At 47.3% G+C, this 256530-nt stretch overlaps 4 protein-coding genes and 1 non-coding gene across 8 annotated transcripts; 2 read left to right on the top strand and 3 right to left on the bottom strand.

Moving 5' to 3' along the window:
• Positions 1–9323: 9323 nt before the first annotated feature.
• Trnae-cuc lies at positions 9324–9396 on the bottom strand. The gene has a single exon. It is a non-coding gene; the product is annotated as a tRNA-Glu (tRNA).
• Positions 9397–27382: 17986 nt separating this feature from the next.
• LOC8051147 (protein kinase C and casein kinase substrate in neurons protein 1) lies at positions 27383–120478 on the bottom strand. Of its 4 annotated transcripts, XM_040213288.3 has the most exons (11): positions 120347–120478; positions 68261–68319; positions 56362–56434; positions 52910–53250; positions 50775–50996; positions 50040–50266; positions 49237–49357; positions 46460–46567; positions 40523–40752; positions 35445–35605; positions 27383–28923 (listed from the first exon to the last, which is right to left on the bottom strand). In XM_040213288.3, the coding sequence occupies exons 4-11, from the start codon at positions 53237–53239 to the stop codon at positions 28814–28816; spliced, it is 1509 nt and encodes a 502-aa protein (XP_040069222.1). In that variant the 5' UTR covers positions 53240–53250; positions 56362–56434; positions 68261–68319; positions 120347–120478; the 3' UTR covers positions 27383–28813. The 4 variants fall into 4 exon arrangements, with proteins under 4 accessions (XP_040069222.1, XP_040069224.1, XP_040069223.1 ...); XM_040213290.3 differs by lacking the exon at positions 46460–46567; XM_040213289.3 differs by lacking the exons at positions 68261–68319; positions 120347–120478 and adding an exon at positions 61352–61568.
• On the top strand, positions 110690–114499 carry LOC120842257 (RNA-directed DNA polymerase from mobile element jockey). The gene has a single exon (XM_040213291.3). It carries the CDS (start codon positions 111058–111060, stop codon positions 114385–114387), a length of 3330 nt encoding a protein of 1109 aa, XP_040069225.2. The 5' UTR covers positions 110690–111057; the 3' UTR covers positions 114388–114499.
• Positions 120479–120640: 162 nt separating the features above from the next.
• Positions 120641–132469, top strand: LOC8051145 (FHF complex subunit HOOK interacting protein 2A). The gene is made up of 3 exons (XM_002435402.4): positions 120641–121287; positions 126304–127035; positions 131523–132469. Exons 1-3 carry the CDS (start codon positions 120832–120834, stop codon positions 132354–132356), a joined length of 2022 nt encoding a protein of 673 aa, XP_002435447.3. The 5' UTR covers positions 120641–120831; the 3' UTR covers positions 132357–132469.
• Positions 132470–133223: 754 nt separating this feature from the next.
• LOC8051155 (DNA-directed RNA polymerase III subunit RPC3) lies at positions 133224–163443 on the bottom strand. Its single transcript, XM_029968442.2, has 11 exons — positions 163265–163443; positions 162024–162169; positions 159244–159341; positions 155010–155161; positions 149715–149854; positions 147256–147433; positions 144472–144650; positions 140763–140883; positions 139813–139881; positions 134817–134984; positions 133224–134491 (listed from the first exon to the last, which is right to left on the bottom strand). Exons 1-11 carry the CDS (start codon positions 163409–163411, stop codon positions 134351–134353), a joined length of 1539 nt encoding a protein of 512 aa, XP_029824302.2. The 5' UTR covers positions 163412–163443; the 3' UTR covers positions 133224–134350.
• Positions 163444–256530: the final 93087 nt, after the last annotated feature.

Raw genomic sequence — 256530 nt, 5'->3', positions numbered from 1 at the left:
GGACTGTCGTGCTCTCGGTTTATTTTGCGCACTCTCCCATAGAGTTCCATGCAAATTCGATTCCAATTTTTTTCTTCTCGCCGCAGCGCCATCTGTCGCAAATCGGGGTACCCGCAAGCAGACGAGTACACAATCCGGTCACGGCGCTGCGGTAGGTTTCTATGGGCCGTTTCCCCACCTGTCTATCTTACACCCTGGTCCAAAGGGAGAATTCTTCATATTAGTGACTCTTGCATGCATGTAATCAGTCAGTTACGTATGGTCGACATTTTAAAAAAAAAATTTTATATATACGGAAACACCTTACAGCGCAAGTGTACCAGGTATACAATTTGCATAATGGGCTTCTGAACATTAATGTAAAGTACGTGTGTCGCATCGTAGCAGACGCCATTTCTGAGTAAAAAAGAATGTTATTATAATTATAAAATTCTCCTATCCACATTGTCAAGTGCTACCTCAGGGCGCCGCCATCTTGCCTAGCTGGGGTCCCCAACTGAGCAAGATGGCGATGAACTGAGGCCGGTCTCGCAAACGTGTATCGGTGAATGACTGAGCTCTGCAGACAGCAGACGCGCCACCTAAACAACGCAAGCTTCTTGCGCCCCCCCCCCCCCCCCCCCCCCCCGTCACACGACGTAACGTCAGCGCACTCTGCTCGATGTCATAGCAATGCGATACACGGATTGGACGACAATGCCAAGCAGAAGGTTACACGATGCTGTCATCAGGGCCCTGACGTCAACGCAAAGCACGCTGATGCCTTTAGATTCTGCCAGGAAGGTTGCTTGGCACAGGATGAGCATTATCAGTGATCCGCTGAGGCCATATAGCTTTCCCGACTTTCTGGAGTTCCCCAAGTCGGTTTTATCAAGATCGGAGCAAACTCGAGCTTCATAGAAAAGAAATATTTATCCATAGCTTTATTTTGCGTTGGTGCGGTGTACAGAGCCAGCACTGAACAGTCAGCGAGGCTGTTTCCTTCTTTGGGAACACACATCCCTTTGCATCTTTTGCTTTTCTTATGGTATACATGATTGCGATTTCCCAAGAATTCGCGTCGTACACGCATGCGCCTTAAACACACCAAAAATAAAATATTACATAACTATACTGCTAGGACCCATTGTATGTTCCCATAATCCTGCTAAAATTGTTTTGAAAAAGGCGCGATAATTTCGTGGATAAATCGATTTATATGCGGGCCCCTCGGAGGGGCAGATCCGGGCGGACCTGGAGGCTGATGACGTAGCCAGCCTCCAGCGCGGTGTCTCCTTGCACGCACTCACAGTCTTGGCTCTCTTGGCGTATCGAGCCTCAGCTTCCTCGTTTACCTTCCACGTTTCCAGGATCCGGTCTCTGACGATTACGTCTACAACATCGATCGCCTTGTCGAAGTGTTCGACATTGATCGCAGCAGCGATGAGAGTGATTGCTATCAAGGGACGTTGGAAGCTGTTCATTTTGACTGCGACCCGCTGGCGACGAGCTCCAGCGACGACGAGTTCGCCGGGGTCACCGTCGTCCGGGAATGTCTCGCTGGCGCATGCAGGCTGGAAGGCCAACTGGCCGGGGGGCGAGAGCGAGAATAGTTTTCAGTTTACCGAGCTGTTTGAGCGGTTTTGTTCGTACCGCGACGAGAAGAGCTTGGGCGATCATGGGGGCGCCTAGAATGAAAGAGGGGTCATGGTCACGTGGTTTATGGACACCATGGTGTGACTAACTTGAGCAGTGTTGCCTGGTCGCCAGATGAAAATTATAAAAATTCGTAAATTGAATTTTGCAATTATCAGAGCTCTAAAAATTGCGTCACTTGGTGTACATACTAAGTAGCCTATGAGCATTCCATTTCAAGAATAATCTATCCGTTTAATTTTCGTGTCATAACCCCTTTAAGGTTTGGGAGTCCAACGGCCGTGTCCATGTCTTCTTCAACAACATACATACGCTTCGATGAACGCCCACTTTTGTTCGACACCAAATATAGACAACGAAAAACAGCTAACCTGTGGAATGAAATAAACCTAAAACCACTACCCTCAAATTCAAAAACAAAAACGCAAAAAAATATAAACACTGAAAACACGGAACCCTAATTTGATTCCGCTACGAACGTCGGAAAAAGCATAAAATTCACGGTCTACCATCCCGTCGCTCGTTGAGTTAACGCTGACTCCTCTGACCCCGCTCCGATCGTCTAGTGAACCCCGACGCACTTCAACCTCGACCTTTGTCCTCGTTTTCCCTGCCGCGCGGGATTCGGGAGAAAGCGCGATGCCCAGGGACCAGACTGCTTTCAGTGAGCCCAGGCACAATGGCCCCTCACGCGCCGCTCTTATACGCCTACCGTTCTTCACTTCTCTCGAATTTAGACCGCGCACTTCGGCAGCGAGCACGAGTCCTGTTCTGTCCAGATGGTCGGAGAGCTTGACCACCGCGGGTGGACATTACGACCATGGGCAGAGCAATTTGATGCAATTAAGCACGGATCGTCCCATTGCCAATTTTCAAACCGTTGATTTTTTTAGTTCCTTCACCTCTATGGAAGGGGACAACTCTTATTTTAATTTCCGTAAGTTCTGCTCTCGTAGCCTCATATGTGTTAAAAAGTAGTGATTCACTAAAGAACTATAATGTATTGCAAACTAATAAATAAAAACTACCCCCCCCCCCACACAAAAAACAAAAAAGAAATACAAAAATTGGCAGTTATTTTGAAGCCGTTTCGGAATACACGAAATACAATCATTGTGTAGATTGTGTATTTGTTTTATTTGTACGACTCTTTGTTCGTTTGACTCAGTAATTGCGTAATTGATTTGACCGACTCCTACTCCTCTGGGGTTGAACACATGGGAGGAACGTAGTTCACGTATAATGAAAACTTGAGTCAAACTAAACACAAGCTTTGTTTGGTAACATCGGTAGACTGCGTCCGCTCGCGTTCCGCATCCCCGGCTTTGGCATCGCTGGAGTGCGAACCTCCTTCCAGGCGTTGCGGCATGCTTAAAGGGACCATGAAATGACCTTTTTACTTTTTCCAGATAACTTTTACATTAAACCGTCAATGTCCACTGAATGCCGAACAGGCATCCGTTTTCGTCTCGGTTTATTAACTTCTACACAAAAAATTATTGAAATATCGACTTTTTCATTCTCTCCAACTGACCGCAAAACAAGCCGTGACGTAGGCCGTTTCCGGAACCGGAAGTTCTCTCGGCAGTAGGAGAATGGGAGTGTTAGCGGCAACGAGTTGGGGTGCGCCGGTAGGTTTTACTGCGCTGATGTCACCGACGTATTTCCTGAATCGGCGCCTCTCATCGCCGCATCGCAGCTGAGCGAAATTCAATGAGATATGTTGCGCTACACGGACAGCATGGGACTAGTCCCATACGCCGGTATGCCTGTTGGGAAGTGCAGCGAGTCTTCCGGTGAAGACTCCAGAAGTCAACCACTCTGTCATTGTTGGCAGAAGGGCCGGCCCGTGTCAGTCGTTTGCAAAGCGACGTGGATGGAAACAAATTGCCGCGGCGTTTTTCGCGGCCTCGGAGATGCAGGAGCGAGCCGACGTTAAAAAAGATACGTTTGAACTACGAGTGTCAGCAAGAGCCACGTAAATACCTGTTTACACTCGGAGCGGACGCGCGCGCTTGATGGAAGTGCTGTATTCGCGCTGTTTGTAAGCGCTTCGGGACCGTTCTTTTACGATTGCAACTCGATACTGACGCGACACTCGGCAAAGAAAGGTTGGACCGGGGTTGTACGTATACCTCCCACGAACTGTTAGAGCTTGACAGTGACGTGCAGTCTGTCAGAATAAAAATGGCATACCAATAACAAAGTGTACATACCGTGTTACCAAGGTAATCCATACGGCGTTTATTTCAGCTCTATATCACACAACACAAGAAGATAGAATCGACGAAAGTCCCTTTTCGACGAGTGTTCGTCAACACTGCCTCGGAAAACAAGGGGAAGAAATTGACCTCACCTCTTAATCTAGAATTGAGGTCAGCGATCAAACTATAATACGGGAAGGGTCCACAAGGGTCGCGCGGGCATATTCCATTTAGCACGCCAGCCGGTCGTAGGCAGACGGTCTTGCGACGAAGCAACGCAGCGCCGAGTCGGAATGCCTGCTAGGCCTATATTCTAAACAGCTCGCTTCGTCGGAGTCGGTGGATCCAGCGTTCTTGTTCGTCGTGGTCTGTTTTAAGTACTGTTTTCTTGCTGCTTGAAGTCGGCACGCGCGGGAAGAACACGTAGAAAAATAAACGTTCAGTCAGTCAGAGTTTTGAGAGGAAGGAAAACAAAGAAAATAAACGTTCGTCGGTCGCCGCCACCGCCGCCACCCAAGTAACTGTCGGCCCTGCCCTACTGCGCACGCGCACTGCGCAGTAGTTGCTTCGTTTACCACACGATAGATGGCGCTTGGCTCTCAGCATTATCAAATTTGGCAATTTTCGCCACACATCTCTAATTATGCTACAAAATGTGGATTTGAATATTATTTAACAAAACTTTTAGGAAACATTCGCCGGCTATTTATTGTTTACGATCGCGGTGCTGGTGAGGTAGGCTCTTACCCAATAGGCGACGTGGATTTGGCTGACGTGCTCCATTTCCGCGGATGCATCGTGGTGAACAGGCGAAGGAAGGAAGGCGCAAAAGAGTCCAGTTTTCTTTTAAAAGTTCTATAGCAAATAAATTTTTTTTGGCTCCCTATTTTTGTGTTTTTGTGTTTCTTTTCACACCTTTTACGACGTGCGGTGGATGAAACTCGATTTTAAAATCATTTCATGGTCCCTTTAAAATAACTTACGACGTTGCTACGCCTCAATAGCTCATTGGGGAGTTGTAGTAGACCGTTTCCGCAGCCCGCTAAGCACCCGGATAGCGTTCCGTAATCCGCCACAAGACCTTCAACTATGCAGATAAGGCTGGCGGCGCGCATGCGCAGCTGCGGCGTTTTCTTCGGGGATACCGTGGCGGAGGAGAAAAAACGATCTACTACAACTCCCTATTGACGTGCTGTTGCTGTACTCCGTTTCACCCAGACTGGGTCCTATCTCAAATACTCTACTCAAGATATTGTATCTTAAATAGTTTTTGAAGTATTTTGGTATCTTGCAAATACCTTTGATCGAGAGTATTTGATACTCTATTTTAATTAAAATTCCTAGTATCCTGCACTCATTATCTTGAATGCATTTTTGACATTCCGCCATTTTTCGAGTCTTTTGGTATGAAGTGGCGTGGGCGTGGCACGAGCAAACGTGAACATTCTTTCTAGCAACCAAATCCTGTTGCTAGCTCCGATTAGCTATGGTGACTTTGACTGAGCTTGTGAAAACATCCCTTTTTTACCAATCGCGACTCATATTTCAGCCCAAAGTTCGTACAATGAAGGAGCTCCCCTCGCCTTCCCAAATGCGCCTTTTGTTTCTACAGAGTTTCCCCCAAAAAAAATCCTCAAACAAAAGGGGTGGTTTTACGGAAGTAAAGATGCCACACCGAGGCGCAACGCAGACCGGGAAACGACCTACGATAATAATGCAGACTTGAGTGTCAAGAAAATGAGAAGCGGACACACACACAAAAAAAGTTAACATTTTTGTGTTTGCTTTTTTGTATATTTGACCCCGCTAAAGCAAAACGTCGAGGTTTTTTTTTCCCTTGTGTTGTTTGTTTGCCTTAGCGAACACTGTCTAAAAGGGAACACTGATAAGCAGAGAACAGTACAGGAAACGAACTGCGGGCTGGACGACCTCTCAAAATTCCAACAAAGTGTCCCCCAACGATGAGCGCCTTTCTGAACGCAACCTACTTGAAGAATGTGCGACCATTGCCGTGGATATTATGTGGGTTATCTTTGTTATCCATCCACTCACACCTGTGTCCCAAGTTCGTTTATAGTGAACTCCCCGTTTATAGTGAATTGTATACTCGTCCATATAAATTGTAGTTAAACGATGCGTCGAAGGTGCACCGCAGGACGTGATATTCAGCGATGTCACTATTGGCGAAGTGCTCTGACCCATTTGTCACCCCCACACCTCGGTGTTTACCCAACACAAGGCCTGTGCACATGCCCACACGCCTTGTGGGCATGTTCATGTAATCTTTTTTGATAGAGTGGGGCACCAACAATTAGTGAAGTGATGTTAAGTGCCGGATCTCTCGCGAAAGTAGTCGTCAGAGGATGCGAGCTTGACCCACGCTTTTGTGCTGAGCTGGGCATGCCCTGCATGCTGCATTGTTCATGCAGGCCGGAGTGGTAACAAAAGAGCCGCCCCTCTCCCTCACCGGAGAACACGAACTCCAGCCAAACGCTGACGCCGCGTTCGGTTAAGTCAGCCGAGCGCTGAGCCATTGTATTTGTTGTCCCCATCCATCTAGTTCTAAAGTTAACCGCTTGGGGCGCCACGGTCTGATCTCCTCCCCATAAAGCGACCTCTTTCCTGTTGTCCCAGAAATGTTTCGTAACATCTATCAGTGATATTGCCACGCACGTTGCCCAGCGAGCGCGTGGCCGAATGGTTACCGGGCGTGGCTCTCGATCGGAGGCTCTCGATCGGAGGCTCTCGCGCGGAGGCTCCGAGCCCGATACCAGGGAGCGGACTTCTCTTTTATATATTCTTTCAACTTGACATTCTTGTAAGTTCGAGAACCTTGTCGTGTGATCGAGTTACGAATGTTCTACGCGCCGAACTTTCTACGCCGAATGCTCCAGAAACAACACCCGGGTACAAAAGGTGCTCCGAGTGGCGGTCCGGAGTCAGTCTCGCCCCAGCGGTCGATCCTGCTGTTTCGCCGACATCGACGCTAGCCTTTGTCTATTTTGTTTTGTGCCCAAGTTCGACCCATTAAACTTTTAGTTTGTTCAGTTATTCGCCGCCTCATCATTTGCCATTCGTGACAATATTTTTCTCCTTATAGTCGGACTGCATAAAATAGCCCTAAGGTACTTTTTTTTCCGTTTTGCGTTGTTGCGTGCAAATAAGCCATTCTGGCATAGAGATCATACATACTAACTCTAGAGGAAAAGGTCCGCCATTTTCCCATACATTCTGGCTGCCGCAAGCGGCGGAGCATGCAGGCAGACCCTCGGGGTCCCAAACACGGTTACATCATCAGAGCAGTTTCGTGAACTTCAACAATTCACGAACTTACCGATGGAAAGATATTCGCGTTCCTTTCGAAGCTTTCTTTTTGCATAGTGCGCAGATGTACGGCCTCGCGTTAACGCTAAACTAAACCATATACCCGGCTTCGCCGGTGGGGCGCGGGTGGGCGCGGCTGAGGAATACGAAACTGCTCAACCACCAGATTTCCGAGATTTCGACAGAAGGGAAGTTAATGCAGCGTAATGACTTTATTGCATTTTATAAGCGTTAGAATAGCTCAGAATTTAGTTTACAACGTTAAATTATCACTGTTTATATTGCTGAGAGTTTTCACTCTTCGCGTTTACCATGGCAATGTTGCTTTCTTCCTCTCGTGTTCTGTCGCTCTCTTTTGCGATCGTTCACTCGGGACCCCGGGTGTCGGCGCACGGGATTTGCCACTCCCCCTCACCCCCCTTTACCCCCCTGCATTCTGGTAAGCCAGATTTGCGCAGTTGTGTAATTGTCGTTGTCACTGACGTCGATACAGATTACGCAATGCGGAAGTATCTTCAAAATGAATTGAATTACATTTCTAAGTATTTGTACTCTACTCAAGATACTTCACAGTGAAAGTAACTTGAGTAGTATTTTAAATACTTTATGGAGCAGGTATTTAGTAACTTAACTTAAATACTTCTATCGAGTATTTTGTCCAAAACTGGTTTCACATTACAATGGAAAAACACTACGAGCCATCGGAGCCAGTCCAGTGCAGTCCAATGAAGTGTTTTTTATGGATTTTTTTTTTAACTGGTATGCATTAGGGTGCACCCCCGATTACCCAGGGGATGCACCCCCGATTACCCAGGGGTAATCGGGGGTGCATCAGTTATTTTCGGAAATGGCGGTGAATATTGGACAAAGTCGACTGGCTTCAGAATTGACGAAGCATCATTTTGTGATCCAAATTTAACAAGACCAAATTAGGGGAACGTACTTGGATGTTCGAGTTGTCCTTTCATGGGGAAGTACCAGCAAATATACTTTAAGTAACGTACTACAAGTTCATTGTCACAGAATATACTTCAAGTAAAGTACAAGTATTCTAGACCCAATTGAAGTAGTACTTAAAGTTCAAGTACAGTGTGCTTAAAGTACTTAAACTTCCAACACATACTTTTGGTACCTGAAAATGAAAGTTGTGGGAACCATCGGGTTCCCTCTATCCCTATCCAGGCCTAGCTTCAAGCAGGCCGTGGGAGTCGTCGTCACCAATGGCGTCGGCCTCCCGGATACAAGGAACCACGAGGCCGAATTCCCCGAAGGGGCCGGCTCTCCCTTGCCCATTTGGGTGAACGCGCCTTCGGCACACCCTTGAGAGCTATGATGGACGCGACTGCTAGTGGCCTCCCCGGGCGCGTCCATTCTCCGAGGCTACATAAGCTGGCCCCGAAGGTGGGCCAGGGGCTCTCGTCGGCGGAGGCCCTGGCTCTACGGAGCTCGGTTTTTCTTTGTGGGCCTCCGACTTCCCGTGAATCTGTCTAATGCGGCAGCGCGGGAAACCGACCGGGTGATACTGGCAATTGAGCCAGCGCCCAGACTTTTCATTGTCTAAGAGCGAAGCGTGTTGGCATTTCAGTCAATAAACACGTCTTTATCCGGACCCATGGAACCTTTGTGTTTCTAAGTGGTAACCCCCCCAAAGGGCGAGTCCCACAAAGTGGACTGTAAGAACGATATGAAAGTATACAGTATAGTTGCTTGTTTCACGGCGGAAATGCTGTATATTTCCAATACAACGCGGAATATTTATAATCAGTTAAGTGGTTCAAGCCGGTTCGTACCGGCTTCAACCGTTATTTTTGCTCCCCGGAGCTGAACCGAAAGCCGTAAACCCGAACCGATAAAAATGTCGGTTCGACACTCTGGAGGTGCACGTCCGTTAGAATGGATTAATTTATTGACATATACGACGGCTTCAGACTCCCCATTATAACTTTAATCCAGGGGTTTCCCCAAAAATTGAAATTAGGGACAGTGTCTAAATTTTTAGGGAGGAAGATTCGGGGCGGCTTTGAGAATAGAGGAGTCGTTGCGAATTAAGTGGGTGCCTTCAGAAAAACAAGGGCGTGAGTAGGGCAATCACTGCTTTAATCTGCTTACTTCTAATTGTAATGCATTCAAAAATCACAGAAATGTAAGAAAAAAAAAGTGTTCCGACACCGGGAATCGAACCCGGGCCTCCTGGGTGAGAGCCAGGTATCCTAACCACTAGACCAGCACTAGACCATGCCGGAGGACGGTAGAAGGCTGCCGGGATCAGCTGGTCGGGGCCGTGAACACACAAAAATAACCGTTTGTATGTTCATTGACTTTTACAGCTGCTGCGTTTTAAACTGGCTTAGCGGGATACTCGGCAGTATCATTTGTTGCTTGTAGTTGTCGTTGTGTTGCAGCTTTCTTCTATGGCAGGACAATATACATGGAGAATAGAAGGGTAGGAGAGGGCATGACGTCGGCCGCGTAGCTTCCACAAGCCATGCTCCCTTGACGCCTCGCCTCTTTCTCATTTTCCTCCTTACTCTCCTCACTTACCATGCCAACGTGACCACATCACGTGACCACAGCTAGACTTCGTCTTGCTGCGAGGTACTAGAATACACCACAGTCAAGCCTTCGATCTGATAAAACCTACCGGACGGAGCGCGCGCAAGCCTGCAGGGAGTGCTTCTACAATCAACCATCCATCTCACACGTGACATGTCACGCGCACCAATCGCCAGACAGATCTGCGGATTATTTTCTCATTTCCAAAGTGACCAACATATTTCCCAAGTACTACAAACTTCGTACACTCTGAAGCTTATGAATTGGTTCAACACACTAAAAACATATGAAGCGTGTACGAAATAAACTTTGCAGCTGAGTTTGAGTCGTTGCCTCCTTTTTTACTACCTTCTGTCGTGTTCTCTTTTCTGCCCCTGTCTCAGGCGTCCGATCCGACGTGCGAACTGCCGGAATGACCTTGGGGGGAGAGGGTTTTCGTAGCATCGGAGAGCGTTGAAAACCCTCGCCTCCGACCGTCGTATTGCGCGGTTGGACGTCGGATCGGACGGTTTAGTCGTACATGTGTTTCGCGCTTTACACCAGCTCGCCTGCACTCTGACTATTTTTACATTAAAGAGGCCATGAAATGAATTTTGGGCTGGGATAAATTAAGTTAAATTGTGAGTTTACTATTATCATATCTTTTAGGGCAAAAAAAAAAAGAAAAGAAAAAAAAAGGGGGGGGGGGGTTGTATCAATATAAAAACCTGCTTTTCAGCACAAAAATTTGAAAACAGATCGGTCTATTTCTTATTTCATTTTCTTCGAAAGCTCTCCGCCTTTTCACTGTGATGCATCCGTCCGCGGTACCGGCAGTACCCAAAGCACGTCAGCCGGGCCCAGCTCAGGCATCGGACACGAGCACTGCTATATTCCCCTAAGCTCACAGTGCAGTAGAGGGCTTGCCGGAGCAATCAGCCGCCTCCCTTTCATCACCTGACCCTATTCTCTGAGCGTTGGTATGCGCGAGGGAGCGTGATCACGTGGCAACTAACAGAAGTGTGACTGGCCCAACGAGCACGCAGCTTCCATTGCGCGCAATAATGCGGAAGCCACGAGCGGGAACACAAAGGATGATCCGAGCAGGAGGCAGAGGCAGACACGAACAAGTTACTCAAGAAAAGTAATTAAGTTAAGGTACTAAGTATTGGCCTCAAAAGTAATTTGAGTAGAGTAGAGATTACTCAAATGAAAATCACTACCATTAAAAAGTTCCCTTTCTATTTTTTTAATGGTAACAAGTACATAGATTTCGATTCATAATCGAAATTCTGCTAGTCAAATATAAAGCGGCTTGTGTTTTTACGGAAATGCTTTAATAGCTGGTTCCGCTTCCGCGTGCCTAATTGTTTTGTACCTTTTTTGTTTGGTTTTTTGGTCACTGATGTACTGCTGATGTATCATTTCTACCTTGATGTTTAGCACTAAGCTTGATTTTGCAGGCACCGCTTGCTTGTTTGTTTACGGTGGTGCGTGAAGTCCATCTAAAAAGTAATTGCAGTAGAGTACAAAGTCAATTTTGAAATATACCCGTTGTGTTCAGAAATGTGCTGAATATGATCCACAATATCTGTAACGACAGTCGCACGTTTGTATCTTGAGCCTGGTGGCTGTATTTTTCGCTATAAACGGCCCACTCTGGCAAACGCTTGAAGAGAAGCCAGCGGAGACCACGTCACATCCGCAGCAATCGTGACGTAGTTTGTCTCGGGACCTTACGTCCGGACGCAGCGGATGCTTCAAGCTATCCCAGCCAATCCCGCTCTGTGGATGTAGCCCGTGATACGCTACGCTTTCCGCGCATCGCTGTGCCCCCTCTCTAAGGTCACGTGACATTCACGTGGCCTTGGATAGGTCCTAATGGCTCGTAGCATCCGCTGAAAGTAGCCGAAGCAGACCAGCGATCGGGCCACCGCAACTAAACCCAAAGTTGTGTTGGTGGGAATTTTGAGTGGCGGGTTAATCTTCTATTAGCCCCGAGAAGTTCGCCTGGCGCCCCCTTACGGCGAACCGGGGTGACGTCACGGCGAGGAGAGAATTTTTCCCCGACTCGCCCCGCTCGCCCTGTGGAGGCTGTGACGACGCTAGCTGTCGGCGCGCTCCTTTCTATTTAATTTTTTTTTTGCGTGTTTTTCGTAGGAAGTGTAAATTTTTATATATGCCTTTATTGAGGTATAGCCTGTAGCTACAGGCAAAACTTCAACGAACATTTTAGGCATGGCTGACAGGCCAGGCAACGCATGAACCACAGCTGGTATATGAAAATAAAGAAATATGGCCACAATTGCAGGGGCATCACTACAAATTTACATCTCGCACAATAAACGCTGCTGATGGTCCGAATGAATTGGCAGGTTATGTATACTATTTTTTTTTTGTATCCCTGTCTTTAAACAAGATCGCCGAAGCAGAAAAGCTGCATGCTGCTCGAGCAACGTGCTAAATACAGTCTCGGCCATGGGAAGAGAATCACAAGTAAAACAGCCCAAGTACAGGGGCAAAGTAAAAAACAAACAAGGAACATTTGTTATATACATTGCTCGCACTTCACCTTTGCTGGATTCGGATAGTATTTCAATGGACTACACGGGTGGTGTCTGTGGACTTGTTTATATCAATCCTCAAGTAATATATAACAAACGTAAGTTAAGGTGTCTAGCTCGTTATTAGTCCACTAAGCCCTAAAATTGAGATTTTACTTAGATCGAATTGTCCTGAAGCTAAAGTACCAGAAGCTTTTCTCACGCAGACTGTCGCCCTTCACAGGTTCCACATTTTCTGCTACCAGTGCTGCATCTTCCACTGGACAGACGTTCGAATGCTTGCTTTTACTCCGGTTTTCCTCTGTTGTAAGAGAGTCCAGTTGCAGGGAGTTTGGAGGCTGAGGAAGCTTTTGGGGACATGCGGCAGTGACTCTTAAAGGGGCGATGCAAGGATTTTTGTATTTTGCGCAAATACCGCTTAGAACGGATCCCTGACGTGAATGACCTGTGAAACACCCACTCGTTTTTCACCACACGCAATCGAAGTCGCAGAAAAAAATAAAGAAAAACGAGCAGAGTTCACCCCCTCAACTCGCAGCCAGAACAAGCGGCCACGTGATCTGGAGCGGATTATATGCCGCCAATGTTGATCATAGCCATGCGCTGGGGTTGGCAAGGCACAGGACACGCGCTGAGTTCCAGACATTGTTAGGGTTCGGTTGTTGTCGTCATTGCAGCGACTGGACACAGGACGCTACCCGAATGCGTCTCGAGCTATCGATTATCACGAGCCCAAATCGAGTGTCCACGCCATGCTCGGGTCCAATCTATGAGCCGCATTCAAATATCGTCGCTGGGCGGTACTGCTACCGCCCAGCTACGTCATCAGGTTTCGCGAAGGAGAGATTGAATGAAAACACTCGGTTTTGTCCTCGAAATTACAGCGCCACAAAGGCGTTTCTTGGTCAATGGCGCTGCGTGCGAGTATCCTTGAGTCCGACTAGTGCCAGTAAGCTCGTGTAAGGTGAAAAACATTCCAATTGAATATCGTTGCACCGCCCCTTTAAATGGAAATGACACTTCAGACTAAACGGTGTATTTTCCGAATACCAAAGGCTGGAATAAAGAATGTCAGGAAAAAGTATAAACATTCCAAATTACGGCACTATTGCTGTGCATATTTTGGGCAGTTTACTACATATCATAGAGGCAACTGGGGGAAATTCGGCCGTTTTTGCTGCTACCAGACAAACTAATTTCCAGTAATTGTGAATCCTCTAAGAAATATGCCTGCATACGCGTATAAACTATATAATTAATTCAGGAAGAAGCTACATTTATGTAAAGCAACCCTGTTCCATGAGCACTTCAAAGATCACCAGACGCACGGCCTTTAAAACATCTGCAAACCAGCGCATGCAGAGTGGCAGCGCAGAGTCGGGGTCGCGAGCTAATTTGCCGACCACCGAAAGGCCCATGATATAAAGGCCACTTCAGATGCCTTGAAAGCGGGATTTAATATCGTCCTAAATCATGAACATGCAAGGAACAGAATTCCTGCGTCTGAAACACTTGCGTCACCGCTTCACCGACCCCTCTCAAGATTGCCTTGCGTCGTGTGGACGGACGGGGAGATTCATCGGCGTAATTGCCTCCGCCGATAGTTTTCGGAATTTGTAACCCAATTTTAAAGGTAAAAGGGACAAGCGGGCTTATAAAATGTACGGAAGCACGTTAATATCGGCCTAACTCAACGTCTTGTACACCGGGGAAACGAAGTCCGGCTCCTCGAAGAGCTTGCGGCACACAACGCCAAACCAGGAAACCGGCGCTGGGAAGCGACCCGATGCGAGATCGCGGAGCGGGGTACTCGCCCTGACGTCACGGTACACCTCACCCAATCAGGGCGCGGCGACCGCAGCGACGCTTGTGTTCGCTCTCGGGGCTAATAATCTTGTATAGGGACAATATCGACTTCTGGGACACACAAATGAGTGTCTCGGGGTTGAGGGGAGTTTCTCCTTCAGCTCTTCTCTCATCGTGGCCGCCCTGTCAAGGTTCCTAGACGGTATTACAAAGGAGGCGTTAGCGACATCCACCAGGTGCTCTTTGCTAATCGTTTAATTCGTTTTAAAATTACTTTTCGTGTCTAATGCTCCACTGAACACGAACAGAACAAGAAAATAAGCGCCGAAATTTTGCTGTAGTATCCCTTTAAAGTAGTAAGTACACCGGGAGAAACGTAGTTGAAGAAGTACTATAAATACAATGTACCTTCAAAGTAAAGCACAAGCGCTTTTTAACACAATCTTTTATAATGCCCTTTCATCCCCTATAGTTTTTTTGTTTTGTTTTTTTAACTGGTGTGCATTGCTTTGGGTAATCGGAGGTGCACCAGTTGTTGTTTTTTTCGGAAATGGCGGCAAATATTGGATAAGGTCAAGTGGCCACGGAGAGCCTTTTGTTTTACTCTCGCTGACGAACTATATAACGCAATAAACTTGTAAGGCACTTTTTTTTTTTTCTTTTTATCGGTCTGCTCGAAGAGAAATGACCAGATGCCGGCTCGAAGGACGATAGTGCACTTTCACACGACGATTCGCCATTTTGTTTGTTTTCAAATTTGGAGAATGAAGTTCTACACTGTTAGCAAAAATAACACGCCCAGACGTGTAAACCGTTGTCCCATAGCGGACACGTCGAAACGTGTTCGTTTTACACGGAGCCATCTGTGTTTTTCGTCTACATATGAGGTGCTGTGTAAAGTTAACACGCTACACCGTGTTTGCCTTCCGAGAAGCACGGTTCAACGTGTTCCTTATGAAACATGGCGGCCAGCAGCCGAGAACAGGCGAGGGACGAGCCCAGCCAGCCGCGCCTTTCAGCCGAACTGAAAGCATACAGGACGCGTTCGTTCTCGTTCGATGTCTTATATGCACAGTAAACAGTCTCCGAGCGGCGGACGTAGCTACGTGCAAAGGTACCTACGTGCATCGTCGGCGGTCGGTGGCGTCGGCAGCTACGACAAAACCGCTAGACAAAAACAAAAACAAAAAAAACGAATATTGAACTTACATGGATAAATAGCTCAAGCAAACTCTTGTAATCGGGCGGTAACTTGCGCCACCTAGTGCGATTTCTAGCAACCAATGAAAAAAAAAGCAGGAGTCGGTTAATACGCTGAGAACTCTCACGAGTAGACTGCTGCTCTCATACATCACAGACAACACGAGCACCACGTAGGACACAGCAGCGACATATACACAAACACAACACCGACACTACACCCGACACTTCCTACTAACAACGGACTCTCCCCGCGGCGTATATATGCTTGACATGTACGGGTGAGCTCTTTGGTCGCTGATCGTTACCGATTTATAGAAGAAGACACAAAACACGGCACAATGGACAGCCGTATGTAAGAACTGTTTGCATTTAAAAAGTATGGAGGCAAAATCTGTAAAATTAGTCCTTTGCGAAAAACAACCATGTACTAACAATAAATCTTAAACCAGCCATGAAAAAGTTCAAATTTTTGTTATTTTCATGCTCGACCAGTGTTATGAGCAGTCCGACTCGCTTGAATCAGATAGAAAAACAAATGATTGGGATTTTATCAGTACGTATTCAATAATCAATAGAAATTATACTTGCGCAAGGCATTTTTCATATATATTATTGTGAAGGACATCCGCCCAACACTTCACTTCCGCTAGTTGTAGTACGCGTACGGGAGCAGACGCCTTCACTTTTGGGGCGTTTTGATGCAGATTGTTGTCGTATGTCGTGTTGGTGTCGAGCGAAGCGGTGAGGCTTGGGAGTTTGTGACCGGTGTTATTCGTGATCATTAATGTGGCGCTGATGCGTTTTTTTTTTTTTTTTTAATTGTTTCTATATAGCCACATTGAAAATTCACGAGCCCGTGGCACTGCATTATGCTAAAATCGCGAGCTCCTTCTCTGTTGACGTCGTTTTTTTGGTAGCACTCGTGTATACTGCAAGCGTTTAAACAGTGCACAGTCTCGCCTACATCCGCGGTGACGTAATCGACCTGTTGAAACTTATTGCTTGCGTCATTTTGGAGTACGCAAGGCAATTATCTCGCTGCTCTAGTTTCGGTTATAAAAGCAAGGCAAAACGCTCGTAGTTCCCGCCCTCAATACACGTTGGACATCTTCCACACTTTGACACTGGATAACTGGATGAACGAGGATTTACATTTATTTCAGAGGTCACACTCGCCGCTTCCTCACCGTCGAGCAGCAAGATGAGCTGGCGACAAGCCGCGGATGAAAGGCTCGAGCATCAACAGCCCAAGTGCACTCGGTGCCGATGCGGGCGATGCGGGTTTCTGTCAACCGCTAGCCCAGCACAGACCGTGACCGTTCCAGCTCTTCGTCATGACGCGGTGTTGCAGAAAGCAGCGTATAATACCCCTACACGGACCACCGAAGCGAACGCACTGTTATCGTAAATCTTGGCTTGTGATTGCGCCTAAATTTGTAAATAATCTTATTCTTTTTTCTGGAGACGCAAACGAAGGGCATAACAAAATCGTTTGCATATTCCGCATAACTCGCAAAAGCATCAGTCACCTTGCGAGAAGCGCAAAACACGGTGTCCGCACCGTCCTGACTTCCCAGTCTTTTACCTGCTTTAGAGCAGTTTGTACCTGTAAGTAGGTATGTCTACTGAAACTGCAACTTGAAACTTGGGGCAGTGCAAGAGGGAAAAGAGACAAATTCGGGCCTCTTTCCAATGTAAAGAAAAACCACTATGTTCTCTACGTAAAAAATTGGTCTCAGTTCATGCATCTGTGGGCAGGTAGAAAATCTTGCCCTAGTTTATTCACACCGCATGATGAGCGCAACCAACTCACACGAGTCACACGAGATTTACAGGAAAACATCGGTGGTGACTTAAGTTTCCCTGAAATTCTGTATAACCGGTCGTTTGCGGGACCGAATCATCTACTCGAGCGGTGTGTGTCGCTGTGCAAATGCAGTCTAACGACACGAAGCATAGAAACGGCAGATTTAGGGAAACTATCCGAAGTCCCTTGTTCAATTAAAACGACGTAATTTTGTCGAAAACGTCCGCAGCATTTTACTCACGGTATGCGTCGGGAATCTTCCACATTTTGAAACGGAACGAAGGAAGATTTACTTTTAAGAACGCTCGCTGCGTCCTCCCCGACCAGCTGGACCGGATCAGCTGACGACGACGCGGCTAAACCCGTCAAACGCAACCCTACAACAACCAATATGAGCTCCGCGTTAGTGCGGGTTTCTACCTACAAGCACCGCACCACACACCACGAACGTTTCGGCCCTTTCTCGCATCGCCGTGTTGCCCCAAACAGAACGAGATCGCCGAAGAACGCAGCGCTGTCGTGAACCTTGGCTTGTGGTTGCGCACTCGTGGACCCTGTGACTCCCCTCGCTTTCAAAGCACACACGACGAATGGTACTTTCCGTCTTCCGGGAACATCACAGGGGCACTTCTCCGGTCACGTCTTCACTATGTGCTCGCAAACTGCGAAGCTCTATGCGAAGCTTCTCGCGTCCCGTCAAACCAAAACAATAGCGGCTGCCAGAAATTTCTCCGGTCAAACAAAAAGAACGAAAGCCAACCGGCTCTTGCTTCCACCGTACATCGACGTTGCGCTTGCACCATGGCCAGATCGGCCAGATCGCTTGCAGTTGAAGCAGTCGAAGGTTGAAGCAAAAACGAAACCAACTGCAATGTCACGTGTTCACATCGAAGACACGCTTTTTATATCCATTTTAACTGTTTTGAACGAATAATTGGACCCATGACTTTATTTGTGGCGTGTAAGAAACTATTATCAAGAGCCCTAAACTAAATGCAAACATAAGCGACATGAGGGAAGCCGCATTGCCATCGACCAGAAAATGGCGGCGAGCCACGGTAAGCGCGGGTTTCGCCAACGTCCCGCGACATGGCGTAATTGCTTTTGGTGCTTATCTGTTTCCGAGACATGTTTCTTTCCGCGGCATTTGTCTCGACGGTCCTTTCTAAGTGTGTCCCCAAGCATTCCGGTGCTTCGATAGCCGGCAATGCCGCGGTCGTCGCCGGAGGCGATGCGTGTTATCGAGGTCGGCTACACGGTTATGCGTGTATGACCGAACCAAAACACGTTTTTTACAACCTCGCATGATATCTGAACGTATTATCCGTTACTGATCGTGTAAATTTATGGTAATTTGTGTAAATAGCGTGTTTTTCACCCCAAATATTCACCAAATACACGGCACTTGCTAACAGTGTACTTTCCTCGGGAAGTACCAGAAAAAAATAATTTAGTAAAGCACAAGTACATGCTCAGAAAATGTACTTCAAGTAAAGTACAAGTTTCCTAAACTTACTTCAAGTAATACTTTATAGGGATACTTCAACGAAATTTGAAATATTCCCGTCGTGTTCAAAAATAGGTTGAATATGATCCACAATATCCGTAAATGACAATCGCACGTTTGTATTTTGAGCCTGGTGGCTGTATTTTTCGTTATAAACGGCCCACTCTGGCAAGCGCTCAGAGAAGGACCAGCGGAGACCACGTGACATCCAACGCAATCGTGACGTAGGTCGTCTCGGGACGAGCAAAGCTACGGCGAGGTTGACGTCGAGAGGATGGCCTAGTCGTTCCAGCCATGAAGCGGCTGCTTTTGTACGAATTTTGAGTGACGGGTTGATCTTCTATAATCTTCTAGGGGGACAATAGCAACTTCTGCGACTCACAAAAGGCATTCTCGGGAAGAGGAGAGTTCCTCCTTTGCCTCTTCTCTCGTCGTGGCCGAAGGCGAGACACTCACAGTCACTAGCTGTCAAGGTTCCTAGACGGGCATTACAAGCGAGGCGTTAGCGACATCCACCAGATGCTCTTTTCTAATCGTTTAATTCGTTTTAAAGTTCCTTTTCGAGACTTTTTTAACAAGATATTGGTATGTTCGATGTGATACTGCTCCTTTGAACACATGTAGACCAAACAATGAGCGCCGAAATTTCGTTGTAGTATCCCTTCAAAGGGGCCCTGCAAGGACTTTACTGGTTTTTAATTTGCACCGAACCTGAGCGCACTCAACGTAGTAACTTAATGGAACTTTTCGTTTATCGAATTTCGCTTTATTTTAAAAGTTATAGGCAAATTAAAATTACAAAAACAAGCAAAAAATAACCTCCTTTATGACGTCCTTGGTCGCTTGAACTAGAGGAGGGGTAGTAGTAGTGAGCTCAGCGAGCGCTCACGGCCGCCGCACTCCGTGTCGACGGCTCGAGAGTAGGGTGACCACCCGTCCCGCGACTCGCGGCACTGTCCCGCATTGAGGGCTCGTGTCCCGCGTCCCGCAAGAAATTTTCAAATCTTCAAAATGTCCCGCATTTCATAATGTCGTAAAATTCACTCTGCAACTCATGGTGCTGCCGAACAACGGGGCACGGGGAAGCGCGGAGGTCGCTGGTAATCGGGTGAATCGCATGGGTACGCCATTTTCTATCCAAGCATTGCGTGAGGCGACAGTCGTTATTGCAGTAGAACCGACGAGCTTGCTCCGTCGCCTCTCCCCTTCGTGGCAAAATATTGTAAAAAAATTGCTCGCCAAATTTTTAATTATAAGATACTGTAATTATTTTCATATCGCTGTGTCACAGCAAAAGGTTTGCCGTGGATTTATTTTTTTATTATTTTTTCGTGAAGACAGCTACACAAGGGAAAAAGCCTGCAACTCAGAAGGGTCGAAAAAGAACATGCTGTTAAAAATTTGTGTACACCCTAAAAAAAGTCCGTGCGTCTACTTTCACGCACAACACTCGCCGGGCGAATCACCGCGAGTTACGGAGGCAGCTCAGCGAATGACGATGTAGAAACATATGTTTAGACCAAAAAAAACGCAGTCTGAGTTGTGACATTATGCAATGCAAGCGTGACATACTGCGTTTTTCGGTCTAAACATATGTTTCGGCGTCGCCATTCGCTGAGCTGCCTTCGTAACTCGCGGTGATTGGCTCTCCGAGTGTTGTGCGGGAAACTAGACGCACGGGCTTTTCTTTAGAGTGTAGCACCATGTCGATAAAAGTAAGCGTTGACAGGAAACAATAGCCAGAAGAAGATTTACGGTTTCTTATTTCCATTTTATGCATTAAGTTCTGCTTCAGTTGATTTTTATGCTTTCAATTTCGACACATTTAATAACACATTTGGCATAAAAAAAGTACGTCACTGGGAGTAAAAATATTTGAGCTGCATTGCTGAGCCTGCAAAACAATTAGAAGGTGTATAAACAGCACAGGCTATTAAATGTGTTAACAGAACCTCGGTTCGTGGTGTGCGTGTTAATAAATTTCCTCTCCCCCCCCCTCACACTCCCACTGTCCCGCGGTACCGAAAGAAAGTACAGAGAGTAACTAAATATCAGCGCGTCATATTTTAACCGGACGACGCGGAAACCTCCTCCACCGACGAGGGCGACCCGCGGTACCGAAAGCGCGCAAAATGTGACGTCTTTGGTCCTGGGCTTGCCACTGGTCAGAGCCGCTAAGAGCTTTTTTTTAGTCGAGATACAAAATATAAGTGTCGCGCACCGTTTCAATTATGTATGAAAGTAGTTTCTGTTCACTATTTTAGATCAGAAAAGAAACAAATGCAGTTTAGAAAGTACGGAAACGAGAAATGACCCGTCGACATACCCGCCACCAAGCGAAGGGAAAAAACGGCGCATACTAGAAAAGGCTAGTGGGATGAGGCTACGACAAACGAGGAGCGTAGAAAGGTCCCGGATGTACGCGGCGGCGCTGTGGTCGTATACCGGCTCAAGAATCCGACCGGTTCCGAGCGTTCCGAAGGCCTTCGGCGCGGGCCCTGCTGGCGATTTGGCCATTTGGCGGTGCGTCAGCGCGAAGTGGCTCCCGTTCTGAACTGATCTTTACCCCGTGTTTGCTGTTGTTTGTGGCCAATGAGATGTTATGCCAAATTAGTGTTTACTCGCGCTGCAAATGCAATGCGAGCTGCCCTGGCCGCCCGCCCTCTCGAGCCGTCGACACGGAGTGCGCAGCCGTGTGCGCTCGATGAGCTCACTACTCCTCCTCTAGTTCAAGGCCACTCAAGCCAGGACCTACGAAGTCATGAAGGAGGTTATTTTTTGCTTGGTTTTGTAATTCTAATTTGCCTATAACTTTTAAAATAAAGCGAAATTTGAGAAAAGTTGGATTAAGTTACTACGTTCAGTACGCTCAGGTTCAGTGCAAATTAAAAACCAGTCAAAAAGTCATTGCAGGGCCCCTTTAAAGAGGTACTGACACATCAAAATCATTTTTTTATTATCCGAAACGATTGAAAACGATGCCGGGAGATTACCCTCAAAATTTGAAATTTGGGAATTCAGTATTTCTGAATTAACTAAACAATTTCCAATTGCCGAATTTGAAGTTCCCGCGCGATCCGCGCCGGTGCGTTGACGTCAAATATTGCGGAGTCTTGAGAGTCCACTTTCTTTTAGGGGTGTCGCGAACCACCCTAAGTTCGATTTCGAAAGGTTTCGATATTTGCGAAGCGAACTGAGGTTCGATTTCGAAAAATTTCGATATTTTAATACCGACCGAGGTTCGAATTAAAAAAATTCGCAACTTTCGGTCACAGTGGAGTTTTGAATTCGAAAAGTTCGAAGCTTTCACGGTTTCTAAAATTTCGGATTCGAATATTTCGAATATTTTTTTACTTCAGGTTCGATGAATTCGAAGATTTCGAAATGCTTTGGAAATAAAATTCGAAAACTTCGAACGCTTCGAATTTTCATAGATATGAAGTTCGAACAATTCGAAGATTTCGAATTTCGTTCTGCATAAAGTTCGAAAAGTTCGAAGGTTTCGATTTTCTTTAAACGCTGATTAAAAAAAAAAAAAAAAAAAAAAAAAAAAACCTGAAGATTTTGATTTTCATTCTGGTCCAAGTTTTCAAAGTTCGCAGTCCGGTTTTCAAGTTCCTCCACAGTTTCAGTTTCAAATAACGTTTTCACGACTCACTGGTTTTCACAAAATCAAGTTTAGAAAAGTTAGGGTGTGATATCTATATTCTGCGAAGTTGGTCAGGCAATTAAATAAGACGACGAGTGTCCCGGATGTGCGCAATACCTTTCGCCAGAACTGGAGATTGAAGCTAACGAAAGCACGCTGGGACTCCACTTCTCATGTATTTTGTCAATAAAGGCAATGTGGGTGTTTTGTTTACATGCCACTACTACAGAAACTCGTTACATGGCACGTAAATAGTCTCGGTAAGGATCATGGCCCGGGTCCTGGAAGGGGGTGGGGCTCTGCCCCCCCCCCCCCCCCCCCCCGGATCTCACAGGGGGGGCACGAGCCCCAATGCCCCCCCCCCCCCCCCCTCCAAAGTTGACGGGTCATTTCTTGTGTCCGTGCTTTATATACTGCATTTGTTTCTTTTCCGATCTAAAACTGCTTTCATAAATAATTAAAACGGCTCGTGCCACTTATATTTTGTATGGTATCATTCCTCCGACGCCCGTCGGAGGAAGCACTTCCATTTTGTATTTCGACTAAAAAGAAGCTTTTAGCGGCTCTGAGGAGTAGTAATTAACTCACATATCGCAGTTACTCTCTCCGTGCCCGCTGGCTTGCCCGAACCCCAAGAGACGCTTGAATATGATTGCAGGGCCCCTTTAAAAGTACATGCACTGAAAGTACTTCCCAATGCAGCTCGTTTATTTTTTATGTAAAAACGTTGGGGTAATTGCTAAAGTTTCTCAAACGATCTTCGAATCTTGGAAGAGCTGCATACTTTGAGTTTTGGAAGAAAAGGGAATGCAAAGAGATTGCGTTGCCATGTAGCACGCGTTGCCGCCTTAGCATTGCCATTTAGCACGCGATTCTTCAAGTACAGCAAAAACTACGGGATCACCAGATGAGCTTCAGTGCGGGTGATGCGTGTTGTTGCCTCCTTTGAGCAAGGATGCAATGTGGAAATCTCCTGTAGTGGACGAGAGTCCTACGTTGGGGAGAAGCGAAGACAAGCCCCTTTTCTTCAACTTCGTGAAGTTTCCTTGAGCTTCGGGACACAAAGAAACGCGAGTTTCCGCAGTTACTCGGCCTCACTTCAATGTGTCTGTTCGCGATTTGCCCCACACATATATATATATATATATATATATATATATATATATATATATATATATATACCTTTTGCTAAATTACCCAAGCATCAAAAAGAATGCTCATAACGTATGTAAACAAGCTGAACGTATTTGCCTTACCTGTACTAAATATTCAAAGTAAACAAGCAACTTAAGACGAATCCCGGAGAAAAGCTCACCGGAGAAAAGCTCACCGGAGAAAAGCTCACCGGAGAAAAGCTCACCGGAGAAAAGCTCACCGGAGATAAGCTCACCGGAGAAAAGCTCACCGCAAAACCGGCGGATGTGGAGAAAAGCTCACCGGCCATTGAGTGCATGCGGAGAAAAGCTCACCATTTTTTTCCCCTTTTCATATATGGAGGTTGTTGGATCATGCGTAACATATATCATTTTAGTATCATTAAAATTCGTCAGCTTCGTAAAAAGAGAAAATGTCCTTTTTGTATTATTTGTTAAGCTTATTGGGTATATTGCTCCCAAATTAATAATTACGGGCGAGTGTTTTCTATGGCTTACTCTGTAGGCAACGAAAGACCAACTCAACACTTCATGAACTCGAAGAACAGGAAAACGTTCGAAAACTTAATAATGTCTGCCTAAAATCTAAAAATCAAAACGGCAAATGCCGACAATCCGAAAGCGCATGCGCAACAACGCGGTGACTGAAATTCTCTTTGAAGCTTTTGTTAACCTTTGAGAACAGGATAAAAAAGTTCGAGGATATCGAGGTTTCTTTGTTGTTGTTTTTTATTTCGTTTTTTTTTTTTTTTTTTTTTTTTCACGGAGAAGCACGTTTTTTAGCCGTTCGGTTTTTCCACACGTTGCCTTTGTGTGATAGTGCCTTTATGCTGCGAACCACCCGTGACCTTCAGCGCTGCCCACCGGCACCGTTGTTACTCGTGACCTATATAAGAACTAGTCTTCTGTGAGGTAGTGGATCGGGCGAGTTGGTAAACGTTATACATGATGAAAACCGCTCAAATGACGGCGACGGAGTGAAGACAACGAACACGACAGGACGAAGCTGTTCTCGCAACTAAAGTTTTCTTAGTGAAATTAACAGAAGGAAAACAGCTTAGCCGACACTGATTACATCAAGAAACACCTACTTATCTATTAGGCACTACACAATATTTGGACTGAAACGGTTCACACACCGCTATTCATATTGGCTCGCAAAAAAACAAACCTCTTTATTTGACAGAGCTACCGACGGCACACTGCCAGTTGTCAATAAATTGTTCTTTTTTACCGGTGTAAGATGATCTGATTTTATACTTGCGAATTCATTAATATACAAAATGGGTGATTACTAATTTCTGATGAATTAGTAAATATGCCCAATGAACTTCATGAACATTGCAAAAAACTGGATATATTTTTAATGAAGTGACAAGTGCGAATTATGTTAAATTGCAACGTTTGACGCTAAGTTAAAAAAATTCGGTAAGTCTTTCTCCGCATCCGCTCAAAGGCCAGTGAGCTTTTCTCCGCATCTGCCGGTTTTGCGGTGAGCTTTTCTCCGGTGAGCTTATCTCCGGTGAGCTTTTCTCCGGTGAGCTTTTCTCCGGTGAGCTTTTTTCCGCCGCCCACTTAAGACATTGATGGACGTGTGCACAAAGTGCCATTTGTTTTTGGATTTTTACTTTAGAAGTTACTGGTGCAGAAGGCAGTACGGCAGGAGCATGGAACTGCAGTCGCGCATACTCCCCGAGTCGGGGTAATTTAGTAAAGTCTATTTGCTCCATGGAGTTCAAGCCTTTAAACAAATTTCTGATTTCGAAGTTGATTTAAATAACCATGTGTCCCCGACACCTATATAACTTCTCCGGTATATGGAAGTCTGTTTTTGCTTCTCATGTGATGAAGAGCAATTTTATGTCTCTGTGGACTGGACAAAACAAAGCACAAAGGGGCGCATGGCGAGACTATGACCATCATGCATGCAAACCGCGAGAAAGTAACAAATTAAGTAACTGCCATGGCGAGTAGTCAGTAGAGCATCAAATACTATTTTGTTCTATTTAACAAAACAAATTATGCTAATTCGCAAATTGAATTGACAGGCATCTTATTTAAGAAACCTCAACAGCCAGGCTATTACCAGTTTTTCTTGAATAAGAATGTTCACCAGGGTAAGCGCTATTTCAGGCCAGATTCGATACGAGTACGAAGATGCGTATAGATTAGAAGAAACGATTTTGATCAAACCTTTCTGCATCGGTCTTTGCCTGCATCACGTTACTGAGTGTGATCAATGTTGGTTAGAAAAACAAGCGTTGCGATTGCCGTTCACCATTTCTATAAAAGGTAGACTCAAAGGGCTTGTCCCAACTTTTGTAATTTTTAGAAATATTGGTTTTAGCTCAGTCATATATTAAAAAAACATATTTCGTAAACTAAATTTCACAATATATATGGCAACGAGGTGACCATTCCATGATTTTATGCACCACAATTAATTCCGTAGTTGAAGAGCACTACTATGATATAACTTTTAATCCTGCGATGCGAAGTTGTACAAACCATGGGTCTTCGAGGCGACCTACCACACTTCGTGACAACCTTCCGATTGAGGTAAAATATATGCAACCTGGGCAAACAAATTAATGTTGAGTCGTATAAACACTACATTTGGTATGTTACTCGGAATTTCCTTTTACAGTTTCTTCAAAATTAAATGACGCTATTTCTTATTTTTGGTACCCGAAAACAAAAGTAGGCCATATGAGCGATAAAAACTGTACACTTTAGTTACTCGTTTCATGGCGGAAATAGTGCCTCTTACCAAAACAATGTGGCAAATATATTATCAGTTTAGCAATTCAAACCTGTTTGAAACATTATTTTTGGTCCCCTTAGCTGAACCGAAAGCAGTAAACCCGAACCGAACCAGTAAATATATTCGGTCCGACACTTCCACGTTTATTCCAATGTCTGCGTTTTCTTTTTTCTTCCTCGACACCACTCTTTAAAATTAGGTCGACCCCCAATAAAGGCCAAGAACGTTCGACCTGTAATAGCACCTAGTAAAATTTCTAATCCCATTGTGCTCTAACCCAGTCGCTTGCCCCGAGTCGGCCACTGCTCCTTTCACATTGCCGGTGAAACTCAACGCATGCGCACCTTTGCGAGGCAAAGGATGCAAGTGGCGGTAGCGCCACGGCACAGACGAAAGTGGCCGAAATGATAACCGGGAGATCTTATTTGAAGTACGAGACCCTGGTTCTTTCTTGTTACAGCAACCGCCATACTGCCATTTCACAAATTTTTCGTACAAACCTTAATTTCGTGACATCACCGACAAAATGGCACCATCTGGCAGATGACGTGGAAAGTGCAGTCGACGGGCGGATTTTTAGCTAAGGAGTAGACACCATGAAACCCGTGTTTGTACCGCACAACTTTTTTTTATAAACATTAATGCGGGCCGATATGAAAATGTTTTCCTTTCACTTCGGTTAAACTTGCCCTGGCGCAGGTGCAGCGCCATTCTTTGCAAAAACGGCATTTTTGTGCAAGTAGCACACTTGAATCTTCATGGTTTTGTTTGGAGCAGCACTTCCATCACTGAAGGAAGAGTTTAGTATGGCAAGAAAACTTGGCTCAGATTCTCAGTGTCCCTCGAGATACTACAGTTAAAATGTTAATTGGTCGTCGGTCGCACAATTTATAAAATTGGCAATTTTTTAAAAAGAAAGACATGTGGAGTGAGAGGTCTTGCTGAACTAAATTTCAAAAGTGAGTACAACAGGTACACACATCAACTTCATTTTAGCGAGCAATAAACTATAGATATATTTTTTGAAAACTTTGTTTCACTAATTGGTATTACACATTCACGCTCATTAAGTTTGATTATGAAACTCAATTGAAAAGGGACTAAGATTTCCTGCAGGATTGCAGTTTCGGGGTGCAACGGATGTGTGCAGCCTGCAAGAAATTCCTCTTTTTGTGAAAAAAAAAAGAATGTTTACAGAAAATTAAAAAAAGTTGGTAAGAACAGTTTTTTTCTTTTGCACTGGAGTAAATTTTATTTACAGGGCACTAGGAGTTCAATGGAGAAAAATCTTCACATCTAGAGGCACAACAAAAGACCGCACATCCTAGAGGGCAACATTTCTCGAGTCTCCGTAGTCTCCGAACCGAAAGCCACAGAAAACAAACAGAGCCACCAACTTGGAAAAAAACAAGCAAACAAAGGACACTGAGACCTTTGTCAGATATATTTCTCCAAAAACAAACGAAAGTAATCCCTGCAAAAAAACAGATGAGTGTACAAACTGAGAACACTTAGTGCCTAGAAGCAAGCGCGCAAACACCTTGCCTCTTGCTAGTCAGTCGCTCGAACCAAGGCCAACGGTTACATAGGAAGGTAAGTTGCCCACTTTCTCCCCAAAAAACGGTTGCTACTGGGGGGAGGGGGTGGGCAAAGATGCAAGTATCCTGGTTATAACTCCCGAGTACCGACCTCCACGCTGCATTGCACTGCTGGATTTATGTACAGGCGTGGAGGCCCAAACACACGCTCGACGCCACTCTCGCCAGAAAAATAGCGTTTCCATGCACACGGGCCTGCAGGCCTTTCGTTATGCCTGGAGAAAGTGGGAAGGACGACGCATTAAATGCACAGACGCTGCACAGTCGGTGCGCACGACCTACGATGGCGCTGCGACACAGACGAGGCTTCCCCACGGAAGGGAGCGACAGTAAAAAGTCTCTGTCAAAAGCCGTGCAGGGAAGCTCGTTTTCCCCGTGGCAGTTTGGAGGACCCTTGGACGAGAGCACTGGGCAGTGCGGAGGGGTGACGCTCGTGTGGCTTAACCGTGCTGTCAGCGACACTTCATTTATTTGTCAGAGATCCCCGAAAAAAACTTTGTTAAAAACTCCAAAGAAAAAAAGAAACTCCGCAGCTAAAAACTATGCTCTTAAATTAGAGGCCCCTGTTTAACTTTGCCTCTTCTCAACAATCTGGAAGTTGGAAAAAAAAAAAAAAATAAAAGTGAAAGGAAAAAAAAAATTGTTCCTTCGACCTGCAATCGCTTGGAAGAAGGAACAAAAAACGAGCAACAAATCTGAGGCTGGCTTAAAGTCACCTGAGCATTTGCTCGACGCCCGGAGAGTGCCCGACTTGGCCAGAAACCTAAAAAAGACGCGACAGAAGCCCAGCCACCGTCTTCGAGACTCGTCTAGGCGGGCGTCGGCATCCCCCACTCCCTGATCTCGGCGTACCACGCCTCGCCAAACCGAACCGAGGACGCTTGGAGCGGACGACGGAGATGGCACGGCGTCCCTCGGGGCACCTCAACCGGCCGCGTCACGAGGCGCCCGTCGGAGGAGGAATCACACACAGTCTGTCGAAGGGTGCTTGCGGGACGCCGCCGAAAGTTGCGCGGGTGGCGCGGCCGGTCGCGCGACCGCCGCCGGGGGGCGGGCAGGGGGGAAGCTAGGGGACCACCTCGACATAGTTGGCGGGGTAGAGTCCGACCCGGCCGTCCTTGCGGCCCTTGCACCAGCCCTGTTCGTCCTCGTCCTCCAGCTTCTCAAACTGGTCCCCTGGACGGAAAGAGAGAAGGCGACGCTCAAAGACTGCATCGGTTGCGTCTAGCAGTGCTGCAAAACTATGCAAAGCGCAAGTTCGTCTGCTTCTTTTGCGGGCGTCGTGGTGACGTTAGAACGCCGAGTTCTGTCTGGCTCTGATGGAGAATAGTGGGCAGACCTCAAAGCAAGCTGCCTTGAGGTCTACCCACTATCATTCAATCAGAGCCAATCACAACTCGGCGTTCTGACATCACCACAACCCCCACAAAAGAAGCAGACGAACTTGAGCTCAGTACCATGGAGGAAGGAAGAAGAGGAGGCGGCGACATACCGGCTCAAGCCAGCATAACGAGAAAATCCGAAGTGAAGCCAAAAGTAGAGGTCGCAATCGGCGGAAGTGCCCCGAACTGTGACCAAAACAGCTGTTGGTGCCAAATCACCTCTTTTCCCTCATGTTACCTCTAGAAGCTCCCTGCCTCCATGGACAGTAGTATAGATAGTGGAAGCCATATCTAACTGTCAACAGTACCATATTTTCCGAACTATAATCTAAACCCAATGTAAAAAAAAGTACTGGTAATTTTTTTTTTTAGTTGTTTGCATTTAGTGCATTGTTTACCCCTGGTGCTCAGTTCACACAATAAAATCTCTCACAAAGTATAATTTGCCAAATGCCTGCTTTATTAACTTGCAAAGAAGCTTGCATCATACTTAAAAAGGCGATGCAACGATTCTTGTATTTTGTGCAAATATCGCTTAGAACGAATCCCCGACGTTAATGACCCGTGAAATACCCGTTCGTTTTTCACCACACGCAATCGAAGTAGCAGAAAAAAAATAAAAAAAACGAGCAGAGTTCAACCCCTCAACTCGCAGCCAGAACAAGCTGCCATGTGATCTGGAGCCGATTATATGCCGCCAATGGTGATCATAGCCATGCGCTGGGGTTGGCAAGGCACAGGACACGCGCACTGAGTTCCAGACATTGTTATGGTTCGGCTGTTGCCGTCATTGCAGCGATTGGACACGGGCCACTACCCGAATGCTTCTCGAGCTAGTAATTATCACGAGGCCAAATCGAGTGCCCACGCAATGCTCGGTTCCAACCTATGAACCGCTTTCGAATATCGTCACTTGGGTGTACTGCGCTCCCCACGTTACGTCATCAAATTTTGCAAAGGAGAGATTGAATGAAAACGCTCTGTTTTGTCCTCGAAATTAGAGCGCAACAAAGGAGTTTCTTAGCCAGTGGCGTTGCGTGCGAGTATCCTTGAGTCCCACTAGTGCCAGTAAGCTCGTGTCAAGTGAAAAAATATTCAAACTGAATATCGTTGCACCGCCCCTTTAAAGGGGCACTGACACATCAAAATCATATATTTTTTTATTGTTTGAAACGATTGAAAATGATGCTTGGACATTACCCTCAAAATTCGAAACTTGAGAATTCAGTATTTGTGAAGTAAAAACACGATTTCCTAATTCCGAATTTAAAGTTCCCAAGCGACCTGCGCCAGTGGAGCGACGTCAAATTTTGAGGGCTCTTGAGTCTAGTTTCTTTAGCGCCTCTGCTCCGAAACGTGTCTCCGCGACCCGAAGCAAGGAGCAAGGAGAGAAGGGTGCCGGCGTTGCGGGAACTACCGTACCGGGAAACCGGTTTCCTGCGCGAGTGCTGTGCTGCCTATCGCTTCGAGCAGACGACGGTGCCCCAGCGGTGTCACAACAGAAACTACGATACACAGACACCAAAACCCAGCCGTTTTGACCGTTTGACGATTTTCTTTTCGAAGTCTGAGAGGTTGTCGGGCACCTATAAAAGGCCACTTCGCCCGATTCCCCGACTCACCGATCATCCTCTGCTACATGCGTCGAGCGCCGCCATGTTTTCCAAGGGAGGATAAAAATCCAGAAGGAGACATCACAACAGACTCAGATTTTTGGCATTTCAAAAAGAAGGGCCGTAGTGCATTTGCAATTGCGTTAAAAAACATGTTTTACGATTGCCGCTATTAAATGTTATAGAACTGTCGCCTACAAAGCTTCTAAATTTCATGATTTTTGACGTCACCAATCAAAACAAGCAAGGAGGTGAGGAGCGGGAGAGTAAAACGGCAAAAAAAGGCATGCGGGCGCGTGGGAAATTTTTGTTTTGCGATGCGGTATTTGTTTTGTGTCTACGACTACAGTCAAACCCGTTTATAACGAACAGCAGGAAACTCTACGATCAGTTCGATATAGCAAAAACCATTTACAACAACATTCCACGATGTGTTTGTTGTACGGCGAGAGCTTCTCTCTTTCTCATCTCTTCACTTCCGCCTGGTAACCCCGCACTAAAACGTTGTTGTTGTTTTTTGTATGTGCGTGCAGAGTGTATTTTTTAGCTTTCTCCCCTTCTGAATCGCTTCTCATCACTCAATTTTGTTCACAACTTGAGCTTTTGGAATTTTCTTCCCTACTTTTTGGGGGGGAAGGAACAGGCTAGAAGACGATTGTATGCACGTTTTTGGAAGCCTTCCTGGAGGAAAAAGTTTGATATAGCCAATATATTGTTCGTTATAAAAAGTACTTTTTAGATGCATTTTTATTTAAATTTTCCGTGATTTCGATATCGACAATAATTCGCTGTACGTGGGTTTGTTCTAAACGGGTTTCACTGTACAACGTGCATCGTTTTAGACAATAAAAAAAATTTGGGGTGTCAATGCCCCTTTAAATTAACATTAGCATACCAAAGAATACCGCACATCTGCCCATTCTACATTAAGTGGCCTTTCTTAAATTTGTAAGACCTAAGAAAATATGTAGAGTACATTTATATGTAAAACTGATGACTACAAGAGTGGCCATCCCCCATTTTTTCCAGATTATCTCTGAAGTTTGAGCGGCTGCTTGCTAGTATTTTATGAAACTCCGTCATTCATAAAGTCTTTCAGAAATCAACATAATAAACTATCACGGAAAGAAAAAAAAATTCTTGTATAGTCCATGCCAGTAAATAGTTGGCCCTGCATAAAATTTAAACTTTTAGCATGTACACTCTGTGGATTACAGTCCAGAAAATATGGTACAATAACTGATAATAGTACTATTGACCATCAACCATTTTAAAAATACAGTCGAGCCCGGTCTTATCACACTCAAGTACATTTCGAATTATTTTTTATATTGAACTCCCATGGCCGGGACACTCGATATAGTGAACAAAGTCCGACCGCATCGCTTGCATTGCAGGGCTGGCAGACCGCCAAGCCAGAATACACGCGGCAAGATACACAGCAGCGAAAGAGCAGTTGTGTTAAAAAGAAAAAGACTGAACAGTAAACAAAAGGTGGAGGATGGCAAAAACAAGGGGAAGGGCACGCGCGCGCCTAGGGAGAGCAGGGAGTGCTTGCTGTGCGAACGGTACCTATGCGCCCTTTTCCTGAACACTGCTGATGCTACGCGACTCCCTATACTCCGCGACAACTTTTCTTGGCAATGCAGTGGAAGGTACAGGCCCGCGTCCCCTCTCCCATTTTGAGTGTACGCAGGCTCTCCTCCTTCCGGGGAGAGGAGGAGAGCACGTGCACACTCAAAATGGGAGAGGGGATGTGGGCCTGTACCTTCCACTGCATTGCCAAGAAAAGTTGTCGCGGAGTATAGCCCCAAAATAAAATGACCAAAAAAAAAGGTCTTCGTCAAGCTGGGTGTGTCACCACGCTTTTGCAATCGCACTTCACCTCCTTATCTTTTTTTACCTTTTCCTTTTGCTGCTATTGCTTTGTTCATTTTTTTTGTGCCGTTATTTTTGTGCTGCATGAATTTAGGAGCTTTCTTTTTTCTTGCTTGCTTAAAGGGCAATTCTGCTTCATTTTTGATATTTAGAAAACTATGTAGCCCTCTTCAGTATCGTAAAGGAAGACCCCATGTCAAATATTACGATCTAATTCCGTCTATATATTTAATAAACTGGCCAGCAAACCTTTAAGTGAGCCAAGTCGCCGAAATCTGCCAACTCTAGCGTGCGACGCGAGGCGCAATCGTCAGCGCAGTCAATGCGACGGAGTTGGAGCGGTTAACGTTGAGCCACTACGTCAGAGGCATGACTACGTCATTCTCACGTTTTGTTTCTTTTTACTTCTCAGAGCTAAATTGAACGATGACGTCACGAGTTTCTCCTCCCGGTGTTGGCTGAACGGTGTCCACGTGATCACCGTAACACGGATGCGCTAGCTTGCGCTACCCTGCGCGCTTATCAGTCCGTTTCTCCGCTCCCCCTTTCCTCCTTCGTCTTTTCCCCTTCCCCCTCTCCCCCGGGCCATCACCGTCCACGCCGTGCAAAGCGACCTGCCCACGTCGCATGTCCTGTCCCTTGCCCCCCCCCCGAATGTCACAAGACCACGTCGTTTGACGTGACATGGCCACGACTGACGACACGAGACCAATATTGCCTGACGCAACCGACGTTTCGGTTTCGGTATCAGTTGATGCTTAAATTAGGATTACACAAATAATATTCTACATTTCGCGAATCCGAAGACTTAGAGCTGTTTAGTAGTGCTTTGTGAAATGGAATCACATGTAAGCCTAAATTTTTCGGAATTGAGCGGAGTTGCCCATCAACTTTTTTTATGTTTTTTTTCATCTGTCTCGCTTTTCCGTTTTTCTTTCATTTTTTTTTATTATGTTTATGTTTCGTCGCTTATGCTGACAGTGTTTGCGGACTCCGCCAACTACGCTCTACTGTATTTAGCGGCTATTGGATGCTCTATTTGTTGCAACCTTCGGCATTAGCACAGACGCAAGGAAATTTCAACTCGAGCCTAATTTAACATATTTTGCATATCAAATTATCGATATATCAAACTTTTTTTTGATCCCCTTTGAATTTGATATATCCGGGTTCAACTGTACTACAGATAGTTTACTATCAACTAGCAACTATTGTAAGCTATCGATAACTACTGATGGTCAACTATCAGAAAATATTGTGAGTTCACCACCGACCAGGAGCTATTCTAAGCTATTAAAAACTATCGACAGTCAACTATAAACGAATTAAAGATGTTTACAATTCTCTCTAATGCCGGATTAGAGAGCAGCTTTTGAGGAGGAGGTGGGGAGGGTACGGAGGGGAAGGTATGCCCCTGTTCCTTCCCCACTAAATTTAGCGAGGAAATTTTTCTGCTAAATTTAGCGCTAAAACTTCACCCTCCTGAAGTCACATGTGATGTCATGTGCGACGTCAAACGTGTCGTCACACGTGACGTCACGAGGGTAAATTTAGCGAAATATTTTTCCGCTAAATTTAGCGGGAATATTGGCAATGTTATATGCGTCTAACGTCACGTGACATCATGCATCACATACTTCCAATAACGATGTCACACGTGACGTCACGAGGGTTACCCTCACAACCCTGACCCTCGTGAGGGTAATCCCCGTAACCCTTGCAACGTCGCACGTGATGTCAATATGGGAAACGTCCCATAACGCAATGGCGACGCCGCTCAAGCCGGAAATGGGCGCTAAAGAGCTGTGCTCTAAAAACTGTCAATAGTTTACTATCGATAGCCATTGTAGCTATCGATAGTATACTACTATATAGATACTGGAATATTGTATAGCTACTGATAGTACCACAGTCTTTCAATACTACCATACTGGTCACAAAACTTTGGCCAGAGTTTGGTGCAAGGTCCACAGCTTCTGCTAGGGGTGCACTGTCCTCAGAGGGCATTTTCGTTTGGCCACTCTGCTCTGGGTGAGCTGCTCAAAATTCACAACCATGATTTGTTACACTTGTAGTTGATCACTGCATGCAAGCACCAGTCATTCTTTACTAATCTCTCATAAGCGAACCTACAAATAAGCTTTCCTTTTTGGATTGGCAAGCGAAAGAGGTGGTAATTGAGCGTACTGGTTCGCAGTGCCTCTACTTTTTGGCGCTGATCGTGCCGTTGCAGATTGACGGTGACGGTGGTCCTAAGGAGTCGTTTTGAGAGAAGAAAAAAAGTGCAAATGATAATACTTTAGAGATTGCTGCATACACGAAAGTGGGCTCTTGATCGAGTGTACAGAGCCCAAGACATTTACAGCGGCGAGAAGCACTGTCAATGCAATGATCTGTCCCTGCAATCTATGGGTGGCTCGTTTAGAGGAGGTTCGAAGTTCCGACACACTTCCCGGTCGCCAGATTCCCTGCAACGCTGGCCAGATCGGTGGTTCCGAGCCCCCTCATTGACGCCTGCGTCACGCACGGTCACGTACGAAACTCTCCCATGGAGTTACGAAGATGTTCCGTGACCAGTAGTGTATTGAGAGACTGATAGTACCGTTAATCCACCGTCACACAACTAATGATAGTACTATCAGTAGATGACCATAGTAGTACAGTTGTACGACAGTACACCATATTACTATTGATAATGCTACCGATAGTCAACTGGACAAAAGTTCCCGGCGGCGTCCAGTCACTCCAACATTGACTGGTGGTGCCTTCTGCAAACAAACATTACTAAAGCAAGGACCGTGGCAGAGAGGGGTAGGCCACCCACCCTGCTTGAAGGAGAGCTCGTCTGCCTCGGCGCCCTCGTAGTCGTAGAGTGCACGCACGGGCACCCCCGGCTCCCCGGTGTCCACCAGCGCATCGTTGGACTCCTCGTCCCAGTCCTCGTGGTCCTCGTCAAACGGGTTGGCCTCTCCTCCACGCCCGTTCCTGGGAGACACGGGACAACACGCTCACGCTTTCAACAAACACGCAACTCCAATGCCCCAAAAGACATAGTTGTTTGTGTTTACACCACCATAAAATGCTGCGCATCCGCCCCCATTCTACGCTAAGCACCCATTCCTAAATTTTAAGATCTGAGAAAATATACACAGCACAATTATATGCGAAATTGATGAACGGACAAGCGCCCATCCCTTATTTTTTTCGCGATTATCTCCGAATTTTGAGTGGGCTCTTGCTGGGTATTTTGTGGTAGTTAATGAGAGGTTAAGAGTTTAGGGGAAGCTCCTCCCACCTCTCTTCACTCTAGCAGAGTGAGTGACCATTGGAGAGGAGGTTGCATCCACTCCAGCGTTTGCTTTGCTAAGGTGAGAAAAGGTGGGAGGAGCTTCGATTTAACTCTAACTCTTAACTCTGAGGTTGGCCTCAAAATTACAATGAAAAAAAAAAAAAAAAAAAGATCTTATTGAAAAATGTTATATTTATGTTCAAAAACTTAAAAAAAAATGGTTTCAAAATCTCATTTAAAAAAACGCGGGATTTATCTCGCAAAAAGTCAAGCAGGGAGAAAGTTTTTACATTTCTTAATTAGGGCTGCTTCATGCTCGTTTAACTGTAACCAAAACATCTCGCCCTCATTGGAAGGGTCACTGATTTCCCAAGTTTCCCAAGTTTAGAAGTACCACTGGCCAGAAGAACCCCATACAATCAAAAAGAAAAAGTGCAGAAAATGTATGGACTGAGTTATCTTATCGGTTAAGACCCGAAGTGGGGCTTACAATTGGTCCTGCCAAGGTGTTGCGACATTGTGTTATCTTCTGCAGCTTACTTTTGACAATACCTTCCACTTCAGATCATATTTGCCGCTTTGCCAGTTTTCCTTAGTATCACTTACCTTAGTTCTCAACAGTTTCTATGCCGAGGACTGCCCGCTACCGAAGTTATAGCTCGCCCACAAATGAAACAGGCCGGTACTTATTGCAAGGGGAACAAGGAAGTCTCAAAAAGCAACGTGCTACCTATGCTCCAGGAAAATTTTGTGTGCCTGCGACTCAAAAAAAGTAGAGAAACCTAAAGTTCAAACTCCAAATGCATTTTTCCCAGTTTCACTTTTTGTTAGGAAATGCTGTATGAAGAAATGTGAAAATGGACTATTTTAAAGTGTAAAAACCTCAGTCAGGGGTGTCCTGAACCGAAATTTCCTAACGAAGAAATTAAAGTACCCATTCTTATAAAACTCTCCTTCCTAATGAGAACCAAAAAACTTTTAAACATGCAAATTTATGAGAATGTTTTGTCCATTTTGAGTGCTATTGTTTTCCTCTAGAATTACATTTTCTACACTTAATTTTTACCTTAATTGCACTACGAGTATTCTACCGCACATTAAAACAAACATTTGTGGATTGCCATTATTTTTGTTTAATATATCTTCTACTCAAGCAACTTTTTTCTGGAGCTTAATAAGCCAGCATGTTGTAGGAATGACTGAAACTTCAATTTGAGTGAAAGGTTTTTAAAGGGATCATGAAATGACCTTTTTACTTTTTCCAGATAACTTTTACATTAAACCGTCAATGTTCACTGAATGATGAACAGGCTTCCGTTTTCGTCTCGGTTTATTAACTTCTACACAAAAAATTATTGAAATATCGACTTTTTCATTCTCTCCAACTGACCGCAAAAGAAGCCGTGACGTAGGCCGTTTCCGGAACCGGAAGTTCTCTCGGCAGTAGGAGAATGGGAGTGTTAGCGGCACCGAGTTGGGGTGCGCCGGTAGGTCTTACTGCGCTGATGTCACCGACGTATTTCCTGAATCGGCGCCTCTCATCGCCGCATCGCAGCTGATATATGTTGCGCTACAGCGACAGCATGGGACTAGTCCCATACGCCGGTATGCTTGTTAGGAAGTGCAGCGAGTCTTCCGGTGAAGACTTCAGAAGTCAACCACCCCGTCATTGTTGGCAGAAGGGCCGGCCCGTGTCAGTCGTTTGCAAAGCGACGTAGATGGCGTTTTTCGCGGCCTCGGAGATGCAGGAGCGAGCCGACGTTAAAAAAAGATACGTTTGAACTACGAGTGTCAGCAAGAGCCACGTAAATACCTGTTTACACTCGGAGCGGACGCGCGCGCTTGATGGAAGTCTTGTATTCGCGCTGTTTGTAAGCGCTTCGGGACCGTTCTTTTACGATTGCAACTCGATACTGACGCGACAATCGGCAAAGAAAGGTTGGACCGGGGTTGTACGTATACCTCCCACGAACTGTTATAGCTCGACAGTGACATGCAGTCTGTCAGAATAAAAATGGCATACCAATAACAAAGTGTACATACCGTGTTACGAAGGTAATCCATACGGCGTTTATTTCAGCTCTATATCACACAAGAGTAAAGCTATACGCACTCCGGAGTGCGCTTCGCGCGGAAATGGCTATATGCACTCCTCCGAAAGATCATGCCGCTCGGGCCACAATTCGAACGGCGCGTGAATCACTAGGGCGCTCGTTAACACAGCCCCCCGCCTGCGTTCACGCCGCTTCGCGGCGACAGTATCGGCTGCTAATTACAAAGCGTAACCAGTACACGCTGCTTCGCGGCGTCCAGCCGGCAATCCAAGCCCCGCTGTCCCCGATCGCACCTCCGGAAAGGGAGTCCGATACCATTTAGTTCTGCAAAGTTTCTCGACAACATTCGATTCTTTTTTTTTTTTTTTTACTGTTCATTGCAAAAAAGGAAATGTCGTAAATATCGCCAAATGCCTCGACAAAACAAAACGTCTGAGAAAAAAAAAAAAAGAGTAGGCCCACCGCGGATCGAACCCGCGTCCACTTGCGTATGAAGCGGACACCCTAACCCCTACGCCATGGCACCGCTTAGAAAACGCGTTGTGTCCACTCTTTTTATACGAGAAAAGCGGAGTGCGTATAGCCATTTCCGTCCGAAGCGCACTCCGGAGTGCGTATAGCTTTACTCATCACACAAAACAAGAAGATAGAATCGACGAGAGTCCCCTTTCGACGAGTGTTCGTCAACACTGCCTCGGAAAACAAGGGGAAGAGATTGACCTCACCTCTTAATCTAGAATTGAGGTCAGTGATCAAACTATAATACGGGAAGGGTCCACAAAGGTCGCGCGGGCATATTCCATTTAGCACGCCTGCCGATCGTAGGCAGACAGTCTTGCGACGAAGCAACGCAGCGCCGAGTCGGAATGCCTGCTAGGCCTATACGCTTCGTCGGAGTCGGTGGATCCAGCATTCTTGTTCGTCGTGGTCTGTTTTAAGTACTGTTTTCTTGCTGCTTGAAGTCGGCACGCGCGGGAAGAACACGTAGAAAAATAAACGTTCAGTCAGTCAGAGTTTTGAGAGGAAGGAAAACAAAGAAAATAAACGTTCGTCGCTGGCCGCCAAGCTGGCCGCCACCCAAGTAACTGTCGTAACTGTCGACCCTGCCCTACAGCCCCTACTGCGCATGCGCAGTAGTTGCTTCGTTTACCACACGATAGATGGCGCCTGGCTCTCAGCATTATCAAATTTGGCAATTTTCGCCACACATCTCTAATTATGCTACAAAATGTGGATCTGAATATTATTTAACAAAACTTTTAGGAAACATTCGGCGGCTATTTATTGTTTACGATCGCGGTGCTGGCGAGGTAGGCTCTTACCCAATAGGCGACCTGGATTTGGCTGACGTGCTCCATTTCCGCGGATGCATCGTAGTGAACAGGCGAAGGAACCGAAGGAAGGAAGGCGCAAAAGAGTCCAGTTTTCTTTTAGAAGTTCTATAGCAAATAATTTTTTTTGGCTCCCTATTTTTGTGTTTTTGTGTTTCTTTTCACACCTTTTACGATGTGCGGTGGATGAAACTCGATTTTAAAATCATTTCATGGTCCCTTTAAGTTAACGCTCCCGGGCCATAACTCCCCTTAACCTGTCCCCGACTATAGATAGCGCACGGCCGGTCTGCCTATGAGGTATGGTGACACTGGTCTACTCTGCAGATGAGAAATTTAGCCAATGCAGCACCACTGCTTGCCTGTGGTCATTAACACGCATCATGGAGTGGCGATACACGACCGCACGCGGGTACAATGCTCCTTCAAGTCGAAGGGGCAGAGGTGGGGGTTGAACCCAGGATCCCATCTGCAAAGTGGCATTTAGACGCCGTACGCAAACATCTTTTTTTTGTTTGAAATTGATTATAGGGGCAATAAAACAATATTGGACTTGAATGTTACACCGTGCAACACTGAATGCCAACATGATGTTGGCACTTTTTTACATTTTACCCCAAAAAGAAATTGGCACGAGCCAAACTTTACCCCTTAGGTTAGTGTCCCAAATGGGCACTTCCCACCAAATTAGAAGTTTTTATGGGGGATGGGGGGTGGGGGTCGGTGGTTAAGTGTTTTAGTGCACTGCAAGTCTGAGCACATGGAGCAAAAACTTGCGCTGCAGAACCCAGGGATTCCGGGTTCAATCTCCCCCCCCCCCCCTCCCCGTTTTGATCTGGATGAGCATAGTACTGGCGCGAGGCACGTTAAAGACCCCCGGCCAGCAGTCGTACTCCACTGGCTAAATTTCTGACCTACAGCGTAAACCAGCGTCGCCACACCTCAAAAGCAGACCGGCCTTATGCTGTATAACCCTTTCAAACACTGCCCGCCATGTAAAAAAAAAAAAAAATTTTCTTTACAACTTTTGGTTGCCAGGCATATTCTAGTACTATAGAATTCTGCCAAAATTATTATAACGACTCCAATATGCAATGCACCCCCGGAAAAAAGCGCGAGTCTTAAATGTACTGTACGCAGCAATTGAAAAGGATAAACACAAACGTCAAACTTAGTTTTTCGGCGTGCACTTTCGAAAAAGCTCCCTGAAGGGCACGGCGCCACGCACGTGTTGTTGTTGTTGGCTGAGGGGTTGTTGCGGGCGTTGAGGGCGGCATGGTTCGATGCTGTGCCCCCGTCCTTGACGTCCTTGTCCCTCTTGGGGCCCGAACCAGCCTTGGGGGCCGTGGCCACGGGGGCGCCGTCTGCCCGCGTGCTCACGCTCGTCAGGGTGATGCCCCCTGCGTCCAGGGCTTTCTTCTCCTTGCGGTGGATCTGCTGCACCTCGGGGGTGTACTCCTGCAACGTGGCCCGGAACGGGGGTGTCACGCGAATGCTCTTGAGGGGGGGGAGGGGAGTAAAAGTGCAGTGGGCCCCAATGACCGCACTACCGCACTCTGTCCACCGCGCCAGACGCAGTCCTGCGGCTCGCACGTCGTACGAAAAACGCAAAGTTCTCTGCGGACGCGACGACAATCATCCGCTTCGTACGCGAGTGCGCTTCGAACGTGTCTGCAAACGGCTTTTGTACGACCGACGTGACGGGACGGGACTGTCGTAATAGGAAGAAACACCTCTGACAGCGTCAGCAGACTGCCTTTCGTACGACGTATTGGCGGCGTGACTGCGGCTTCTAAGCCGAGGCTGCATGCCAAAACTAAGAGCGAGAGACCTCGCTCTGAAACGTTTTTCCGCAGAACGTGCACTCCCGCTAGAGAGGCAGTCCTTGAAGCGGGGAACACGGGCTAGCTCGCAATTGTAGCCTTGGCAATGGTCTCCGATCAAAGATGAATGCAGCACAGCGTACTCTCATAACCGAGGTTTTTCTCCGCGGACGGGATTAAAAATCGTCTAGGTTATATGTGCCATGTCACGAATGTAGGCCGGTTCCCTGAGCTTTTCCTTCCCTCATCTCTATGACACATTGCTTTCTGCACAGATAAAAGTCTTATGAGAATACGTGGACCGTAAAAACGTGCGTGGAATGAATCTACTCTATCTTTGCATCATGTCCAAGACGCCCGAGTCTTGGCAGCGATGCAAAAAGTAGTGCAGACCTTATAACAGTAATACACACACACTATATTCCGTTCAACGTTCAGCCAACGTGGCATTGAAAGCTACATGCACAACGGACCGATCAATCGCTTGTCTTCAATTTTCTGACCACACCCCCTGTGACTGAGTATGCACAGAAAACTTGATGGCACTGGGCCAAGTGTCTCAGCGCAGGTGGGATGCTAGTTTCCGGTTTGGGATTTTTTTTTCTGCCCCATCGTTTACCGGCTTCCTTAGGCCGATTCACAGCAACTGACTTCCAAAATGCTCTGTGGGAACGACGCAGAGTATTTCGGAAACAACAGCACCACAGATGGCCGCCGAGCGACTGTCATATTACTGGTTCTGTCTGCCAAGGGCCTCAAGTTGTATTGGCACGCGCCCTCCAGCATTTCTGCCACCGCTGCCCGCAGTTGCCAGGGACGAGCGAGAACATTCACACAGAAAGGGCATGCGAGGACACAACCGCATGCAGTATTAGGGATCCACAGGAGACCAGAGGGGACGGACATGCAGCCAACCAGGACAATCCTACTGCACCTCGACCCATTAGTAGCACAACTCAATGGTATCCCAGCGATTGAATGTGTTCAACTTTCAATAAGTGACAGAACGCACAGTAATTTATAGGTGTTCGAAAAAATTATTTAGCAACGACTGCAAGACTTTTTAGAGGCACAACTTGATGGGATCTTATTGAGCGAAGATATTCAACTTTGAATGATTGACAGAACACATAACTATATAGGTGCATCAGGAAACAGTGTTATTCAGTGACCACCAGAAAAAAACAAGAGGACCTTCAAAACTTCAAGAAGCCATTCTTCTCGTAGTCCAGTTGCCACTGATTTGAAAGCAACACCTTAAAATTGCATTTGCATTGCGCTCAGGACATTCTCTTTTCCTAACTTAACTCTGCCTGGTAAGATAACCGCTGCCATGTTTCCTAGCTTTTACTTGTTTTCAAATCTTGGGGGTGCATGTCTAGCGGTTGCCACACGTTTTGCTCATCCAAGTGCGACGGCACTGTCTTGCTACATGTGCGCATTAATATCCAAAACATCGGCCATAAATACAGTTTGTTTTCATGACTGAGCCAGTCATGAAAACAAACTTTATGGTCCATGTTTTGGATATTAATGTGCACATGTACTAAAACAGTGCCATTGCACTTGGATAAGCAAAACGTGCGGCAACCACAAGACGTTCACTGACACTGCAAGACATTCATTTCGAGCATTTCCCACACTTTATCAACATGAGCCTAATAACATGGCAGGTAAAGCCCACATGTACATGGACTTGAAAAAATGCAACTAACGCACTAATGATGTGCACCATGCAGCTGCTAAACATTCTATTGGTGGTTCTACGACTCTCTACGATCGCTTCTACAGTGCTACGAGTGGCGAAAGGGGTCTTGTTTGTGTCACTATTTGAAGTTAATACTAGACAATACCACTATCAGCACAGCCAGATTATTGACACTTTGAAGGGTCTACTTTGTTACAGATGCATGAAAAAGAAAACAACAAGCCTCCTTTGTTAGCAACAAGTAGTAGTACAGACTTCATCAGCGCTTGTTTCCAAGTGCACTGGCAGCCATAGACCGTCACCAAGCCACAACACATTCACGGGCATTCTACGACGATCAACATGCAGGCAGTCCAGAACAAGGCCGTCTTCCTAGAGAGGGCTCAAACACATGTGCGAAAAAAGGCCCGGCACTACGGCCATGTTCTCAAATTTACTCCATCTCACTTCTAAGGTTTCACACCCTGCCGTTCGAAAACCTACTAGCATCTGGTGTTGTTCCACCCGTGTTATCAAAGAATATAACCTGCGAGATTAACTCTGATCTAATCTAACAAGGTTTGCAATGTACCTAGTTTATGTAAAGACTGAAAAGCGGGGTAATGCTTGACCAAATCTTTTCTCAGAAAAGTGCTTTGATGAGGAACGCTTTCTACTGGGACCCCCGAATTGTTGGCGGATTTTAGAAACCTCCAGAAAAGCCGGCTGCAAACAGGCTCAAGGAAGGAATGATGCAATCTTTGAGCTGGCTAAAGCCGTTGAGACTTGAGCCGGCTTGATAATGTACTTTGCATAAATGTATACGTAACAAATAAAATTAATTTTATTCTTCTGACACAATAACTGAAAAGCAACTTATTTCTCCCGAAGAACAAAAAAAAAAAAAAAAAAAGAAATTGCGTAATTGTTTGAAGGCACGACTCAATATTTGTGCTGTATTACAGCTTTTCTCCCTGTGTAGCCTGCAAGGTTCAGAGTATTTAAAACAACTAAATAAAGCTTGCAAAGGTCAAGGCAGGAAATTCTGGAATATATTGACAGACTCTAAATAACAGATGCTCATTCTAGTCTATTTTTTCAAAATATGCTACCTAAAAGTAATTGAATATCTAAAATCTGGGACAATCTCAATGACTGATAAACTTGATGGCAGATGCACATTCAAGCCCATCTTTAGAGATATATCCAGAAACAATTCAAATAACATAAAACACAAGACAAATATGAACTTCGTGGTGATAATTTCTCCATGTTGCTCATGACGAAAATGGTACATCACAACTTTTTTCAAGCTGCAAGTTTCGTCCGACTTTGCACCCCCCTTTTTTCGCACATGTGTACCGGGCACCTCGAGACGGTGCCTCCACCTAGTGTTAGTGGAAGGGAACCCCAGACAACTATCACAGAGAGAAGAGAAAGATGTTAGCCGCAACGCCGTCGACAGCCGCCGACCCTGCAAGAGCAGAAACCAGTTGAGCAAAGACAGCTTGGAGGCACTTTTGTCTGGTGGGCACAAACACTGCACAGATGTGACTGCACTCGAGCACCAAAAGGGGCGAGTGCCGCTCACATTTCGAGGGCTACGACGCACCCCAGAACACTCTTGTGACTCGGGGAGCAGAGCTGTAAAGGTCACTTAAAAAGCAACTGAACTTTATGATACAGTGTTGCTTTGTTACTCAGAAACGTAAGGCACTCCTTTGAGCTACTGCTCAAACGTCCCGTACGCAGAACACATTAGCGATGTGTAAGCAAATCTGGGCAGCGTGACATTGCATGGCACGGTTACGGGACGTCGTGTTACACCATTGTGGTGTCTCGTCAGAGCACAATATGACGCCGTAATGTCCCGTGAGCCGGTGAGACCCTATGTCGACTTAGTGGTCGAGCAACCCATATTAGCACGAGCCACATGATTATGACCCACACCTGGTGACCTGCTAAATTTACTTGACAGCACCATACGGCAACACAAAACTTTTTTGATGCATTCTGCATTCAAAACTAATGTGCATTTCTGTTACTTTTACGGCATCCAGTAAATGTTGAAGTTTACAGAAAATGCTGGTTGGTTAAGCATTTACTATGGAAAGTATGCTGGTACAGTTCCGTATTGACTCTGGACATTGTTCACGGCAGAGACTGAGGTAAAGACAACACACAGCGCCGACGTCGAGACAAAATCGCCGAGTGTTTACGGATTCGTCGGCATAATTTTGAGATGTAACTGCAACCGAACTAAGTCACAATTTACAAGTTCCTCCGAAACCGAAAGTAAGTCAGTTACTGAAATTTCACCAACGTAGGGACCATCTAGTTAATGGAATTGTAACTAAATAAACAAGTCGCATGCTTTTTAACGAGTCACTTTACAGCTCGGCTCTTAGGACAGACATTTCAGTCCTTGTGGTGAAAGAACACAGGGAAAGGTGGGAGAAACCTTTCCGAGCAGACGGGAACCGCAAGAGGGGGGGGCTGGCTTAAACGTTCCACACGGCAGGCGTCCTCAACGTGCGGCATGTCGTCCCGTGGGGCGATTAGTTTCGTCCGTTTAAACGCAACGCATAAACCGGTTGCCCGACACTGAAAGCTGCAATTTCCAAGAAAAAACATAAGGCAAAGGTTTCTGCACATTTGGACCTTGGAGGCACTGCACGGGTGAAGGACCGTAAATAAAACCCATTTTTTGCCACTACGTCAAGCTTTCTCTTTTTCCATGAAACAAAAACTTGTACTTTGCGCCGCTCAGGCATTTGTTGCGAGTAAACCCCGAGAAGGTCAAACCATCTATCTCCCTGGTTTTTCGGTTAGTGGCTTTCACAGTTTTACAAAGATGAATATTGCTTCTTTCCAAGTTTGCTTTCAAACTTTGACGAACTGTCACCACAGGAGTGGCATTCTTAAAACTGTGCAGGGACTGCCATTGTTGTCGCCAAATCAAAAAGCAAGCCGCACGGTCACTTGCTTCGGTCGCTGCTGTCAAGGCAAATTACCGTCGGAGGGGCGCGCTCGCTCAACACCTAAAGGTGTATTCACACGAGGGAGAAATCCCGGGGATTTCTCCACGGCACGCGCATCCCACGACGAAAACGTCAGGCTTTGCGGTGTGCAAAAGCCTCAAGTTTTCGTCTCGTGATGCGCGCGTGCCGGGGAGAAATCCCCGGGATTTCTCCCTCGTGTGAATACCCCTTAAATAATAGAGCTGTGAAGTTCGACTTCCTGCATCACCTACCGGCGGCCAGCGGCCAGTGTTCAATTGCCGCGTGCGGCTGGGACTTACGTTTAATTAGTGATTGGACATGAGTCAATCAGATTAAACATGAGCCAATTGGTAAGTGATTAAGTCAATTAGTGATCGAACACCAGCCAATCAGCAATCCAATACAAGGCAATCGGCGATTGAGCCCGAGCTAATCGGCAATTAAATGAGAGTCAATTGGCGATTGGACGCAAAGAAATCGGCGACCGGACACAAGCCTCGGCCACACACCACGGGAACAGCACAGCTCTAAGGCCCTGTTATCTGGGAGGTGATGGTGATGATGGCATTGAAGGAAGAAGAAAACGTCGGTCATTATGCGCCCGTGCCAGCCCCCTTTGGGAACGGGAGAGGGAGGAGGAGAGGGTGCTTTACGGGCAGCTCTTCGCCAATCTTGTGCTGGTTGACGAGGGTGATGCCGCTCTCCGGAATGGCCGCCTTCTTGCTCTTCCCGACGATGTCCCGGAATTCCTCGGAGTACTCCTAGTCAAGGGGAGACACGGGGTTGGCAGACAAGCACACACAGGCAGGGGGGGGGGGGGGGGGGGGGTTCTTACGCCCCCCCCCAAATGCCTCCCAGACGGTTACGCCCAATCTTCCAGTCAACGTGCTCGGCTGCACTACCGGCGATGAGCCATGTTCCATTCACGCCTAAGCCGACAGCGCAGTGGGAACTATAGGCTCGCTGGACTAATCAACCGCCTCCTTTTTGTCATCCAACCCTGCTGTCCGAGCGTGGGTACAGGCGGGGGCGTGATCAGGTGCCAAAAGATAGACGTACAACCAGTCTAATAAGTACGTGGCTTCCATCCAGACAGTTAAGTAGTTACTTCTACCTAGTTACTTTTTTTGGTAACGAGTAACCTATTTAGTTACTTCTTCTGGAAAAGGAACAAGTAACATACTTAGTTACTTTTGAGGCCAAGTAACAAGTAATGGTATTTCGTTACTTTTGAGGAGTGACGCGTACAACACCGTTCAAACAGACTCCATTTAATTCTAACAAGGGTACGAGTCTATTACGACAAAGGCAGATGGGCAACCCGAGAAACAACTAAACAGAATGACAGTATAGCAACGTTTATCGCTGAACACGCCAGTCGAACTCTACAGCTGCAAATGTCGTTCACCCAGAGAACGCAAGAAGGTTCGTTGGTTGAACCTCCTAAAGTAATGTACAGACTAAATGTAAACCCGAAGGTTGCCAACATGAGAAGGCACAGAGCCCATCATCAACGTTGAACTTTTGAAGCAGAGAAAATGAAAGAGAGAGGGGAACCCCAGATTCACCAGCTCTTCCGGAAGCACAACACTGCCGTTCTTTCGAGCGCGTCAGTAGAACGACTTTTCAGCGTTGCCGGAAATGTATTTTCAAGAAAGAGGGGAATCTTAATTGAAGAATTCGTGGCAGCTGCCCTATAGTTCTAGTATGATCTACCTATTTCACGAAGTCTGAAAATTTGCCGTCGTCCCACTTCTTTATGAAACATGCAACTGAGTCTCTTGCTGTTTTCTTTTTTTGCACCGAGAAAAAGGAAGGCAACAAATCTTTCCCTTACTTGGCACGAAAAAATAAAAAGGTTAAACGACGTATATGCGTTACGTTTTGTGACAGTGTGAATTCCTCTCAAGCAGCGATGGACGGATACAAACAAAAATGTCAATCACGAGGACGTAGCCCACGGTACAAAGTCTGCCACAAGTGACTTCTCTAATAGCAATAGAACAAATTAACTGCAAGAGCACATTCCCTTTAACTTAGTGTACCGATGTCATTTTGTCTCCTGCCTACACAAATTTTGGCCGATTAAAATAACCCCCGTGACCCCGAGCCCCCCCCGACATCGAGATACTACCGCATTCGCGCGTTAGCGAACTTCTACAAAGATGTGACCTGGAAGGTTCGAACTGTAAAGCAAAAATACATCTAGCTAGGAATCCAACTCTTTTCCTTGCAAAACCTTTAGGTCAAATACCAGAGGCTGGGGGTAGGGTGAAGTGCACAAATCTCCGGAGAAAAATGCGTCAACCACAATAAACACGCATTAAGCGGACAGACATGGGATGCACACATCATGCATTACCTGCAATCCGGTGCCACATACTAAATGACACTGAGCCCAGTAAGCATTCCTTTGGCGTCCGAAGCGAATCAAATTGCGCATTGAGCAGCATAGCCAAGCAGGAATCCAAGCCAGCCAAAATATTAACGAGAGGAGAGGAGGTTTTCCGTCTAGGGACACAGCATTGCCGTGCCAGTTATGCAACACATGCAATATTTGCGCCCTGAATTTGCCATTCTCCATTTTTTTTTTGTTTATAGATACTACTTTTATTCCTTCAAAGAAATGCCAGAAGAGTGGCACAATATAAAAAGCACCCTCATCACGGTGAACCTACTAACAATCAACGTGTTGGATGAACACTGGTTCACATTATATGTGCAATCAGATCCCCAAGGTTGAGAAAATATTTTATGGCCACTGCATTTTTGGGGTTTCAGCATTAGGCATGCTCTCTCTCCACTGTTCATCCCGTGGTTTCAGACATTTTAAACTGGGAACAGTTTCAGAACCTGACAGTACAAGATTCTAATGGAACCCTTTTTGTTTGCCCAGAAATGCTGTGCAGACACCATTTATGCCTCACTTCATCTGACGCCGAACCAAACGTTTGCAAAAAAGAGAACACATCCGCTTCTGGAGATATTCGTGCAATTCAGCGTAGCTCACTTGGGTGCATATGCACTTGACAAAACCCTAAAATGAGTTTGAGTCTAGCTAGTGGCATAACCTCTACAGGAGCTTGCCAGGTCGATTCTGAAGGTTCCATGCAGGCCAAGAGAGTATAGAAATGCTCCGAGATGCAATCGGATTCACCGCAGGAACAAATTTGCCTTACGAAACACATTTTACGGGATACCTTTCATTGAAGAGAACATAGATTTGAATATAGTGGAAAACAGCCTTCCAACTTCACTTAAAAATGAAGCCTTACTTGAACCAGGCACCAGTATACATGTACAGGCTGCAGTTGACTGCCGCCAATCATTCAACCACCGGTTGTGTTGCATGGACTCTAGAGCCTCCAACCTGACCACACTCGCTTCCCACTCGTCAGTTGGCCCGCAGAGTGGTGTGCCGCGAGCTCACCTCAAACTGTGGCCAATTCATGGCCATCCCGACCCCGTGGTTGTTGGACCACCACTTGAGGTCCTTGGAAGCATCCGCATTCTGGATGGTGTGCCGATACTCCTCGTAGATCTGCGGCAGCCTGCACACAGTCATACACAGCATCACCCGCTGTAAACCTCACTTAGTTAGAGCAATCAGTCAGCTTCAAGCATTTATCTGAGCTACCCTATACAACCCACAGTCGAGAAAAATTCCTAGAAAAATCCGACGCCCATTCTGGACTGGAAATAAAAAAGCATCGTCCCCCAGCCCATTAGGTCTGTGACACGAAGGACATATAAGACGGGTACCAAGTTTGAGACACTCTGTCCCTACTTCCCCTTTTAGGCATTTCAGTCCTTGCTCCAGTTTCAGGTTTTTGGTATCATGGTAAACGTCCACCAGCTTGCATGCACTATAATTGTAGTTTAGCCACCAGGTATCTCCTGAATAAAATTTTAAGCCCCAAGTTATACTGTTAGTGCATGGTCGCTGCCCAATGCCCCGTCTGCATGTGTGCAGGAAAGATGGTTGGTGGAGAGATGGTTGTACAAAACGTGCCAGAATGCAACAATAGCATCTATATTGCCAGTTCCAAAAATAAAATGTGGACATTCCAAATTTTTTGGCTTTAGGTTTTTCGGTAACAGACAGCAAGGGTGGTGGCCTTTGGACGAATACGGCCTTTATGAGGAAAGTATACAGGGCACAAATACGGGGCATCTCCTTACGACCAAGTTGTTACCACAGACGCAGCGAGAGATAATGGGAAGCAGACATACTCTGGGTCTGTGGAGATGTTGAGGCAGGCGTGGATGCCAAAGAGCATCTCCTTGAAGAAGTGCAGGCGGCGCTGCTCAAACTCCTGGCACTTGTCGAAGACCACAGTCATGTCCTCCATGTACTTGGCATTGTACTCGTTGATCTCCTGCAGCGAGGCCTCGTAGCGCTCGCGCGTGCGCTGCACCTCCTCCTTGCAGCGCTGCACGCGGTCCTGCAGCTTCTTCACCTGCATGGCAGCACCCACCCGCGCACAAAACACCTAATCACAACCGGGAACTCGTCAAACTTAAAACAACGAGGGGTCTGGGATTGGCCGTTTGGTGTACCCACAGGCACACCAGATGTCCAATCGCAACTGGGCGCTTGACGAACTTGAACAACTAGGGTGCTCCCGATAGCGTTCGGGTGTTTGGTGCACTCACCTGTGCACCAAACACCCGATCACAACCAGGCACTTGTTGAAACAATAAGGGGGCTCCTTTGTAGCAATTCGGTGTTCAGTGCACTGAGCACGCGATCACGAGCAGGCACTTGCTAAACCCAAAACAATGAGGGGTCTCCGATTGAGCCTACGGTGCCTGTGCACCAAACACCCTACCACAACTGGGGACTTGACAAACTTGATTGATGAAGGAACTCCTGATAACGATTGGCTGTTTGGTGTATGCATCAAACATATAGTCACAACCGGGCGCAAACGAGAGCATTCACCGCAGACTGAGGGAGACAGAGACCTGGTCCGGGGACAGAGACGTGTCGGCCCCTGCGTTGCGTTCCTGGTTAGTGGCAGAGCGTTCCCCCTTGCATGCCGCATGGTAATCTGTCCGTGACCGGTCCACCTTGGCCAGTAGCTTGGCCCAGGGCTTCTGGGCCTTCTTGAAAGCTTCGTCCAGTTCCCGCCGCTCCCGCAGTTGCATCATCGACCGGTGGAAGTTCTCCTTCTGCCAGCCCTTCACCTGTGTACCAGAGGTTGAAATTTTGGGTTGAACTCTTTATTGTATAGAAATGTGAAATGTGTTGTTTTTTCTCTTTTTTTTTTCCTGTAACCACCCTGAACAAAATGAAAAGTATTAACAAATAATAAGTAAACTCACAACCACCTCAAAACAAAGAGAGCTGTTCCCTCACCCTCAAACTCACCACTAGAACACAAACTTCCACCTTCATGGCTGAACTTCCTTTCAGACTCACCAATCACCCCACTAGATTTTACTTCTGGAGTACCTCAAAGAAATGTCCTGGGGACGCTATCGTTTTTAATCTACGTCAATGATATTATTTTTACTGTTGTCCCGGACGTAAGCACGAGACTACTTGCGGACGATTGCGTATTATTTAAAGATATAACACGCACCAATGATCAAAGCACACTAAATATGAGTTTGCATTATACAGTCTAATCTCGTTAATTCATACTCGAGAGGGAAGGAAAATTTGTGTGAATAAAGCAAAGGTTGAATTACCGGGAGCTTCCTCCCATAGAGACACATAGGATGGGACCAGCATGTTAGTTTGAATTATTCACAAGTTTGAATTAAGAGAGTTTGAATTAACGAGATTCGACTGTATACAGGATTGGTGTGATTATTGCAAGATGTCCTTGAATCTTGAAAAAACTGACTCTTAGAATCACAAATTAAAAGAAGCCTCTTTCTTCTCAGTACGATATTAAGGGTTATAACGTCGCTGAGGTAGATCACTACAAGTATCTTGGGCTGATAATTGACAAGAGTGAACTTAAACATATAGATAACATTACATCTGCTGCTTTTAGAAAGCTTGGTCATATTAGTCACAAACTAAAGAACTCACTAAACAATGTCAAATGAATAGACTAAAATACGCTCATGAGATCTAAACTTGAATATGGAAGCATAGTGTGGAATCCTTTTGTTCAACGCCGCGTGGGCTGGGCGGTATCAAGCGATAGATAGGCGATGGCACCGGTGACTCTCGGAACCAACCAACCCTTATTCCCCAACTTTCCCTTATATACATAGGCGATGCACACCTAGCGCCATCTCGGGAATCTGAAGCTAAACCTGGCAACATTTGATTGGCGACCCCTACACCTTTTACTAAAAAAAGACAGATAAGCTAGAAAGAGTTCAAACATGGGCAGTTAGATTTAATTAGTGAATTAAGCGGTTGGACTCTCCTTCCTCCCTGATGCAAATGAACAATATTGAATTGGTGCAGGAGCGAAGGAAAATAGCAAGGCTTAGGTTTCTGTTTGTTCTCACAAATGATAAGCTTTCTATTATTGCAACGCAAATCTAAAACAGATCACCGCTAGACAGACCAGACCTCACCAGCCACGTGACCCGACTCCTCGCTTTGCTCGCACTAACCTTTTCAAATTTCTTTTTTTCAAGGATGATTAATCATTGGAATTCCCTTCCTCCTGAGGAACTTTCCTCTTTCCAATTCACGATTGCATAGGTTTCTTATTGCTACTTTACGTTTTGCTCCCGGTGGCTTGTTGCGTTTCTGTACAATCTTGTTTTTGTTGCATTTTTGTCGAAGATTTTGTGGTGTGCATTTTCTGGTAATGCGGACAATATATTTGGTTCTATTCACTCACTGCTGCTTGGATTATCATGGTCTGCACTATGTCATAAATTATGAACAAAACCAAAAAACACTTCCTAAATGACAAGGCCGTAGTCCTTTCCCCAACTACCAGAGGTCGGCACGAGACCGGACAAGAGCACCACGTTGGCACCACGCCGATTCGAGCGCCAATTCGAGTGCTGAAATCCACTCCCCATGCCAACCTCCCGCGGGCAATGCGGGGAATCCGGCACTAAGGCACCGTTGTCCAGGAGTCGCCGACCACGACGCAGAAGGAGAGTGCGGAGGGGCAAACCTGCGGCACGACGTCGTTGAGCAGGCGGTCCCTGACGCGGAGGTGCATCTCGCAGGTGCGCTCGGCCTCGAGCAGGGCCCCCTTCCAGGCAGCCTCCGTGGTGCCGTACTCGGGCCCCTTGTCGATGAGGTCCGCCCACTTGCGTGCCCAGGCCCTGAGTCCCTTGGCGTAGGCCTTCTCCACCTCCGACCGCTCCTGCACCAGCTGCACCAGGTCAGAGCAGAGCCGGTGGCCATCCTCCGTGCGCTTGCTCGTGCGCTTGTAGTTGCCGGGCTCCCAGAAGCTTTCGCTGCCAGCCACTAGCAGGGCCTCGTCGCTGTGGTGAGACATGCCGCCCACACCTGCAAAGAAGCCACCCCTCTTCAACACTCCGTTTCGCTCTGAATCCGATAGCAGACGATGCCACAATCCATCGGGGTCGATCTGGCTGCACTCAAAGTGCACTTGTCGTTTCACTTAGTCTGCTGTCAAGTGATGGGGGAGACCTTTTGCACTGTTAAAAGTTGTCTCATTGATCATACGAAAAAAAGTGCTCATACTGTCCACTAAACAAATGTGCAAGAGCATGGCCACAGTGAACCTACGTAACGAAAATGTCCTCGGTGACCCTTATAGTTAGGCTAAGTTAATGTTTGTGTTCCTTCCAGTTTGAATTGTGCTCCATTTAATGTGCCTGTTCGTCGCTGCTGCGGCATTCGATTACTTCCATTGCGGAAATGCCGATATATCCGGTGACTTGCCAAGTTCCCATGAGCAGTTGGGAAAATTTAATGTTGAGGTAGAATTTTCTGTGCGAGCACGATTTCAGAAGGGGGGTTCAAAACCCCCTTCTGAGACGTGTTACCTCCCCCGTCTCCAAAACCTTCGGCTTTCAAAAGAACACTCAGAGGCACTCTCCATACTGGCTTACCCCGCTTGCTCCCACCGCTGCCGCCCCGCCCCGCCCCCCCCCCCCCCCCCCCCCCCCCACCTCCCCCCAATCCCTTGAGTCACATTATCGCTCGACCTTGTGTGGCCGAGTCCAGAACAATGCAATTCTGTGCATTGTTCGAATATTGAGGTCGGAGAGTTTGACACACGACTTCAATTTCTACAAGAAGTGGAGTTGGGCTACTTATTGTAACAGCTTAAAGGGGCCCAGCAATCATATTTAAGCGTCTACCTTTTTTGAGGTTTCCACGTCTCTTGGGGTTCGGGCAAGCCAGCGGGCACGGAGAGAGTAACTAAATATCAGTGCGTCGTATTTTAACCGGACAACGCGGAAACCTCCCCCACCGACGAGGGCGACCCGCGGTACCAAAAGCGCGCAAAATGTGACGACTTTGGTCCTGGGCTTACTACTGGTCAGAGCCGCTAAAAGCTTTTTTTTAGTCGAAATACAAAATATACGTGGTGCGAATCGTTTCAGATATGTATAAATGTAGTTTTTGTTCAGTATTTTAGATCAGAAAAGAAATGAATGCAGTTTATAAAGTACGGAAACAAGAAATTACTCGTTGACATACCAACCACCAAGCGGTGGAAAAGGCAGCGCATACTAGAAAGGATTAGTGGGATCAGGCGCCGACACGAAAAGGTCCCTTATGTACGCGGCGGCACTGCGGTCGTATGGACAGGAGGATCCAACTGGCTCCGAGCGTTCCAAAGGCCTTTGGCGAGAAGCTTTGTCTCGCGGTTCGGCCGTTTCGCGGTATGGCAGCGCGAAGTGGCTCGCATTCTGAACTGATCTTTACCCCGTGTTTGCTGTCGTTTGTGGCCAATAAAGTGTCATGCCGAATTGGTGTTTAATCGCGCAACAAATGCAATTAGAGCCGCTCTGGCTGCCCGCTGCATACAGCCTATCCAGAACATGCTTTAGTGGCGCCCTCCCGCGCCGTCGACACGGTGTGCGGCAGCCGTGAGCGCTCGCGATGAGCCCACTACCCCTCCTCTAGTTCACGGCCGCTCAAGCAACCAAGGACGTCATGAGGGAGGTTATTTTCTGCTTGTTTCTGTAATTTTAAGGGGAAACACTACCCAAAAAAAATCTATTTCTGCAAAAAAATTTGTTTTTGAAAAATGTTATTCGCATTTCCAATTATTTCAAAACGATAGTTTTCCTACACAGACACGCCCACTTTCATCTTTGAACATTTGCCATTTGTTTTGTGCTTCACCCAGGTTAACGAAATTCGGCACAAATGTTCTCAACATCAACAGAAACAAGCTCTGTAAATGTCATTTAGATCAGACAAGTGGTTCAAATATTAACTTTTTTGGGTAGTGTCCCCCCTTAATTTGCTTATAACTTTTAAAATACAGCGAATTTTGAGAAAATAAAAGTTTCACTAAGTTACTACGTTAACTGCGCTCAGGTTCGGTGCAATTTAAAAACCAGTAAAAAAGTCCTTGCAGGGCCCCTTTAAGAAAACAGTGCGAGAAAAATGGAGGACTAGAGGAAGGAGGAGCACACACAACATAGTGCTGATTGGCAACAGACAACTTTACTTCTGCACGAAACAGCAAGTAAACAAGAGATGAAAAAGATAGAAACAAAACAACCAACCCAATAAAACGCACAGGATGCCGACACAATCGTGATTCAACCATTTTAGAAGCTTCCTTTTTTTGCCACATGAAAATAAACCATACTACTATTACTGCTAGTATTATAAGGTACTTTCCTTCTTCAAGGCACTCTATGTGTGTTTCAATGCCGAAGACCCACACGAAATTACAACTGTATTTGCCATTCCCTTGTAACAGTCTAAGCACCACCGTTAAAGAGGACTCCGAAGATAACAGCACCACTTTCCTCCGGACTGCGTTTTTGGCTACCTCCAAAAAGATATGGCATGCGAAAAGATATGGTATGCGAAAACATAAACAACCTTCGAGGGAGTGGCGGAAACCTGCCAGCTCTGTCGGACCCATATCGGGAGACATTCTCGCACCGATAGATAGCCCAGAAAGGCATTTTGGGTCGACCTCGCAACACAACAAGCACTGCGTCCAACAGGATATCGGAAACGGGCCGCCTACGTGACTGACAGAGGGGTTGGTGCCAGGTTTCCGTCAGCCACGAGATAACCACAGCATCGTGCGCGACCATAGCGCCTGCAATGCGTCTCCGTCTGGCGTGTTTACCACGTCTTCAAATCTGGCCCCTCAATTTCCGCCCGATGACACCAGGGCAGTCATAGGATCGAGACGTCTGACAGTATGCCACGCCGGCTTTCGTAAAGTCATTTGTGGCCACTTCAGGACACTGGGGGCCACCTTTGATGCGTGGGCGGGATAGGGCGCTAAACACACCAGTCGAATGCGCATCCAGGCACCACAATCAAAGCTGTGTCAACAATCGTGCAGTGCACTGACCTTCGATGACATGAAACGCGACCATGCACCGTGAACTCCAGACCGATCCCCCAAAAGTGCATGGCACCGGGGATCTGGCCGAGGTTCGTGCCCACCTGAAGCAGCGGCGTTCCCGGTCAGCAGGTCCCAGTGGCCAGCATCGACTTCAGGCCCACCAGAAAGTCAGCTCTGGGGGAAAGAAGGAGAAAGGTCACGCGGGCAATCTACACGCCATGTTCGCAGCTACTTCCCAGGTAGCCAGGTGGACCGGTGGCAAAGTGTTTTAACATGACGCAGCTCGGGGCACGTGAAGCAGAAGCTCGAGCTGCAGAACCCAGGAATTTCGGGTCCAATCCACATCCCTGCCCATTTGAATATGGACGAGCGTCGATTGTACCGGCGTGTGGTCGTGTATCGCTACTACATGATGCATGTTAAAGACCCTGGGCTAGCAGTTGTGCTGCATTGGCAATATTTTTCTTCTTAGGCGGAGACACCGTCTCACTGTCCGAACATGCAAGCAACAGAAAAATTCTGAGGTGGTTACTGTCTGCAGCAGTCCAAATAGCCCAGCACGCCTGATTATGTGGATTACCTGTTACAAAAAGACAACCTCTCATGGATTGTGACTTAGCTCTGAAGAAGCTTGCACATCACAAGTTTGTACTGTGAGGTTTCTGAAGTTTTTCTTTCAAGTCCAGAGTAATTAAAAGAAATCATCTCATGGTTCCTATCATTAAGGCAACACCTCGACCCAAGGTTGAAAAGATTGCATCAGGCAAGATCTCATACAGGGCATCCCAACAAACATGCATCCAGCTTAAATAAAAAGATAAAATAAAAAAAGAAGTGTTTTACGAAAATGAAACAAACTGCACATTGCCAGCAAGTGTCTTGCAAAAGTGCTAACATTTTTCCATTGGGCCCGATTGATCGAGTTGGACGAAACACAACAATAACATAGAGGCGAAAACCACGGGAGGGGAGTGAGTCAAACATGCAATCTTCAACAGTCTGGGCAAAAATGCCCACTTCCATTGGGGCCGGTTCTGTGCTTCCCAACTCGAGAACGAAACATTATCTAAACTCACGGCTTTCACCTTTGTCCTAGGTAGAAAATTCCCTTCAACATAATTTTTTCCCTTCAAAATAGAAAATTACTTTTTTCCTCCACAATTTGATGTGAAATCGCACCCTCATTCATATTCCACCAAAAATGCGATAGGATGCAGCAGAGTGCGAGCAATGGCGCAAAACGGCATAAGCTAAATAGCAATCCCATCACTCGGTCGTCGCATCGCATACTTCTGACCACCATGTGTACGTGTGTGTGTGTGAAAGAAAAAGGTAGAAAGAAGCAGCTTTTTTTTTTTTTGGGGGGGGGGGGGGGGGGGTTTGAGTGACGGCTGGGCAAATCTGGGACGCAAAAGAGGGTCCTGGTAAGAGGGGAGCTCCTTTAGCCCCCTCCCTGGCGGCCATCGGAGGGCTCTTTGGATGACGTCATGTGCAAGCCATGTATAGACCAACTCATGTTAACAAACTAACCAGAGCAACTCTTAGTGGATGCCGTCGGCGCTGCACATGTGCGATAAACTGGGGGCAAGAAGCTCGCCATTGCCCATAAACCATTAAAATGCAATGTTGTCGGCGTCAATGTTGGGGGCGTGGCAAGTGCGAGGTGCTTGGGGTTTTGTGTCGCGGCGGAGAGGCGCTATTCTAAAACCCTTGCATAGCGTGCGCTAACGCAAGTGCAAAACTTAGAGCGTGCGCTAAAATTGTGTACATTATTCTAAAACTCCCTGCTGGCTAGATGGTGCAAAATAACTTCGATCTTGAAATAACAGCGGTGATGTCACCATGGTAAACACTTGCTAATAAGTAAAAGAAAACACTTATTTTTGCTCCTCAGAAACTGAATTGCATCCTGTCAGTTCTGTTTGTAGATACCTCTAGAGCGCGACCAGCACGACGATGTGTAATCGATTGAGGACCGAGAGAAGCGTCAATTTGCGATACATTTCACGACCAAACAACCCATGACTGTATGCATGATCCGGAAGCAACCATTGCACGCTGGCAGAAGTTTGAGCAAGAACTGCCGACCAGTGACGCAAAGGCAGGTCGATCCCACAGACTGCCACAAAAAGCAGAAACGCTGTCACGGAACTTGTCCCCCCTTAGCCGCCAAGTTACATTTTAAGAAGGTTGCTCCACTTCTTCCAACGAAGTGCGTACAGCGTAGGAACAAAGCAGCAACGATAACGTGACCATGACTCAAAGATATATGACCTGCGCACGTACCGCCGTGAAATGCACGCCGCATTGTTGGCCGTGAAACCGCGACGCGCTATCCTCCCGTATCACATGATGGGCCCGTGGCTATGTGTCCCGCACGCCGCTGCGCTCCTTCCAAAGGTCACGTGACGATCACATAGCACTGATTGACTTTAGATCGCTCGCAGTGCCGGCTTCGCTCGTTTCGCTGACATCTGCAGCACATCGCGCAGCTGACCGCGCAACGCGGCAGTGGCGTACCAACTTGTTTTTGAGTGGGGGGCAAACCAGACCCCCCCCCCCCCCCCCCCCCAAGGCCGGGCGGCAGTGCCCTTGGTATCCCTCGGGCCCCGCCGGCCAGTGTTTGCCCTGCCCGGTGGCGCGGCTGCTTCAGGGGGGGGGGGCAAAACACATACCTTGCCCCCCCACTCTGAGAGCTGGGGGGGGCAAGCACCCCCCTTGCCCCCCCCGGTTGGTACGCCCATGCAACGCGGTATCCTCGCAGCGCGTGTTGCAGCTTCTCGCATCGAGTCTGCCGCTTGGGGCGCGTCGGGGATCCCTTAACAATGACGTCATTCGCAGGCCTTGCTTGCAGATAGTGTGCTGCCAGGCGCGCAACTGCAGCGGTAGCTGAGACGCTGTAGTTCGCCGACTCGTTTTAGACCGCTCCGATAGTAGCCCATGCCACGCCTCCCGTGTTCCCGCTAACTGCGATTAAAGGGGCGATGCAACAATTTTTGTACTTTGCGCAAATACCACTTAGAACAGATCCCGACGTTAATGACCTATGAAACACCCGTTCGTTTTTTACCCCACACAACAGAAGTCCCAGAAAAAAAAAATTAAAGAAAAACGAGAACGTTCACTCCCTCAACTCGCAGCCAGAACAAGTGGCCACGTGATCTGGAGCCGATGATATGCCGCCAATGTTGATCATAGCCACGTGCTGCGGTTGGCAAAGCACGGGACACGCGCTGAGTTCCAGTCATAGTTATGGCTCGGCTATTGGCGTCGTTGCAGCGATTGGACGCGGGCGACTACCCGAATGCTTCTCGAGCTAGTAATTATCACGAGCCCAAATCGAGTGCCCACGCAGGGCTCGGGTCCAATCTATGAACCGTATTCAAATATCGTCACTTGGGTGTTCTGCGACCCCCTCGTTACGGCATCAAATTTTGCAAAGGAGAGATTGAACGAAAATAACTGCTTTTGTCCTTGAAATTTCACCGCAACAAAGGAGTTTCTTGGCCAGTGGCGTTGCGTGCGAGTATCCTCGAGTCCCACAAGTGCCAGTAAGCTCGTGTATAGTGAAAAACATTCCAACTGAATATCGTTGCACAGCTCCTTTAAGAGAGAGTTTTAGAATAGCGCACGCTAAAGTTTTGCGTACGCAAAGAATAGCGTCGTCGTCACTGCGCATGCGCCGAACGTTAACCACGTTTTGCGCTTTGCGCGCGCCAGTGTTGGGAAGTGCTTTAACTACATTGGACTTAAAGTACTACTTCAAGTAGGATTAGGAAACTTGTACTTTACATGAAGTACATTCTCTGAATATGTACTTGTACTTACAAGTATTTTTTTCTGGTACTTTCAGAGGAAAGTACAATTCCCGATTTCACAATACATTCCCTAAATTTTGTTTTTTAAATTTGTATCATGAAATGATGCCTTCTTAACTCCGAAGAAAAACTGGGAGGGATATTCTACTCTTGCCGGAAACGTGAGCGGACGACGCATCGCTCCATTTGTTCTGGTAGCGGCTTTCACATAGCTTTTTGAACTTTCGCTACTTCTCGGTCGGCCAGTGCAAGCGAGGAGGTTAAAAATATTAGGAAAGCGAAATTAATCATAATGAAGCACCTGAGACTATGGTGCGGAACAATTAAGTTTTCAAGTCGAAGTAAAAGACAACAAAGACTCCAATCTCATCTGTCACATTATGATGAATTATCACCAGCGCGCTAAGGGTCTGTGCGCTCCTCGAAGGAGGATTCGTGATGAGAAGTTGGCTAAAGCAGAGACGTGCACAGTTGAAAAATGGCGGCCCCCAGAACCATGGCTCCGGCCGCTTGGGCGACGTCGGCAGCATCCTCGCGACTGCGATTTTGCACCCGGTTTGGAAAACCCAACAAGGTGGGCAACGATCACCGGCAACTAGGTGCTTGCGTAGCGCGAACATTTCTCGGCGAAGGCACGGTGTGCGAAGGTCAGTACACGAGATTTCTCTTGCCGAGGCAACGCAGGCGGACACGACCAGTCGACCGCTCGTGTCTCATTCTCATGTTTAAACAAATCTAAAATGTCACTCTGGACCTTAAAACAATTTTTTTTTCTCAAGTTACAGCATTACGTGTGTGAAATAGATATTGTGACTATCTTGGTGGCGTTGCAAGCGCGAGATGCTTGGGCTTTTGCGTCGCGGCGGAGAAACGCTACCAACGCTACTCTAAAACTCTTGCGTAGCGTGCGCTAACGCGAGCGCTAAATTTAGCGCTATCGTGCGCTAAAACTGCGCACGTCATTCTAAAACTTTAGCATACAGCGCAGCCCACGCCGACCCCGACCGCAAAGACCGGATTTGAACACCGACAACAAGCCCTGGAAATCAAGACATCCCGGCTGGGAACCGCATGATCCCTTAGGACGGAAGCAAGCTGCCAAAAACACAAGTGAAGCAACTGCAGCAGCGCTACGGAAGCAGCCGAAATTGCGACTCTGCGGTACGACGCCCTCCCGACGTGTCACCGATGACGCACATCACCACCGACCGCACGAGCAATCCCTACAAGACTGTGCCAAGCACTGCCGGCCGTTTCGAAGAAACTGTCTCACCTACAAATGGCCGGCCTCGGGAAATAATCTTCGCCGACACGCACGTCGACGACACCGAGATCCGATCGGGCAAACGGGGCTGACCGACCGCGCACACTCCTGTTGTCTTCACCGAGGGACTTCGTCGAGCAAACCGCTGCCGCGCCAGTGGGGCCGGATCCTCCAGCAAGCTCCGTCGGGGCTTATCGGCCAGTGCTGCGCCCATCGGCCTAGAATCGGGCTGATAGCGACGCGTCCTGGTTATCGGGAAGAGCCCGGTTGGATCGCAATAGATAAGGTCTCCAGGAACGCCACCGCGCAGATAACGTCTCCGCGGGAACGCTGGAAGCCGGAGGAATTTCCGATAGACCGTTCCTTGACCGCTAGCGATGTCCACCTTGTCCTCTCGCCCGGAGTCGAAGGCTATCGTGAGGAATGGTCACGTCGAAATCGAGGACGACGTCAGTCGACCTTATCCAAGGGGGAGTCGACGTGCATCGATTCGCCTGTTGGGCTGCCCGGTCGAGTTCCAGGCACATTCGTCGGAACTATTGGGGAGATGGGGGGAGAGGCGACGGTGGTGGGACAGGGGAAAGCCCCCCTCGTTTACATAAAATATTTGAAATGTCTGACCACGCTTAAAGGGGCAGTGCAACGGTTTTAATGTTGAAAAAATTGCCAGTTTGCATTTTTCATTTTGTTTATACAAGCCCAAGTGACCAAAAACGCGTCACATTTCCCCGAAAAACTACTATTCTCCTGCGTAATCGCAAGGCAAAAAAACCATGGAGAATAGAAGGGTAGGAGAGGGCATGACGTCGGTCGCGTAGCCTCCACAAGCCATGCTCCCTTGACGCCTCGCCTCTTTCTCATTTTTTCCTTACTCTCCTCACTTCTCAGGTGAACGTGACCACGTCACGTGACCGTAGCTAGCCTCCGTCTAGCTATGGTGTACTAGAATACACCACAGCTTAGCCTTCTATCTGATAAAACCTACCGGACGGAGCGCGCGCAAGCCTGCAAGGAGTCCTTCTACAATCAACCATCCATCTCACACGTGACATGTCACGCGCACCAATCGCCAGACAGATCTGCGGTCACGCTGGGCACAAAATCGTTTAAACTTTTTACGACTAGGCTTCACCAATATTGCAACGTGCCCCCACCTAGTACTTCTAACCTCCTTGCAAAAAACGAATTATTTGCCGATCTAGAGCCGCCTGTGGCAGCTACGGGAACTAAAATGACGGCGTCTCTGGGGGATGCGCGGAAGTCAACAAACCCTGTCCCCCTCCGCTGCTACACTCGCCGTCGGCCCCGTGGCGAACCGTCCTTTGTGTCCATCGCTCGCCGCGACCTTCGGCGAGGCTAATCCTTTGAAAGTCGACAATCGCGGAGGAAGCGGCTGGGGTCTCAAGAGAGGGCCCAAGGGGAAACCACGTGAAACCCCAGAGTACGTCACTCGAAAGTCGGCGTGGAGAGTTGAGAGGCACTTCGACCTTCGATTTGTTACATTTTTTAAAATAAGAACTAGCTATCGCCAGAAAATGCGGTTTACGGTTTTTCGTTCCATAGGTGACGCAGATTAATTTCCGCAGTTAATTGGCCGAAGTCTGATAATCGTTGCACTGCCCCTTTAATGTTCTCATGAGCTTAAGAAACAAAAACACGAAAGAGGAACAGGGAAAAGCACTCTCGCCTTTAGTTTTAAAAACGTTAATTTTGAACGCGGGAATTAATTCAGCATTCAGATCGCCGCCTGAACTTTTGCACCCAAAATAAAAGTCGTCTCTAATGCAAAGGGAAAGGCTGTCCTTCGTGTTTCTTGTTCTTTCAAACCTAAGTACAAATGATCATTTTGACGCATACACAGAAGCGGACGGAAATCGTCGAGTGTTCCAGTAGGAGCACCGAACCTCCCGTAAGTTCATACAAGGATCGCAAAAATCGGGCAGTAGACCCTTTATCGTGCTAACCGCAGAACGAGAGCTTTGCTAGTGTCGATTCCCCGCAGTATAGTGCGAAAAGGGATGCGCATTCATCGTAGCTGACTAACCCGCCTGTGCTACGACCACCGCCGTGCACGATACACGCTGCAAGGGCTACGGAAGCGGAGCGCAGGCTGAGTGACACGGCATATACTCTCATCAAGAGGCTGCAGAACTTGAGACGTCGGAAGGGTTTGGCGGCTTTTGGACGCGCCTCCGACTGGTGTTTATCGCGTCCAAAAATGTGGTCCCTCGGTTTCCGACCAATGACGTCACAGAAATGTAATGCCATACGACACCTCAGTTGTGCAACTCCCGTCTTCGCCTGCCCGACCGGCTCTTTCCGATCTGTTAACTTGTTCCCAGTGTAGGAACAAGTTTTTTTTTTTTTATCTCTTTTTTTATTTATTTGTTGATATATTTAAGTAAATTTCGAATAATTATAAGCACGCAGAGTAAAGCTATAATGTTGAGCCCGAAGCTGTCTGCTTATGTCCGCTTATTAATGCACTCTGACGGGACTGCACCTTCAACCGTTTTTCTTCGCCCCTCCGTCTGACGTCACGTTTTTAGTGTGGCCAGTAGATACACAGCGTGTGGATGCGGAGAGCGCACCAGCATTCAAAACCACCCCAGCGAGTTCGACTGCCTAAAGAAATCTAATGTTAAGTGCCACCAAAAAAAAAAAAAAAAAAAATCATATATGAAAACAGTTTGTTCAAATTGGCGTTTTATGAAAGGAAACAGTTAACGAGAACTTGCTGCTTGGATATTTACTTAGCATGCAGTTTACACAAACAGGCCCGTGTTTGCCCCAAACCAGGTGTGGCCAGAGCGCTCGCGCGCAGAGACCTGCAGATTCGCGTGAAGCGTCTGAGCAGGCGCAGTTCCGAGCCCAGCGCCCCCGCGGTGCGGCCGCTGCCTATTAACGAGGTCCTTCCTTTAGTCCTTATCACGTGAACGGACAGCGGGACGTTTCATAATTATACATCCCAGCGTCGCTTGGAGGAAGCGACGCTGACCCCATAATGAAGCCGTCTCTCTCGTCGCAAACGAATAAAAAGTAGAAATCAAAAATGAAAAGAATTAATATGTGCGAACCAGACACTCCGTTTCACCTTACGTTGGACCACAGCGGGCCGTGTATACAATGCCATTTCCAGCCATTACGCTGCGAAAAGGCGCCACACGCATATCGCCGTGACCCTCGGGCTGCGTTCGGTCCACTCCGATGACCGCGGTTCCATCGACTATCAACAAAGACGGAAGTTTTAGCTGACGCGGTAGCAACGGTCGCAATGGACTCATCGTTAGCTCGCACGAGAAGTTTTGCGTCGTTTCTTTCCGAGTTAACTTCGATCGATCACGTGTCGTGTCAGCGGACTGTCTTCGGCAGTCTCCACCACAGACGCTCGCCAGCAGCGGCGCTTCGAGAGCTAGTCTGGCCACCGTGGACGGAACACGCTTCGTTTGGTCGCCAGTCTGGAAACCGTGGGTGCGCCTCGGCAAAAAATGGCGGCGCCTAGAGGCCCAAACGCCTATGCGGAGAGCAAGTTCGTCTGCTTCTTCTGCAGGGGTGTGGTGACGTCAAAGCACCGAGCTCTGATTGACTGCGATTGAAGGATGCTGGGTAGACCTCAAGGCAGCTTTCTTCGAGTTCTCCTCGCTATCCTTCAATAAAGGCAAATCATAGTTCGGCGTTCTGACGTCACCATAAGCCATGCAAAAAGAAGCAGACGAACTTGCGCCCCGCATACACAAAACTGCGCACGCGCAATACCGACAGCAGCGCCACCGTAGGGGCATGACGTCAGTTGAGCGTTTGCGTTTGCCCATTACCAAATATAACAATCGCGCGCAGAAAAAAAAAAAAAAGAAGGCACAGTATTACGGGCATTTACCGCGCGCCTGGTTTAGCCGCGGGACAGCAAACGCGCAAAGACGACCAAGCGCCGTGACGAGGCACTTTTGCCACCGCTTGATTGGTTGCGATCCGGCGAACCAGGAAGGAAGGCTAGAAGACGGGAGAAGGCTGCAGCTTCCGCGGCGCCCAAGCAGCTCGGGAGAACCGGTTTTCAAAATAAAAAGAAGGAAGAGCTACCGGGTGATGGATTAAAATAATGAGCGTAAATTGTGTCGTGCGCGTACGTGTTTGGACGACGGGCCGTTAGTCAGCCCTAATGGGTGCCTGGTGTCTCAGCTGTATAGACGAGCAATAGAGCCGTTGCAGTGCCAGCCTGGCCGTCTTCAATGTGCACCACGCAGTAGTGATTTACACGACCGCACGCCGGGACGATGCTCATCCAGATGGAAACGGGCAGGGGTGAGGGTTCGAGCTATGTGCCTGAACTCTAGATGCTATAAGTGTAGACAGAACACAAAAAGGACCGTGGAGGGGCATACAGATGTCTCGAAATGTCCTATTCTTGAGATTAGCAACGCCGTATTCACGAGCCATCTATCTGAAATCTAGTCAAAAGCTGAAACAAATTACTCACCCAAAGAACAGAAACATATGACACTTCATTCTGTGTCACCACTTGGTGCAGTACAGGCGAAGGCAACGCCAGGGGTGGGGAAAAAAAGCGAAAACTAGGAATGCTGGCTAGGAGGAGAGAAACCTTTCTCCTCTAACCTTCATAAGGCTCTCCCTTTCTCCCCTATCCATCGCCCTCCTTCCTTTCCCTTTCTCTCTTCTAATGGCGTTGCCTTCGCATGCATTGCACACAACTGGTGACACGGAGTATTCGCAACTCCAGCGCGCCGCTCGCCCTCCCGCGGACGAACGGAGAAGCAGAGGAGCGGGGACGGCAGCGGCGGCGGCGGCGCGGAAACGTCGGCAGGGACTCTCGGCCTTGATGCGTGAAGCCGTTTTGACTAGAAAAGTGAGCGCGTTAAAAAAGGAATTCTTGTGCTCCGCCTTGCAACAGTCTTGCACGAAGGATCGGGATGTCTAATTTCATTAGGGACTTTTCGTGTATCGCATACGCTGCGGAATTCTGGTCTTGTGCATGACTGCCAGCTCAATCTGTGCTCAACGTGACGGAAAACGACCCCGCTAATAATGAAGAACTCTATAGTACGGTCTAGGGAAAGTCTATTCTTTGCCATAAGTAGGAGGAAACTTGTCGCGCAACGGTATGTCGAGCAATACAAATCGGCAATGGGTTCGCGTTTTAAGGCCGTTACAAGGAACATGACCATTTATTCCAAGCACTTTAAAAAGACAGAATACCCGTACTTGCTTTCAGGAAATCCCAAAGCAAAGAAAGAAATGATCGAAGCATTTTGAGCGCGTCTGTGTTAGCCAGCCGTTCGTGACGAGAGCTTAGAACGCGCAGGTTTTGCCAGAGGGACAGCAATGTTGCAAATAACACGGTACAAAAAAATGTATAGTATATTAAAATATTGATATTTCATAGAGCAATAACTAAAACCCCTAAACACGCCGATTATGTTAACAGGCAGTTTTTGCATAGCGCACGACACCCCTAAGCTCTAGTTGAACGTACAGCGCAGTGACTTTCAACCGGCGCTACCAACTTTTACGAGCGGCTTGATAGCCGAGTTGTACAACTTATTAGAATAACTTAAGTAAGTGTAAAGGACTGTAACAAAAAAAAAAAAAAAAAAGAAAAGAAATCGGGGTCTTCTGGTCTTTACTGTAAAACCTCGGCGTTTTTTTTTGTTTTTTTTTTCTCTGTACTTTTTGATGCGTACTTTAGCTGTTTCATATCTTATGTTGCGCCGTCATCAAGCCTCTCGTAAAAGTTGGGGCCGTCAATTTGACGTCAGTGGGCTGCACAGCAAACTGAAGTTTTGGAGTGTCGTATATGCGACAAGGAATATAAAAACTACATCACCTCTTTTTTTTTTTTTTTTTTAGAGTGATGAGCACGGCAACGCTTCCGGAGCGCACTGAGAATTGTGCTTCAAAGGCGCAGCGCGAGCTTGCGGTTGCAATGCTACACCGCACGGTAGCCTGCGGCAACAAACTTTCTATCAATAACCATAGAGCAGTTCGATTGCGTGTGGCAAAACACTAAAACCGAGACGGTGAGCAGCGAGTTATGAGGCTGGGATGCGAAGACACCAATGCTGTGAACGCTGCTCTTCCGAAGCTTGACGGTCACCGTTCGCGGCTACATTTTTAGAGAACTAAGGGCCAGGCACAGTGCAAACATATCTTCATCACCCTGACAAAAATTCTGCCACAAACAGTGACGTGGCCGGTGCCTAAAACGCGCTCGCTCACCACAAAGCTTCGCAATTTGAGATTTCTGCAACTTTTAATTAACAGCATGCTAGTTTTCCTAACGTGCATACACATCTCCGTCACCTGTAATATGATCCCTCCCTAACCGCTTCGCATTTCTAGACAAATAAATCATTTTTAGCGCGCTGAACAGCGTCAGCGAGCAGGCGCACGGGATATCCTGGAGAATCTATCCCCGTCTCTTCCGCCATTTTGGAACTACCGTCCCGCCACCTATAGGGCGTTGGAGTTGCGAATAGCTTGATCAGGGTGACAAAGACAGCGGAGCGCAGTGTCTGGTGTCATTGAGCTATATGGGAACAAAACCTACACGTGTGCGTGTGTGACGTCATGACGACACCATAATGACGTCATTTAAAGTAACGACGTCATGATAACGATATCCCAACACACGTCAAGGTGTCACATGACGTGACCAGTCCTTTGTGAGAGTTGTCGTAGAATTCGACTAACAAATCACCAGACTGCGTTAATAAAAAAGAAAAAAAAAATCGTTTTTGGAGTAGTTTCCCAACCCCGGGCCGGAGCTCTACAACGGAGTGTCCGGCAGTTCATCTGCCTTTTCTAAACGTCGGCTCTGAATTCTGTCCTTGGGCGGCTACCATGCCGGCCCATTGCGTGACCGCTGTGCACCGGTCTCAATCGGTCCAAGAGGTGTACACTTACCGCGCAGGCCAGCCGGTGCGGTGCCATTCGGTCCGCAGCGCATCGCAGGTCACGCCAATCTGGACACAAAGGAGAAAGGCTTCATTAAGAGGGACAGCGAAGACCGGACAGCTGTCGTAATTATCCGGACGAAAAGAAGGTCCCATGAATTTCGGCCGTTCCGAAACAACCAACAGCAAACATTTTTTTTTTTTCATTTCATCTTTACTTTTTCTAGGATACCTCCCGTGTCGCGCATTATATATATCTATAGACCTTTTCATTTTAGTAGTTGCATCACCGGCGGACAGGGGGCGCTGACGCACTCGGCGCCATTAGGTTGCTTCAATTTGGTTGGTTTCGGTTTCAACGTGAGCGCGGCTATGTTGCTGTTTTACGTTGTTTGTGCTTAATTTTGTGATACGATTATTTTCCTGGTAGCACACAGCCAATGAAACAGTAGTATTGAGCCACTTTGATGACTACGAGGTGCATTTTAGCTTAAATTGTGGGCTTTTCTTACCAACTCCTTTTATGTATCTGATTATGGTCGGTTGCGAAACGCCTGACTGATGTCCAAGGAAGATTACCATCGTGTATGGCCGTACCCGATGACACCAGTTTTCAGAAAAACAAACTAATGAAGAGAGTAACATGTGAATGTAAAGGGGGGACGCATATCGACAGTTTGATCAGCAATATTCTGAATCGGCCAGAACAGATGGACTCGCGAGTTTACAACTCACTGTTTGGTTTTCGTGGGCACTCAACCTTTAGTGAACTTCGCAGAATAAAAACGTATCGTGTAATGACGCAGATAATTGATATAAACGAATAATATCGTCTCGGCCTTTTTTTTTAAAATTTAGTACTCGAGCATGTTTTGACAGGCTGAGTAGAAAATTTCTCAAATTATCAACCCTGCTAAAGTACTCAGAAGGAGCATTTCGCGATATTTGCCCTAGGAAATACATTTCTTTATATGAACATTTGCTTACTCAGGATATGATATAAGTGACAGGCCCGTCAAATTAAATCTGGCATTTGCCTTCCGTAATATTGGCCAAATAAAATTAAAGGGCGCAGGAGGAGAAATACCTCGGAAAGTTTGGCTAAATTCTAGCGCTAGGCACAACTTCACGGACCTGTGTGAACAAATATTTATTTCTTAGCACAAATTCGCTTTATAAAATTTGGCGTAGCCAGCCACAAAAAGTAAAGCTCTATTCGCCATCGACAATCCTGGACTCAAATAGCTGTTATGCAGACAGATCTTATTTATTTTATTTTTTTTTTTTGGGGGGGGGGGGGGGGGGCGGCGGCGTTAATTATTGCGGATTTAAGATACTGGCAAAAGATAAAACAACGTTAGCAAAAAAAAAAAAAGCATCGTCATTATTGCGCATGCGCCGAACCCAAACCGCGTTTTGCATTTGCAAATAGAAACAACGTTATTTCTTTGTGCACGCTATTCTAAAACTTACTACTGTTAAGTGTATGTGGCAGTTTCTTACGCGGGAGGTCCCAACCTTTGTGTAAAGTAAATTAGGTGGAGGGCATTGGTTATCTAAATGTAATCGATAAATCATTAAATGACTGTCGAGATGGGAGCGAGTATGGTATACAATTTCCTAAATTTCATTAGTAAACCGACCAACCGAATGTCTACGTCGCAAAAAAAAAAGAAAGAAAGAGATTGAGAACCTTATAGACTTGTAGGTGTGATATTATGACCAAACAAATCGCTTGATTTTGACGTACCTTTACTTTTAGCCTAAGATAAAATACAATTTAAACGTTCGTTGTCTACCTCCTCCGCGAGTTTTCTTATATAATCAACAGAAACTGTTTTCGATATATTATGAATACAAAGAACGATACTTTCAGGGAATACAGATAGTCTCCTTGTGCTCACTATGCTTGACACCTTGCGATCCTAAATGCGTGATATAAATATACGCGCTTCTTACTGAGAATGTTCCGCCACTATTAGTAAACAAACCTCAGTTGTCATAAGGACCTTTGAACCTTCGTGATGTCTTAGTCGTCCAGGAAACGCATTGGACTACAGTTTCCGAAGTAAGGCAAGCAAGCGCGGTGAAACACGACGAAAAACACGAGTACAACGCATCCGCCAAGGCGCGGAGGGGAGAGCGGTGCAGCAAGTTGAAGCAACCTAATGGCTGCTGCGTCACGTGATTCCAAGATGGCAGCGCCCATGCGGAGGGGGATGAAAAGGTCTATACGGGGTGTCAATTTTATTTCGAACATATTTATATATAAAAAAGTGAAAAATGCACTAATACGGTCTGTGCAGATGAGCTATATACAGCAGGGGCAACGTTGGCCAGGGGGACAATACCGGGGGCTAACTGTCACGGTAAGCCCCATTATTATGTCCCCCTGGCCACATATCTCACCTGCACAGAGCGCATTAGTGTACTTTTTAAACTACGCTAATAATAAAATAAATATTAGAATAAATCTGTTAGAATTAAAATCAAGCGCGAAGAACAACTCGTTGCGGCAAAACGAACGCGCCTAAACTTTCGTCTGCTTTTTTTTCTGTTCACGGTCTCTTTCCGAAGAGAAACTTGGGGGCGCAAACGAGCTGGTGAAGGTTAAAGGCAACAGAGTCACCCCGAGACTAGTGAGAACCAGTGAGTTTAGTGAGAACCAGGGACCACACGACGCACAAGTGTCTCGTTCTTCCTCTCCGCACCGCCGACGTCAACCATTTGCCGCGTTGTGCTATCTCGTCTTTACCCCAGGCTTAAACGTCCCTAAAACTCCCGAAAAAAGAGAACTTCACGCTCAATAAGTATAGACCTTTTCCACAATTGGACGCCGCCATCATGAATTGTCGTCACTTCCAGTATGGGCGAAAACATTGTTTTGCCGCCGCCACGCCAACAGACGACATTTAGGATATAAGCCTAACCGTCACACATTCTCGTTTTGGCTCCCCTCTATATTTTTTTTTTTTTTGCTACTTACAGGTTGAAACGTTTTGTTATTTTGTCGTCGCCCATACTGGAGGTGACGACAATACAAGAAGGCGGCGTCCCTGTGGAAAATGTCTATAATCGCACTTCACGTTGAAAACACAAGACACTACCCCGAATTAGCACAAGCTCAAAACCTATCTAGTATTTTTTTCTTCTTCTTCCTAAAGATTTGTTAAAATCAGAAGTACGAAGCGAAAGGTGTACCGAGATGAGACACGAATTCGGCAGGTTAACACTTATAGTAATGTGGAGAGTTGAGCTGGTTGGCAAGACGACATCATATTAAAAACAGCGCATAAAGCAGCGAGGAAAAGAACGCAGAGCGCTCACTCCCAACTGGTTTATCGTGACAAGAAGAGGAGGACGAAGCATCAGAAATGAATCACACGCCTCGTCTTTCTCTTTATATCACGACATATCAGTTGGGAGGCAGCCCCTCTGTATTCTCTTCCCTTCCTCACTGCTTGTGCGCTTTTTTTTTTTCAAATATGAAGTATATAATAATGAATCAATCAATCAATGTTTATTATAGTGCCCAGGAACAACCTTGCGGTCTTGGTACTGGCGCACTGGATTCTATTTCGCGACTCTAATAATAATAAATAATAATAATAATAATCATCTGTATTGGCTCAGGAGAGGCAATCGCATTCAATATCGAAGGCTGCACTCAGTTCCCCCCCCCCTTAGCCTGACAGAGCCTCCCGGACCAACCAACCGCCTCTCTCATCACCTGAACCCGCCCTCGCTGCGCGTGAGAAGAGACTGGAGCCTGATCACGTGGAGAAACGCACCACTGGCCAAACGAGCACGCAGCTTAAACCCTACCGGCAGTAAGCGCCGAAGAACGGAATAAAACGTATACACGAACCAAATGCATAATCGCGCTAATGTTACCGATGTGTTCGCGGTAACAGTCCCCCGCGCAGTGCCACGTCGACTGCAACACACCACCTACCCCCACCAAAGTTCTCCCCAATATACGCTCGCAACTTTACTCGCGGAACATTTTTTTGCCCAGTCTTTTTTTGTTTACGAGCTTGTAATGAACCAACGCAGCTCCGAAGGGTTCGAAAGAAACGCCGACACGGCATCACCGCACAGACCACCGACCGAACCCGCCTACTATTTCCAACGCATCGCGAAGTCCCCTTCTCCCCGTTTCGCATTTCGGCCGCTAGGCCGCGGCAGCTTCCGTCGCACACTCGGATAGGCGGTAGTACCGCCCAAGTCCCTCTCTCTCCTTCGCGTCTCTTCCGCTGGGTGGCGCGCGCCTCCTTCGGAGTTGAGTAAAGAGCCCGTATTTAAGGAAGGGAGCAACTGGAACCGAGCCACTGGCTCAGCAAGACTTCCTTTGATTTCCGCGCTCTCAAAACTCTGACTGGAACCATGGAGAGCTTTTGCGCTCATCTTGCGCAGATGGTTGGCAAGTGCGCATGCGTTGCCTCGTTGCGTGGCGATCGCTCGCAGTCGATCGACGCTTTCGTCACCTCCACGCAGCTCTCGATGCCAATCGCCGTCCATAGACCAGGTGAACGCGAGCGACCAGTTTGGGAACACTCTGCAAACTGGGCACACCAGAGTTGCGTCGTATATACAGTCGAAGTCTCCGTGCACCGACCGCTCATTTGAGGCCGCCGCCGCCGGGACGTACACGACCACCCGCATCACGCCTACCCGAGCAAAACAAAAAAAAAAGTCTGCAAAAAGAAGAAAACAAAAAGTTGGACGAATTTTTCCGTGCGGCAGCCAACTCGCGAGATTAACGTTGCGGTGAGCCCTTCCCTGATTCGCGCTATACTTGGGGCGCGGATCCGACTATAGTTCGCAGCATAATCTCAGTACAGAGCAGATATCCCAGTCAAATTATCGGTGTAATCTGTGGAGCCGAGTATAATTCCAACGTGCTTGGGAACCCCAGTATCATTTCCAATAGAATATGTAAATACCGGAGTAATTCACAGTATAATAGTAAATAGAGGGATAATTCCCAATGTAAATAACAATATAATTTCCAGTATGTGTAAATACCGGGATATTTCTAAGTATATCTAAATTTCAAGCATATGTAAATCCCGAGAGAGTTTTAAGTACCATATGTAAATACTCAATCAGAGAATTTCAAGTATAATATGCGAATCAAAATAATTCCAAGTATAATATACAAATAAGCATAATTCCAAGTATGATATAAATCAACATAATCCTAAGTACACGTAAATCCCAGCAAATATCTACATCCCAGGGTAATCTCAGTAGAGTATGTGAGTCCGAGAGTAATTTCCAGTATATGTAAATCCCAGGGCAATTCAGAGTATATGTAAATCCCAAGATATTTCCCAGTATATGTAAATCCAGGCACGTAGCCAGGGGAGGAGGGGGGGGGGGGGGGCATCAGGCCCCCCCCCCCCCCCTCTTCCCCAATATCTTCCATTTTGCTGGGACCTCCTCTCGCCCTCCCCCTCAAACAGTATTTTGTCATGGGTCGGTGGCGCCGTCCCACCCTCTTCATATCCACAACCCAGCACGCGCCCGTCCGTCGCTTCACAAAATAAGCAGGAGCCATACGCACAAGCGCTGATAATGAAATCGGATACCGCCCAGAAGCTCTTTTCTTTTTTTGGAACTCGCGACAAGCGATGTTTTCCAAGACGACACGAACGCATCGTAAATCGATGCGTTCGTTTATCGAGCGGGCTTCTTGCGCTTCTAAAGAGTTTTCAGAACTCCGCGTTTCATATTCCAAAAGAGCTCGTTCCCAGCAAAAGCCCCGACGATCATAAAGGTCCCTTTAGGCAAAGGACCTTCATGGTCGGCGGCCAATCAGTTCGCGATTCTCCGCGCGTGGCATGTGCTCGCGACCCGATAGCGCCGACTGATTCGCCGATTGCAAAGGGACAGACCTAAAAAGTACCGATACGCTGACCGTGTGAATGGGGCATTATTCCTTTATCTTATAACGCGATCCGAAAAGGGTGACTCGTCTCGTTCAACAAGGTGTTTCCAATCAGCTGGCGCAGAACATCCGAGGAACAAACTCCTGGAAACAGAATAGACCTTTCCGGAAAATGCCACAAGGCCTCACGTCGACCCCAGATTGCACCGCTTGGCGCGGGCAATGCTGGGATAGTGGAAACGGCGCAATTCCTTCTCACTTCCCACTGCAAGCGCAGTACATAAAGGATATCATCACAAGGCCGATACGTACCCTGTTTTGTTATAAGCCGGCTTTCTTCACGTTCTGAAATCGCAAAATGCTAAACAAACGTGAACCGCTCCTACCGTATAGTACGCCAAAAAGACGACGGGAGGCGCTGCGTACTTCAGGAATGGTCTCCGAGATCGCCATTTTCTTCGAGCGAGGCAACTCGATTCCGCGCAGCATGAATTGTATCGCATATGTATTGAACAACAGTTATCGATCGTCCTATACCCCATTATAGCACATGCACGTTTCGGTTTCACAACGGCCAAACGCAGCCGATTCTATTCCTGGCCACATACTTCGGTAACTACTATAGATACACGCCGCAAGGCGCGGGAACACGCACGCGAACCGTGCGACCGCTCCGGGGACTTACTCCATTCACCCTTAATCTGACAGTACAGTGGGAGAGACGCGTTCGCTGGACCAATAAGCCGCCTCCCTTTCCTCACGTGACCCCATGTGCAGGCGGCAAATGAGGCAAATGATAGACGTATGGTTGGTCGAACAACGCGGGTAGCTTCTAGCGCGCTGTCAGCTTAGGGTTGCACGGAGTTTAGGGAGCACGCGAGAGAAACCGGCCAGCAGTCTCTTCCTGACGTTGAACGAAAGAGTATAATTAGTTGAGCGTATCGAGTACAGATTACAAATAGTTACGTCATTAAGGGTGTCAGAACGGTGTTCCAGAGACTTCTACACCCATGGATAAACACTTTTAACAACCCTACTTCGAGTAATACAGCTTTTATAACTGCAAAGCAGAGCGTTGTCGAGTGGAACGCTCAACAGCACCCTTGTGGAACCCACTAAGGAACACATTTTCTGAAGGGAGTAAAAAAAAGGGGGGGGGGGTGTTGCAACGCCCGTGGGGTGTTCGCCCTGGGCAAGCTCAGTCACACCTTTATTGTATGGGAACATGTGTAATGTGTAAATAACCCGTTAAAAAAAAATCCGCAAAGCGTGACATGCGCAGTTTACAAATTTAGAGTTCTTCCTCATGATATGGAAAACAAAATGAAGATTTCGGCCACAACATTAGGTATCGCCAGCTGCCCCATCACCATTCATTAAATTTAAATTGGCCAGATAATACACATCACTGAACACAAGTTAGTCGTCCCAATTATTATTATTACAATATAGGATATTCAGTGCCTCGTGTTGCAAATCGTGGTCAACTTGATGTTATTTATTTTTGGTCTATCGAAGGCGCACGAATACTTGGTTTATTCTCAATCCTCGTCAGACGCAGGCTGTCCCTAGTATGGAATTCGCTCGGTGTATCTGATATAGCCCACATAGAATCTATCCGGCGACGGTTTGTTCGTATAGTCTATGACAAATTTTGGCCGAATGAACTTTTATAATTATAAATGCCTACTGGACAATCTAGGCCTCCACTAAATCCGTTGGCAGACTGTCACGTGATGCTGCCTTTCTATAAAATATAAAATAATTTAATTCGCACATTGAACCTGCTCGTTCAAAGAGGAGTGCTCTTACATTTTATCCTCATGATAAATATATCTCATCAGCTGTAACCGGAATTCAGTCATGGGTAAATGATTTTGAGCATGACTCCGATATTTTTTGCAATTATAATTTTCTGAGGCAGCTGAATGATATGCTTACTTTCTTACTAGAGCGTTTTTCGTTTGCTTGCGTCTGTTTTATATACCATTTTACTGTTTACAAACATAAACCGCCACTTGCGTCCCAAACGACTTCCGGTCGCTCCGTCCTTGCGAGCTTGCTATGTCACCAGTGCTAGAAGGCATAAATGCTGCACGGACAGCAAATTTGGATACTTAACGAGGGCCCTCGACTGTACGATTTAACGTCTTGGAGGAAACAAGTTGGTTTACAAGTATATTCGAAACATTCGAACAGATCTCGCACTCCTTGATTCCTTTGGCGTTCACTCGGAGCAGCGGTGTTAAGGTAAGCTTTGTTCATTTTGATGAACCGGACGTTCGCTGGGGTGTGAAAGACTGGAGCACCGCCTAGTGGCGTTTGCAAAAAAATTATGAAAGTGCACGTTATTTATTTCCGCACGTTTTACATCTCATTACGTTGCACCGCATTACAGACAATTGTCTATGGGCACAGATATAAAGACACGAAGATAACAGCGACAACATATTTTGACGACGGGCAAAACACCTCTAATGGAAATGCCCAAGCTAAGGAGAACATTTAAAAATGAATTCGTGTATTTTAAGTAATCAATTCGTTATTTATAACTTTACATTCCTGACGTGACGTCCGCTGTGGTCATTAACGTTTTCCCGAAAAAACAATCTTCTTACTTCAATTTTTTTTTTTTTTTAAATCCTTGGTGGTGAGAGTAGTTTTAACGGCATTATTTCTACAGAACTCCGATCCATGCGACGGAAAGGGCGGAGAAAAGAGCGGAAAATTTCCCTAAAATAATGCTTCGCGTTTCTCGACTTACGCCATCAGCGAGCTAATTTAAGCCTCATTATCTCGGCCAGCGAAAAAACAAGACTAAAAACAAACACGTCAGCGCCATCTGGACAAGAGGACACGTAACACGTGGATCGCTTCTTCTCCGCAGATCTTGGCGTCTTTGTGAATCCATAGAGCACACAGCCGGGGCAGCGGAGAGCCAGAAAGCGTCGTGCGCCAAGCCACGAGCGCGAAGAATAGAGGCCCCATGCGCCGCAGCAAGGCAGGCGCCACACAAAAGCGCGCTTTGCGGAGGCGACAACGTACGGAGGTGTCCGCTCACTGCGCTAGAAGCCGACAGTGCGGAGGGGGCTACTACGCGCCCGCAGCACTAGTCGGCGCACCAACCTGCGTGCAACAAAAGCAGTAGCGTGATCTTAGCGGACGGTACTATTCCTTCGAACCAAAAAAAGGTTTTCGTAAAGAGTTTTAGGGAACCGTTTTTGCCCGTATATCGTTCCGGTAACGGTACGTTGCAGGTGCAAAGGCGGCGGCGGGGTGCATAGGTATTCATCGGAACGATCTCCAAACCCTATCGAAGGAGCGCCAAAAATGCATAGTCACGGCGCTCGTCCTCTTTTGCGGGCTCGCTATCGACGGATCAACCAGACGCAACATCACGTCGCATTTACTGCACAGTGGTCGGTGTCGTCGGTGATAGAGAAAACACGGAGGCGACGAGCGCCTCGACGATACACCTTTCGTGCCGCCCGATCGGCTCGTTTTCTCGGCAATCCGATCAAAACCTTCGCAATCATCAAAGGTACGGGCAGGCGTGCCCTCTCCCATTCTGAGCGGCGGAATCAGCAGGCCTCCAGTCCTCGAAAGTACGGAGAAAGGTTGTCACACGGTATCCGATACCCGGCCGACGCCTTTCTTTGCGCCTGCATCGTATCGGAGGCGTCGGACGACCGATCTACTAAAACTCCCTAGTGTGAAGCTCCGCCTCGTCGCCGAACCCTGCTCTCCGGGAGTGGATACGAAGAAGCGGGTCACCCGATCACGTGGCGAGAGATGGGAGTACGAGACCGGTCCTAAGAGCACGTAGGCTCCAGCGCACTGTCAGCTTAGCGGAGAGTGTGGCTCGCCCGCATTCGAGGCGCCGCACCGCACACAATGGCGGGTCCCTCCCCCTTCCTTCCGGGTGGCCACGCGGCGGCGCAGAGGGAAAGGCTACCGGCGCTCCCTTTCTGGCGCGGCCCGATTTAGGAGCAAGCCGTTGCGCCGACCCGCTCACACCCGACGCTCATTCATACACACGCGCTCCGGCCGGAAGACATTACTCGCGGCGGCGCTCTCTTCCAACATTGTCAATATATCGGCCCGTCAGGTATCCGAGAGGCTCTGACGAGGCAAAGGTGCGTGCCCGGAGTTTCACGGAAATGCGGGCACGGAAAAGAAAGCCCCAGGGTCCGGAAAGAAACGCATTAGAAGGCAAAAAACCAAAAACACATGCACAGAAAAAGGTGATGAGTGCAGTGACGTTGCACTTTCGACGCTGTTGGATTGGCCCGCCGGCTCCTAGCGCTGGCCGTGCTCCGACGTTCGCTACCTTATCGAATGACTCGCAGGTTCCACGATGTCAGTTCTTCCGCCATTGTGCACTGGTTCCGAACTTCTACCAATCGGCACGTGACTTTCGAAAGGGATCTATTAGGGTGTTTCGTCACCGACAAAATACACACGCATCGGAGTAGACACTTCACGTCTCCATACAGCATGGTACAGCAATCAAGACGCAAAATTTTGTTTCCTAAAAACAAAAAAAAAAAGTTAATTTATTAGGTCCCGCTTTTTAACGAGGCAAACGAGACGATGGATCATCCACTTAGTCGAGCTTACCCAAGGTTGGCTGCAACCAATTCCTACTTTGGAACACGACGCGTCAGGAAAAAAGACGGAAAGGGGGGGGGGGGGGGGGGGGGGGGGGGCTGAGACAATACGACGATTTAAAACACCAGCACACTGGCGCTAGTGGACCTGGAAGTAGACTGCAAGTTAGGCAGCATTGGCGAGATAAAATATACGCCGTAGCTACGAAAATGGTCGTTTATAACTGGGGTCCCGTGCTTTCGGTGTTTATTTTTCTTAAAATTCGAGCGTTTTTTCGGTGTTTATATTTTCTCATGGATTCGGTACCTTTCGGTATCAATTTTTAGTCTAAAAATACAAAAAAAAAAAAAAACGCGCTTATCGGGATTTATGTTTAACAATACAGTGCACGGACATGGAATCCCCCCCCTCCCCCTCCACCAAACGTTTCAAAAGGCACAGAAAGGAAAATGAAAATACACGGAAACCTTTCCGAAATCGGTGAAATATGACCTATTTTCGTTTCACGCTTCCGATTCTAGCGAGCGCTTCGAAATCGGTTATCGAGGCGTGCGATGCGTCATGGGAACTCCGTCGCAATCATGACGTCAGGCTTCTCAGCACAGTCAAAGGCTGGCGTGATTATGAGCACCGCCACGGCGGTGTCTTGCGTGCTACATTCTCGCGTTTCGGCGTGGACTGCAGAGCTGCACGACGAGCGCCGCGACGTATTCATTCGGCCCCTGCAGTCCGCGGTGCGTTCCGCCACTTTCTATTCGTGTTCGACCCGTCCGCGTTGTCATCTCCTGAAATTGACGGGGACACGGCAGGTAAAGAAATGCCTCGCATTTAGCAATGCTAGGCAAACTTGAAGGTATGCGCTTTTAGACGTTCTATTACCAGCGTGCTCACTTACCAGTCTGCTTCGCTTTTCGTGCGGTTCGCTCAGCTCCTCAGCTTTTTTCTTGCAAAATAATACTCGGCACAATCCCTTGTACACTCTGAAAAATAAAGGGTGTATCGTTAGACCCTTTGTCCCATATAATACACCCCAAAACTTCAGTGCGACGTACACCGCCCTACAGTCGAACAGACGGCCCCATATTTTACAAGGGGCTTGATAACGGTGCGATATACGTTATTAAATAGTTAAAGTACGTATCAAAGACCACAGAAAGAAAACACTGAGGTTTTGCAGTAGGGCCAAGAAAACCTCGGTTATCTTTTTTTTTTTGTAGTCAGTAACACGTACATTAGCTATCTTAATAAGTTGTACCACACGGCTATCAAGCCCCTCGTAAAATTTGGGGCCGTCTGTTCGACTGTAGGGCGCTGTATGTCGAATTGAAGTTTTGGGGTGTATTATATGGGACAAAGGTTGTAAGAATACACCTTTTGACACCCCCTTTTTTTTTTAGAGTGTACCAACCGAATATTCTTGGTATAGAAGACCCAGACTGAGGACAGTGGGTCGCCTTTCATTGTCCTCATCAAAAAATGATCACCGTACAAGTAATTCGTATTTCCCGGCGCTCACACGAGACGGCGGACGCGCGAGACGGACCCACGCGCTTTGGAGTTTCTTATCGTTCGGAAACCCGTGGGTGGGTCGGAAACACGCCGCGCGAGCCACCTCATCCAACGTGGCCAACTTCTCTTCGCGACTGCGTTTACGGCTAGGGTATCTACACCAGTACGGTGAACTGCCGAGGGTAACGCCATACGAGAGGAGGAGCAACGCGTCACGATCCCCCAACAAAACTTCGCCCAAGAAAAAGTCTCAACTCCTACAGAAATCCAGCGAAGCCACGGGTCTTCAATCAATAGGGCGCCCTATTTATTTGAAGACCGGTGACTTCGCTGGGTTTCCATAGGAGTTCAGCCTTTCTCTTTCTTCACTTTTTCCTCGGGTAAGTGCGCTCTTTGCAAATTTTCTAGAAAAAATGCACCACCTGTGGGCAACGCTGCACAAAATCGTAGCGCGGTAGGTGAAGAAACCAAATTTCGCGGTCGATTTAAAGAGCCTGGTCGCTATTTGAGACTCCCGATATATCCATATATGCCAGCCCGCTACTGCCCTCGCGCTCGCATGAACAAGCTCGCTCAACACCGGTCCGGAGAGTTTGTCTGGGCCCTGTCTGTCGCGCCCCAATGGCGGCAGTAATGCACGGATAGCTGGTGGAACTGAACACAGTCGTAGAGCTCTCGCTCCATCGAACACACAATTAAACACAGACTTCGGAGGTTCGCAACTCTTCCGCCACGCTCCCGCCACGCGCTCCAAACAAAGGTGTGCTTCGTATAGGAAAACAAAATATCCGCAGCTTTTCGCCACATCGTGCGAAGAAGCGACAGCCCTTGTGTTTATAAACTCGTTCTGCTTCCCGTGCTTGGGAATTTTCGCGTCTCCGTCTTTTGCTTCTCGTTCTCGCACGTCTCCGGGTCTCTATCGCCAAGCTAGACAAGGGCTGCGCATGACGTCACCAGTCACCTCTCGGCCAAGGGGTGAACGTCTCTGGTGGCGTATGCATCACGTGATATGACGACGTCACGGAGTTTTCAGCCTAGAACAACGCCAAAGACGCGAATGCAGCTGGCAAAACCTTAGAGCAGCTGTCGCTGTAAAAAAAAAAAAAAAAAAAGTTAGGACAGGAACGTGCACGCTTACACCATTTTTTTTTTTCTTTTTTGTTTTAGAAGTTTATTGCTTTCTAGGCTTCCCGCAGCCAGTCTTGTGTTTCGACAGTTTCCCTTGAATTGAGTGCTGCCAGCGAGTGCCGAAGTAAACGCGCCTTCTGAACTTTTGACGGCAAAATAGCGTAGCGCGCGCACTTCACCTGATCGGGAGGTAAAATGACCGAGACTGCGTACCCGACGTGCATTGTATCAGCGGCCATTGTAGCGAATTTGCTGCCTAGTGAGTAGCGTTAATAGGGAGCTTTCGTAGCTGGTTTTCGCAGTCCCACAACGCCCTCCGCAACGATACCCGGAACTCTACACTCAAGGCCATTGGCGCGCAGGCGCAGAAGCGGCTTCTTCGTTGCGGACGGCTTAGCGGAGGGGGAAACGCGGTCCACGAAAACTCCCTAATCACTGGGCTCCGGAGCGCGAGAGTTTGGCGCTCCGTGACGTCACGTAAACAAACAAGATGGCTGCGCTGCTGTTGAGACCGTCGAGACGGGAGGCGTAGCCGGACCGCTGCCCCTTTTCAGTTGATTAGTGCCTAATCCAGCGGGTAAAAACGATTTGATACGAAAGCCAAGACAGCAATTAGCGTCCCGAAAAAAATTTGTTCGTGCATCTCGCCTGAAAAGGATATTTATCTATCAAACGGTAGCGTGCCGATAGCACAGCCACAGAAAAGTTGCCGAGATGAGGAAACATTCGCACCGCTCTGTCCCTTTTATAATGCTTAGCCCAGCGAATAAAGATACTTCGTTTTGAAAGCCGAAACATCAGTGAGAGTTGAGGAAAAGGTTTGTTGGTGCGTTTTGTCTGAAAACGAATTGATCTATCGAACGAGCGTGCCGATAGCTCGGCGACAGAAAAGTTGTGATGAAAAGACAGTCAGACCGCTGCCCTACTTAGAATGCTTAGCCCTGCCGCAGCGAATGAAGATACTTAGATTGGAAAGCCGAAACACCAGTTAGCGTTGCGGGAAAGGTTTCTTCATACATACCACCTAAAAACGAATTGACGTGTATCGAACGACGGTGTGCCGGTATCGGCGTAGCTTCAGTCTGGCTGCGAGACGGAACCGACGGAACCAGGGAATCTCTGACATATTTGAGGGTTTCCTGCGTCGACGAGCGGGTTCAAGAATGTTGTCTCTAATGTAAATCGTAACTGCATGCATGGTCAATAAATAGATCGGCCAAGGTAACCTTCCACATATGTGCACGAGGCGAGTGTTCAAACCTTTCAGGAATATTAAAACGTTCGTAGAAACTTCATAACGTCGCCATCTCTTTTGCTTTAGACTCTGCCGCTTCACACGGGCCTAATCATTTATCTTGGAAATATTTTCGGCTTCTGCCACCCCTATCCACGGTCGGAAAGAGCTTGTGTGGCCCGTCGATAGTTTCTGGCCGTGTAGCCGTGTTCCAAAACTTACTCGATCTAACTCTAGGGTAAAGGTGGTTATCGAAAACCTACCCGCGTCCAGCGTTTCTCTATTTTTGTTGTCACGTGACATAATCCGCCAGGGTAACTCGGATCCATTCGAGTAGGTTCGGAACGCAGCCTCGGTGTGTCGCGCTCCTGCACGAAATATGCGCCGTTTAGTTGCTGCGCTCGGAGTATGAAACTCGAGAGCGTCGGAACATGGAAGCGCGTGGAGCCAATGGTTTCCCTCTCCCGAGAAGGCGTAGGCCGCAGACGTTCCGGCCGGAGTCGTCTGGCTTCGAGCCTGTTGGAGAGTGTACGCCACCATGTTGGCCTAGGGAGCAAAGCGCATATAAAGGTTCCCTATGTTGGCCTACCCTCTCGCACTCCTCCGCGCGTCTCCCGTTTTCGGCAGACCAGCGAGATCGCGCGGAGCCGTCGGGCCTGCCCTTCTCCACAGTGAATAAGCATACAGTGGTCCCACTCAAGGCCCGGTCCGGTAATCGGGCGTTAGGCAGCGCCCCTCACCACATATCGCGAACTAAACACTTTTTATGTTTCTGATTTCTTGTTCCAAAATACTGTGTAAAAGTAATTGTTATAAAACAAAGGAATTAAACCAGTAAGGCTAATTTTTAAAAATATAAGAGATCCGATTTTCTTCGGGAAGGAATAAAAGAATGCTTGACCGAAAACCGTTACACGGTTACCTAGGGTTACGACCAATGAGAGGAGTCGAGGCGCCGGGCAGCCGGGCTGGCCGGGCGACGAGCTGCTGCCAGGCTGCTGCGGAGATTGCGGAGTACACTTGCGTTTTTGGCGTTCGAAGCATTCGAAGCTGATAATAACGGACCCGCTGAGAAGCTTGTAAGTTGTCTATTATGATTTTTGTTATTGCAAATAGCATTGTGTCATATATTATACTTTGCATTCTGAAAGTCGTCGTTTCCGTGGCAATAACCGCTGAGGAACTCGCCGTTACAAAGCGTGTGTATATTAAGTTTTGTGAGGTGCTAAATTTCCTCCTTGCATGAAGGAAGCTAGCGCCGAATCGTCTTTCTATTCGGAATCATGAACAACAAAGTAACCGCGGCTTTGCACATGTAGAGAGGCTCGAAACTGGTGCGGCCCAAACGAAACTGAAGAAATCGCTGAGCGTACTTCGGCGTCGCAAGTTTCGATTTTGAATTTACTGATCGCGTTCATTTTATTTGATATTTTATTGCAATTTGGGTGGGTAGAGACGTGCAGGGTGTGCAGGTGTTACGGAAGGGCTGGCGCCCATGCAGTAGGTATGCCCATAACACCAACCCGTTAATGTGTTCTCAAGTAATGCCCTTGAAATAAGGGCACCCAACTAGTGCGAACATATGTGATCGTTCCGGTAGGTACAAACCCTAGTTCAAATCGTGTTAGAAAAAAAAAAATAGAAGAAATCCTTGGTGAATTGTTGCGTTGAAAACGGCACTACGTCTCCTTGTCAATCGGTGTTCGAGAAAAATTAAATGTTCACATAAGAAAAAAAAAAAAAAAAAAAACACATGGGGATGTTGCTCGAAATTTTCTCTCTCATATGCGCCATTCCCTTGATCAGTAAAAGAGCTCCGAGCGCTCTAAAAAGTCTGTGCTTTATATAAGCAACAGAACTTATGACACGGAGAACAGTCAGATGCTTTCAATCCTGTAGAATTTCTTAATTGCTGTAGATAATGCTGTGTGCATGCAGTTTTGAGTTTTTATTGTATTGTTTACTTGTGCAGTACATATATGATTTGATGTGCTCTATTTTTCATGCCTCTTGATGTCCTTGTCACCTGTCAAAATATGTTGCACTAAGCTGTGTGTCCGATCATCGCGTTTCACACTTGCCATAAAAAGCTGCCATCCACAATATTTTTGTCATAACATGCCAATGCTCCGCAAAAAAAAGAAAAGTGTCGTCGGCCTTGTTTCATGTTTGTAAATTGACCGGCATCCGTGCAAACTTTGTTCTATATCTGTATTATGTGCTATGTTTGTGACTCTTTTCGTTTGCATTGTACCATGCATCGATCGATCCAATAAACAGTCCCCTACGTGAAAAAAAGGCTTTCTTGTCTGAATGTGATCGCCTGGAAATGGTGTCCTACGACTGGCGCTTTAAATAAAGCAATATGCAACGCGAGAACGCGAGGGACGGAAACCAAAACACCATGGGCGCCGCCATCTTGGAAAGCAAAACAACAAAACAGAAGCACAAGTGGCTTAGTTCGCGAAATGTGGTGAGGGGCGCTGCATGCAAAAATACTCTCAACACCGTGTCTCCCGATTACCACAGGCTTATTCTACAGTGGGCAAACTGTATATGATAAACTGTGCCCTTCTCCGAGCGGACGACCGTCTGGTCGAGGATTCCTGGATGGGACTCCGGGCGCCGGGTCGAGTCGCAGCGTGAGCTCGTCCGACCGGCGTATGACTCAACGTTAGCGCTTCCCCTGGCTCTGACAGCCGGCGTCCCCTCATCCTAGAGGACGTTCGTCCGCCGAGAGCCCTGGCCCAAACTCCCGCGACGAAGGATAGCGGCGCGAGCTCGGCCCACCGGCGATGTCTCCGCTCGCAATACCCCTTTGGCTCTCAGCTCGGCGGGCGCTGCGGGCTCTCTGTGTCAATGGCCCGCTTGACCGCAGTCAGTGTCTTGCTGGGAACCCTTGGTTCTCAATAAACGCTCTTGGATACCGGGATCATCGTTGTTGGCACGGCGTTGGCGAACCCGGCGCGGCGACCGCCCTAGCTGGTAGCCGTCGGCCGCGCGGTGGGACGGGCATCGGTTTCCCCTTTGAGCACCGGTCCCCGGGCGCAAATGTACGTAAATCTTCCTCCCCCACAGCTATCCGAGCACTCTGACGGCCAGGCGCGAAACTGCAGCGCTGCGAATGCGCTGTGTTTAAAGGCCGGGTCCTTAGTGGTCTGTAGCACGGCCACTCGATCCCCCCTGTGAGAGTTTTAATCGAGTGGCCGTGTCTGTAGTATTCGATGCCACGCGCTCTCGTGTTCCCGCTAACCGTGATTCAGATAGTAGCTTGCGCATATTTCGGCGAGAACAAGTAGGAATGACCAGCATGATGCGATCACGCCACCCGCAAGCGAGCCATGTATATATGCCCCGCATATATACACGGCTATATAGAGCACGATGCTCCACTTCGAAGGAGTTCGGTCAATTTCCTGATTTACCGCGGCCGAAGGACCACAAATCTGTCTTTTTCGAAACACGTTTGTGTGCATGTGTGGGAGCACTATACCCTGTTTCATACTTAGTGTGCAACGCTGTCAAAGCTACTAGCGCGAGCATGGGGCTTGATCTCGTTGATCATTCGCACGCGTTCTCGCGCAAACAAGCCCATAGATGAAGCCACGCGCTCGCGCCAGTAGCTTAGGGAAACCAAACGTCTTGGAGTGCATAAAGCAGGGAGCGGAGAATGGACTCTTTCTGGTGTAGCAAGCGTCGTCTGGGGGGCTGTCTGCGAACACTGGCATCGTGCCGTTTTATCGGCTTTCATTGCTCCATACTACCAATGCTAAAAAAAAAAAAAAAAAAAAAAAAAAAAAAAAAAAAAAAAAAAAGTTGCAAAGGACGACGCGCGCAAAGATAGGTGCTGACAACGTTGGTCACGCGGGACGCTGCCCTCGGAAAATGGCGGCCGCGGGAAGCAAGGGTCAGGGGCTGGGCGTACACAAGTCTCTACTATGGTTGCCAAGTATTACGTCTATTGAATATTTCCTCATTCGTGCGCTTTTCGTACAAAACGGCAGTTGGGTTGCTACAAGTTACCCACGGATTCCCTGATACCCGACAAGGTCACATTAGAAATGAGGCAGTTAACTCTTTGCATGTGCGTATACATCGCCTTTGATTCGCGAGCATAAAAGAGCTTCGTGAGTCGGGCGATTGTTTTCGCGCCATCATTGCCATCAGAGTAGGATTTCGGAATTTCCATCTGTCGACCACGGCTCCAACTTTTGACACTCCCAGCAGGGTCCTATCTCGTCTGCTACACGAGTTTCTAAAGGATGGCGGCCGCTGAAAATGACGTCATACGAACGCAATAAACTGCGACATAAAATGACGCAATTTTTTGTTTTGTTTTCTGTAATGATGTCGCTTTTGCTGTCCATTATAAGCCACATTTTTTTAGGCATGACGAAGATTAATAACGTAAGCATAAATTCTTAAATACGATGCCATTGCTGTCCATAAAATCACACACAAAAAAAAAAAAAAACTAGGGAAGATTTATTGGTGGATTTTTAGGGAATGCGTCAGCATGACCCTTGCTAAATGCTACGCAGGTCCCCCTTTGCGAAACGATACCGCTGACAGCCTGACACCGATCCTGTTTCTCTTATGCGTCCTCTATTTTTTTCTGCCGCTTTTTGGCTTTGTTACGGGGTCAGTGCTAGCGTTTCCCAAATGGGGACCTGTGTGGCGTTTCCCAAGGGTCATGCTAACGCATTTTCTGAACATCCACAAATAAATCTTCCTTCAATTTTTTTTTTTCTGGCAAAGCGGCTTTTTTAGTTAGTTTTGGCCAGCTTCTGTCGCCAGCAGACACGCGTGCTTCTTGCGTCGCATTTCGGCTGGCCGAGCCGAGCTAGTCTCTTTCGCCTGCTAGTTCTGACTGGCCCCAGCATCCGCGAGCGCATATTGGCTCGCCACCTTGCCCGTGACGTCGCCTTCCCCTCGCCTCGTCGCGCGCTCATTGGCTTCCGCCCCGTGACGTAGACTCCCACCTATTTTGTCCTCCATATACGCGGCGCGCTTCCCTTTCCACTGTTTTGTCTGCAGACAGACGGCGTTAGCTTCATTTCCCTGTCATGTGGGTACTAGTGGTAATGCATTAAACATAAACGACATATCGCCTGGAACCCGTTTCAGACTTTGCGTTAGCGAAAATCACCAACCTTTATCTCTCTCGTCGTTTCTATTTCCTCGCTTTGCTGCACCGTCTGTGCCTCGCAAGCTTTCGAGAACGCGTCAGGCTCTAGCGTTGCGGCCGATATCACCGCTCTCCATGCTTCTTCGGTCGGTCAATTCGCCAGTCTTTCCAGCTGCTCTGGTTCCGCACTTGACCGACTGCGAAGCGTAGGTCGCAATCTATGAACTCTTTCGCACACAAGACCGGAGACCAGGGCTGGGCAGAGATACTCCAAAAAGTATTCGGGAATACAAATACTGAGATACGTGTGTTTTAAGGCCAAAATACAGATACTGAGATACATTAGTCTTTTATGCAACGGGATATCCCTGAGATACTTCGGCAATAGCGACGAAAAAGTATTCCAGAATACAGATACTCATAGAAATACATCTGTTCCCGAATGGTGCTACGTGGAGAGGGTGCAGTTCATGCCGAAGGCGAAATGTAATTTATGCTTGTGCTATTCTTTTTGTGCCATTTCATGCACTGCCCACTACCTCAAACTCTTTATCTATCATTAATTTCGCCAAAAAAAAAAAAAAAAAAACATGTCACCCCCGTTGAACGACATAGTTACAGAACGGTAGAGACTGCCTACCATGCTTGACAAAAGGCGTCTGCCCAAAATGAACTTTTTCTTTTGCCGTGAGGGTGCATGTCAAACTGTCCGAGTCACCCATAGTGTAGGGAGATTGGACAACAGGGCCGTTCTTTTTCTCCGCTCAACTCCATTACAGCGTCCGCTTCGCTAAATTGGAATGAGTGGAGGGCTTTGTGAGAGGAGCTCATTTTGTTATTCTTGCAAGTAACCTTTAAACCACGATTTTATTTTTTATTGCTGGTGACTGAGATGGATCTTATAGGGCAGGTTCATACTATAAATTCGGAATCAAGTTGCACCAAACGGATGTTATTATCCTTTAAATTTATCTTAAAAAGTGCAATAAATGTAACGAGATTCCTAAGTCGGGCAAAGTACCGCGATACAAGCGATACATTGTAAATGTATTTCACTACTGAGATACAAATACATTTTACAAATGTATCTCGATACAGAGATACAGACACTCGAAGGTATCTCTAATACCCGTGGCACACGGGCAACTCGAATGCCATTTACAACGAAAGACATTTGAGCGGACGGCCAATCAGCGCGCGACACTCCGGGCGTAGCGCGTTCCACGCCGACAGATTGCGAGCTGATTCGCCGATCAGACAAATGTCATTCGTTGTAAATGGCATTCGAGTTGCCCGTGTGGCACGGGTATTAGATACTATCGCGATACATTTGTATCGCGATACTGCCTATACTTCGTTTCAGCTTCGGTCCGAGCGCGGCCGATGTTACGAGCAGAAGGGCCAATCAAACTGCGCAGAAAGCGAAACGTCATGGCGTGCTCTCTGCAGTTGATAGGACCAGCCGGTATTCGCCGTGTCTCTGTGCGCGCTCCTCCGCCGGCTAGTCCTATCAAGAGCAGAGCACGCCATGACGCTGCGCTTTTTGCGCTCTCTGATTGGCCCTTTGGCTCATAACATCGGCCGCGCTCGGACCGAAGCTGAAACGAAGTATACACCTTTCCAAAAAACACTCGACCCCAGGGGCAACAAACCGTCTGTGAGCCCAGTCACTGAGTTTGAGGCTAGACTGGCTAGACTCTCACCGGCGTCCCTCCTAACCCTAACCGAGTGAACTGTGATTCCAATAGGCGCAGCCTGCGTAGGTGCAGTTTCAAACGCTGCTGGCGGCTAAATTCTCGTCTTTTCCCGCTATATTTTGTGTTTCATGGTACATGTATGTTCCCGAGGACATTGAGAAAGCATTGTGCCACATTAAAAAAAAAAAAAAAAAAAAAAAAAAGTAAAAAAAAAAAAAAAAATTAAGCTATTTTTGTTGGGTACACGCGCGACAGAACGAATGCGACTGGAATGAATAGTTCTAGTTATTTTTTTTTTTGCGATAAGTTTTGACGGCACCGCGGGATTCGCCGCATGTGAAACGACAAAGGGCTTTGCTGTCAAAAATAAATTGCAACAGAACAGGGCCGAAAGGCATGCATTTTTCCCGCTCACAAATAACGTGTTTACCGATGGACAGGAGGAAGTGTTAACATTCGTACGTACCACACGATGCAGCGTTATCCGAAACGAATTTATTTGAGAAAGATCTCAAATAACACAGTCACAGTCGACGACAGTCACATCTTGACGATCGGACGGAATCCGGGATGACTTCGTTTTGGGGCACGTCTTGGGGAGAGCTTCCTCTTTTCACAACCGCACCAAGGCAAAGAAACAAACGTGACTGACCCGTTTCTCACCCTAACCCGGACAACTGTTTTTGGAGATGGCTGAGGATTTTACGCGGATTATCTCTGGGAGGGGGGAGAACAATGTTCGTAAAATCGCGTCGAGGGTCGTTCGACGTCCTTCACGTCTTTCGTTTCCCGTGAATGTCGAGCAGAAAAGCTTGAATGGCAGGCACTTACCAGCCTTATTTCTCACAATGGAAGATAACTAGGGTGTGTACTTTCCGGTGTTTATTTGTGAGAAAAATCGGCGGATGTTTTTCGGTGTTTATTTGTTTTCAAAACACCGGTGTATTTCGGTGGAACATCTCACGACAAGGCTAAAATCGGTGAATATTGGTGAAAAAAAGCGATTGATCACATATAGAGAGTTCCGATTTTATTCACATAGTTCATACACTTCTTCTCTAGGAAGCAACTATTTCTCACACTTGGTTATCATAGTAGATGCAAGCATACTTTCATGCTTGCATCTACACGCAAGGAACGTGCTGCCGTCATGGCAGCACGTTCCTTGCGGTTCGCAACCCGCAATTATGAAAACGCACGCTCCTGTACGACACGTACGTTGGCAGTGTCTTCCAGGAACCACAGCAACCTCTGAATACATGGCTTGCACCGATATCACTTGGCCAGACACAATGAAGAAAAGGCACGTGAGAGCCTACCCTCCACTGTGTTAATTTTTCCACAAAAGGGGGCCATGGGAGACACAATAGGGGAAAGGCGTATGAGAGCTTAGCTTCCACTGGGTTCACTAGACGCTTTTGACCCCCAGAAAGGAGGGCGCACTGACGCCACCTGCAAGCCATGTATAAACACTGGAAGAATGCAGGATCCACGAGATAACACGTTTGACGAACCTCTACGGGGAAAGGGTTTCGCTAGGTCGGAAACTAGCAACGACCGGTGTTTTTCGGTTTTAACCAGGACGTAAATATACAACCACCGGTGTTTTTCGGTTTTAACCGATTTTATATTTTCGTCACCGACGGATGTTTATCGGTGTTTTTCGGTTAAAACCGGAAAATGCACACCCTAAAGATAACACAGAAAGGGTACGTAGCACGCATAAAAAAAATTAAGTGGAAACTTTCAAGAGGGGCGAGAAAACGTCGAATGCAAAACCGCAAAAACGTAGGTAGAGAACCGCGCTGAGCGGGTCTTCACAGTCCCAGAGAGTGGCAGAAAAATTCTAGCTGATAGAGGGCGCGAGAGTCGCACCAACCGCATTAACATCAGCAACATGGCGGCGGCCTAGGAGCGGTTTTTGGAAAGGTGCCGGAGACGAACGGACGACAAAGGGACAAGAAACACACGCGTCTCAATCTGAGACGCACGTGTTTGACCCCTTGTCGTCCGTTCGTCTCCCCACTAGAATCACGTCGTAACGTTAAAGGTCCGTTCACGCATTGGCGACCGAGTAGAACTGACTGAGACAAGACCGGTTTTACAACCTCTTGCGACGGCTTAGAACCGGAGGCGCTGCTGCGGAGCTGGTCCTAAGCCGTCGCAAGAAGCTTAAAAAGCGGTCTTGTCTCAGTCGGTCCTACTCGGTTGCAAAAGTGTGAACGGGCCTTAAAGGGCAACTCCGCTTCTTTTCCAGTAGTGCAAAACTATACAGTTCTCTTTGTTATCATCTACAAAACCCCCATAGCAAATATTACGACGGAATTCCGCCTAGAAGTTCATTAAAATCGCTGTCAAAGTTTGGCAAGCACGAATCCGCTGGTTTTGGATGAGACGTGCGGGTCAGACAACACTGCCCGGCTGCATTTCCGCTTCCTCCGAATTCCTTCTCCCGGCACGTCCGCGACGTCATCAAACATGTACAGCTTCTTTTTTTTTTTTTTTTTTCAATTTTGTTTTCTTTCTCGGGGAGAGCACGGGTGGCGCCAGCGCCGTGAAAGACGTGAGTGACGCGCTCGGCCGGCCCGGCGCTCGACTATTGATACTACTGATAAGCCGATCGCCTCGTTGAGCGCGGCTTGTGTTACATCGCATACTTTTGAACACTAAGTAAAAGGAGGAGAGGGAAGCTGCTTTTGTAAGAATTCTGAGTGACAGGCTAATCTTCTATAATCTTCTGGGAGGAGAGTAGCGACGCCTGTGCTAATCCAGGAGGCACAAAGGAGGATCCTGATAAGAGGGGAGCTCCTTCTTCCCCTTGTATATCACGTGGGTGTACATGCTTAGTGATGCCGAATATACAATGTTGTCCGGCTTTGCCACCGTTTCGGTTTCGGTTTGTGATCATGGCTAGAGTAAAATTACACGAAAAATATTTCATTTTTCGCGAAACAAAGGATTGGGGATTGTTTTTGAGTGCTTCAAAAAGCAAAATCGGCCACTATCTCAAAATTTTTGAAATTAAGCGGAGTTGCCCTTTAACGGAGGTCGCCTGTCTGAAGCGCCGTTCAGACACTTGCAACCAAGTAGGACCGAGAGAGACGAGACCGATTTTTAAGCCTCTCGCGACGGAGTAGGAGCTGCTCTGCAGAAGCGCGCAACCGGTCCCAAGCCGTCGCAAGAGGCTCAAAACATCCGTCTTGTCTCTCTGGGTCCGACTCGGCTGCAAGTGTGTGAACGACGCTTAACAACTCTATACTCCGGAGGAGTGGCACGCTGGAGCTTCTTGTTTCCTTGATGTAATAATAATAATAATAATAATTGGCAGCGAATCTGTTGAGAATAAAAAAAAGAAGTTTCGCCGAGGAAACGAGGACACGCATTTTTTAAAATCAATTTCCCGGCTAAATTGAGCAAGGAAACTGATTTCGCGCAAAGGTGACGTAAATTTCCCCGCTAAATCCAACAGAAAAACTAAATTGGCGCATAGGCCAAACTTACACCAGCGAGCGAACTGAATCGGTGTGTAGGTCTCGTGACGTCAATTTTCCCGCTAGATTTAACGGAAAACGGACAGACGTTAAAAAAAAAAAGAAGCATACCATGCTTCCAGAATAGTGCCGACGTCACTCGCGTGCGAGCCCTTTTCTCTCTCCGATGGGTTTGTCGTGTCTGGGGAACATGCCGGAATGCGTCGTTTCGGCGGCCCAACCCCGAAGGCCGTGGCGCGCATGCATCTCCTGGCACGGAGGGAAGGTGACGGCCAAGCCGCGTGCCAGTCGTCGTGGGCGTCAGTCAAGGCTACGGGCGCCGTCGTCGTCGTGCACGCCGCCCACGCAGCTGCATGCAACAGCATGGAAGACGCTCCGGCATGGCAGGAATCCCGGAATGCTCGCGAACCCGCCCATCCCGCGGCGATCAATACGCGAGCTCAGTGTTGGTAAACGAGCGTCGCTCGCAGAAGCTCTATAGGCACGAAGCACGCGCAGAAATTCTTTTTGTGAATCTATATGGTGATGGGGTTTTAAAGTGTCGCGCAACTATTGGCCAACACACTGTTTACAAGCGCAGCGCACCGCAGCGGCACGACGTCGTAGGTTTTCGCAAAAAGAGCGATCGAAGGCCACGGAGGCGAAGTACGCGAGAGCTCTTACCAAAGGGACGAGAGAAAGTAACCTTTGGAGAAGGAGAAACTCCATACTTTTTCTGTGTGTGCCCAGCCGTCGCTTTTGTCTCCCTCGGAGATTAGTCTGTCACTCAAACTTGGCGCAGAAGCGGATTTCTTTTCTCTCCCGCTCACGGCTCCGACAGCACTGCGCGCAACTAGACCCGTTTTCCCCTCAAAAATCGTAGGAAAAAAAAAAAAAAAAAAAAAAAAAAAAAGTCCGGCTCCAAGCGGAGCATTACTAAGTTGCCATTTTAACAGAAAATTGAGACACACGTAGGTAGGTTTTAGGTTAGATACATGTTATCTTATCGAGACATACACGTGTTTCAAATGACAATTATTTGACAATTATTTATTTGACAATTATTTATTGTAAGAACTACTTCGAGCGGCGTATGCACAATGCGCAAAACTTCCCTTTTTCTTAAGGTGAAAACGGGTATAGTGGGAGTGTACCCACGCGATTCAACCCTGACGCGCTGATTGACCCACTGAGACCGTTTGCCATGTTACGCTGAGACGAAGAACACGCGTTATTAATCTCAAATTGAAGAGAAAAAAAGAAGAAGAAAACGGTACCACGAAGAATGACGGAGGCAAGTCGGTTCCGAAACCGACTGGAAGACAGAGTGTCCCATCAGCTTTGAGCAAGTTTTCTTCCCAATACGGGCATAAACTGAAGGAGAGGAGGACGCACGGGGGAAGGGAATTTCGGAACGCTAGGCTCCGGTTGGGATGAGCAGTGGGTAGGCGCGAGGCTGGCTGCCTCTGCGTCCAGCGCAGTCGTCGAACGCATTCAACGAAGGCAGCGATAGCTCCCCGTCTTCCACCCTCATCGTTCCAACCAGAATGAATTCGGACCTAGTAAGGTATTTGTTTTGACGACCCCGTGCGCTCTCGTTTCCTCCTCTCCCTCACTTCCTGCCCGCATTTACCCGACGCGTGCGCGTGCAGGGCATGCTCTGGAGTGCTGCTTTCACGTACGCACACGGCTGCCCTGAGGCGAAGCGGAACGCAGAATAGCGATTTCTACTACGCGGGTTGCGCTTCTCCGCAGCGCACCAGCGCGCAGTAAGAAGCGAACTAAACGGAGTTAACATCGCGATACGACGAACAAATCAAATAGTGCGTTATATTTGAAGCGATATAGTCGAGTTTTGAAAGCTCGCACTACCCTACTGCAACGGTCCAGCACCAGTACCAAATAACTTGCACCAAAATTTAAAAAAAAAAGAAAACAAAGAAAAAACCGACGGAGCGCGTTTCGGTAAGATGCACAATTCTTTTTAGTGCGCCTAGTTACATAGTTAATTAAAACAAATTAACTACTTTCAATGATTCGTGTAAGAGCTGAGGTGTGAAATGGAAAGATGAGACCATTGAAAAACACCCAATTAAGCTGTTTTCTGCATGATACGCTTAGCGCGGTCTTTTTATTAGACTAAAACGAAAGCCCGCGATATATAGTTTAAAACATTCCGAGGACGCCTAAGCACTTGTTATGAGTCGTGAACGTGAAAGCATGAATGCCGTTCTTCCGCTCGCTTAGTTCTTCAGCGGCGTAGTGGCGTGGACGACCACGTTTCTCTAATGCCGAGGTGGCGGCCGACGTCCGAGCGCGCGCTCTCGGGAAGTGGCCGCGCCGCGCTGAGCACGGCCGTGCAGCCTCTCCGGAGTCTGCCCGTGCGGGCTCTGCTCAGTGTTGCCACAGCTCCCCAGAAAATAGTAGATTTCAGATTGAAAAATCATCGATAATCAGTAAACTTTTAAATTTCGGTTGTCTGTTTTCTTTTATTAGCTTTGTTTGTGTTGTACGGTTGATTATTTTCATAGCACATGTGAAAAATGCCTCAAAAACAAAAGGAAGCAGTAAAAAAAAAAAGTAAGAAACTGTATGCAAAGCACATTTCCTAAGACCTTTTCCTGGAATATCCAGAAGTCAGCGGCCGCGCGACTATTACAGGATTACCACAAATTGTTCAGTCTCCATCGCTTAATAGTCTGTCCAATCAAGTAGTTTCACGCTTCTTGTTTTATGAGTGTAATTTATTTTTCCCCGAAATGCTTTTGTAAAGTCTCCATATCCCGAGGTGTTTTAAAAAGAAGGGCCCTCCAATTATTTTTTGACTGGTCGAAAACTTGCGCCGAGATAAATGTCAAGCAACATAGTAACACGGAGGAAAATTCGTGGTAGCAAGCTTCGCGTTATTTTGGAAGTTGTAAGCTAATTAAAATCGCTTAATTAAACCGCGCTGCATACGGCACGGCCAATGGCAGGCGCGAAGCGAGATGCGCCCTTACCAGATCGCGGACTACAACGCCAACACACGCACACGACCGGGCCGTCGCTCTGTAGTGACTCTAGCTTTGACAAGCTTTCCTCCCTCTTTTTCATTTTGTACACCAATCCACCCGCGTTTAACTATACCCTGCATTGTGTTGTCACCTGTGCGCGTACGCTATTGGCTCTCACTTTTCCCCTCATTTCCCTTTACAATGCCAGCTCTCTTGGGGTTCGGGCAAGCCAGCGGGCACGGAGAGAGTAACGAAATATCAGTGCGTCATATTTTAACCGGACAACGCGGAAACCTCCTCCACCGACGAGGGCGACCCGCGGTACCGAAAACGCGCAAAATGTGACGTCTTTGGTTCTGGGCTTACTACTGGTCAGAGCCGCTAAAAGCTTCTTTTTAGTCGAAATACAAAATATAAGTGGCGTGAACCGTTTCAATTATTTATAAAAGAAGTTTTTGTTCAGTATTTAAGATCAAAAAAGAAACGAATGCAGTTCATAAAGTGCGGAAACAAGAAATGACCCGTCGACATACCCGCCACCAAGCGGTGGAAAAGGCGGCGCATACTAGAAAGGAGTAGTGGGATCAGGCGCCGACACGGAAAGGTCCCGGATGTTCGCGGCGGCGCTGCGGTCGTATGGGCAGGAGGATCAGACCGGCTCCGAGCGTTCTGAAGGCCTTCGGCGAGAAGCTTTGTCTTGCGGTTCGGCCGTTTCGCGGTATGGCAGCGCAAAGTAGCTCCCATTATGTACTGATCGTTACCCCGTGCTTGCTGTCGTTTGTGGCCAATGAAGTGTCATGCCGAATTAGTATTTAATCGTGCAGCAAATGCAATGAGAGCCGCTCTGGCTGCCCGCTGCATACAGCCTATCCAGAACACGCTTCAGTGGCGCCCTCTCGCGCCGTCGACACAAGTGCGGCAGCCATGAGCGCTCGATGAGCTCACTACTTCTCTTCGAGTTCATGGCCACTCAAAAGCAACCAAGAACGTCACGAGGGGGGTTATTTCTTGCTTGTTTTTGTAATTTTAATTTGCCTATAACTTTTAAAATAAAGCGAATTTCGAGAAAAGAAAAGTTTCACTAAGTTACTACGTTCAGTGCGCTCAGGTTTGGTGCAAATTAAAAATTACTAAAAAAGTCATTGCAGGGCCCCTTTAAGTCACGAGAGCTTGTGCCGCCGGGAGGTGCCCCCGAGCAAGGAACTCGCGCTTGTAGCCTTTCCTGCGGTACATCATAAGGTGAAACAGAGTATAGCAAACCACACAAAGCACGCGTGCCTGAAACGCCGAATGTTCACCGCGTTCTAAAAAGTGGTTCCCCAATTTCCGCCTGATGACGTCGTATAAGTGTCACGCTGCCGTCGGTCGCGATCCTGGCGTCGACACAGCGACGGTGGTGGCTGTGGCAGGCGCATGTCTTGCTGCAGGTCATTCTTCGGTTTGACAGCCCATGGAAGCTTGAGGAGTTGAGACTATCGCGAGGACACGAACTCTTTACGTCACGGCGCGGTGGTGGCGCGTCGAGCGCACTTCCGGTCTGGGGCTGTGGGCGGAAGGCCCCATGCGAGACGTGCATTCCTGCGCTGTTTAGAAAGAAACTAGACAAAAACATGCCTTTTCGTCAAAACACCGCGACTGGGGCTGTACCAAAAGAGTCGAGAAAGCTTTGAAGGTCAGTTTTCATCTCCTCGGTTTGTCCAAGAACGTGGGATATGTGCCGTGAAAAGGGAAAACCGGACGCAGTCGGACCACGACTGCTTGCGAGGGAAGCACTTTGGGTTTATTTCACAGTACTTGCGGTCATCAGATTCATTTGTTTTGTTCTAACATGAAGAAGGGAAAACCGTCAAGTTGTTTCGGAATCTCATCATGCGAATCAGGCCTTAGCGTCCATTTTGTGGCGTCCACGCGGAATGAATCGCGGCATGCCACATTATTCACGCGAAGTTTTGCGGTGTGACGAGCCTCGTTAATTTCGCCGAGGCCGCTCAAGTAGTCAGACATTGCCAGGAAGACGTAGAATCAACAATTCCAACACGAAAAAGAGCACGGGGACTCGCACCGACGCCGACGACATCGCACTTCAATGGTTTGTTTATGGGCGACGGCGAGCTTCTTGCCCACACCCCCATCGCGCATGCGGCGTCCGCTAGGGGAGCTCCGGTTTGTTTGTAATGAGTTGGTGGATACTCTTCGCCGTGACTTCTAGCAGCAACCGCCAGGGTCGCGACATGACGCTCCTGTGACGTCATCTCTTGTAACTTGGGGACCACTTCGGAAGCATGGGAGGACGCTGTACACACCAACCGAAGACGCGTTCCATCCAGGCACCGCACCCGAAGAGCAAAGTCTTCGCGCACACTACGCTCCGCTTAACAGCCAGCTGTACAGCGTTAGCGTGACGTCACAAAACATACCGTCATTGTCTTGGAAATACAAGGTGAGACATCGACGACGGGCAACGCGGTGGGAGAAGCGACAATGGAAAAAGGCACTCGCGCACCGAGCAGCGCGACCTTGAAGAGGTGTCACTCTGACGGGCCCTGCGTCATGCCGATAAAGCTGACGCTGCTATTAGCAGGGCGCATGCGCGGAAGCGAACCTGGTTCTTGCGTACGCGCAGCGCCCACACCTCGTGTTGGCCTATATCTGCAATGAAGACAAAGGCACGGGCACGAATGCGTGGCTTCAGAAAGTGCCTTCCATGGACGAGTCCTCGTATAAACAGGAGCAAGCATGCTGAGCTAGGGAATCACCCTGCTTGTACATTACACAAAAGACGGTCATGCATGTAGAGATTCGAACGCGAGATCCGTGCTTCGAATGCCACGCGGAAACGACTTCAAGGAGGACCTTGGCACGCGGCATATATTCTAACCATGCGGATATTGCGATGACTCGTGTTTGCAGACTGCCTTTTTTATGAAGTATGAGCAGAGTGAACCCCGGCTTATGCCTTTACGTTCCAGGCATGCGTGACGACCGCCATAACTAGCTCATAGGAGGCAGGCGCCAGTGCACGAGACAGCTCGTGCTCTGTTCGCGCAGAACCTCAGCGCGGTTGCCGCGCGTGCAGAAAGACTACAGATCGCACGATGCATGGCGGCAGCGGGTGGCGTAATGAGACTACAGTATTCTAGTACACTGTAATGAGACTGGCTGCGAGATCCGTCTATTGCAAGCATGGCGCCCCGACTGGTGCCCCACGAGTACAGTGTACTAGAATACTTGGGTAGTGTTGGGACCGGGGCGGCTCGGCAACGGGAGCTCGTGAGGGCGCGTGTATTGACAGTTCGTGGCGGCGCTGTAGTCGAGTTATCCAAAAAACCTCGCGCAGCGCGCGCTTTTTTTTTTTTTTTTTTTTTTACTTTGAGCGGTGCACGTGTCGGTACCACGATTTTATACACTCCGTTTCACCTTATGTTGTACCGCAGCGAAGGCTAGAAGCGCGAGCTCATAGCGTTGGGAGCTACTCTTACCGCACCGCCGTAGAGCGTGCCGTAGAGCAAGGAGCGTGCCGTAGAGCAAGGAGCTCGCGCTTGTAGCCTTTCCTGCGGTACAACACAAGGTGAAACAGAGTATAGGGCATATAAAAAAAATCGTTTTTTTTCAAATCTTTTTTTTTTTTTTTTTAGTTTTTGAGGTAAGCAAAGGGTTGATGAACGGTTTAATGGGCCAAGTTGCAATCGCAGCTTTAAAGGGAGCCATTATTAAAGGCCAACCCAATTTAGAAAGTTCGCGAACAAACAACGAGCTTTGAGCGAAAGCAACAAGGCGCTCGTTTTCGTTGTGTTTGTCCGTCCTTTCTCGTTTTCTTTCTCATGCTTAATTATCTCTAGCAACCCGCTGGTTCTGTCCTTAGACATTCATCGCTAAAATTTTGCCTTTCTTCCGTTACTTAAATAAACGTGCACTGAAAGCACGAATGAGGTTGTGCTGATATTGTTGCGTAGAAGAATGACACAGTTGTTTCTGTCCCCTCGTCACTAACTCGACAGCGTGTCTTCGGTGGACTCGCCGGCGCCACACATCAAGACGACTAAGTCACTATTCTACGTATTATTTTCATAACGCGGTTTCTGAATCAAGCCGAAGAAAGGTAAACTTTTACAATAAATTTCGCGAACCTCGTTGCTTTTTCGCGGATTGTCGAAATTGTGTTTGCCTTTAATAATGACTCGTTTTAAAACTGCAATTGCACCATGGCCAATTAAGCCGCTAATAAACAAGTTAACTAACAGATCTTGGTTAATTATTAAACATTGAAACGGTTATTCACCCATTTATTGTCCACCGAGCCCTACAGATATAACGAAAGACGGCATATCTGCCACATCTATTTTTTTGTAAGCTATGTAAAGTTCTCTAAAGAATAAAACAAAAAGTGAAAGCCGTTTACAACTTCCTGTAACGCCGAATTGGAGCGCAGCTCTTGAGGAGGAGGAGTGGAGGGTATATTCCTCCTCCTCCCTCGTGATCATGCCTGCTAGTCCTCCTCCCCTCCTGCTCCCCCTCCCTCTCTTCCGAGTACTTGTGTAGCTTGTTTCCTGAAAATAAGTCACATGACTTCAGCGGGGGGTCACGTGACCCCCCGGACCATGCTAGACAATGAGGGGAGGAGGGGGAGGAGGGCAGAGGTCCGGGGGGTCACGTGACCTCGAGGGGACGGGATCACATGACCTTGGGCGGGCCGTCACGTGACTTCGGCGGGGGGAGGGGAGTCACCCCCCGGGGTCACGTGACCTTGGCGGGGGAGGAGCGACGCCGACGCCGCACAGGCTGGAAACGGGTCATGTGACCCCCTCCCCCCGAGGTCACGTGACCCGCCAGGACCATACTACACAATGAGGGGAGGAGGAGGAGAAGGAGGGGGAGGAGGAGGAGGGGGAGGAGGAGGAGAGGGAGGGGCGCGGTTACGCCGACGGCGACGCCGACGCCGCTCAGGCTGGAAACGGGCCCCTAAGAGCTGCGCTCTAAAACACCCTGTATGCCTGCGTGAACCAGATACGCCCCCTGTGGAACCAAGGGTCTTTCCCTTCGAATACCCTGCTCAGGCAAGACTTACCTGGTTGTCAGAAAGCAGCTGTCGGTTAAATGTATTGTTATGGGCGTGTAGGTTTCAGATGTTTTACCCTCAAGAGGATAATGCGCTGCATATTGTAACCATGTACGCGCTGCACATTGTAACCATTATTTCAATGCGTACTGTAATCTATTACAACTTTTTCCTTGCCTGATCTACGTGTGCTTATGTTTTCTGCTCAAAATGATGTAAAATAGTTGCTTGTTTTCTTCGATTCTTATAAAGCATTACTTGTTCAGCCCTCGTTGTCTCAGTTTTTGGACTTAAGTTCAATGTTAAAACAAGGGATAAAAATTGTCACGGCTTATAAGCCATTTCTTACAAGTGAACGTCGGGTGGTCCTCCGATGGTTGTGGCAGCCACGAAGAAATAAAAGATTCTCACTTCTTTGCGAACGTCGGTTGGGTGGTTCGTCTCATAAATGAACACAAGAATTAGTGACAAGTAAAGCGAGCTGATAAAGGTAAAAAAAAAAAAAAAAAAGAAGACGGGCAGAAAAGAAGACAGAGAAGTTAACCTGGGGTATTAAAAGATACTAAAACAAACTCGGACTTCAGTATATGCCGTTTCGTTTCATTATAAAATAAGGTAGAGAAAAAAAAAACTGCTTCTGAGTTTTAGATATCCTATTCAAATATCTAATGTTCGGCCTTTGCGACCAAGGAAATGGGCATTTCATTTAAAATTCTCACCATCCGACAAACGGAAAGTCGCAGCTAATTCTACGCTGAAACAACTTGCTATCCGCTTCTTTAAAGTCGCAATTTTTTTTTATGTAAAGGAGGGGCAATGTGGCTTGTACCGTCCAGTCAGTCAGAGTATTGGGAGAAGGAAATCAAAGGAAACTTGTACCGTCCAATACATTGAAGCATCGTGTTGCTAACGATCGTGCCGCAGCGTTATTGATGCCGCGGTACGACCGCTGGCAGGTCGTAGCTGTATCAGAAATCCTATGTGCACTCCACCAAAGCGGCACTAAAGATTCATATTTCGCGCGTGCAGCCGCGCACGCGCACACCTTCTGGATAAGGTGCCGGTGTCGACACCTGTCGTGATCAATACCACGCGCTTCAGACGAGCCCCTCCGGTCCCAACACTACCCAAGCATTCTAGTACACTTTACCACGAGTGCAGACACGAGCAGCTTAACATAGCTTTGGCAAGCTGGAAATTCCACGGGCTTGTCGCACGAGCAGGGACATGGCGGCGGCCAGTGGCTCGCAATCGTCTATATAGAACCCGGAATTATCGTCGTTCCTCTAACGCGGCTGAGAGCACTTCCGGTTCCGGTGCAATGTTACGTCACGAGCCACGTGACTGCCCATTTTCGCTGTCGGGACAAAGAACAAATAAAAAAAAAAAAAACACCCAATCTCTTTAAAGGGATACTTCAACGAAATTTGAAATATTCCCGTCGTGTTCATAAATAGGTTGAATACGATCCACAATATCCGTAAATGACAATCGCACGTTTGAATTTTGATCCTGGTGGCTGTATTTTTCGTTATAAACGGCCCACTCTGGCAAGCGTTCGGAGAAGGCCCAGCTTAGAGGACGTGACATCCAACGCAATCGTGACGTAGGTCGTCTCAAGACGAGCAAAGCTACGGCGAGGCTGATGTCGAGAGGATGGCCTGGTCGTTCCAGCCACCGAAGCGGCTGCTTTTGTACGAATTTTGAGTGACGGGTTAATCTTCTGTAATCTTGTAGGGGGACAATAGCGACTTCTGCGACACACAAAAGGGGTTCTCGGGAAGAGGGGAGTTCCTCCTTCCCCCCTTCTCTCGTCGTGGCCCGAGACGAGACAACTTCCGTCACTAGCTGTCAAGGTTCCTAGACGAGCATTACAAACGAGGCGTTAGCGACATCCACCAGGTGCTATTCGCTAATCGTTTAATTCGTTTTAAAATTCCTTTTCGAGACTTTTTTAACAAGATATTGGTATGTTCCATGTGATACTGCTCTTTTGAACACATATAGACCAAAAAATGAGCGCCGAAATTTCGTTGTAGTATCCCTTTAACGCTTACGCACAGAAATGAAGATTGATCCTTGTTCTGAGAACATTCGAAGTTTATTTAATTCACCATCGAAAAAAAAAAAAAGAAGTTAAAAGATTATTTTATGTTGTTTTAAATGATGCTCCATTTTCTCCCGTGTGTAGAGTGTCCAGCTCCAAACGAACACACCTGTCCTAAATTACGAACAGCGCAGTGATTGCGGCGAAGCAGTTATTAAAAAGGCACTGACACCCCAAAGGTCGTATTTCTTTTTGTTGTCTCAAACGATGCCAGTTGTAATCGGACACGCAAAAAAAATGACATAACGCAGTAAAGAATAAAATATTCCCTACGCATGTTTTTTTTTTATTTTGGGCGTTCTTCTCTCCCGTTCCTCCCCTCCTCACTTTTTTATTTTATTTGTGACGTCAAATATGAAATTTAGAAGCTTTGTAGGCTACATTTCTATATCATTTAATAACGGCATTCGTAAAACATGTCTTTTAACGCAATTGCGAACGCGCCAGGGGCCTTTTTGAAATACCGAAACTCGGAGTCCGGTGTGATGTCGCCTCCTGGCTTTTTATCCTTTCTCGGAAAACATGGCGGCGCTCGACACATATGGCAAGAGGATGGTCGGTGAGTCATGGAATCGGACGAAGTGGTCTTTTTTAGGCGCCCGAAGACCTCTCAGACTTCGTAAAGGAAATCGTCAAACGGTCAAAACGGCTGGGTTTTGGTGTCTGTGTATCGTAGTTTCGGTTGTGACTCCGCCGGGGCAGCCTTTCAGGCAGAACCGGCGCGACGTGGCCCCTCACGTCGCTCACAAAAGTCCACTGCACGTTCTCTTCGACCTCACACCGTTTCCAAGAATTTGAGATGGCTGAAAGGGCCCTAAAAGAACTTCAAAGTCGAAAGTCAAGCGTCGTCTGCTCGCAGCCGGTTGTTCGCGGGACGCCGGCAAACACGACACTTGGGAGGCGCCAGAGAAACTCGACTCGCAGGACGACTCAATATTTGACGTCACTGCACTGGCGCGGATCGCGCGGGAGTTTCAAATTCGGTATTTAGAAACTGCTTTTTGCTTCACAAATACTGAACTCCCAAGTTTTGAACTTTGAGGGTAACATCCGGGCATCGTTTACGATCGTTTGGCATAATAATAATGATAACAATAATAATAAATAATAATAATAAATAATAAAATATACGATTTCGACGTGTCAGTGCCATTTTTAAGCGAAATCGATAAAGAAACGTTTCACGACCACTTTAAGCACGAAAAAGCTATATCTAAAATTGAACAAATACTTAACAAACAAAAAATAGAGAGAAAGAGAGAAATAAAAGGAAAAAAAAAAAAGGACGGACCCTCAATCTCGTACACGGCGGTGAGAAGTGGGTCGCGGGTAGTCGATAGATGGCCAGAGTGCGAAGGATTGCTGACAGCCGAAAAAAGAAACACAATGGCGGCCCATCGATCGCCCTGCGTGTTTTTCCGATATCGGTCCGGCCGAAGCCCAACGACAGCAGAGGCGGGTCGGAGCTCACGACGCCAATTGGATTAGGCCCGAGCAATCCCCGGCAATGATTTCCGCCTCCGGACTTCCGAGGCGTCGCCGGCGCACATTGTTAGGTCGACGAGTGCCCGCGCAAAACAAGCATACGGGCGACGAAAAGGCAGCGAAACAATAAAGCCAGGTGCTTTCCGCATATCTCGGCACAGCGATAACTCTAGTTGCCGATCATGACCAGGGGCGCATATAAAAAAAAGCAAGAAAGGGGGGGGGGGGGTAGGTACCCCCCCCCCCCCCCCCTCCTTCCCACAAGTTTTCAAAGGGAAATAACAAGACCAGCTTTTCTTAGGAAGATATGTTCCGCTCTTGGTGAAGTGCAAATTATTAGGCACACATAATAGAACCGGTCAACGCTCGTGACGTCACGTCTCTTTACAGACCTTCTACCAGTGATTTCCCTACACGCCCCCTAGGGGGGGGGGGGAGGGGTGTACACCCCCCCCGTGTTTTTCTCAAGGCACCCCCTTAATTTGCAAAAACTCCCTCCCCCCCCCCCCCCCCCCCCACACACACACACACACACAATGTGGACACCCCCGCCTCCCCTTCACACGTAGATGCTCACGCGTACAGGCGGTTGAACAGATCCACACACAACGAGCCTTCAAAAGCAACTGCTTGACCCCCCCGCGTAATTTCACGAAACTTTGCGCTTGAAAATACACTTACCAGGCGTGAGCCGCGGCACCTGCAGGCGCTGTACAGCGCTTAGCGAGGGGCGCGCCTCAAGACAACCTGAACTCGCAGCAGATGCAGCAGCTTGAACTCAAATAATGAATCGAGTAATCTTTCGCCGATCGGCAAGCTCTCATAGGGCGGTTGACGGCTAAACTGTAGATGATCGAACTCCTTTCGTATATTCGCGACTGCGCAAGTAGATAATCGTTTTCCTACCGCGTTTCAATCGCTAATTCGTAAACTCCGAAAGCCCGAATTGAGTGGATTGGCCGCTCCCGCGATAGAGGGGGGATTTTAGAAGCAGCGTCAACGCCCACACTAACAAACTCAAATCAAAATTGTACGGGTCTGCCTTTTTTGTTTTGTTTTAACTTGGTCGAAAGTGGTGGCAACAAGTTTGCCGAACGACGTTTCATTCTTTTCTGGTTGCTTTTCGTTTGCGTTCGTTTAATAATTATGATGTTTCGTCAAACACAACCCCAGTGTTTACGAAAAAAAAAAAAAAAAAACTTTGCTGTGTTTTGCCTGGTTTGCGGGGAGGGAGATAGGGGACCCGAGGGCTGTAGGTAAAGTCAAAATGTGCGGACAGTGGGTGCGTGCCGAACCCACGAAGGGTATACCTGCATGCTCCAGCGGAGGACTGAAGATTCATTTAGACCGCCCGAAGATATTTTGATTCACAACCGAAATCTCGGTTGCACGGCCTTCTCTCCGCAATATAAACCTCTGTCTGAATGCGGGCATCTCGGCCGGTATTCGAACCCACCACCTGGGGATTCGAAGGCCGGCGCCTCGCCTCGGAATCAACCAGGCGGCTCCGAGGCTTAGGTAAACACGCCTCGGTGAATCACGCGCTAGACTTTACCGGCTTGCAGATTTGATTACCGACGCCGTCGACCGAACGTCGCGGAGCGCATGCCCCACGAAACGCGTGGCAACGAAAGGTTGTCCACAAAACCCGTGTCCATGGAAAGTTGTCCACGAAACACGTTTCGAGAAATCGATACGGATCCTGCAAGCCGGAGGTTGTAAACTCGTTTTAGAACATCGCAACTTTTTTTTTTTTTTTTTTCACCCAAAAAGTGAAGTTAGACAACATTGATGGCTCCTATCTCTCCAATTTTCAAAACAGCTGCGCTGGAAGCAACGTTCCACAGCGGGCGGCCGCGTGCTTACGAAACCACATAGGCATGCGGCGAGTCTGATATCCTCGCAAAGCAAAATGCAACAGCGACACCTTGGCATAAACATAGTCTATAACCACACACAGTGCAAAGCAAAATAATAAAAAAAATAGTTTTTTTTTTTTCATTGCAAAAGTAAATTATGCATGCTCGAACGCTCATTTTCTGCCGAAAGAGCTCCGAACCAGATGCCCAAGTTTCAGCACGAACCGATATTTTTATTCAAAAGATAGGTGATTTTCTGAAACTTTCAATGGGAAAATAAGGCCCATCTTTCGCCCGTTTTCGGTTTCTGGCGCCATAGAACAACCATGTTCGAGATCTCCGTCGGCCACAATTATACCATTTACATTTTCAGAAAATCGCTAATAACTTTCGAATAAAATATCGATTCCCGCTGAAACTTCGCCAAACCTAGTACGGACCTCTAGCGCTACCTTCGGGCGGAAAATCGTAGTCTCCGGACAGGAGGAAAGTTTACGAAAATTGGTGAATTGAGAAGATGGGTAGTTTGCAATTCGATAATTCTAACCCAACGATGGACAGTACACAAAAAACACGCCTTCAAACCGCCAGAATAGTCTCCTTTCAAAATCTCAAGTATAATCGGAAAACTAACGGTTATTTTTTCAATGACGAAAATAATCCCCAGAGAGGGGAACAAGAACGACGAAGGACAAACACAAATCTCCAACTTTTTCAAGTAACAGTCAATTACATTACAACCCACAGACGTAAAAAAATAAAATAAAAAAGTGATCAACTAGACCGATCTCACAGGCGCACGAGCAGATCCCGATGCGGCACGAGCTGTCTCGTGAACTGGCGCCTGCTTCCCATGAACTACAGTTACGGCGTCGTCACGCACGCGTGGAACACTGACTGAGATCGGTCCATTGCATATCACAGCTAAGCTGTTTATAGCTAGGGTTCCGTGGAAGTTTCGTGTGCGTCAACAAAAACTCGGAGAGGGTTCGCACCGCCCTCTGTTATTCGTCGTTCCAAGTGCGTGCGTAGTTTCCTTCCGCCAGGTGGCGGTCCCGCCGCGCGTGTCTAGTTTCCTCCGGCTCCTCGGGGCGGCGATAGCCCTCGACATGTGTGTGGGTACCTTTCGTCACGATGACCACCGATCAAGACAAATATATTCGTACCTTTGTTCAAAATTCTGTGTCAGGTCTGTGTCGTGTGCTAAACAGCTTCGCTGGTCATCCACCTACGCAGAGTGAAATGGCTCATGGTGTTTAAAGGAGCTGTGCAACAATTTCAGGGATTCGCTTAAATTATTGGGGAAGTTGATGCCTGACACTTCTGAAGTGAACTACAGAAAACAGATTTTGCCTGGATATCCTAGTTTTTATTTAAAAAAAATGAAAAAGAACCAGGTTGTTGCCGCCTCTCAACTCGTACGCCGTCTTCCGGGTCACGTGCGCAGTGACGTTGATGGGGTAGGCGCGGGGTTCCGGAAAAGTTGTCTCTTTAGAGCCATCAGTGAGCAGCGAGAACTCATCCGCTCGCGACCGCGCGAACGACATGGTGAATGGAGGGAAGTCTCATCCGGGTCCGGCCATACCCCGTCCGGCCCTGTCCCCCTCTCCTTCCGACTTCTGGTGGCTGTTTGCGGTAGCAGATAGAGCTGACAGTTTTGTGGACCTAGGATAGATGGCGCCACTAAAACTCCGTACAATAAAAGTTTTGTCGATGATACCAGGTTTTCGACGCATTTATATATATGTTGGAACGACAAGATTTAGAGAAAGGTTACCTTTTATCGAGCAGGTATTCGCACAACTTGCTATCTTTCTACAAGCCCCATTGACGTCACTCCGCGAGTTTCTCATGGCCGCCGCTCGCGGCTGCAGGTCGGGGAATATTCTAAGTTTTGCCTCGCTATTACGCGATGGAATCGCAACATTTCGATGAAAGGAGGTGCGTTTTTTGTCATTTGTGACAAGGTGAACAATCTCAAAATCAGAAGATACCAATTCTTTCAACGTTAAAATCGTTACAGCTCCTTTACCCAAGAGTCATTGCAATCGATTAGACTTTTATAGAGTAACGTGTACAAGAGTGCCCTCGAAACGCGGGCAATATGACCATGAAACAGTCCTTTTTGCTTCTCTGGTGTATATCAGCCAGCTTTGGAGAGAGCTGTGGCCAGAATTAGGAATGAGACGCAAACTTTCATAGTTCGGACTTTTTGACACTTAATAACTAACAAAACTTGTAAAATAACAGACAAAAAAACTGTTTGATAGGTTTTCGCAGTTTACATTGTCCACTGGGTAGGATCTTGCACGCTGAGTGCGTGTTTTGCACCGGCTTCGACGACCTCGCGAGCGACGCCTTCGCCGCGTTCGAAGCTCCAGGATATAAAAGCGGACCAGTGTTCCCTCGGTCAGGTCCCTCGACAGCTAAAGTGCAGACGAACCCACCCGCCGCCCGTTTTCTTCCGAGGGGCGTCTAAACAGACTCCGCGTGTATATTGGGGACGTGCCAGCAACGCAATCTTTGTCCAAAACAGATACCGCCGTTAATCTTCCAAACAACCCCGGCTCCACGCAGGGGCGAAATCTCACGCTATCCAGAACCAGAAGGACGTGTTGCGGAGCATTTCCACCGGCTAAATCTTCCTGCGTGAAAACTACATGAAATTTAACGCAGAAATTAACGGAATCAGGCATCATAGTAGTTCGGGTATATTTATGGCGGAGCGTAAAGAAGACACGTGACTTGTTATTTGTGCAAAAGTACGTACAAAACCAAAAAAAGAAAAGGGAAAAAAAAGAAAGAGAAGGCATTATTTGATAATATTTTATCAAACATTGATAATGCACTCGGAGACGAACAAAATGGGTTGCGAATGAGCTGGGTACATGCTGTGTGCGTGTGGGGGACTTCACGTGACCTCACGTTCTCACGTGACCTCACGTTCTCACGTGACATCCTGCATATTGCTTACATGACCTTCACCCGTATGTCGGGCGAGACTCGCGTGTCGCTTTTCTCGTGAAAGCGAACACATGACATTCTGTGTTAAAAGAGAGATGAAAATAAAATAAGTAGTAGGCTTAGCATTTGCTTTTGCTTGGCACCCAGTGGAAGTGCGTACTCATGAATTAGTCATGTCTGTCTTTCGCCATGTGACCACACTTTTGCTCATACGTGCAGGGATGAAGGTGATGAAGGCGGTTGATCGGTCGGCCAGCGTGTAGGTATACCACCGCACTGCCAGCCTAGGGCTGAACCAAGTATAGACCCGAGCGAGTATGACTGTCCAGCTTCCAAGCAAGTTTATTTTTCCTTTCATGAAAGCTGAAACAAAATCAACGTATTGCCCTAAAAAAAAAATCGACTTGATTGAAGCTTTATTAAATTACGCCGCGTCCTGGTGAATGCCTGAGCCCATATGTTTAGGCGACTCGTCGAAACCCATCCAAACAGTCCACTCCACAATTATTGATCTCTCTTTGACAAGCTTGCCGATAAAAACATCACCGTTTAAACCGCAAGCAAACTTCTGAATCGGGCGGCAGCTTGCGCCACCTACAGCCAGTGTCGAGCATTACCCCCCATGCCGCGCTCCCTCGTAAAAATGACTTCCGGGGTCGCGCGGTCAACTCTACGGGACGTCCGCGCACCTTGAACGCCGATGAAAGCTACGCACGCGCACTCTTCACTGATGAATAGCCACGTTCACGTTCTAATGCACAAACCACACAATTTGACATTGGCCTCGAATGCGCCATTCAATAGTGCGAACACGTGCGTTTGTTGATCCATTGTTTCCCGTGGGTCACGTGATGTTCTCATCCCAGAAAGCAGATTAGGACACGGATTCCTTTGGTACAGCAGGCGAAGAACGCCCCGTTTACAAACAAGCCCGAGCTTGGCACGCCCCTAAGTGCCTTGGGCTAGGTGGCGCAAGCTACCGGCCGTAACAAAGGGTATAGCCATTATTCATCCATCTATCCATTGTGTATAGACGCATTGGTCTATACACTACGTATCAAAACATTTTTGTAATGTTTTTTTTTTTTTTATCGTGTTACCATCTATCCATCCATCCATTGTCAAGTGTAAGAAAACGGACGAGCAAACCTCGCGATTTGATTGGTTGCTTGGTCTCAGTTGCCATTGCAATCGCCATTTCCGCCCATTCAAAATTTTCGGAGCTCCGAAAGCAAGGAAGATAGAAGGGTAGGAGAGGGCATGACGTCGGCCGCGTAGCCTCCACAAGTCATGCTCCTAAGAGAATTGAGGACTACAAGTTCGACATATTACTCTTGCAAGAAACACGCACTGATGAAATTGACCTCTCTGGCTACCACAAGATAGCAAACCCAGCAATAAAACGCGCCGTTCCTGCGGGGCGACGTAACAATGATGGGGAAAAGGAGGTGAAGGCTCAGGTTAATGTGTTTATCAGTCGAAAGTTAGCCTTCATTGTCATAAATACAGACAACTGGTGCACTGACTACCAAGAGGTGGTAGCAGTACGAGTCGCACTCCAGACCACTCAAAGAAGACTAACGATTGCATCTGCATACGCCTGTCCCTCGAAACCATATGATCACTCATGGCTTAATTATCTCAAGGATCAATATCCAGACGACTACCTCATCATGGGAGGGGATCTCAATGCCAGAATCGAGGACTGGGCTAATCTACAGCAAAACCGCAGGACCAAAGAACTTATGGAAGCAATAGAAGCCGGAGGTCTCGAACTCATCAACGATGTTACTAGACCAACGAGACACTCTCTAACTAGCTGTCAGTTAGACACCATAATCGACGTCACCCTGGCCACACCGACAACAGCTCGCAAGATAACCTGGGATATGACGCAGGACGCTTGGGGCAGCGACCACTTCCCCATCATTATGGACGTCGCCATTGGAGGCAATAATCTTAAGCAAAAAAGGCCAACGAGAACAATAATCTGGGACAAATATAGGCAAAACCTCAAAGAACAAGGAGATGTCTTGGAACCATGTCAAATCACCGCACTACTCGCAACAGCTACAAAGATTGCCACAGAAGTAAGGCAAGTCTATGAAGACACGCCAGAACCAGACTACCATCTCCTCGCATTATGGGACAAAAGGACCAGAGCCTTAGAAAAGTACCGACAAGGGAAAGAGAAAAAACACCTAGACAAGGTCAACCGTTTAACGGAAGAAGCAAGCAAATACGCAAACAAATTATCCATCGACAGATGGCTAGGGTATTGCGAGTCCTTCGACGAGAAAACCAACCTTAGAGACGTGTGGAAGACATTCAACTCCATGTCGGGAAAAAAGAAAGGAGTCAGCCCTGTCCCGGTCATCGCACTCCTCTCCAATGAAAAAACTGAAGAAATTCTCAACAAATTGGGAGACATCTTCTTTCCACAACCCCCAACGAAACCGGAGGAAATCATTTACCACCCAACCCATTCGGGACCTGCACACAAGCCGGAAGACTTCCCCCTCACAGAGTGGGAACTCGGAGCGGCGATACAACAGTGCAGAAGCAAGAGTGCACCTGGAGAAGACGGAATTACAGTGCCCATGCTCAGAAACGCACCCCTGGCCACCCGTCTTGTTATCCTCAAATGGTTTAACGACATCTGGGAAAGCGGGCAACTTCCCGAAGAATGGAAGGTGTCCCTGGTCACACCAATACCTAAACCAGGGAAGCCAGCAACTGACCCCAAAAACGTCCGACCTATTTCCTTGACCTCAATCATGGGAAAACTTATGGAAAGAATGGTACTCGCACGGATTCAGCACAACGCTGAAACCCTCGGCATCTTTCATCCAACGCAAACCGGATTTAGACCGAACTTGTGCATACAGGACAGTCTGCAGATGATATACACAGACGTCGTGGACATGCACCCAGGAAAAAAACAAATGCGAGTGATTGTATCTATCGATATAAAGAAGGCTTTCGATTCTGTCCCCCATCAATCAGTCATTGGCAAGATGGAGCAGCAAGACCTCACGGGTAAACAACTAGACTTTGTGAAATCATTTCTCTCGGGACGGGTCTACAAAATCCGAGCTGGATATGACAAAGAGTGTGGAGAAGGAACCCTTCAAGAAAATAACATTGGAGTTCCTCAGGGCGCAGTGTTGTCACCTACACTTTTCAACATCGTTATGGCACCACTCCTCTGGAAACTTTATAAAATACCCAACCTCAGGGCGACGATTTACGCAGATGATATCACGATCTGGACGCATCAAGGGCCTCCTGAAGCCCAAGTTGTCGCCTTGCAGAAGGGACTCGACACCATTGAAGAATATCTTGCTGATGTGGGAATGTTCCCGTCTCCAGAAAAAACTAAATATACCATCTACGGCCGCAATCAAGACAACAAAAAGCTAGGTCTTACCTTTGCGGGAGACCCAGTCCAAAAAGCAGACTCCGTTAAAATCCTTGGAATTAACTTTGGGTACAAGCCAAGAATAAGCAAAGCTTGGCTGGCCGAGATCTCCAAGAAATGGAAACAAGGTATCAATCTCGTCCGAAGAATATCCACGAAAATGGGAGGAGCTGGGGAAAAAACAGCCAAAAAACTCGTGACTGCAGTGCTAGTATCCAAAATAGCCTATGCGGCGAGATTCTACCGGCTCACGAAAACCCATCTTTCCAGATTTAAAAGCATGATCAACGGAGCAAGAAAAGCCATCCTTGGGCTCCCACGCCACACTTCGGCAGAGGAAGTAAGCAAGTGCATCTTCCTCCCAGAACTCACAGACCTTATGAACCAACAGAAGGAGGCTCAGCTATCCCGTCTACAACATACAACCGAGGGAAGAAAAATTGCTAAGTACATGGGAATCGAGATACAAGAAGAGGCCCCCATATCGCCGAGCAAAGCACCGTGGGAACTCATTGACGTAACTCATGGGTGCAAACCTCTCCCAAGAAACATGGACGCTGCGCGACACAAGAAAAGACGAGAACACTACGCTCGCATGCACAAGAAGGAGCTGGCTAAGCTTGTTGAGGACGAAAAAAACATGATCGTTTATGTGGACGCCAGCATCTCCTCTATGGGTTGGGCAACAGCAGCCACATACATCCAAGGGAATGCGACCTGGACAGAGACTCAAGGTAACCCTCGAGGCCACCACACGCCGGGCTTCGCCGAACGGGAGGCGGTGTTGCAAGCCATCCGAGGGGCAGTACCCCATCTACAAGACGAACAACAGCTAATCGTCTATACCGACTCGCAAGACACCATCAGAGAACTCAAGAAATACAGGTCCTCTTCTAGCCCCACCATTGACGCTATCTTCGCCTTCGCAATCTCACTATACAGATCCAAGAAAATTCAAATTAATGTCAAGTGGACTCCCGGGCACGAAGGCATTTCGGGCAACGAGCTAGCCCATGAGGCTGCACAGCAGGCGATGAGGAATCTCACACAGCCGTCCCTGTTGTCTCAGTCCTCCACGGCAGGCTCAACACCACAGCAACAAGACTCTGAGCTTCCCCCATACGATCCAAGGGAGGAACTCAGGTTAGCCCAGAAGACACGAAAACATCTTCTGGCAAGATCATGGACCCCAGAACAACATCCTCTCCCTAGGGAAGAATTCAAGAGAAAAGAATCGGTGATCCTCCGCCGCATACGCACAGGAGGAGCAGTCACACCCAGGTTCAGATACCAAATGGACCTGGCAAGACTTAAGAAACAACAACCCTACGCTGTCCCTCCCGACCCCAGATGCCAGCGGTGTCAAGCCGAGGAATCCATTCCCAGACTTAAACACATACTCTGGGAATGTGTGGCCCTCTCCACCCTCAGAACACTCATCTTCAGTAAGATGGCGAATGACGAAAGACCTTCAAAACTGCAGGACTGGACGCACCCAGCGGGCGACACCTCACGCAAGACCAGGATCCTCAGATCTCTCTTAGAATATATTTCTGAGGGAGACCTGGGAAACTCCATCTAACACCTTTAACCGAGGAGACGATGCCAAGCCTTGAGGCCACCGCGTCATGAAAACTTCGAGTCTCCAGAGATATATATTTTTTTTTCTCTTTAAATAAACGTATTCACCACCACCACCTTGACGCCTCGCCTCTTTCTCATTTTCCCCCTTACCCTCCTCACTTATCAGGCCAACGTGACCACGTCACTTGACCGTAACTAGTCTTCGTTTCAGCTTAGGTCCGAGCACGGCCTATGTTATGAGCCGAAGGGCCAGTCATAAAGCGCAAAAAGCGCAGCGTCATGGCGTGGTCTCTACGCTTGATAAGACTAGCCGGCAGAGGAGCACGCACAGAGAGACGGCGAATACCGGGTGGTCCTATCAACTGCAGAAAGCACGCCATGACGTTGTGCCTCTTTCGCTGTTTGATTGGCCCTTCCGCTCATAACATCGGCCGCGCTCAGACCTAAGCTGAAACGAAGTCTAGCCTTCGATTTGATAAAACCTACCGGACGGAGCGCGCGCAAGCCTGCTAGGAATCCTTCTACAATCAACCACCCATCTCACACGTGACATGTCACGCGCACCAACCGCCAAGAGAGATCTACGGTCACGTCGGCCACAACATCGTTTTAAATTTTTATGCCTAGGCTTCACCAATATTGCAACGTGCCCCCTCCTGGTACTTTTAACCTCCTTGTTCGAAAGGGTCGTTTTGAAGCAGTCGCACCAAGATCGCTATTGAGCATCGTCGTACTGACAAGCGTTCCTCGCCAATATAAGCATCTTTGGCGCCGTGCATGCAATCTACTTCTCAATCGCACTTATTTCACATATTGCTTACATTTGGTATTGTTGTTTTTGCGTATGTAGAAAATTATTTTTTCAAGGCCGCCAAACACCGGGGCTGCATATGGTGACGGCGCGAAGATGTGCGCTTGCTTCGCCGGTGCGTGGAGAACAAAATCTCGGCATTCGAGAAACGTTTGGATAAAGCCATCCGCCGCCAGCAACTTCAGATCGGCTCACGAAGAATGGAAAGGGGAAGGAGAAATTGCTCATTCTATGAACCAAAATGGTGACAATGCGGGGAGCCTGGCGCTACTTTCCCACGATCCTTTAGTTGTTTGTTCCCTCCGAGGAACTGCCAATGTTCGAATTCACGCTCACGGGCCCTCTTGTTTCTGCATACGCCTTTACTTATTGGACGCTTCTTGCGTTCGAGTCCGACATTGTTCTGGAACGCGTGCACACCGAGAAATAACGAGCAATCCATCTTTTTTTCAGAAATCGCCGGTTCGAGATGTTTGGGTATACAGCGCTCGGGGTCAACGTTAGCTTGCACGAGTCTTTCCCCTGAAAGCCTGTCATAGTCGCTCGTGAATCCATGAAACGCGAACAAGTGCTTTCATACGAGAATCACTAAAACCAATATTTATATAGATATAAAAAGGTGGTTTATTATGAGTCATGGATTTGCGTAAGGCATTTTTCTCGCGAAGAAAATAAACAAACCACAAGTTAGACAACGAAACTATGAAAGCGACACAATTATGCAGAATGTTTTTGCAGCTGCCTACGTGTATGATAGCGTCAGCTTTATGCTGCGTCTGCCGGCAACACAATGTAGCTGTCAAGAGCCATTTTTCACGCTTAGGAATCAAGAGGAACGGAATTATCGGGAACTTTAATCAACCGGAATGCAGTTGGAACTGAATGGGGCTGCCCATTCCGCAACCCTGGTTGACATACTGGTGTTTAGCCTGAAGAAATGTTTGTCCCATCTTGATTTCTCTCACTTTCTTCCGTTCGCAATGTTTGTTCGACAATTGCACTACTAGAGAAGCGCCAAGCTGTTTCTAAACACTGAAAATAAACGAACGATTTCAAGCTATCGGCGCCGATCAGATCCGTGCACCTTGGTTGTCGACCCAAGCTGTGCACACGCAGAGCGACACTCCCCAACGCAACGGAAAGTAATTTGCGAGTAAAATACGACACACATTTGTTTTTAACTTTGTTTAGAATGGCAATTTTCGCCAGACAATTCTGGCCCGCGTTTCCGAGAGACAGCCGGAGCAAACGTCGTTACACTGCCCATTGAACCGTGCACCCGCCCGCTCGGTGGCAGAATGGGTGCGCCTTCGAAACCTACAAGGCCACGCAGGGCTACACTCACAACGTCACAGTGCAAGACAATGTGGAAAGAAAAAAAAAAAAAAGAAACTGGAAATATGATCAATAATCCGATATTTTACCCAGCAAGGGCAACGACGGTCGATAAAGTAAAATACGCACACCGCCCAGAAATCCGCGGTTTTGTGCAATTCACCTTCTTTTATGCTGTCTCCTTTTTTTTTTTTTTCAGCCAGATTTCCCAAAGGTTATTGGCGATATCCCACACTAACTGTTGACAATTATAAAAATAAAAAATAAAAAAATTAATAAAAAATGGTTTATTTGTTCCCTGCGCTACATCACCGTCTTTATCCGCGTATGACCAGCGTCCCACAAATTCCTCAAAATGACCCCTGGCTGTGCTTGTAATTCACGTTCGACTCGCAAGCCGGCATTCTAGGCTCGAGCGGCATTTTTGTGCACACGGGCTTGCGCAACTTTTCACAGCAATACTGGAGGAAAACATTAATTCCAAGCGCAGGGACAGACACATTATGCTACCCGGAGTATCATGCGAGCCAAATTCCGTATCAGATCGAAAGGCTCGGCGAAAAGACGGTCGCCTAGGGGCAATAAGGCCACTGGAAGGTCGCAGAAGATCGGAGATCACAAGCTGTGCCCGTTCCGACGGTGTCCAGGGCACCGAGTTCCGTGCTGTGCTGACGCCTACCGCACAGATGGACCGATCAAAGCTATAGAGACGTCACATACTTGTGTCGAACACTCGAACCTTCGAATTTTTGACGAACAAATCAAAGGTGGTTCGTGTTATATTTGACACATTATAAAGGCAAATAAATAACTTTGAGCGATTTAGGTAGAGGATGAGCCACGTCGGTCGCCATCAGACATCATTAAAAGGACAAAATGACACGTTGTGTCGTTTTGCCTGTCCTTGTGTTAGTATTTGAATAGCGACTAAGTTTGTTAATGCGCATCAATGCACCCAATAAATATCGAAACCCCCTTCGATACGTGGCGTCGGCTACAATGCGCTAAAAGTTAGGCCTTCCTCCCCCAAAATACCGCATTTAGGTCGAAGCGCGAAAATCGAACACCATAACGTCCGTACATCGCTCAATGATTTTCATTCCCTTTGGTGCAAAGTCGCATATTAGGTGTTAAAAAAAAAAAAAAAAACCAAAAAGATTTTTCTTTTAAACAATAGTTGGGACACGCGTGCCAAAAAATAAATTTTACGCAAAAAAAAAAAAAAAAAAGTAGAGCAATTTTGAAGGCGAGATTTATTTGAAATTTTGCGCGCTAAGTCCATGAATGACCATTTCGGTCATTCGCTCTTTCCACCTCTCCTCCACGCACCCGAAACAAGCGTGTTGAACAAGCCCGAAATGCCGGGAAAGCAAGTGGAAAGGTGACTACGGACTAAATCGCGTCTCGCCGCCGTCAACATTGCTAAAACATTTTTTTTTTTTCGCGTAAAATTAATATTTTGACATGCGCGTCCCAAACAAACTGTCAAATTTTTTTTCTTTTTTTCTTTTTAGGGGCTTTTTAAGAACATACGCAGTGAAACCGGAACCACTGGACTAGCTCGGACGAAAGTGACATAAAAGATTCGGGAAGTCACGAGATTTGCTTCGCTCCCTATTCGCTTGCTCTCGATCACTACATTTTCGGTGTTTGGTGGTCATAAAATTTATCATCTATTAAGACATGCATCGGACAATATACTACTTCTTACATACTCCGTGTACTGTGAGGTCATCGCACGCGAAGAGGGAACGAGATGGGGATAAAGGATCAACCAACACGTTGCTTTCCTTTATCCCGGTAACTATACCCGCACCACTCTAATTTGTCAAGAGATGGCAGCACTGATGAGCAATCATCGTGCCGCAAATTTGTTGTGCGACATTGAGTCCTTTGGTAGTATTTCGGCAAGCATAAAGATCTTGCAAAGGCGTACTAACTGGAAGACCTCGTCAATACGTCATAAAACATTTTCGGCTTGATCTCACGACAGTGACGTAGCCAGGCAAAGGGGTAAACTTTATGGATAAAATTTACGCTTACAAGTACCGCCAACCATTTTTGTGGAAACGCGCAACATACGTGCCACGAGCAGTTGCTCCGCCGCCACTCGCTCAGCTCATTTCCAGGGGCTCCGAGGGGGGAGGCGGTATGTTATAAAATATATCCCCCCCCCCCCCCCCCCCAAAAAAAAAAAAAAGAGAAAAAAAAACCTGTTGATTTACGAATAGCTTCCCATAGACATCTAATCTGCAAATATTTGATATCATATCCAACCGGTGTATGGGGCTCAACATATCGACATACAATCCGCACACTTCGAGGAAATTCCATTCCCATCCGTCGATTGCATTGCTCGCGGGTACGCAAGGCCTTTCTACCTGTACTGCACTCTCCGACCAAGTTACGTTGAAACCGGGTGTACTATAACCATTCCGAAGTCGCCTGTACCTCGGTATTAGATAGCTCTGCTACTGCTGGGACGAACTCTCCTCATGACATGTTTTCGGTGTGGCATCGTTCCTTTGCAACTGCACCGAATGGCACGAAACAACGTGTGTGCGACGGTGATTCGAATCGAACAGTGCTGCGCTGCGTGATTCACAGCTTTCACCATTGCTAGGCAAACTCGCAAGAAAAAGGCACTGTTTGCAGCGTTGAAGCTAAGGATGACGCTGTGCTATTCGAATTAAAGCAGCATTTGCACATCGACCGATGCAAGCTCGCGGCCAGTTCATTTTTTGTCGTTTCTGAAGAGGAACTCTAGCGGCAAATAGATCCATTCGGGTCGAAAACTTTCCCCCTCCGAGCTGACCGTTTTATCCGCGACAATCCGCTACCACGCACGCAACAGAGATTAAACGAGGTCGTCCTCATCGCCAGAAAAAAAGACTCCGACATCGCCGACGCCGTCAGCGGGACCGCGGTGTTAAAAAGATCAAGACGCCATGCCCCCAGCAGAGCGAGCGACGACGGGCCGTACGGAAATCATCTTCCGAGATGAAAAAAGGAAGAAAAAAAGAAAAGGTTTCCGACTGGGAGAAAACAAAAACAAGAGCGACGTGCCCAAGGCGTCGTCGTCGTCGCCGTCGTCAACAAAGTGGCTCGGTCGGCGACGACGACGCACGCCCAACCGAAGGTGCGAAAGCGAGATCATGGGCGGTTCCGGGTCGAGCAGGTAATCAACCATTTGTTGGGGAGTGTTCAAATCGTCTCGACCTTGAACCCTCCAACGACGGAATTCACTCCTCCCAGTGCCGCTGCTGCTTGCGTTTGGAAGAAAAATAGGGGCGCCCCGAAGAACGCCGTAGAAAGCGGTCGCGAGATAGAGGTTTCCGCTTGACCGAGCCTCCCCTTCTGAACGCAGCAAAGCGGCCGCCGCACCGAACGTCACTGCTCGCTTCCCCCTAATGAGCCGCGTTCGAAAGGCGGAAAAAAGTGCCCGTGGCGAAGAATGCGGCAAAAGCAGTGGGACAACCGGCGGACGGCTATCCACGCCCCTCTTCGGCGAGGCGCCTCGAGCGGACTCGGGCTCACCGAACACCCCGACTGACCCGGAGGCCCGTCGAGGTCCCGGGGGACCCTCGGACACGGTCCGGACGATTCGGCGGCCGTGTCGGGCCGAGTTATGCCATGCAAACGAGTGACTTCCGCCGACGGCGCTCGGTGGCTCGGTTGCACTCGGCTCGGCCTAGCAGGAATGCCCTCCTTGAAGCTTCACCCCCTCCCTCCCAAACAAACGTCCGATTCGGAAGGCTATAGCTCTGGCGCTCCACGCCCGTCGCCATCTTGATAAAGAGGCGGTACTCACCGTGCCGTGTCCCCGTCGACGGATCAAGACGAGAAATCCTTTGCGGGGAAGTCGTGCACCTCACACAAAATCGACGACGACGGCGACACACAACAAGCAATATGGGAAGGCGAAAGCCATTAATGAGGTGCCAGGGCAGCCCCGCGGCGAATGTCCAAGTATGCGCCCCTCAAAAATAATTTTACGCAAAGCGTCCATTATTTGATAAACATACATATATTATTTTGCGTCTTCATAAAATGTTTCAATAGGAATTTCTTGGGTTATAAAATTGTGTTGCGGAAACGCGATCCCGCAGCCCGGGCGGCCACATCCGGTAAACATGGTGGTTTCGAACTGTCCAGCGTCGACGATTTCGGCACCTGCCGCGTCTCTCATCTACGTGCGCGCTCGTACGGGTGCCGCGCGGACGGCGTAGAAGGGGGGACCCCGGGCCCGAGCCATGCGTCTAAGAGGACCCTCCGCTCGCTGAGCGCCGCCGAGCGATGCTGTCTCGGCTGGCGACGGCGTTGTCCAACGCCGTGGACGCCCTGGCGCCTCCGCTGCCTCTCAGCGAGGAGTTTGTGTGGCACTGGCAGTGCGTGATGCGTTTCTACACGGACCGTCACTCGTCCAGCCAGAAGCCCATCGAGCTAACGGGCCTGCCCGGCCGACTGGAGGAGATGTCCAAGCTGCTCGAGCAGGAGGAGGCCGAGCTGGGATCGGACTCCCTGGGACCGTGCCTTGAGCAGTTGCTGCAGCGTCGGATGCTCGACCAGATGAGTGCGCTGGCCCGGGCCGACGCTCCGCCAGGCATCAAGCGCTGCGTGCTGCAGTTCGTGAGCCGTCTGCTCGCGAGCAGCGGCCAGGCGCTGCTGCCGCAGATGGCTGTCTCGACGGCCGTGCACAAGCTGGTCGGCCTGTGCGGAGAAGTGCTGGCGGCTCCTACCGAGCGAGACGAGGTGCGTGCCGTCCGCTATTTTAGCGCCACGTGAGGTCGAGTGACTCTTGATCGACCGTGCTTCTAATCGAAACGAGCTGCCAACGTGCTGGACGTTCAGCTGTCAATTAGGTGTTAGCTGCGTCTGCTTCAGTGAGCGCAGGACATATTCGATTTGGCCACACCTCGCCTCCTTTGCAGGTGCATGCTCGAGGGACACTACCTCGGTGTATAGCCTGCACGGAACACGTGACACAAATACTTTCGGCGTCGTCGCACACGCGGATCAAACGAACCAATAGTTTGCTGCAGGTTAAGAAAAGCGAGACAAGCTCCTCCAATCCCCTGTATTTTGTTTTTAGCAGAGCAAACGTTGGAGAGGGGGAAACTACCAATCATGATGAGTAGAGAGCTTTGTGGGGGGTGCTTCCCTACCTGCAGCAGACTATGCGGAGTGCAAGTCGTCTGCTTCTTGCGCAGGAGGTGTGGTGACGTAAGAACAATGCCGAGCTCCGATTGGCTTTGATTGAAAGGGTAGCGGGTAGACCTCAATGCTAGATGCCTTGAGGTCTACCCACTATTTTTCTCAATCAGCCAATACATGCCTTGCACCTGACGTCGTCCCGTCAGCTCTCGGGCAACCACAAGAGAAGAGGGGAAGAAGGAACTCTCCTCTCACCGGAACTCTCCTTCGTGTGTTCCAGTCTTGCCTAGAAGTCGCTATTCTCCCTCTAGAAGAGTATAGAAGATTAACCCGTCACTCAAAATTTGTACAAAAGCAGCTTTCCCCACTCTCTCTTCAGTTGTGGTGCGAAATGGATGATGTGATATCAGTGCAAGGGATGTATAAGGGCTTGGCATTCTGACATCATCACAATCTCTATGCAGAAAGCAGATGAATTTGCACTCTGCATAGTTTCGAAAAATATTCTAAAATCATTTTGAAGTCATTGTGGGAAGTTTGCTCCTGTTCATAAACAAGGATAAAAAAATACCAATAGATGTTTCACCACCTATATGGGTGGCGCTTTCAGTATAGGGAGTATTCACTGGCAGTCATAGCTGTGTGCGCTACTGTTGAGCTTGTGCTGAGGGCAAGCTCCCGCAGTTCTTCTGCGACATTCATTCTGCACCTTCAAGATCGCTGGTCTTAGCAGCCTAATAATGCAAGCTCGTTCTGAGCATGCGCTCTAAATATCGCCCTCAAATATGGCATCCAGTGAATACACTAACCAGTGTATAAAATGTATGCAGGCAACATCTTGGGCGTAAACCAGAGACGCCACCCGTAGAGGTGGCGGAATGTCTATGAGTGCTTTCTTATCCTTGTTACAAAAAGTTAAAGCGTTTCGTGAGCCTAAGCTGGCTCCATTCTCTTTCCCGACAAATTCGACGGCCGGAAGAGCGGTGGGCAAAGCACCTTCCCTCGAATACTGTTTGGTGCGTGTTGTGGTGTAGTCTACTGCAGATGAATTATAGGGTTTGCCAGGTTGTGGCATACACGGTTAACATAAGCAAACAGAGGACAATTGGGACTCCCTCCCGCGTGGCTCTGGCCCAAAGTCTCAACCCTGTCTCCCAGTGGGTCCGGTGCTGGGGTAACGCCGACAAGGTTTGACCAGAGGAAAATTGGCGACTCCCTCGCCGGGGGGAAGAGGCAGGGGGGTGATGTTTTTAGACTTTTTGCCCGATCCCCCAAGGGTCATCCTGGTGATATCCCACACTGCCTGGTGATAGTTAGGGGGAGAAACATTGGTCTTAAAAGGGCAGGTTGGAATCACATTTTTGTCTTTTTAGACTTAGGCTAGGTGGCGCAAGCTACCGCCCGTTACAAAGGGTATAGCCATTAACATCCTTCCATCCATCATTGCTAGTCCTTCCCTCATAATTTTTTTTTTTTTTTGCAACCAGAAGGCTGTAATGGAACCTGCTGTACTCTGTGTTTCTTTTGCACCCCATCCGTCATGCTCGTGCAAACTGCGTTCTGCAATCTGCAATGAAGTTTGTTTGCGCTCAGTATGCGCACTGGACTCCCACAGCACGCCTAGGAGTGAAGATACACAAAATTTTTTATCATTATTACCAGTAACATGAACTGACAATGGTAATTTTCTGTCTAGAGGCTGCATACATTTTCATGCCAAAAGCGACATCAAGCTGAGAATTTATTGCAGCTGGAGAAAAGTTATCTGAAAGCAAATGCAAATCGTCACTCCTGCGTACGGCCCAAGGAGTGGACCATTATTTATGGTGCAAGACATTTGTGCAAACCCTGTTCTGGCGCTGCCCGTGTGAGGCACCAGTAGAAGCGCCAGGAGGCAGAAATGGACAGGAGTGCGATAGCACCAGCACAACCTCTCTCGCAGGCTGGAAGAGCGAAACACTCCGAAGGCCAGTAGCCAGTGCAGGTTCGGATCTCAGTCACAATCATCTACGCGCGCTTTCAGTTTGATTAGTGCCGTTCATTCGCGAGGTCTTATCAAAGCTCCTTGAAAGGCTTTCCACTTGCGCTCTCTTATCCTATCCCGCGCCCTCTCTCTCCTTTAGGCAACCTCCCCTCAGGGGTTTGATGACGCCTCCGAGATAGCAAGGCACTAGAATTTGTATGTTACCTTCTGGGGGACCGCGTGGGACAATGGATGGGACGCAAGTGCTGTGTCACCGTCCGACTGTGATTTGTGCTTGGTCGACGAGGACACGACTCCCAGCCGAACGCCGACTCAGCACTCGTGTCCAATGTATATCCCACACTGGCCTCGCCTAGGTGATGTAGCAAATCCAGTACTACAGTTTTTCTATCTAAGGCGTGTTGGCTTAATCCCTTCCTTCGTAACCCTCTCAGCCTGAGAGAGGGGGGAATTGAGTGGATTTTCTTCCTCGGAAAATTGAGCACGGACTTCCTGCGAGACATCTCTGGCTGTGCTTTAAATTGTTTCCTTTCCTTCCGTGTTCAACAATAGAAGAGCAAACAAGCCCCTTTCTCGATACATAACCCGCTCTCCAACTGTGGGTTGGCCTTTGGTTGCTTCTTGGAAAGCGTCCACATAAATCTTGGAACTACGGACGTTTGGTGGCTAGGTTTCCCGTGTGCGTATAGCGGAGAGCTGCATTCAGTGACAGTCTGCCACATTAGCAAGTTACCTTGCCAGGTGGGCAGAGCAGACAAACCAATCTGCCGGCACAAATCTTCAGAGGTAGGCGAGTACACTTTGCGATTATATATGAAAAAGGGTTTATGGCTGCTCATACTTAGAAACATACATTTAAACAGAATGAATAAAAGAAAAACAAAATTTGTCTATCACCATTCTTTTTAACTCTCACTGTGGTTATGCTGAAGGAAACTGCAATTCAAAGAGGGGCAAATGAAGTTATCTTGCAATGTAATGGAGCAAGGTTGGATGCGAGTTCTCCACTGTATTGCCAAGGTATGCGGCTGCAGTATGTGTTGTCACTTGGCGCAGAGCTTAAATCGATGGAACCCCCCAGCCCGTATCAGGGCCCTCCTCGACGTTTAATACAGGATCGGTGCTGTCGCAACAAAAACAACTATTTTATAGATAATAGGGTGCTGGAGAAGGGGGACAAGACGCCATCTTGAATTGTGTCCAACGATGCAAACTATTGGGCAATTTGCACATTTTTTCAGTTCTGCAGGTCCTCAGATCTTACGTCTGATGCCCTGCAGGCAGGCTTTCTCAGTAGAGTGTACACATGAGCTTGTACCTGAAAAGCAGATAGTGCAAAAATAGTGAGTACAAAAGTGGAGCGTCTTTTCCTACTTTTCTTCTTGCATTCTGCCTAAGCTTGAATTCACATGAATTAGTCAAAACTTTTTCCACTTTTGCCTATGCAAACTACTCGCCTTCAAGCCATAAATGGCATAGTTCATAGCAATCTATTTCACATAGAAAAAAACTGTTTGTAAGAAGTTGATGCTGAGAATGTATTGCCTATGTGAGTCCCGGTGATCAGTCAACTGTGAATTGTGATTCCTGCAAAATTTTACCAACAGCAATATATTTCGTCAAATATGCAACGTTATCAGCCTGTGACAGTACCATTATTTAAAACAGTATTTTTGGATTTGACAAAAGAACGAGATTTTGTGCAGCTTTTCTCTTTCTCATCGAGTGCAGTGACGAACGACCGAGAAGATCCAGAGGACAGGCAGGCCTTGGTGAAAAGTATACAAATTTTGCGATACTTCAGAAAGTATACTTTAAACTCACTATTAATAGCATATAAAAAATGAACTTTGAGTATGTACAACTTAGGGGTGAGACACACAACGAAACAGTGGGTATGTCAGAAAGTCCTAAGTTGCTCGTACATGAATTGCGAGCTGGGAAACTCGGACCATATAATATAAAGTGTGGTCGGATTTTTCATCAACATGTAACATAAGCATGCTGCTTCCGTCAGATACTGCCGCTTCAAAAGCGGCACCAAGTTGGTTGTGCACTAAAACGAAAGTGCACTGAAAAATGTACTTCGAGTGTGTACAACTTAGGGGCGAAATATACTTCCAACATACTTTTTACATAGTGTGCTTTTTTGTTTCATGAAAGTGTAGAAATCATATACTTTTAGCCGATTGCTCGTTTCCAAGGGACTCGGAAAAGGCCGATGTTACGAAGGACAACAGGATGGTCCGACAAGGACACCGAGAACCATACCTCGGCAAAACTCGCTCACAAGTGCACCCCCTTGCCTCACACACTCTCAGATGTGACGTGAGGGTGAGCCAGTTCTTGAGTCTCGTGTTTGAGGTTGGGTGAGGGGCGCTAGCTCGGCGAGTGAGCATATTTGTTGAGTTTGGCAAGTTTGAGTTTGTGAGAGGGATTAAAGGCGGAGCTATTTCTGAGGTTGTTTCTAGTCATGAAATTGAGGGAACTTTTTGTTTCTTTTATTTCAAACTAATAATAAGCATGCGAAGCAAGAAAAAAAAAAAAAAAAGCCAACCCCTGTTGGAAATTGGAGGCTGCCGAAAGCCCCCAAAGCGCCGTCGAACGCTCCCGCCCCCAATCTACCGCAGGTGCACTTCCTCAACGTGGTGTGCCAGAAGATCCGCACGGACCCCGGCCTGCTCAACTGCTTCCTCTCGTCCCCCGGAGACCCCCAGGGGGGGGCCGAGGGCCCCTCCTCCCTGCTGAAGGCCCTGCTGACGCTCATGGAGTGCGCCGACTCGGACGTGTCCACCCTGGCCGCGGAGTGCCTCATCCTGTGCATGGCCAACGTGGCCGACGACGTGGCACGCTACGTCGTCGGCCGCTCGGACGTGTGCACGTGCGTCGTGCGCCACCTGATGCGCCTTTACACGGCCGTCCCGCGCAGCCTCCACGCCGCGGACATTGACGAAGCCGTAGCCTTCTGGAGCTCGGACGCTGCGGGAGACGCGGAGGCGCAGCCGGTCTTGGCGCCGGGGAAGCGTCGTCTGCTCTGCTTCTTCAAGTGGCTCGGGTTCGTCGACACGCTGGTGGAGCTGTCCCACGCCATCATCGGGGCCCGGCTGGGGCAGACCTTTGCGGAGGACTTCCTCTGCGGGGTGCTCCGGAGGGACTTTGCGGACGCGCAGACGGAGGAGGCCTTCCTCTTCGAAATCACTCTAGTCACGACGTGCCTGCGCAACGTCACCTCGGCGCCCCTGGTTGCAGCCTTCGGCGCCTTCCTGCTGGGTGACGCGGAGAGGCCGTCCCTCAAAGACGCGCTCATTGAGCGCGGTCGCGACCCGGAGGCGTCGCCGCAGCTGTTGCTGGCAACCCTGCAGGTATCTGCCAAGGGCCTATCTTTTTGACTAGGTCAAATTTTAGAAGCATTCCCGAGCAAACTCTGTGATGCGACTGAATCGAGTCATATTGTAGCATCTTTTGGAGCAGCCAAGTCAATTAAGGAGCAGCAAAAAGTACAGAAGCTCACACTTTATTTTTATTCATGCCACTGTGAATGATTTTTATGTTGGCCAATACAACTAACAAATGTTCATGCTTTGCCTTTACACTCTTGTGCAATGGCAGGTTCGACTTCCTTAAACACAGAACTAGCTGTTTAGTAGCACATAGATTCATTACGCATGGCAACAAAATGCTGATCGATGAAGGACATTCTGGGCTGCTGTGGATGGTCATTTTAGGTACAAAATGAAATGTAAACCAAATAGTATATTCCACTAAAATAACGTTAAAATGATCTTGAGCACACAAATCAATCTCTCATTTAAGTTCTGATTGTTGTAATAAAACAGAAATTCTTAATTCAGATTAAAAAAAAATTACTTGTTATTAAATTGTAAAAATTAATGATATTTTGTATGTAGAACCTCAGTAACAGAGATTGGCATGTGAGCGATAAGTATGAGTATGCCTTCCTAAAACAATCCAGCCAAATTTGTTCAGGTTATTATTCCCAAGCTTCCTTCTACAGCTTCACCTAATTTAGTCTTAATTTATTCCATCGAGGGTACTTCAAACAAATAAAACATGTATAAAGGTAATAACCACAGAACGGAGTTTAAATAAAAATAAACCTATAGAGCAGTTCATACAAAAAATTTTCTTGCGAGTACTCTCGCTAAATCACAAATTTGAAAAATATATTGTAGAATACCGCAGTCTGTCATAAATAATAGCTACAGTATATTTCAAGAATTTTTTACTACAACTAAGACAAAGTTTTTTTTTTTTTTTAATAAACCCGACGCTTGCGGATATAATGTCCTGCTCTTGGGGGAGTGCTTTCCCTTCAGCTCTCGGATGCCCTGTGGCGAAGCAAAATAAGCAAAATTGCGATGCTTGCATTGCGGTTACCCTTCACTACAGTACACAAGAGCGTGGTGAGAAGCGAACTCAACAAAGCTAACTTGCACGCCTGAGCAGATTAGGAACTTAAGAGATATTGCGAAAATTCCGAGTGCTCCAAGTGTTTGATGCTGATAAAGAGGGCAAATAGGAAAGTATATATGTTTTTTGGGGCTAGAATCGATAGTTCTGAAAATTTGCACAAGACTACCATAACAACCCGGATCTGTAGCAGTGCCGCAACCATCATATTTTCAGTAACTAATAAAGTGAAATCGAGCTTTGGCACAACGCTGGGGCAAATTCCTCACATTTGGGCTAAATGTAGTAGGACGTGGCAGGGTAAGCCGTTTGGCGCTAATGGCGCAGCAATCGCATCACTGCAAACTCTATGCACTACCGCACCCGTGGCTCGGTTTGTTGCCAACGATGCAGTCGGAATGCATCTGTTACATATCTACTTCAATCTCGCACGCAGAGGGTAATGTGCCGAACGAGCTTGATATGGTATATCAACTTCTAAATGGCAAATAGTCATAGAACGTCTTATTATTTTTCTGTTCATATTACATTGATATTGATATAGTGAGACAAAAACGTGTGAATTGCAGTAATGCTACAGGTCATTGGTTGGTTGTAGAATGCCCGTCCACATGGAAGTAGGCAGTTAGATCAGCAAGTTATGTGAATGTTTTGCAGTGTGATCGCTTGACACAAAGGGTTAAGCTGCCACAATCCAGTCTAGTCCAAGAGCCCCTAGGGCGGATGCATGCCCATTTTCTAGACCTTGCTGACCCAAAAACTGAAGGGGGAAAGACTGTCGATTTTCTAGGTGAGCTGGTGCACTTCCTCTATGGCAAGTAAGCTGGAAACTAGGAGCCTTATGTCACTTTTGAGCTCATTACCCTCAAAGCTAGTATGCAAAAGAAATTCTCAACAGTGATGGAAGTGTTGCACCATTTGCAGCATCAACGAACGTCTGTTACGTCTTGTGCCAAAGCGAAATTTTTGCTAAGGATTGCGCCACACCCAGGCAGAGGTGGGCTTTCCTGCAAAAATTATAAATATTTTATTGTTGGTCAATTTTGGTGTTTCGAGAAGTATAAAAAAATGAAAGGCAGTACAAATATGCATTTCACGGCGTCTTTTATCCACGGTATAGTTTGTTTTATCTTAGGTCAGAGCACAGTTAAAGATTCAAACACATGAATAGTCACAAACACGCAAGCTAAAAGTGCAAGTCTAGGTGCATTTTCAGCGCTTGATTAGTTTAGCTAATGAAAGAACACATACAGGTAGATGACGAATGCCATGATGTCACACTTTCGACGCTGGTTGATCGACCTTGTTGACTCATACCGTCGCCTGCGCTTTGACTTGAGACGATGAAACAAAGTGTAGAAAATGCTCTTCAACTGCACTGGCCCTGTCATTGTACGAATGTCCAGACGATGTCGACGATGTCAGGAGCAGTGATGGAAGTGGCATTTGAACTTTTGTAGCAGGTTCTGTAGCAGGCAAAAAAGTATTGGTTTAGAGCAGCCGCTGCTACTTTTGGAGCAAATGCCAACACCTCTTAACACATCACTTGAAAATGAAAAAGTGATTGCATCTCTAAATCAGTTCATCTATGATAATGATTGAGGTTCCTCTTTGATACCGGAGCGTATTAATGCGAAAGCATTAGCTATCCCATGGAGCGCAGCCGGTGGCATCTGTAATTCCAAAAAAAGACGAAAGAAATGCCCATTCTCCCATTTGCTTAGCACAATGGCTCCTAGATGGCTATTGGCGGCCGCTTCACGAGAGTGCGCGCTCAGCCGCAACCTCGGCAGTAGTGAAACATGGCCGTTCACGCCAGTACGCCGCAGACGAACTAAGGGAGCGGAAGAACGACATTCATGCCTTCGCATTCACAATTCGTATGAAGTGCTTAGGTGTCCTCGGAATTTTTCTTTTTAATTAATACCTTTTGTAACATGATAGATAGAGTGCAAAAAAAACCTATAACCTTTTCCTTAGAAATAAGGCTCTGGTCAGAGTAGGTCCCATTTACAATTGGTATTAAAAATGGTTGAAAAATGAATTATAGCGCAACATTTCAGTTGGGGATAAAGCCACTTTCCCTTCCCCATTTTACACTCAGTAGTTATTTAGCCTAGAGATACAATTTCTGTAAAATTCCAGCAAGAATCAGCATATCCGCTGACATGTCTTTCAATAGAAACGCTTCCCCCAAGTTCTACGAATCTACCAAACTCGACTCTAATATCATTAACTGCAAAAACAATTACCCACAAATATTATGAAAGCCTACACTTGTGTTTTAAAAGTGACACTGCTCTTTAGTTGCATCGGAAGCAGGGTTAGGTCCAAATTCGCTGCTGTTTCGATCGACAGCCGCACCGTTACTACCATATTGAGGTATTTAGCGCACAAGGTAGAAAGAAGGACAAGATACCTCATCCTAAATACCTCATTATGTTAGACTACCAACTAGCCCAAATGTCAACTTTACTGCAGTTACTACCATATTTATTCAAATGTAGTATAGTGGTTTTTTTTTTCCTCTCTCTTTCTTAGCCTAGTTTTTTTTTTTTTTTTTTTTTTAAATTAGAGGTCAATTTACAATTAAGACAAAGAAGGTTGACCTGTAATAATCCTGAGTATAATTTGCGTACCTTTTGCGCTAGCCCAGGCGCTCCCCCAGGTCAGCTGCTGCTCCTAGCGCTCCGGTGCAGAATGGTCAAGCTCGACGCACGCATGCTCGTGAGAGGTGGTGAAGGTTGACGGGAGCGGCACAAGTGCCATAGTACTCTGCGGTCACGGCACAAAGACACGTGGCAGACACAATAATCCCGTGATCCCATCGGGAGTACAAGACCCTGGTTTTCTTTTATCACAGTAGCTGCCATCCTAATATTTTGCCAAGTTAATTTTAGTTCTTGACATTGTCTGGAAACTTAGACGATGTTGACGATCAATTGGCCAGTGCATAAGCCGACCAGAGCAGATGACGAGCAATCTCTACACTTCGCCTTCCCGTTAAATCGATGCTACAGCCGACGCTACGAGCGAGTGGGACCAATCGGACAGCATCAAAATGCGATCTCATGGCATTCGTCATCACCCTGTACGTGTTCTTTCATTGGCTAAACCAATCAAGTGCGGCGAATGTCTCGTGACTTGCGCATTTAGTATGCGTGTTCGTGGGTTTTTTTCCCCTCCAGGAGTTTGAAGAGCTGCTCCAGCTTTATGAATGCGCTCGACTGTCCAGGAACGTCTTGGACGGTCGAGTGCTGGGATACCTCGTTGGACACAGCTACCAGGCGTCCCAGTACAATAATTGTTGCATTGTATGTTTATACAGCCACAAGTTAGTCGGCCCCAATGGGCTGGCTAGCTTCCTGTACAAGGAGTTTCCTGGGTTTGACCGCACAGTTCGTTGTCATTCACCCAGGTGTTCGAAGAGCTGCTCCAGCGACCGTCCAGGGACATCCTGGACAGCCTTGTGCTGGGACACCTGGTGGGGCGCGGCTACCACGGCGCTGCCGGCGAGGTGCCAGAGTTGAGCGACGACGACGGTGGCGGCGGCGACCCGAACGATTTCGACGTGTCCCCGGGCTCGTCCCCCGTGAGCCGCACCTTCGCACCGGCCCGCATCCACCGCATCCTCAACTGCTTCCTCCTGCTCCTCCCCGACGAGATCAAGTCCTGCGAGGACACTGGCTACGACGCCTACATCGCGGACGCCCACCGCCAGTACCAGGAGGCACTGGCAGTCAGCGAAGCCTGGGACTGGCCCAGCGAGCCACTGTGCGAAGAGCACACGAGCGCCGAAGATGACCAGAGCTCGGACTCACAGCCCGAGGCCGACCACAGGGGCTTCCAGGAGGGGCCCTTCCTGGCATTCGTCCTGGACACCATCGAGAAGATGCACCGACAGCCGTACGACGTCAACCTTCTGGTCACCTCGCTGGTGTCGCGACTGGCGCTGTTCGCGCACCCCAACCTCCACGAGTACCTGCTGAACCCGCTGCTTCCGCTGGCACCCGGGGCACGCTCGCTGTTCACCTCACTGCTTAAGGTCGTGGAGGAGATCCAGGTGGCCGTGAGAGGCACGGACAGTCTGCGGCGGAAGCTGGTGCTCACGCGGAGCGCGCTGCTGGGCGATGGTGGCGACGACGCGGCACTCGGCGAAGAGTCATCGGTCCTGGAGGCCCTTATTGTCATCGAAGAGTTCTGCAAGGAACTGGCTGCCGTGGCCTTCGTCAAGTACCACGCCGCGTCCTGAGGGAAGACGTCGTGCCTTTCTGGTCCCCCTCCCCGGAGGGAAACATTTGGTGTGTCCGTCTTTGAGAGACGCATATTTTATTACGGACTGAATAAAGAATCGGTCTCGTGCCGGTCAAAGTGCCTCATGTAGCAGGTGCCAGCTTTGCACCGTGTGTGGAGGTCCAATTGTGGCCGCGGTTTTGACAACACGGCCTCAACTCGGAAAGGCGGCTTCTTTGAGGTCTCCGGCCAGGGATTTTCTCTGCGATGAATTGGGTGAGTTTTCGCGATGGAGGGAACCAGTGAGGTCCAAAGAGGGGAAGGGCCGGTGTTATGTGACAAGAGGAGTTTGCAGAAGCACCTTGGCTGCCATCTCTTGGATTGAAATATGCATGTTTTTACAGGAAGAAATGTTAAGAATGCAGGCAAGGTGGTGCAAGTATTAGGGTGATCCAGTGACTATGTGCCATAAAAAAGGACAAGTATTCTGTTGGTGCTTTTCTTTCCTGCGCCATGGCCTTAGTTCTTGCATGTTATGGTCACTGGCAGGAAGAGAACGGCAGGGACGAGTCTCAGTTGTCCCGCCTCCAGCGCAAGCTTCCTGCCTTCGTTGACACTTTGGCATCTCGTGAACTTTGAGTGCGCATGCAAAGCCAAAGCACGGCAAAAGACGCGAGTGCACATTGGAGGCCCGAGAGAGATGACCCGTCGTTCCCGTCCCATCAGTGACTAAACATTTACCGCTTGAATAGAAGAAAAAAAATTCAGGCCCAGAGACAGGTAGACATGACGGCCAACATCCTCTATTCAAAGGATCTCTGCTACACTTGGAACTGGCCATCGCTGCTGGCACAGAACATCAAAAATATTACGACATAATCGCTGCTTAGAAATTGTGAAATATTTTAATTCCAAGACTGCTTAATTTCTTTCAATGTTTCACTGGCAACCGGTGCCCTTAGCAACCCTGGCGCGCCACTGTGGCATCCGTCGGAAAAGCGCATCAAGGATGCGGAAGAACTGTGCCACAATCGACGAAACAATGAGCGTGACTATAACGTTTGGGCAGGTAACCCATCTGCTTTTATTCTTGAAAATCGCGTTGTCTTTTATAGTAGGTGACAGGTTAAGAACCTAGCAGGAGCTCTGCCTTCAGCCGCACATGCGACAAAGTTTTGTCGAAGGTGCCCAAGCTCATGCGTCCAACGTCCGGCTGAGCTCGTGCCCGAGGTGGAGTATGTACTGTGTTTTTAACTTGTCGCCGACTGTAACTAATTTGTTGTATGAAAGTTTAAGACAGCAGGAGGTCAGTTTGCCCAAGAGGCACCTGGTGTCTGTACTGCCGCTAGCCTGGGGCCATTGACGCGCATCCTGCAGCAGTGATGCACGACCGCACGCCGGTATGTTGCTCAACCAGATCGAAACGGGCAGGGGCAGAAATTGAACTTGGCACGAGTTTTCATTCTACGTGCTGCGATGCGCCAATGCACTTGGCCACTTGGCAATTCGGGTGAGTTGCGTACGAAGACGGGTTATCCCAGTTTTCGCACTGATAATGGTAGCTGCTGCTTGGACAACTTAGAAAACAAGCGAATAAAGAAAGCTCTCTCTTCGCATTTAAAATAACACGACAGTCATAGAATGGTCCATGTATTTGGTGTCAACTATTTCGTGCCACGTAGTCAATGATAGCATAGCTTTCACGGTGCCGCAGCCCCGTGCTGCTGCGAGAGAGCACGTGTCTTCCTCTCGCCTCTCGTTTGCACGTAGGGTATTCACAAGTGCAGGAAATGCCCAACGAAGCCAGGCATTCGTGCAAGTATACCTTTGACAGCACTGGAGCACCGTGGAAGCCATGCTAGCCTCAACAACGTAGCGCGAAATATTTGATGCCGAGTATGATTGGCCGATGCGGGCGTGAGTGGATGAGGAACCTAGTGGAGCATTTTTTCTGAGCTCTTCCCGGCAAACTACGACACGGAGTCGGAAGACGACACCAGGCCATCCCTGACTTCATTTTAGGAGCGAGCTGACGTAGAGCTGCAGCAGGAGCATGGTTTCGTCGAGCTGCACTTCGCTTAGCTCCATCTTGGAGCTCACGTGCTTGACGTAGGCCAGCTGCTTCCGCTCGGGGGGTGTGATCATCTCCTTCACCTGCGCAGGGAGGGGCCATGGTCAGTGCACTGCCAGGGCCCATCAGTGGACTTCTGAGCAAACCAGAGTGTTGAAGTTTCCTTCTAAACGAAAACAAGAAATGTATGGTCGTATTGCGAGCAAATCAGAACGCGGAAGAAAAACCAAATACAGCTTTTCTCATTTGCTAAAAAAAATGAAGCTGCTTTAGTTCTAGTGTAGCAGGGTTTGCATGAATGAGAAGTTCGCAATCCAACAATTAGATTCACAGTCATTCCTACGCTCTCATGATCCAACTCGGTGCCCATTAAAGGACTGAGGAAGAAGCGGAAAAGCGCCACCCCACCTCGTGGACTTGCTCGGGGGAGGCCTTGTTGTGCTCCATGGAGGCGAGGATGAGGTCCACACGCTGCTTCTTGTCCAGCAGGCGCCGGTGCTCCTGGCAGATGTGTTCCCTGCGCAGCACCAGGTTGCACACCGCCTGGCAGCACCACTCCAGCATCTGGCGGCTCAGCTGCAGGAACGTGCGAGGGATCTCGTCGGATTTAGCGTACTGTGGTCACTCACGTGACCACAGTACGCTAAATCTAGCATAACTCAGTGACTCGGACGTTGGTGGCCGTTGCAATAGAGCGACAGCCATGGCAAGGCTCCCCGACAGGTTGTGCCTCCCTTCCATTGGCCGGCGTAATCTGTCGCGTGACCCCAGCTACAACCAAAGGCGTTTTCGTCGGAAGGTGCGGCATGAGTTTTGGCACATAAATGATTGCATTGAGATTTACCGTTTGTCAAAATGTCTAAGGTGCTACTGCAATACTTTGTTTTGTTTGTTAACGAAGTCTGTAGGTTTCTGTACTAATTAAAGGGACACTGACAAGGTATTTATGCTCACCAAGGGTTCTTTCTATTTGTGCATGACATGTGAAATACCAACTACCCAGAACAGAATTTGCGGCTCGAAATTCGTTTTCTTTCTGCCCGAAAACCACCGATTGAGAACTGGCCGGTTTGAGTCGCACTCACTCTCTTCTCCGTGGTCACGTGCCTCTTATGGTTTAGACACACACACCAAATATAATCAAAGTCGTGGGTCATCGAAGGCACACACTCAATATTAAAAATATAACAAAATATTGTACCCATTTTTTGTGGCTTCGAAAAAGCTGCAAATACATTGATAGAAAAAAAAAAAGTTGCACAGAGAACTCGAAGCATCCTGTGCATTCTCTGCGTAATTCTCAACATGGCGTCATATCGTGGGAGTTGCAGGCTGGACGAAGCGGACTAAGCGATGGCGGCGGACGACGGGTGTGGGACCTCTACTTCAGAACTGTCGTTTCGGGTACCGGTGAATCTGTCTAGCTTCGAAAGAGAAGTCGTTTACCGATCAAAACGATTATGATTTATTTCGTGGTGACACGCCCGACCACCAAGCTGATTCGCACGAAGACGTCGCGGAGTCATTGCCCCTTCTCCTAGCCGAAGACATTGCTCGTCTTACGGACACAAATTGGTAAGAGCTTGAAAATCGTGCAAACGTCAAGCACGATTTGCTTGACTTGCGTTTTTTGTGCGACGCGCAAGTTTTTCGTACGCTTCGCACAACCAAAAAAAACGAGGAAAAAAGAAAAAAAAAACATGGTCGGACATAGCCACATGACTTCCGGCAAATCTCTCCTACTCTACAACTCCTCTTCCTCTCTAGTCCGGTTTCGAACAGTTGCACTTTTTTGCTTTGTTAATAACAGATCTGATGTTGTAGCAAAATATTGAATCGGTAGCCTTCTGACACCATACTAAATCGCCTGGCAAAAAAAAAAAATGAAAGCCGTTTGCAATTCCCTGTAACGCCGGATTAGACCGCAGCTCTTGAGGAGGAGGATGGAAGGGCACTGAGGGATAGGCGACTCCTTGAGGTCAAGTGACCTCAAGGGGGGTCGTATAACGTCAGGGGGGTCACGTGACGTCGGGGGGGGGAGAGGAGGGTTGCATGACCTCGGGGGGGGGGGGGGGGGGGGGGGGGGGGTTCACGTGACTCCAGGGGGCTACGTGGCCCCAGGAGGTCACATGGCCCCAGGGAATCACGTGACCTCAAGGCACGTGACCTCAGGGACGTGACCTCGGGGGGGGGGGGGGGGGGTCATGTGACTTCACGGTTACGCCGACGGCGACGGCGCTCAAGCCGGAAACGGGCGCCTAAGAGCTGCGCTCTAAAAACTTTTAGCCTTCCCATTCTGGTGAATGGGAAGGCTAGTGCATCATAGTACAGCGAAGCTGTACTATGATGAGATGACCTCAAGCACGACTTCTTGGACGACCTCAAGGACTACGCCTAGAGGACGAGATATAGGACGACCTCAAGGACGACTTCTAGGTTGACCTCTAGGACAATCTCAAGGATGACTTCCAGGACGACCTCAAGGACAACTCCTTGGACAACCCCAAGGACGACCTCAAGGACAACGTCTAGGACAACCTCAAGGACGACTTCTAGGACGACCTCGAGGACAACATCTAGGACGACGCCTAGAGAAATTCAGCCTTTCCACTCTGGTGAAAACCAGAGTGGAGAGGCTGGAAAGGTTGCCGCCATCTATGAGCGAGGCCAGCAAGCCGGTTGTCTGGTTGCCACCGTCGCTCATAGATGGCGGTAGCTGTCCAGAGTTTTGTGTCGACATTTCTTTGCAGGGGACACGATCCTCGGGAAACTAGCCCTTAACAGCTCCACTGTAAAATACTTTGGGGGGTGTTAGTGTCTCTTTAAATGTAAGAATGGTAAAGAGGACAGGGGCCTTTTAATCGTCATTAGAAGTAGACAGGCGTTCCTCGAGGTTGAGAAGTTTTAGGATTCCTGGTGTAGGATTTAAGCTACAACGAAAAAAAACACTCTTCGACAACTGCCTTATGCACAGGTGTATAACCAACGTTGAAGACCTACAGGTGCGTTCGAGTCGTGACAACTTAAGCACATATGCACATAAACACACAGGCACACTGCACGGCACTCGTAGCACAACATTTGTTGCTTTGCCCATTTTGTTCGAATGGGACATTCATGGGCACCAATTTTATTGCTAAAAGGTATGTTTGGGCTAGTTGGTTGATGAGCATCTTAGTTTAAACCAGCGCAACGAGACAACCAATTTTTATAGCCTAAATTTGTTTCCAGTACCAGAACAGTGAAACTGCCAATGCTTTTGACAACATCCTTTCAGTTGTACGGGAGAGGTGGTAAAAATCAGACTGCTTTTGTTTGTGCAGTGTCATGACCGTCTCAGCTTTGCTTCCGTTGAAGCAGTAGTCATCTTTATTTCATCCACTTTTCTAAACAGCTCTGCCATACCTGCCAACCCAGCAACATAAAAATTCGGGAGACCGCCGTGCGGGGAAGGGGGGGGGGGGAAAGAAGGGGGTTTGAAAATTTTTTTTTTTTTTTTAGTTTGACAAGAAACTCTGTGAAGAGGCACCCTGCGCGAATCACACTGTTTTGGAGGAAACTGCCGGTGGTGCCCTGCCCTTCTACGGCACGAGCATGGTTCCGATGCTTTCGTGAAGCAATGTGTATCTTGATGTCAAGCTTGCCGCCGTGCAAAAAGCTCACACATCACAGGGGCACGCGGTACAGAATTCATACTTGTCAGCTTTCCGCGAAGCGACAAAGCACGGAAACTCAGTCGCGTATGATCTTAGAAATACTTGCAAGTACTTCTTCGTGGCTTTTGAAAGTTTCATCGATCGTTCCAACAGATCAGTGGTTCCAATTAAACTCGAGGAAACACTAAGAGTAGTTCGGCGTTCCGCACCTCACTCGACGACCTGACAAAGCCAACTGAAGCTTAGCGCACCCATGGTCATAGAAGCCGTGTTCCAAAATGCACTCTAACTTCGGTAGAGGTTTCGTACCTCGGCGTTTGATAATCTACCCTCGTTTTACGCTACTGCTCTGAGTTGTCACGTGGTAACCCGCCGGAGTAACCTAAACCTACTCTCGAGTAACTCGCAATGACACACGCGTGATAGTTTAGCAATAAGGCATCATAAAAAAAAAATGACGGCGGACATCTTTTGGAAGATTCGAGGTCGCGTCCGTACAATCGGGAGATGTGATCAAAATTCGGGAGGCTCCCGAAAAATTCGGGGAGTTGGCAGGTATGGCTCTGTAACCATCTTCATTTCTGTAGGATGATTATTTAGCAATTTGCACAAACTGTCGATTTCAGGAACATTTCTTGGGTACAAAATTTCGTGATTTAGGGCAATATGCCATGTTTTTATTACCATGGGTCGATATATTTGCGTGATCAATTTTATGCATTATTTTTCAACTCGCGAAATTCGCATTACAGTAATAAGAGTGTGCCGTTTTAGAACTGTATAGAATGCCAAGTGTGGTGCTTTCTTGTGGCATGTTGCCAAACATATGAGAGTTACGTAGTAGTTTTGGCCGTTCATAATGGAGGTGTATTCTTTTTGTGGTGAAGGGTCACCTGTATATGCAAACAAGATGGTATGCTGTATAACAAAGAATGTGCACGCAGCACACAAAAAAGACAAAGGGAAACAAAAAGCGGAGAGACGTTAAGCACTTGTTTTGTCTACTTCTTTATGCTCGTCTTCATTTTGTTTTATAGCGTGAGCTACACTGGCCGAGGTTGAGCAGTTTTGCATGGCTCCTGGAGAGCCGTGCTGCGCATGCGCGAGGAGCAGTGGCGTCACGGCGCACAGCTGGCACGCCGGACCTGCCGCCGCCACGCGCTCCGCCACCGCTGCGCGCACCTTGCCGGTCTGCGCATTTCAGAGGAGTGACGTCATAGCCGCGACAGACACACTGGCGCCGCCGCGTGCCCAGCTGTGCGCCTCCGTTGCGCAGTAGCCAAGTCTGACGCTGCGCCGGAGCTGCTTGATAGCGCCTCTCATTTTGTTTTTTGCAGCCCGTGTACTTTTGTCTTGAGCGTGAATCAACTTGCTTGCATCGCTACCCGAGATATCATGCTTGCGTCTCGGCGCGAATGGGAATACTAGAATGCTGCAAATACTATGTTATTTCAGAAGAAAACTCCCGCTTAGTCGCAGGAGTTGAGACGACCCGTGTAACTTCTAGAGATTTCTTATCACGTTTTTTTGCGCTGGCTCTTTCATTTTGATTTGCCCTTTTTGTTGACAAAAACACAACTCTGCGGCAAAGAAAAATACAACTACTGATGCATTGACATTGCACTCCAAAGCGTAATAAGAAAGAAAATTATTATTTTCTTTTGGTGCCCGAGGCTCTTTAAAACCTGTTTCCAGCAAGCACCTGCTCCAGTCAGCGTGACCTGGCAGTGCCCTGCGCAAGCCATTACCTGCGGAAGGTCGACGTGGAACAGGTAGATCATCCGTGAAGGGGCATAGTCGGGGGTCCGCGGAAGCTCCTGCAAGCAAAGAAAAGAGTGTCACTCTACCGACAGTCACCTCAAAATAAGTCGGCTCCAGACGTTTCTGCAGCATGTGGTCTTACTTAGAGGGACACCAAACTTCCAAGTTTAGATTCCCCTTAAGCAGTGCCTGTAAAAATAGAAACTTAAAAAAGTGAAAATTTTTGAAGTAATTACTTAAGCAGCATGGATTTTGGCAAAGCATTGGCTGGCGATGGTCTTTTGGCCAAAGAGTGGCCACTCATCGGCCAATGGTAGCCGATGGCTATCGCCAATGCTGGGCCGATGGCTGACAACCAGAGAAAGGCCAGTCAAATGTCCAATGGTTGGCCACTGGCCAAAGGACCATTGACAGCCATTGGCCAACGATTGACCAAATCTGTGCTGCTTGGGTAGATAACTAATTACATCATACATTTTGCCTCTTTTATAGTGGTCACCATGGCTATCAACTTGGCCCCGGGACTAACAGGACCCTAATGCAAGCTCCCTCGTTTTAAAAATTCCGGACAGACTAAATTCGCCACAGCGTGCAAAGAAGTGACAGCAAAAGCCGTTACCGCGTGTGGTGACAGCCACCTTTGTGCACATCAACTCTCGATCCGCTTAATCACACACAACACAGCCTTCTGGTCACTGAAGTACGCAGGAAAAGTACACACTGGTAAGTGTGGGAACCTGGGTTCCTAACACTTGCCACGGCACTCACGTCTGTTTGCCAATGTGACCACGTGGCGGCCCCAGTAAGAGAACAATGTCGTACCCCCAACGGGACGGCCCACCCTCTTTTCCCCAAGTGGACATCCTCTGACCTTTGAACGGTAAGAGTGCACAACTTCGCTTCTATTGGCAGAGCACGAGCGGTGGGGGGACCTCACCTGTGCTGCGAGGAACTTCTCCTGGAACATCTTGTAGGTCATCTCCTTGGCATCTCGGGCAGGGATCATGGCCAGCTCCTCGATCTGCTTTTGCTCCAGGTACCGCTTCGACAGCAGCAGCCTGCAGGCAGCCAAGGGGGTTCCTTAGACGCTCTGTTTCTCCCACTTTGCTGTTTGGACACCGCACCCTTTCTAACACGTTTCTACACTTAACTGTTGCGTCGCTGAGCTACAAGGCGTGCAATCAAAAGGCATACGACTCGCTACTTCATGAGGACATACAGTGCAAAAAAACAAGGAAGGAAGGACGAGGGAGACAGAATAAGCGCTAACTGACAACACCCTTTGAGGGTGTTCTTTCCACTCTTTCTTTTAAGCGCTAGCATCTGGAACTTCTTTCTTCTCCTTTTCTATAGAATGTATTAAAACGCCAGTTGTCAACTAGCACTTATCCTGTCTCCCTCGTCCTTCCTTCCTTGTTGTTTTGCACTATATATCCTCATGATGAACAACCAACTAGCCCGCCATCTCGCCACTCATAGTTTTATTTCATTGCGTCTAGATCCACCAAACAGACTACGCTTGGAGTATTAGTATTCCAATCCCCGGTTTTACTTGCAGGCGCCACCATTCAGATGCTCAGCACAGATAAAGTGTAATTGGCAATCACTAAAAAAAAAGCCTGTCTTAAAAAAAAAAAAAAATAACATTTTTTAAAAACAAATTTATAGGTAGGATTTTGTGTTTTCCGAGTTTATTTCTCGCAAAATTCGGAAGGTAGTTTTCGGAGTTTAATTTTCTGTGAAAATTCTAGGTTTAGCAAAGTCTATTTTTGTTTGATTTCCAATTCTTTGAAAATCAGGGTTTATATTACTTACTGTGTTCCGATATTTAAAAAAAATCAAAAACAAAATAAATAAAGTTTGGGTATCATGCCCGTTGTCCTGAAGGAACCTCGACGTGCTGAAAGGCGAACTCCTTTTGTCAGTAGTTCGATTTTTCAAAGGAAACTGAAGTGGGATCTCCTCAGGAACAGTGACCATGAGCTCTTATGAAGTTTATTTGTAAAGCAAAGTCTTTTTCTTTCTATCTTGTCGTTGTGATCTTGAAATTCCGAGCTTTTCAGATCAATCGAAATTGACGAAAAATTTACCAGCGAGTGTTTTTAGGTTGTAAGCCACAAACAATTAGTAGTAAAGTGGAGAGTTCAGCTAGTTAGTAAGACAATATCATATTAAAAACAGCACACAGGCAGTGAGGAAGAGATTCTTCCTCACTGCCTGTACGCAGTTTTTAATATGATAACACAAACAACATATATTGCGAGTACAGCACTCAGGAAGTGCACATTTATATAGTTACATAAAAATCAAAGTTCCATATCCTAACTGTTTGCAGGCTTTGTGTTTAAAATTTTTTCCTGTTTTCTTGAAAAAATTTTTTTTTTATCGCAACACAAGGTTTTGTTTATGGTATCTTATGATTAAAATTTTGAATCTGAACATTTTGTTTAAGGGTCTAATACCTCATAAATCGGAAAGTGCAATGAGACTAATATTTTTGGAAAATATCACCTACATATAATATTTTCTAATTTGCAAAGACATTGAGGACTCATTGCAAATCATCAACAAAAATATTTCAATTTGATAACCTTTTCTAGAACGATGCCAAAAATTATAAGAATGGTTTTTAATGCACTTTCTACTGTTTGTAGAACACGTTGAAATACTTTCTGCCATATTTTTTATGAAGGTATTGTAACAAATTTGGGCAGAAACATTTGTGAGAAAGGAAAGATTTTCTTGAAAACTATTATACTAGATAGGAAAACAATGAGCTTATGCTTGTGCTCAGCACAACAACATAAACGTGAAAATTTAAATATAAATTAGATCAAAAATGACAAAAAATGTTCAAGACCAAGGTCTCCGCTTAAGACTTGAAAATGTGACTTTCTCAGCATTAGATATGACGCCGCGATCAGGTGATATCATTTTGCTCTGTCGCGTGCGGTTTTAACATTTCTGGCGGGTGGAAAACCGCTCTCTGAGATTTCAGGTAAAAGTTCCATATAACTGGCAACAATGATTATTATCAGAAAGACAGCTGAAGTGTCACTACTCTGGAGTGTAGCCTCTTCAGTGGCTGTAGTCACATCCTCTCATAGAATATCCTCAGATGTCGTACACTGATAACACTACACGTGTACCATTGTCATGCTGTTGCATACTGTCATGAGACTTATGTACCGCAATAATCATCTGCAGGTATTACAGTTCACGTTGTACCAAAAGGGAATTGTTGAATACCTTCACTGCTGGCTCTGTCCAGCATCTTTTGTGCCGTTCAAAAAAAGGATTCGAAGCAGACACATCTAGGTCATACCCTGCCTCAAAGATACACTAAATAGGTTTTTCACCTTGGGACACCAACTTCATCTACGTGCACCAAAGCTCCTTTAGCCCACACGCCCCATTCCTAAACTGAGTGCACTCGGCAATCCTCTGCTCTGTTGGCCGTCTTGAAAACGGATCTAGCTCGAATTGTCTCTGGAGTAATCCAGTGAGACAGTTATTCTTTTACTGTTTCTTTATGCGAAAGCATTAACTGTCTCATGGAGCGAGCCGATGTCATCAGCTTTGAATCCGTGCCAAACGGCACCTTAAATCCTTTCCCCAAGTGAAGTCAGCTTCCAGCTATAAAACAATGTGAAAAGCTAGCCAACGGCACCTAAATTCCCCAATCACAAAGGAGCAGACGTAAGCCGATGGATTTTCGGATTCAATCCTATTGGCTGGCGCGCGTTGACGAGGCTCCCATTGGCCGCTGTGCGTCAGTTTCAACGACGGCCACCCCACGGCGCTGCGCATCCGTCAGCGCGCTGATAACACAAAATATCCAAGGACAAAGCAGTGAAGGCCAGAGCCCTCTCCTCGCCGGCGGAGTGGCACGCAAATACGCTGCACACGAAATAAGGGAGCGGAAGAATAACGTACATGCTTTCGCATTAACAACTCATCAGAAGTGCTTAGATGTATCTTGAGCCTTTTATAAGGCACAGCAGGCCAGAAAGGCATTGCCTGCTTCTAGGTTACCAGCTTGTAGAAAAACAGCCAATCTCAAGTCGGAGCTCACTGCCGCCACTACGGTGCGTAGAATGCGTCTTGGATTGGAGCGTTTAGCGCCCTATTCCAACCGATGCATCCACATTGGTCCCGAATCGGCGAAAAATTAAGTCGCGGGATTTGGCGTGCCATGCTGTCAGATGTGGTGATCCTGGCAGTCGCTCGTAGAAGTTCCCGCAAAAAGTAAGAGCGAATGCTATAAGTGTCACCATCGTTGCAACGTCCCAGTTCGTGGCTGCTTAGGCTTCCGCAAACTGTAAAGCCGAAGAGGAACCTACGGCGGAACGGGCGTTGGTCTCATCTACCTGCGCCGCTGCACTGCCACCGGGATAGTAAAAAACGGCAGCACGACACTTCTACGACATCACGAGGAAAAGGGAAGGAGCCGCTCACGAGGATGCGGCAAATAGACCGGTCGAAGACGCCTTCCGAGCACCATTCTGTTGCCGACAAGCGTCTTTTGGAGTCACTGCAGTCTCTATAGTATAACTGTATTGTATCGTAAAGTGACCAGTGGTGGCGAGAAGCGGCACTACGAGACTTGAAGCGCGTCTCAGATTGATGCGTCGACCCGTGCCCACCGGAAGATGCGGCAGCTCTTGGCCCCGAAGCGGTCCTGGACGGTGGAGGCAAAGAAGGCCTCGGCGAGGACCCTAAGACCCCGGTGCAAGTCCACGCAGAACATGCCGCCTCGCTCGTCCGACCGCTGCACCAGGCGCAGGGGGTCCTCCACTAGCAGGCTCAGGAATGAGTCCAGCTCCTGGGAAAACGTAAGTACGAGGGGGGTCGTGAGGCAGCCGCTTTCTTTCCGAAGTCACTCCCCAACCAACGCCGACCTTTCGTCCGGCGCCAAAAATAGGTGCCAAAAAACACCAAATCCGCAAAGGAAAAAAAAAAAAAAAAATTCCACAAAGATTGGTTTTGAAGTTTTAAGAAAAATAAATCTCCGGAAACATGAAACCCTGTGTGTTGCCACGAGCGTGGCAGGGTTGGTGGTGCAGCACGCGGCTCCCACGTGGAGGTCCGGGGTTCAAACCCGGCTACCCTCGTTTTCGTTTCATCTTCCTTTACCTCTCGGAAAGTGATACCAGCTAAAGCTCGTCACTCATCGAGTCTCCCCGTCTAGAACGTTCAAGACGATGGAGCGAGCGCATATAAAGGCGCCAATAGTGCGCTGCGCCATTGAGTCTTACGCTAACGCTTAATCCTAAAGTCACGCCGACGTCGACACTCGCTACACCTATGACAGCATTTTTTGGGGCAAGAAGATTCTCATCTCTAATGAGCAACGAAGTGCTCACTGCTTTCACACTGGGCGTACAGCGTTCACAATGTCCCGCAAAAGGAAGCTGTGGACTGAAGAGGTCATAGCTGAACACAAGCATAGACGTGCTGAGCAGGTACAACCGTCCTCAATGTGCCCTCCGGAAAAGAGAAAAGTGAAGTGGGCTCGTTCTACCACGACGGAAAGTTATGCGAAGAAACGAGGAGCCAACTAAAGATCTTACTACTTATGGTCGGTGATGGCTGAAGGGTGTAGGACGAGCTCGTCCCATAAAGCCTTCGACTCTTTCCACTTCGGCAGAACAAACTCTTAACAGGAGGCGAGGAGAAGCTTACCTCCTTTTCAGCATTCCCTCTGGTAAAGGGAAAGAGAGGAGGGCTTTGTGGGATGAGCCTGTCCTGCACATTTAAGTTTTTACCAGTGACGACTACAGTTAGCCACTACCATAGGGTTCGGCACAATTTAAAGGGGTGGCGCGGCAATTTTTGGACATTGGCCAAATAACTGCGGGGGTTGTTCCCTGTCACGTCTGGAGCAAAGAACTGATAACAAATTTTGCCTATGCGCATTAGTTGTTTAAAAAAGAAAAAATGGAAGCTTTTGGCGGTTTTTATCTACTCTCAATTCGAACACTGTCTTCTGAGTGACGTGCGCAGGGATGTGTACCAGGGTGCACCGGGGACATGGAGGATCCGGTTGGGTTCTCTTCCAGAGCTTCCAGCGCGCCACCTCTGCTTGCGATTCACATGGCGACCTTGAAGATTGGTCTGAGCGATGTGGAGAGTGGGAAAAAGGCAGTTACCCAATATTATAGGGTTACTTTGCATAAGGAAGTTCGACTGACATAGTAGCGACAGGGTGAAATCGATAGAGGAATGATTTTGCCTACCTCAGGTAGACGGGCGCCGCTAAAACTGAATATACCTACTAGTACAATTGTGTCGACGTTATGAGGCTTTCGACGCATTTCACTCGTGTTGACATGACAATATTGATAAAAGATAGCCTCAGATTGACCACATGATGGCAATGATGGCACATCTTGTCAACTTATTACAGTGCATCCAGGCTGGCATCACGCCTTAGTTCCCACAGCTGCCAACACACAATTGCAAGTCACAAAATACTCCCATTCTTTGCTTTGCTATTACGCAATGGAATTGCAACATTTAGAAAAAATGAGGCATTTTCTCCATTAGTAAGATAAACACGTAAAAATTAAAAGCTGCAAATTCTTTCGAAATTAATATTGTAGCATTGCCCCTTTTATCAGAGGAATACCCTACTTACTCGAGTAATAGCCACACTATTTATGAATAAGGCCCTTGCGTCTACTTTCCCGCACAGCAGATATACAGCCAATCATCGCGTTACACGTAAAAATGCTTGAGGTATACCTAAGTATTTCTTATGAGTTTTGAATGTGAAAGCATGCAAGCCGCTCGTCCGCTCCCTTTGTCTTCTGCTGCGTACTAGCGCGCGCACGCTTCGGGATTTCGGAGGCCATGGCACAGCGGCCAATGGGAGCCCAATCGACGCGCGCCAGCCAATGGAACCAAAGGCAGATCGCTCCTATGGGAACGATGAAACTAGGAGCCGTTTTCGCACTTCAAACTGATGACGTCAGCTCGCTCCATGAGACAGTTAATGCTTTCGTATTAATAACATAGCAAATAACTAGATCGGGAACACAAGCCTCCATACAAATGCAATCTTCATAGATGGCATCTTTGCGCGACGACGCTATCTCAGTCCTGTAAACCGCTGGAATCATGCTGTCAATCGCGGTGATTGGCAATCCACGTGCTCCACGGAAAAGCGAACCTTCAGGTTTCCTTCATAAACAGTGTGGCTATTACTCGAGTAAATACGGTATTGCCTTTATAGGAAATGAGCAACACTACTGCATTTCGACCCTAATCTGCGGCGAAGCACAGCAGAAACACAGCCCTGTTTTTCGCTTTGTCTGGAGTTTGGCATATTGAACCTTTAGCTCTTTTATTATGGTTATCCATCGTTCGGACTTTTGCCATTTGCGACAACATAATGAACCACGCAGATCTCAAAAGCGTGGTGTCACCTTCTGGGAGAGAGAGATTTCCTTGTGCAGCTGCTGGTGGACCTCCTGCTTGCTCACGGGGCAGCTCTGGGCAGACTTGGGGTGGGTCCTCGTCTCGGCCAGGCGCAGCAGGGTGCGGACAACCTCGCCGGCCTTAAGGCCCAGCCTGCGGGAGGCCGCCTGCACCAGGAGCTGGTCCCTGGGGGAGAGTGATCGAAAGTCCGATTGGCTCTTCTTGCTGCAAAAGCAACTACACAGAGCACAAAGAATGAAACTGTTGTTTATTTATTGATGGGTTGATTATGACCAATATAGAGTGACAAGAATTGTTGGTTGACTGATTGATTAGGCCCTCCTTGCTTCAAAAGCATTTATGGAGTGCCAAGAAGTAAACAATTACTGACTGATTAACTGATCGATTGGGTCTTCTTGGTGCAAAAGCAGCTGTACAGTGCAAAGAACGAGACTATTATTGATCGAGTGGGTCCTCTTGGTGCAAAAGCAACTATAGAGTGCCAGGAACAAGTCTATAACTGATTGATTGAGTGATTGATTAGGTCATCTTGGTACAAAAGCAATAACAGAGCACCTAGAATGAGACTATGACCTACTGATTGATTGATTAGGTCGTCTTGGTACAAAAGCAATAATAGAGCGCCAAGATCGAGACTATTATTGCTCGACTGGGTCTTCTTGGAGCGAAAGCAACTATACTTTGTTTCACTTTAAGTGTGAGCATGGCAGAAGCTACAAGAGCGAGCTCTAGGCTTTCAGCGTCCCTGCCAAGCACACACCCTCGTGCAGTGCAAGCACTGTTCAGGGCCACACGCTCGTGCCTGTAGCATCGGCTGCATCTGGACTTAAGCTGAAACGAGTATACAGTAAAACCTCATTATAACAAAGTTGAAGGAGCGGTCATAATTATTTCGTTATAACCATTAGTTTGTTATAGCCAATGTCCATTTCTTCCCACTATTAGCAAGCAAGGGAATTATAATTGCTTTGTTATATCCATTAGTTTGTTATATCCCGTTTTGTTATAACGAGGTTTTACTGTAGTATAAAGCGCCAAGAACGAGACAACTGTTGAGATACAGTTAGGAAAAATAAGTGAGGTCTTTAAGCACCTTCACCACAGTGCTGCCTCATGCAAGGATGAATCATAAGTGCAGGAACACCTCCGAGGGACGGCCACTCATTTGCAGTGCTCTGCATTTCTTCCTTTGCTTTCCTGGGGGGAAACCACCTTCCAGCACTGAAGAAGCCATGAGACGAGGTTCTCACACCATGTGTTACTGGCCTCGTCTCAACGGCAGTTAGTGCAACGATCCTTGCCGTGACACTGCTCAGCGATGCACGGAGTGTGCACCTGGCGCCTCGCAAAACATCCAAGTGCCTAGGATTGAATCGGGGACCCTCAGATCGCGGGCAGGTGCAATAACCGCCGCACGACGAGCAGTTCTGCAATCGTGAATAGCCGCCTACATCCTCGAGATTGCCATTGCGCTTACAGTCTCTCCCGATGCAACCGTTTATATTCCAGTGTCACGTCACAGAGCATCCACACTTCTTTCTCGCGTTTCGTTGCTTCGACATGCACGTGTGAAATGAGGCAAACACCGGTTAGCGTTGCCAAGCTTCACTCAATGATGGTGCTCGAGCAAAGCGTGGGCTGCTCGGGAAAAAAGACAATACAGGACCTTAGGGGCAACTAAAACTACCCAAAATTACCCGAAAATCGTGAATTACTTACGGACGACCGACCCAAGGTCTAGCGAACCGGATATTTGTAAAAACGAAGCCCGGACCTATGTGCAACCCCGCAGACTTTTGAAGCTCCAACCACACTGATGGAGCCACGAAACAGCCAGTCCTTGAAACACCATTCACAAGGTGCAGAAGCAAGACGGCGTTTGTCACTCCGAGCATCCGCAGCTTTTTGGGAAGCACCTCTTAGTGATTGTTCTGTGGTGCTCGCACCACAGAACAATCACTCTGGGATCATTCTACGATGCGAGTCACCTCAGGATGCTGGGCGCGGGCAAAGGCTCCTAAAGGATCGCTCGCACACCCGCAACTGCCTATGATCGAGCGAGTGCTTTGCAACCTCTTGTCGTCTCTTACAACGAGAGAAGACACCGGCGCTATTCGTCGGGTAACCGCGGAACGACTCAAAATTTCCGCACATTCCCCATTTTTTTCGCGTCTCATTCTTTCTTGACTGGCCCGAAAAAATTTTTGACGACGTTATCAACGACTGTTTCTCATAGACATTTGATCCCGCAAAGACCGCAAAGCCTTTGCTCTAGTGAAACACAGCTCCAAGGTCACCTCATAGGCGGTGTGCCGAACATGCTTTCCTCGTAGCGAGAAGTCGGTTGTAAGCGAACGCTGGACGCGGCACGTGTGGAGGCGGGCACTGTCGGGCGCCCCATATACCGGCCGAGGTGTCGTGAACGGCCGTGAACAGGCCTGCCCACCTGAAGAAGAGGTGGAAGCGCTCGAAGTTGACTTGCCAGTAGATGCCCTCGTCCGGCTGACTCTCCACCCGGGACTTCTTGCTGGGGGGCCCCTCCTGGTCCTCGTCTTCAGCGGCCACCGAGAGCAGCTGAAGGTGGACCTGCACGCACAGCGCCAGTGCTCAGCACCCGCCAAGTACGGTCCTTGGAAGGCGTCTTCGAATGATACGGCATAACTAGGGTTCCGTCTTTTCGGATACATCCGAAGATATTCAAAGAACGCTCCCCGGTAAATTTACCGTCAATTCGAATTTATCCCCCCCAAAAAGTACAAAATTTGAGGTTGCGACGACAAAATAAAAAGCAAAATAGACGGTGTTTTACAAATAAACTTTATGAGAGTGCAAGGTCCTGAGGAGATGCAACTTCACTTTCTTTTGAAATCTCAAACTACTGACAAAAGGGGTTTGCCTTTTAGCTCATCAATGTTCCTTCGCGATGACGGGTCATGGTACCTGGACTTTATTTACTTTGTTTTTAAATTTTTATAAATTGGGAACACAGTAAAATAAACTCACATTTACAGAAAAATGGGAATAAAAAAAAAGAAGAAAACTCTGACAAACTTTAAAAGTTTAGCAAAAAATGAACTCCGAAAGACACCCTCTGAATTTCACGAGAAATAAACTCGGAAAACACGGAATCCTGAGTACTATAACCTTGTTGCAACAGATCTGGTTACATCATATCTTAGGTTGCAGCATACCTATTTGTGAAGTTTGGTTGGCTTTCCTATCTATGCCGTTGAGCCAACTTTGCTCATTACAGGTTTTGTTCTAACATACATTTTGATATAACGGGGTCTATTGGGGACTTTGTAAGTAGTTTACCGTTCCATTATAGCACTCTTTGACAGCAGTCATTATTTGACATCATGTGGCTTTCGTTCGGCAGAGGTGGCGTCCATTGTGCAAACTGTTGTCATCATGATCGGCGCTTCCTGGGCCTCATAGGACTGAAGGTATGCAGTGATAACAATCGCCAGTACAGTTGAATTAAGAAATCGCTAACTTTCAAAGTTGAGAAGTTTGCATAAACCATTACTTTTTACAGCGGAGCTGTTAAGGGCTACCGTATTTACTCGAGTAATTGTTGCACTATTTATGAAGAAGGCCCTTGCTTCTGCTTTCCCACAGAACACATATACAGCCAACCATCGCGTTGCGCATAAATAACAGCGAACAATTCTCCATACAAATGCAATCTTCCCAGATGGTATCTTCGCGCGAAGACGTTATCTTTGTCCTGTAAACCGCTGGAATCATGCTGCCGATCGCAGTGATCGGCAAGCCGCATGCTCCGCGGAAAAGCGAACCCTCAGGTTTTCTTCATAAACAGTGCGGCTCTTACTCGAGTAAATATGGTAGTTTCCCCAGGATTGTGTCCGGTACCAAACAAATGTCGACACAACGCTCTGGTTGCCGCCGTTACTCATAGATGGCGGTAGCTGTCCAGAGTGTTGTGTTTGCCAGTTTTCTGCTTGCCGCCGTCACTCTAGATCGCGGCAACCTTTCCAGCCTCGGCAACCAGACAAATGGTTGCTGCCGTCGCTCATAGATGGCGGCAACATTTCATCGGAGGAAGAAGAGCGGGAACGGAACAAGTGGCGATATGCGCAGCAGCGCGATGGTTCCGCAACCGCCGCGAGGCCACAATCGCCTAAAGTTCCACTGCGTCAAACGCTTCAGATTCCCTTGCGAAAGAAGAGCAGGTCGCTCGCCTGGAAAGCCACCATCGAGAACAAACGCTACAGCTCCGCTGCTCTTACTTCTTCACCAGAGTGAAAAGGCTCAAAGTTTTTTTAGTATCTATTCTCATTTTCTCAGTTTCACAACTTAGAACAGACTCCAATCAGAATCCATTTCAAAGCCTGTAGTAATAGTATCTGTGTTCTGCATACTCCTTTTACTAGGAACAAAAATCTTCATCACTCTCCAGGTCTGTTATAACGAGTTTATAGTGCATCATATTTTCCAGTCTATAGTCCATGGACTATACACAAACTCAACTCTGTTACGTCACGGTGCAGCGGTGGCGCGTCGAAGGCACTTCCTGTCTGGGACTGTAGGCGGTTCGCCTGAAAACGTGGATATGTGCTGTGAAAACGAAAAACCAGACGCCGTCGGACTATGATCGCTTGGGCGGGAAGCACTTTGGGTTGAATTCACAGATCCTCGTGGTCGTCAGATTTGTTTTATTCACCCATGAACACGGGAAAACCGTCAAGTTGTGCAGACCACCTGCGGACTATGTTCAGTGCGCCTTCAAGTTCAAACGGCCGTCTGATATATTGAACTGTCGTCTGATCTTTCAAACGTTTCTGCTTGTCGTCTGCTCTTTCAAACGACACCGGCCCGTCAACCGAACGTTGGCCCGATAATTCCGATAAGAAGTAAGTGCAGGCCTCAAAAGACATGAGTTTGAAGGTTGGTAAGCAGGCTCGACGTAAACAGTAGATACAACGACATGTTGATCACAGTTACCTATGGCCATCATCGACTTGTTATGCCCGATTCACCTGGTCCGATTCTGCTTGCGATGTTCAGTATCGACGTCGACCATCTCAGCTACGGTTCACGCTTTTGCAGCCCGAGCGATGTCGTGACTAAAAATTTTGAGCGGAATCTCCTCGTGCGAATCAGGTTGTAGCGTCCATTCCGGTGTCCATGCAGAATGAATCACCGCATGTCACATTATTCACGCAGAGATTTGTGGTGTAATGAGCCTTGGTAATTTCGCTGAGGCCTCTCAAGTAGTCAGACATTGCCAGGAAGATGCAGAATCAACAATTCCAAAGTGAAAAAGAGCATGTGGACTCATACCGACGCCGACAACATCGCATTTCGATGGTTTGTTTATGGGCGACAGCAAGCTTCTTGCCCACACTCCATCGTGCAAGCGCGGCGCCGGTGGCATCCGCTAGGGGCACTCTGGTTTGTTTATAAACACGAGTTGGTCTATACATCATTCCCAAGTTGAAATTTTACGCGATGCAGACTACTTACGGGTACAGATTACACGAGGATTTGTTTTTCCTAGGTTGTTTATAGTGACCAGATGTGATGGATTTTGTGAATAACAGAGTATGTTCATGATCATTTATGTAGGATATAAGCTTGCCTGTCAGCTACTAAAGCAAGCATTCGTCAATTTGTGCTGCACTTGAAAATTTTGATGTGCAAACTAGGCACCGGGAAAAATTTGACTTTTTCGACTGAAATTTGTTTTTGCAGACTTGACACCGGTAGCGGGCCATGCGGATGCGGAGTGCAAGTTTGTCCACTTCTTGTGCAGGGGTTGTGCTGACGTCAACACGCCGAGTTCCAATTGGCTCTGATTGGAAGGATAGTGGGTAGACCTTAATACTAGCTGCCTCGAGAGGTCTACCCTCTATCATTTCAAATAAGCCAATCGGAGCTCGGCATTCTGACAACACCGCAGCTCTCGCGCTAGAAGCGGACAAACTTGTGCTCCGCATAGTCCGGGAAATACGGTATGACTTTAGCGTCCCATGCCACCCACACATCGAAAGCAATCCCAAAGCAGCTACGATTATGTGCCACGCCGTCCGTTGTCGTGATTCTGTCGGTCGATCGTAAAAGTTATGTTCAAAAAGACGAGCGAACGCGAGCGTTGCCAACGTCGAAGTGTCCCGACTCGTGGTCGCCGAAGCTTCCGCAAACTGTCAAGTTGGAAGGCGACCTACAGAGCAGGCGTCCAGCATGCCCACCACTGCTGGTGCACCGCCCCAACAGCATGACACTTCTACAACGTCCTCGGACAGAAATTCAAGCACCACAAATGAAAATGCAGTAAACACTAGTGATGGATCGAATCTGTCGAACTTCGAAAATTTGTTTAGAAAATGGCGCGATAGTACTGTCAATAAATCGATTTATACGTGGGACCCTCAGACTCGCCCCGTTAGAAAAGCATGCCGCGGTTGTTGGGTCGGCGACGTCATTTTCTCAAAGTGCAGCGTCCTCTTGCATGCACCCACAGACTTGGCTCTCTTGACGTCTTGTGCTTCAGCTTCTCGTCTACCTTCCAGGTTTCAAGCTTGTTGCAGTTTCGCGACGACGTCTATGGCATCGCTCGCCTCGTCCGAGTCTTCGACACTGATAGCAGCAACAATGACTGTTATCGAAAGATGTGGGAACCTAGTCATTTTGACTTGGACCCACTGGCAACAAGCTCCAGAGATGACAACAAGATTGTCACAGACGAACTTGACTGTTGTCCGCGACGATCTCGCACATGCATGCAGGGAGGAAGGTCAAAGTGCAAGGGGGTGAAAGCAACAGTAGCACTGGAGTAACCGAGTAGCGTGAGCGTGCGATCATGCTGTGGCGAGGTGAGCTTGGGTGAAGATGGGCGCGCCTAGAATGAAAAAGCATTCAACTACCGTAACATTCCGAGAGATATCCCACCTAAAATCAATAGCAAATCACAAGAAAATAAAGAATGCGCTAAAATTCAATGTGTCAAAAAAAAAAAAAAAGGCTGGAAACTTGTTTGTTTCATATTTTGTGAACCTCGAAACTTGCAGTCGCAGGAAGAGGCGACGGACCAAAGACGACTGCCCTTCCCGGTGAGCAATGTTCACTTATCTCCCAAAAAATGGTTAAGTAACACTGTTCTCACAACAGGACACCATTGGCCAGGGCCCTGCAGTTACTAGAAGTGGGCCGTCTATCTCTGTTTCAGAAAAAAATAGCAAATTGTGCCGAAAATAGGGGGCAGGCTACCTTTCGGGGATAAGGCATCTCTTGGGATATTACGGTAAATATCATGATCACGTGGTTTATGGACACCATGGTGTGACTAACTAGGGCAGTGTTGCCTGGATGCCAGGAGAAAATGATTAGCATTCGTAAATTGAACATTTCAATTACTGAAGCTCTAAAAATCCTGAAACTTGGTGCATATACAGAATAGCCTACAAGCATTACATTTCAAGAATAATCTACCCATTTGATTTTCATGTCCTAAGCCCTTTAAAGATCAACCTACAGAATTGTCTTCTGCCGGGCAGAAAACCGTTCCGCAGTCTCCTTCTCTCTTCTCCCCTCCTCTCGCCATGGGAACGGGTCCCTGAGCTACTTCTCACAAAAAGGAGGGTCTCCCTTCTTCTCGAATGGAAATGAGGAATGGAGGGAGAGTTTTCTCCGTTCTGGCTGCTCGTCGACCTTTAAACTGTCCGTGGCTACAGGAGGTGTTAGCTGGGAGCCGGCCATGCTGAGGGGAGGGGCTTGCCTTTGGCACGCTGTACATGTCCTCCTCCAGCAGGATGAGTGTGGGCACCTTAGCATCCGGGCCGCCGGGCTCGGGGGCAGGCACACGGCACAGGAAGTGCGTCTGCACCAGGTCCACAAACTTGCTGCGCACTGCCTCGGCCGTGTGGGACCCTGAAACCGGTTAGGGGACGGTCGAAGGTCAAAAGAGCCATGAAACAATATCAATTTTTTTTTTCCCCGCTTTGGCCAGTTATTGTTAGTCAAAGTGAAATTAACTGATTCCAAACTAACTGACTCGGACATATGGGACCCTGCAACCAGTCAGGTGACGATCAAAAGGACCATGAAACATTTCTTAAAGCATGAAATGCTTTTAATGCTATCCCCCCAATTTCAAAACTGTCGGTCTGTCTGTTTGTACATCAGTGCGTTTCTCGTGAAATACGTGCAATGTCAATTGGTGTCACGTGACGGGACGTCACATGACCTTTACATTAATTTATAGTTTTCCCGCTCAATGCATCGGGGGAGTTTGATAAAAATAAAGGTTCTTCACTCTCCGAAACAACTGTTTGACGTGTTTCAAATATGTAATTTTAAACAATTGCACTTTATATGCAGCATTTCGTGCATTATAAAAAAGGTTGCTGACAACTTTTACACTTCGCCTAACGAGTGCTTCGACGTAACTGACTCGGCCGTATGGGGCCCTGCAACCGATTCGGTGACGATCAAAGCGGACCATGAAACAACTTTTGTTTACTCTTTCACTAGTTAGTGCTTGGAATTAATTGTGTCAGTCCTATGGGATCCTTCAGCCGGTTGGGTGACAATCAAAGGGACCACGAAACACATTTTTTTACGTTTTGGCTAACTAATGCTCGCAATTAATTTCCTCTGTCATACGGGACCCCCCTTGTTGAGTGCCAGTCAAAGGGGGACCATGAAATAATCTTTTCCCCACTTTGCCTAGCTAGTGTTCGGGTCTTTTGTAATCGGGGATGGTGCAGAACTTGGGATTTTCGTCTTCAGGGACAGCTTGATTCCGGTTAATTAGTTTTCGTGACTTCGTTAAATATTCAGCTTAAAGATATTTTTCAGGGTTTATCAGTGTATAGCACGGTGTAGGAAGGCTCTTTAAGTGTGGAGACTCCTCTCCTCGCCCCGTCAGAATGGCGAACACATCACGTCCCCTCCTTTCCTGTTTTCTCCGCCTGCCCCTAGAGGGCGCCAAAACGTTCAGGCCGTCTGGTCGCCGGCCCTCCGCCGGAACGTGGGCTAGTCACCCATTGCTTACGCCGCCTCTTATAGTTTCCAACTTTTTTTAAAATTTTTTTTTTCAATGGTAAACCGAGCATTAAAGAAATGTAAAAACCAAAGATCCGAATTCGGAAATAGCCAAACCTTTGAATGAATGCGCCGACTGCTCTCCAGTGGGGGAAACGTAAACATTTTAGAAAGGGAAAACAATGACATGAAGATATTAGTAAAAGAGACGATAAGGATAAAGACGTCTGCCGAATGCATCAGTCACATGCTCGGTCGTTGTTCTCTCAAAATTGAAGAAGCCTTGTAGGGGATTATTTTGCATTTGGTAGACGCAGACACAACAGACTGCCCATCTGTTCAGGGTCGGATTCTGTCTGGCGTTCTTGTGGAATGCAGACACCTCCGTGGAAGGCAGACGCTTCTCCGGTTTCGGTCGAACGTGCAAAAGGGTTTGGATTGCATAAGAATGCGACAGGACTGCAAAGAAAAAAACCGAAATGCAAAGAAGCAGTCTTGAGAAAAGAAGAAAGAGTCCCGACTGTGCGACTCGTAACGTGGAAAAGAACTCCAAAAGCAGCTATAGAGTGTGTCATACGTTAAACAATGTTTTAACAGCGTTTTTTTTACAGTGATTTTTTTTTTTTTTAAGTTTGTGATGATATTATTATTATACTTATATCAGAAGTGCCATTAATAAAACCGGTTTGCTTTACTTGACGAGTGTGGTTACTATAATCTTTTGCTGCAGTCTGCAACATGCAAATGTAAGCGTACTAACAAAGTGAACCTTTCAAAGAATGCTGCTTTCATTAATGGCTGCATGCAAAACGTGTAACTTCGTGCCAATTCGGCCAGCAGTTAAATTTAGCAGGACTCAAAGGCTGCCTTAAAATGTAAAAGAATAATCACGTTAGCTGCCCCACATGTAGAAAAAAAAATTTTGTTTTTTAATAGTCCAGTCGAATCAACGGTAATTTGCGAACCCGATATATATATTTTCAGGAAAGTCATGTGAACGGTGCTTAAAGCAATTCAGTTCCTTATTATCCGTTAACAAGGTTTGTGTTAATCATTCTTTATTTTTGTGCATTTTTTTTCTTTCGGTCGCACTCAAGTTATCGTTTACCTGCGCTACTATCAGAGTTTATTCATATTACAAACGCTTCCCGACGTTACTGTTGCGCTACTGAGGAAACAAACGACGGAATATAAGCTAGGCTAGAAATTATCTACAGGAGAGGGATATTTCTTTTTCACTCGTAGACCGCCGCGTCGGCTGGTATTAGGGAGTTACTCTTGTTTGTCCGTCTGCCATTTTTTGGGTTATGAAAACTTCAGTGTGCTGAGAGAGATGATAGTTGAAAGGCCCCACCTACATACCACATCATACGCGAACCCGTAGCCACTGGAAAGCAAGCTGCACCCCGAGCAGGCAGCTAGCACAGGCGGCCCGGTGCGCCGCCGGATGGCCTGAAACTTACGGCGCCATCTGGGGGTGGCTCCGTGAAGCCAAGCGCGCGGGGTGTCATTATTTGGTCGCGGCGGAGAGCGGAGTCTCTACACCTAAAGAGCCTTCCTACACCGTGGTGTATACAGGGTGTCCCCCAAAAAATGTACAAGCTTTTTTTTTTCTACCGTGAAACTAAATTACGCATCGCTGAAGGCTCATTCTCCGCCAAAAGGTAGTGCTAGAGGTGCGAACCAGATGCCAAAGTTTCAGCACAAACCAATATTTTAGTCAAAAGTTACGAGGGATTTGTTTTTTAATTTCTTTGCGAAGATGGGGCCCATTTTTGCCAGTTTTTGGTTTCTGGTGCCATAGAGCTCCATGTATTCGAAAGCTCCGTCGGTCACCATTTCCCCATTGACGCTTTTAGAAAATCCCTTATAACCTTTGAATAAAATATTGGTTTGTGCCAAAACTTTGGCATCTGGTTCGGACCTCTAGTGCTTCCTCCAGGTGGAGAATGAGCGTTCGGCAGTGCGTAGTGTATTTTCGTGGTGAAGAAGACCCTGCAAGTTTTTTTTTTTCGGGAACATTCTCTACTAGAAACAAGGAACTGTAACCATGAGCGAGGTGGCTCCCCCACCCACCCTCCAAGTTAGCTACCATTCGTTATAAGGAACACTTGCCACAGTGACTTGTGACAGTCACAGTAGGTGTCACTGTCACAGTAGCACCTACTGTGACAGTGACAGTTACAGTAGGTGCAAACGACGCATACGTTGAAACCAGCCTCGATCAGTCCGAATTAATGGGGCAGCGCAACGAATTTAGAACTTTGGCCAATTAACCGTGGGAACTCTTTCCAAGTCGCCTATAGAATAAAAAACGGAAGACCGTTTCTTCTTCTGTGCGCTAGTTTTTATTATTAAAAGGTTAAACCAAATCAAATGTCGGGGTATCCCTCAACTCACAGTCTTTCGAGCGAGCTGAGGGCCGACGTCACTGGGAGTACCACGTTCGAATGCGTCTTGGACCCCCCCCCACCCTTCGCAATTGTAGACTTTTCGAGTTTCGATTCGGCTATGACAGGGCGCCGCACCCGCTTGGCATCGTCAAAGGTCGTGGCAGCGATCGAGACAAGATACGGTTCGCCACGGAAAAGACGGGGAGGGCAACGACCGAGAGGAAGTGGTTTCGTTGACTTCCGACAGACGGCGCCACGAAAACTCGCGCACTCCGAATGACGTCGCACTGTAGCTCCGACGACCACCACACGAGATTGCAGATCGGGAAAGAACTTGTTTTTGTCCTTCGCAGATACGCGGCGAAATCTCAGTATTTTGGGGGAAGGCGGCACGTTTTCCCTCGCCCGAGTTTCGATAAACAATATAAAAATATGAGCTGCAAATTGTTTCAGCGCTGGAACCATTGAACCCCTTCTTTAAAGCTCGGTCGATATTGTATAGCATACGCCCGCCGCACGTCCCCAAGATTACACTTTAAAAGCCGAGCGAATGTGGGGTCCATGGCGACTCACCCTGCAGCCTCCCGAGCACCTTGCGCAGCACGGCAGACATGCACATGCGGCCATTTTGCAGCAGCTCCTCCACAATCAGCTCGCCAGTGTCACCGTACCTGCACCCAAGCGTGTGAAGGCCCCAGTTAGCTGGCTGGGACCACAGAGGCCACGCTTTTCTTGCCACGTGAGAACCAATGCCTCTGTGGAGATGTTGACCCATTGCATATTCATTTATTTACTTATTTAGTAATACTACCAGTTCCATTGGGAACTTTAGTAGGGTGGTTACAAAGTTTTAAAACTCACACTGTATGTATGGGCATTTTATTTATCTCAGTGCCGCTTACATTAAATTAAACTGAGCTTTATTACTGACAATTGTTGTTTATGAGCACAAAAAAAAGAGAGAGATGATAATAAGTTAGTTGGGGATTCAGTGAAAAAACAATCAGTAATGTAAAGCAAGTTAGAGATTAGAGGGTGAACACGGCTACACAGATGAATATACACATATAAATCATAATACAACATAATATGCAATATACAACATACTAATTTATTAAAAATTTTTTTTTTTACAAAGTTCTATTCAAGACGGGAACATTCACTTAGTTTACACATGGTATTTGCTGCTCTATTCATTCTTGACCATCTCATGTGTGATGAGTCCATTCAGTTCTGTAGTACTGCTGGAAACACTTGGGAAGGTGGAGAGCTACAGACGTCATCTGGAGACAGAGTGAATGTTTCCTCTAATTTTTGAGCCAAATGTCGATTTTAAGCAAAGGTTTCGAGACATCAGAGAGGTGGTATGACTCATCACCGGAAACAGTACAGCACTCATCTCTGCTGAGCAAAGAGTAACCGTATTTCTTCATCAGCTAAAGCGGACCTTCAAGTTGAGGTCATGTCACCTTCCCCTGGGCTTGTAGATGTCAAATTTTTTTTCCTTAGAAATAGTTTTTTTTTTAGTGAAATTAAAAACAGACAACAGATTAACTGGAAGGGGGCGGAGCAGTGGTGGTAGCACTGCCATCTGTTGGATACGCACAAACACGCTCCAAAACCCAAAATGTGCCAGACTTGTGGTCAGGCTTTCTGGTCCGTAATTGACAGCATGAGTGACACTCAAGATTAGTAGCCAAAGGGCTAATCAACAGGATGGGATTAAGGTTCCCGTAATTAGAGATAAACATGGGAAAGAAATGCAGATGCTATGCATGACTCAATGCAATTTCCTAGGGGTACTGAGGTTAAAAAAATTACAAAACCTGCAAACTTTCCATGGGCCCTACACCCCGCCAGTTCGTCTGTTAAAAAGATGCCAGATTCATAGGCCCAAGATGGGTACAGCCTTTCAAAAATGCTGCACAAGACTTGCCGAATCGAGAAGCCCCTTTCAGGAAGATCTGCCGCCAAATTTAAAGAACTTCTTCGAACACGGTGTTTGTAGTTTTCCGAATGATGCAAGCAACTTATGAAATGCCCGTCTGTGCAAGGAAAAACTGACTGCAAAGTGTGGAAGCCTACTCCATACAACAGTGGTGTATCCCCTCACGAAATCTGGCCGACCCTATAACATACACATGCATTTTGACCCCCCTCCCCTCCCCCTTCCCTTGCACCCCAGGTCAGAGACATCCCAGGCCCAGGCACCTCACCTCACCCCCCCACACAAAAAAAAAAAAAAAAATTCTGCAACGGCCTTGCCACATAAAGTACCTCCCTGTGTGATTTGTCCTGCAATACACAATACCACTTGAGCTAAATTAATGAAAAATGTTTCTTGGTCCCTTGGCAAACTGTACCTTTGTGGCAAGTTCCATCTGAAACCAAATAGTTTTCTTTCCATGTCTGCTCGTGCAATCACTACAGTCGCCGAGAATTAAGCAATTACGGGTGTGGCGAGCCCTGAACATATTATTATCGCTCTCAAGCCAATAAGATTGTTTCGGTAGCAGATAAGAATGCCAAAGAACGAATTACGAAGCATGAAGTCTGGACATAATGAGCCACGCCCTGTTATTCTCTAACTGTCAGTCACTACAATACTCACGTTTTGGAGCAATAAATACCCATCTCAGTTTGTGTCACACGCAAACATGACCCCAGAAATTATAACAATAACACTGCCCTGCTTATAGGGCGAGGGCAGTTTCATAAAAGGCCGTTTCACTCTCTGTGATCTGGCGCAACCACGCCGGTGAATTTTCTTGTCTTTTTTTACAATTCGTCTGCACGTAAGTGACTCTTCATTAGCGTCGCTTTTGGTGTTCATAAATCTCACAAACACATAGGCGGAGGCTCTGCCGCCGACGGAACTAGAGAAGCGTTATCGGGAAAACATTTGGCCAGCACAAAAACTTTGTTTGACCTAGCTTACTCCGTCTTTTTCCCTTTCAAAGTTATTGTAGCGCATTTGCCGGAAGCATTCCAGCCGCTTCACGAATTGACTGCTCAATCTCCGGCTTGCCTTAACTCTGAGTGACGGTCAGTATATGCGAACACTGAGTACCAGCCAATGCCCCTTCGTGTCGCCGACTGCTGAGGTCGGTAAGGTTGATATCCCCAAAAGCGCACTGGAAAACACTCTCTCCGCACATAGGAAAATGAAGGGCATAGGTTCACAAACGTACAATCTCGCGAGAGTTCGAGCCAGACGGGTGTCATTTCACAAGCAATCTATAGTATCCAACGCACAATCGAACCAAATAAATGGATTCATGTTTTTCCTTGCAACCTGGCCCTGGCTCTAGCTCTAAGAAGCTCCAAGAGCTACAGAAGAACGCCACACTTACAGCGTCTTGGCGCAGTGCGTGTAGCGGGGGTACCGAAGCATGTACAGCACACGGTCCGCATCGATGAGGTACTCCACGTAGCCCTTAGGATGCAACCGGAAGTCCACTATGTTGTGGTGAATCAACACCATCAGCGCCTTCTTCACCTGCAATAAGGTGGTGGCGTTCGGCAAAAGCGGTTCACGAGCCACCCGCAGGCTCGTCTGGTAACGCCCTCGCTTCGGAACGTAGAGCTAAACTTTAGGTTCACTTGGAACGAGTCTTCGACTGGTGTGTTTATCGCCCCATCTCGTCCACACAGTGATGAAAGTGATCCCAAGGTGCAACAAATTGTTGTGTCACGCTGTCGGATGTTGCGCTCCCAGCTGCTGGTCGTAGAGACGGCGGCAAAAAAGTCGAGCGAACTACTGCAGCACCACCTGCAGCATAAAAGTTGCCCGCCGCACCCACCTCTGTCGGTGCTACGCTGCTGCGACAAGCAACAGCGTGACACTTTCAAGACGTCGTCAGACAGAAATCGAGGGCAGTTTTTGAGGGCATTGTAGCTAAAATGCGAGAGCGGACGAATGGCAGATAGAGGGGAGTAACTTCAGCCCTGAGCCTAGGGTGTAAGAGTGATGGCGAACCAAACAGATGGGAAGAAGGGAGGACACAGGGGAACACGGTATTTAAACAATAACATCTTGACCTTTTTTTTTTTTTTTTGTCTTTTTATATTATAGCTGGGCGTCTCCTTCCGTTCCCCGGCCTCGAGCAGGCGCTCGTTGCTTTCCGTCGTGCTTCGGCTGCGCGTGCATGCTCGGCGTGACGAGACGCTGAAGCGTTATCGTAGGTAGGAATTTCGCGCAGGAGGCGGAGACAACTGTAACTCCTCCCTGCCGTTCTAATAATTTCAGTGACCATAACCTCGTACGGCTCATGTTCGTGTTCCCCGTGTTTGCCTGTCTTGTTGCAATCCAGCTTGGAGCATGGAGATGAAAAGGGAAGCGACCCCAACAAAAGGAAGGTGCAGACAAACGAATGTTAGTGTTATTTTTCATGTTGTTTGCTTCACTCGTTTAAACGAGTGTTTTTCGTGTCAACGTCAGCATGCTGCGTACAGCCACCCATGGTGATGACGGTGTTTTCCACCGTGAACTACAATTCAGAGACGCTGCACTCGGCACGGCAGTCCCTTCGTGCCTTGGACCCAAAAGCGGAGGAGCGCTGGTTGCTGGGATTAATGATCTTCTCGTCCATACCTTGGAAGCGGGCAGATCTGTGCTCTTCAAAAGCTGCGGGAGGCTTCGAGACGACACTTTCAACAGGGAGCCCCCGACAGCCGCAACGACCGTGCCGAAGTGCTCCTTCAGAATTAGGTTACAAGCCTTGATCTTTAACTGGGACATGTTGTAACAGTTACAGATGCACCGATCGTGAACGTCCAGCCAGAGATCACGCTTCTCAACAGATCAAAACTATCAAAACGATCCGGCAAGGATCGGATTTGGATTGTTCCGGCTCTTGTCGTCTTGTTTTGGCTACCATAAGTCTCGTCTACAGCTTTTTCTTTGCAGTTTAACCTAGTTTCAGTTTCGATTTTATTTGTAAAGTGTATGTCTCAAAAACAAAAAAAGAAGCTATGCGGGTAGAAATTAAAAAAGAAAAGGAGATCAAAGCGTGCGGAGAGGTCAGAGAGCCGATCTCTGACTGGAATGAATAGTAGACGCAAAGCTAGGAACAGATGTACTAGATAACAGAAAGTATAAAACAGAGAGGACGAAACACAGACGAGTACATTCTCTCATCTCTCTGATTTATACTTTCTGTTATCTAGTACATCTTACCAACACGCTCGTTAGGAATATATATATGGCTCGCATTGACGTCAAATTGCGTACTTTTGACCACCATGTAAGAGAAAGAGATTGCATCTGCTTTTGAAGGAATTTTGAGTTACGGGTTCATTTTCTATAATCTTCTGGGAGGAGAATAGCGACGTCTGTGCAAATCTGGGAGACACAAAAGTGGGTCCCGGTAAGAGGGGAGCTCCTTCTTCCCCTCGTTTGTGGCGGTCATCGGAGCGATCTGTGAATGATGTCACGTGCTAGCCATGTATACTAGCAACAGCTTTGCGTCTAGAGACAAAACCTTTGTCTCTACTCACTTGGCTGCGGTGGCCGGGTGCGGACGTTTCGTTAACACTTTCAGGACCAGTGATTCCATTTGGAATCATTTTTCAAACTCAACTGATGCTTTTTGGGACCAATGAGTTAAAGTGTAATCATGTGAAAATCCAAATTTAGCCTTTTAACTTCGTTTGCCGGCAACCCGCAGATGGCGGCAAGTGCCGCCATCTATGAAGGAGCGGGAAAACTCTATCGAGGTGATCGACGCTTTTCGCCGTCGTCGTTTTGAGTTTGTGAAGACTTCCAGAGGAGAATAAAATTTTCTTTAATCGTCGATATTTTTCAGCGATGAACCTCATAGAAGCTTCTAAAAGCAATTATAATTGCCAGGGATCGCCTACGCGTTCAAAGGAACTTCGAACACAAAAGCTCGAGGTACACCTGAGCCAGAGGCGGATCCAAGGTGGATCCAACAAGGAGGATAGAAGGGTAGGAGAGGGCATGACGTCGGCCGCGTAGCCTCCACAAGCCATGCTCCCTTGACGCCTCGCCTCTTTCTCATTTTCCTCCTTACTCTCCTTACTTACCATGCCAGCGTGACCACATCACGTGACCGTAGCTAGCCCTGTAGCTAGCCTTCGTCTTGCTATGGGGTACTAGAACACACCACAGTCTAGCCTTCGATCTGATGAAACCTACCGGACGGAGCGCGCGCAAGCCTGCAAGGAGTGCTTCTACAATCAACCATCCATCTCACACGTGACATGTCACGCGCATCAATCGACAGAGAGATCTGCGGTCACGCTGGGCACGAAATCGTTTAAACGTTTTATGACTAGGCTTCACCAATATTGCAACGTGCCCCCTCCTAGTACTTGTAACCTCCTTGGGATCCAAGGGGGGGGGGGGGGGGCGATGGGGGCGGCCGACCCCACCCCCCTTCCCCAAACAAAGTCGACCTCCCTTCTCCCCCCTTCTCGGAGGAAAATTAGACATGGGTGGACCCCCTGGTGCACACGAAAGAATGGGAGAATAGTATCCTTACAAATTTTCCGCCCCCCCCCCCCCCTCCCTCAAAACGGAGTTCTGGATCCGCCCCTGACCTAAGCACTTATGAGTCGTGAATGCCGTTCGTCCGCTCCCTTTTTCGTCTGCTGCGTACTTTTCGTCGCCGGTCAGCACGCGTGCTCCCCTGGTGACCTTGACACGCGCGCTGATGGACACGCAGCGCCATGGGGTGAGCGGTCGTGGAAACTGACAAGCGCAGCGGCCAATGGGAGCCCCGTCGACGCACGCCAGCCTATGGAACCGAAGGCGAAATCGCGGAAACAATCTGCCGTTTTCGAGCTTCAAACTGATGACGTCAGCTCGCTCCGTGGGACAGTTAATGATTCCGAATGGCATCATAGGTGCTTTCAGACTCGTTTCTGAGCAGTATGCTTCCATCAGTTTGTGTGAAATCTAACATTCCTGGGCTTCATTTTTTTGAATGCGGAAGCGTTAATTTTTATGGAGTGAGCCGACGTTATCAGCTTCGAAGCCGCGCCAAACGGCACCTAGACTCCTTTCTCCAAGTGAAGCCGCGATTTGATGGCTCCCAGTTTTGAGACCTCGCGAAAAGCCTAACCAAAGGGCATTTATAGTCGGTGCCAAGTCAAGAACGAAATTGAAGCTCCTCCCACCCTTTCCACGTCAGCGGAGCGAACCGAGGAGAGGAGGCCGCCTCCTCTCCAGCGTTCGCTCTACAAAAGTGGAAAGAGGTGGGACGAGCTTCCACTTTCTTTCTTGGAGCGCAGTGCACCGGTGCGCACCGGTGCACGGAGGTGCGCCCCGTTGTCTTCGATCAAGTGCACCGGTGCGCACCGGACGTCTTCGATCACCGGAGCGCACCCTCCCGGTGCAGCTTTTCGTTGCTACAACGTGCACCGAGAAATTCAACGGTGCGCGGGGTGCAGTCCCATCAGGCATTGCGGCCAGGAGCGGGAATCGAGGAGATGGTGGGGAATAGCAGACGCGCAGTCTATCGATGTGGCGACCTTGCAAAATCGAACATGCCTCGCACCTGCACTCGATGAATTCCTCAGCTTTTCTGAGAGCGAAACGACGAGCTTCTTATCATCGCCGAGGTTACCGGCGATTGCTGCGGTGGCAAGGAGCGCCCGAAAGGTATAAACTTCGTGGAAAGCATTGCGAGGTGTTTCGATGACACCGAGGTACGGTTATTATGTGGTGGTTCTCTTTCTCGAACAACCTATGATGGGCAGCATATACCTGTGGAATTGTCACCCGCTTCGTGACCCCATCGACGATCACGTCCACGAGGTTCATTCGCGTGGTACCGCCAAATCCGCGAGTAAAAAAACAGGAGAAATTGACAGCAGACGGGCACCGCGCGCGGACCTACGCACGAAAAAAACGAACAAAATGCGAGGTGACGCATGGTGGAGCTCGCCGCGGTGCACCACAGCGGCGCAGTTTGTCTTCGATGTCGCACCGACTTCGTGCTGCACGACCGAGGAGCGCTGTGCACTGTCCAGGTTTCAGGGCGATTCCGGTGCGAGTTGATCGAAGATGCTAATAGTTTCAAAGAACGAGTATCCCATTGGCCGCTGCGCGTCATTTTCAACGCTGCCACCTCATGGCGCTGCGTGTCCGCGCCGGTAAACCGAAGCTGCGCATCCCCATGGCGCTACGGGCCCCGCGCCGGTAGAATGGACCGTAAATGGACACAGTGGCGCGCGCTCGATCAAGGCAACGGACGTAGATGAAGCGGAAGAAGCTGCTGTGGCCCTGGCGCGTATGCAAGCAGAGCTCCAGGGTGTAAAGATCGCTACCATCACAACTGACTTCAGAACGGCTCTATTCAACATGAGTCGGGGAAGAATTGGACAAGCGGCGCACCTGCTGTACAAGAGAAGAACCGGAAGTAACGACGCAACACACACGTTGACCTGGGTGCCCGGACACTCTGGGCATACAGGCAACGAGATGGCCCACTCACTCGTAATGCGCGCACTTCATCACCGTGCCACGAGGGAGTCAGGCCTCCTCACGATCAATGGTGACCACAGTTACGGGGCTTCACCCTACACCCGAGGCCCCGTAACCTATGGCGAGATCCTGAAGGGCCTCCCGCTCCAACAGAAGACCCTGGCCGGGCCCCACAAGGGGCTTTCCCGGCAGCAGGAAACCATCTGGAGGAAGTTGCAGCTCCGCAGCACTCTTGCCCCCCACATCCTGAAGAGGACCTGGCCGGACCTCTTCAGCGGGAGGTGCGAGGAGTGTGGCAGCGGCGATGGGTCCTGGCGGCACACCTATGGGAGTGCCCGGGGGACCTGCTGCCTGCTGCCCTACGGGAGCTGCAACCTGAGCAAGACGACGGGCCGCCTGTCTGGGAGACCATCCTGGCGGCCGAGTATCTGGACACCCAGCTAGCGGCCATCACTCGGACACAAGAAATTGAAGACCCCCGTACGAAAATGTCAGATTGGAGCGGTTCCAGTTCGGATCCGCGGGATTCAAACTTGTGGGCAGTTCCGATCCGCGCGATTCTGGAAGTAACCAGTTGGATCCAGGGAGATGCAAAGCACTGGATCCGACTGGATCCATGGCGTTCGGTGGATCCGATCCGCTCCCCTTGTTCCAGTAGAGTCTGCTCCCAGCCAGCGGGCGCGCACATGCGTGACTGGAGGAGGGGATGGAGGGGTGGGGTTGGGGTTGGGGGGGGGGGGGGGGGAGGGGTCTGTGGGGAATTTCCGCGGTTTCTCGCAGGTCACGTGTTAGGGACAGGCGCATCCGTTGCGCAGGGACTGCGAGCGGGCGTTCTCCGCGCGCGCGCCTGGCTTTGTTTGTTTTCTGTTGCAGTCGGCGGCAGCGCAGCGCCGAGAGTTTAGTCAGTTTAGTTTCTTCTTCGCTCTCGTCGGACTGTCACTGGCGCTCGCCCGGCGGCGACGTTCGCGCTGCGGGCGCACGGATACTGACTGTATCGTATCAGATCAAGGCGGACAAGCTATCTGTATTCTCCATTGCCACGTGTCTTTCCCTTGCCCTCTACTACACTAACCCCTTTCCACCTTCGGCTATATAAGTAACAACACGGAATAAACCAAAGCATTGTTATCCTGATACCCGAGTTGTCTATTCTTACCAGCCCACACAAGAACGATACATGGTGTCAGGAGTGGGATTGAACCGAACGTGAAGGTCGACGTCATGGAGCACCTAAGGCTGCCTGAACCATTACAACTGACAGCTGATGGAGGAAGAAACTGGAAACTGTTTCGTCAGAGGTTCGACCTTTTCCTTCAAGCCACAGCAAGCACCGACAAGCCGAGATCGGAGGCGGCAAAGACGGCCCTGCTGCTCAGCGTGGCGGGAGAGGAAGCCTTGGACGTGTTTAACAACTTTGTGTTCACCGAAGAAGAAAACAAAGAAGACTACGCCACCGTGACTGCCAAATTCGAAGAATACTGCGTGGAGCAACAAAACGAAATTCACGAAAGATACGTCTTCCGCTCCCGTCTGCAGGGCGAGGCGGAACCGTTCGAGCAGTTTCTACGTACCTTGAAGAGACAAGCGCAGCACTGCAACTTCGGGACCATGGCAGACGAGATGGTACGCGACCAAGTGGTGTTTGGAACCAACTTGCCGAAGCATCGAGAGAAGATGCTCAGGGATAAACACCTGACCTTGGAAAAGGTCGTCACCTTATGCAAGGCGGCAGAAACATCAGCTCGTCAATATGAAGTCTGGCGTAAGGCAAATGAAGAACTCGACGTGAAGACCAGCAAGAACGCTCCGACAAGCCCCCGGCGCAACCCGAACTGTACGCGCTGCAATCGAAGGCATGCCTTGCGACGCTGCCCGGCATACGGAAGGACCTGCTACTCGTGCGATGGGCGGAACCACTTCGCATCTTGTTGCCGCGAGAAAGATGCCGTTTACGAGGTACAGCATGAAAACGACGACTTCGAGGTGCTGGATGTCGCAGTCGGCAGCGAAAACAAAAAACGCGACTGGCTGGTGGACGCGTGTCTTCAAGGCAAACACCTAAGTTTCAAAGTTGACACGGGGTCACAAGCTAACGTGTTACCACTATCAGTGTTCAGCAAGTTCAATACCGTGACGCTGAAACCCAGCGGCGCTGTTCTGAGATCCTACGGTGGCAACGTCATCAAGCACGTCGGTACATTTTTATCGCCCGTGACGGTAGGCGACCGCCAGATATGCGCCGAATTTTTCGTGGTAAAGAACGGCCACAGCGCTATCTTGGGCTTGGCAGCTAGCGAGAAGCTAGGCATCGTCAATCGCGCTGTTGAAGGCGTGTCGACGAGCAACACCGAAGCAGTCTTCGAGGAATTCCCGCAGCTTTTCCACGGAACCGGGCGTACCCCGAAAGAATACAAGATGGTGCTACGCAAGGACGCCGTGCCAATCGTTCAGCCAGCTCGAAGGGTTCCCCTGTCGCTGCGAGAGCCTCTTCGTGCAGAACTGGACCGAATGGAACGCGAAGGCATCATTCAGAAGGTCAGCAGCCCGACGGACTGGGTAAGTCCGTTAGTCATTGTACTAAAAAAAGACAGCAAGTTGCGGGTATGCATGGATCCCAGAAGGATTAATGAAAACCTGAAAAGAGAACACTACCAAATGCCTCGTGCAGAAGATATTGAAGCGGACTTGGCAGGCGCGAAGTTTTTCTCGCCCATCGTTTCCCTGGATGGATACCCACTGACCTCGGCTTTGAATCTTTATATAGTGTGAAGCTGCAACCCATTGCACTTTGGCTCGGCATCTGGATGCGCTTGGCGCTGGTGTGCTTGGTGAAAATACTTGGACAACTCGGATACCGCTTGCCCGCCGGAACTTCCCGATGCACTCCAACACTGGATACTGTGCTTGAGCGTGCTGTGTGTGTGTGTTCCGTGCACCGTGTTTGGTGACGACGCGCGCCTTGCATTGTCTGTTGCAGTCGGCGGCGGCGCTTGGAGAGTTTCGGTTCTCCGCTCCCGTCGGACCACCGGCCGGCGCTCGCCCAGCGGCGACGTCCGCGCTGCGGGCGCACGGATACTGACGCGCCTATCGTTTCCCTGGATGGATACCCACTGACCTCGGCTTTGAAACTTTATATAGTGTGAAGCTGCCGACCCATTGCAGTTTGGCTCGGCATCTGGATGCGCTGGTGTGCTTGGTGACAATACTTGGACAACTCGGATACCACTTGCCCACCAGAACTTTCCGATGCACTCAACACTGGATACTGTGCTTGTCAGTGCTGTGCCGTGCACCGTGTCTAATGACGACGCGACGACGCCTGGATGACCGTGTGCGCCGCCGAAATTACCGCTGCGCTCACCACTGGACTCTACAAAAGTCTTTCGCGCGATGCCCTCAGCTGTTACAAGCGAGAAGTCGTCGCGATTTCAGACCCAGTCCGCCTGCGTCTGAAATCGCGACGATCTCTGGCTTGTAACGGCTAAGGGCATAACACGAAATTCTTTTGTAGAGTCCAGTGGTGAGCGCAGCGGGAATTCTGGCGGTGCACCACCTGGGTTTAAAATTGGGGCTGGAAATGCGCGGTTCCAGGCTGGATACAAACTGGTGCCCCAATTTTGGGTCAAGGCGGAACCGGCATTTTTCATTTCGGCCCGAATCTAACATTTTCGTACGGGCCGGCTGAGAACCCGACTACGACAAAGAGAGTCAACCCTCCCATACTCCCCATCCCCTAACCCCGAACCCACGGTTCCAGGCCTTGCGGCATAGTAATTTGGTTCAATAAAGTCGTTCACTCACTCACTCACACTCGTCGCCGACGAACATGGCGCCGCCTCCAGCATCCACATCGTCGGCGCCCACCACCTCGGCAGTGACGCAACCTGCCCGTCCAAGCAAGTACAACGCAGACGAACTAAGGGAGCGGAACAACGACATGCATGCTTCCACATTCACAACTCATAAGAAGTGCTCAGTTGTACCTCGAGCCTTTTATTTTGCTTTGTGATTTCTGTATGTTGTTCCTTATTTTGTTATACTACTATTTTATTGGAACAGATGTCGTCTTTCAGCGCCATCAAGTTTTATGGAAAGAAATAAATGCCGGCCGCTCTCCTCATCCCCCGGGGTGATGTATCCGATGTTGAAATGGAATCTTCGTATGAAAAGAAAAAAAAAGCAGATAAAAGCAGAAAAAAACACAAACTAAACGACGTCGTAGCCGATGTTGGCCTTCAAGTCGAAATCGGAGACGGTGTTGATGAAGATCAATCCACTACCAGCGCGGCACTTCCACAAAAATGTAGCGAGAGAAAAAAGTGTTCAAAGAAGGAACCAATCCAGTACCAGCGCGGCACATCCACTAAAGTGTAGCAGGAGAAAAAAGTGTTCAAAGATGGAACCAATCCAGTACCACCGCGGCACATCCACAAAAGTGTAGCAGGAGAAAAAAGTGTTCAAAGAAGGAACCAATCCAGTACCGGCGCGGCACATCCACAAAAGTGTAGCAGGAGAAAAAAGTGTTCAAAGAAGGAACCAATCCAGTACCAGCGCGGCACTTCCACAAAAGTGTAGCAGGAGAAAAAAGTGTTCAAAGAAGGAACCAATCCAGTACCAGCGCGGCACATCCACAAAAGTGTAGCAGGAGAAAAAAGTGTTCAAAGAAGGAACCAATCCAGTACCAGCGCGGCACTTCCACAAAAGTGTAGCAGGAGAAAAAAGTGTTCAAAGAAGGAACCAATCCAGTACCAGCGCGGAACATCCACAAAAGTGTAGCAGGAGAAAAAAGTGTTCAAACAAGGAACCAATCCAGTACCAGCGCGGCACATCCACAAAAGTATAGCAGGAGAAAAAAGTGTTCAAAGAAGGAACCAATCCAGTACCAGCGCGGCACATCCACAAAAGTGTAGCAGGAGAAAAAGTGTTCAAAGAAGGAACCAATCCAGTACCAGCGCGGCACTTCCACAAAAGTGTAGCAGGAGAAAAAAGTGTTCAAAGAAGGAACCAATCCAGTACCAGCGCGGCACATCCACAAAGGTGTAGCAGGAGAAAAAAGTGTTCAAAGAAGGAACCAATCCAGTACCAGCGCGGCACTTCCACAAAAGTGTAGCAGGAGAAAAAAATGTTCAAAGAAGGAACCAATCCAGTACCAGCGCGGCACATCCACAAAAGTGTAGCAGGAGAAAAAAGTGTTCAAAGAAGGAACCAATCCAGTACCAGCGCGGCACATCCACAAAAGTGTAGCAGGAGAAAAAAGTGTTCAAAGAAGGAACCAATCCAGTACCAGCGCGGCACTTCCACAAAAGTGTAGCAGGAGAAAAAAGTGTTAAAAGAAGGAACCAATCCAGTACCAGCGCGGCACTTCCACAAAAGTGTAGCAAGAGAAAAAAGTGTTCAAAGAAGGAACCAATCCAGTACCAGCGCGGCACATCCACAAAAGTGTCGCAGGAGAAAAAAGTGTTCAAAGAAGGAACCAATCCAGTACCAGCGCGGCAGCTCCACAAAAGTGTAGCAGGAAAAAAAAGTGTTCAAAGAAGGAACCAATCCAGTACCAGCGCGGCACTTCCACAAAAGTGTAGCAGGAGAAAAAAGTGTTCAAAGAAGGAACCAATCCAGTACCAGCGCGGCACATCGACAAAAGTGTAGCAGGAGAAAAAAGTTTTCAAACAAGGAACCAATCCAGTACCAGCGCGGCACTTCCACAAAAGTGTAGCAGGAGAAAAAAGTGTTCAAAGAAGGAACCAATCCAGTACCAGCGCGGCAGTTCCACAAAAGTGTAGCAAGAAAAAAAAGTGTTCAAAGAAGGAACCTATCCAGTACCAGCGCGGCACTTCCACAAAAGTGTAGCAGGAGAAAAAAGTGTTCAAAGAAGGAACCAATCGAGTACCAGCGCGGCACATCGACAAAAGTGTAGCAGGAGAAAAAAGTGTTCAAAGAAGGAACCAATCCAGCACCAGCGCGGCACTTCCACAAAAGTGTAGCAGGAGAAAAAAGTGTTCAAAGAAGGAACCAATCCAGTACCAGCGCGGCACATCCACAAAAGTGTAGCAGGAGAAAAAGTGTTCAAAGAAGGAACCAATCCAGTACCAGCGCGGCACTTCCACAAAAGTGTAGCAGGAGAAAAAAGTGTTCAAAGAAGGAACCAATCCTGTACCAGCGCGGCACATCCACAAAAGTGTAGCAGGAGAAAAAAGTGTTCAAAGAAGGAACCAATCCAGTACCAGCGCGGCACTTCCACAAAAGTGTAGCAGGAGAAAAAAGTGTTCAAAGAAGGAACCAATCCAGTACCAGCGCGGCACATCCACAAAAGTGTAGCAGGAGAAAAAAGTGTTCAAAGAAGGAACCAATCCAGTACCAGCGCGGCAGTTCCACAAAAGTGTAGCAGGAAAAAAAAGTGTTCAAAGAAGGAACCAATCCAGTACCAGCGCGGCACTTCCACAAAAGTGTAGCAGGAGAAAAAAGCGTTCAAAGAAGGAACCAATCCAGTACCAGCGCGGCACATCCACAAAAGTGTAGCAGGAGAAAAAAGTGTTCAAAGAAGGAACCAATCCAGTACCAGCGCGGCACTTCCAAAAAAGTGTAGCAGGAGAAAAAAGTGTTCAAAGAAGGAACCAATCCAGTACCAGCGCGGCACTTCCACAAAAGTGTAGCAGGAGAAAAAAGTGTTCAAAGAAGGAACCAATCCAGTACCAGCGCGGCACATCCACAAAAGTGTAGCAGGAGAAAAAAGTGTTCAAAAAAGGAACCAATCCAGTACCAGCGCGGCACTTCCACAAAAGTGTAGCAGGAGAAAAAAGTGTTCAAAGAAGGAACCAATCCAGTACCAGCGCGGCACTTCCACAAAAGTGTAGCAGGAGAAAAAAGTTTTCAAAGGAACCAATCCAGTACCAGCGCGGCACTTCCAAAAAAGTGAAGCAGGAGAAAAAAGTGTTCAAAGAAGGAACCAATCCAGTACCAGCGCGGCACTTCCACAAAAGTGTAGCAGGAGAAAAAAGTGTTCAAAGAAGGAACCAATCCAGTACCAGCGCGGCACATCCACAAAAGTGTAGCAGGAGAAAAAAGTGTTCAAAAAAGGAACCAATCCAGTACCAGCGCGGCACTTCCACAAAAGTGTAGCAGGAGAAAAAAGTGTTCAAAGAAGGAACCAATCCTGTACCAGCGCGGCACATCCACAAAAGTGTAGCAGGAGAAAAAGGTGTTCAAAGAAGGAACCAATCCAGTACCAGCGCGGCACTTCCACAAAAGTGTAGCAGGAGAAAAAAGTGTTCGAAGAAGGAACCAATCCAGTACCAGCGCGGCACATCCACAAAAGTGTAGCAGGAGAAAAAAGTGTTCAAAGAAGGAACCAATCCAGTACCAGCGCGGCACTTCCACAAAAGTGTAGCCGGAGAAAAAAGTGTTCAAAGAAGGAACCAATCCAGTACCAGCGCGGCACATCCACAAAAGTGTAGCAGGAGAAAAAAGTGTTCAAAGAAGGAACCAATCCAGTACCAGCGCGGCACTTCCACAAAAGTGTAGCAGGAGAAAAAAGTGTTCAAAGAAGGAACCAATCCAGTACCAGCGCGGCACATCCACAAAAGTGTAGCAGGAGAAAAAAGTGTTCAAAGAAGGAACCAATCCAGTACCAGCGCGGCACTTCCACAAAAGTGTAGCAGGAGAAAAATGTGTTCAAAGAAGGAACCAATCCAGTACCAGCGCGGCACCTCAACAAAAATGTAGCAGGAGAAAAAAGTGTTCAAAGAAGAAACCAACCCAGTACCAGCGCGGCACTTCTACAAAAGTGTAGCAGGAGAAAAAAGTGTTCAAAGAAGGAACCAATCCAGTACCAGCGCGGCACTTCCACAAAAGTGTAGCAGGAGAAAAAAGTGTTCAAAGAAGGAACCAATCCTGTACCAGCGCGGCACTTCCACAAAAGTGTAGCAGGAGAAAAAAGTGTTCAAAGAAGGAACCAATCCAGCACCAGCGCGGCACTTCCACAAAAGTGTAGCAGGAGAAAAAAGTGTTCAAAGAAGTAACCAATCCAGTACCAGCGCGGCACATCCACAAAAGTGTAGCAGGAGAAAAAAGTGTTCAAAGAAGAAACCAATCCAGTACCAGCGCGGCACTTCCAGAAAAGTGTAGCAGGAGAAAAAAGTGTTCAAAGAAGGAACCAATCCAGTACCAGCGCGGCACATCCACAAAAGTGTAGCAGGAGAAAAAAGTGTTCAAAGAAGGAACCAATCCAGTACCAGCGCGGCACTTCCACAAAAGTGTAGCAGGAGAAAAAAGTGTTCAAAGAAGGAACCAATCCAGTACCAGCGCGGCACTTCCACAAAAGTGTAGCAGGAGAAAAAAGTGTTCAAAGAAGGAACCAATCCAGTACCAGCGCGGCACATCCACAAAAGTGTAGCAGGAGAAATAAGTGTTCAAAGAAGGAACCAAACCAGTACCAGCGCGGCACATCCACAAAAGTGTAGCAGGAGAAAAAAGTGTTCAAAGAAGGAACCAATCCAGTACCAGCGCGGCACATCCACAAAAGTGTAGCAGGAGAAAAAAGTGTTCAAAGAAAAAACCAATCCAGTACCAGCGCGGCACTTTCACAAAAGTGGAGCAGGAGAAAAAAGTGTTCAAAGAAGGAACCAATCCAGTACCAGCGCGGCACATCCACAAAAGTGTAGCAGGAGAAAAAAGTGTTCAAAGAAGGAACCAATCCAGTACCAGCGCGGCACTTCCACAAAAGTGTAGCAGGAGAAAAAAGTGTTCAAAGAAGGAACCAATCCAGTACCAGCGCGGCACATCCACAAAAGTGTAGCAGGAGAAAAAAGTGTTCAAAGAAGGAACCAATTTAGTACCAGCGCGGCACTTCCACAGATGTGTAGCAGGAGAAAAAAGTGTTCAAAGAAGGAACCAATCCAGTACCAGCGCGGCACTTCCACAAAAGTGTAGCAGGAGAAAAAAGTGTTCAAAGAAGGAACCAAGCCAGTACCAGCGCTGCACTTCCACAAAAGTGTAGCAGGAGAAAAAAGTGTTCAAAGAAGGAACCAATCCAGTACCAGCGCGGCACATCCACAAAAGTGTAGCAGGAGAAAAAAGTGTTCAAAGAAGGAACCAATCCAGTACCGGCGCGGCACTTCCACAAAAGTGTAGCAGGAGAAAAAAGTGTTCAAAGAAGGAACCAATCCAGTACCAGCGCGGCACATCCACAAAAGTGTAGCAGGAGAAAAAAGTGTTCAAAGAAGGAACCAATCCAGTACCAGCGCGGCAGTTCCACAAAAGTGTAGCAGGAAAAAAAAGTGTTCAAAGAAGGAACCAATCCAGTACCAGCGCGGCACTTCCACAAAAGTGTAGCAGGAGAAAAAAGCGTTCAAAGAAGGAACCAATCCAGTACCAGCGCGGCACATCCACAAAAGTGTAGCAGGAGAAAAAAGTGTTCAAAGAAGGAACCAATCCAGTACCAGCGCGGCACTTCCAAAAAAGTGTAGCAGGAGAAAAAAGTGTTCAAAGAAGGAACCAATCCAGTACCAGCGCGGCACTTCCACAAAAGTGTAGCAGGAGAAAAAAGTGTTCAAAGAAGGAACCAATCCAGTACCAGCGCGGCACATCCACAAAAGTGTAGCAGGAGAAAAAAGTGTTCAAAAAAGGAACCAATCCAGTACCAGCGCGGCACTTCCACAAAAGTGTAGCAGGAGAAAAAAGTGTTCAAAGAAGGAACCAATCCAGTACCAGCGCGGCACTTCCACAAAAGTGTAGCAGGAGAAAAAAGTGTTCAAAGGAACCAATCCAGTACCAGCGCGGCACTTCCAAAAAAGTGTAGCAGGAGAAAAAAGTGTTCAAAGAAGGAACCAATCCAGTACCAGCGCGGCACTTCCACAAAAGTGTAGCAGGAGAAAAAAGTGTTCAAAGAAGGAACCAATCCAGTACCAGCGCGGCACATCCACAAAAGTGTAGCAGGAGAAAAAAGTGTTCAAAAAAGGAACCAATCCAGTACCAGCGCGGCACTTCCACAAAAGTGTAGCAGGAGAAAAAAGTGTTCAAAGAAGGAACCAATCCTGTACCAGCGCGGCACATCCACAAAAGTGTAGCAGGAGAAAAAGGTGTTCAAAGAAGGAACCAATCCAGTACCAGCGCGGCACTTCCACAAAAGTGTAGCAGGAGAAAAAAGTGTTCGAAGAAGGAACCAATCCAGTACCAGCGCGGCACATCCACAAAAGTGTAGCAGGAGAAAAAAGTGTTCAAAGAAGGAACCAATCCAGTACCAGCGCGGCACTTCCACAAAAGTGTAGCCGGAGAAAAAAGTGTTCAAAGAAGGAACCAATCCAGTACCAGCGCGGCACATCCACAAAAGTGTAGCAGGAGAAAAAAGTGTTCAAAGAAGGAACCAATCCAGTACCAGCGCGGCACTTCCACAAAAGTGTAGCAGGAGAAAAAAGTGTTCAAAGAAGGAACCAATCCAGTACCAGCGCGGCACATCCACAAAAGTGTAGCAGGAGAAAAAAGTGTTCAAAGAAGGAACCAATCCAGTACCAGCGCGGCACTTCCACAAAAGTGTAGCAGGAGAAAAATGTGTTCAAAGAAGGAACCAATCCAGTACCAGCGCGGCACTTCCACAAAAGTGTAGCAGGAGAAAAAAGTGTTCAAAGTAGGAACCAATCCAGTACCAGCGCGGCACATCCACAAAAGTGTAGCAGGAGAAAAAAGTGTTCAAAGAAGGAACCAATCCAGTACCAGCGCGGCACTTCCACAGATGTGTAGCAGGAGAAAAAAGTGTTCAAAGAAGGAACCAATCCAGTACCAGCGCGGCAGTTCCACAAAAGTGTAGCAGGAAAAAAAAGTGTTCAAAGAAGGAACCAATCCAGTACCAGCGCGGCACTTCCACAAAAGTGTAGCAGGAGAAAAAAGCGTTCAAAGAAGGAACCAATCCAGTACCAGCGCGGCACATCCACAAAAGTGTAGCAGGAGAAAAAAGTGTTCAAAGAAGGAACCAATCCAGTACCAGCGCGGCACTTCCAAAAAAGTGTAGCAGGAGAAAAAAGTGTTCAAAGAAGGAACCAATCCAGTACCAGCGCGGCACTTCCACAAAAGTGTAGCAGGAGAAAAAAGTGTTCAAAGAAGGAACCAATCCAGTACCAGCGCGGCACATCCACAAAAGTGTAGCAGGAGAAAAAAGTGTTCAAAAAAGGAACCAATCCAGTACCAGCGCGGCACTTCCACAAAAGTGTAGCAGGAGAAAAAAGTGTTCAAAGAAGGAACCAATCCAGTACCAGCGCGGCACTTCCACAAAAGTGTAGCAGGAGAAAAAAGTGTTCAAAGGAACCAATCCAGTACCAGCGCGGCACTTCCAAAAAAGTGTAGCAGGAGAAAAAAGTGTTCAAAGAAGGAACCAATCCAGTACCAGCGCGGCACTTCCACAAAAGTGTAGCAGGAGAAAAAAGTGTTCAAAGGAGGAACCAATCCAGTACCAGCGCGGCACATCCACAAAAGTGTAGCAGGAGAAAAAAGTGTTCAAAAAAGGAACCAATCCAGTACCAGCGCGGCACTTCCACAAAAGTGTAGCAGGAGAAAAAAGTGTTCAAAGAAGGAACCAATCCTGTACCAGCGCGGCACATCCACAAAAGTGTAGCAGGAGAAAAAGGTGTTCAAAGAAGGAACCAATCCAGTACCAGCGCGGCACTTCCACAAAAGTGTAGCAGGAGAAAAAAGTGTTCGAAGAAGGAACCAATCCAGTACCAGCGCGGCACATCCACAAAAGTGTAGCAGGAGAAAAAAGTGTTCAAAGAAGGAACCAATCCAGTACCAGCGCGGCACTTCCACAAAAGTGTAGCCGGAGAAAAAAGTGTTCAAAGAAGGAACCAATCCAGTACCAGCGCGGCACATCCACAAAAGTGTAGCAGGAGAAAAAAGTGTTCAAAGAAGGAACCAATCCAGTACCAGCGCGGCACTTCCACAAAAGTGTAGCAGGAGAAAAATGTGTTCAAAGAAGGAACCAATCCAGTACCAGCGCGGCACCTCAACAAAAATGTAGCAGGAGAAAAAAGTGTTCAAAGAAGAAACCAACCCAGTACCAGCGCGGCACTTCTACAAAAGTGTAGCAGGAGAAAAAAGTGTTCAAAGAAGGAACCAATCCAGTACCAGCGCGGCACTTCCACAAAAGTGTAGCAGGAGAAAAAAGTGTTCAAAGAAGGAACCAATCCAGTACCAGCGCGGCACTTCCACAAAAGTGTAGCAGGAGAAAAAAGTGTTCAAAGAAGGAACCAATCCAGCACCAGCGCGGCACTTCCACAAAAGTGTAGCAGGAGAAAAAAGTGTTCAAAGAAGTAACCAATCCAGTACCAGCGCGGCACATCCACAAAAGTGTAGCAGGAGAAAAAAGTGTTCAAAGAAGAAACCAATCCAGTACCAGCGCGGCACTTCCACAAAAGTGTAGCAGGAGAAAAAAGTGTTCAAAGAAGGAACCAATCCAGTACCAGCGCGGCACTTCCACAAAAGTGTAGCAGGAGAAAAAAGTGTTCAAAGAAGGAACCAATCCAGTACCAGCGCGGCACTTCCACAAAAGTGTAGCAGGAGAAAAAAGTGTTCAAAGAAGGAACCAATCCAGTACCAGCGCGGCACTTCCACAAAAGTGTAGCAGGAGAAAAAAGTGTTCAAAGAAGGAACCAATCCAGTACCAGCGCGGCACATCCACAAAAGTGTAGCAGGAGAAATAAGTGTTCAAAGAAGGAACCAAACCAGTACCAGCGCGGCACATCCACAAAAGTGTAGCAGGAGAAAAAAGTGTTCAAAGAAGGAACCAATCCAGTACCAGCGCGGCACATCCACAAAAGTGTAGCAGGAGAAAAAAGTGTTCAAAGAAAAAACCAATCCAGTACCAGCGCGGCACTTTCACAAAAGTGGAGCAGGAGAAAAAAGTGTTCAAAGAAGGAACCAATCCAGTACCAGCGCGGCACATCCACAAAAGTGTAGCAGGAGAAAAAAGTGTTCAAAGAAGGAACCAATCCAGTACCAGCGCGGCACTTCCACAAAAGTGTAGCAGGAGAAAAAAGTGTTCAAAGAAGGAACCAATCCAGTACCAGCGCGGCACATCCACAAAAGTGTAGCAGGAGAAAAAAGTGTTCAAAGAAGGAACCAATCCAGTACCAGCGCGGCACTTCCACAGATGTGTAGCAGGAGAAAAAAGTGTTCAAAGAAGGAACCAATCCAGTACCAGCGCGGCACTTCCACAGAAGTGTAGCAGGAGAAAAAAGTGTTCAAAGAAGGAACCAAGCCAGTACCAGCGCTGCACTTCCACAAAAGTGTAGTAGGAGAAAAAAGTGTTCAAAGAAGGAACCAATCCAGTACCAGCGCGGCACATCCACAAAAGTGTAGCAGGAGAAAAAAGTGTTCAAAGAAGGAACCAATCCAGTACCGGCGCGGCACTTCCACAAAAGTGTAGCAGGAGAAAAAAGTGTTCAAAGAAGGAACCAATCCAGTACCAGCGCGGCACATCCACAAAAGTGTAGCAGGAGAAAAAAGTGTTCAAAGAAGGAACCAATCCAGTACCAGCGCGGCAGTTCCACAAAAGTGTAGCAGGAAAAAAAAGTGTTCAAAGAAGGAACCAATCCAGTACCAGCGCGGCACTTCCACAAAAGTGTAGCAGGAGAAAAAAGCGTTCAAAGAAGGAACCAATTTAGTACCAGCGCGGCACTTCCACAGATGTGTAGCAGGAGAAAAAAGTGTTCAAAGAAGGAACCAATCCAGTACCAGCGCGGCACTTCCACAAAAGTGTAGCAGGAGAAAAAAGTGTTCAAAGAAGGAACCAAGCCAGTACCAGCGCTGCACTTCCACAAAAGTGTAGCAGGAGAAAAAAGTGTTCAAAGAAGGAACCAATCCAGTACCAGCGCGGCACATCCACAAAAGTGTAGCAGGAGAAAAAAGTGTTCAAAGAAGGAACCAATCCAGTACCGGCGCGGCACTTCCACAAAAGTGTAGCAGGAGAAAAAAGTGTTCAAAGAAGGAACCAATCCAGTACCAGCGCGGCACATCCACAAAAGTGTAGCAGGAGAAAAAAGTGTTCAAAGAAGGAACCAATCCAGTACCAGCGCGGCAGTTCCACAAAAGTGTAGCAGGAAAAAAAAGTGTTCAAAGAAGGAACCAATCCAGTACCAGCGCGGCACTTCCACAAAAGTGTAGCAGGAGAAAAAAGTGTTCAAAGAAGGAACCAATCCAGTACCAGCGCGGCACATCCACAAAAGTGTAGCAGGAGAAAAAAGTGTTCAAAGAAGGAACCAATTTAGTACCAGCGCGGCACTTCCACAGATGTGTAGCAGGAGAAAAAAGTGTTCAAAGAAGGAACCAATCCAGTACCAGCGCGGCACTTCCACAAAAGTGTAGCAGGAGAAAAAAGTGTTCAAAGAAGGAACCAAGCCAGTACCAGCGCTGCACTTCCACAAAAGTGTAGCAGGAGAAAAAAGTGTTCAAAGAAGGAACCAATCCAGTACCAGCGCGGCACATCCACAAAAGTGTAGCAGGAGAAAAAAGTGTTCAAAGAAGGAACCAATCCAGTACCGGCGCGGCACTTCCACAAAACTGTAGCAGGAGAAAAAAGTGTTCAAAGAAGGAACCAATCCAGTACCAGCGCGGCACATCCACAAAAGTGTAGCAGGAGAAAAAAGTGTTCAAAGAAGGAACCAATCCAGTACCAGCGCGGCAGTTCCACAAAAGTGTAGCAGGAAAAAAAAGTGTTCAAAGAAGGAACCAATCCAGTACCAGCGCGGCACTTCCACAAAAGTGTAGCAGGAGAAAAAAGCGTTCAAAGAAGGAACCAATCCAGTACCAGCGCGGCACATCCACAAAAGTGTAGCAGGAGAAAAAAGTGTTCAAAGAAGGAACCAATCCAGTACCAGCGCGGCACTTCCAAAAAAGTGTAGCAGGAGAAAAAAGTGTTCAAAGAAGGAACCAATCCAGTACCAGCGCGGCACTTCCACAAAAGTGTAGCAGGAGAAAAAAGTGTTCAAAGAAGGAACCAATCCAGTACCAGCGCGGCACATCCACAAAAGTGTAGCAGGAGAAAAAAGTGTTCAAAAAAGGAACCAATCCAGTACCAGCGCGGCACTTCCACAAAAGTGTAGCAGGAGAAAAAAGTGTTCAAAGAAGGAACCAATCCAGTACCAGCGCGGCACTTCCACAAAAGTGTAGCAGGAGAAAAAAGTGTTCAAAGGAACCAATCCAGTACCAGCGCGGCACTTCCAAAAAAGTGTAGCAGGAGAAAAAAGTGTTCAAAGAAGGAACCAATCCAGTACCAGCGCGGCACTTCCACAAAAGTGTAGCAGGAGAAAAAAGTGTTCAAAGAAGGAACCAATCCAGTACCAGCGCGGCACATCCACAAAAGTGTAGCAGGAGAAAAAAGTGTTCAAAAAAGGAACCAATCCAGTACCAGCGCGGCACTTCCACAAAAGTGTAGCAGGAGAAAAAAGTGTTCAAAGAAGGAACCAATCCTGTACCAGCGCGGCACATCCACAAAAGTGTAGCAGGAGAAAAAGGTGTTCAAAGAAGGAACCAATCCAGTACCAGCGCGGCACTTCCACAAAAGTGTAGCAGGAGAAAAAAGTGTTCGAAGAAGGAACCAATCCAGTACCAGCGCGGCACATCCACAAAAGTGTAGCAGGAGAAAAAAGTGTTCAAAGAAGGAACCAATCCAGTACCAGCGCGGCACTTCCACAAAAGTGTAGCCGGAGAAAAAAGTGTTCAAAGAAGGAACCAATCCAGTACCAGCGCGGCACATCCACAAAAGTGTAGCAGGAGAAAAAAGTGTTCAAAGAAGGAACCAATCCAGTACCAGCGCGGCACTTCCACAAAAGTGTAGCAGGAGAAAAAAGTGTTCAAAGAAGGAACCAATCCAGTACCAGCGCGGCACATCCACAAAAGTGTAGCAGGAGAAAAAAGTGTTCAAAGAAGGAACCAATCCAGTACCAGCGCGGCACTTCCACAAAAGTGTAGCAGGAGAAAAATGTGTTCAAAGAAGGAACCAATCCAGTACCAGCGCGGCACCTCAACAAAAATGTAGCAGGAGAAAAAAGTGTTCAAAGAAGAAACCAATCCAGTACCAGCGCGGCACTTCTACAAAAGTGTAGCAGGAGAAAAAAGTGTTCAAAGAAGGAACCAATCCAGTACCAGCGCGGCACTTCCACAAAAGTGTAGCAGGAGAAAAAAGTGTTCAAAGAAGGAACCAATCCTGTACCAGCGCGGCACTTCCACAAAAGTGTAGCAGGAGAAAAAAGTGTTCAAAGAAGGAACCAATCCAGCACCAGCGCGGCACTTCCACAAAAGTGTAGCAGGAGAAAAAAGTGTTCAAAGAAGTAACCAATCCAGTACCAGCGCGGCACATCCACAAAAGTGTAGCAGGAGAAAAAAGTGTTCAAAGAAGAAACCAATCCAGTACCAGCGCGGCACTTCCACAAAAGTGTAGCAGGAGAAAAAAGTGTTCAAAGAAGGAACCAATCCAGTACCAGCGCGGCACATCCACAAAAGTGTAGCAGGAGAAATAAGTGTTCAAAGAAGGAACCAATCCAGTACCAGCGCGGCACTTCCACAAAAGTGTAGCAGGAGAAAAAAGTGTTCAAAGAAGGAACCAATCCAGTACCAGCGCGGCACTTCCACAAAAGTGTAGCAGGAGAAAAAAGTGTTCAAAGAAGGAACCAATCCAGTACCAGCGCGGCACATCCACAAAAGTGTAGCAGGAGAAATAAGTGTTCAAAGAAGGAACCAAACCAGTACCAGCGCGGCACATCCACAAAAGTGTAGCAGGAGAAAAAAGTGTTCAAAGAAGGAACCAATCCAGTACCAGCGCGGCACATCCACAAAAGTGTAGCAGGAGAAAAAAGTGTTCAAAGAAAAAACCAATCCAGTACCAGCGCGGCACTTTCACAAAAGTGGAGCAGGAGAAAAAAGTGTTCAAAGAAGGAACCAATCCAGTACCAGCGCGGCACATCCACAAAAGTGTAGCAGGAGAAAAAAGTGTTCAAAGAAGGAACCAATCCAGTACCAGCGCGGCACTTCCACAAAAGTGTAGCAGGAGAAAAAAGTGTTCAAAGAAGGAACCAATCCAGTACCAGCGCGGCACATCCACAAAAGTGTAGCAGGAGAAAAAAGTGTTCAAAGAAGGAACCAATCCAGTACCAGCGCGGCACTTCCACAGATGTGTAGCAGGAGAAAAAAGTGTTCAAAGAAGGAACCAATCCAGTACCAGCGCGGCAGTTCCACAAAAGTGTAGCAGGAAAAAAAAGTGTTCAAAGAAGGAACCAATCCAGTACCAGCGCGGCACTTCCACAAAAGTGTAGCAGGAGAAAAAAGCGTTCAAAGAAGGAACCAATCCAGTACCAGCGCGGCACATCCACAAAAGTGTAGCAGGAGAAAAAAGTGTTCAAAGAAGGAACCAATCCAGTACCAGCGCGGCACTTCCAAAAAAGTGTAGCAGGAGAAAAAAGTGTTCAAAGAAGGAACCAATCCAGTACCAGCGCGGCACTTCCACAAAAGTGTAGCAGGAGAAAAAAGTGTTCAAAGAAGGAACCAATCCAGTACCAGCGCGGCACATCCACAAAAGTGTAGCAGGAGAAAAAAGTGTTCAAAAAAGGAACCAATCCAGTACCAGCGCGGCACTTCCACAAAAGTGTAGCAGGAGAAAAAAGTGTTCAAAGAAGGAACCAATCCAGTACCAGCGCGGCACTTCCACAAAAGTGTAGCAGGAGAAAAAAGTGTTCAAAGGAACCAATCCAGTACCAGCGCGGCACTTCCAAAAAAGTGTAGCAGGAGAAAAAAGTGTTCAAAGAAGGAACCAATCCAGTACCAGCGCGGCACTTCCACAAAAGTGTAGCAGGAGAAAAAAGTGTTCAAAGGAGGAACCAATCCAGTACCAGCGCGGCACATCCACAAAAGTGTAGCAGGAGAAAAAAGTGTTCAAAAAAGGAACCAATCCAGTACCAGCGCGGCACTTCCACAAAAGTGTAGCAGGAGAAAAAAGTGTTCAAAGAAGGAACCAATCCTGTACCAGCGCGGCACATCCACAAAAGTGTAGCAGGAGAAAAAGGTGTTCAAAGAAGGAACCAATCCAGTACCAGCGCGGCACTTCCACAAAAGTGTAGCAGGAGAAAAAAGTGTTCGAAGAAGGAACCAATCCAGTACCAGCGCGGCACATCCACAAAAGTGTAGCAGGAGAAAAAAGTGTTCAAAGAAGGAACCAATCCAGTACCAGCGCGGCACTTCCACAAAAGTGTAGCCGGAGAAAAAAGTGTTCAAAGAAGGAACCAATCCAGTACCAGCGCGGCACATCCACAAAAGTGTAGCAGGAGAAAAAAGTGTTCAAAGAAGGAACCAATCCAGTACCAGCGCGGCACTTCCACAAAAGTGTAGCAGGAGAAAAATGTGTTCAAAGAAGGAACCAATCCAGTACCAGCGCGGCACCTCAACAAAAATGTAGCAGGAGAAAAAAGTGTTCAAAGAAGAAACCAACCCAGTACCAGCGCGGCACTTCTACAAAAGTGTAGCAGGAGAAAAAAGTGTTCAAAGAAGGAACCAATCCAGTACCAGCGCGGCACTTCCACAAAAGTGTAGCAGGAGAAAAAAGTGTTCAAAGAAGGAACCAATCCAGTACCAGCGCGGCACTTCCACAAAAGTGTAGCAGGAGAAAAAAGTGTTCAAAGAAGGAACCAATCCAGCACCAGCGCGGCACTTCCACAAAAGTGTAGCAGGAGAAAAAAGTGTTCAAAGAAGTAACCAATCCAGTACCAGCGCGGCACATCCACAAAAGTGTAGCAGGAGAAAAAAGTGTTCAAAGAAGAAACCAATCCAGTACCAGCGCGGCACTTCCACAAAAGTGTAGCAGGAGAAAAAAGTGTTCAAAGAAGGAACCAATCCAGTACCAGCGCGGCACTTCCACAAAAGTGTAGCAGGAGAAAAAAGCGTTCAAAGAAGGAACCAATTTAGTACCAGCGCGGCACTTCCACAGATGTGTAGCAGGAGAAAAAAGTGTTCAAAGAAGGAACCAATCCAGTACCAGCGCGGCACTTCCACAAAAGTGTAGCAGGAGAAAAAAGTGTTCAAAGAAGGAACCAAGCCAGTACCAGCGCTGCACTTCCACAAAAGTGTAGCAGGAGAAAAAAGTGTTCAAAGAAGGAACCAATCCAGTACCAGCGCGGCACATCCACAAAAGTGTAGCAGGAGAAAAAAGTGTTCAAAGAAGGAACCAATCCAGTACCGGCGCGGCACTTCCACAAAAGTGTAGCAGGAGAAAAAAGTGTTCAAAGAAGGAACCAATCCAGTACCAGCGCGGCACATCCACAAAAGTGTAGCAGGAGAAAAAAGTGTTCAAAGAAGGAACCAATCCAGTACCAGCGCGGCAGTTCCACAAAAGTGTAGCAGGAAAAAAAAGTGTTCAAAGAAGGAACCAATCCAGTACCAGCGCGGCACTTCCACAAAAGTGTAGCAGGAGAAAAAAGTGTTCAAAGAAGGAACCAATCCAGTACCAGCGCGGCACATCCACAAAAGTGTAGCAGGAGAAAAAAGTGTTCAAAGAAGGAACCAATTTAGTACCAGCGCGGCACTTCCACAGATGTGTAGCAGGAGAAAAAAGTGTTCAAAGAAGGAACCAATCCAGTACCAGCGCGGCACTTCCACAAAAGTGTAGCAGGAGAAAAAAGTGTTCAAAGAAGGAACCAAGCCAGTACCAGCGCTGCACTTCCACAAAAGTGTAGCAGGAGAAAAAAGTGTTCAAAGAAGGAACCAATCCAGTACCAGCGCGGCACATCCACAAAAGTGTAGCAGGAGAAAAAAGTGTTCAAAGAAGGAACCAATCCAGTACCGGCGCGGCACTTCCACAAAACTGTAGCAGGAGAAAAAAGTGTTCAAAGAAGGAACCAATCCAGTACCAGCGCGGCACATCCACAAAAGTGTAGCAGGAGAAAAAAGTGTTCAAAGAAGGAACCAATCCAGTACCAGCGCGGCAGTTCCACAAAAGTGTAGCAGGAAAAAAAAGTGTTCAAAGAAGGAACCAATCCAGTACCAGCGCGGCACTTCCACAAAAGTGTAGCAGGAGAAAAAAGCGTTCAAAGAAGGAACCAATCCAGTACCAGCGCGGCACATCCACAAAAGTGTAGCAGGAGAAAAAAGTGTTCAAAGAAGGAACCAATCCAGTACCAGCGCGGCACTTCCAAAAAAGTGTAGCAGGAGAAAAAAGTGTTCAAAGAAGGAACCAATCCAGTACCAGCGCGGCACTTCCACAAAAGTGTAGCAGGAGAAAAAAGTGTTCAAAGAAGGAACCAATCCAGTACCAGCGCGGCACATCCACAAAAGTGTAGCAGGAGAAAAAAGTGTTCAAAAAAGGAACCAATCCAGTACCAGCGCGGCACTTCCACAAAAGTGTAGCAGGAGAAAAAAGTGTTCAAAGAAGGAACCAATCCAGTACCAGCGCGGCACTTCCACAAAAGTGTAGCAGGAGAAAAAAGTGTTCAAAGGAACCAATCCAGTACCAGCGCGGCACTTCCAAAAAAGTGTAGCAGGAGAAAAAAGTGTTCAAAGAAGGAACCAATCCAGTACCAGCGCGGCACTTCCACAAAAGTGTAGCAGGAGAAAAAAGTGTTCAAAGAAGGAACCAATCCAGTACCAGCGCGGCACATCCACAAAAGTGTAGCAGGAGAAAAAAGTGTTCAAAAAAGGAACCAATCCAGTACCAGCGCGGCACTTCCACAAAAGTGTAGCAGGAGAAAAAAGTGTTCAAAGAAGGAACCAATCCTGTACCAGCGCGGCACATCCACAAAAGTGTAGCAGGAGAAAAAGGTGTTCAAAGAAGGAACCAATCCAGTACCAGCGCGGCACTTCCACAAAAGTGTAGCAGGAGAAAAAAGTGTTCGAAGAAGGAACCAATCCAGTACCAGCGCGGCACATCCACAAAAGTGTAGCAGGAGAAAAAAGTGTTCAAAGAAGGAACCAATCCAGTACCAGCGCGGCACTTCCACAAAAGTGTAGCCGGAGAAAAAAGTGTTCAAAGAAGGAACCAATCCAGTACCAGCGCGGCACATCCACAAAAGTGTAGCAGGAGAAAAAAGTGTTCAAAGAAGGAACCAATCCAGTACCAGCGCGGCACTTCCACAAAAGTGTAGCAGGAGAAAAAAGTGTTCAAAGAAGGAACCAATCCAGTACCAGCGCGGCACATCCACAAAAGTGTAGCAGGAGAAAAAAGTGTTCAAAGAAGGAACCAATCCAGTACCAGCGCGGCACTTCCACAAAAGTGTAGCAGGAGAAAAATGTGTTCAAAGAAGGAACCAATCCAGTACCAGCGCGGCACCTCAACAAAAATGTAGCAGGAGAAAAAAGTGTTCAAAGAAGAAACCAATCCAGTACCAGCGCGGCACTTCTACAAAAGTGTAGCAGGAGAAAAAAGTGTTCAAAGAAGGAACCAATCCAGTACCAGCGCGGCACTTCCACAAAAGTGTAGCAGGAGAAAAAAGTGTTCAAAGAAGGAACCAATCCTGTACCAGCGCGGCACTTCCACAAAAGTGTAGCAGGAGAAAAAAGTGTTCAAAGAAGGAACCAATCCAGCACCAGCGCGGCACTTCCACAAAAGTGTAGCAGGAGAAAAAAGTGTTCAAAGAAGTAACCAATCCAGTACCAGCGCGGCACATCCACAAAAGTGTAGCAGGAGAAAAAAGTGTTCAAAGAAGAAACCAATCCAGTACCAGCGCGGCACTTCCACAAAAGTGTAGCAGGAGAAAAAAGTGTTCAAAGAAGGAACCAATCCAGTACCAGCGCGGCACATCCACAAAAGTGTAGCAGGAGAAATAAGTGTTCAAAGAAGGAACCAATCCAGTACCAGCGCGGCACTTCCACAAAAGTGTAGCAGGAGAAAAAAGTGTTCAAAGAAGGAACCAATCCAGTACCAGCGCGGCACTTCCACAAAAGTGTAGCAGGAGAAAAAAGTGTTCAAAGAAGGAACCAATCCAGTACCAGCGCGGCACATCCACAAAAGTGTAGCAGGAGAAATAAGTGTTCAAAGAAGGAACCAAACCAGTACCAGCGCGGCACATCCACAAAAGTGTAGCAGGAGAAAAAAGTGTTCAAAGAAGGAACCAATCCAGTACCAGCGCGGCACATCCACAAAAGTGTAGCAGGAGAAAAAAGTGTTCAAAGAAAAAACCAATCCAGTACCAGCGCGGCACTTTCACAAAAGTGGAGCAGGAGAAAAAAGTGTTCAAAGAAGGAACCAATCCAGTACCAGCGCGGCACATCCACAAAAGTGTAGCAGGAGAAAAAAGTGTTCAAAGAAGGAACCAATCCAGTACCAGCGCGGCACTTCCACAAAAGTGTAGCAGGAGAAAAAAGTGTTCAAAGAAGGAACCAATCCAGTACCAGCGCGGCACATCCACAAAAGTGTAGCAGGAGAAAAAAGTGTTCAAAGAAGGAACCAATCCAGTACCAGCGCGGCACTTCCACAGATGTGTAGCAGGAGAAAAAAGTGTTCAAAGAAGGAACCAATCCAGTACCAGCGCGGCAGTTCCACAAAAGTGTAGCAGGAAAAAAAAGTGTTCAAAGAAGGAACCAATCCAGTACCAGCGCGGCACTTCCACAAAAGTGTAGCAGGAGAAAAAAGCGTTCAAAGAAGGAACCAATCCAGTACCAGCGCGGCACATCCACAAAAGTGTAGCAGGAGAAAAAAGTGTTCAAAGAAGGAACCAATCCAGTACCAGCGCGGCACTTCCAAAAAAGTGTAGCAGGAGAAAAAAGTGTTCAAAGAAGGAACCAATCCAGTACCAGCGCGGCACTTCCACAAAAGTGTAGCAGGAGAAAAAAGTGTTCAAAGAAGGAACCAATCCAGTACCAGCGCGGCACATCCACAAAAGTGTAGCAGGAGAAAAAAGTGTTCAAAAAAGGAACCAATCCAGTACCAGCGCGGCACTTCCACAAAAGTGTAGCAGGAGAAAAAAGTGTTCAAAGAAGGAACCAATCCAGTACCAGCGCGGCACTTCCACAAAAGTGTAGCAGGAGAAAAAAGTGTTCAAAGGAACCAATCCAGTACCAGCGCGGCACTTCCAAAAAAGTGTAGCAGGAGAAAAAAGTGTTCAAAGAAGGAACCAATCCAGTACCAGCGCGGCACTTCCACAAAAGTGTAGCAGGAGAAAAAAGTGTTCAAAGGAGGAACCAATCCAGTACCAGCGCGGCACATCCACAAAAGTGTAGCAGGAGAAAAAAGTGTTCAAAAAAGGAACCAATCCAGTACCAGCGCGGCACTTCCACAAAAGTGTAGCAGGAGAAAAAAGTGTTCAAAGAAGGAACCAATCCTGTACCAGCGCGGCACATCCACAAAAGTGTAGCAGGAGAAAAAGGTGTTCAAAGAAGGAACCAATCCAGTACCAGCGCGGCACTTCCACAAAAGTGTAGCAGGAGAAAAAAGTGTTCGAAGAAGGAACCAATCCAGTACCAGCGCGGCACATCCACAAAAGTGTAGCAGGAGAAAAAAGTGTTCAAAGAAGGAACCAATCCAGTACCAGCGCGGCACTTCCACAAAAGTGTAGCCGGAGAAAAAAGTGTTCAAAGAAGGAACCAATCCAGTACCAGCGCGGCACATCCACAAAAGTGTAGCAGGAGAAAAAAGTGTTCAAAGAAGGAACCAATCCAGTACCAGCGCGGCACTTCCACAAAAGTGTAGCAGGAGAAAAATGTGTTCAAAGAAGGAACCAATCCAGTACCAGCGCGGCACCTCAACAAAAATGTAGCAGGAGAAAAAAGTGTTCAAAGAAGAAACCAACCCAGTACCAGCGCGGCACTTCTACAAAAGTGTAGCAGGAGAAAAAAGTGTTCAAAGAAGGAACCAATCCAGTACCAGCGCGGCACTTCCACAAAAGTGTAGCAGGAGAAAAAAGTGTTCAAAGAAGGAACCAATCCAGTACCAGCGCGGCACTTCCACAAAAGTGTAGCAGGAGAAAAAAGTGTTCAAAGAAGGAACCAATCCAGCACCAGCGCGGCACTTCCACAAAAGTGTAGCAGGAGAAAAAAGTGTTCAAAGAAGTAACCAATCCAGTACCAGCGCGGCACATCCACAAAAGTGTAGCAGGAGAAAAAAGTGTTCAAAGAAGAAACCAATCCAGTACCAGCGCGGCACTTCCACAAAAGTGTAGCAGGAGAAAAAAGTGTTCAAAGAAGGAACCAATCCAGTACCAGCGCGGCACTTCCACAAAAGTGTAGCAGGAGAAAAAAGTGTTCAAAGAAGGAACCAATCCAGTACCAGCGCGGCACTTCCACAAAAGTGTAGCAGGAGAAAAAAGTGTTCAAAGAAGGAACCAATCCAGTACCAGCGCGGCACTTCCACAAAAGTGTAGCAGGAGAAAAAAGTGTTCAAAGAAGGAACCAATCCAGTACCAGCGCGGCACATCCACAAAAGTGTAGCAGGAGAAATAAGTGTTCAAAGAAGGAACCAAACCAGTACCAGCGCGGCACATCCACAAAAGTGTAGCAGGAGAAAAAAGTGTTCAAAGAAGGAACCAATCCAGTACCAGCGCGGCACATCCACAAAAGTGTAGCAGGAGAAAAAAGTGTTCAAAGAAAAAACCAATCCAGTACCAGCGCGGCACTTTCACAAAAGTGGAGCAGGAGAAAAAAGTGTTCAAAGAAGGAACCAATCCAGTACCAGCGCGGCACATCCACAAAAGTGTAGCAGGAGAAAAAAGTGTTCAAAGAAGGAACCAATCCAGTACCAGCGCGGCACTTCCACAAAAGTGTAGCAGGAGAAAAAAGTGTTCAAAGAAGGAACCAATCCAGTACCAGCGCGGCACTTCCACAAAAGTGTAGCAGGAGAAAAAAGTGTTCAAAGAAGGAACCAAGCCAGTACCAGCGCTGCACTTCCACAAAAGTGTAGCAGGAGAAAAAAGTGTTCAAAGAAGGAACCAATCCAGTACCAGCGCGGCACATCCACAAAAGTGTAGCAGGAGAAAAAAGTGTTCAAAGAAAAAACCAATCCAGTACCAGCGCGGCACTTTCACAAAAGTGGAGCAGGAGAAAAAAGTGTTCAAAGAAGGAACCAATCCAGTACCAGCGCGGCACATCCACAAAAGTGTAGCAGGAGAAAAAAGTGTTCAAAGAAGGAACCAATCCAGTACCAGCGCGGCACTTCCACAAAAGTGTAGCAGGAGAAAAAAGTGTTCAAAGAAGGAACCAATCCAGTACCAGCGCGGCACTTCCACAAAAGTGTAGCAGGAGAAAAAAGTGTTCAAAGAAGGAACCAAGCCAGTACCAGCGCTGCACTTCCACAAAAGTGTAGCAGGAGAAAAAAGTGTTCAAAGAAGGAACCAATCCAGTACCAGCGCGGCACATCCACAAAAGTGTAGCAGGAGAAAAAAGTGTTCAAAGAAGGAACCAATCCAGTACCGGCGCGGCACTTCCACAAAAGTGTAGCAGGAGAAAAAAGTGTTCAAAGAAGGAACCAATCCAGTACCAGCGCGGCACATCCACAAAAGTGTAGCAGGAGAAAAAAGTGTTCAAAGAAGGAACCAATCCAGTACCAGCGCGGCAGTTCCACAAAAGTGTAGCAGGAAAAAAAAGTGTTCAAAGAAGGAACCAATCCAGTACCAGCGCGGCACTTCCACAAAAGTGTAGCAGGAGAAAAAAGCGTTCAAAGAAGGAACCAATCCAGTACCAGCGCGGCACATCCACAAAAGTGTAGCAGGAGAAAAAAGTGTTCAAAGAAGGAACCAATCCAGTACCAGCGCGGCACTTCCAAAAAAGTGTAGCAGGAGAAAAAAGTGTTCAAAGAAGGAACCAATCCAGTACCAGCGCGGCACTTCCACAAAAGTGTAGCAGGAGAAAAAAGTGTTCAAAGAAGGAACCAATCCAGTACCAGCGCGGCACATCCACAAAAGTGTAGCAGGAGAAAAAAGTGTTCAAAAAAGGAACCAATCCAGTACCAGCGCGGCACTTCCACAAAAGTGTAGCAGGAGAAAAAAGTGTTCAAAGAAGGAACCAATCCAGTACCAGCGCGGCACTTCCACAAAAGTGTAGCAGGAGAAAAAAGTGTTCAAAGGAACCAATCCAGTACCAGCGCGGCACTTCCAAAAAAGTGTAGCAGGAGAAAAAAGTGTTCAAAGAAGGAACCAATCCAGTACCAGCGCGGCACTTCCACAAAAGTGTAGCAGGAGAAAAAAGTGTTCAAAGAAGGAACCAATCCAGTACCAGCGCGGCACATCCACAAAAGTGTAGCAGGAGAAAAAAGTGTTCAAAAAAGGAACCAATCCAGTACCAGCGCGGCACTTCCACAAAAGTGTAGCAGGAGAAAAAAGTGTTCAAAGAAGGAACCAATCCAGTACCAGCGCGGCACTTCCACAAAAGTGTAGCAGGAGAAAAAAGTGTTCAAAGAAGGAACCAATCCAGTACCAGCGCGGCACTTCCACAAAAGTGTAGCAGGAGAAAAAAGTGTTCAAAGAAGGAACCAATCCAGTACCAGCGCGGCACTTCCACAAAAGTGTAGCAGGAGAAAAAAGTGTTCAAAGAAGGAACCAATCCAGTACCAGCGCGGCACATCCACAAAAGTGTAGCAGGAGAAATAAGTGTTCAAAGAAGGAACCAAACCAGTACCAGCGCGGCACATCCACAAAAGTGTAGCAGGAGAAAAAAGTGTTCAAAGAAGGAACCAATCCAGTACCAGCGCGGCACATCCACAAAAGTGTAGCAGGAGAAAAAAGTGTTCAAAGAAAAAACCAATCCAGTACCAGCGCGGCACTTTCACAAAAGTGGAGCAGGAGAAAAAAGTGTTCAAAGAAGGAACCAATCCAGTACCAGCGCGGCACATCCACAAAAGTGTAGCAGGAGAAAAAAGTGTTCAAAGAAGGAACCAATCCAGTACCAGCGCGGCACTTCCACAAAAGTGTAGCAGGAGAAAAAAGTGTTCAAAGAAGGAACCAATCCAGTACCAGCGCGGCACATCCACAAAAGTGTAGCAGGAGAAAAAAGTGTTCAAAGAAGGAACCAATCCAGTACCAGCGCGGCACTTCCACAGATGTGTAGCAGGAGAAAAAAGTGTTCAAAGAAGGAACCAATCCAGTACCAGCGCGGCACTTCCACAGAAGTGTAGCAGGAGAAAAAAGTGTTCAAAGAAGGAACCAAGCCAGTACCAGCGCTGCACTTCCACAAAAGTGTAGTAGGAGAAAAAAGTGTTCAAAGAAGGAACCAATCCAGTACCAGCGCGGCACATCCACAAAAGTGTAGCAGGAGAAAAAAGTGTTCAAAGAAGGAACCAATCCAGTACCGGCGCGGCACTTCCACAAAAGTGTAGCAGGAGAAAAAAGTGTTCAAAGAAGGAACCAATCCAGTACCAGCGCGGCACATCCACAAAAGTGTAGCAGGAGAAAAAAGTGTTCAAAGAAGGAACCAATCCAGTACCAGCGCGGCAGTTCCACAAAAGTGTAGCAGGAAAAAAGAGTGTTCAAAGAAGGAACCAATCCAGTACCAGCGCGGCACTTCCACAAAAGTGTAGCAGGAGAAAAAAGCGTTCAAAGAAGGAACCAATCCAGTACCAGCGCGGCACATCCACAAAAGTGTAGCAGGAGAAAAAAGTGTTCAAAGAAGGAACCAATCCAGTACCAGCGCGGCACTTCCAAAAAAGTGTAGCAGGAGAAAAAAGTGTTCAAAGAAGGAACCAATCCAGTACCAGCGCGGCACTTCCACAAAAGTGTAGCAGGAGAAAAAAGTGTTCAAAGAAGGAACCAATCCAGTACCAGCGCGGCACATCCACAAAAGTGTAGCAGGAGAAAAAAGTGTTCAAAAAAGGAACCAATCCAGTACCAGCGCGGCACTTCCACAAAAGTGTAGCAGGAGAAAAAAGTGTTCAAAGAAGGAACCAATCCTGTACCAGCGCGGCACATCCACAAAAGTGTAGCAGGAGAAAAAGGTGTTCAAAGAAGGAACCAATCCAGTACCAGCGCGGCACTTCCACAAAAGTGTAGCAGGAGAAAAAAGTGTTCGAAGAAGGAACCAATCCAGTACCAGCGCGGCACTTCCACAAAAGTGTAGCCGGAGAAAAAAGTGTTCAAAGAAGGAACCAATCCAGTACCAGCGCGGCACATCCACAAAAGTGTAGCAGGAGAAAAAAGTGTTCAAAGAAGGAACCAATCCAGTACCAGCGCGGCACTTCCACAAAAGTGTAGCAGGAGAAAAAAGTGTTCAAAGAAGGAACCAATCCAGTACCAGCGCGGCACATCCACAAAAGTGTAGCAGGAGAAAAAAGTGTTCAAAGAAGGAACCAATCCAGTACCAGCGCGGCACTTCCACAAAAGTGTAGCAGGAGAAAAATGTGTTCAAAGAAGGAACCAATCCAGTACCAGCGCGGCACCTCAACAAAAATGTAGCAGGAGAAAAAAGTGTTCAAAGAAGAAACCAATCCAGTACCAGCGCGGCACTTCTACAAAAGTGTAGCAGGAGAAAAAAGTGTTCAAAGAAGGAACCAATCCAGTACCAGCGCGGCACTTCCACAAAAGTGTAGCAGGAGAAAAAAGTGTTCAAAGAAGGAACCAATCCTGTACCAGCGCGGCACTTCCACAAAAGTGTAGCAGGAGAAAAAAGTGTTCAAAGAAGGAACCAATCCAGCACCAGCGCGGCACTTCCACAAAAGTGTAGCAGGAGAAAAAAGTGTTCAAAGAAGTAACCAATCCAGTACCAGCGCGGCACATCCACAAAAGTGTAGCAGGAGAAAAAAGTGTTCAAAGAAGAAACCAATCCAGTACCAGCGCGGCACTTCCACAAAAGTGTAGCAGGAGAAAAAAGTGTTCAAAGAAGGAACCAATCCAGTACCAGCGCGGCACATCCACAAAAGTGTAGCAGGAGAAAAAAGTGTTCAAAGAAGGAACCAATCCAGTACCAGCGCGGCACTTCCACAAAAGTGTAGCAGGAGAAAAAAGTGTTCAAAGAAGGAACCAATCCAGTACCAGCGCGGCACTTCCACAAAAGTGTAGCAGGAGAAAAAAGTGTTCAAAGAAGGAACCAATCCAGTACCAGCGCGGCACATCCACAAAAGTGTAGCAGGAGAAATAAGTGTTCAAAGAAGGAACCAAACCAGTACCAGCGCGGCACATCCACAAAAGTGTAGCAGGAGAAAAAAGTGTTCAAAGAAGGAACCAATCCAGTACCAGCGCGGCACATCCACAAAAGTGTAGCAGGAGAAAAAAGTGTTCAAAGAAAAAACCAATCCAGTACCAGCGCGGCACTTTCACAAAAGTGGAGCAGGAGAAAAAAGTGTTCAAAGAAGGAACCAATCCAGTACCAGCGCGGCACATCCACAAAAGTGTAGCAGGAGAAAAAAGTGTTCAAAGAAGGAACCAATCCAGTACCAGCGCGGCACTTCCACAAAAGTGTAGCAGGAGAAAAAAGTGTTCAAAGAAGGAACCAATCCAGTACCAGCGCGGCACATCCACAAAAGTGTAGCAGGAGAAAAAAGTGTTCAAAGAAGGAACCAATCCAGTACCAGCGCGGCACTTCCACAGATGTGTAGCAGGAGAAAAAAGTGTTCAAAGAAGGAACCAATCCAGTACCAGCGCGGCACTTCCACAAAAGTGTAGCAGGAGAAAAAAGTGTTCAAAGAAGGAACCAAGCCAGTACCAGCGCTGCACTTCCACAAAAGTGTAGCAGGAGAAAAAAGTGTTCAAAGAAGGAACCAATCCAGTACCAGCGCGGCACATCCACAAAAGTGTAGCAGGAGAAAAAAGTGTTCAAAGAAGGAACCAATCCAGTACCGGCGCGGCACTTCCACAAAAGTGTAGCAGGAGAAAAAAGTGTTCAAAGAAGGAACCAATCCAGTACCAGCGCGGCACATCCACAAAAGTGTAGCAGGAGAAAAAAGTGTTCAAAGAAGGAACCAATCCAGTACCAGCGCGGCACTTCCACAAAAGTGTAGCAGGAGAAAAAAGTGTTCAAAGAAGGAACCAATCCAGTACCAGTGCGGCACTTCCACAAAAGTGTAGCAGGAAAAAAAAGTGTTCAAAGAAGGAACCAATCCAGTACCAGCGCGGCACTTCCACAAAAGTGTAGCAGGAGAAAAAAGTGTTCAAAGAAGGAACCAATCCAGTACCAGTGCGGCACTTCCACAAAAGTGTAGCAGGAGAAAAAAGTGTTCAAAGAAGGAACCAATCCAGTACCAGCGCGGCACTTCCACAAAAGTGTAGCAGGAGAAAAAAGTGTTCAAAGAAGGAACCAATCCAGTACCAGCGCGGCACTTCCACAAAAGTGCAGCAGGAGAAAAAAGTGTTCAAAGAAGGAACCAATCCAGTACCAGCGCGGCACTTCCACAAAAGTGTAGCAGGAGAAAAAAGTGTTCAAAGAAGGAACCAATCCAGTACCAGCGCGGCACATCCACAAAAGTGTAGCAGGAGAAAAAGTGTTCAAAGAAGGAACCAATCCAGTACCAGCGCGGCACTTCCACAAAAGTGTAGCAGGAGAAAAAAGCGTTCAAAGAAGGAACCAATCCAGTACCAGCGCGGCACTTCCACAAAAGTGTAGCAGGAGAAAAAAGTGTTCAAAGAAGGAACCAATCCAGTACCAGCGCGGCACATCCACAAAAGTGTAGCAGGAGAAAAAAGTGTTCAAAGAAGGAACCAATCCAGTACGAGCGCGGCACTTCCACAAAAGGGTAGCAGGAGCAAAAAGTGTTCAAAGAAGGAACCAATCCAGTACCAGCGCGGCACCTCAACAAAAGTGTAGCAGGAGAAAAAAGCGTTCAAAGAAGGAACCAATCCAGTACCAGCGCGGCACTTCTACAAAAGTGTAGCAGGAGAAAAAAGTGTTCAAAGAAGGAACCAATCCAGTACCAGCGCGGCACTTCCACAAAAGTGTAGCAGGAGAAAAAAGTGTTCAAAGAAGGAACCAATCCTGTACCAGCGCGGCATTTCCACAAAAGTGTAGCAGGAGAAAAAAGTGTTCAAAGAAGGAACCAATCCAGTACCAGCGCGGAACATCCACAAAAGTGTAGCAGGAGAAAAAAGTGTTCAAACAAGGAACCAATCCAGTACCAGCGCGGCACTTCCACAAAAGTATAGCAGGAGAAAAAAGTGTTCAAAGAAGGAACCAATCCAGTACCAGCGCGGCACATCCACAAAAGTGTAGCAGGAGAAAAAGTGTTCAAAGAAGGAACCAATCCAGTACCAGCGCGGCACTTCCACAAAAGTGTAGCAGGAGAAAAAAGTGTTCAAAGAAGGAACCAATCCAGTACCAGCGCGGCACATCCACAAAGGTGTAGCAGGAGAAAAAAGTGTTCAAAGAAGGAACCAATCCAGTACCAGCGCGGCACTTCCACAAAAGTGTAGCAGGAGAAAAAAATGTTCAAAGAAGGAACCAATCCAGTACCAGCGCGGCACATCCACAAAAGTGTAGCAGGAGAAAAAAGTGTTCAAAGAAGGAACCAATCCAGTACCAGCGCGGCACATCCACAAAAGTGTAGCAGGAGAAAAAAGTGTTCAAAGAAGGAACCAATCCAGTACCAGCGCGGCACTTCCACAAAAGTGTAGCAAGAGAAAAAAGTGTTCAAAGAAGGAACCAATCCAGTACCAGCGCGGCACATCCACAAAAGTGTCGCAGGAGAAAAAAGTGTTCAAAGAAGGAACCAATCCAGTACCAGCGCGGCAGCTCCACAAAAGTGTAGCAGGAAAAAAAAGTGTTCAAAGAAGGAACCAATCCAGTACCAGCGCGGCACTTCCACAAAAGTGTAGCAGGAGAAAAAAGTGTTCAAAGAAGGAACCAATCCAGTACCAGCGCGGCACATCGACAAAAGTGTAGCAGGAGAAAAAAGTTTTCAAACAAGGAACCAATCCAGTACCAGCGCGGCACTTCCACAAAAGTGTAGCAGGAGAAAAAAGTGTTCAAAGAAGGAACCAATCCAGTACCAGCGCGGCAGTTCCACAAAAGTGTAGCAAGAAAAAAAAGTGTTCAAAGAAGGAACCTATCCAGTACCAGCGCGGCACTTCCACAAAAGTGTAGCAGGAGAAAAAAGTGTTCAAAGAAGGAACCAATCGAGTACCAGCGCGGCACATCGACAAAAGTGTAGCAGGAGAAAAAAGTGTTCAAAGAAGGAACCAATCCAGCACCAGCGCGGCACTTCCACAAAAGTGTAGCAGGAGAAAAAAGTGTTCAAAGAAGGAACCAATCCAGTACCAGCGCGGCACATCCACAAAAGTGTAGCAGGAGAAAAAGTGTTCAAAGAAGGAACCAATCCAGTACCAGCGCGGCACTTCCACAAAAGTGTAGCAGGAGAAAAAAGTGTTCAAAGAAGGAACCAATCCTGTACCAGCGCGGCACATCCACAAAAGTGTAGCAGGAGAAAAAAGTGTTCAAAGAAGGAACCAATCCAGTACCAGCGCGGCACTTCCACAAAAGTGTAGCAGGAGAAAAAAGTGTTCAAAGAAGGAACCAATCCAGTACCAGCGCGGCACATCCACAAAAGTGTAGCAGGAGAAAAAAGTGTTCAAAGAAGGAACCAATCCAGTATCAGCGCGGCAGTTCCACAAAAGTGTAGCAGGAAAAAAAAGTGTTCAAAGAAGGAACCAATCCAGTACCAGCGCGGCACTTCCACAAAAGTGTAGCAGGAGAAAAAAGCGTTCAAAGAAGGAACCAATCCAGTACCAGCGCGGCACATCCACAAAAGTGTAGCAGGAGAAAAAAGTGTTCAAAGAAGGAACCAATCCAGTACCAGCGCGGCACTTCCAAAAAAGTGTAGCAGGAGAAAAAAGTGTTCAAAGAAGGAACCAATCCAGTACCAGCGCGGCACTTCCACAAAAGTGTAGCAGGAGAAAAAAGTGTTCAAAGAAGGAACCAATCCAGTACCAGCGCGGCACATCCACAAAAGTGTAGCAGGAGAAAAAAGTGTTCAAAAAAGGAACCAATCCAGTACCAGCGCGGCACTTCCACAAAAGTGTAGCAGGAGAAAAAAGTGTTCAAAGAAGGAACCAATCCAGTACCAGCGCGGCACTTCCACAAAAGTGTAGCAGGAGAAAAAAGTGTTCAAAGGAACCAATCCAGTACCAGCGCGGCACTTCCAAAAAAGTGTAGCAGGAGAAAAAAGTGTTCAAAGAAGGAACCAATCCAGTACCAGCGCGGCACTTCCACAAAAGTGTAGCAGGAGAAAAAAGTGTTCAAAGAAGGAACCAATCCAGTACCAGCGCGGCACATCCACAAAAGTGTAGCAGGAGAAAAAAGTGTTCAAAAAAGGAACCAATCCAGTACCAGCGCGGCACTTCCACAAAAGTGTAGCAGGAGAAAAAAGTGTTCAAAGAAGGAACCAATCCTGTACCAGCGCGGCACATCCACAAAAGTGTAGCAGGAGAAAAAGGTGTTCAAAGAAGGAACCAATCCAGTACCAGCGCGGCACTTCCACAAAAGTGTAGCAGGAGAAAAAAGTGTTCGAAGAAGGAACCAATCCAGTACCAGCGCGGCACATCCACAAAAGTGTAGCAGGAGAAAAAAGTGTTCAAAGAAGGAACCAATCCAGTACCAGCGCGGCACTTCCACAAAAGTGTAGCCGGAGAAAAAAGTGTTCAAAGAAGGAACCAATCCAGTACCAGCGCGGCACATCCACAAAAGTGTAGCAGGAGAAAAAAGTGTTCAAAGAAGGAACCAATCCAGTACCAGCGCGGCACTTCCACAAAAGTGTAGCAGGAGAAAAAAGTGTTCAAAGAAGGAACCAATCCAGTACCAGCGCGGCACATCCACAAAAGTGTAGCAGGAGAAAAAAGTGTTCAAAGAAGGAACCAATCCAGTACCAGCGCGGCACTTCCACAAAAGTGTAGCAGGAGAAAAATGTGTTCAAAGAAGGAACCAATCCAGTACCAGCGCGGCACCTCAACAAAAATGTAGCAGGAGAAAAAAGTGTTCAAAGAAGAAACCAATCCAGTACCAGCGCGGCACTTCTACAAAAGTGTAGCAGGAGAAAAAAGTGTTCAAAGAAGGAACCAATCCAGTACCAGCGCGGCACTTCCACAAAAGTGTAGCAGGAGAAAAAAGTGTTCAAAGAAGGAACCAATCCTGTACCAGCGCGGCACTTCCACAAAAGTGTAGCAGGAGAAAAAAGTGTTCAAAGAAGGAACCAATCCAGCACCAGCGCGGCACTTCCACAAAAGTGTAGCAGGAGAAAAAAGTGTTCAAAGAAGTAACCAATCCAGTACCAGCGCGGCACATCCACAAAAGTGTAGCAGGAGAAAAAAGTGTTCAAAGAAGAAACCAATCCAGTACCAGCGCGGCACTTCCACAAAAGTGTAGCAGGAGAAAAAAGTGTTCAAAGAAGGAACCAATCCAGTACCAGCGCGGCACATCCACAAAAGTGTAGCAGGAGAAAAAAGTGTTCAAAGAAGGAACCAATCCAGTACCAGCGCGGCACTTCCACAAAAGTGTAGCAGGAGAAAAAAGTGTTCAAAGAAGGAACCAATCCAGTACCAGCGCGGCACTTCCACAAAAGTGTAGCAGGAGAAAAAAGTGTTCAAAGAAGGAACCAATCCAGTACCAGCGCGGCACATCCACAAAAGTGTAGCAGGAGAAATAAGTGTTCAAAGAAGGAACCAAACCAGTACCAGCGCGGCACATCCACAAAAGTGTAGCAGGAGAAAAAAGTGTTCAAAGAAGGAACCAATCCAGTACCAGCGCGGCACATCCACAAAAGTGTAGCAGGAGAAAAAAGTGTTCAAAGAAAAAACCAATCCAGTACCAGCGCGGCACTTTCACAAAAGTGGAGCAGGAGAAAAAAGTGTTCAAAGAAGGAACCAATCCAGTACCAGCGCGGCACATCCACAAAAGTGTAGCAGGAGAAAAAAGTGTTCAAAGAAGGAACCAATCCAGTACCAGCGCGGCACTTCCACAAAAGTGTAGCAGGAGAAAAAAGTGTTCAAAGAAGGAACCAATCCAGTACCAGCGCGGCACATCCACAAAAGTGTAGCAGGAGAAAAAAGTGTTCAAAGAAGGAACCAATCCAGTACCAGCGCGGCACTTCCACAGATGTGTAGCAGGAGAAAAAAGTGTTCAAAGAAGGAACCAATCCAGTACAAGCGCGGCACTTCCACAAAAGTGTAGCAGGAGAAAAAAGTGTTCAAAGAAGGAACCAAGCCAGTACCAGCGCTGCACTTCCACAAAAGTGTAGCAGGAGAAAAAAGTGTTCAAAGAAGGAACCAATCCAGTACCAGCGCGGCACATCCACAAAAGTGTAGCAGGAGAAAAAAGTGTTCAAAGAAGGAACCAATCCAGTACCGGCGCGGCACTTCCACAAAAGTGTAGCAGTAGAAAAAAGTGTTCAAAGAAGGAACCAATCCAGTACCAGCGCGGCACATCCACAAAAGTGTAGCAGGAGAAAAAAGTGTTCAAAGAAGGAACCAATCCAGTACCAGCGCGGCAGTTCCACAAAAGTGTAGCAGGAAAAAAAAGTGTTCAAAGAAGGAACCAATCCAGTACCAGCGCGGCACTTCCACAAAAGTGTAGCAGGAGAAAAAAGCGTTCAAAGAAGGAACCAATCCAGTACCAGCGCGGCACATCCACAAAAGTGTAGCAGGAGAAAAAAGTGTTCAAAGAAGGAACCAATCCAGTACCAGCGCGGCACTTCCAAAAAAGTGTAGCAGGAGAAAAAAGTGTTCAAAGAAGGAACCAATCCAGTACCAGCGCGGCACTTCCACAAAAGTGTAGCAGGAGAAAAAAGTGTTCAAAGAAGGAACCAATCCAGTACCAGCGCGGCACATCCACAAAAGTGTAGCAGGAGAAAAAAGTGTTCAAAAAAGGAACCAATCCAGTACCAGCGCGGCACTTCCACAAAAGTGTAGCAGGAGAAAAAAGTGTTCAAAGAAGGAACCAATCCAGTACCAGCGCGGCACTTCCACAAAAGTGTAGCAGGAGAAAAAAGTGTTCAAAGGAACCAATCCAGTACCAGCGCGGCACTTCCAAAAAAGTGTAGCAGGAGAAAAAAGTGTTCAAAGAAGGAACCAATCCAGTACCAGCGCGGCACTTCCACAAAAGTGTAGCAGGAGAAAAAAGTGTTCAAAGAAGGAACCAATCCAGTACCAGCGCGGCACATCCACAAAAGTGTAGCAGGAGAAAAAAGTGTTCAAAAAAGGAACCAATCCAGTACCAGCGCGGCACTTCCACAAAAGTGTAGCAGGAGAAAAAAGTGTTCAAAGAAGGAACCAATCCTGTACCAGCGCGGCACATCCACAAAAGTGTAGCAGGAGAAAAAGGTGTTCAAAGAAGGAACCAATCCAGTACCAGCGCTGCACTTCCACAAAAGTGTAGCAGGAGAAAAAAGTGTTCGAAGAAGGAACCAATCCAGTACCAGCGCGGCACATCCACAAAAGTGTAGCAGGAGAAAAAAGTGTTCAAAGAAGGAACCAATCCAGTACCAGCGCGGCACTTCCACAAAAGTGTAGCCGGAGAAAAAAGTGTTCAAAGAAGGAACCAATCCAGTACCAGCGCGGCACATCCACAAAAGTGTAGCAGGAGAAAAAAGTGTTCAAAGAAGGAACCAATCCAGTACCAGCGCGGCACTTCCACAAAAGTGTAGCAGGAGAAAAAAGTGTTCAAAGAAGGAACCAATCCAGTACCAGCGCGGCACATCCACAAAAGTGTAGCAGGAGAAAAAAGTGTTCAAAGAAGGAACCAATCCAGTACCAGCGCGGCACTTCCACAAAAGTGTAGCAGGAGAAAAATGTGTTCAAAGAAGGAACCAATCCAGTACCAGCGCGGCACCTCAACAAAAATGTAGCAGGAGAAAAAAGTGTTCAAAGAAGAAACCAATCCAGTACCAGCGCGGCACTTCTACAAAAGTGTAGCAGGAGAAAAAAGTGTTCAAAGAAGGAACCAATCCAGTACCAGCGCGGCACTTCCACAAAAGTGTAGCAGGAGAAAAAAGTGTTCAAAGAAGGAACCAATCCTGTACCAGCGCGGCACTTCCACAAAAGTGTAGCAGGAGAAAAAAGTGTTCAAAGAAGGAACCAATCCAGCACCAGCGCGGCACTTCCACAAAAGTGTAGCAGGAGAAAAAAGTGTTCAAAGAAGTAACCAATCCAGTACCAGCGCGGCACATCCACAAAAGTGTAGCAGGAGAAAAAAGTGTTCAAAGAAGAAACCAATCCAGTACCAGCGCGGCACTTCCACAAAAGTGTAGCAGGAGAAAAAAGTGTTCAAAGAAGGAACCAATCCAGTACCAGCGCGGCACATCCACAAAAGTGTAGCAGGAGAAAAAAGTGTTCAAAGAAGGAACCAATCCAGTACCAGCGCGGCACATCCACAAAAGTGTAGCAGGAGAAAAAGGTGTTCAAAGAAGGAACCAATCCAGTACCAGCGCGGCACTTCCACAAAAGTGTAGCAGGAGAAAAAAGTGTTCGAAGAAGGAACCAATCCAGTACCAGCGCGGCACATCCACAAAAGTGTAGCAGGAGAAAAAAGTGTTCAAAGAAGGAACCAATCCAGTACCAGCGCGGCACTTCCACAAAAGTGTAGCCGGAGAAAAATGTGTTCAAAGAAGGAACCAATCCAGTACCAGCGCGGCACATCCACAAAAGTGTAGCAGGAGAAAAAAGTGTTCAAAGAAGGAACCAATCCAGTACCAGCGCGGCACTTCCACAAAAGTGTAGCAGGAGAAAAAAGTGTTCAAAGAAGGAACCAATCCAGTACCAGCGCGGCACATCCACAAAAGTGTAGCAGGAGAAAAAAGTGTTCAAAGAAGGAACCAATCCAGTACCAGCGCGGCACTTCCACAAAAGTGTAGCAGGAGAAAAATGTGTTCAAAGAAGGAACCAATCCAGTACCAGCGCGGCACCTCAACAAAAATGTAGCAGGAGAAAAAAGTGTTCAAAGAAGAAACCAATCCAGTACCAGCGCGGCACTTCTACAAAAGTGTAGCAGGAGAAAAAAGTGTTCAAAGAAGGAACCAATCCAGTACCAGCGCGGCACTTCCACAAAAGTGTAGCAGGAGAAAAAAGTGTTCAAAGAAGGAACCAATCCTGTACCAGCGCGGCACTTCCACAAAAGTGTAGCAGGAGAAAAAAGTGTTCAAAGAAGGAACCAATCCAGCACCAGCGCGGCACTTCCACAAAAGTGTAGCAGGAGAAAAAAGTGTTCAAAGAAGTAACCAATCCAGTACCAGCGCGGCACATCCACAAAAGTGTAGCAGGAGAAAAAAGTGTTCAAAGAAGAAACCAATCCAGTACCAGCGCGGCACTTCCACAAAAGTGTAGCAGGAGAAAAAAGTGTTCAAAGAAGGAACCAATCCAGTACCAGCGCGGCACATCCACAAAAGTGTAGCAGGAGAAAAAAGTGTTCAAAGAAGGAACCAATCCAGTACCAGCGCGGCACTTCCACAAAAGTGTAGCAGGAGAAAAAAGTGTTCAAAGAAGGAACCAATCCAGTACCAGCGCGGCACTTCCACAAAAGTGTAGCAGGAGAAAAAAGTGTTCAAAGAAGGAACCAATCCAGTACCAGCGCGGCACATCCACAAAAGTGTAGCAGGAGAAATAAGTGTTCAAAGAAGGAACCAAACCAGTACCAGCGCGGCACATCCACAAAAGTGTAGCAGGAGAAAAAAGTGTTCAAAGAAGGAACCAATCCAGTACCAGCGCGGCACATCCACAAAAGTGTAGCAGGAGAAAAAAGTGTTCAAAGAAAAAACCAATCCAGTACCAGCGCGGCACTTTCACAAAAGTGGAGCAGGAGAAAAAAGTGTTCAAAGAAGGAACCAATCCAGTACCAGCGCGGCACATCCACAAAAGTGTAGCAGGAGAAAAAAGTGTTCAAAGAAGGAACCAATCCAGTACCAGCGCGGCACTTCCACAAAAGTGTAGCAGGAGAAAAAAGTGTTCAAAGAAGGAACCAATCCAGTACCAGCGCGGCACATCCACAAAAGTGTAGCAGGAGAAAAAAGTGTTCAAAGAAGGAACCAATCCAGTACCAGCGCGGCACTTCCACAGATGTGTAGCAGGAGAAAAAAGTGTTCAAAGAAGGAACCAATCCAGTACCAGCGCGGCACTTCCACAAAAGTGTAGCAGGAGAAAAAAGTGTTCAAAGAAGGAACCAAGACAGTACCAGCGCTGCACTTCCACAAAAGTGTAGCAGGAGAAAAAAGTGTTCAAAGAAGGAACCAATCCAGTACCAGCGCGGCACATCCACAAAAGTGTAGCAGGAGAAAAAAGTGTTCAAAGAAGGAACCAATCCAGTACCGGCGCGGCACTTCCACAAAAGTGTAGCAGGAGAAAAAAGTGTTCAAAGAAGGAACCAATCCAGTACCAGCGCGGCACATCCACAAAAGTGTAGCAGGAGAAAAAAGTGTTCAAAGAAGGAACCAATCCAGTACCAGCGCGGCAGTTCCACAAAAGTGTAGCAGGAAAAAAAAGTGTTCAAAGAAGGAACCAATCCAGTACCAGCGCGGCACTTCCACAAAAGTGTAGCAGGAGAAAAAAGCGTTCAAAGAAGGAACCAATCCAGTACCAGCGCGGCACATCCACAAAAGTGTAGCAGGAGAAAAAAGTGTTCAAAGAAGGAACCAATCCAGTACCAGCGCGGCACTTCCAAAAAAGTGTAGCAGGAGAAAAAAGTGTTCAAAGAAGGAACCAATCCAGTACCAGCGCGGCACTTCCACAAAAGTGTAGCAGGAGAAAAAAGTGTTCAAAGAAGGAACCAATCCAGTACCAGCGCGGCACATCCACAAAAGTGTAGCAGGAGAAAAAAGTGTTCAAAAAAGGAGCCAATCCAGTACCAGCGCGGCACTTCCACAAAAGTGTAGCAGGAGAAAAAAGTGTTCAAAGAAGGAACCAATCCAGTACCAGCGCGGCACTTCCACAAAAGTGTAGCAGGAGAAAAAAGTGTTCAAAGGAACCAATCCAGTACCAGCGCGGCACTTCCAAAAAAGTGTAGCAGGAGAAAAAAGTGTTCAAAGAAGGAACCAATCCAGTACCAGCGCGGCACTTCCACAAAAGTGTAGCAGGAGAAAAAAGTGTTCAAAGAAGGAACCAATCCAGTACCAGCGCGGCACATCCACAAAAGTGTAGCAGGAGAAAAAAGTGTTCAAAAAAGGAACCAATCCAGTACCAGCGCGGCACTTCCACAAAAGTGTAGCAGGAGAAAAAAGTGTTCAAAGAAGGAACCAATCCTGTACCAGCGCGGCACATCCACAAAAGTGTAGCAGGAGAAAAAGGTGTTCAAAGAAGGAACCAATCCAGTACCAGCGCGGCACTTCCACAAAAGTGTAGCAGGAGAAAAAAGTGTTCGAAGAAGGAACCAATCCAGTACCAGCGCGGCACATCCACAAAAGTGTAGCAGGAGAAAAAAGTGTTCAAAGAAGGAACCAATCCAGTACCAGCGCGGCACTTCCACAAAAGTGTAGCCGGAGAAAAAAGTGTTCAAAGAAGGAACCAATCCAGTACCAGCGCGGCACATCCACAAAAGTGTAGCAGGAGAAAAAAGTGTTCAAAGAAGGAACCAATCCAGTACCAGCGCGGCACTTTCACAAAAGTGGAGCAGGAGAAAAAAGTGTTCAAAGAAGGAACCAATCCAGTACCAGCGCGGCACATCCACAAAAGTGTAGCAGGAGAAAAAAGTGTTCAAAGAAGGAACCAATCCAGTACCAGCGCGGCACTTCCACAAAAGTGTAGCAGGAGAAAAAAGTGTTCAAAGAAGGAACCAATCCAGTACCAGCGCGGCACATCCACAAAAGTGTAGCAGGAGAAAAAAGTGTTCAAAGAAGGAACCAATCCAGTACCAGCGCGGCACTTCCACAGATGTGTAGCAGGAGAAAAAAGTGTTCAAAGAAGGAACCAATCCAGTACCAGCGCGGCACTTCCACAAAAGTGTAGCAGGAGAAAAAAGTGTTCAAAGAAGGAACCAATCCAGTACCAGCGCGGCACTTCCACAAAAGTGTAGCAGGAGAAAAAAGTGTTCAAAGAAGGAACCAATCCAGTACCAGCGCGGCACATCCACAAAAGTGTAGCAGGAGAAAAAAGTGTTCAAAGAAGGAACCAATCCAGTACCAGCGCGGCACTTCCACAAAAGTGTAGCAGGAGAAAAATGTGTTCAAAGAAGGAACCAATCCAGTACCAGCGCGGCACCTCAACAAAAATGTAGCAGGAGAAAAAAGTGTTCAAAGAAGAAACCAATCCAGTACCAGCGCGGCACTTCTACAAAAGTGTAGCAGGAGAAAAAAGTGTTCAAAGAAGGAACCAATCCAGTACCAGCGCGGCACTTCCACAAAAGTGTAGCAGGAGAAAAAAGTGTTCAAAGAAGGAACCAATCCTGTACCAGCGCGGCACTTCCACAAAAGTGTAGCAGGAGAAAAAAGTGTTCAAAGAAGGAACCAATCCAGCACCAGCGCGGCACTTCCACAAAAGTGTAGCAGGAGAAAAAAGTGTTCAAAGAAGTAACCAATCCAGTACCAGCGCGGCACATCCACAAAAGTGTAGCAGGAGAAAAAAGTGTTCAAAGAAGAAACCAATCCAGTACCAGCGCGGCACTTCCACAAAAGTGTAGCAGGAGAAAAAAGTGTTCAAAGAAGGAACCAATCCAGTACCAGCGCGGCACATCCACAAAAGTGTAGCAGGAGAAAAAAGTGTTCAAAGAAGGAACCAATCCAGTACCAGCGCGGCACTTCCACAAAAGTGTAGCAGGAGAAAAAAGTGTTCAAAGAAGGAACCAATCCAGTACCAGCGCGGCACTTCCACAAAAGTGTAGCAGGAGAAAAAAGTGTTCAAAGAAGGAACCAATCCAGTACCAGCACGGCACATCCACAAAAGTGTAGCAGGAGAAATAAGTGTTCAAAGAAGGAACCAAACCAGTACCAGCGCGGCACATCCACAAAAGTGTAGCAGGAGAAAAAAGTGTTCAAAGAAGGAACCAATCCAGTACCAGCGCGGCACATCCACAAAAGTGTAGCAGGAGAAAAAAGTGTTCAAAGAAAAAACCAATCCAGTACCAGCGCGGCACTTTCACAAAAGTGGAGCAGGAGAAAAAAGTGTTCAAAGAAGGAACCAATCCAGTACCAGCGCGGCACATCCACAAAAGTGTAGCAGGAGAAAAAAGTGTTCAAAGAAGGAACCAATCCAGTACCAGCGCGGCACTTCCACAAAAGTGTAGCAGGAGAAAAAAGTGTTCAAAGAAGGAACCAATCCAGTACCAGCGCGGCACATCCACAAAAGTGTAGCAGGAGAAAAAAGTGTTCAAAGAAGGAACCAATCCAGTACCAGCGCGGCACTTCCACAGATGTGTAGCAGGAGAAAAAAGTGTTCAAAGAAGGAACCAATCCAGTACCAGCGCGGCACTTCCACAAAAGTGTAGCAGGAGAAAAAAGTGTTCAAAGAAGGAACCAAGACAGTACCAGCGCTGCACTTCCACAAAAGTGTAGCAGGAGAAAAAAGTGTTCAAAGAAGGAACCAATCCAGTACCAGCGCGGCACATCCACAAAAGTGTAGCAGGAGAAAAAAGTGTTCAAAGAAGGAACCAATCCAGTACCGGCGCGGCACTTCCACAAAAGTGTAGCAGGAGAAAAAAGTGTTCAAAGAAGGAACCAATCCAGTACCAGCGCGGCACATCCACAAAAGTGTAGCAGGAGAAAAAAGTGTTCAAAGAAGGAACCAATCCAGTACCAGCGCGGCAGTTCCACAAAAGTGTAGCAGGAAAAAAAAGTGTTCAAAGAAGGAACCAATCCAGTACCAGCGCGGCACTTCCACAAAAGTGTAGCAGGAGAAAAAAGCGTTCAAAGAAGGAACCAATCCAGTACCAGCGCGGCACATCCACAAAAGTGTAGCAGGAGAAAAAAGTGTTCAAAGAAGGAACCAATCCAGTACCAGCGCGGCACTTCCAAAAAAGTGTAGCAGGAGAAAAAAGTGTTCAAAGAAGGAACCAATCCAGTACCAGCGCGGCACTTCCACAAAAGTGTAGCAGGAGAAAAAAGTGTTCAAAGAAGGAACCAATCCAGTACCAGCGCGGCACATCCACAAAAGTGTAGCAGGAGAAAAAAGTGTTCAAAAAAGGAGCCAATCCAGTACCAGCGCGGCACTTCCACAAAAGTGTAGCAGGAGAAAAAAGTGTTCAAAGAAGGAACCAATCCAGTACCAGCGCGGCACTTCCACAAAAGTGTAGCAGGAGAAAAAAGTGTTCAAAGGAACCAATCCAGTACCAGCGCGGCACTTCCAAAAAAGTGTAGCAGGAGAAAAAAGTGTTCAAAGAAGGAACCAATCCAGTACCAGCGCGGCACTTCCACAAAAGTGTAGCAGGAGAAAAAAGTGTTCAAAGAAGGAACCAATCCAGTACCAGCGCGGCACATCCACAAAAGTGTAGCAGGAGAAAAAAGTGTTCAAAAAAGGAACCAATCCAGTACCAGCGCGGCACTTCCACAAAAGTGTAGCAGGAGAAAAAAGTGTTCAAAGAAGGAACCAATCCTGTACCAGCGCGGCACATCCACAAAAGTGTAGCAGGAGAAAAAGGTGTTCAAAGAAGGAACCAATCCAGTACCAGCGCGGCACTTCCACAAAAGTGTAGCAGGAGAAAAAAGTGTTCGAAGAAGGAACCAATCCAGTACCAGCGCGGCACATCCACAAAAGTGTAGCAGGAGAAAAAAGTGTTCAAAGAAGGAACCAATCCAGTACCAGCGCGGCACTTCCACAAAAGTGTAGCCGGAGAAAAAAGTGTTCAAAGAAGGAACCAATCCAGTACCAGCGCGGCACATCCACAAAAGTGTAGCAGGAGAAAAAAGTGTTCAAAGAAGGAACCAATCCAGTACCAGCGCGGCACTTCCACAAAAGTGTAGCAGGAGAAAAAAGTGTTCAAAGAAGGAACCAATCCAGTACCAGCGCGGCACATCCACAAAAGTGTAGCAGGAGAAAAAAGTGTTCAAAGAAGGAACCAATCCAGTACCAGCGCGGCACTTCCAAAAAAGTGTAGCAGGAGAAAAAAGTGTTCAAAGAAGGAACCAATCCAGTACCAGCGCGGCACTTCCACAAAAGTGTAGCAGGAGAAAAAAGTGTTCAAAGAAGGAACCAATCCAGTACCAGCGCGGCACATCCACAAAAGTGTAGCAGGAGAAAAAAGTGTTCAAAAAAGGAGCCAATCCAGTACCAGCGCGGCACTTCCACAAAAGTGTAGCAGGAGAAAAAAGTGTTCAAAGAAGGAACCAATCCAGTACCAGCGCGGCACTTCCACAAAAGTGTAGCAGGAGAAAAAAGTGTTCAAAGGAACCAATCCAGTACCAGCGCGGCACTTCCAAAAAAGTGTAGCAGGAGAAAAAAGTGTTCAAAGAAGGAACCAATCCAGTACCAGCGCGGCACTTCCACAAAAGTGTAGCAGGAGAAAAAAGTGTTCAAAGAAGGAACCAATCCAGTACCAGCGCGGCACATCCACAAAAGTGTAGCAGGAGAAAAAAGTGTTCAAAAAAGGAACCAATCCAGTACCAGCGCGGCACTTCCACAAAAGTGTAGCAGGAGAAAAAAGTGTTCAAAGAAGGAACCAATCCTGTACCAGCGCGGCACATCCACAAAAGTGTAGCAGGAGAAAAAGGTGTTCAAAGAAGGAACCAATCCAGTACCAGCGCGGCACTTCCACAAAAGTGTAGCAGGAGAAAAAAGTGTTCGAAGAAGGAACCAATCCAGTACCAGCGCGGCACATCCACAAAAGTGTAGCAGGAGAAAAAAGTGTTCAAAGAAGGAACCAATCCAGCACCAGCGCGGCACTTCCACAAAAGTGTAGCCGGAGAAAAAAGTGTTCAAAGAAGGAACCAATCCAGTACCAGCGCGGCACATCCACAAAAGTGTAGCAGGAGAAAAAAGTGTTCAAAGAAGGAACCAATCCAGTACCAGCGCGGCACTTTCACAAAAGTGGAGCAGGAGAAAAAAGTGTTCAAAGAAGGAACCAATCCAGTACCAGCGCGGCACATCCACAAAAGTGTAGCAGGAGAAAAAAGTGTTCAAAGAAGGAACCAATCCAGTACCAGCGCGGCACTTCCACAAAAGTGTAGCAGGAGAAAAAAGTGTTCAAAGAAGGAACCAATCCAGTACCAGCGCGGCACATCCACAAAAGTGTAGCAGGAGAAAAAAGTGTTCAAAGAAGGAACCAATCCAGTACCAGCGCGGCACTTCCACAGATGTGTAGCAGGAGAAAAAAGTGTTCAAAGAAGGAACCAATCCAGTACCAGCGCGGCACTTCCACAAAAGTGTAGCAGGAGAAAAAAGTGTTCAAAGAAGGAACCAATCCAGTACCAGCGCGGCACTTCCACAAAAGTGTAGCAGGAGAAAAAAGTGTTCAAAGAAGGAACCAATCCAGTACCAGCGCGGCACATCCACAAAAGTGTAGCAGGAGAAAAAAGTGTTCAAAGAAGGAACCAATCCAGTACCAGCGCGGCACTTCCACAAAAGTGTAGCAGGAGAAAAATGTGTTCAAAGAAGGAACCAATCCAGTACCAGCGCGGCACCTCAACAAAAATGTAGCAGGAGAAAAAAGTGTTCAAAGAAGAAACCAATCCAGTACCAGCGCGGCACTTCTACAAAAGTGTAGCAGGAGAAAAAAGTGTTCAAAGAAGGAACCAATCCAGTACCAGCGCGGCACTTCCACAAAAGTGTAGCAGGAGAAAAAAGTGTTCAAAGAAGGAACCAATCCTGTACCAGCGCGGCACTTCCACAAAAGTGTAGCAGGAGAAAAAAGTGTTCAAAGAAGGAACCAATCCAGCACCAGCGCGGCACTTCCACAAAAGTGTAGCAGGAGAAAAAAGTGTTCAAAGAAGTAACCAATCCAGTACCAGCGCGGCACATCCACAAAAGTGTAGCAGGAGAAAAAAGTGTTCAAAGAAGAAACCAATCCAGTACCAGCGCGGCACTTCCACAAAAGTGTAGCAGGAGAAAAAAGTGTTCAAAGAAGGAACCAATCCAGTACCAGCGCGGCACATCCACAAAAGTGTAGCAGGAGAAAAAAGTGTTCAAAGAAGGAACCAATCCAGTACCAGCGCGGCACTTCCACAAAAGTGTAGCAGGAGAAAAAAGTGTTCAAAGAAGGAACCAATCCAGTACCAGCGCGGCACTTCCACAAAAGTGTAGCAGGAGAAAAAAGTGTTCAAAGAAGGAACCAATCCAGTACCAGCACGGCACATCCACAAAAGTGTAGCAGGAGAAATAAGTGTTCAAAGAAGGAACCAAACCAGTACCAGCGCGGCACATCCACAAAAGTGTAGCAGGAGAAAAAAGTGTTCAAAGAAGGAACCAATCCAGTACCAGCGCGGCACATCCACAAAAGTGTAGCAGGAGAAAAAAGTGTTCAAAGAAAAAACCAATCCAGTACCAGCGCGGCACTTTCACAAAAGTGGAGCAGGAGAAAAAAGTGTTCAAAGAAGGAACCAATCCAGTACCAGCGCGGCACATCCACAAAAGTGTAGCAGGAGAAAAAACTGTTCAAAGAAGGAACCAATCCAGTACCAGCGCGGCACTTCCACAAAAGTGTAGCAGGAGAAAAAAGTGTTCAAAGAAGGAACCAATCCAGTACCAGCGCGGCACATCCACAAAAGTGTAGCAGGAGAAAAAAGTGTTCAAAGAAGGAACCAATCCAGTACCAGCGCGGCACTTCCACAGATGTGTAGCAGGAGAAAAAAGTGTTCAAAGAAGGAACCAATCCAGTACCAGCGCGGCACTTCCACAAAAGTGTAGCAGGAGAAAAAAGTGTTCAAAGAAGGAACCAAGACAGTACCAGCGCTGCACTTCCACAAAAGTGTAGCAGGAGAAAAAAGTGTTCAAAGAAGGAACCAATCCAGTACCAGCGCGGCACATCCACAAAAGTGTAGCAGGAGAAAAAAGTGTTCAAAGAAGGAACCAATCCAGTACCGGCGCGGCACTTCCACAAAAGTGTAGCAGGAGAAAAAAGTGTTCAAAGAAGGAACCAATCCAGTACCAGCGCGGCACATCCACAAAAGTGTAGCAGGAGAAAAAAGTGTTCAAAGAAGGAACCAATCCAGTACCAGCGCGGCAGTTCCACAAAAGTGTAGCAGGAAAAAAAAGTGTTCAAAGAAGGAACCAATCCAGTACCAGCGCGGCACTTCCACAAAAGTGTAGCAGGAGAAAAAAGCGTTCAAAGAAGGAACCAATCCAGTACCAGCGCGGCACATCCACAAAAGTGTAGCAGGAGAAAAAAGTGTTCAAAGAAGGAACCAATCCAGTACCAGCGCGGCACTTCCAAAAAAGTGTAGCAGGAGAAAAAAGTGTTCAAAGAAGGAACCAATCCAGTACCAGCGCGGCACTTCCACAAAAGTGTAGCAGGAGAAAAAAGTGTTCAAAGAAGGAACCAATCCAGTACCAGCGCGGCACATCCACAAAAGTGTAGCAGGAGAAAAAAGTGTTCAAAAAAGGAGCCAATCCAGTACCAGCGCGGCACTTCCACAAAAGTGTAGCAGGAGAAAAAAGTGTTCAAAGAAGGAACCAATCCAGTACCAGCGCGGCACTTCCACAAAAGTGTAGCAGGAGAAAAAAGTGTTCAAAGGAACCAATCCAGTACCAGCGCGGCACTTCCAAAAAAGTGTAGCAGGAGAAAAAAGTGTTCAAAGAAGGAACCAATCCAGTACCAGCGCGGCACTTCCACAAAAGTGTAGCAGGAGAAAAAAGTGTTCAAAGAAGGAACCAATCCAGTACCAGCGCGGCACATCCACAAAAGTGTAGCAGGAGAAAAAAGTGTTCAAAAAAGGAACCAATCCAGTACCAGCGCGGCACTTCCACAAAAGTGTAGCAGGAGAAAAAAGTGTTCAAAGAAGGAACCAATCCTGTACCAGCGCGGCACATCCACAAAAGTGTAGCAGGAGAAAAAGGTGTTCAAAGAAGGAACCAATCCAGTACCAGCGCGGCACTTCCACAAAAGTGTAGCAGGAGAAAAAAGTGTTCGAAGAAGGAACCAATCCAGTACCAGCGCGGCACATCCACAAAAGTGTAGCAGGAGAAAAAAGTGTTCAAAGAAGGAACCAATCCAGTACCAGCGCGGCACTTCCACAAAAGTGTAGCCGGAGAAAAAAGTGTTCAAAGAAGGAACCAATCCAGTACCAGCGCGGCACATCCACAGAAGTGTAGCAGGAGAAAAAAGTGTTCAAAGAAGGAACCAATCCAGTACCAGCGCGGCACTTCCACAAAAGTGTAGCAGGAGAAAAAAGTGTTCAAAGAAGGAACCAATCCAGTACCAGCGCGGCACATCCACAAAAGTGTAGCAGGAGAAAAAAGTGTTCAAAGAAGGAACCAATCCAGTACCAGCGCGGCACTTCCACAAAAGTGTAGCAGGAGAAAAATGTGTTCAAAGAAGGAACCAATCCAGTACCAGCGCGGCACCTCAACAAAAATGTAGCAGGAGAAAAAAGTGTTCAAAGAAGAAACCAATCCAGTACCAGCGCGGCACTTCTACAAAAGTGTAGCAGGAGAAAAAAGTGTTCAAAGAAGGAACCAATCCAGTACCAGCGCGGCACTTCCACAAAAGTGTAGCAGGAGAAAAAAGTGTTCAAAGAAGGAACCAATCCTGTACCAGCGCGGCACTTCCACAAAAGTGTAGCAGGAGAAAAAAGTGTTCAAAGAAGGAACCAATCCAGCACCAGCGCGGCACTTCCACAAAAGTGTAGCAGGAGAAAAAAGTGTTCAAAGAAGTAACCAATCCAGTACCAGCGCGGCACATCCACAAAAGTGTAGCAGGAGAAAAAAGTGTTCAAAGAAGAAACCAATCCAGTACCAGCGCGGCACTTCCACAAAAGTGTAGCAGGAGAAAAAAGTGTTCAAAAAAGGAACCAATCCAGTACCAGCGCGGCACATCCACAAAAGTGTAGCAGGAGAAAAAAGTGTTCAAAGAAGGAACCAATCCAGTACCAGCGCGGCACTTCCACAAAAGTGTAGCAGGAGAAAAAAGTGTTCAAAGAAGGAACCAATCCAGTACCAGCGCGGCACTTCCACAAAAGTGTAGCAGGAGAAAAAAGTGTTCAAAGAAGGAACCAATCCAGTACCAGCGCGGCACATCCACAAAAGTGTAGCAGGAGAAATAAGTGTTCAAAGAAGGAACCAAACCAGTACCAGCGCGGCACATCCACAAAAGTGTAGCAGGAGAAAAAAGTGTTCAAAGAAGGAACCAATCCAGTACCAGCGCGGCACATCCACAAAAGTGTAGCAGGAGAAAAAAGTGTTCAAAGAAAAATCCAATCCAGTACCAGCGCGGCACTTTCACAAAAGTGGAGCAGGAGAAAAAAGTGTTCAAAGAAGGAACCAATCCAGTACCAGCGCGGCACATCCACAAAAGTGTAGCAGGAGAAAAAAGTGTTCAAAGAAGGAACCAATCCAGTACCAGCGCGGCACTTCCACAAAAGTGTAGCAGGAGAAAAAAGTGTTCAAAGAAGGAACCAATCCAGTACCAGCGCGGCACATCCACAAAAGTGTAGCAGGAGAAAAAAGTGTTCAAAGAAGGAACCAATCCAGTACCAGCGCGGCACTTCCACAGATGTGTAGCAGGAGAAAAAAGTGTTCAAAGAAGGAACCAATCCAGTACCAGCGCGGCACTTCCACAAAAGTGTAGCAGGAGAAAAAAGTGTTCAAAGAAGGAACCAAGCCAGTACCAGCGCTGCACTTCCACAAAAGTGTAGCAGGAGAAAAAAGTGTTCAAAGAAGGAACCAATCCAGTACCAGCGCGGCACATCCACAAAAGTGTAGCAGGAGAAAAAAGTGTTCAAAGAAGGAACCAATCCAGTACCGGCGCGGCACTTCCACAAAAGTGTAGCAGGAGAAAAAAGTGTTCAAAGAAGGAACCAATCCAGTACCAGCGCGGCACATCCACAAAAGTGTAGCAGGAGAAAAGAGTGTTCAAAGAAGGAACCAATCCAGTACCAGCGCGGCACTTCCACAAAAGTGTAGCAGGAGAAAAAAGTGTTCAAAGAAGGAACCAATCCAGTACCAGTGCGGCACTTCCACAAAAGTGTAGCAGGAAAAAAAAGTGTTCAAAGAAGGAACCAATCCAGTACCAGCGCGGCACTTCCACAAAAGTGTAGCAGGAGAAAAAAGTGTTCAAAGAAGGAACCAATCCAGTACCAGTGCGGCACTTCCACAAAAGTGTAGCAGGAGAAAAAAGTGTTCAAAGAAGGAACCAATCCAGTACCAGCGCGGCACTTCCACAAAAGTGTAGCAGGAGAAAAAAGTGTTCAAAGAAGGAACCAATCCAGTACCAGCGCGGCACTTCCACAAAAGTGCAGCAGGAGAAAAAAGTGTTCAAAGAAGGAACCAATCCAGTACCAGCGCGGCACTTCCACAAAAGTGTAGCAGGAGAAAAAAGTGTTCAAAGAAGGAACCAATCCAGTACCAGCGCGGCACATCCACAAAAGTGTAGCAGGAGAAAAAGTGTTCAAAGAAGGAACCAATCCAGTACCAGCGCGGCACTTCCACAAAAGTGTAGCAGGAGAAAAAAGCGATCAAAGAAGGAACCAATCCAGTACCAGCGCGGCACTTCCACAAAAGTGTAGCAGGAGAAAAAAGTGTTCAAAGAAGGAACCAATCCAGTACCAGCGCGGCACATCCACAAAAGTGTAGCAGGAGAAAAAAGTGTTCAAAGAAGGAACCAATCCAGTACGAGCGCGGCACTTCCACAAAAGGGTAGCAGGAGCAAAAAGTGTTCAAAGAAGGAACCAATCCAGTACCAGCGCGGCACCTCAACAAAAGTGTAGCAGGAGAAAAAACCGTTCAAAGAAGGAACCAATCCAGTACCAGCGCGGCACTTCTACAAAAGTGTAGCAGGAGAAAAAAGTGTTCAAAGAAGGAACCAATCCAGTACCAGCGCGGCACTTCCACAAAAGTGTAGCAGGAGAAAAAAGTGTTCAAAGAAGGAACCAATCCTGTACCAGCGCGGCACTTCCACAAAAGTGTAGCAGGAGAAAAAAGTGTTCAAAGAAGGAACCAATCCAGTACCAGCGCGGCACATCCACAAAAGTGTAGCAGGAAAAAAAAGTGTTCAAAGAAGTAACCAATCCAGTACCAGTGCGGCACTTCCACAAAAGTGTAGCAGGAGAAAAAAGTGTTCAAAGAAGGAACCAATCCAGTACCAGCGCGGCACTTCCACAAAAGTGTAGCAGGAGAAAAAAGTGTTCAAAGAAGGAACCAATCCAGTACCAGCGCGGCATTTCCACAAAAGTGTAGCAGGAGAAAAAAGTGTTCAAAGAAAAAACCAATCCAGTACCAGCGCGGCACTTTCACAAAAGTGGAGCAGGAGAAAAAAGTGTTCAAAGAAGGAACCAATCCAGTACCAGCGCGGCACATCCACAAAAGTGTAGCAGGAGAAAAAAGTGTTCAAAGAAGGAACCAATCCAGTACCAGCGCGGCACTTCCACAAAAGTGTAGCAGGAGAAAAAAGTGTTCAAAGAAGGAACCAATCCAGTACCAGCGCGGCACATCCACAAAAGTGTAGCAGGAGAAAAAAGTGTTCAAAGAAGGAACCAATCCAGTACCAGCGCGGCACTTCCACAGATGTGTAGCAGGAGAAAAAAGTGTTCAAAGAAGGAACCAATCCAGTACCAGCGCGGCACTTCCACAAAAGTGTAGCAGGAGAAAAAAGTGTTCAAAGAAGGAACCAAGCCAGTACCAGCGCTGCACTTCCACAAAAGTGTAGCAGGAGAAAAAAGTGTTCAAAGAAGGAACCAATCCAGTACCAGCGCGGCACATCCACAAAAGTGTAGCAGGAGAAAAAAGTGTTCAAAGAAGGAACCAATCCAGTACCGGCGCGGCACTTCCACAAAAGTGTAGCAGGAGAAAAAAGTGTTCAAAGAAGGAACCAATCCAGTACCAGCGCGGCACATCCACAAAAATGTAGCAGGAGAAAAGAGTGTTCAAAGAAGGAACCAATCCAGTACCAGCGCGGCACTTCCACAAAAGTGTAGCAGGAGAAAAAAGTGTTCAAAGAAGGAACCAATCCAGTACCAGTGCGGCACTTCCACAAAAGTGTAGCAGGAAAAAAAAGTGTTCAAAGAAGGAACCAATCCAGTACCAGCGCGGCACTTCCACAAAAGTGTAGCAGGAGAAAAAAGTGTTCAAAGAAGGAACCAATCCAGTACCAGTGCGGCACTTCCACAAAAGTGTAGCAGGAGAAAAAAGTGTTCAAAGAAGGAACCAATCCAGTACCAGCGCGGCACTTCCACAAAAGTGTAGCAGGAGAAAAAAGTGTTCAAAGAAGGAACCAATCCAGTACCAGCGCGGCACTTCCACAAAAGTGCAGCAGGAGAAAAAAGTGTTCAAAGAAGGAACCAATCCAGTACCAGCGCGGCACTTCCACAAAAGTGTAGCAGGAGAAAAAAGTGTTCAAAGAAGGAACCAATCCAGTACCAGCGCGGCACATCCACAAAAGTGTAGCAGGAGAAAAAGTGTTCAAAGAAGGAACCAATCCAGTACCAGCGCGGCACTTCCACAAAAGTGTAGCAGGAGAAAAAAGCGATCAAAGAAGGAACCAATCCAGTACCAGCGCGGCACTTCCACAAAAGTGTAGCAGGAGAAAAAAGTGTTCAAAGAAGGAACCAATCCAGTACCAGCGCGGCACATCCACAAAAGTGTAGCAGGAGAAAAAAGTGTTCAAAGAAGGAACCAATCCAGTACGAGCGCGGCACTTCCACAAAAGGGTAGCAGGAGCAAAAAGTGTTCAAAGAAGGAACCAATCCAGTACCAGCGCGGCACCTCAACAAAAGTGTAGCAGGAGAAAAAACCGTTCAAAGAAGGAACCAATCCAGTACCAGCGCGGCACTTCTACAAAAGTGTAGCAGGAGAAAAAAGTGTTCAAAGAAGGAACCAATCCAGTACCAGCGCGGCACTTCCACAAAAGTGTAGCAGGAGAAAAAAGTGTTCAAAGAAGGAACCAATCCTGTACCAGCGCGGCACTTCCACAAAAGTGTAGCAGGAGAAAAAAGTGTTCAAAGAAGGAACCAATCCAGTACCAGCGCGGCACATCCACAAAAGTGTAGCAGGAAAAAAAAGTGTTCAAAGAAGTAACCAATCCAGTACCAGTGCGGCACTTCCACAAAAGTGTAGCAGGAGAAAAAAGTGTTCAAAGAAGGAACCAATCCAGTACCAGCGCGGCACTTCCACAAAAGTGTAGCAGGAGAAAAAAGTGTTCAAAGAAGGAACCAATCCAGTACCAGCGCGGCATTTCCACAAAAGTGCAGCAGGAGAAAAAAAGTGTTCAAAGAAGGAACCAATCCAGTACCAGCGCGGCACTTCCACAAAAGTGTAGCAGGAGAAAAAAGTGTTCAAAGAAGGAACCAATCCAGTACCAGCGCGGCACTTCCACAAAAGTGTAGCAGGAGAAAAAAGTGTTCAAAGAAGGAACCAATCCAGTACCAGCGCGGCATTTCCACAAAAGTGTAGCAGGAGAAAAAGTGTTCAAAGAAGGAACCAATCCAGTACCAGCGCGGCACTTCCACAAAAGCGTAGCAGGAGAAAAAAGTGTTCAAAGAAGGAACCAATCCAGTACCAGCGCGGCACATACACAAAAGTGTAGCAGGAGAAAAAAGTGTTCAAAGAAGGAACCAATCCAGTGCCAGCGTGGCACATTCAGAAAAGTGCAGCAGGAGAAAAAAGTGTTAAAACAAGGAACCAATCCAGTACCAGCGCGGCACTTCCACAAAAGTGTAGGAGGAGAAAAAAGTGTTCAAAGAAGGAACCAATCCAGCACCAGCGCGGCACATCCACAAAAGTGTAGCAGGAAAAAAAAGTGTTCAAAGAAGGAACCAATCCAGCAGCAGCGCGGCACTTCCACAAAAGTGTAGCAGGGGAAAAAAGTGTTCAAAGAAGGAACCAATCCAGTACCAGCGCGGCACTTCCACAAAAGTGTAGCAGGAGAAAAAAGTGTTCAAAGAAGGAACCAATCCTGTACCAGCGCGGCACTTCCAAAAAGTGTAGCAGGAGAAAAAAGTGTTCAAAGAAGGAACCAAACCAGTACCAGCGCGGCACTTCCACAAAAGTGTAGCAGGAGAAAAAAGTGTTCAAAGAAGGAACCAATCCAGTACCAGCGCGGCATATCCACAAAAGTGTAGCAGGAGAAAAAAGTGTTCAAAGAAGGAACCAATCCAGCACCAGCGCGGCACTTCCACAAAAGTGTAGCAGGAGAAAAAAGTGTTCAAAGAAGGAACCAACCCAGTACCAGCGCGGCACTTCCACAAAAGTGTAGCAGGAGAAAAAAGTGTTCAAAGAAGGAACCAATCCAGTACCAGCGCGGCACTTCCACAAAAGTGTAGCAGGAGAAAAAAGTGTTCAAAGAAGGAACCAATCCAGTACGAGCGCGGCACTTCCACAAAAGAGTAGCAGGAGCAAAAAGTGTTCAAAGAAGGAACCAATCCAGTACCAGCGCGGCACCTCAAAAAAAGTGTAGCAGGAGAAAAAAGCGTTCAAAGAAGGAACCAATCCAGTACCAGCGCGGCACTTCTACAAAAGTGTAGCAGGAGAAAAAAGTGTTCAAAGAAGGAACCAATCCAGTACCAGCGCGGCACTTCCACAAAAGTGTAGCAGGAGAAAAAAGTGTTCAAAGAAGGAACCAATCCTGTACCAGCGCGGCACTTCCACAAAAGTGTAGCAGGAGAAAAAAGTGTTCAAAGAAGGAACCAATCCAGTACCAGCGCGGCACATCCACAAAAGTGTAGCAGGAAAAAAAAGTGTTCAAAGAAGTAACCAATCCAGTACCAGTGCGGCACTTCCACAAAAGTGTAGCAGGAGAAAAAAGTGTTCAAAGAAGGAACCAATCCAGTACCAGCGCGGCACTTCCACAAAAGTGTAGCAGGAGAAAAAAGTGTTCAAAGAAGGAACCAATCCAGTACCAGCGCGGCATTTCCACAAAAGTGCAGCAGGAGAAAAAAGTGTTCAAAGAAGGAACCAATCCAGTACCAGCGCGGCACTTCCACAAAAGTGTAGCAGGAGAAAAAAGTGTTCAAAGAAGGAACCAATCCAGTACCAGCGCGGCACTTCCACAAAAGTGTAGCAGGAGAAAAAAGTGTTCAAAGAAGGAACCAATCCAGTACCAGCGCGGCATTTCCACAAAAGTGTAGCAGGAGAAAAAGTGTTCAAAGAAGGAACCAATCCAGTACCAGCGCGGCACTTCCACAAAAGCGTAGCAGGAGAAAAAAGTGTTCAAAGAAGGAACCAATCCAGTACCAGCGCGGCACATACACAAAAGTGTAGCAGGAGAAAAAAGTGTTCAAAGAAGGAACCAATCCAGTGCCAGCGTGGCACATTCAGAAAAGTGCAGCAGGAGAAAAAAGTGTTCAAACAAGGAACCAATCCAGTACCAGCGCGGCACTTCCACAAAAGTGTAGGAGGAGAAAAAAGTGTTCAAAGAAGGAACCAATCCAGCACCAGCGCGGCACATCCACAAAAGTGTAGCAGGAAAAAAAGTGTTCAAAGAAGGAACCAATCCAGCACCAGCGCGGCACTTCCACAAAAGTGTAGCAGGGGAAAAAAGTATTAAAAGAAGGAACCAATCCAGTACCAGCGCGGCACTTCCACAAAAGTGTAGCAGGAGAAAAAAGTGTTCAAAGAAGGAACCAATCCTGTACCAGCGCGGCACTTCCAAAAAGTGTAGCAGGAGAAAAAAGTGTTCAAAGAAGGAACCAAACCAGTACCAGCGCGGCACTTCCACAAAAGTGTAGCAGGAGAAAAAAGTGTTCAAAGAAGGAACCAATCCAGTACCAGCGCGGCACATCCACAAAAGTGTAGCAGGAGAAAAAAGTGTTCAAAGAAGGAACCAATCCAGCACCAGCGCGGCACTTCCACAAAAGTGTAGCAGGAGAAAAAAGTGTTCAAAGAAGGAACCAATCCAGTACCAGCGCGGCACTTCCACAAAAGTGTAGCAGGAGAAAAAAGTGTGCAAAGAAGGAACCAATCCAGTACCAGCGCGGCACTTCCACAAAAGTGTAGCAGGAGAAAAAAGTGTTCAAAGAAGGAACCAATCCAGTACCAGCGCGGCACATCCACAAAAGTGTAGCAGGAGAAAAAAGTGCTCAAAGAAGGAACCAATCCAGTACCAGCGCGGCAGTTCCACAAAAGTGTAGCAGGAAAAAAAAGTGTTCAAAGAAGGAACCAATCCAGTACCAGCGCGGCACTTCCACAAAAGTGTAGCAGGAGAACAAAGCGTTCAAAGAAGGAACCAATCCAGTACCAGCGCGGCACATCCACAAAAGTGTAGCAGGAGAAAAAAGTGTTCAAAGAAGGAACCATTCCAGTACCAGCGCGGCACATCCACAAAAGTGTAGCAGGAGAAAAAAGTGTTCAAAGAAGGAACTAATCCAGTACCAGCGCGGCACTTCCACAAAAGTGTAGCAGGAGAAAAAAGTGTTCAAAGAAGGAACCAATCCAGCACCAGCGCGGCACTTCCACAAAAGTGTAGCAGGAAAAAAAAGTGTTCAAAGAAGGAACCAATCCAGTACCAGCGCGGCACTTCCACAAAAGTGTAGCAGGAGAAAAAAAGTGTTCAAAGAAGGAACCAATCCAGTACCAGCGCGGCACTTCCAAAAAAGTGTAGCAGGAGAAAAAAGTGTTCAAAGAAGGAACCAATCCAGTACCAGCGCGGCACTTCCACAAAAGTGTAGCAGGAGAAACAAGTGTTCAAAGAAGGAACCAATCCAGTACCAGCGCGGCACATCCACAAAAGTGTAGCAGGAGAAAAAAGTGTTCAAAGAAGGAACCAATCCAGTACCAGCGCGGCACTTCCACAAAAGTGTAGCAGGAGAAAAAAGTGTTCAAAGAAGGAACCAATCCAGTACCAGCGCGGCACATCCACAAAAGTGTAGCAGGAGAAAAAAGTGTTCAAAGAAGGAACCAATCCAGTACCAGCGCGGCACTTCCACAAAAGTGTAGCAGGAGAAAAAAGTGTTCAAAGAAGGAACCAATCCAGTACCAGCGCGGCACATCCACAAAAGTGTAGCAGGAGAAAAAAGTGTTCAAAGAAGAAACCAATCCAGTACCAGCGCGGCACTTCCACAAAAGTGTAGCAGGAGAAAAAAGTGTTCAAAGAAGGAACCAATCCAGTACCAGCTCGGCACATCCACAAAAGTGTAGCAGGAGAAAAAAGTGTTCAAAGAAGGAACTAATCCAGTACCAGCGCAGCACTTCCACAAAAGTGTAGCAGGAGAAAAAAGTGTTCAAAGAAGGAACCAATCCAGTACCAGTGCGGCACTTCCACAAAAGTGTAGCAGGAGAAAAAAGTGTTCAAAGAAGGAACCAATCCAGTACCAGCGCGGCACTTCCACAAAAGTGTAGCAGGAGAAAAAAGTGTTCAAAGAAGGAACCAATCCAGTACCAGAGCGGCACTTCCACAAAAGTGTAGCAGGAGAAAAAAGTGTTCAAAGAAGGAACCAATCCAGTACCAGCGCGGCACTTCCACAAAAGTGTAGCAGGAGAAAAAGTGTTCAAAGAAGGAACCAATCCAGTACCAGCGCGGCACTTCCACAAAAGTGCAGCAGGAGAAAAAAGTGTTCAAAGAAGGAACCAATTCAGTACCAGCGCGGCACTTCCACAAAAGTGTAGCAGGAGAAAAAAGTGTTCAAAGAAGGAACCAATCCAGTACCAGCGCGGCACATCCACAAAAGTGTAGCAGGAGAAAAAAGTTTTCAAACAAGGAACCAATCCAGTACCAGCGCGGCACTTCCACAAAAGTGTAGCAGGAGAAAAAAGTGTTCAAAGAAGGAACCAATCCAGTACCAGCGCGGCAGTTCCACAAAAGTGTAGCAAGAAAAAAAAGTGTTCAAAGAAGGAACCTATCCAGTACCAGCGCGGCACTTCCACAAAAGTGTAGCAGGAGAAAAAAGTGTTCAAAGAAGGAACCAATCGAGTACCAGCGCGGCACATCGACAAAAGTGTAGCAGGAGAAAAAAGTGTTCAAAGAAGGAACCAATCCAGCACCAGCGCGGCACTTCCACAAAAGTGTAGCAGGAGAAAAAAGTGTTCAAAGAAGGAACCAATCCAGTACCAGCGCGGCACATCCACAAAAGTGTAGCAGGAGAAAAAGTGTTCAAAGAAGGAACCAATCCAGTACCAGCGCGGCACTTCCACAAAAGTGTAGCAGGAGAAAAAAGTGTTCAAAGAAGGAACCAATCCTGTACCAGCGCGGCACATCCACAAAAGTGTAGCAGGAGAAAAAAGTGTTCAAAGAAGGAACCAATCCAGTACCAGCGCGGCACTTCCACAAAAGTGTAGCAGGAGAAAAAAGTGTTCAAAGAAGGAACCAATCCAGTACCAGCGCGGCACATCCACAAAAGTGTAGCAGGAGAAAAAAGTGTTCAAAGAAGGAACCAATCCAGTACCAGCGCGGCAGTTCCACAAAAGTGTAGCAGGAAAAAAAAGTGTTCAAAGAAGGAACCAATCCAGTACCAGGGCGGCACTTCCACAAAAGTGTAGCAGGAGAAAAAAGCGTTCAAAGAAGGAACCAATCCAGTACCAGCGCGGCACATCCACAAAAGTGTAGCAGGAGAAAAAAGTGTTCAAAGAAGGAACCAATCCAGTACCAGCGCGGCACTTCCAAAAAAGTGTAGCAGGAGAAAAAAGTGTTCAAAGAAGGAACCAATCCAGTACCAGCGCGGCACTTCCACAAAAGTGTAGCAGGAGAAAAAAGTGTTCAAAGAAGGAACCAATCCAGTACCAGCGCGGCACATCCACAAAAGTGTAGCAGGAGAAAAAAGTGTTCAAAAAAGGAACCAATCCAGTACCAGCGCGGCACTTCCACAAAAGTGTAGCAGGAGAAAAAAGTGTTCAAAGAAGGAACCAATCCAGTACCAGCGCGGCACTTCCACAAAAGTGTAGCAGGAGAAAAAAGTGTTCAAAGGAACCAATCCAGTACCAGCGCGGCACTTCCAAAAAAGTGTAGCAGGAGAAAAAAGTGTTCAAAGAAGGAACCAATCCAGTACCAGCGCGGCACTTCCACAAAAGTGTAGCAGGAGAAAAAAGTGTTCAAAGAAGGAACCAATCCAGTACCAGCGCGGCACTTCCACAAAAGTGTAGCCGGAGAAAAAAGTGTTCAAAGAAGGAACCAATCCAGTACCAGCGCGGCACATCCACAAAAGTGTAGCAGGAGAAAAAAGTGTTCAAAGAAGGAACCAATCCAGTACCAGCGCGGCACTTCCACAAAAGTGTAGCAGGAGAAAAAAGTGTTCAAAGAAGGAACCAATCCAGTACCAGCGCGGCACATCCACAAAAGTGTAGCAGGAGAAAAAAGTGTTCAAAGAAGGAACCAATCCAGTACCAGCGCGGCACTTCCACAAAAGTGTAGCAGGAGAAAAATGTGTTCAAAGAAGGAACCAATCCAGTACCAGCGCGGCACTTCCACAAAAGTGTAGCAGGAGAAAAAAGTGTTCAAAGAAGGAACCAATCGAGCACCAGCGCGGCACATCCAAAAAAGTGTAGCAGGAGAAAAAAGTGTTCAAAGAAGTAACCAATCCAGTACCAGCGCGGCACATCCACAAAAGTGTAGCAGGAGAAAAAAGTGTTCAAAGAAGAAACCAATCCAGTACCAGCGCGGCACTTCCACAAAAGTGTAGCAGGAGAAAAAAGTGTTCAAAGAAGGAACCAATCCAGTACCAGCGCGGCACATCCACAAAAGTGTAGCAGGAGAAAAAAGTGTTCAAAGAAGGAACCAATCCAGTACCAGCGCGGCACTTCCACAAAAGTGTAGCAGGAGAAAAAAGTGTTCAAAGAAGGAACCAATCCAGTACCAGCGCGGCACTTCCACAAAAGTGTAGCAGGAGAAAAAAGTGTTCAAAGAAGGAACCAATCCAGTACCAGCGCGGCAGATCCACAAAAGTGTAGCAGGAGAAATAAGTGTTCAAAGAAGGAACCAAACCAGTACCAGCGCGGCACATCCACAAAAGTGTAGCAGGAGAAAAAAGTGTTCAAAGAAGGAACCAATCCAGTACCAGCGCGGCACATCCACAAAAGTGTAGCAGGAGAAAAAAGTGTTCAAAGAAGGAACCAATCCAGTACCAGCGCGGCACCTCCACAAAAGTGTAGCAGGAGAAAAAAGTGTTCAAAGAAAAACCAATCCAGTACCAGCGCGGCACTTTCACAAAAGTGTAGCAGGAGAAAAAAGTGTTCAAAGAAGGAACCAATCCAGTACCAGCGCGGCACATCCACAAAAGTGTAGCAGGAGAAAAAAGTGTTCAAAGAAGGAACCAATCCAGTACCAGCGCGGCACTTCCACAAAAGTGTAGCAGGAGAAAAAAGTGTTCAAAGAAGGAACCAATCCAGTACCAGCGCGGCACATCCACAAAAGTGAAGCAGGAGAAAAAAGTGTTCAAAGAAGGAACCAATCCAGTACCAGCGCGGCACTTCCACAGATGTGTAGCAGGAGAAAAAAGTGTTCAAAGAAGGAACCAATCCAGTACCAGCGCGGCACTTCCACAAAAGTGTAGCAGGAGAAAAAAGTGTTCAAAGAAGGAACCAAGCCAGTACCAGCGCTGCACTTCCACAAAAGTGTAGCAGGAGAAAAAAGTGTTCAAAGAAGGAACCAATCCAGTACCAGCGCGGCACATCCACAAAAGTGTAGCAGGAGAAAAAACTGTTCAAAGAAGGAACCAATCCAGTACCGGCGCGGCACTTCCACAAAAGTGTAGCAGGAGAAAAAAGTGTTCAAAGAAGGAACCAATCCAGTACCAGCGCGGCACATCCACAAAAGTGTAGCAGGAGAAAAAAGTGTTCAAAGAAGGAACCAATCCAGTACCAGCGCGGCACTTCCACAAAAGTGTAGCAGGAGAAAAAAGTGTTCAAAGAAGGAACCAATCCAGTACCAGTGCGGCACTTCCACAAAAGTGTAGCAGGAAAAAAAAGTGTTCAAAGAAGGAACCAATCCAGTACCAGCGCGGCACTTCCACAAAAGTGTAGCAGGAGAAAAAAGTGTTCAAAGAAGGAACCAATCCAGTACCAGTGCGGCACTTCCACAAAAGTGTAGCAGGAGAAAAAAGTGTTCAAAGAAGGAACCAATCCAGTACCAGCGCGGCACTTCCACAAAAGTGTCGCAGGAGAAAAAAGTGTTCAAAGAAGGAACCAATCCAGTACCAGCGCGGCACTTCCACAAAAGTGCAGCAGGAGAAAAAAGTGTTCAAAGAAGGAACCAATCCAGTACCAGCGCGGCACTTCCACAAAAGTGTAGCAGGAGAAAAAAGTGTTCAAAGAAGGAACCAATCCAGTACCAGCGCGGCACATCCACAAAAGTGTAGCAGGAGAAAAAGTGTTCAAAGAAGGAACCAATCCAGTACCAGCGCGGCACTTCCACAAAAGTGTAGCAGGAGAAAAAAGCGTTCAAAGAAGGAACCAATCCAGTAGCAGCGCGGCACTTCCACAAAAGTGTAGCAGGAGAAAAAAGTGTTCAAAGAAGGAACCAATCCAGTACCAGCGCGGCACATCCACAAAAGTGTAGCAGGAGAAAAAAGTGTTCAAAGAAGGAACCAATCCAGTACCAGCGCGGCACTTCCACAAAAGGGTAGCAGGAGAAAAAAGTGTTCAAAGAAGGAACCAATCCAGTACCAGCGCGGCACCTCAACAAAAGTGTAGCAGGAGAAAAAAGCGTTCAAAGAAGGAACCAATCCAGTACCAGCGCGGCACTTCTACAAAAGTGTAGCAGGAGAAAAAAGTGTTCAAAGAAGGAACCAATCCAGTACCAGCGCGGCACTTCCACAAAAGTGTAGCAGGAGAAAAAAGTGTTCAAAGAAGGAACCAATCCTGTACCAGCGCGGCACTTCCACAAAAGTGTAGCAGGAGAAAAAAGTGTTCAAAGAAGGAACCAATCCAGTACCAGCGCGGCACATCCACAAAAGTGTAGCAGGAAAAAAAAGTGTTCAAAGAAGTAACCAATCCAGTACCAGTGCGGCACTTCCACAAAAGTGTAGCAGGAGAAAAAAGTGTTCAAAGAAGGAACCAATCCAGTACCAGCGCGGCACTTCCACAAAAGTGTAGCAGGAGAAAAAAGTGTTCAAAGAAGGAACCAATCCAGTACCAGCGCGGCATTTCCACAAAAGTGCAGCAGGAGAAAAAAGTGTTCAAAGAAGGAACCAATCCAGTACCAGCGCGGCACTTCCACAAAAGTGTAGCAGGAGAAAAAAGTGTTCAAAGAAGGAACCAATCCAGTACCAGCGCGGCACATCCACAAAAGTGTAGCAGGAGAAAAAGTGTTCAAAGAAGGAACCAATCCAGTACCAGCGCGGCACTTCCACAAAAGCGTAGCAGGAGAAAAAAGTGTTCAAAGAAGGAACCAATCCAGTACCAGCGCGGCACATACACAAAAGTGTAGCAGGAGAAAAAAGTGTTCAAAGAAGGAACCAATCCAGTGCCAGCGTGGCACATTCAGAAAAGTGCAGCAGGAGAAAAAAGTGTTCAAACAAGGAACCAATCCAGTACCAGCGCGGCACTTCCACAAAAGTGTAGGAGGAGAAAAAAGTGTTCAAAGAAGGAACCAATCCAGCACCAGCGCGGCACATCCACAAAAGTGTAGCAGGAAAAAAAAGTGTTCAAAGAAGGAACCAATCCAGCACCAGCGCGGCACTTCCACAAAAGTGTAGCAGGGGAAAAAAGTGTTAAAAGAAGGAACCAATCCAGTACCAGCGCGGCACTTCCACAAAAGTGTAGCAGGAGAAAAAAGTGTTCAAAGAAGGAACCAATCCTGTACCAGCGCGGCACTTCCAAAAAGTGTAGCAGGAGAAAAAAGTGTTCAAAGAAGGAACCAAACCAGTACCAGCGCGGCACTTCCACAAAAGTGTAGCAGGAGAAAAAAGTGTTCAAAGAAGGAACCAATCCAGTACCAGCGCGGCACATCCACAAAAGTGTAGCAGGAGAAAAAAGTGTTCAAAGAAGGAACCAATCCAGCACCAGCGCGGCACTTCCACAAAAGTGTAGCAGGAGAAAAAAGTGTTCAAAGAAGGAACCAATCCAGTACCAGCGCGGCACTTCCACAAAAGTGTAGCAGGAGAAAAAAGTGTTCAAAGAAGGAACCAATCCAGTACCAGCGCGGCACTTCCACAAAAGTGTAGCAGGAGAAAAAAGTGTTCAAAGAAGGAACCAATCCAGTATCAGCGCGGCACATCCACAAAAGTGTAGCAGGAGAAAAAAGTGCTCAAAGAAGGAACCAATCCAGTACCAGCGCGGCAGTTCCACAAAAGTGTAGCAGGAAAAAAAAGTGTTCAAAGAAGGAACCAATCCAGTACCAGCGCGGCACTTCCACAAAAGTGTAGCAGGAGAAAAAAGCGTTCAAAGAAGGAACCAATCCAGTACCAGCGCGGCACATCCACAAAAGTGTAGCAGGAGAAAAAAGTGTTCAAAGAAGGAACCATTCCAGTACCAGCGCGGCACATCCACAAAAGTGTAGCAGGAGAAAAAAGTGTTCAAAGAAGGAACCAATCCAGTACCAGCGCGGCACTTCCACAAAAGTGTAGCAGGAGAAAAAAGTGTTCAAAGAAGGAACCAATCCAGCACCAGCGCGGCACTTCCACAAAAGTGTAGCAGGAAAAAAAAGTGTTCAAAGAAGGAACCAATCCAGTACCAGCGCGGCACTTCCACAAAAGTGTAGCAGGAGAAAAAAAGTGTTCAAAGAAGGAACCAATCCAGTACCAGCGCGGCACTTCCACAAAAGTGCAGCAGGAGAAAAAAGTGTTCAAAGAAGGAACCAATTCAGTACCAGCGCGGCACTTCCACAAAAGTGTAGCAGGAGAAAAAAGTGTTCAAAGAAGGAACCAATCCAGTACCAGCGCGGCACATCCACAAAAGTGTAGCAGGAGAAAAAAGTTTTCAAACAAGGAACCAATCCAGTACCAGCGCGGCACTTCCACAAAAGTGTAGCAGGAGAAAAAAGTGTTCAAAGAAGGAACCAATCCAGTACCAGCGCGGCAGTTCCACAAAAGTGTAGCAAGAAAAAAAAGTGTTCAAAGAAGGAACCTATCCAGTACCAGCGCTGCACTTCCACAAAAGTGTAGCAGGAGAAAAAAGTGTTCAAAGAAGGAACCAATCGAGTACCAGCGCGGCACATCGACAAAAGTGTAGCAGGAGAAAAAAGTGGTCAAAGAAGGAACCAATCCAGCACCAGCGCGGCACTTCCACAAAAGTGTAGCAGGAGAAAAAAGTGTTCAAAGAAGGAACCAATCCAGTACCAGCGCGGCACATCCACAAAAGTGTAGCAGGAGAAAAAGTGTTCAAAGAAGGAACCAATCCAGTACCAGCGCGGCACTTCCACAAAAGTGTAGCAGGAGAAAAAAGTGTTCAAAGAAGGAACCAATCCTGTACCAGCGCGGCACATCCACAAAAGTGTAGCAGGAGAAAAAAGTGTTCAAAGAAGGAACCAATCCAGTACCAGCGCGGCACTTCCACAAAAGTGTAGCAGGAGAAAAAAGTGTTCAAAGAAGGAACCAATCCAGTACCAGCGCGGCACATCCACAAAAGTGTAGCAGGAGAAAAAAGTGTTCAAAGAAGGAACCAATCCAGTACCAGCGCGGCAGTTCCACAAAAGTGTAGCAGGAAAAAAAAGTGTTCAAAGAAGGAACCAATCCAGTACCAGGGCGGCACTTCCACAAAAGTGTAGCAGGAGAAAAAAGCGTTCAAAGAAGGAACCAATCCAGTACCAGCGCGGCACATCCACAAAAGTGTAGCAGGAGAAAAAAGTGTTCAAAGAAGGAACCAATCCAGTACCAGCGCGGCACTTCCAAAAAAGTGTAGCAGGAGAAAAAAGTGTTCAAAGAAGGAACCAATCCAGTACCAGCGCGGCACTTCCACAAAAGTGTAGCAGGAGAAAAAAGTGTTCAAAGACGGAACCAATCCAGTACCAGCGCGGCACATCCACAAAAGTGTAGCAGGAGAAAAAAGTGTTCAAAGAAGGAACCAATCCAGTACCAGCGCGGCACTTCCACAAAAGTGTAGCAGGAGAAAAAAGTGTTCAAAGAAGGAACCAATCCAGTACCAGCGCGGCACTTCCACAAAAGTGTAGCAGGAGAAAAAAGTGTTCAAAGGAACCAATCCAGTACCAGCGCGGCACTTCCAAAAAAGTGTAGCAGGAGAAAAAAGTGTTCAAAGAAGGAACCAATCCAGTACCAGCGCGGCACTTCCACAAAAGTGTAGCAGGAGAAAAAAGTGTTCAAAGAAGGAACCAATCCAGTACCAGCGCGGCACTTCCACAAAAGTGTAGCCGGAGAAAAAAGTGTTCAAAGAAGGAACCAATCCAGTACCAGCGCGGCACATCCACAAAAGTGTAGCAGGAGAAAAAAGTGTTCAAAGAAGGAACCAATCCAGTACCAGCGCGGCACTTCCACAAAAGTGTAGCAGGAGAAAAAAGTGTTCAAAGAAGGAACCAATCCAGTACCAGCGCGGCACATCCACAAAAGTGTAGCAGGAGAAAAAAGTGTTCAAAGAAGGAACCAATCCAGTACCAGCGCGGCACTTCCACAAAAGTGTAGCAGGAGAAAAATGTGTTCAAAGAAGGAACCAATCCAGTACCAGCGCGGCACCTCAACAAAAGTGTAGCAGGAGAAAAAAGTGTTCAAAGAAGAAACCAATCCAGTACCAGCGCGGCACTTCTACAAAAGTGTAGCAGGAGAAAAAAGTGTTCAAAGAAGGAACCAATCCAGTACCAGCGCGGCACTTCCACAAAAGTGTAGCAGGAGAAAAAAGTGTTCAAAGAAGGAACCAATCCTGTACCAGCGCGGCACTTCCACAAAAGTGTAGCAGGAGAAAAAGTGTTCAAAGAAGGAACCAATCGAGCACCAGCGCGGCACATCCAAAAAAGTGTAGCCGGAGAAAAAAGTGTTCAAAGAAGGAACCAATCCAGTACCAGCGCGGCACATCCACAAAAGTGTAGCAGGAGAAAAAAGTGTTCAAAGAAGGAACCAATCCAGTACCAGCGCGGCACTTCCACAAAAGTGTAGCAGGAGAAAAAAGTGTTCAAAGAAGGAACCAATCCAGTACCAGCGCGGCACATCCACAAAAGTGTAGCAGGAGAAAAAAGTGTTCAAAGAAGGAACCAATCCAGTACCAGCGCGGCACTTCCACAAAAGTGTAGCAGGAGAAAAATGTGTTCAAAGAAGGAACCAATCCAGTACCAGCGCGGCACCTCAACAAAAGTGTAGCAGGAGAAAAAAGTGTTCAAAGAAGAAACCAATGCAGTACCAGCGCGGCACTTCTACAAAAGTGTAGCAGGAGAAAAAAGTGTTCAAAGAAGGAACCAATCCAGTACCAGCGCGGCACTTCCACAAAAGTGTAGCAGGAGAAAAAAGTGTTCAAAGAAGGAACCAATCCTGTACCAGCGCGGCACTTCCACAAAAGTGTAGCAGGAGAAAAAGTGTTCAAAGAAGGAACCAATCGAGCACCAGCGCGGCACATCCAAAAAAGTGTAGCAGGAGAAAAAAGTGTTCAAAGAAGTAACCAATCCAGTACCAGCGCGGCACATCCACAAAAGTGTAGCAGGAGAAAAAAGTGTTCAAAGAAGAAACCAATCCAGTACCAGCGCGGCACTTCCACAAAAGTGTAGCAGGAGAAAAAAGTGTTCAAAGAAGGAACCAATCCAGTACCAGCGCGGCACATCCACAAAAGTGTAGCAGGAGAAAAAAGTGTTCAAAGAAGGGACCAATCCAGTACCAGCGCGGCACTTCCACAAAAGTGTAGCAGGAGAAAAAAGTGTTCAAAGAAGGAACCAATCCAGTACCAGCGCGGCACTTCCACAAAAGTGTAGCAGGAGAAAAAAGTGTTCAAAGAAGGAACCAATCCAGTACCAGCGCGGCACATCCACAAAAGTGTAGCAGGAGAAATAAGTGTTCAAAGAAGGAACCAAACCAGTACCAGCGCGGCACATCCACAAAAGTGTAGCAGGAGAAAAAAGTGTTCAAAGAAGGAACCAATCCAGTACCAGCGCGGCACATCCACAAAAGTGTAGCAGGAGAAAAAAGTGTTCAAAGAAGGAACCAATCCAGTACCAGCGCGGCACCTCCACAAAAGTGTAGCAGGAGAAAAAAGTGTTCAAAGAAAAAACCAATCCAGTACCAGCGCGGCACTTTCACAAAAGTGTAGCAGGAGAAAAAAGTGTTCAAAGAAGGAACCAATCCAGTACCAGCGCGGCACATCCACAAAAGTGTAGCAGGAGAAAAAAGTGTTCAAAGAAGGAACCAATCCAGTACCAGCGCGGCACTTCCACAAAAGTGTAGCAGGAGAAAAAAGTGTTCAAAGAAGGAACCAATCCAGTACCAGCGCGGCACATCCACAAAAGTGTAGCAGGAGAAAAAAGTGTTCAAAGAAGGAACCAATCCAGTACCAGCGCGGCACTTCCACAGATGTGTAGCAGGAGAAAAAAGTGTTCAAAGAAGGAACCAATCCAGTACCAGCGCGGCACTTCCACAAAAGTGTAGCAGGAGAAAAAAGTGTTCAAAGAAGGAACCAATCCAGTACCAGCGCGGCACTTCCACAAAAGTGCAGCAGGAGAAAAAAGTGTTCAAAGAAGGAACCAATCCAGTACCAGCGCGGCACTTCCACAAAAGTGTAGCAGGAGAAAAAAGTGTTCAAAGAAGGAACCAATCCAGTACCAGCGCGGCACATCCACAAAAGTGTAGCAGGAGAAAAAGTGTTCAAAGAAGGAACCAATCCAGTACCAGCGCGGCACTTCCACAAAAGTGTAGCAGGAGAAAAAAGCGTTCAAAGAAGGAACCAATCCAGTAGCAGCGCGGCACTTCCACAAAAGTGTAGCAGGAGAAAAAAGTGTTCAAAGAAGGAACCAATCCAGTACCAGCGCGGCACATCCACAAAAGTGTAGCAGGAGAAAAAAGTGTTCAAAGAAGGAACCAATCCAGTACCAGCGCGGCACTTCCACAAAAGGGTAGCAGGAGAAAAAAGTGTTCAAAGAAGGAACCAATCCAGTACCAGCGCGGCACCTCAACAAAAGTGTAGCAGGAGAAAAAAGCGTTCAAAGAAGGAACCAATCCAGTACCAGCGCGGCACTTCTACAAAAGTGTAGCAGGAGAAAAAAGTGTTCAAAGAAGGAACCAATCCAGTACCAGCGCGGCACTTCCACAAAAGTGTAGCAGGAGAAGAAAGTGTTCAAAGAAGGAACCAATCCTGTACCAGCGCGGCACTTCCACAAAAGTGTAGCAGGAGAAAAAAGTGTTCAAAGAAGGAACCAATCCAGTACCAGCGCGGCACATCCACAAAAGTGTAGCAGGAAAAAAAAGTGTTCAAAGAAGTAACCAATCCAGTACCAGTGCGGCACTTCCACAAAAGTGTAGCAGGAGAAAAAAGTGTTCAAAGAAGGAACCAATCCAGTACCAGCGCGGCACTTCCACAAAAGTGTAGCAGGAGAAAAAAGTGTTCAAAGAAGGAACCAATCCAGTACCAGCGCGGCATTTCCACAAAAGTGCAGCAGGAGAAAAAAGTGTTCAAAGAAGGAACCAATCCAGTACCAGCGCGGCACTTCCACAAAAGTGTAGCAGGAGAAAAAAGTGTTCAAAGAAGGAACCAATCCAGTACCAGCGCGGCACATCCACAAAAGTGTAGCAGGAGAAAAAGTGTTCAAAGAAGGAACCAATCCAGTACCAGCGCGGCACTTCCACAAAAGCGTAGCAGGAGAAAAAAGTGTTCAAAGAAGGAACCAATCCAGTACCAGCGCGGCACATACACAAAAGTGTAGCAGGAGAAAAAAGTGTTCAAAGAAGGAACCAATCCAGTGCCAGCGTGGCACATTCAGAAAAGTGCAGCAGGAGAAAAAAGTGTTCAAACAAGGAACCAATCCAGTACCAGCGCGGCACTTCCACAAAAGTGTAGGAGGAGAAAAAAGTGTTCAAAGAAGGAACCAATCCAGCACCAGCGCGGCACATCCACAAAAGTGTAGCAGGAAAAAAAAGTGTTCAAAGAAGGAACCAATCCAGCACCAGCGCGGCACTTCCACAAAAGTGTAGCAGGGGAAAAAAGTGTTAAAAGAAGGAACCAATCCAGTACCAGCGCGGCACTTCCACAAAAGTGTAGCAGGAGAAAAAAGTGTTCAAAGAAGGAACCAATCCTGTACCAGCGCGGCACTTCCAAAAAGTGTAGCAGGAGAAAAAAGTGTTCAAAGAAGGAACCAAACCAGTACCAGCGCGGCACTTCCACAAAAGTGTAGCAGGAGAAAAAAGTGTTCAAAGAAGGAACCAATCCAGTACCAGCGCGGCACATCCACAAAAGTGTAGCAGGAGAAAAAAGTGTTCAAAGAAGGAACCAATCCAGCACCAGCGCGGCACTTCCACAAAAGTGTAGCAGGAGAAAAAAGTGTTCAAAGAAGGAACCAATCCAGTACCAGCGCGGCACTTCCACAAAAGTGTAGCAGGAGAAAAAAGTGTTCAAAGAAGGAACCAATCCAGTATCAGCGCGGCACATCCACAAAAGTGTAGCAGGAGAAAAAAGTGCTCAAAGAAGGAACCAATCCAGTACCAGCGCGGCAGTTCCACAAAAGTGTAGCAGGAAAAAAAAGTGTTCAAAGAAGGAACCAATCCAGTACCAGCGCGGCACTTCCACAAAAGTGTAGCAGGAGAAAAAAGCGTTCAAAGAAGGAACCAATCCAGTACCAGCGCGGCACATCCACAAAAGTGTAGCAGGAGAAAAAAGTGTTCAAAGAAGGAACCATTCCAGTACCAGCGCGGCACATCCACAAAAGTGTAGCAGGAGAAAAAAGTGTTCAAAGAAGGAACCAATCCAGTACCAGCGCGGCACTTCCACAAAAGTGTAGCAGGAGAAAAAAGTGTTCAAAGAAGGAACCAATCCAGCACCAGCGCGGCACTTCCACAAAAGTGTAGCAGGAAAAAAAAGTGTTCAAAGAAGGAACCAATCCAGTACCAGCGCGGCACTTCCACAAAAGTGTAGCAGGAGAAAAAAAGTGTTCAAAGAAGGAACCAATCCAGTACCAGCGCGGCACTTCCACAAAAGTGCAGCAGGAGAAAAAAGTGTTCAAAGAAGGAACCAATTCAGTACCAGCGCGGCACTTCCACAAAAGTGTAGCAGGAGAAAAAAGTGTTCAAAGAAGGAACCAATCCAGTACCAGCGCGGCACATCCACAAAAGTGTAGCAGGAGAAAAAAGTTTTCAAACAAGGAACCAATCCAGTACCAGCGCGGCACTTCCACAAAAGTGTAGCAGGAGAAAAAAGTGTTCAAAGAAGGAACCAATCCAGTACCAGCGCGGCAGTTCCACAAAAGTGTAGCAAGAAAAAAAAGTGTTCAAAGAAGGAACCTATCCAGTACCAGCGCTGCACTTCCACAAAAGTGTAGCAGGAGAAAAAAGTGTTCAAAGAAGGAACCAATCGAGTACCAGCGCGGCACATTGACAAAAGTGTAGCAGGAGAAAAAAGTGGTCAAAGAAGGAACCAATCCAGCACCAGCACGGCACTTCCACAAAAGTGTAGCAGGAGAAAAAAGTGTTCAAAGAAGGAACCAATCCAGTACCAGCGCGGCACATCCACAAAAGTGTAGCAGGAGAAAAAGTGTTCAAAGAAGGAACCAATCCAGTACCAGCGCGGCACTTCCACAAAAGTGTAGCAGGAGAAAAAAGTGTTCAAAGAAGGAACCAATCCTGTACCAGCGCGGCACATCCACAAAAGTGTAGCAGGAGAAAAAAGTGTTCAAAGAAGGAACCAATCCAGTACCAGCGCGGCACTTCCACAAAAGTGTAGCAGGAGAAAAAAGTGTTCAAAGAAGGAACCAATCCAGTACCAGCGCGGCACATCCACAAAAGTGTAGCAGGAGAAAAAAGTGTTCAAAGAAGGAACCAATCCAGTACCAGCGCGGCAGTTCCACAAAAGTGTAGCAGGAAAAAAAAGTGTTCAAAGAAGGAACCAATCCAGTACCAGGGCGGCACTTCCACAAAAGTGTAGCAGGAGAAAAAAGCGTTCAAAGAAGGAACCAATCCAGTACCAGCGCGGCACATCCACAAAAGTGTAGCAGGAGAAAAAAGTGTTCAAAGAAGGAACCAATCCAGTACCAGCGCGGCACTTCCAAAAAAGTGTAGCAGGAGAAAAAAGTGTTCAAAGAAGGAACCAATCCAGTACCAGCGCGGCACTTCCACAAAAGTGTAGCAGGAGAAAAAAGTGTTCAAAGACGGAACCAATCCAGTACCAGCGCGGCACATCCACAAAAGTGTAGCAGGAGAAAAAAGTGTTCAAAGAAGGAACCAATCCAGTACCAGCGCGGCACTTCCACAAAAGTGTAGCAGGAGAAAAAAGTGTTCAAAGAAGGAACCAATCCAGTACCAGCGCGGCACTTCCACAAAAGTGTAGCAGGAGAAAAAAGTGTTCAAAGGAACCAATCCAGTACCAGCGCGGCACTTCCAAAAAAGTGTAGCAGGAGAAAAAAGTGTTCAAAGAAGGAACCAATCCAGTACCAGCGCGGCACTTCCACAAAAGTGTAGCAGGAGAAAAAAGTGTTCAAAGAAGGAACCAATCCAGTACCAGCGCGGCACTTCCACAAAAGTGTAGCCGGAGAAAAAAGTGTTCAAAGAAGGAACCAATCCAGTACCAGCGCGGCACATCCACAAAAGTGTAGCAGGAGAAAAAAGTGTTCAAAGAAGGAACCAATCCAGTACCAGCGCGGCACTTCCACAAAAGTGTAGCAGGAGAAAAAAGTGTTCAAAGAAGGAACCAATCCAGTACCAGCGCGGCACATCCACAAAAGTGTAGCAGGAGAAAAAAGTGTTCAAAGAAGGAACCAATCCAGTACCAGCGCGGCACTTCCACAAAAGTGTAGCAGGAGAAAAATGTGTTCAAAGAAGGAACCAATCCAGTACCAGCGCGGCACCTCAACAAAAGTGTAGCAGGAGAAAAAAGTGTTCAAAGAAGAAACCAATCCAGTACCAGCGCGGCACTTCTACAAAAGTGTAGCAGGAGAAAAAAGTGTTCAAAGAAGGAACCAATCCAGTACCAGCGCGGCACTTCCACAAAAGTGTAGCAGGAGAAAAAAGTGTTCAAAGAAGGAACGAATCCTGTACCAGCGCGGCACTTCCACAAAAGTGTAGCAGGAGAAAAAGTGTTCAAAGAAGGAACCAATCGAGCACCAGCGCGGCACATCCAAAAAAGTGTAGCCGGAGAAAAAAGTGTTCAAAGAAGGAACCAATCCAGTACCAGCGCGGCACATCCACAAAAGTGTAGCAGGAGAAAAAAGTGTTCAAAGAAGGAACCAATCCAGTACCAGCGCGGCACTTCCACAAAAGTGTAGCAGGAGAAAAAAGTGTTCAAAGAAGGAACCAATCCAGTACCAGCGCGGCACATCCACAAAAGTGTAGCAGGAGAAAAAAGTGTTCAAAGAAGGAACCAATCCAGTACCAGCGCGGCACTTCCACAAAAGTGTAGCAGGAGAAAAATGTGTTCAAAGAAGGAACCAATCCAGTACCAGCGCGGCACCTCAACAAAAGTGTAGCAGGAGAAAAAAGTGTTCAAAGAAGAAACCAATCCAGTACCAGCGCGGCACTTCTACAAAAGTGTAGCAGGAGAAAAAAGTGTTCAAAGAAGGAACCAATCCAGTACCAGCGCGGCACTTCCACAAAAGTGTAGCAGGAGAAAAAAGTGTTCAAAGAAGGAACCAATCCTGTACCAGCGCGGCACTTCCACAAAAGTGTAGCAGGAGAAAAAGTGTTCAAAGAAGGAACCAATCGAGCACCAGCGCGGCACATCCAAAAAAGTGTAGCAGGAGAAAAAAGTGTTCAAAGAAGTAACCAATCCAGTACCAGCGCGGCACATCCACAAAAGTGTAGCAGGAGAAAAAAGTGTTCAAAGAAGAAACCAATCCAGTACCAGCGCGGCACTTCCACAAAAGTGTAGCAGGAGAAAAAAGTGTTCAAAGAAGGAACCAATCCAGTACCAGCGCGGCACATCCACAAAAGTGTAGCAGGAGAAAAAAGTGTTCAAAGAAGGAACCAATCCAGTACCAGCGCGGCACTTCCACAAAAGTGTAGCAGGAGAAAAAAGTGTTCAAAGAAGGAACCAATCCAGTACCAGCGCGGCACTTCCACAAAAGTGTAGCAGGAGAAAAAAGTGTTCAAAGAAGGAACCAATCCAGTACCAGCGCGGCACATCCACAAAAGTGTAGCAGGAGAAATAAGTGTTCAAAGAAGGAACCAAACCAGTACCAGCGCGGCACATCCACAAAAGTGTAGCAGGAGAAAAAAGTGTTCAAAGAAGGAACCAATCCAGTACCAGCGCGGCACATCCACAAAAGTGTAGCAGGAGAAAAAAGTGTTCAAAGAAGGAACCAATCCAGTACCAGCGCGGCACCTCCACAAAAGTGTAGCAGGAGAAAAAAGTGTTCAAAGAAAAAACCAATCCAGTACCAGCGCGGCACTTTCACAAAAGTGTAGCAGGAGAAAAAAGTGTTCAAAGAAGGAACCAATCCAGTACCAGCGCGGCACATCCACAAAAGTGTAGCAGGAGAAAAAAGTGTTCAAAGAAGGAACCAATCCAGTACCAGCGCGGCACTTCCACAAAAGTGTAGCAGGAGAAAAAAGTGTTCAAAGAAGGAACCAATCCAGTACCAGCGCGGCACATCCACAAAAGTGTAGCAGGAGAAAAAAGTGTTCAAAGAAGGAACCAATCCAGTACCAGCGCGGCACTTCCACAGATGTGTAGCAGGAGAAAAAAGTGTTCAAAGAAGGAACCAATCCAGTACCAGCGCGGCACTTCCACAAAAGTGTAGCAGGAGAAAAAAGTGTTCAAAGAAGGAACCAAGCCAGTACCAGCGCTGCACTTCCACAAAAGTGTAGCAGGAGAAAAAAGTGTTCAAAGAAGGAACCAATCCAGTACCAGCGCGGCACATCCACAAAAGTGTAGCAGGAGAAAAAAGTGTTCAAAGAAGGAACCAATCCAGTACCGGCGCGGCACTTCCACAAAAGTGTAGCAGGAGAAAAAAGTGTTCAAAGAAGGAACCAATCCAGTACCAGCGCGGCACATCCACAAAAGTGTAGCAGGAGAAAAAAGTGTTCAAAGAAGGAACCAATCCAGTACCAGCGCGGCACTTCCACAAAAGTGTAGCAGGAGAAAAAAGTGTTCAAAGAAGGAACCAATCCAGTACCAGTGCGGCACTTCCACAAAAGTGTAGCAGGAAAAAAAAGTGTTCAAAGAAGGAACCAATCCAGTACCAGCGCGGCACTTCCACAAAAGTGTAGCAGGAGAAAAAAGTGTTCAAAAAAGGAACCAATCCAGTACCAGTGCGGCACTTCCACAAAAGTGTAGCAGGAGAAAAAAGTGTTCAAAGAAGGAACCAATCCAGTACCAGCGCGGCACTTCCACAAAAGTGTAGCAGGAGAAAAAAGTGTTCAAAGAAGGAACCAATCCAGTACCAGCGCGGCACTTCCACAAAAGTGCAGCAGGAGAAAAAAGTGTTCAAAGAAGGAACCAATCCAGTACCAGCGCGGCACTTCCACAAAAGTGTAGCAGGAGAAAAAAGTGTTCAAAGAAGGAAGCAATCCAGTACCAGCGCGGCACATCCACAAAAGTGTAGCAGGAGAAAAAGTGTTCAAAGAAGGAACCAATCCAGTACCAGCGCGGCACTTCCACAAAAGTGTAGCAGGAGAAAAAAGCGTTCAAAGAAGGAACCAATCCAGTACCAGCGCGGCACTTCCACAAAAGTGTAGCAGGAGAAAAAAGTGTTCAAAGAAGGAACCAATCCAGTACCAGCGCGGCACATCCACAAAAGTGTAGCAGGAGAAAAAAGTGTTCAAAGAAGGAACCAATCCAGTACCAGCGCGGCACTTCCACAAAAGGGTAGCAGGAGAAAAAAGTGTTCAAAGAAGGAACCAATCCAGTACCAGCGCGGCACCTCAACAAAAGTGTAGCAGGAGAAAAAAGCGTTCAAAGAAGGAACCAATCCAGTACCAGCGCGGCACTTCTACAAAAGTGTAGCAGGAGAAAAAAGTGTTCAAAGAAGGAACCAATCCAGTACCAGCGCGGCACTTCCACAAAAGTGTAGCAGGAGAAAAAAGTGTTCAAAGAAGGAACCAATCCTGTACCAGCGCGGCACTTCCACAAAAGTGTAGCAGGAGAAAAAAGTGTTCAAAGAAGGAACCAATCCAGTACCAGCGCGGCACATCCACAAAAGTGTAGCAGGAAAAAAAAGTGTTCAAAGAAGTAACCAATCCAGTACCAGTGCGGCACTTCCACAAAAGTGTAGCAGGAGAAAAAAGTGTTCAAAGAAGGAACCAATCCAGTACCAGCGCGGCACATCCACAAAAGTGTAGCAGGAGAAAAAAGTGTTCAAAGAAGGAACCAATCCAGTACCAGCGCGACATTTCCACAAAAGTGCAGCAGGAGAAAAAAGTGTTCAAAGAAGGAACCAATCCAGTACCAGCGCGGCACTTCCACAAAAGTGTAGCAGGAGAAAAAAGTGTTCAAAGAAGGAACCAAGCCAGTACCAGCGCTGCACTTCCACAAAAGTGTAGCAGGAGAAAAAAGTGTTCAAAGAAGGAACCAATCCAGTACCAGCGCGGCACTTCCACAAAAGTGTAGCAGGAGAAAAAAGTGTTCAAAGAAGGAACCAATCCAGTACCAGCGCGGCACCTCCACAAAAGTGTAGCAGGAGAAAAAAGTGTTCAAAGAAAAAACCAATCCAGTACCAGCGCGGCACTTTCACAAAAGTGTAGCAGGAGAAAAAAGTGTTCAAAGAAGGAACCAATCCAGTAACAGCGCGGCACATCCACAAAAGTGTAGCAGGAGAAAAAAGTGTTCAAAGAAGGAACCAATCCAGTACCAGCGCGGCACTTCCACAAAAGTGTAGCAGGAGAAAAAAGTGTTCAAAGAAGGAACCAATCCAGTACCAGCGCGGCACATCCACAAAAGTGTAGCAGGAGAAAAAAGTGTTCAAAGAAGGAACCAATCCAGTACCAGCGCGGCACTTCCACAGATGTGTAGCAGGAGAAAAAAGTGTTCAAAGAAGGAACCAATCCAGTACCAGCGCGGCACTTCCACAAAAGTGTAGCAGGAGAAAAAAGTGTTCAAAGAAGGAACCAAGCCAGTACCAGCGCTGCACTTCCACAAAAGTGTAGCAGGAGAAAAAAGTGTTCAAAGAAGGAACCAATCCAGTACCAGCGCGGCACATCCACAAAAGTGTAGCAGGAGAAAAAAGTGTTCAAAGAAGGAACCAATCCAGTACCGGCGCGGCACTTCCACAAAAGTGTAGCAGGAGAAAAAAGTGTTCAAAGAAGGAACCAATCCAGTACCAGCGCGGCACATCCACAAAAGTGTAGCAGGAGAAAAAAGTGTTCAAAGAAGGAACCAATCCAGTACCAGCGCGGCACTTCCACAAAAGTGTAGCAGGAGAAAAAAGTGTTCAAAGAAGGAACCAATCCAGTACCAGTGCGGCACTTCCACAAAAGTGTAGCAGGAAAAAAAAGTGTTCAAAGAAGGAACCAATCCAGTACCAGCGCGGCACTTCCACAAAAGTGTAGCAGGAGAAAAAAGTGTTCAAAGAAGGAACCAATCCAGTACCAGTGCGGCACTTCCAAAAAAGTGTAGCAGGAGAAAAAAGTGTTCAAAGAAGGAACCAATCCAGTACCAGCGCGGCACTTCCACAAAAGTGTAGCAGGAGAAAAAAGTGTTCAAAGAAAGAACCAATCCAGTACCAGCGCGGCACTTCCACAAAAGTGCAGCAGGAGAAAAAAGTGTTCAAAGAAGGAACCAATCCAGTACCAGCGCGGCACTTCCACAAAAGTGTAGCAGGAGAAAAAAGTGTTCAAAGAAGGAACCAATCCAGTACCAGCGCGGCACATCCACAAAAGTGTAGCAGGAGAAAAAGTGTTCAAAGAAGGAACCAATCCAGTACCAGCGCGGCACTTCCACAAAAGTGTAGCAGGAGAAAAAAGCGTTCAAAGAAGGAACCAATCCAGTACCAGCGCGGCACTTCCACAAAAGTGTAGCAGGAGAAAAAAGTGTTCAAAGAAGGAACCAATCCAGTACCAGCGCGGCACATCCACAAAAGTGTAGCAGGAGAAAAAAGTGTTCAAAGAAGGAACCAATCCAGTACCAGCGCGGCACTTCCACAAAAGGGTAGCAGGAGAAAAAAGTGTTCAAAGAAGGAACCAATCCAGTACCAGCGCGGCACCTCAACAAAAGTGTAGCAGGAGAAAAAAGCGTTCAAAGAAGGAACCAATCCAGTACCAGCGCGGCACTTCTACAAAAGTGTAGCAGGAGAAAAAAGTGTTCAAAGAAGGAACCAATCCAGTACCAGCGCGGCACTTCCACAAAAGTGTAGCAGGAGAAAAAAGTGTTCAAAGAAGGAACCAATCCTGTACCAGCGCGGCACTTCCACAAAAGTGTAGCAGGAGAAAAAAGTGTTCAAAGAAGGAACCAATCCAGTACCAGCGCGGCACATCCACAAAAGTGTAGCAGGAAAAAAAAGTGTTCAAAGAAGTAACCAATCCAGTACCAGTGCGGCACTTCCACAAAAGTGTAGCAGGAGAAAAAAGTGTTCAAAGAAGGAACCAATCCAGTACCAGCGCGGCACTTCCACAAAAGTGAAGCAGGAGAAAAAAGTGTTCAAAGAAGGAACCAATCCAGTACCAGCGCGGCATTTCCACAAAAGTGCAGCAGGAGAAAAAAGTGTTCAAAGAAGGAACCAATCCAGTACCAGCGCGGCACTTCCAGAAAAGTGTAGCAGGAGAAAAAAGTGTTCAAAGAAGGAACCAATCCAGTACCAGCGCGGCACATCCACAAAAGTGTAGCAGGAGAAAAAGTGTTCAAAGAAGGAACCAATCCAGTACCAGCGCGGCACTTCCACAAAAGCGTAGCAGGAGAAAAAAGTGTTCAAAGAAGGAACCAATCCAGTACCAGCGCGGCACATACACAAAAGTGTAGCAGGAGAAAAAAGTGTTCAAAGAAGGAACCAATCCAGTGCCAGCGTGGCACATTCAGAAAAGTGCAGCAGGAGAAAAAAGTGTTCAAACAAGGAACCAATCCAGTACCAGCGCGGCACTTCCACAAAAGTGTAGGAGGAGAAAAAAGTGTTCAAAGAAGGAACCAATCCAGCACCAGCGCGGCACATCCACAAAAGTGTAGCAGGAAAAAAAAGTGTTCAAAGAAGGAACCAATCCAGCACCAGCGCGGCACTTCCACAAAAGTGTAGCAGGGGAAAAAAGTGTTAAAAGAAGGAACCAATCCAGTACCAGCGCGGCACTTCCACAAAAGTGTAGCAGGAGAAAAAAGTGTTCAAAGAAGGAACCAATCCTGTACCAGCGCGGCACTTCCAAAAAGTGTAGCAGGAGAAAAAAGTGTTCAAAGAAGGAACCAAACCAGTACCAGCGCGGCACTTCCACAAAAGTGTAGCAGGAGAAAAAAGTGTTCAAAGAAGGAACCAATCCAGTACCAGCGCGGCACATCCACAAAAGTGTAGCAGGAGAAAAAAGTGTTCAAAGAAGGAACCAATCCAGCACCAGCGCGGCACTTCCACAAAAGTGTAGCAGGAGAAAAAAGTGTTCAAAGAAGGAACCAATCCAGTACCAGCGCGGCACTTCCACAAAAGTGTAGCAGGAGAAAAAAGTGTTCAAAGAAGGAACCAATCCAGTACCAGCGCGGCACTTCCACAAAAGTGTAGCAGGAGAAAAAAGTGTTCAAAGAAGGAACCAATCCAGTACCAGCGCGGCACATCCACAAAAGTGTAGCAGGAGAAAAAAGTGCTCAAAGAAGGAACCAATCCAGTACCAGCGCGGCAGTTCCACAAAAGTGTAGCAGGAAAAAAAGTGTTCAAAGAAGGAACCAATCCAGTACCAGCGCGGCACTTCCATAAAAGTGTAGCAGGAGAAAAAAGCGTTCAAAGAAGGAACCAATCCAGTACCAGCGCGGCACATCCACAAAAGTGTAGCAGGAGAAAAAAGTGTTCAAAGAAGGAACCATTCCAGTACCAGCGCGGCACATCCACAAAAGTGTAGCAGGAGAAAAAAGTGTTCAAAGAAGGAACCAGTCCAGTACCAGCGCGGCACTTCCACAAAAGTGTAGCAGGAGAAAAAAGTGTTCAAAGAAGGAACCAATCCAGCACCAGCGCGGCACTTCCACAAAAGTGTAGCAGGAAAAAAAAGTGTTCAAAGAAGGAACCAATCCAGTACCAGCGCGGCACTTCCACAAAAGTGTAGCAGGAGAAAAAAAGTGTTCAAAGAAGGAACCAATCCAGTACCAGCGCGGCACTTCCAAAAAAGTGTAGCAGGAGAAAAAAGTGTTCAAAGAAGGAACCAATCCAGTACCAGCGCGGCACTTCCACAAAAGTGTAGCAGGAGAAACAAGTGTTCAAAGAAGGAACCAATCCAGTACCAGCGCGGCACATCCACAAAAGTGTAGCAGGAGAAAAAAGTGTTCAAAGAAGGAACCAATCCAGTACCAGCGCGGCACTTCCACAAAAGTGTAGCAGGAGAAAAAAGTGTTCAAAGAAGGAACCAATCCAGTACCAGCGCGGCACATCCACAAAAGTGTAGCAGGAGAAAAAAGTGTTCAAAGAAGGAACCAATCCAGTACCAGCGCGGCACTTCCACAAAAGTGTAGCAGGAGAAAAAAGTGTTCAAAGAAGGAACCAATCCAGTACCAGCGCGGCACATCCACAAAAGTGTAGCAGGAGAAAAAAGTGTTCAAAGAAGAAACCAATCCAGTACCAGCGCGGCACTTCCACAAAAGTGTAGCAGGAGAAAAAAGTGTTCAAAGAAGGAACCAATCCAGTACCAGCTCGGCACATCCACAAAAGTGTAGCAGGAGAAAAAAGTGTTCAAAGAAGGAACTAATCCAGTACCAGCGCGGCACTTCCACAAAAGTGTAGCAGGAGAAAAAAGTGTTCAAAGAAGGAACCAATCCAGTACCAGTGCGGCACTTCCACAAAAGTGTAGCAGGAGAAAAAAGTGTTCAAAGAAGGAACCAATCCAGTACCAGCGCGGCACTTCCACAAAAGTGTAGCAGGAGAAAAAAGTGTTCAAAGAAGGAACCAATCCAGTACCAGAGCGGCACTTCCACAAAAGTGTAGCAGGAGAAAAAAGTGTTCAAAGAAGGAACCAATCCAGTACCAGCGCGGCACTTCCACAAAAGTGTAGCAGGAGAAAAAGTGTTCAAAGAAGGAACCAATCCAGTACCAGCGCGGCACTTCCACAAAAGTGTAGCAGGAGAAAAAAGTGTTCAAAGAAGGAACCAATCCAGTACCAGTGCGGCACTTCCACAAAAGTGTAGCAGGAGAAAAAAGTGTTCAAAGAAGGAACCAATCCAGTACCAGTGCGGCACTTCCACAAAAGTGTAGCAGGAGAAAAAAGTGTTCAAAGAAGGAACCAATCCAGTACCAGCGCGGCACTTCCACAAAAGTGTAGCAGGAGAAAAAAGTGTTCAAAGAAGGAACCAATCCAGTACCAGCGCGGCACTTCCACAAAAGTGCAGCAGGAGAAAAAAGTGTTCAAAGAAGGAACCAATCCAGTACCAGCGCGGCACTTCCACAAAAGTGTAGCAGGAGAAAAAAGTGTTCAAAGAAGGAACCAATCCAGTACCAGCGCGGCACATCCACAAAAGTGTAGCAGGAGAAAAAGTGTTCAAAGAAGGAACCAATCCAGTACCAGCGCGGCACTTCCACAAAAGTGTAGCAGGAGAAAAAAGCGTTCAAAGAAGGAACCAATCCAGTACCAGCGCGGCACTTCCACAAAAGTGTAGCAGGAGAAAAAAGTGTTCAAAGAAGGAACCAATCCAGTACCAGCGCGGCACATCCACAAAAGTGTAGCAGGAGAAAAAAGTGTTCAAAGAAGGAACCAATCCAGTACCAGCGCGGCACTTCCACAAAAGGGTAGCAGGAGAAAAAAGTGTTCAAAGAAGGAACCAATCCAGTACCAGCGCGGCACCTCAACAAAAGTGTAGCAGGAGAAAAAAGCGTTCAAAGAAGGAACCAATCCAGTACCAGCGCGGCACTTCTACAAAAGTGTAGCAGGAGAAAAAAGTGTTCAAAGAAGGAACCAATCCAGTACCAGCGCGGCACTTCCACAAAAGTGTAGCAGGAGAAAAAAGTGTTCAAAGAAGGAACCAATCCTGTACCAGCGCGGCACTTCCACAAAAGTGTAGCAGGAGAAAAAAGTGTTCAAAGAAGGAACCAATCCAGTACCAGCGCGGCACATCCACAAAAGTGTAGCAGGAAAAAAAAGTGTTCAAAGAAGTAACCAATCCAGTACCAGTGCGGCACTTCCACAAAAGTGTAGCAGGAGAAAAAAGTGTTCAAAGAAGGAACCAATCCAGTACCAGCGCGGCACTTCCACAAAAGTGTAGCAGGAGAAAAAAGTGTTCAAAGAAGGAACCAATCCAGTACCAGCGCGGCATTTCCACAAAAGTGCAGCAGGAGAAAAAAGTGTTCAAAGAAGGAACCAATCCAGTACCAGCGCGGCACTTCCAGAAAAGTGTAGCAGGAGAAAAAAGTGTTCAAAGAAGGAACCAATCCAGTACCAGCGCGGCACATCCACAAAAGTGTAGCAGGAGAAAAAGTGTTCAAAGAAGGAACCAATCCAGTACCAGCGCGGCACTTCCACAAAAGCGTAGCAGGAGAAAAAAGTGTTCAAAGAAGGAACCAATCCAGTACCAGCGCGGCACATACACAAAAGTGTAGCAGGAGAAAAAAGTGTTCAAAGAAGGAACCAATCCAGTGCCAGCGTGGCACATTCAGAAAAGTGCAGCAGGAGAAAAAAGTGTTCAAACAAGGAACCAATCCAGTACCAGCGCGGCACTTCCACAAAAGTGTAGGAGGAGAAAAAAGTGTTCAAAGAAGGAACCAATCCAGCACCAGCGCGGCACATCCACAAAAGTGTAGCAGGAAAAAAAAGTGTTCAAAGAAGGAACCAATCCAGCACCAGCGCGGCACTTCCACAAAAGTGTAGCAGGGGAAAAAAGTGTTAAAAGAAGGAACCAATCCAGTACCAGCGCGGCACTTCCACAAAAGTGTAGCAGGAGAAAAAAGTGTTCAAAGAAGGAACCAATCCTGTACCAGCGCGGCACTTCCAAAAAGTGTAGCAGGAGAAAAAAGTGTTCAAAGAAGGAACCAAACCAGTACCAGCGCGGCACTTCCACAAAAGTGTAGCAGGAGAAAAAAGTGTTCAAAGAAGGAACCAATCCAGTACCAGCGCGGCACATCCACAAAAGTGTAGCAGGAGAAAAAAGTGTTCAAAGAAGGAACCAATCCAGCACCAGCGCGGCACTTCCACAAAAGTGTAGCAGGAGAAAAAAGTGTTCAAAGAAGGAACCAATCCAGTACCAGCGCGGCACTTCCACAAAAGTGTAGCAGGAGAAAAAAGTGTTCAAAGAAGGAACCAATCCAGTACCAGCGCGGCACTTCCACAAAAGTGTAGCAGGAGAAAAAAGTGTTCAAAGAAGGAACCAATCCAGTACCAGCGCGGCACATCCACAAAAGTGTAGCAGGAGAAAAAAGTGCTCAAAGAAGGAACCAATCCAGTACCAGCGCGGCAGTTCCACAAAAGTGTAGCAGGAAAAAAAAGTGTTCAAAGAAGGAACCAATCCAGTACCAGCGCGGCACTTCCACAAAAGTGTAGCAGGAGAAAAAAGCGTTGAAAGAAGGAACCAATCCAGTACCAGCGCGGCACATCCACAAAAGTGTAGCAGGAGAAAAAAGTGTTCAAAGAAGGAACCATTCCAGTACCAGCGCGGCACATCCACAAAAGTGTAGCAGGAGAAAAAAGTGTTCAAAGAAGGAACCAATCCAGTACCAGCGCGGCACTTCCACAAAAGTGTAGCAGGAGAAAAAAGTGTTCAAAGAAGGAACCAATCCAGCACCAGCGCGGCACTTCCACAAAAGTGTAGCAGGAAAAAAAAGTGTTCAAAGAAGGAACCAATCCAGTACCAGCGCGGCACTTCCACAAAAGTGTAGCAGGAGAAAAAAAGTGTTCAAAGAAGGAACCAATCCAGTACCAGCGCGGCACTTCCAAAAAAGTGTAGCAGGAGAAAAAAGTGTTCAAAGAAGGAACCAATCCAGTACCAGCGCGGCACTTCCACAAAAGTGTAGCAGGAGAAACAAGTGTTCAAAGAAGGAACCAATCCAGTACCAGCGCGGCACATCCACAAAAGTGTAGCAGGAGAAAAATGTGTTCAAAGAAGGAACCAATCCAGTACCAGCGCGGCACTTCCACAAAAGTGTAGCAGGAGAAAAAAGTGTTCAAAGAAGGAACCAATCCAGTACCAGCGCGGCACATCCACAAAAGTGTAGCAGGAGAAAAAAGTGTTCAAAGAAGGAACCAATCCAGTACCAGCGCGGCACTTCCACAAAAGTGTAGCAGGAGAAAAAAGTGTTCAAAGAAGGAACCAATCCAGTACCAGCGCGGCACATCCACAAAAGTGTAGCAGGAGAAAAAAGTGTTCAAAGAAGAAACCAATCCAGTACCAGCGTGGCACTTCCACAAAAGTGTAGCAGGAGAAAAAAGTGTTCAAAGAAGGAACCAATCCAGTACCAGCTCGGCACATCCACAAAAGTGTAGCAGGAGAAAAAAGTGTTCAAAGAAGGAACTAATCCAGTACCAGCGCGGCACTTCCACAAAAGTGTAGCAGGAGAAAAAAGTGTTCAAAGAAGGAACCAATCCAGTACCAGTGCGGCACTTCCACAAAAGTGTAGCAGGAGAAAAAAGTGTTCAAAGAAGGAACCAATCCAGTACCAGCGCGGCACTTCCACAAAAGTGTAGCAGGAGAAAAAAGTGTTCAAAGAAGGAACCAATCCAGTACCAGAGCGGCACTTCCACAAAAGTGTAGCAGGAGAAAAAAGTGTTCAAAGAAGGAACCAATCCAGTACCAGCGCGGCACTTCCACAAAAGTGTAGCAGGAGAAAAAGTGTTCAAAGAAGGAACCAATCCAGTACCAGCGCGGCACTTCCACAAAAGTGCAGCAGGAGAAAAAAGTGTTCAAAGAAGGAACCAATCCAGTACCAGCGCGGCACTTCCACAAAAGTGTAGCAGGAGAAAAAAGTGTTCAAAGAAGGAACCAATCCAGTACCAGCGCGGCACATCCACAAAAGTGTAGCAGGAGAAAAAAGTGTTCAAAGAAGGAACCAATCCAGTACCAGCGCGGCACTTCCACAAAAGTGTAGCAGGAGAAAAAAGTGTTCAAAGAAGGAACCAATCCAGTACCAGCGCGGCACATCCACAAAAGTGTAGCAGGAGAAAAAGGGTTCAAAGAAGGAACCAATCCAGTACCAGCGCGGCACTTCCACAAAAGCGTAGCAGGAGAAAGAAGTGTTCAAAGAAGGAACCAATCCAGTACCAGCGCGGCACAGCCACAAAAGTGTAGCAGGAGAAAAAAGTGTTCAAAGAAGAAACCAACCCACTACCAGCGCGGCACATTCACAAAAGTGTAGCAGGAGAAAAAAGTGTTCAAACAAGGAACCAATCCAGTACCAGCGCGGCACTTCCACAAAAGTGTAGCAGGAGAAAAAAGTGCTCAAAGAAGGAACCAATCCAGTACCAGCGCTGCACATCCACAAAAGTGTAGCAGGAGAAAAAAGTGTTCAAAGAAGGAACCAATCCAGCACCAGCGCGGCACTTCCACAAAATTGTAGCAGGAGAAAAAAGTGTTCAAAGAAGGAACCAATCCAGTACCAGCGCGGCACTTCCACAAAAGTGTAGCAGGAGAAAAAAGTGTTCAAAGAAGGAACCAATCCAGTACCAGCGCGGCACATCCACAAAAGTGTAGCATGGAGAAAAAAGTGTTCAAAGAAGGAACCAATCCAGCACCAGCGCGGCACTTCCACAAAAGTGTAGCAGGAGAAAAAAGTGTTCAAAGAAGGAACCAATCCAGTACCAGCGCGGCACTTCCACAAAAGTGTAGCAGGAGAAAAAAGTGTTCAAAGAAGGAACCAATCCAGTACCAGCGCGGCACTTCCAAAAAAGCGTAGCAGGAGAAAAAAGTATTCAAAGAAGGAACCAATCCAGTACCAGCGCGGCACTTCCACAAAAGTGTAGCAGGAGAAAAAAGTGTTCAAAGAAGGAACCAATCCAGTACCAGCGCGGCACATCCACAAAAGTGTAGCAGGAGAAAAAAGTGTTCAAAGAAGGAACCAATCCAGTACCAGCGCGGCACTTCCGCAAAAGTGTAGCAGGAGAAAAAAGTGTTCAAAGAAGGAACCAATCCAGTACCAGCGCGGCACTTCCACAAAAGTGTAGCAGGAGAAAAAAGTGTTCAAAGAAGGAACCAATCCAGTACCAGCGCGGCACTTCCACAAAAGTGTAGCAGGAGAAAAAAGTGTTCAAAGAAGGAACCAATCCAGCACCAGCGCGGCACTTCCACAAAAGTGTAGCAGGAGAAAAAAGTGTTCAAAGAAGGAACCAATCCAGTACCAGCGCGGCACTTCCACAAAAGTGTAGCAGGAAAAAAAAGTGCTCAAAGAAGGAACCAATCCAGTACCAGCGCGGTACTTCCACAAAAGTGTAGCACGAGAAAAAAGTGTTCAGAGAAGGAACCAATCCAGTACCAGCGCGGCACATCCACAAAAGTGTAGCAGGAGAAAAAAGTGTTCAAAGAAGGAACCAATCCAGTACCAGCGCGGCACTTCCACGAAAGTGTAGCAGGAGAAAAAAGTGTTCAAAGAAGGAACCAATCCAGTACCAGCGCGGCACTTCCACAAAAGTGTAGCAGGAGAAAAAAGTGTTCAAAGAAGGAACCAATCCAGTACCAGCGCGGCACTTCCACAAAAGTGTAGCAGGAGAAAAAAGTGTTCAAAGAAGGAACCAATCCAGTACCAGCGCGGCACATCCACAAAAGTGTAGCAGGAGAAAAAAGTGCTCAAAGAAGGAACCAATCCAGTACCAGCGCGGCAGTTCCACAAAAGTGTAGCAGGAAAAAAAGTGTTCAAAGAAGGAACCAATCCAGTACCAGCGCGGCACTTCCACAAAAGTGTAGCAGGAGAAAAAAGCGTTCAAAGAAGGAACCAATCCAGTACCAGCGCGGCACATCCACAAAAGTGTAGCAGGAGAAAAAAGTGTTCAAAGAAGGAACCATTCCAGTACCAGCGCGGCACATCCACAAAAGTGTAGCAGGAGAAAAAAGTGTTCAAAGAAGAAACCAGTCCAGTACCAGCGCGGCACTTCCACAAAAGTGTAGCAGGAGAAAAAAGTGTTCAAAGAAGGAACCAATCCAGCACCAGCGCGGCACTTCCACAAAAGTGTAGCAGGAAAAAAAAGTGTTCAAAGAAGGAACCAATCCAGTACCAGCGCGGCACTTCCACAAAAGTGTAGCAGGAGAAAAAAAGTGTTCAAAGAAGGAACCAATCCAGTACCAGCGCGGCACTTCCAAAAAAGTGTAGCAGGAGAAAAAAGTGTTCAAAGAAGGAACCAATCCAGTACCAGCGCGGCACTTCCACAAAAGTGTAGCAGGAGAAACAAGTGTTCAAAGAAGGAACCAATCCAGTACCAGCGCGGCACATCCACAAAAGTGTAGCAGGAGAAAAAAGTGTTCAAAGAAGGAACCAATCCAGTACCAGCGCGGCACTTCCACAAAAGTGTAGCAGGAGAAAAAAGTGTTCAAAGAAGGAACCAATCCAGTACCAGCGCGGCACATCCACAAAAGTGTAGCAGGAGAAAAAAGTGTTCAAAGAAGGAACCAATCCAGTACCAGCGCGGCACTTCCACAAAAGTGTAGCAGGAGAAAAAAGTGTTCAAAGAAGGAACCAATCCAGTACCAGCGCGGCACATCCACAAAAGTGTAGCAGGAGAAAAAAGTGTTCAAAGAAGAAACCAATCCAGTACCAGCGCGGCACTTCCACAAAAGTGTAGCAGGAGAAAAAAGTGTTCAAAGAAGGAACCAATCCAGTACCAGCTCGGCACATCCACAAAAGTGTAGCAGGAGAAAAAAGTGTTCAAAGAAGGAACTAATCCAGTACCAGCGCGGCACTTCCACAAAAGTGTAGCAGGAGAAAAAAGTGTTCAAAGAAGGAACCAATCCAGTACCAGTGCGGCACTTCCACAAAAGTGTAGCAGGAGAAAAAAGTGTTCAAAGAAGGAACCAATCCAGTACCAGCGCGGCACTTCCACAAAAGTGTAGCAGGAGAAAAAAGTGTTCAAAGAAGGAACCAATCCAGTACCAGAGCGGCACTTCCACAAAAGTGTAGCAGGAGAAAAAAGTGTTCAAAGAAGGAACCAATCCAGTACCAGCGCGGCACTTCCACAAAAGTGTAGCAGGAGAAAAAGTGTTCAAAGAAGGAACCAATCCAGTACCAGCGCGGCACTTCCACAAAAGTGTAGCAGGAGAAAAAAGTGTTCAAAGAAGGAACCAATCCAGTACCAGTGCGGCACTTCCACAAAAGTGTAGCAGGAGAAAAAAGTGTTCAAAGAAGGAACCAATCCAGTACCAGTGCGGCACTTCCACAAAAGTGTAGCAGGAGAAAAAAGTGTTCAAAGAAGGAACCAATCCAGTACCAGCGCGGCAATTCCACAAAAGTGTAGCAGGAGAAAAAAGTGTTCAAAGAAGGAACCAATCCAGTACCAGCGCGGCACTTCCACAAAAGTGCAGCAGGAGAAAAAAGTGTTCAAAGAAGGAACCAATCCAGTACCAGCGCGGCACTTCCACAAAAGTGTAGCAGGAGAAAAAAGTGTTCAAAGAAGGAACCAATCCAGTACCAGCGCGGCACATCCACAAAAGTGTAGCAGGAGAAAAAGTGTTCAAAGAAGGAACCAATCCAGTACCAGCGCGGCACTTCCACAAAAGTGTAGCAGGAGAAAAAAGCGTTCAAAGAAGGAACCAATCCAGTACCAGCGCGGCACTTCCACAAAAGTGTAGCAGGAGAAAAAAGTGTTCAAAGAAGGAACCAATCCAGTACCAGCGCGGCACATCCACAAAAGTGTAGCAGGAGAAAAAAGTGTTCAAAGAAGGAACCAATCCAGTACCAGCGCGGCACTTCCACAAAAGGGTAGCAGGAGAAAAAAGTGTTCAAAGAAGGAACCAATCCAGTACCAGCGCGGCACCTCAACAAAAGTGTAGCAGGAGAAAAAAGCGTTCAAAGAAGGAACCAATCCAGTACCAGCGCGGCACTTCTACAAAAGTGTAGCAGGAGAAAAAAGTGTTCAAAGAAGGAACCAATCCAGTACCAGCGCGGCACTTCCACAAAAGTGTAGCAGGAGAAAAAAGTGTTCAAAGAAGGAACCAATCCTGTACCAGCGCGGCACTTCCACAAAAGTGTAGCAGGAGAAAAAAGTGTTCAAAGAAGGAACCAATCCAGTACCAGCGCGGCACATCCACAAAAGTGTAGCAGGAAAAAAAAGTGTTCAAAGAAGTAACCAATCCAGTACCAGTGCGGCACTTCCACAAAAGTGTAGCAGGAGAAAAAAGTGTTCAAAGAAGGAACCAATCCAGTACCAGCGCGGCACTTCCACAAAAGTGTAGCAGGAGAAAAAAGTGTTCAAAGAAGGAACCAATCCAGTACCAGCGCGGCATTTCCACAAAAGTGCAGCAGGAGAAAAAAGTGTTCAAAGAAGGAACCAATCCAGTACCAGCGCGGCACTTCCAGAAAAGTGTAGCAGGAGAAAAAAGTGTTCAAAGAAGGAACCAATCCAGTACCAGCGCGGCACATCCACAAAAGTGTAGCAGGAGAAAAAGTGTTCAAAGAAGGAACCAATCCAGTACCAGCGCGGCACTTCCACAAAAGCGTAGCAGGAGAAAAAAGTGTTCAAAGAAGGAACCAATCCAGTACCAGCGCGGCACATACACAAAAGTGTAGCAGGAGAAAAAAGTGTTCAAAGAAGGAACCAATCCAGTGCCAGCGTGGCACATTCAGAAAAGTGCAGCAGGAGAAAAAAGTGTTCAAACAAGGAACCAATCCAGTACCAGCGCGGCACTTCCACAAAAGTGTAGGAGGAGAAAAAAGTGTTCAAACAAGGAACCAATCCAGCACCAGCGCGGCACATCCACAAAAGTGTAGCAGGAAAAAAAAGTGTTCAAAGAAGGAACCAATCCAGCACCAGCGCGGCACTTCCACAAAAGTGTAGCAGGGGAAAAAAGTGTTAAAAGAAGGAACCAATCCAGTACCAGCGCGGCACTTCCACAAAAGTGTAGCAGGAGAAAAAAGTGTTCAAAGAAGGAACCAATCCTGTACCAGCGCGGCACTTCCAAAAAGTGTAGCAGGAGAAAAAAGTGTTCAAAGAAGGAACCAAACCAGTACCAGCGCGGCACTTCCACAAAAGTGTAGCAGGAGAAAAAAGTGTTCAAAGAAGGAACCAATCCAGTACCAGCGCGGCACATCCACAAAAGTGTAGCAGGAGAAAAAAGTGTTCAAAGAAGGAACCAATTCAGCACCAGCGCGGCACTTCCACAAAAGTGTAGCAGGAGAAAAAAGTGTTCAAAGAAGGAACCAATCCAGTACCAGCGCGGCACTTCCACAAAAGTGTAGCAGGAGAAAAAAGTGTTCAAAGAAGGAACCAATCCAGTACCAGCGCGGCACTTCCACAAAAGTGTAGCAGGAGAAAAAAGTGTTCAAAGAAGGAACCAATCCAGTACCAGCGCGGCACATCCACAAAAGTGTAGCAGGAGAAAAAAGTGCTCAAAGAAGGAACC

The sequence above is a fragment of the Ixodes scapularis genome, unplaced genomic scaffold, assembly GCF_016920785.2.
Source record: "Ixodes scapularis isolate PalLabHiFi unplaced genomic scaffold, ASM1692078v2 ptg002182l_1__unscaffolded, whole genome shotgun sequence".
NCBI classification, from domain to species: Eukaryota; Metazoa; Arthropoda; class Arachnida; order Ixodida; family Ixodidae; genus Ixodes; species Ixodes scapularis.
The sequence above is the reverse complement of the archived record's forward strand: the minus strand, read 5'-3'. Positions and strand labels throughout refer to the sequence as shown.

Bases quoted from the DNA above. Each gene is read 5' to 3' on its own strand.
- LOC8051147 (XM_040213288.3), bottom strand. From the start codon at position 53,239: ATGTCTCACCACAGCGACGAGGCCCTGCTAGTGGCTGGCAGCGAAAGC. The intron at 46,568-49,236 runs GTGAGCTCGCGG...CCCCTTGACTAG, and splicing joins TGAATTGGCCACAGTTTGAG to GAGTACTCCGAGGAATTCCG. The intron at 40,753-46,459 runs GTAAAGCACCCT...GCCACGTTGCAG, and splicing joins AGATTGGCGAAGAGCTGCCC to GAGTACACCCCCGAGGTGCA.
- LOC120842257 (XM_040213291.3), top strand. From the start codon at position 111,058: ATGGGAGGGGATCTCAATGCCAGAATCGAGGACTGGGCTAATCTACAG.
- LOC8051145 (XM_002435402.4), top strand. From the start codon at position 120,832: ATGCTGTCTCGGCTGGCGACGGCGTTGTCCAACGCCGTGGACGCCCTG. The intron at 121,288-126,303 runs GTGCGTGCCGTC...AATCTACCGCAG, and splicing joins CTCCTACCGAGCGAGACGAG to GTGCACTTCCTCAACGTGGT. The intron at 127,036-131,522 runs GTATCTGCCAAG...TCATTCACCCAG, and splicing joins TGTTGCTGGCAACCCTGCAG to GTGTTCGAAGAGCTGCTCCA.
- LOC8051155 (XM_029968442.2), bottom strand. From the start codon at position 163,411: ATGTCCCAGTTAAAGATCAAGGCTTGTAACCTAATTCTGAAGGAGCAC. The intron at 155,162-159,243 runs GTGAGTCGCCAT...AACCGGTTTCAG, and splicing joins GGTGCTCGGGAGGCTGCAGG to GGTCCCACACGGCCGAGGCA. The intron at 140,884-144,471 runs GTGGGCACGGGT...GGCTGCCTGCAG, and splicing joins AAGAGCTGCCGCATCTTCCG to GCTGCTGCTGTCGAAGCGGT.